The sequence below is a fragment of the Canis lupus genome, chromosome 31 (assembly GCF_003254725.2).
Source record: "Canis lupus dingo isolate Sandy chromosome 31, ASM325472v2, whole genome shotgun sequence".
NCBI classification, from domain to species: domain Eukaryota; kingdom Metazoa; phylum Chordata; class Mammalia; order Carnivora; family Canidae; genus Canis; species Canis lupus.
Genome location: NC_064273.1, coordinates 29,048,542 through 29,264,748, shown reverse-complemented (window position 1 = coordinate 29,264,748; position 216,207 = coordinate 29,048,542). Strand labels below are relative to the sequence as shown.

At 41.5% G+C, this 216,207-nt stretch overlaps 2 protein-coding genes, 6 long non-coding RNA genes and 1 pseudogene across 11 annotated transcripts; 4 read left to right on the top strand and 5 right to left on the bottom strand.

The window, feature by feature from the left end:
• Window positions 1-40,277: 40,277 nt before the first annotated feature.
• Window positions 40,278-71,438, bottom strand: LOC112661708 (uncharacterized). Of its 3 annotated transcripts, XR_007407516.1 has the most exons (4): window positions 69,006-71,433; window positions 47,647-49,432; window positions 44,977-45,966; window positions 40,278-42,505 (listed from the first exon to the last, which is right to left on the bottom strand). It is a non-coding gene; the product is annotated as an uncharacterized LOC112661708 (long non-coding RNA). The 3 variants fall into 3 exon arrangements; XR_003137898.3 differs by having other exon boundaries at window positions 44,977-49,432; window positions 69,006-71,438; XR_003137901.3 differs by lacking the exon at window positions 69,006-71,433 and adding an exon at window positions 68,798-68,931 and having other exon boundaries at window positions 44,977-49,432.
• LOC112661709 (uncharacterized) lies at window positions 48,330-61,994 on the top strand. Its single transcript, XR_003137902.3, has 3 exons — window positions 48,330-48,465; window positions 49,488-49,673; window positions 50,239-61,994. It is a non-coding gene; the product is annotated as an uncharacterized LOC112661709 (long non-coding RNA).
• On the top strand, window positions 68,861-78,766 carry LOC125754098 (uncharacterized). The gene is made up of 2 exons (XR_007407517.1): window positions 68,861-68,993; window positions 73,226-78,766. It is a non-coding gene; the product is annotated as an uncharacterized LOC125754098 (long non-coding RNA).
• A 6,311-nt stretch (window positions 78,767-85,077) lies between these two features.
• MRPS6 (mitochondrial ribosomal protein S6) lies at window positions 85,078-151,778 on the bottom strand. The gene is made up of 6 exons (XM_049104525.1): window positions 151,721-151,778; window positions 150,614-150,954; window positions 150,059-150,508; window positions 100,714-100,853; window positions 99,523-99,635; window positions 85,078-85,685 (listed from the first exon to the last, which is right to left on the bottom strand). The coding sequence occupies exons 1-6, from the start codon at window positions 151,776-151,778 to the stop codon at window positions 85,636-85,638; spliced, it is 1,152 nt and encodes a 383-aa protein (XP_048960482.1). The 3' UTR covers window positions 85,078-85,635.
• On the bottom strand, window positions 116,413-149,401 carry SLC5A3 (solute carrier family 5 member 3). The gene is made up of 2 exons (XM_049104518.1): window positions 149,160-149,401; window positions 116,413-128,025 (listed from the first exon to the last, which is right to left on the bottom strand). Exon 2 carries the CDS (start codon window positions 127,685-127,687, stop codon window positions 125,531-125,533), a length of 2,157 nt encoding a protein of 718 aa, XP_048960475.1. The 5' UTR covers window positions 127,688-128,025; window positions 149,160-149,401; the 3' UTR covers window positions 116,413-125,530.
• An 11,113-nt stretch (window positions 151,779-162,891) lies between the features above and the next one.
• LOC112661785 (elongation factor 1-alpha 1-like) lies at window positions 162,892-164,622 on the top strand (annotated as a pseudogene).
• Window positions 164,623-165,462: 840 nt separating this feature from the next.
• Window positions 165,463-169,259, bottom strand: LOC112661860 (uncharacterized). The gene is made up of 3 exons (XR_003138046.3): window positions 168,160-169,259; window positions 167,108-167,221; window positions 165,463-165,628 (listed from the first exon to the last, which is right to left on the bottom strand). It is a non-coding gene; the product is annotated as an uncharacterized LOC112661860 (long non-coding RNA).
• A 160-nt stretch (window positions 169,260-169,419) lies between these two features.
• LOC112661844 (uncharacterized) lies at window positions 169,420-199,659 on the bottom strand. 2 transcript variants are annotated; one of them, XR_003138033.2, is made up of 6 exons: window positions 199,511-199,659; window positions 198,445-198,671; window positions 196,647-196,821; window positions 185,185-185,308; window positions 175,172-175,243; window positions 169,420-170,703 (listed from the first exon to the last, which is right to left on the bottom strand). It is a non-coding gene; the product is annotated as an uncharacterized LOC112661844 (long non-coding RNA). The 2 variants fall into 2 exon arrangements; XR_003138032.2 differs by having other exon boundaries at window positions 169,421-170,703; window positions 198,445-198,571.
• An 87-nt stretch (window positions 199,660-199,746) lies between these two features.
• LOC112661845 (uncharacterized) lies at window positions 199,747-210,335 on the top strand. Its single transcript, XR_003138034.3, has 4 exons — window positions 199,747-199,929; window positions 201,887-202,072; window positions 203,684-203,785; window positions 210,019-210,335. It is a non-coding gene; the product is annotated as an uncharacterized LOC112661845 (long non-coding RNA).
• Window positions 210,336-216,207: the final 5,872 nt, after the last annotated feature.

Here is a 216,207-nt window from a genome sequence, read left to right as displayed (position 1 = left end):
TGTGTGATGTGTGTGTGTGATGTGTATGTGTGGTATGTAGTGTGGTCTGTGTGGTGTGTATGTGTGATGTGTGTGGTATGGGGTGTGGGTGTGGGGCGTGGGTGTGAGATGTGTGCAGTGTGGTGCGTGTGTGTGGTGAAATGTGTGGTATGTGCGATGTGGTGTGTGTATGTGTGATGTGTGCAGTGTGTATAGTGTATGTGTAATATGTTTGCCTGGTGTAGTGTGTGTGTAGTGTGGTATGCAGCGTGTGTGATGTGGTGTGTATGTGTTTGTGTGGTGTGTGTAATGTGTGTGTGTGTGTGTGTGTGTGTGTGTGTGTAGCCAGATCCACCTTTTCAACACCTGTTGACACTAAGGATAAAAGTTTTTTTTTTTAAGATTTTATTTATTTATTCATGAGAGACACACACAGAGAGAGAGAGAGAGAGAGAGAGAGGCACAGAGAGAAGCAGGCTCCTCGCAGGGAGCCCGATGTGGGACTCGATCCCAGGCTCCGAGATCACGCCCTGCTCCGAAGGCAGATGCTCAACCACTGAGCCATCCAGGCGTCCCGATAAAAGTTTTTTTATTTGGGATCAGAACATTGGTATAAAGGGCATTTTGGGGGACATTGGTGGAACGTGAATATAGGCTATATATTACATTCAGTATTGTATCAGAGTTCAATTTTCTGAACTTCATAAACATATTGTGATTTAACAATGAGTTATTGTTATTACTAGTCATTACTAGTATTCAGAGATGAGGGATCATGGTGTCTGCAACTTATTCTCAAATGGTTCAGCAACTAATGGTAATGACATAATAGGTCTACACAAGGAGCGCTAAAAGCACACGCGCCAATGCCACTCCTGGTAAATGCAGGTCAAGGGCAGACAGACGTGCACTGTGCTCTTCTCACAGATTTCTGCACACTTGAAAAGTCTCCAAATAAAAGGTGAAAAACTAAGGAAAGTAAGAAATTTCAAAAACAAAATGGAGATTTTGAAAACATCCTAGTTCGGGCTTAGAGGCAGCAGGTATGAAGACAGGCGAGAGCCTCTGGTTCATGGCCCTCGTGGGTTTGAGCGCATCACAGTGAGCCGCAGAGCCGGGCCAGCCTTGCACTGCTGTGTTTTGCTGGAGAGAGCCCAGGAAGGGAGACCACTGTCAGTGGGTAAGAAAGACAGGCCCTGGGCCATTACCCCGTGGAAATCAAAGGCCCCCCCAAACGCAGGAGGCCACCAAGAGGGGCAGTACTTCAGCCCTGGAGGTGAGGGGACTTACTTCCCAAGGCATCTGATCTGACCCGTTGGAGTTTCAAATGGGGCTGCTACTCACCAAAATCTCCCTCTCTCCTCACCAAGCATCAGCACCTTCTTTCCTTCTTTAACCTCCGATTTGCTTTGCAGTGATTGATAAGGAGGAGGCTGGCAGTGGGTTGCCCCCAGAGGCAGGAGGGCTGGGCCCTTGGCCACCCATGCCACGTGACCCCAAGTCAACAGGTCTGCTCAGGAGACCTCAGTTCAACAGACATCACTAAGATCCAAGATTAGAAGGGGCGATACAACCACAGGTCTTTGGGGTGTCATTGCCTTTTCAAATCTTTGTGACTGTCCCCATAAAGGAAGACCATTATGATCACAAAAGCGTGGGCATCTGCTGCCCCACTGTACAGGAGGATGCTTGTAGTCATCTTGGGTTGGGGGAGCGCTGGGGTTACCCACAAAAAGAGGACTTGGAGGACAAAAGCATTCCTCTTTCCAAACATTGCTCCCCCTGTTACCAAGCAGCAGCACCTGCTCAGCCCATGAGGCTCTAGAATCTTCTGCCCCTCTGCCATTGCTTCATTTTCGTCTCCACTTCCCCTGATTTTCAGGCCTCCTCTGAGTCTACTTTGGGTTAAAATAGCCAAGGGCCAAGCTGGGACTTCAGTGTCCACTTGCCTGTGCCTCTTGCTTGGAAGTACCAGCCGGGCCCTTCCAGCTCCAAAGGTCCCAGATGCCAGGAGTGGTTTCCCCAAGGGACCACAAGAGGGAGACAGCTTTCTCTGCCAGGACGAAGAGCTGGCAGGCCTGTGTACCCAACCGTGTGCCCCAAACAAGTGCTTGGAAAGAGATCATTTAAGAAGGCATGCATAAGGGAAATCAGCAGGCATACAACCCTAGAAGTCATGACGCCAAGAAAAAAATCCCTCCCACCATGTTCTCTCCCATTCGCTGGCAATATATGAAGTCTCCAGAGTACACAGAAGTTTTGGGTTAATTAATGGATCCATCGGAGATTTCCGACTCCTACCCTTTCCATTTTGAATTTGGACTGACCCCACTCCTAATTCCCTTTTCTGCTTTTCCCTTTCCCCTTCCTAATCTGGGTAAACTGCACAGTCCCACTGACATGCTAGCACGGCATTCAGTGACAGAAAGAGAATCCTAGTAGACCCCTATCACTTCTCCACCCTGGTCCTCCCTCTCTTGAACCACACACACCTCTCTTCCTTGCCTCCATCTGGTTTGCCTGTACTGGAGCTTCAAGGACCCCATCCACCGCTCACCCTACCAGTGAGCCCCAGGGAGTCTTCTCCTCACCCATCCCTGCCTTTAGGAGGCCAGGTGTGTCCCCGGCCCCATCAGCACCTCCTGCCCACTGCCTGGCCCCTTGCTGGTGTGCTCTGCTCAGCATTTACTCTCACTTTACATCCTCTGCCTTCCACTCACCCCACAGCACGGTCTTGAGGATGGTCCTTAAAAGGAGAAAATGTTCCTAAAAGCACCTTGAATTGTGTGAAGATGTTAATAAAGGCAGTGCTGTTATTATCTTTAATAGGCTTTATTTTTTAGACGTTTTATGCTTATTACAATCAATGAACCTACATGGACATGTGATTAGCACCCAGAGTCCATAGTTTACACTAAAGTTCACTTTTGGTGGTGTGCATTCTGTGGGTTTGGACAAATGTATAATGACATGTATCTACCATTAGAGTACCACAGGGAGTAGTTTCACTGTCCTAAAAATCCTCTGCACTTTGCTTCTTTATCCTCCTCTCCCTTCTCCCTAATCCCTGGCAATCACTCATCTTTTTCCAGTCTCACAGTCTCTCCTTTTCCAGAATGTCACACAGTTGAAACCATACAGTATCTAGCCTTTTCAGAACGAGGCTTTTATCTAATAATATGCACTTTAAAATTCCCCTATGTCTTTTTACGGCTTGATAGCTCTTTTCTTTGCAATGTTTAATATTTCATTGTATGGATATACCACAGTTTATTTATCCATTCACCCACTGAAAGACACCGTGCTGGCTTCCAAGTGTTAGCAATCATGAACAAAGCTGTTATAAACATCCGTGTGTAGGTTTTTGTATGGACTTAAGCTCTTTTACTCATTTAAGTAAATACTAAGGAGAATAACTGGTGGATCCTAAGAGGCAATGCTATTATTAATTGCACTTTTCAAGCAAAGGCTCCTCCTCCTTAGCTCCCGGATCTTCTGCGGTCTGCCTCATGAGAGCTTCGGAGAGTCCAGTCCTGGTGCCACGGCTCTCTAGTTCTTAGGATCTGATCCACTTGACTTCTCAATATAACATTTAAAAAAAAAAACTGACTTAAGATCATTGTAGATTTACATGCAGTTGTAAGAAATCATTCAAGAAGATCCCTTCACCCTGTTTCTCTCAATGATAACATCATCTTGCATAACTATAATATATTATCACAAGCAGGAAATTGACAGAGATATGGATGTACCAGTTTATTTAACCATTCACCCATTGAAGGACTTTTGGGTTGCTTCCAGCTTGAAGCTATTACAAATAGAGCTGCTATGAAGGTTTTCGTAGAGGGTTTTGTGTGTGTGTGTGTGTGTGAACATAAGTTTTCATTTCTCCGGGATAATGTCCAAGAGTGTGATTGCTGGGTCATATGGTGAGTGCATGTTTAGTTTTGTAAGAAACTGCCAGACTTTTGCAGAGTGGCTATGCCATTTATATTCCCATCAGCAATGTGTGAAAGATCTAGTTTCTCCCCATCTTTGCCAGCAACTGGTGTTATCACTGGTTTTTATTTTAGCCATTCTAAAAGGTGATAGTGATATCTCATTATGGTTTTAATTTTAATTTCCATTTTCCCAATGGCTAACGATGTTAAACATTTTTTCCTCTGCTTATTTGCTTTCTGCATATCTTCTCTAGTGAAACGTCTGTTCATGTCCTTGCCCATTTTCTAATGGGGTTGTTTAGGGGTTTTTTTTATTATTATTATTGAATTTTGAGAGTTCTTTATATATTCTAGATATAAGTCCTTTGTCGGATATACATTTTGCAAGTATTTTCTTACAGGCATACCTTGTCTTTCCATTCTCCTTACAGGGAAAAGGTTTTAATTTTGAGGATTTTATTAATTTTTCCTTTTACAGATTATGCTTCTGACATCAAGTCCAAAAAGCTCTTTGTCTAGCCCTAGGTCCCTATGATCTCCTTTTTCTTTCCTAGAAGGTTTTTTATTTTGCTTTGTTTTTTACATTGTAAATTTAAGCCCATGTCCATTATGAGTGATTTTTTTGTGTAAACATGTATGAGATGTGAGTAATATCTCATGTGATAATGAGTAAGAGTAACAATAATGAGTCCTGATGTGTAAGGTTTAGGTAGAGGTTGGAGGTTTTGGTCTTGGTTTTGGTATTTTTGCTTGTGGACAGCAAGTGCTCCAGCACCATTTTTTGAAGCCATCCTTCCTCCATTGAACTGCTTTTGCTCCTTTGTCAAAACCCAGTTTGATGTATTTGTGTGGGCATTCAGTTGACTTTTGTCTTGCCTATTTTTTTTTTTTTCTTTTTAGAAACTCCTTGCCTGGCAGAAATGCAAATGGCTGCACATATCTGAAGTCTCAGAGACTCTAGATAGGTAGGTGGTCATTGCTCCAAACTCTCACCCAGTGCCACACCACATCAGGGGTGTGGCAAATGGCATCCGAACTTAAGGACAGCAAACAATGAAGATGGTTTAGGGAAGGGGAAGTATCAATCAGCAACTTAATTTGATTTTACAAAAATGGATACTAGGAGGATAGGTCTCTTTCCAAGAAGGTGGCAAAATGTGAGTCAATTCCAATTTTCCCTTCCCTACAGTCTTCCCCAAAGGCTTCCAAGGGCTGTGAGGGACGCAGTGAAATCACATGGGTGTGAGACAAAGCCATTCCCAGCCAGCAGTAACAGGATGGATGCATCTTTTATAGAGGGTCTTATGACCCAATGAGACAAGTGCTTTAACTTTAAGGAGGCAACATTTATCAATTTTTCCTTTTATGATCATGCTTTTGGTGTCAGGTCTAGAAACTCATATGGTCCAAGGTCCCTTATTTACTTTCTGATATGCTTTCCTTATTCTTTTGATTCTCTTGCAAAGTGTCAGGATTCAATCTGTTTTTGAGAAGCGCACCTGGAGCTGGAGGAAGTTCATTCTGAGCCAAGATCCCATAGATCTTCTCTTCTGCTGGCCTGTGCTCTCTCTCTCATCCCACCACTGAGTCGTCCCCCTACCTTTCAGGAACCATTTCAGCCTACAGCCCCACAGAGTGGGGAAGGTGGAGGGAAGGCAACTGTTATAACCGGAAGCTTGGAGAGGCCAGGCCCCTTTAGAACAGAGCAGATTCCCTTTGCACTGCAGGCACAAAGCTGGGAATCACAGCTCAAGATCTTTTTTTAATGTCAGAATGTAAAAACTTAGAACAAATTTCTCAAAAAGCAGGATATTGGCTCCTCACAATTCCCTACTTAGGCTGGCTTTCTGAACCACCTTAAAGAAAGGCAGAGCTTCCATCTGTGTGCTTCAGAATCTCCTAGAAACAAAGGCTATTCAAGACATTGCACTTGGAGCAGCTTCTCAGGTCCCAAGAGCATATCTTTCTGCCTCTTCCTGGACCCAGAACAGCAGAAATGCCCAGCAACCAGGGTTCTTGGGGCAAAAGCTTCAAGAACGTAACAGACCAAAAAGGATCTCATGCCAAAGCCATCAGCCCTTTTGACCCCCAGCCTTTCCCAGATGTGTTCAAGAAGAACATCCCAGGGTGAACTCTTGTCTCAAAGCAATCTCCTCTTGTCATTCACAAGACAAATGAAGATGGCAGTCATAATTAGATTGCTACTAACACACCACAGTTAATAAGTGGCACAAATAACCATGTAAATGTCAAGCTGTGAATCTGAAACTTGACAGGACCTTTCAAATCCAACCAGAGCTTGGCACCAAAAAGCATTCTCTGAATTTGCACATAATCTGCTTTTTGCAGCTCTTTTGAGAAGGAGCTATTTACCCAGTAAGCATGTTATTCTCCACCGGAGATTATAGTCATTCCAAGTCAATGAACTGCATTCCAAAGAAAACAGGAGGAACTTAACAATACAAGATTTTAAGGTTTGGGAGTGAGATAGAGAAGACATGAAGGGGTCGTGTAAGTCATGGTTACTAATACATTGACATTGTTCTAGATCTCTGAACAGCAGACAATACTAAGTCATTTGATTTGAAAAAAAAAAAATTCCATGTTGTTGCTAGGCTTTTCCCATGGACAGTTTGGTAGAGGCTGTCCTGGCCAATGAATTGCAGGGTTGTCACTACACTGGAAGGTATCACTCAGTGCTTCCTCCTGGGGCTGTTGTTCACCTGTAACCAGAGGGTCCCCACAGTGCCTTTCAAGCCCTTTATGGTTAAGGATTCCCCCAAGACGTCCCCTTCTTGATTTTAATTTTTTTTAATTGAGGTAAGTTCATATAACACAAAACCAACCCCTCTAAAGTACACCATTCAGTGATTCACAATATTTTGCAACCATCACTTCTATCTGGTTGTGAAACACATTCATGGCCATAAAAGAAACCCCTTCCATTAAGCAACTACCCCCCATTCTTCCCAACAACACCTGCCCCCAGCCCCTGGCAACCACTAATCTTCTTTCTACCCCCATAGAAGTATTCCAGACATTTCATATAAATGGAATCATACAATATGCAACGTTTTCTGTCTGGCTTGTTTCACTCAACATGTTTTTCAAAGTTTCTCTGTGATATAAGAGGTACCAGTACTTCAATCTTTGTTATGGTGGAGTAATATTCCACTGTATGGATCGACCCATTCTGTTTATCCATTCGCCAGCTGATGGACATTTGGGTCATTTCCACCTTTTAGCTATTGCGAATAGTGCTGTTATAAATATTCACATGCACGTTTTTGTTTGAAAACATTTTCAACTCTTTGGGGCATATACCTAGTTGTGGAATAGCTGAGTCACATGGTTTAACATTTTGAAGAACCACTAAACTGCTTTCTGTCTTTTTGCTTTTGAATGAAGTTATGCCTGCATTAAAACTGTCTTTATTATTATTTCTGAGGTTTGGAAGAAGGGAGACGAGGCTTGCTGGTGGCTCACTTGGCCATCCTGATGCCAGAAGTCCATCATTAAACTAATCTGTATAATTCCAAATGGCTCTCTTCAAGGCCTGTCTTCTACACACTCACACTCTCTTTGCCCCCAGTGAGAACTGGGGGTGAATGATCATGAAGAAAAGAGGAGGAGGTACCAAACTCATGAGGCAGTGGTCTCCAAAGAAAAGTACACACACCTCAGGGGTGCACCAGAGCATCATCCACTGGGATAACATCCAAGAAGCCATTAGAACTTCTACTTCTATTTATTTTTACCTAAAAGCAAGAAAAAAAGGAGTTTTACTAATCATTATGGATTGAATGATGTTGCTCCCAGAAAAGATAGGTTAGAGCCCTAACCCCGAGCATCTCAGAACATGATCTTATTTGAAGACAGGGTCTTTACAGAGCTCATCAGGTTAAGATGAAGTTGTTAAGGTTGGTCTTAATTCTCCTTACAGAAAGGAGAAATTTGGACACACACCCACTGCCATGTGAAGATGAAGACACATCAGGGTTATGTGCCTACAAGCCAAGGAACACCAAAAGACTGTTGGCAACCGCCAGAAGCCAGGAGAGAGGCTAGGAACAGATGCTCCTTCACATCCTTCAGGAAGAACCAACCCTACTGACACCTTCATCTCAAACTTGCAGCCTCTAAAATTGTGACACAGTAAACTTCTATTGTTCAAGCCACTCAATCCGCGGTGCTTTGTGACAGCAACTCTAGCAAGCTAATGTTCTAATATTTAATATCAAGGTGGGCATAGGTCTCTGACTTTAGTCCCTCACATGTAGGATCTGAGGCCTCCTGATGGAGGAGCTAGCTCCTGGGCGGAATGAGACTAGGAACACTCTGCCTGCATCCAGTGAAGTGGATTTGTGACTTGGATCATCTCATTGTGAGGGAATCGATTCTCACAAAGTGAATGAATAGTTTTAGGATTACTACCAAAAAAAAAAACCTGACTGGAAATACTGTTGAGGCTGCATGGACAGGGAACAAAGGGTCAAGCAGAGCTGACTTGTCCCCTACAGGTGGACCCCCCTCACCCATGGCACCATAAAAACCCTGGGGAGTTGATCAGAACTGACAGGAGGCTGGTCAAAAATGACTCTGAATCAACAAGAAGACTATTCTAATTGTGCATTTATATCCCTTTTTGTTAACAAGAACTCCTAAATCTAGATTCATATTCTGCCTTGAGGTAATAACTCATGGTAATACAAAGCCACCGCAAGTAACAACACTTAAAACCGTGTTTATGTCATCTTGTTCCTTCTTTTAACCTCAACTTTATGTGTTTTATAATCTACAGAGTGCGTGGCTTATAAGTAAACATATGGAGAATATGTACCTCCCCTCCAACTTTTTACTAAACGGGGACATAATCAGAAAAGTTTGGAAACTGTTGACTTAGGGCAAAGTTTGGAAACTGTTGGCTTAGGACAAGGGCTGCAGATAGACATAGGATAACACCCACACCCAGACCAGAGGTGCTGGAGCCCCGATATCTGACCCTGAGGCAGAAACAGATGCAGTGGAGACATCAGAGGTGTTCTGAACCAGGAAATGCCCCAGGGATAAAGTGCTCTAGTTCCCCAGATCAGGGAAGGACTCTGTGTGCTTGGCAGGAGGACTGACACTGCCTGCCAGGAAGGGACACACAATGGTCAGAACCAGAGAGGACTTCCCCATGTGCACAGGCGCGCCACACAGCCATACTGACCCACGCACAAAAGAGGAGGGAGCCAGTTCTCAACGCTGCAAAGCCACGAAGCTTTCCACCTGGAAAAGAACTTGTCAGGATGGCTTCCCCCTACCTGTTGCAGTGAAGGGGAAAAATCCTCAGAGAGCAGAAAGTGACCTTTTAATGCATTTCAAGGTCAGTGAGGAGACACATTCTTGAGAAGTATGGGCCTCCTGAGCTCAGCAAATCTTAGCAAATTAACATTGAAGAGCAGGACGTTTCAGCACCCACAGTTGAGTGCGTGTGTCAGGAGGTGGCTGGTGGGGGACAGTCTACTCTTTTCCAGAATCCAGAACCTTCCTTTCTTTCCCCAACTTCCTAATCTGAAGCCCCCCACGTTCCTCTAACTCAAAGGCAGAATTAGGTGGGAAAGAGCCAGCAAAGCAAGAAGCTCTTTGGAGCAAAGAGGTTAGGGCAAGGTTGTCAGGCAAAAAAAAATGGAGAGAGATTTCAGGAAGGGATAAAGTTATGGGACTTGGGGGTAACAGGAGAATGTGTGAGAAGTAGGGGATGGGTCACAAGTGAAGTCCCTGGAGATGCTCAGGAGGTATGAGCCCACTCCCCACACAACACTCCTTCGTGTACACAGGGATGAATCAGCTGCATGAGAAGCACGACACCCAAGTTCTTGGACACCGCACGCTTAGGTATGTGATAGCGTCAGCCTGAAGTCGAGAGCAGATGGAACCTTATTCATCGTGCTGTGTCTAGGTTTACCTGGCAGAGGCAGGGAGAGCCCATCCTCTCCAACAGTGGTTTAAGGAAATTTCAGTACTAAGGAGGGTTAGCCAAAGGGTATCACCCTTGCCAACCACCCAACCAACCCACTAGTAGGGTAGACTGTCCTGACCATTTTATCCCTGGCCAAGTTAAAATACAGAGTCAGACTTCAGAGCAGTTCTCAGTGGCCCCCTATAATTTTAGGACCTTTCCGTGGAGAGTGGAATATTCACAGTGGCCTGTGTCCCTGGAAACTACACCTCCTTCTCCAGCATGCTCTGGGTCTTCCCTACGTGGCTGCCTGATTCTGTTGTTGGATGAGAACAGGCAGGTGGACTTTCACCGCTTGGACAGCCACCCATCAGCCCGACTACACTTGGGGTCAACTCAACCTTACCCCTGGAGAGGAACCACAGCTGCTCCTGGAACAGATCCCCCTGGACCACAAGACGCCGACGGCCAGCGAGCAGGAAGGGCTAGGCTCTCATGAGGCCAAGGTGGATAGAAAAGTATCCAGGTGAGAAGCTGCCCTCATGCCTCAGCCGTTCCTAAAGGATCAAGTGCTTAGCTTTGCTCTGGCAAATCTGTAGATATTCCACTCAGACGACCTTTCCCAACCCCTCCCGCTCCCCAGCCATGTTTGAGTTGGGCAGAGTGACAATGGCGTCTGCTGCTGCCATGACCACTGATAAAAGCTTTGCTCTGGCAGCTTCTCCTTTGCCCTTAGGTCAGCATCCTTTCTGGAGGGGCCTCAGGAGCCTCAGATGCACCTGGCCAGCCCCGGACAGAGCAGCTCCCAGAGATGGGACAATGGGGCTCATGTACCTGGCTTCTCCTTGAGACCCAGCCTTGTCTGGGTTGATTTTGAAGGAAATATTTATACTAAAGGGCTGAAGCTGAGAGATTTCACCACCTCTTATCTCTTGTAGTTTAGAAAAACAACCAACATCTCATTGACAAGTGACCCCGTGGCGCCTGTGTTCGTGGCTCGTTTCTCTGGGGAGCCTCCTCTTCCCAGAGCCCTGTCTCGGTTTACATAGCTCTGCTCACTTCCTCTCAGACTCCCAGGGGAAAGCAAGATTCTCATGGACATGCCCCGTCTCTGTAAGGCTCCCTGAGTACTGTGAGTGCTCGAAACTTGAGTCTGGCCTTGCTCCATGTTCCATCTATGTGATGGCGGCTCCGGAACCTAGACCTCCAGCCAAACATCTTGGGTCTCGCAGCTTTGAGGAGCCCTGGACAGTCTGCACCCACCCGGCCCCAGCACCCCAGACAGCCATACAGTGCCTCAGCTCAGCTTGTTCACACCTGTCACTACCCCTACATAGGCTCTTCTATCCACTGCCCCCCTCCCCAGCTGCCCATGCACTCCCCAGAAGACAGCAAGGCAAAGGTTGTCCAGCCCCATACCCCACCAGCGTGCCTCTTTCAGGCCGTGACAAAGTTGGTAGGCTCCAGCACCCACCCTTCTTCAAGGAACCAAGCATAACTCTAGTGTTGGAATCTCTGTACACATGCGCCCTCCTCCTCATACCCTCTGCCACCTTCCTTCCACTCAGTCTGCCACCCTATACCCTATACTCTGCACCCTATACATTTCTTCATGTGTTCCCTCCAACTCTTAGCTTAACTTGGGGATTCTCAACTGTAGCCACACATTAGAATCCCTTGAGGGGTCTTCTTTCTATCTTTGGGGGAGGGGGATCTTATTTTATTTTATTATTTAAATTCAAGTTAGTTAACATATAGTGTATTATTAGTTTCAGAGGTAGAATCCAGTGATTCATCGGTTGCATAAACACCCAGTGCTCATCGCATCAAGGGCCTTCCTTAATGCCCATCACCCAGTCACCCCATCTCCCCACTCACCTTCCCTCAAGCCACCCTCAGTTTGTTTCCTGGAGTTCAGCATCGCTTATGGATGCCCCCCTCCCTGTTTCTCTTATTTTATTTTCCCTTCCCTTTCCCTATGTTCATCTGTTTTGTTTCTTAAACTCTACATATAAGTGAAATCTATATGGTGTTTGTCTGTCTCTGACTAATTTTGCTTAGCATAATACCCTCTAGTTCTGTCCACATTGTTGCAAATGGCAAGATTTCATTCTTTTTGATGACTCAGTAATATTCCATCATATATATATATAGACCACTTCTTCTTTATCCGTTCATCTGTTGATGGACATCTGGGCACTTTCCATAGTTTGGCTATTGTGGATATTGCTGCTATAAACTTTGGGGTGCAGGTGCCCCTTCGAATCACTATGTTTGTATTCTGCAGATAAATACCTAGTAGTGCAATTGCTGGGTTGCAGGGTAGTTCTATTTTTAACTTTTTGAGGAATTTGCATTCTGTTTTCCGGAGTGGCTGTGCCAGTTTGCATTCCCACCAACAGTGTAAGAGAGTAAGAAGGTTCTCCTTTCTCTGCATCCTCCCCAACATCTGTTGTTTCCTGAGTTGTTAATTTTAACCATTGTGACAGGTGTGAGGTGGTATCTCATTGTGGTTTCAATTTGTTGGGAGATTCTATTTTTAAGTAATCTCTACATCCAATGTGGGGTTCGAACTTAGAGCACCAATATCAAGAGTCACAGGCTCTATCAACTGAGCCAACCAGGTGCCCCTCCCTTGAGGAGATTTCTAAAGGATACTGCTACCCAAATAGGCCTGATTACCTAAATTTGGGAGGCCCAGTGTAAAATGAAATCACAGGGCTTCCTGTTCAAAAGTTATTAAGAATTTCAAGATTGCATTAAACTAAGCATGGGGCTCTTCCGAATGCTGGGCCTAGTGGGACTTGTGCCTATGAAGGCAGCCCTAGGCCCAGGCACTTTCCCTAAACATTCAGATTTAATTAGCCTGGATGGGGCCCTGGAATCTGCATTTTAAAGGCTTCCTAGGAAGTGCTAAGGTGACTAAGCTGGCTGCTGCTGGCTGACCCAGAGAGAGATACTTTATCTACTTTCCAAATGGAAACTGTTTATTCTTATCTCTTGACCTTGGGACTAGGAGTTGGGCTCATATCTTCCTTGCTCTGCATTGTCACTTCCAGAACATTTCTTTCATGATTTTACAAATTCTTGCTCAACTGAGGCTAAGGTCATTCAGGTCTTTTCCTTGCCTTAGTCTAGGTCATTTCTGCACTTTGTTTGGTACATTTCTTCATCCAACCAATATTTAGCAAATGATTCACAACTTTCTCCACCCCCATTCATGTTGCTGCTTCAGAATCCTGACAGTTGGCCCAGCCTCAATCCTAGCCTCTTGGCTTCTTGTCCTCTCATCTCCAGTAACCTCCTCCTTCCTCCTCCTCAGCTCCCATTCCCATGCTCTTCTGGATTTGACTGACACTCGAGGCTCTTCCACCTCTGAATCTCAAACCCAAGTGCTCCCGCTCTCTGTAGCCTCATATCCTAACTTTCCCCTCAATTCCATAATCCTACTACATCTGTTACTCAACTCCACTGGCGTCTTTTGATCAATGACCTCTCCAGATATTCCTTGTCCATTGTTTCCACTCTCTTCAGGTTCCATTCTATCTTGCTTAGATTCAATGGTCTACTCGTTTAATTACTCTTTTCCAAATACTATGTATTCTCTTATTCCTCTGTCCTCACATCCCACCCATCTAGCAAAATTCCAACCCTGGATGAACATGAGCATCCATCTTCTCCACCTGCCCCCCACCCCCAGCCAGCAGAGTGCTGCTGGAGGCAAATCCCACAGATGCATGGACCACCTTGGATTCTACTGCACTGAAAAAAGAGAATGAACTGCCTAACATGCATTGCTGAGTTTGCACCCAACTCTCTGTCCTCCTGCTGAGGGCCAGTTCCTCTGCAGATGCTCCCTGCCTCCCCTGCTTCCCATCTACCCTGGAACTGTTTGTAGGTATTATTTTCCTGTTCCTTCCATCTCTTCTCTGTTCTGGGTCCTTCCCATCTGTAGGTAAGTGCCCTGGATTCTGCAGTTTTTAAAAGGAAAAAAATAAAAAAAGAAAGGAAAGGTAAGATGAGGTAAGGTAAGGAGAGGAGAGAAGAAAACAAGAGAAACAAAAGAAGTCCCTTCCTCTCTTCTCAGCTCCTACCCTCTTGCTTTTTCCTTCATGGCCACACTTTCTGAGCACGTTTTCTCTCTCTCACCCTGCTGACTCCTCACTCCCTCCCCCTGGCTCTCATCTCACCACTTCAATGAAACAATCCTTGATAAAACCACCAATTACTTCTATTTTAAACAGAATGGCTATGTTGGGCCTCTTCTTCCTTGACCTCTCAGCATCACTGGAATTGGAACTCTTTCCTCCCCGAAATATATTCTTTCACTGCTTCTTCTCCACCATTTTCCTTTCGTAGTTCTCTGGCTTTCCCTTTTCAGTCCCCTTAAGGGTTCTTCCTCCTGTATATAACTACTATGCTTCTTTAAGGCTCCATTCTAGGCTCTTTTATTTCTCCCTCTACTCTCTATTCCTGGATAATTTCATCTATTCTCATTATTGCAAATATCATGTAAATGCTGATTCATTTTATCTGCAGAGATATGAAATATAAGTCCATTTCTCTCACATTACATAAGCATCCTGAGCTGAAATGGTAATGCTATGGTTTGGGGGCATCTAGGCTCCTTCCGTCCGGTTCTTCTGCCACTCTCAATGCATTCATCTGCATAGTCCCAGATAACCCCATGCCTATATTCCAGGCTTCAGGAGGAGGTAAAGTAGCAGGGAGCAGACAAGTCCCTTCTTTAAGGACACTACCCAGAAATTGCAGGCATCACTTCTGCAAACATCCCGTTAGCCATAACTTCAATAGCTGGCCACACCTAGCTCCAAAGAAAACTGGGAACTGTAGGCTTTATTCTGGGTGGTCGCATGCCCCCTTACATTTCTTTTGGCATGGAAAAAGGGAAAACCAATACTTAGAGAAAAACCAGTAGAATTGGCCACAGGCATCAGCTGGATTTGCCAATTCTTTATTTTGTCAAATAAGGACATTTCTAAAAAAACTATCACCTAGTGCCATCACTTCAAAAAAGAAAGGACATTTTAAATACCAAAATTGGAGAAGACATAATCTCAAAATAGAGAACAGTCTTTTAAATTAAATGAATTTAGATTTATGGAAGACAGCACTGTATCATCCTCATTGTTCTCATTTCCCTTGAAACTGGCACAAGCATCCATCTCCTGGCCTGAACTGGAAGCCATGACTGAGGCATGGCTGTTAGAGCATCATCAGTCTCATCTTTATTTCTCTACACTACCCTGATTTAGGGGGATGACTATGATAGCTCCCACCTGGTAGTACTACAGAAATCCAAGCCTCCACCACCTCAAGTCCCTTCGCATTTCTAAATGCCCCCAGGGCAGCTCACATTCACTGCTGTAGCTGCAGGACCTAATCCCATTACAGGATCTCACAATACATCGGGGGTCTCCAATAAGCATGGCCATATACATCACTGCTGCCATCACACCCCAAGAGGGACTTTCCTCAGCAGAGACAACAACATCTCCCTTTGGCCAATCTTGAAAAGCCCCTACTTTTTCTAACAGTGGCCCCTCTTTCTCCCCCACATCCCTTCCATGTAGAACAAGTCCAGGAGACCAGCCCAGAAGACCCTAATGGATGCTGAGCAGGGTCTCATCTACCAACAGTCACATCTACCACAGAAAGACTCAATGGTTTGTCTTGGTTTCCCTTAAGGTAAGTCCCTCCTTAGACCTCTGCTCTTCTCTACGGTCAAGAGAGTCATCCCACGCTCAGACCCCTCAACATTTCTCTAGAAGCCTCACAGGTAGGCATTCAGATTAGGTCATGGAATAGAAGTGAAGCTAAAGGGTTGAGAACTGCCCTCCTGGCTCAGGGCAGTTAAAAAGGGGTATTCTGTACCCCCTTCCTCTTCCTCCATTTGCAGATTTTTTTTAATCTCCCACCATTGGTGACAGTTCAAGTGTGCATAGCAGGGTATCCTTGGGGCATTGGGGCAGGCTTTCAGCTGTGTTGTTGGAAAGGAAGCCTTGGGTGAGTTAGTTTTTTGACTTCTCTTCTTCTCTTGTATTCCGCCTTTCAAAAATGAAATGTTTCAATTTCACATAGGATTCTTCACTGCATGTTCCAGAATCCTAAAAACTAAGATTTTGCTGTTGTTGTTTTTGTCAAGAGTCCCCCCTTCTTTTCATGCAGACATTGCTGGATTAGAATCCTAAAGTTTCAGTGCTAGAGGGGGCTTGGGGATCATAAGATCCTACAGCTTCATTTTATGGGTAAGAAAAGTGAGTGGCAGAGAGGTGAAAGGACTGCCCGAGGATATACAATAGCCAGTCCCAAGGTCCAGGTCCCTCAATTCTGCGCCCTTAGCTGGACACGGGGGCAGGAAGCACCTGACCTGAGAAACTAGAGCATCACCTTGAAGGAGGAGATGCTGAGTCCTGGCATGTTCGAGACAGCTTCCCCTCTCCCCTGCACTTCATGATGGTTGCTTGCCCTCTGTGCCACATGAAGCTGATAAACAGAGGAAATTCTCACGGGAGGGCTCTTCAAGATCTGTTAAGAAAAGTTTCTCTTGTTTACAGCAGAGTGCATCCTAAGATGCAATGCCAACAGGGTTTGCTTCTTTGTTTATTTTAACCAAGAAGGGAAATTAGTGGCAAAAGAATATTTTGATAATGAATGGAAAGTTAGTCATGACATTTTTGAGGGGGGAAAATATAAATAAACTTTTTTTTTTTTTTTAATGGAGCTGTCTCAACAGATGATAGAGGGGATTCATGGGTTTCAGCCAGTTTGAAGAGATGCTCGGGGTGCCTGCAGTGCCTGCTGTGGGTTTCTGCTTTCCCCATGCACACAGTAGAAACCTTTGGAGCAGGGGGAGTGAGGTGTGTGTGCAGATGCGTGTGTATATGTCTGTGTGTGATCTCCTAAAGCAATCGTTGTTAATAGAAAGGTTTTTAAATATTTGCAAAAGGATCTCAGAACTTTACAGAACACAACGGTATCTGTTTCAAAACAACCTGGGAGTATTTGGTGTCGGCTTGGGCCTGGTAAATTTCCACTGTGGCCAACGCTCCACAGCATTCTCTTTCCAGCCCAACTCACTTCAAGTGGCATGATTTGATTAAGCATTTCTTCACTTTTAATTGCATGCCAAGGCCCCAGGGCATCATTTGTTGGGTGGCCCTGAGTGGGCTGGAGTGGGGGTGGAGAGACATGTCAATCTAGAAAGGTTTGTGCCTGACTTGTTCTCCGATGTAATTTTGTCCTGTACCTGGCAAGCCTTCCCATTATTATGAACAGGCCTGTCTTGCCTGACAGTGGTTTTCAACGGTTCGTGGTGAGGAGCATCCAGGGGAGAGCCTGCTCCCCGGGAGTTCCTGACTTGACTAAAGGGTGGGAGAGCATCACACTGCACTTGGCTGATCTCCACTCACCACCTGGGAAATTATACCCTGAACTGCCCACTCACAAACTCTATTACCACAGCATTTTAGAAAAAGGGTTGGTTAACACTATCAAAAAAAAAAAAAAAAAAAAAAAAAGATCTTAACCTCCGAGCACAGTCTACGCCTCTGTAAAATGAGGTAATGCTACAACCTCATGGGGTTGAGGTGGGTGTTAGAAATATTGTAGATCAAGTCCTGGAACATAGTGAAACTCTGCAAATCATATTTATAGACGGCACCCTGGACTGTCACAGTATCTATTATTCCCATCCTCCCTCTGAAAAGTATGCCCATTGTGTTCAGACATCTGCCCCACTCCCATGTAGCTGTGAGCCCAAGGCTGGGCCTCCTCAGGAAGCAGCCCTCCATTCTAGTGGAGTGATTTCCTCATGATGACCTTGCAACACACTGGTGGCCAGTAAGACATGAACAGAACCTGCAGCGGGGGGTACAGTAAAGCAGGATGGGAAGGTCCTCTCCCCTGAGGGAAAGCCATAGGAAAAATGTCCCCCATTCCTCAATATGCTATTTCTCAGGTTGATGCTGCCATCTTGAAAACAGCTGGAGGATGAGGCCAATTTCCAAGGATGACAAGGCATAGAGAAGGAAAGAAACTGGGTCCTGGAGAACAATACCATCCATGTTGCCAACCGGATACACTCAATGTGACTGGTTTTCTTCAAGTCTTCTCCAGCTGGAAATCTTTGCCCCTCCACTAGTGAGCTGCCCCTCCCACTAGTGAGCTACTCCCCAGCCAATGAGCCATCTCTCCCAATAATAAGTCACTTCCTAACTAGTGTGTGACCCTCTCAACTAGTGAGCCATCCCCCTCTACTAGTGAGCCATCCCTCCCACCAATGAGTTACCCCTCCACTAGCGAGCCATCCCCTGAGGGGATAAGTCACCTCCACTACTGAGCCATCCACCCCGTAGTGAGCTTCTCCCTCGCACCCCCCCCCCCCGCCCCACTATAGTGAGTTGGGACCAACTAACAAGCAGTGATTCATCCTTCCTCACAAACAGGAACCTGAGGGGGAGACATCCACTTGTTGGAAGGGTCTTCTGGACTTTCCTAGAAGAGTGGGAGCCAGGAGAAAAGAAAAAAAGAAGCTAGCAGAGGTGGGAGCACTGGTTCACCAGAGGAGAAAGTGAACAAAATTTCATCTCAGAGAAGATTTGCAAATGAATAATGCCACTGTGCGTTTTCAGATACTGCTCCTGGGACACGCTAAGAAGCTGTGGGCTTTATGGGGTTTTGGCATTATAACTACTCCATCCTCTGGGAGGTTCTAGCCGCAAATAAAAGAAACCCTCACTGGAACCAGCATAATCAATATGGGAATGTATTATTTTATATCATAAATATTCCCTGTAGGGAGCTTCAGGGCCAGTTGAATAAGTGGTTCAAGAATGTCAACAAGAACCCAGTTCTTTTCTCTCTCTGCTTTTGGTGTGGGCTTCATTCTCTGTCTGGTATCAAGACGGCTGCAGGAATTCTAGGCATTCTAATAATGACCCCCACCAAGAAAACAGCTGCCTTTGCATTCCATGCCACTCAAGTACTGCTGACTAAAGATGAATGGGTTTTGAATGAGGACAACATCCAAGGTCCCAGTGCCCAAAGTGACATTTAGGTGCAGGGAAACATTTGACAAACCAAGAAAAGACAGCCTGCTGGCCCTGCATCCACCAAGGACAAAGAAGGAGGCTCAATATCACAGCGGCCAGCTTGGAATGTGGAAACAATATGCTCCACATCCCAGGGCATTCAGGGCAGCCTCCATCCTGGATCACTAGGTTCGAGGGGAATCACAGCAAGACACTCAACAAGCAATGCAGGCAGAGGTAAAGCAAACCTTACCCAGAGCTCCCATTGCCTTGTGATCCTATGGAATGACAGTTGTCCATGACCAGACTCTGCTAACAGAGCCTTGTCCCCAGAACCCCACCAGCATTTCTCAGCTTCTGGGCTTCCAGATCCTGTGCAGAAATACAGCTGCTAACCTGTAGCTGGCTCATGGGATAGAGAGGGAAGAGACAGACCTGACTCTATGTCAAATCTCTTTCAAAAAATAATCAAGAAATTCCCTGAAAAATATAGGATATCTGCAACCTATATGGTCAGGGTTTGATTATCCTTATTTTATTATGAACCCTTACAGACCAATTTATTTAAGTGAACACATACATAAAGGACATAAAATTTACAACATATAAAAATGTTACCACTCACTAATCATAAAAAAGTAAAGTTAAAAAATGAGACTCATTTTTTCTTTTTTTGTTTTGTTTTGTTTTGTTTTGTTTTTCTCTTCATAAAATGGTCAACAAATACCAAATGGGGCACTGCTGCTGTTATGCACTGCTAGTCGCAATATAAATTCATGCTATCTTTCCAGAGGTCAGTTTGGCAAAATAGAGCAAAAAGACTTAAACACGTACATGACCTCTGAACCAGTGATTCCACATTCAAAAACGTTTCCTAAGGAAATAATCAAAGAAGTGTGCAAAGCAGTACTGCACTCATGAATATTCACCATAGTGCTGGAAATTGCAATGCTGGAAATTACCAAAATGTCTAATGGTATTTGGATTAGCTAAATGAATGATGGCACATCCCTTCCATACTGCCCAGGCACCAAAAAATAATGCAAAAAAAAAAATTCATCAGAGTTAAGTTAAAAGAATTAGAAACCATCAAGTTCAAGTGCAAATTTTGGTGACCATTTGCAAAAACCAACTTTGCATTATCTTTACACTCAAATTTCACACACATACAATACACACAGAAGAAATATTTAAAATGTTTAGCAACTACTTTCCAAGAATGAAGGGCCATATCCCCAAATATAGTTTGTCTCAGTGCTAGAATTATTTTCATGACCTATTTTGTGTGCCAACTACCTCCCCCACAAGGTAGTTTTACTTATTTAACAGATTAAATAATTATTTAAATAGTATTATTTCATTGCTCATACATTAGTAGCCTATTAACTCCTTTGCGTGTTTTCACGTTTTCCACTTTTTTGTGTAGTGAAATATGTTACTTATCAAAACCAATAATACAGTTGAGGAGTTCAGTGATAAGAACTCTTCATCCACTGTCCTTTATGCTGCCCTTCTGGCCTTTGACCCGTGTCTGCTCTCCATTTGGGGAATCCCAAAAGCAACTCTAGCAACCACATTTTTCAAAAACGAGAACATCTGATCTTGGTATCAATAACCATATTTTTGTCCTCAATTGGGGGCAACATCCCTAAACTCTCTGGGAATGCCAAGTCAAGGGTACAAATCTGGCAGCTCCTTAAAGTCCTGACCACCAGGCAGATCTCCCACCATTGGTGACAGTTCAAGTGTGCATTGCACTTTGGGAAAGCCTGTCCATCAAAGGCTTAAATGCACCAAACTCTGGCCCACATTTCTCTTCTAGGTTCTGCTCACACACATACAAAAAGATGTCTGCATAAGTACGCTTCCTGAAGTGTTGTTGGAAATAGCAAAACTATGGGATGTAAGCCCACTGTCTATGAATGGAGGATCATCGATGTATGGGAAATCCCTACGGCTGCTGAAAACATGAGGTACAGCTACATGTGCTCATAGGAAAACACATTCAAAAGGTAGCAATAAGTAACAGAACTAAATAAATATACAGAGCAAGTATACTATGATCCTATTTGTGCTAAAAACAAAAAAGAACCCATGTGCACATAACATTTCTGGAAAGTCCATGAGAAGCTGTAAGCAGTGCAGTCTTTAGGGATTTGGAGGGAGAGGGAGGGGTGACTGGTTGGGGCTCTTTTTCTTTCTACTTTACAGTCTTTTGTAATGTTTTAATTTTTTGTCATGAATAATAATAATAATTTTTAAAGATCTCCTTCCTGACATTTTAGGGCAGGCCTAGGCAAAACAATAGATGCAGACCACTGAGCCAGGCAAGTGCTCTGCAGCTTGGGTGTTAATTTACATGTCAGGGACTTGCCCACAGAGTGATTTCCATTTTAGCAGTCAAGGTCATCTCAGGGCAATGCTTCTCAGACTTTTCCACAGAAGTACCCCTGATGACAAAACAGAACAAACACGTAACCTCAAGGGATGAAGGAAATTGGCCCAAATCTCTGCCTCAAGCAAAACTTCTTTAGTGTGCAGAATATCTTAAAAATTCAAGAAAATTTTGAATTCTATTCCACCATTGTCCTTAACTTATTATAAAAACTAATTTTCTCTTCAAATTTTGTTTGTGAAATTCTGGTCACTATCTTGGTAAATCCCTCACTCCCACTTTAAATGGATAAAAATTTCCAGATGAAACTTAACAAGAAAAAGATTTATTCATAGTCAGGTTCCCAGGCAAGAAAAGTTGAAGTGATAGAGGGAACTCAAGATGAGATACTTCTGGAAACCAGGACTTGATACCGGCTGAGAGGTACAGATTCAATGTTCATACAGAGTTGCTGATCTAAAACTCAGGGTTGGGTTTCACAGAATACTGCTCCAGACATGAAATGAGCACCAAGGATTAGAAACATTCTCCCCACCAGTCTGAGAAGGGACAAGGACAACTGTCATCTATTTGGACTTTGAGGAAGAAAGAGAAAATAGTAGAAATCAGACACCCAGGCTGGCACTGTTGACAAGTATAAATTCACACCATATGCCTAGCACAGTGGTCCTAAGCCACATCAATGTCAAAAGTTGTTCAGTTACTAAAGAAATTCATAAGGGTCCTGGTGGAAGAAAAATTGAAACTGTCCTGTAGAGGTGGTCCTCCTCAAACTCAGGGAACTGGGACTTACCATAAAAATATGAGCCACATTGAAGATAAACAGAAATAATAAACTGCATGAGGAAATGAACGGCCATGAGGGAAAAATCACAGATGCAACAGTTGGGAAAAGCTGAATATCAAGAACCAAAGATAATAGGACGATATAAAAGAAATACCTAACATATTTAAACATATAAAGGAAGAAAACATTAACATAAGCCCAGAATGAAAATAGAATGGGAAGATGGCCAAAGGATCCTATAGAAGTTTGAGAAAGAAAACATATAAACTTCCTATGGGAAACTGGAATTGATGTGGTATATCTGCCACAGATGAGGAAAATATCAGTAAACCAAAAGATTAGAGGAAATTACCCAACACGCCTCAAAAAAATAAAGAGATGGAAAATGTGAGAGCGAAATTGAGAAATGTGATCATTTAAATGGGAAAAACCAACGGATATTTAAGAGAAATTTTCAATACATATAGGAAAGGACTGAGCAACTTTCAAAGACATAAGGCATAGATCTTGAATACAGGAGTAAGATATGAACCCTCAGTTAAATTAGTATACCACAATCTAAGAATGATAATTAAAATAAATCCATTCCTACACGCTTCATAGTGAAACTATAGAATACCAAAGACAAAGAGAAAAATCAATCTTTAAAGCTTTACAAGGCAAGTGGGAAAAAAATGAACAAGGCTAAAGGAGAACTAAATCATATAATAAATTAGAGAAATAGAGAACATCTCCTTTTCAAGTGACCACAGAACAAACCTCAAAATTTCCAAAAGACAAAAACAGAACAGAAAACATTCTTTAATGACAATGTAGAAATTAATGTCAAAAATCTGAAGACAAAAAACCCTTACTTACTGGAAAATTTTAAACACTTTCTCAAACAACTGTGGAGTCAAAGGAAAAAAATACAAACTGATAGCACAGAACAAGAGAAGATGGTAATAAGGAAGACTCAACTGTGAGCACTTACAGCAATACAGCTAAAGCAGTATGCAATGAAAATGCATATGCCTTATATAGGTTTATTAACAAACAAAAAATAAAAATAAGTGAAGGAAATAACAATAAATAAGTTAGAAAAAAACAATCAAATAACCTGAAGGATAGGATTAAATTAATTAAAATTAATAAAAAGTTAAAATATAATGATTACCAAACAGAAGATTATATAACTAGTTAATAAATTCAAAAGTTGGGTTTTTTGGAAAAACAAAATAATAAAATGTACAAATTTATGGCTCATGAAATCAAGAGGAAAGAAAGGGCAAATATATGAAATAAGATGAAATGGATCCAACAACTGGAAAAACCATGGAAATTAAACAAATCATCTAAAAAGTAGTTTGTCCAGTGTTATAAAAACAATTTTTCAAATACATTTGAAAACATGGATGAAAAGGACAGTGTTCTAGAGCTGAGCTCTCCAATACAGCAGCAACTAGCCACACATGGAAACTGAGCACTTAAAATGTGGCCAGTCTAAGCTTGGATGCACTGTCAGTATAAAATACACACCAGATTTTGAAGACTTATGAAGAGAAAAAAAAGAATATTTCACTAATAATTTTCATTGATCATATGTTGGTAATATTTATAATGATAATATTTGATATATATTTGGATAAATAAAATATTTTTAAAAATAATTTTACCTGCTGGGTGCCTAGCTGGCTCAGTCAGTTAAGCATCTGCCTCCAGCTCAGGTCATAATTTCAGGGTCCTGAGATTGACCTCTGTTCAGGGGGGAGTCTGCTGGTCCCTCCTCTTCATGCTCTGCCTCTCTCAAATAAATAAATAAAATCTTAAAAAAATAAAGTCCAAAACACAAGGCTAATTTAACTTATGAGACATTCGCTAAGTTCTAAGGGAGGGCAGGGATGCCCAGAAAGCTGGAGGCTGGGCTAGAAAGGCAGAAAGAAATATCCTGCAGTCTTATAGGTGTTTAGGTAACAGTCCCATCAAATGGAGACTGCCAGACATGCGACCAGTCTTTCCCTCAAGACATTAGCCAAATTTTAACCTGCTTGAAGTGGTTGCTTAGCTCAAACCTCCAAAAGGCAAGACTTTCAAACCAGTGGTGGAATGCATCTTCCTAAACTGGAATCCAGCCCCAACCCACCTCAGTCTCTGATCAGACTACAGAAATCTGCTTTTCACCAGAAAGAAAAGGCAACTCTCACTTCTGGAAGATATCACTTGTAGCCTCTGTGCTTCTAAAATCATATGATACATGTGTTAAAGGAAATAAATGGAATCTGTGAAGATAATCAGATGGACATTCTACCACCGAAAATACAAGAGCTAAAATTAAGAGCTTGGTTTTTTTTTGTTTTTTTTTTTGTTGTTGTTGTTGTTGTTTTTTAAGAGCTTGGTTTTAAAAGAAGACTGTATACAGCAGAAGATAGGATTGGTAAACTCAAAAATAGATTAATAGAAAAGTTAATATAAAGCACAAAGAGAATAGAGCACAAGTGATACATGAGGCACAGTCTCAAGATCTATTATATGTATAATTGGAGTCATGAGAGGAAAGAAATAAGGGCAGAAGCAAAATTTTAAGAGACAATGGCCAACAATTCTCTAATATTGATGAAAGATGTCAACTCATTGATCCAGAGTGTCAGTGAACCCCAAGAAGATAAATAAAAAGAAAAATGCATCTAGACACATCTAAGTGAAGCAATGGAGATCAATGACAAAGAGAAAATCTTAAAGGCACCCAGAAAAAAAATGCACGTGACCTTCAATGGGACAACAGCAAAACTGATGATTAACTTTTTTGGGAGAAACTGTGAAAGCTATGAGACAATGGAATGATAAATTTAAAGCACTGAAAGAAAAAAAAAAGCTATCAAACTAGGATTCTATATCCAGTAAAAGTCCTTCAGATAAAGGCAAAATAAAAATTTTTCAGGCATCAAACAAACAAACAAACCCTGAAATTACTCATCCCCTGTGGAGAAGCACTACGTGAAATACTAAAGGACATTTTTTTGAGTAAAGGAAAAATGTTCCCAGTTGAAAGCACAAAACTTCAGAGAGGAATAAAGAACAGTGAAAAGAATAAATACACAGGAAAAGAGAAAGGATATTTTCTGTTTGAAGCCAAAATAATAATAATAAGATCCTCTGAGCTTTATAACATATGCATAAAATTATACAACAAGACCCAAAAGTGCGGGATGGAGTAAATGGACTTATGCTGTTGTAAGATTACTATGCTATTAATGAAGAGATAAAAGTACCTAAAAGTACCAATTTAAGGGCACTGGGTGGCTCTGTCCATTAAGCATTTGAATCTTGATTTCCACTCAGCTCATGAACTCAGGGTTGTGAGATGGAGTCCCATGTATGACTTCATGCTGGGCATGGAGCCTGCTTAAGATTCTCTCTCTCCCTCTGCCCCTCTTCCCACCTCCCTCTCTTAAAAAAAAATGTACCAATTTAAGGTCAAAGATAATAAGTCAGAGATGCATAATGAAATCTTTAGGCCAATGACTCCCCAAAGAAGTATAATCAAAAAGCTAAGTGAAGATAGGGTGCCTGGCTCAGTTGGAAGAGTATGTGACTCTCGATCTCAGGGGTTGTGAATTCAAGCATTACATTGTGTGTAGAGATTACTTAAGTGAGTAAATAAAAACTTAAAACAAAAAAAGCTAATGGATGATAAAATGGAATAGGAAAATACATGCTTAATTCTCAGCTCTGGTTTTTGATTTATTTCTTTAATTCTGTTAATTTCTATTTTGAAATTATGTTATCAAGGACTTTTGCTGGATATAAAATCCTAGTTTGATAGTTTTTTTCTTTCAGTGCTTTAAATTTATATAAATTTTAGAATCTTGGGTTTTTTGTTGAATTGACCTTTTTATCATAATGAAACATCTGCTTTCTCTCTACTAATACTTCTTGCCTCAAGTGTAGTTAATTATTAAGTCAGCCAATCAAAATTCTTTTTGCTAGTATTGTGTGGTATAACCTTTTCATACTCTACTTTCATCCTAATCTTGCCCTTATATTTGAGTTGCTCTCACTGGAAACATTATATGCCTGGGTCTCAACTCTTTTTATTCAGTCTGACTGCTTTATTCTTTTAATTGGAGTGTTTTACATGTACATTTCAACTAATTACCAATATAGTCACATTAAATCCTGCCATGTTGCTATTTGTTTTTTATTTTCCATCTGTTCTACTCCTTCATTCATTTTCTGCCTTTTTGAGGATTAATCACATATTTTACTATTCATTTTTCTCATCTATTAGTTTTTCATACTTTTATGTGCAGATTATTATGCATATACTGCATATATACATATATACCCACTACATATGCACCTGCACTAATTTATCTATTTATATACTTAAGTTTTGTGCACTTTTACTATCATTAAAAATGTTAACAAATACACTATCAGACAATTTATTAGTGAGTGAAGATAATAATGCACAACAGAACCATATGGGGCTTATTCCAAGAATCCAAAGATGATTCAATATTATGGAAATCCACTTAATTCGAGGGAGAAAATTATGTCATCATCTTCATACATGTTCAAATAGAATGTGACAAAATTTGACAATTCATCCTTTATTTTTCAAGGGCAATAGCATGAGAATAAATAGATATGTTTTAAATATATATCTGAACCTCAAAACCAAAAACACACTCAATCAAAACATACTAGTCTTTGCCCTTGCGTCAGGAATAAGACAAGTGTTTGCTCACTATTGCACTGTTATTTAATTTTGTATTAGAGGTACTAGCCAACACAACTAGAAAAAGAACACAATTGAAAGTATAAAAATTGAGCAAAATTAGGTACAACTACCACTCTTCGCAGGGGATTTGTATTATTCTTTGAAACCCCAAGAGAAATGTGTGAAAACTACTACAATCAATAAGAGAATACAGTAGGATAGTAGGATATGTAAAATTAATCTACAGAAGTCAATAGCTTTTGTTTATACAAACAAATCAGTTAGGCAATATAATGTAAGAAAATACTTCACTTACAATAAAAAAGATAAAATAATTAAAAGTAAGCCTCACAGGATACATACAAGACCTACATAATCTTTTAAACACTCATAAGTGAACCCCCTATCCCCCCCCAAAGAAAAGCAGAGAAAAAAAGTATAAGACTTGAATAGATTAGAAGACATATCATGTCCTGAGACAGGAAGACTTTGCCTTATGTCAGTTTCCCTTAACTTACAAGTGTTAATTTGCAAATATTATTCCAATAAAAATATAAAAAGAAATTTTTTTACTGATTCAAGGTAATTTCTTTAAGATCATTTATTTATGTATTCGTTTGAGAGAATGAGAGAGAGTGTACACAGAGGAAGAGGGAGAAGCAGGCTCCCTACTGAGCAGGATGCCCAATTTTGAGCTTGATTCCAGGACCCTGAGATCATGACCTGAGATGAAGTCAGATGCTTAGCCAACTGAACATACAGGTGCCTTGATAAACATTTTATATATATAGACTTCATATCTATGTTAGAATAAATCCCAACTGCATATACTTTAAATATTAAAATTTAAAACACATCAAACAAACTAAGACAAAAAGGGGAGATAAGAAAGTCTTGCTAACCATGACTCAGAATCTAGAAGCCATGAAACAAATGGTTGACAATTTCAACTACATGAAAATCAAAAACTTCCGCACAGCAGAAAGCAAGCAAATTTTTAAAAACACCCTAAGCAAACCCGTAAGTAAATGACAAAGTGAGAACTATGTGCAACTCATATCACAGAGGGTTTATTTCCCCAGTACGTAAAGAGCTCCTGCAAGCCGATGAGACAAAGACCAATGGGTGTGGATATGAACAGTTTGCAGGAAATACACTTGGTCCCTAAACATGTGAAAATAGGCTCTGTGTCAATCATAACAAGAATTATACACATTAAAACCATACTGATTTTTAAAAAATGTACCAGAATGGCAAAAATCCAAAAACTTGAAAATACACTGTTGGGGAGCTCTGGAGACACAGGCACTCTCTCTCCTGAGCTGTTCCTGGGAGCAGAGGTTGGTATACCCCCTGTAGAGGGTAATCTGGCAACAGCTGTCCACATTAGAGATGCACTTACCCTTTGACTCAGCCATTTTACTTCTAGGAATTTACCTTCTGCATACACATAATCATGCGCAACGTAAACTAGAAAGTTATCCATGGCAGCACTGTGTGAAGGCAAAAGACAACTTAAATGTCCATATAGAGGACAAATGTGTTGGGGCACATTTTGTTTAGTAAGCAAGCATCAGTTAAGAAGAAAAATGATGTGCTCTATGTACCACAATGGAAAGATCTCTAGGGCAGAGTTAACTGAAAAAAATAAGGTACAGAACAGCAGGTGGCAGGGCACCTGGGTGGCTCAGTGGTTGAGTGTCTGCCTCTAGCTCAGATTGTGATCCCGGGGTCCTGAGATAGAGGCCCACATTAGACTCTACAGGGAGCCTGCTTCTCCCTCTGCTTATGTCTCTGCCTCTCTCTGTGTTTCTCTTACAAATAAATAAATAAAATCCTTAAAAACAATAAAAGAACAGCAGCTCTTATACTAACGGAGCAAGTAGAAAGAGTTGGAAAGGGGAGAAGCATATATATTCAATTTGCTTGTATGTGTAAAAAATAGAGAAAAAGAAAGATCTAGAGATAAACAAATTAAGAACAGTGGCTACCTTTTTGAGGTGAGGGATGAGAAATGAGCTGATGGGAAAGGGTACTTTCCACTGTGTCAAGTTTTGTATTTGTTAGTTTTTTGAATCATATGATATATTTCCTACTCAAAATGTGAAATAAATAAATGCTTAGCTATGAGAAGGAAGCATGGGGCAATGCCCCCTCTCTTTCCCTCCCCTGTCACCAGAGCAGCCTGGCTCCCACTGGGCTGAGCTTAGCAACAAGCATGTGTGGCTGTCTTGGTTGCACAGAGCCGGGGTGGGTGAGTCCCTGCAAGTCTGAGGACTTGCTCAGGCCTGTTCAGGGAGGTCAAGGGTGATTCTAGAGCTGGAAGCCCAGTGCTAGGAGACTCTGCGGTGAGGATTCTGATTTCAGAAAGGAGCCTTAGGCCCCTGTGTGAGGAAGCCGGTTCCTGGGTGGCCTCTGAGGGGCCACCACTGCTGCATTCTAGAGCTGCTGAGAGTCAGCCCTGGGCCAGCTGGCCAGGCCTGCAAAGGGCTCTGAGTGGCACGGCACTGTGGGGTTTTCTGAACCAATTTCATCAAACTTCTCTCTCCCTGATCACCCTCTCTGCCTGGTGAGACACCTCGGAACAGGATTACAAAATCAAAGGAGAGTCAGAGACCTGGAAAGGAAACTAGCCTGTCAGAGGAAGCCACCTCCCCCCAGGAGCTGACCCCAGGACCCTGGGCTGGCCCAGGAAAGGAGTGAGGCTGAGGCCTGGACACCTGATTGATTTTGTGATTTCTCCAGGGGAAACATTCCATCCAGCAACCACCAAGGTCATTTCCTTCTTCACGAGGCCTTTCATCACTGCGTGGCTGGAGGACCATCCACAGCAGCCCCAGCCGTGGTCTGGAAACACTGGCTGGGTGCCTGGGAGTGGCTGCCAGAAGCTGCAGGCCATCCCAACCTGAGAGGAGACAATTAGCCACAAAACTTTCTCTGCTTCACTTCAGGCACTCCCTTGATCCACAGTCACTGAGCACCTGCTAGGTTCCCTTCACAATCCAGGGTACCTCTGGGGTTCCCAAAGCTTGCAGTTTCTTCCTCCTTTTGGGGCCCATCTGCACAACTCAGCAAGTGTGAGGAACTCTTTTGTATCAGTCACTAACTACTTTTTGCCACTCAACTTTATTCCAGACAAAACCACAGGCTCCCACGGAGCAAGGGTCTGATTTAAATTCCCTTGTGTTCTCCAGAGCCCCCAGCATACACTCGAACACATAGCAAGGCTTTCGGTTAAGGCTCACTGCTTGCTCTCCAGTCTCCAAGCTAGAAATGGAGCTGCTTTACAGTCTCTGAAGACCCAAGGGGAAATCTTCAGCAGAGCTGTCCACTGCCTGTCTGAACACTCACCTCATCCCCATCACCCACTCGTCCTCCTCCTCCCAGGACAGTGCCTGCCTTCTGTTTGCTCCAGCTGGGAGGGTCACAGTCCCAATTCCCGTTGTTGAATCACTGGCTCTCCTGCACACACACACACACACACACACACACACACACACCTGGAATGTTCTTCCCCCAGAAATCCATGGGGCTTACCCCCTTTGCCTCTTTGTCAGGTCTCTGCTCAAAGATGAACATTTCAGTGAGCTCTTCTCTACTCACCCAATTCAAAGTCACTCCCCAGGGCACCTGGGTAGCTCAGGGTTAAGCATCTGACTCTTAATTTCAGCTCAGGTCATGATCTCAGGGTAGTGAGATCAACCCTCACATGGGACTCCGAGCTCAGCAAGGAGTCCACTTCAGACTATCCCTCTGCCCCTGCCCAATCCTCCCCACCACATGCATGTGCACATGTGCACTCTTTATCCAAAAATAAAATAATAATAAAATAAAATCACTCCCCTACTTTCTATGTCCCTACCCCTCTTTCCTGCTAGCCACTGATCACCACCTCAAATAGTCTATAACTTTATCTGTTTTATGACCTGTCTTTCCCATCACAATCTGAGTTTCCCAAGAGCAGATATAGCTGTTTCTTTCAGGGTTGTCTCCCCAGGCATAGAACAATGCCCATAAAATGTTAGGTGCTCAGTAAATATTTACTGAATACATTAATATAGGCACTGCTCTATTAGTTTAGCCATGGCTCTCTGTCACAGTTGGTTCAACTAAAAAGACATAGATTATATATTGTTTGCATACGTGGGTAAAAATTTCCACATATTTCTCCACGAGCAGTTTCACAGATATCATTTCATTTTAGTTTAGTTTCAGGAATTGTTATTCTCCTGATTTTACAGAGGTGAAAACTCATTAAAGTCAGATTTTCCAGGACCTCTAGCTGGCCCCTAGCGGAACTGGGGCATCCACCTTTTCTATCTCCCTATGTTTGGCTTGGTTCACCCATCTCAGGCTTTTGGAAGGGGGGTGGCCCCTTCTTTCTGTTCCCTGGATCTTCCTGAAGCTTCATACTCTCCTTTAGGAAGAAAAACCTGTATTTTCCCCCTTTCCTTCCTCGCAGATAGCTCAGGGCGCATGGTCCCCCTCCCCCGCTTCCAATCCCAGAAGAAGCCATTGTGATTGTCTTTTGGCAGAACCAGCTCTCCCGCAAGGTTGCATTCTAATTTTTGGACTCTGTTCACTAGGTCGGTCCTTTCACATTGCAAGGAGCAGAAACAGGCCCGGATCCCCCCGAATAACGTGGATTTAATGCAATAATTCACCTGGAGTAAAGACAGATAGGGATCTGGTAACACAGCCCAGCTTCGTGGAAATGCAGCCGGCTGCCCAGCAGCCTCACTCCAGGGCTGGAACACAGGCTCCCCAGCGCCTCCCCCTTCTCTGTCTGGCCAACTCCTCTCCTCCTATCTGGGATCTGCAACTCCTCCTCCTCCTCCTCCTCCTCCTCCTCCTCCTCCTCCTCCTCCTCCTCCTCCTCCTCCTCCGCACTGGCAGCTGAGCAAGATGTCCCTTCTTTGTGGCCTTGGAATTGTCTGTGCGGCTCTGGGCGATGGCACTGATCTTACTGCCTGGGGTCCTGGGTGCCCTCTCCATCTCCCTCCACACCTTCGTTAGAAATACACCTTCGCTAACTCCTCATCTTTCGCTCTCTAGGACCCACCGGCCACTTCTCAAAAAGGTCGCCAGAGTCCTCGGAAGGAGAGATCTAGAAAGGTGGCCAGTTCATTCATTCTCCCTACACGCACTGAGTTGCAAAGCCCGGTGCGGGAACTTGGAGGAGAAACCCAGGCAGGACTTAACAGCTTGCTTGTGCCAGACGGGAGCTGAGGACCGTGCTCTCCTCTCTTTCTCTCTCTCTCTCTCTCTCTCTCTCTCTCTCTCTCTCTCTCTCTCCCCGCCCCCCACCCCCCGTCACGCGCGGGCATCGCCAGCTTTTCGTGCATTTGCAGAATTGAAAGCTTTTCTTGCAGAGAGGTGGGGAGAACAAGGGGGGGGGAAAAAGCCACCAGCTTGTTGCGCGGCGGCTCGGGTGAAGCGCCTGGCAGCGGGGCCGCGCAGCTCGGGGACCCGGCGTGGGGACCGGCTCGGGGACCGCAGCGGAATGCGGAGCGCACGACGCCGCCAGGGGCCGCCGCAGCCGCCGCGGGCGCATGGAAATTTCCACCGGCCTGCAGAGCTTGCACAATCGCGTCTCATTGGCCGAGCGGGGGTGTCTGTCCCGCGTGGGGACGGCGATTAGATTAGCCAGGGAGCCCTCCTCAGTGGGCTTGGCAGGGTTCTGATTAATCAGGCCAGCGGGGCCAGGGACGGGAGGCCGGGCAGTGGGGCGGGGGGGGGGGGAGGGGGGGGGAGCCAGGAGGAGCCCAAGCCTGTTATCAAAGCCAGCTCAGTGAAGCCTTTGGATGTCACCTTTCGACACAGAAAATGCTCCAGTGAGCCGGGAACGGTCAGGGGTAGACACGAGAATTTGCCTCTTCATAAGAAAATTCCCCTAGAAACCACAGGAAAATAAGATTCCGGGTGCTTAAATCCTGCTGCCTGCGCCCCCCTCCAGCTCTCCCTCCGTTCCCCACCCCCTTCCCTTCCCTTTAAAGTCTTCCTTCCAGACCCTGGTGTTGAAGCCTTTGAGCATGCAATGGCCCGTCCCCAGGGTCAATCAAGAAATGCAGACAGTGAAAGACAATCAGAAAAAGGGAGAGGAGACCTCTCAGGGCTCTTGGAGGATCAGCATGAACTCGCCACACTGGCATAAAAACATGCAGCAAGATGTAAGAAGAACATCACTGTGCTCAGACTGTTGGCTTAATGGAATTTATGTGTGAGCTGGGCATGTTGACTTATGATTAAAAATACTACCCTTGTTTTGTTTGCTTCCGAAGTTTCTGGCATTAGGAAGCTCCTTTCTGGAACTTATCGCTAAATCTGCCACAAAGCCAAGCTCTGGCTCTGGATGAATGTTTGGTGAGTGAATGAATGATGTTCCCTGCAGTCTGCAGGTGTGTCCTCACCTGCAGACAGCAGTGTGAGCTTCTGGGTCCTAGCGCTGGTTCTGTCATCTGCAGTCACCTGACCTTGGACAATTCATCATTTCGTTCAGCCTCAGATTCCCTGCTTTGAGAATGGCACAGGTCGGTTCCTCAAGAAGTAAAGAAATGACCATATGACCCAAATCCACTACCAGGTATACACCTAGAAGAACTTGGAAACAGGTGCTCAAAACAGATACTCAGTACACAACTGTTCATAGCAGCGCTATTCACCATAGCCCAATGGTGGAGGAACCCCAAGTGGCCATCCAAGATGAACAGATACATAAACAGAATGTGGGTATGCATACCACGGAATATTACTCAGCCATAAAAAGGAACAGTACTAGGAAAAAAAAAAGGAACAGTACTGAAACATCCTACAACATGGATGAACCTCAAAAGCATGATCCTAGGTGAAAGAAGGCAGACACAAAAGGCCACATGTTGTAGGATTCCATTTATATGACGTATTCAGTAGAGATGAATCTATAGACACAGGAAGTGGTTGGTGGTTTCCAGGGGCTGGGGTGTAACCAGCTTAAATGAATACGGGCTTTCTCTTGGGGGTGATGAAAATGTTTTGGAAAGAAACAGAGGTGGTGGTTACATGACAGTGTGGATGTACTAAATGCTGCTGAAATGCTCACTTTCAAATGGCTAATTTTAGGTCGTATGAATTTTGCCTCAATTTAAAAACTGTAATGGGACTAATAATAAAATTACCCAGCCGAGGGTTAGGTGTGATATCTGCACAGAAACGTCTGAGCAAGTTCAACATCTTATTCTTTGATGCCCTCTGTGCTATTCCTTGGGCCACATATTGGTGAGGACAGGGGGCTTTGTGATGTCAACCTACACCCCAGCACCAGGGAGCTCCACCATGGTCTGTCCTTGCAGACAGAAGGTGAGGGATGGTAAAAACCACCAAAAATGCTGAATGGTAGGATTAGAAGTTTTAAAAATGTTGGTGCAGGCTCCCCAGAGGACTCACTCGCTCAGACAGGGATCCAGGTGGCCTGAGTTGCCATCTTCCACCTTCCTTTCACGTGGGGCCTCAGGCTTCAGGCTCCTGCCAGGAGTCAATTTGCTCATCTCAACAGTTGGGTTTATTGAGGCACCTACTTCGTTGGGCTGCTGTCAGAATTAAGCTAAGTGATGCATGTGCTAGAAACAGAGTCTGAGCTCAAAAAATGTTAGCTGATGTAATTAAGCAAAAGATAAATGACCAATAAAAAACACTGGGTGGGGGGCACCTGAGTGGCTCAGTCAGTTAAGCATCTGCCTTCAGCTCAGGTCATGATCTTGGGGTCCTGGGAGTGGAGTTGGGCTCTCTGCGCAGCGGGCAGTCTACTTCTCCCTCTCCCTCTGTGCTCTCTTTCTCTCTCCCTCTCTTGCTCTCTCTCAAGTAAATAAATAAGATCTTAAAAAAAAAAAAAGAAAAACAAACACTAGCTGGTTTGGGCTCTGTTGGGGACTGGTGAGGTGAGGAAGACAAGGGGCCAGTTTGAGCATTAAAACAAAAAGGGAGGGACGCCTGGGTGGCTCAGGGGTTGAGCCTCTGCCTTTGGCTCAGGTCATGATCCCGGGGTCCTGGGATCGAGTCCCACATCAGGCTCCCTGCGGGGAGCCTGCTTCTCCCTCTGCCTATGTCACTGCCTCTCTCTGTGTCTCTCATGAATAAATAAATAAATCTTAAAAAAAAATAAAACATAAAGGGAGACACCTCAAAGTTGTTCTTCTTGAAGTTGTTTTAAGCAAGATGCTGCACTGCAGGGTGGGGATTGAGAAAGTCGGGAGACAGAACAATGACAAGAAGGGACAGAACTTCAAAGGGAATGTTCTGAAAATAAAGGAAAGAAAATGTGTCAGGTGCTGGGAGTGGCTCAGACGTGGGGATGACACAAATTCAGGAGTCTCCACAGGGCATGGGCTGAGCCTTCTTTCGTTGTCACAGGGAAAGGGGGACTGCAATTTCGTCCCCTGCAACGGGGCATTTGGAGAGTCCAGCTCTCAAATCAGAATCCTCTGTGCTTGGCGACTCCCTCGGAGGCAAAGCACTAATGAACTAAAGTCAGCAGAGACCCACCTGGCAGGCGCCCTTGAACCCCTGGTCTTGTTCCCACCAGAGTTGAAAGTCCTGTTATAAGAGGAATCTTTGTGCAAATCATCCTGGAGCCAACAGTCTTTAGCAGCAAAAGGGAGGGCCACACGGTGCAGCATTTAATGGAACGAGGATGTTTTATGGTTTCCTATGGTGACCTGACTCAGCTTCTGTAATAACCACCTTTCTAATGGTCCCCTTTTCGTCACTGTAACTGGAGCCACCACCCCCCCACTCCCAAGCCATGTGCCAGTGTTCATGCCAGGGGTACCCCACGTGAAGCTCTGGCCTCTGGTACACTCCCTGCAATGTCAGCCTGTGACCGCCCCCCGCCCAAGCCTGGTTCCCACTGGCTGCAGGGCAGAGAGCCCAGTGAACTGACACTCTAGAAAGAACAGGTTGCCACACTCCAGAAGTGTTGGATGTTTGGGCTTTGTTGGAAAGCAAAGTGTCTTCAGATCTATCTAGTCAAAGATAGAGATAACAAGGGTATCAAATCAATCCCTTGTACATCCTAAACTTACCTAGCTATACGTGACTTACATTCTCCAAAAGCTGGAAAAAAGATATAGACACACACACGTTATTTACAGTATATAGATATTGAGATTTTATGAAAAATTGAATATAAAAAAGGGAAGTGTCTTCTACTAGAAATCACTCGAAACCACAATTTTACAATGATGTGTATGCCTACGGCTATCTCCCCTTCCCAGTACCCTGCCTCCCTCCCCTCCCATCAGCGCCTGCCTCCACCCCTCTGACATTGCCACAGGTAAAATACTTTGCCTTGGATGGCAAGAAACTCACAGTTAAATGTACTAAGCAATTATTTTAGGTGTATTCAGTGATTAGCTGATTTCAAGTGCATCTTCATTTTTTTAATACAAGTAACACATGTTTATTGTAGAAATTTTAAAAACACAAATAAGGGGGGAAAATGGAACCTTTTGGCACCCTCAATCTTGCCACTCAGAAATTACTATTAAAAGTTTTGATTCTAGGGCACCTGAGTGGCTCAGTTGGTTAAGCATCTGCCTTCAGCTCAGGTTATGATCCCAGGGTCCTAGGATGGAGCCCCGCATCGGGCTCCCTGCTCAGCGAGGAGTCTGCTTCTCCCTCTCCCTCTACCCCTCGCCCTGCTCATTCTCTCTTAAATAAATAAATTAGATCTTAAAAATTTTTTTAAATTCCTATTTACATTGCTTTGAGAATACATGTGCACATGTATACACACATGCACATCCACGTACACACACATGCACACAGGGAATCAGCTCAGGCTGATGAACAGGCCCCCTGCCCCCGCCATGAGCTCATTTGTGGGGGCAGAGAGAACTGGGAGGTCAATGCTAAATGCATGTAGGCATGGGGCCAGGTAGAAAATGAGGAGGTCTGCATGACTCCTGACATGGCCTCCGGTTCCCAGTCCACCCCTGAGCCACAGCTCAACCCCGTGGAACAGCGCGGGGTTCACCTTCCTCATTCTTTGCAGAAATGGCATGGGGCCAAGGCAGATGTTTGCAGCAAAGTGGGTGAGAGGTGGACATCTGGAGCAGACCTTCCCAAGGCACCAGCAGCTAAAGCAAGGATGGGACTGTCCACATACACCTCTGCAGGTGATGGAAACCAAGAGGCCAGAGAGAGAATATGGGGTGCTTGTGGTCCTAACAGGTGGGAAACACCCCTAAGGCTCCTCAGAGATAGCTGGGGGGGGGGGGACTGCAGAGGCAGGTGCTACCCTGTGAAGAATGAGGGCCCCCAAGTAGGGGAATTTGAGTAATTACAATCAATGTGACTTTGTTTTTTTTCAAAAACAGGGGATGACTGAGAAAATTAGTGATCGATATATCACTATATATACCTTTTATGTTCTTAATATAAAATTGGATCATATCATCATTTGATTAATCAACTGTTTTCTTTCCTTAACGAGATCTTATATTTTTCACATGGTAACAAGATAACTACAACAATCGTTTTCAAACTGTGCTCTAGAGTTTTACCAGATTCTAGAAACCACTGAGGGGGCTTTGAGATCCCCACAGAGGAGAGAGCAAATTTTGCAGGTGGAAGATTATGAGTTCCCACCTTCAACTCACTCAAGATAGTCTACTTTTATGTACTTAGATTGTATGAAAGGCTGAGTGTTAATAAGAGGAGGTGCCCACTACTAGAAATAATTTGAAACTACAGTTCTACACAATTTTTTAAAAGATTTTTTAATTATTCATTTGAGAGACAGAGAGAGCATGTGAGTGAGAACTCGAGCAGGGGGAGGGTCAGAGAGAGAGTGAGAAGCAGACACTCTACCGAGTAGGGTGCCCAACGCGGGGCTCAATCCCAGGATCCCAGGATCATAATCTAAGCCTGAACCTAAGGCAGACCCTTAACCAACTGAGATATCAATACTCCCCTCTACATAGTTTTTAAAAAGCTTTTTACCATTTCATTGTGGGGGTAAATGATAATGTATTGATCAAGCCTCTATTTTTGGACATGTAGACTGCATATAAGTTAGGAGTTGTGTTCAAATGCAAATATCACACTCCTGAGAGAGAGCGATTTCAATTAGGATCTTGTTTTTCTCATATTATGAAAAGTCTGGAAGCAAGCAGTGCTGACATCAGGTTAGTGAGTAATGGACCTCCAGCACCCCATCGGAGTTCCAGACAAAATAAAGGGGAGAGAGGAACAGAGGTCACAGGTCACAAGGGGCTGGTAACGGAGTGGATTCACTTCATGAACAGTTCACCTGGAGATGAGATGCCTCCCAATGACAAACCCACCCCTATATGCAAAGAGTCCAGAAAATGTTTTCTAAGCACATTGCGCCCCCCACCCTCAAAAAAACTGGGGTTCTGTTGGCAAGGAAGAAGATTAGAAAAACAACTAAGACATTGTCCGAAAATCCTTTCACCATATCCTTGAAGCTATAGCACCACTTAAATTTTAACTTAAGTCATAGAAATGAAATTATTCCTTTAAAGATCTATGCCACTGTACTAATTCTCACTAGCAGTATCAAACAAAAAAGTATCTCTTTAACAAAAATATCAGCATAATCTCTTTATTTTTATTCTTTGTTATTTTATTATTATTTTTTAAAGATTTTATTTACTTGAGAGACAGAGAGAAGGAGCAGGGGAGGGGCAGAGGGAGAGGGAGCCCCACGCGGGGCTCATCCCAGGACCCCAGGATCATGACCTTAACTGAAGGCAGATCTTAACCTACTGAGCCACCCAGGTGCCCCTCTATGCAACTTTAATAAGCAAATTTTTTCATAACTGTTTTTCCCTGTTTGAAAATGTTTTTTAAATACAGAAGTCTTGTTTTGATTCCTATCAACGTGACATGAATGCTCCAGAGCAGTGTTTTTTAAATTTTAATATATGCATAAATTCCCTGGGTCCTTCTTAAAGTGCAGATTCTGATGCCACAGGTCAGCTGGGAATCTGCATTTCTAAGAAGCTCCCAAATGACACAGGTGCTGCATCCACAGACCTGCTGTGATAGTGAGTTCCCAGCTGCCCCTACCAGCACAAGGCCATTAGAAGACAGAACACACTTGGATCGGTGAGTGAGAACAGCTACCTTCTCGAAGAGCACCTCTGAACCAGGGTCAGACCAGCAAACATCTCCAGTGAGGATTTGGTCCAGAAGCCAAATCTCTCATCCATATGTTCTTGCAGAGGGAGTAAAAGAGTTCTGCTCAGTTCAGCACAGGGTTTCAGATGGAGCTGAGAGGCCCCTGCAAAAAAAAATGAGTGCCTTTGCACGGGTTAAAGTTGGGGATCCGGAAGGGAAAGATCAGAAAGGCAAGCACCTCTGCAGCTCTTGTCCAAACAAGAGACCAAGAGATTTGGAGCGGCCCCTGAACCCCTGGGAAAAGTGGTGGGATCAATTGCTCAAGTAAGTACTAATTCGGGTTTGGCTCCCTTATTCCCCACCCACACCAATTTCCACCGGGCAGCCAAGCTTCACACTTCCTTGCCTTAGGGATCTGAGCCAGCTGAAAGGATTCCTGCTTTTGTAAAAGCTAAATCCCTGGATGAGATTATGCCAAGGGCCTGGAAGACGAGGGAGAAGGGGGGAGGAAGGAGGGAGGCAGTAAGAGCCCAGAGGCGCCTAGGGAGGTAGCCCCCCAGCATCCCTACCCAGATTCCCGTTCCCACGGCTGCAGTTGAACCACAGGGTCTGAGGGCTGGGTGCCCAGGCGGCAGGAGGGTGGGAAGCAGGGGGATTGCCTTCTGGGGTTTGGGGGATTACCTCTGCTGATATGCCTTATCTTAAAGCCGATTTTGCCTGATCTTAATTTAAGGTCACCACACCAGCTTTCTATGTTTTGAGTTGGCAGAGTACATCTTTTCCCATCCTTTCCTGTTTGCCTGTCTGTGCCAGTATATTTAAAGTATGTCTCCAGTAAACCTTTCTGTCATCATCACGTAGGGCTGTGCCTACCAACAAGTAGGGGGTGCGGCATTTGTAGGGTTTAGGAAGTCCCCAAGGGTCATGAGAAGAAAAGCTTTCTAACACTACTAATAGAAATTAAGTACCTTTTTAATCAATGGGAAACCAGAATACGGGTGAGTACAGTGCCGCAGATTAGAAGTTGAGGCCACAGGACTGCAGCTCCCATGGTTACAGGATACCCTGCATGCCCAGACAGGTGACCACCGTGAGGGCCTCTCAACCGGGAAGAGGGTTTGAGAGTGTGTGTGCATGTGTCCACCTGCCAGGTACACTCAGTCCATGCAATGCCCGTTTCCCTATCAACGGGGCTCACAACAGTGACACAAACCTCCTCCAGGAGCACAAACATACTCGGGTGGCCCTTAACCGACGCCTAACATGGGGCAGCACCACCCACAGAGACAGAGACTGGGAGATCCCCGAGGACATGGCCAAGAGACAGCTTTCCCTTTTCTAATTCAGGAGGTCCAGCCCTGGCTGTCCCTTAGAGGCACCCACCTGAGTTTTTGTTTTTTTTTTAATGTTGATCATGCCCAGGATCCATCCCCACATGATTCTGTGATATTGATCTGGGGTGGAGCTAGGTGTATTTCTTTTAGGAGGTTTCAACGTGAATCAATATTTGTGAAGGCTACCTAAGTAAATCTAAAGTGCAATCAGATCCTCTTGCAGGCTGGAAGTATCTCAGAAGGGAACCAGGTAGAAACCCGGTGTTATCCTACAGGCAGGTATACATGTTATTCTGTGGCATCACCAATGACACCAGGCTGGCTGCTAAGGACAGCTCTGTTGAGAGGGAATGTGACCAGGCCGTGTCAGCACCCATCAAACACACCCGGCCCGCTCGTGAGCGGCACCCGATACTGGGGCACCCAGCAGAGGGGAGGTCCATGGCTACAAAACACAGAACAGGAGCCCTGCTTGCTCCTCCACAAATAATTAGGCCTAAACTGTAGCATTACGTGATATCTATCTCCAAGGTCAATGCGAATGAATAGATCTCTTTGCTGGGTTTCTTCCCTCAAAGCAAAGGTTTCAACCATCTCCCTTTTCTTCCTCAATTCAGGATACATTGTCCAGCACGTCTGAGCCACTCTGAAAACAAGCCAGTGTGGGTATAATGGAAATAAAGCCATTTCCATGAGAAATGGCGTTTCTTGTTTAATCCCACTTGCAAGAGCTTACTCAACCGGAGAGGGGAAAAAAAAAAAAAAAAAAAAGCAGTGTTTTTCAAAGTATGAAAAACTACCCATTATCCATTAGAGAGAAGCCAGTGCAAGTCAGAAGCTTTTGGCTTGAGGAAGAACTAGTGAATTTGAGGCTCATTTTTTAAATGGAAAATGCTCTTTTTTTTTTTTTTTCTTTGCCACTCACAACAACTAGTGCACCGTGTGAAGCCCAAACCAAACCTTTTGAAAATAGTATTGTTCTAGGGCTAGGGGGTTGGGAGAGAGGGAGAAGGTTTTCAGTTAAAGGATGAGAATGATTACCCTTTGACCAAACTGGATTCCACCTACTGACCCCAAGGTCCCCAGGTGGGAACTTGGGGTTTTTAGATTTTATTCATTAAAACCAAAGCTCCCTGCTTACAAGCACCACCTCCTGCCCCATCTTTGCAGGATCAGTCCCAGCCTTTCCTTCCCAGCCAGCCTTCTCGGCCCCCAGCTTCTCAGCTCCCACAGAAACAGAGGGAGGTGTGCGTGGGAGTTGTGTGCCTCAAGTGGATGCACCATTCCCCCGTCACCCCCAGCCACTTTCAACAGAAAAAAAGCTCAGGGTGGGAAGCTGGAGAGCAGGGAGGTTCAGAGGATGCTGCAAGGGTCCTGAGGCTGCTAAAGCCCAGCATAGAATTCCCCTCTGCTGCTTAGACACAGCAGTAGAAAGGCACAGACATGTCCTCCTGAGTTTCTGACCACTCGGTACAAGCAGTTGAAGATGTTAGTGGATCACCAGTCTACCTTGGCTTTGAGTGGACAGTCAGGACACACCTTCAGTGTTTACTAGCTCACCTGTTGTCCTGGACTGCCACAGTGGATACTGTAAAAGCAAGAGGCAGGGGGTGGGGTGAGAGTAGAGAACCTGATTTCTTCTTAACCCTGAGGCTGGGGTGGCTTTATAAAAGACAAAGCCTTGAAAAGTAAACACCTAGGATAAGTGTCAATAGTCTTGACACAGTGAATGGCCTTGGAGTTTACATGAGCTAACAAAGATAAAAGATTTTTGCACAAAAATTCCACTAGCCAGATATCCTTGTCCAGCTCAGCACCCAATTGTTCAGAGGTAATTGTACCCTCAGGGATCCATTCCCTATATTCACTGTTTCCAGGTGGGAACTTGCAAGGTTCCCAATTCTTTACTTCGTTGGTTTTTTTGGCTGGAATTTACAATATGGAATTTGAAGAACAAACAAAATAGCAGTGGTTCCTCTGTCACCCGATACTCCAGGCAGAGTTTTCTGCGAGAAGGTCTGGAAAAACCTAACGATGCCAACTGTGGCTGCTCTGTGGATGCCTTGGGGAAGAAGTGCTGAATAAGAAATGCGTGGACCTTGATTTTGCTCTTTGTCCTGAATTCAGGTGTGTATATGTGTGTGCATATATGTGTACAGGTACACGTGCATGGATAAAATGAACATGTTCTAGGTTTTTCCTCGTCTGGCAAGCAGCGATGATCCATCACCTCCACCTCCACAGGATTGCCTGGCAAATTCAATAAGAAAAGTTTGTATTAGGGTTCTTTGGAGAAATAGAACCAATAGGGTAAATAGAGATAGACAGATAGACGGAAACAGAGATATTATAAGGGACTGGCTTGTGTCATTATGTAAGCTGACAAGTCCTAAGATCTGCAGGGTGAGTTGGCAAGCTAGACACTCAGGGGAGCCAATGGTGTATTTTCAGTCCAACTCCAAAGGCCTGAGAACCAGGAGAACCAGGTGTGAAGTTCTAACCCAATGCCAGTAGGCTCAACACCCCAGAAGAGCTGATATTTCTTCGGTTCAAGTTCAAGCAGAAGAAAGCCAATGTCCCAGCTCAATAGGACAGGCAAGAGAAGTACCTCTTACTCAGGGGAGAATCAGTATTTTTGTTCTGTTAAGGCCTTCAACTGATTGGATGAGGTCCACACACACACTACAAGGTCCGGGGGTCTGCTTTACTCAGTCTACCAATTTAAATGTTAATCTCATCCCCAAACATCCTCCATGAAAACAGAATAATGCTTGACCAACATCTGGGCACCTCATGGGCCAGTCAACTTGACATACAAAACAATGGAGTAGGAGACAGCATTGAGCCCTGGATAGAACACCATTTCTGGAGCCCAGTGGCCAGAAATCAAGGTTGAGCTTTTATTTACTGGTTGTGTGATGTGTAGGTTACTCTGTCTCTCTGGCGCTGCCTCTGTTGCCCCTTCAGTAAGATAAGGATAACAAAGAAATCAGTATATGTAAACATATGACACACAGGCACTAAAGCATTAGTTGTTTCGGATGTGAAAAGTACTTTTTAAAGCTTCAGTTGGCCCTTTGCATTAAATGTACATTGGTATTTAAGGCAAAAGAGACACAAGACATAGAAAATATAGAACAGAAAAAGAGAAGCATTAATACCAAGAAAGAAAAACAATGGGCCAGAGAACGACACAGATCTATTGGCATATCCTTACTCTTTGGGTAGAGTAGACCAGGGGATAGGGATAGGGGTTTCAGAGATGCATCACAACTACACAACTGTGGTTCCTCTCCTCGAAGGAAACTTCTCTGTTTCTCCAGGAGGTTTGTGGGCCTATATTTACCTTGGAACCTAATGGCGGGGTGGCTGTGGTCTTTGCAGAGTATGGACATGTTTCATATTATATGCATGAGTGATGGATGATCATGAAACCTAATATATTTGGGGCCCAATACCATCATCCACCATAAAAGCAAAATATTTTCCCATCTAGAAGTCAAGTTGGAAAAACCTCTCTCACAGTTGGTTTGGGTTTTAAAGACATAGTAATGGCTGCAAAGATGGCCTGTTCGTCCAGATAAGACTGAAGCCAACCTGACACCTCATTGCAGTCTGGTCCCTCTTCCAAAGTTCTGTTATGCATGTGGGTGGTGTTAACAGTGTCCTTCTGGCAGCTAAAATGGACCAAGAGAACAGCCTAATGGTTAGAGAAAACCTAGTTGGGATAGCAAGAAATGCAGCGGCTGGACTGGCCAGATAAGACTGCTGGGGGCCAGCGGGACAGCTCTTCCAGAGTGTGAGGTATTTGGGGTTTGGCAAACCCTAAGAAGCTGGTTGCCAAGCCCTGTTGCCCCTTGGTCCCCTGGTGTATTTCAAAGGAAATTAAATCCACATGTTTCTGATTTGCTGACACTTAAAGCTCATCCAAAGGTGATTTTGCAAGAGTGGTTTGGACACAAGAAGCCTAGAGAAACTTTAATTATTATTGTTATTTTTCATTTTGAAACATAGACCTGTACGCTTACATAATGAATGCCATGCCTACAAAATCAGAGCCTAGTTTTGCCTTACCAAAACTTTTTGTTCTGGGCCCACCAGAGACAGATAATCGAAGTCAACTGCAGAAGACAAACATCCAACCTAGAAATCTCTCTCACAAATGGTGCTGTTAACAGGCCCTTTTGATTGGGTTGCACCTCAGAACCCCCAAACCTAGAGTTCAAAACCATATGCACAATATGGATTGAGTGTATTGATTTCATTATTCCCTCAGACTCTGGCCAAGGAGCTAGAAACCTAAATCCAAGATGGGATCATGTTGGTAGGTCCTGGGAACCAAGGTCCAAAGATGCGGGGCACGGCTCCTCAAGGGCAAGAGGCCATCACAAATGCTTTCTGTAGAATGTTCTAAAATGTCTTGCCATGTCCCTAAATGAAACCTAGACAAGGAGCAACTCCAATTCAGTTTCAGTGAAATAGAATCACATTAGACACTTAGAAAGAGTAAGTGCTTCTGGACAGAATATGTGACCTCTCCAAGTCTAGACACATGAAAACTATTGGCCAGAGAGCTCAGGGACCAAAGGGTCCCTTCTTCTGAACCTGGCATAGACATTTTCGATTTCTCCTTTTCCCTCCACACACACACACACACACACACACACACACACACACACACACCCCCAAGCCACTGCATATAGCGTTTCCTCAAGACTCACCTCAGAGGAATTGAATCTCCCGACAGAAGTGGTGGCTTTGTTCTCTCTGGCTTTTCCCACCTGTTCTCCCAGCTTTAGGCCATCAACTGCTTGGTTAGCAGCTTACTCCGTTAGTCTCCACCATTGGAATCTCCCAGTCCCTAGCACAGGGTCTCGAACATGATGTGTCTTTAAACCTCTGATAAAGTGGGTGATGAGGGCTGGGATGAAGAACTGGGCTTCACCTGGAACTCAACCCTCTCCAGTTTCTCTGCTTCTGCAGTTGGATTTCTCTGGATATGCGGTGTACATTTCCGGCTCCCTCTCGCCCAAGGGCCTTCACACATGCTCCTGCAATCCCTCATTTTTTTTCATCCAGGTAACCTTTGCATAGCAGGTCAAGTTAGATGTCCCTTTCTCGAAAGGCATTTTCTTTTCAGCCTAGGGATGTGCTTCCCTCCCTCCTCTGCATAGTCGATACATATTTATATCTACCTAAGGAAATACAAGGTCACCTGCATTACCTCCCTTCCCATCAAACTGCTGGCTCCTGGAGGCCAGGATCCATGTCTGTTTCTCCTTCATCCATCCCCAGCACCTGGGCCTGAGAAACCAGTGTTGGTTCACTGACTTCTCACACCAGCCTGGTACCGGTCTTTGCCACCAACACAGCTTATTTCTGTGAACTATACAAACTAAGAGCAATGAGAGAGTTTTCAGACACTTGGAAACCAGTGCCCACTTAAATCAGTTTGCTACGGCTGCCATAATAAAATGCCACAAATGGATGGCTTAAGAACAACAGAAATGTTCTGATTCAAAGTTCTAGAACTCTAGAAGGCTGGAGTCTTAGATTGAGGTGTCCACAGGGTTTGTTCCTTCTGAGGGCCATGAGGAAGGATTTATTCCAGACCTGCCTTTTGGCTTTTCCTGGGTTTGCTGGCAATCTTTGGCACCGCTGGTCTGGGAGAAGCACCATGTCCATCTCTGGCTCCATCGTCACATGGCAATCTGCATATGGGCATGTATGCCTCTGTGTCCAAATATCCCAGGATCCCTTTTTCTAAGGACATCAGTCATATTGGATCAGAGGCCACCCTAATAACCTCATCTTACCTTAATCATCTGCAGAGACCCTAAATTCCAAATAAGTTCACTTTCATAAGTATTGAGGGTTAGGACTTTGATACCTTTTGGGGGAATGCTGTTCAACCACTCTTCTGGTAAAGAAAAAAAAGGAGCTTAAAATTGACATTGAAATACAGTGATCATTTAATTTATTGTCCAAGCAAGGACATTTTTTCTGAGAATGGAGGGGGGCACTTTTAACAATTTTGTAGGGACAACAGGCACAAACCAGCACTATCCCGGGCAGGCAGTCTGGGATGTATGGCCACCCTCTGTGGCCATAGGCTCATTGCCGAGGCTTTCCCACACAAGGATGCTTCGTACCTTCACTTCAAATCCCTCTGTGTTTGTGTTCCCAGCAAGTTCAGTCTGTTTTATACACAGTCTCGGTGAGACCAAGGGATTAGCTGTATTCCGGTGATAGTTAATTCACTGTTTCCAGTTACCAATTGCAAGCCCAATCTCAGCAATTAATTTGGCCAGATCAAATCAGGCCCTCTTACACCTGTTCCCCTGTTTTAATTAGGCTTTAATCTCCCCGGGGGAGTTGGAGGCACTGAGCACCATTACCTAAGCCTTAGATTAGGAAGGCAGTGTCAGATACCCCACGTCGCCATAATGCACAGGCGCTGTCCCTGAAACAGGTCCCGCCCTTTGGTCTAGAAATCTGCCTTGACAACTGTGATCCCCCCAGCATGGCTGGGGAAAAGATCCTTTTTTTTGTTACAGACTTCCTTTCATCTCCTCCCAAGGGAAGGCAATGTTCCCAGTGGTGCTTCTTTCTGAGGTAATTGTTGGACAGGAGTCAGCCAGTTAAGGCTGCCCATCTAATTAACAGAGTCTGTTATGATTTATCAGGATAATGAGGTGGGGAACAAAGACATCGATTTTTTTTCCCCTTCCTGATATTTTGGCCTCTTTTCTTCCTTTTGGAAAATGACCCAATGTTAATGAGAAACGAGTCGCTTATTGTTGGGGTGCAAATAGACAGATAAATGACATCAGTAATTAAGTCTCAAGCCCTCTTCGGTATACAGAGCCATTTGTCAGGCAATATTATTCAATTAATTAATTCCATTAGGGCTACCACATTTCTCTAAATCCAGCCATTCAACCATCAGTGATGATAATTCATATGATACAAAAATAGAATGGTTAATAAAGGCATAGTGAGTCCAGGAAGAAAGTATTTTAGCCACCACAGAAAGCCTAGCTAGAAGCATTTGATTTGAAAACGTGTAAAGTGATCACAGCTAGCCATGTACCTCTTCCCATCACGGACTGAACATATATGTTCTGGGCATTCCTTATTTCAAATGTCTAGGAGGAGAAAGGAGGACAGCGGAGTGGTCCAAATCACCTTCTGACACCACATCAGTGGACACTGTCAGGCTTCTGGTCATTTGCCCATCGGTGGTCAGAGAGGGGACAAGGGCCATGAAATGTGATTGTCTCAAGGCAATACAATGAGAGAGAAGGTTCTCAAAACAGGCGGCCAGGTTGTTTTTTTTTCTTATACAACTATCTACTGGTAAATATTTATCAAAATGAAAATTGGCTTACCAGCTGTGTGGTCAATTTTTGTCTGCTTTCTTTCCTCTTTTGTCAGGGAGAAAATCCTGACTCATCCATCTCTTACTGCTCACAACTCAAGGTAATTCTGTCTCTGTTGATGGTCATGTTAACAGAAAACACACCCACATTCTCTTTAATCCCCTTACTCTTTCCACTCTCCTTTTTAGCTCTTGCCAACTTTCTCAGAATTCTTTACACCCTCCTAGTGTGAAACTTGCCTTCCAAAAAAAAAAAAAAGTAACAGTCCAGAACCACATTTAAGAAAACTCGAACTAAAGGAATTAGTATCATGACAATCTAAAGAGGAAAGCCAACAACTCCTTCAGTCTTGACAAATCCCCGTTTATACCTCTTCTTCTGCCTCCAAATCCACCTTTCCTTAACTCACCAACATGAGCATAAATAAAATACTATTTCTGTGTTTCATTTATCACTTTATTCTGTTTGAGTGGTTGCTAATACTACTGGAGCATTGTGATCTGCTCTTTTTCATTGTGACACAGCAGTATTTCAGCTAGATTCAGGATTAAATATGCCCTGTGTGCTGGCGTGGGAACCTTTCTACCATTCCTAGGAAAACAGCTCACATTCCAAACAGCTGACTTCCAAAGTCCAGAATATGATCTGCTTAGAAGCTGGGGAGCTGCCTACACAGTTCTAGCCTCTTTTCTCCTCCTGACTAATCAAGGCATCTTTTGTTTCCTGAGCCCATTCTCTGGGAAGGAGTGTGAAATCAACATTGAAGGCCCCCAAAGCTTACACAAGCCTGGGTGAGAAGGAAAAAGCCCAAGGAAGCGGTTCTCAAATGTAAGCGGGCATCAGAATCACTGGAAAGCTATCAGGACAGACTGCTAGAGATTTGGGGAGGGAACCGAGAATTGGCATTTCTAACCCTGTCCCCTTACCACCTCAGGAGAAAGTGTGCCTTCAGAAAAAGATGGTCTTGCCCAGGGATCACATTTTGAGAACCACTGGCCTAGACACTATACGTACAGAGAGACTACAGGGAGTTAAGTAGATTTCAGAATCCTGCATCCAGCCAATAATCTGGCTAATGCAAAGGCCACCCTTCCCAGGGATGGACAGGAGAAAAGCGAAGAGGCTCTCTTCCTAGGTCTCCTCTACCTTTATCTGTAGGCAGAGACCATGCCCTAGAGTCAAGTCAACAATTTCCTTGGAGGAGGGCAGCATCATTTGCAGTTTTATAATTAGACCCAGAAATAGTGCAGAAGACTCCCAAGATTGTGGGATCTTCACATGTCTGTGAAAATGTTTTGTTTTGTTTTGCTCTCTGCTTCTTCTGGATGTCATACATACTCACGGTGTTGAGCAGGCTTGACAAGGCTTGGGAATCTTCTACTGTTCTTCATGGTTAGACTCAGATACCCATAAACCTGTTAGAATAGATTGGGGACCTGACAATTCTCATTTTACATGCAGTGATTCCAACAGACATCTGGTCTAGTGCTTCCCAAACTTCTCTTTGAACCCCACTCATAGAGATATACAACTCAAATAATCCCTTAGCAATCTATATTCATGTCTTAATTCTAGCACATTACTCTAGTGTCTAGCATGGTTCCTCACAGAAAGCAGAACTTATGACAAGGGCTTTTGTAAAGGAAGCTTATTCTGGAGAGTGATCCCAGGAAACAGGAGTCAAGGCCAGAAGGGAACGAAGCAAGGAAGGAGAGAAGGTGGCCACATGATCCATCTTGCCTCCTGTGAGGACCCTTCTAAGGAGCTGTGTAGAATGCACATCAGAATTTTCAGCCTGAGGGAAGAAAAAGGAAAGCATTATCCCATGGACTCTCATTCTCTTTTGGAAGGTTGTCTCATGAAGTGTCAACACACTTACAACTTCGGGTAATGCAGGCATGTATACCAGGATACGGCCTCTGAGAAGCCCAGGGCTGAAAAAGAGACATGTGGTGCAGCTGAAACAAGGCACTGTTTGGATCCACCTGCACAGAGTGGCTGCCCCACAATGGCAGGCATCAAAGGTGGGCCAAGAGGTGAGAGACACACACAGAAGATGTCCAATATGGTGCATTACATAAAGAATGGGAGTAAAAAATAGTTGCTATTTTATCCACATATATTGTGAATCTCATATTGGTATAATCTTTAATATTCAATATATTTAAAAATTTAACTGAATGTGCGTATTAACATAGAATTTCAGGAGTGTGTGTCCAAAACCCATAAACCTTACAAGGTGCCCACATGCCCTATTTCTAAAAAATTCTATCATTTCTGTGCCCAAAAATCACTAGGAAACGGTGAAGAGACAATAAATTTCATGATGACAATTGCAAGACCCTCAGATACAGGGAGGAAGTCAATAAAAGAATTATTTTGTGTTCGCTGTTTGGCGCTCACATTAAAATACAGGTTGAAATTAATTAGGAGTTGGGGCATCAAAAATCGCTTTTATGACCGCATGTCTGAAATTCCTATATTTTGTGCTTAGAAAATCAACTTGCTGCTATTTATAATCACTTCCATACAATTGTTAGTTCTTTATAAATGAAAACCAAAATTATACATAATTGTCACTGTCTTTTCTTTCTGTAACAGTTTCTGAAGTCCAGGGGCATCTTCAGAGGGATAGATTTTGATGAGAAAAAGATCATCTTCAGATAAAGAGATTATCATCAGGCAATTAACTGAATTAATAACACGAATTTCAGCATCTGTGTTGCTGGTGCTTCTAGTCTTTAACAAATGATCCATTCAAGATATGGACCAAAGAACATATGGCTAAGAATAAAGGCCATTTGAAACTGTACAACAGATTAGAAGCTTTGGGGGTTCAGCTCAGTTAAATTGACTGAGGCCAACTCATGAGCATGCTCAGTTAAGCCTCCCTCCCTGCCATGCATGTGTACATGATACCCACTCAGGGGCTCTAGAATCATTCTGGGATGAGAGGTAGAAGCATGTAAATACTTTCTAAAAAACTTCTTGCCGTTAAAATCTTCAAAACCATGCTCAAGTACAGAAACAAGAATAATGAGCCCTTAACTTCTCCCAGCTCAATTATCACGGTCAATCTTAAATACGTAAAAAAAAAATTTTTTTAAATCTAAGTAGGCATCATTTTTGCTCCTAAAGACAAGAAACTTGGGGAGATTTTCATGACCTCCTGAGGGTTTGTGACCTGCTGCTTCTTTGGTTCACTGACCTTGTTCAATCCTCTCTTTATACAAGGGAATGCTATGCTTCTCCCATTCTCTCTGGCTGTCTCTCATGCTTGCAGCAAATTAAGTGAACTCTCTATCATTTCAGCAATGGTGACATATAATCCCAGTGTTAAAGGATGGAATTTCCCAACGCAAGAAGCAGCAGAAAGCGAATGGAGGAAACGTTGCCATGAGCAAAGGCTCTCAACACAGTATCTCCAACTGTGCTACAAAGCAGCCCAGCTTTTGGATGAAAAGTGAAAAAAAGAATCTGACAATGGAGTGATTGTTCTCCCTCCACAAGCAATGCTACTATTTCTAACCCCTCGATGGGCTGTGCTGGCACCAGGCAGACATCGTCTAGGTCTTCCTCCAGTGGCGGGCAAGCCTAAAGGCAAAGGGGAAAGGTCCTGTTGTTTTCCAAGAGAACAAGCTCCACACTAGGACTGCAGCCACCAGAACCTTCCCTCACAGAACAGAGTAGGATGATCAGGGCAGCTACTCACCTTGTCTCATTTGTTCACGAAGAACCCAAAGCCAGCAACGTGGATCTGCTCCTTGCTTTTTGTCCAACTACTTGCCTACTACTCTAGAAAAACAACCAAGGTCTGCCAAGAATCTGCAATCTCCTAAATCTTAAAATAATGACTAGCCTATCCAGAGTTTCCATCCAAAGCATTGTTGGTTCCTATACAAGAAAACCCTCTGGGGTGAGAGTCAGGAGGCCAAGAAAGGCATGTGGTTATTTTTGCCACACTTAGGAAAGAATGGGAAAGTCTATTTTTGACATCAGCTGTTCAGCTTTCAAATAACATCAACCCGTAAAACATACCTAATTTAAAAATTGGTTACAAATTTTACTTAACTTTAAGCCTTTTAGGTTTTGTATTACTTCCAGTGCATGCACATGCACATACATGAGCACGTGTGTACACACACACACACACACACACACTCACACCTACATTCTATTCCCTGGCCATATATGAGCTAAATAAAGTTTTGGCATAGATTAAGGGAATCATGCTCCCATTTCCATAGGACAACTTCCATCTTGAAAAATATAATAATAAACAAGTGATGAGGTAGAGAGTTGATTGCTTTGTTCAGATTACAACGCTTCTAAGACTGACTACGGCATTCAGTGCAGTTAGCCATTAAACAAGGAACTATGTGTTCAAGAGATATGACGGGGGCATGAAATGGAGAGGGATGAGGGGCAAGAAAAGGAATCACATGGTAGTTGTGTACTATTGCAGTGGATGTGTAAGTCATTACACTTGGACCCTGAGCTGAAGGCAGAGATCAGACACGAAGTTCCCTGAGGACTAATAAGGACTGCAGTGTCACTGACCACTAACCACATTTGCTCACACAAGTGAAAATGGCTTCTCCACCTGGGGGCCCCTAGCTTAAAGGGAGAGCCAAGAATTATGTGTTTCCTTGGTTTAAAGAGAAAAAAGCATATATTTCAGTCATGAAAGCATTTGCAGTCCAGAGTTTGACTTTTTTTTTTAGCTAAAAAACAGAAAGCCGCTCCATGTTACCGAAATGATTCCTAACATGAAAGCATGGCATTGTTTTTGCTCTTAACTCATTTCAAAGGCAAAGAAAATTACTGTTCTTTGAAGCCTTTGGTTCATATTGCTCATCTAATGTAAAATAAAATTACAAACAGAGGGCAGCCTCCCCTGCCCTCCTCTGCATCCTCAGAACCCACTTGCTCTCAACTCCTGGAGTCCTTGGTAGATGCTCCCTACCTTTCTCCAGCTGTGTAGATAGGCATTCTCATCCCTAACAACCACCTTGCTCCATCACTGCAGCCCCCACAGGACCGGAGGTAGGAGCTGTTAAATGGCTGAATGCATTTGGGAATTATAAGATTTTAGTCTTTTCTATCAAGTAACCCCTTTTTTAATGAAAATAGAAAAGATGGAAGTGGAAGAAAAGAAGTCACAGTTGTAGGGATGCCTGGGTGGCTCAGCGGTTGAGTGTCTACCTTTGGCTCAGATTGTAATCTCGGGGTCCTGGGATGGAGTCTCATATCGAGCTCCCCACAGGGAGCCTGCTTCTCCCTCTGCCTGTGTCTCTGCTTCTCTCTGTATCTCTCATGAACAAATAAATAAAATCTTTATTAAAAAAAGTCACAGTTGTAAATTTAGTATCAAACTTCACTAAATAACGGAGAAAGCAATGCAAATATTAAACCAAAAAGAAACTGAGTTAGAATCCTGAAGGGAGGCCAACTGTGCCGGTGTGACTGGGAAGGCCCATTTCCTGACTGCAATTCCCACATCCCAGGAAACCCCTCCATCCTGGGCAAACCTTGGCATGCAATCACCCTGCAGGCTATCAGTGACTCTCAAGAGACCAAAACCCAAAAGTCCCCTCAGTTGGAAATCAGCAAGATTGGAGAGAACTCACTACAAATGCAAGACGTGCCCTGGACCCCCTCACCACCACCATGAAGCTCTATCTCTGACCCGTCTGTTTCTCCCACTGCACTGAAAACAATATGATTACTTTTCTGGTTATTCATTTATCATGTGTTGTCCCGACTCGGTGTGAGCTCCACGCAGCCAAGGAAATTATCTCACTGGCTTCCCACCATAGGCCTAAAACATTCCCCCAGCAAACAGAGGATGTTCAAGAAACATGTCTTAGATGCAGAACTCTCTCCCAGATCATGGGATCTAACAAAATCGTTGCACTGATTCTAAGAGGCACAGTTTTCCACGATGTAACATCTCTGGAATCCAGAAGCATCTCAAGTCAACAGTGCCTTTCAACAGCCATTGGCCTACGGGGCAGTGGCTGTGACATGGCTGCCTTTGTGTCTGTGTGTGTGTCCACGTAGACGCGGCTGCTCATGCTGTCCTCCCTTCGACTGTGAGACATGTGCATCTGTGAGTTTAACCCGAGAGCTTAACTGCCATTTAGAAATGTTCTCAAAAAAAATTTCACCATGATTCAGCATTGAAATGACAAGCTATTTTGTACTCAGAAAGGCGCAGAAGCCAAACAGTAGGATGTAAATGTGGTATTAGCAACAACTATTTGTCACAGAGGAATGATCATTAAGTCCATGTTTTCTTGCTAAGGAACAACCAACCAAGTGCCTTAGGAACCTCAGAAAGGAAGGTACCAACAAAGACAGGCAAGCTGTGTTACTTTCTGTCACTGAGATATCTGTTTAGTTGCTAAATTTCTCAGAAGCGATGAAGATTAATTTCAAAAACTCTGCTGTGATGGACTCGGGAGTCGGGATTGTTGTTCAAGGTACTCGGCAGTCTATGGGCAGCGTTTTCCCTTTCTTATATAAAATAATGGTGGATCTTACATCCAAGGGCATCTCAGATGTGACTTAATGAAGTAAGGGATTAGCCTTTTCCAATCCTTAATTCAGGTCTGGCACCATCCTCCCAGGGGTCACCAAGGACACTGCTGGTACATGACAGGGTCAGTAGAGTGTAGCAGCTCATTAGGTTTGTGCAACTCTTCCAGAACTTCCGGCAAGTGTTCTCACTGGCTCTTACTACTGGCTGGGGGTGAGGAGGGCTCTTGGGTTCTAACAACAACTTTAGGTTTCAGGTCTCCATCAACTTCCCATCGATGCCTTCTCATGCAAAGTGCTCTGCTGCACTTGCCCAGCTGTGCTCCTCACCCCAAACTCCTTGCTAAGCCTGATTGATGCCCATTGACAGAGTCTCATGATGGCCTTGGCACTGCACCTACCAAATCCTGTCCTACAGGGCCTGGGAAATCTCAAGCACTAATTGCAGTGTATACCTTTAGGACAGTTATCTACCACCTTTGGTGACAACAGCTGTATCATTCTGAGAAAGGATTTAATTGTGTTCCCTCTACAGGATGGAAACAAGAGATGCTCAGGAATGGTGCAAGTACAACCACACAAGGCAAATCTTGGTCAGTGGCCCAATCAGAAAAGCGCAGTTGGTGGAGTTATTAGAGACAGTCCAATTCATCACTATGAATAGTGATTATATGTTGAGTTAACAAAATGGGTTCATTTTTCTTAATGTCTCTAGAATCTCTCAATATATTGTTATATGTTTGTCCTTTTGTAGCTTGTTTATTCATTTATTCTTCTATTAACCAGATAATTAAGTGCCTACCATATGCTGGTCTACTTTACTAGACACAGAACATCAAAAAACAAACAAAAAAGATAATTTCTACATAATATATAGCATAGGATATAGCATAGGATGGGTTTTCAAGCTGGGGCCCACAGACCCTCTCAAGTAGTGTTTGAACTTGGATGGGAAAAAAAACAAAACAAAAAAAAAACATTGTCTTCACTAACCTCTCACCCCTGGAAAGACTGACTTGTCTCTGTCATTATAGTTTTATTTTTTCCAAAAGTCCCTATAAATGGAATTATACAGTATATAGAACTTTCGAGACTGGCTTCTTTCACTCAGCATAACACCTTCGAGATTCATCCAAGCTGTTATGTGTGTCAATAGTTCATCCTTTTTATTGCTAGACTGAATAGTATGCCACTGTAGGAATGTACTCCCAGTTTACTTACACGTTCACCCATTGAAAGATATTTGGACTGTTTCCAGATATTGATGAGTATGAACAGAGCTGCTTTAAACATTCAGGTACAGATTTTTGTGTGAATGTAAGTTTCCTGTTCACTTGGGAAAACACCCAGGAGTAGGATTGGTGGATTGTAGGTAAGTCTTTGTTTGGCTTTATAAGAAACCACCAAGTGGTTTTCCTGAGGAGTTATGCCATTTGGCTTTCCCACTGGGAATGTATGAGGGTTCCAGCTCTGTATTGTCATGAGCACTTGGTATTGTCAGTACTGTTTTTTAATTTTCAGCGTTTTGCCATTCTGGGCATGTAGTTAGATCTCATCAGAGTTAACTTGTATTGCTTTAATGGTCAATGATGTTGAACATCTCTTCATGTGCTTATGTATGCTAGGTATTTGCCAATATTTTGTTAAGAATTTTTGCATCTGTGTTCATGAGGGGTATTGCTCTGTACTCTGCTTTTACTGTACCATCTTTGTTTGGCTTTGGTATCAGCGTAATGCTGATCTTATTATTTGAGAGGTGTTCCTCTTATTTGAGAAGTGTTACCTCCTGTTCTATGTTCTGGAAGAGATTGTGTAGAATTTGTTTTATTTTTTCTTTAAATATTTGGTAGAATTTTCTAGTGAACCATCACTAGCAGTATTTTGTAGAATTTGCCAGAATGATCTGAGCCTGGAGATTTCAGCAAACAGACGGGTTCTAACTGCAAATTCCTAACTGCAAACTCATTTTTAAAAACAGTTATAGGGCTAGTTAACTTATCTATATTTCATCTCAGGTGAATTTTGGTAGTTTGTGTTTTTTGCAGAATTTGTCCGTTTTATATAAATCGCTGCATTCAAGAACACAGTCTTTAGTGATAACTCATTTTTCATGCTTGATATTGGTCATTTATGTTTTCTCTCTACAACTCTCATTAGAGATTTATCAATTTTATTAATCTTCTTAAAGAACCAAGTTTTGGTTTCATTGAGTTTTCCCTATTGGTTTTGAAATTGTTTTCAATTTGATTAATTTGTGTTCTTATTTCTATTATTCTTTTTCTTTTGCTTGTTTTGGGTTTCTTTTGCTCTTTTTTTCCCCCTAATTTCTTAAGATAGCATCTTAGATTACTGGTTTAATAGCTTTCTCATTTTAAATATGAGCATTTTAATTGTATAAATTTCCCTATAAGCACTGCTTTACCTGTATCACACAAGTTTTGATATATGCTTTCATAGTCAAATTAGAAAATATTCAAAATATTTTCTAACTTCCCTGACACTTCCTTTTTGACTCATGGATTATTTAGAAGTACACTGTACATTTCCAAGGGTCTGGTATTATTCCTGTTATTTGACTTTCAGACTAATTCCATTATAGTCAGAGAATATACTTTGCATGATTTCAATTCTCTTAATTTGTTTAAAAAATTTTATTATGACATAGGATATGATTTATCTTGGTCACAGTTCCATGTATATTTGAGAAGAATATTTATTACGCTGTTTTTGGATGTAGTATTCTATAAATGTCAACTCAAGTCAATAATTTATAGTATATACCCTTGTTGGTTGTCTACTAGTTCTCCTGATGACCAAGAGAGGAATATCGAAGTCTCTAGCTATTGTTGTGGATTTGTTTATCTTTTCTTTCAGTTAATTTTTGCATCATGTATTTTCAAGCTCTTTTATTTGGTAAACAAATTTAGGATTATGCATCTTCTTGATAAATTACTCCTTTTATCACTATGTATTATCCCTTTTTATTCTTTGCTCTTAAGTCTGCTTTGTCTGATATTACTGAAGCCACTTCAGCTTTCTTCTGATTAGTGATATATGTTTTCCAACCTTTATTTTATACTACCTAGGTCATTATATTTGAAATGAGTTTTTTTTATGGGCAATATATATAATTGAGTCATTTTTTAAAAATCGGTTCTGACAACTTGTGCTTTAATTAGTGTGTTTACTCCATTTACATGTAATGTAATTACTAATATCTTTGGATTTAAGCCTACCATTTTATTGTTTTCTGCTTGTCTATTTTTAGTTTTTAGGTTTTCCCTTTTCTTTAAGTTTCTTTTCTCTTTTAAACATTTCTTAGTTTTCTATTTTAATTTATCTATTGTATTTTTACTATGTATCTCTTTGTGTAATGTTTAAATGTTTGTCCTAGGCATTAAAATATTCATATTTAGGGACGCCTGGGCGGTTCAGTGGTTGAGCATCTGTCTTCGGCTCAGGGCATGATCCCAGAGTCCCAGGATTGAGTCTTACATTGGGTTCCCCTGGGAAGCCTGCTTTTCCCTCTGCCTATGTCTCTGCCTCTCTCTCTCTCTCTCTCTCTGTCTCTCATGAATAAATAAAATCTTTAAAAAATAAAATATACATATTTAACTTTTCATAGTCTATATAGAATGAGTATCACTTCAAGTGATATATTAACACCACATACATTCTCTTACCCGTGCTTCCTCACTCAGGTTGGGTTTTTATATTTTTTACATCAACATACACTGAAAATTCCACTAAACAATGATAACTTTTATTTTTAACCAAAATATATCTTAAAGAACTTAAAAGATGAAAAGGAGACTATTATATTTACCCAAATATTTATCATTTGTGTTGTTTCCCTTCATTTTTGTTGTTTCTGTTTGCCTTCTGGTGTCATTTACCATCAGAAGGAATTCCTTTAGTAATAGAACTGGTGATACTAAAGTCTCTTAGTTTCCCTTCACATGAGAATGTCTTTATTTCATCTTCAATCCCTAAGGGAATTTTTATGAAATACAGAATTATGGGTTGGTAGTTCTTTTAAAATGTTCTTCAAAAATGTTCCATTTCTTTCTGGAAAAATCTGTGGCTATTTAAATCATGTTCCCCATGGGCAGCCTGGTGGCTCAGCGGTTTAGCGCCGCCTTCAGCCCAGGGCCTGATCCTGGAAGACCCGGGATCTAGTCGCATGTTGGGCTTCCTGCATGAAGCCTGCTTCTCCCTCTGCCTGTGTCTCTGCTTCTCTCTCTCTGTCTCTCATGAATAAATAAATAAAATCTTTAAAAAAAACTAAATAAATCATGTTCCCCTATAAGTACTGTGTAGTTTTTCTCTGGCTACCTAAAGAAGGTTTTTTTTTTTAGTTTTCAGCAGTTTGATAATGATGTGTCTAGGCATGGATTTCTTTGGTTTATCTCATTTGGAGTATCCTAGACTTCTTCAGTCTGTAGGTTTATGTCTTTCTCAAAATTTTTTCTTTCGTTTTCAGCAGTTTGATAATGATGTGTCTAGGCATGGATTTCTTTGGTTTATCTCATTTGGAGTATCCTAGACTTCTTCAGTCTGTAGGTTTATGTCTTTCTCAAAATTTTTTCTTTCGTTTTCAGCAGTTTGATAATGATGTGTCTAGGCATGGATTTCTTTGGTTTATCTCATTTGGAGTATCCTAGACTTCTTTAGTCTGTAGGTTTATGTCTTTCTCAAAATGTTTTCTTTCGTTTTCAGCAGTTTGATAATGATGTGTCTAGGCATGAATTTCCTTGGTTTATCTCATTTGGAGTATCCTAGACTTCTTCAGTCTGTAGGTTTATGTCTTTCTCAAAATTTGGCAAGTTTTCATCCCTTGTTTCTTCAGACATTTTCTGTACACATCTTTTCTTTCTAGGACTCCTATGAAAAGATAGACATTTTGATGTTGTTCCACAAGGTTAATGAAGCTCTGGTCTTTTTTATTTTTAATATTTTTTCTCCATACTGTCCAGATTCTATAATTCCTATTAGTCTATATTGAAATTTGCTGACTCCTCTGTCATCTCCATTCTGCTAATGAGCCTATCCTGTGAGATTTTTATTTCAGTTACAGCACTTTTCCATTTTGAAGTCTCCTTTCAGCTTTTCTTTATATCTTACATTTTTCTGAGAGTTTTTATCTTTTCATTTTAAGAATGCTTCTTGCCCTTACATGTTGAGGTATTTTATAATAGCTGTTTTAAGTTCTGTGTCATCTAAGCATTGGCTTCTGTTGACTGTCTTTTCCCACACAAACTGAGATTCCTCCCAATTCTTCATAATGGGAGCAATTTTCAACTGTATCCTGGATATTTGATGATTGTGTTACAAGACTCTAGGACTCTAGATTGTGACCAAATTCTATGGAGAACGTTGATCTTTCTTCTTTCTTTCTTTCTTTCTTTCTTTCTTTCTTTCTTTCTTTCTTCTTCTTTCTTTCTTTCTTCTTTCTTTCTCTCTCTCTCTCTCTCTCCCTCCCTCCTTCTTTTTTTTCTGTCTTTCTAACAGAGTCTGCCAGGTTCAATTGAGGTCACAAATTCCAACCAGTCTTCTGTGGGTTGTAGTTCTAGTGTAAATTCTGTTTTCCATTACTTCAGATCTGTCCCTGTGCACATTATCAGGTGGCCAGTCTGAAACCTGGGCAGTGATCTTATTTGTAGTCCAGTTCTCAAAAACAATGGTATACTATTTAGATTCAGGTCTATTATTCGGTCTATTATTGTGAATCTCAGGGCTGAGCACAGAACTTCATTAACAACTTCATGAGGTTGGTTTCTCTAGCTCTTCCCACTCTCTGGTACTTTCCAGTTCCTACAGGCTCAACTTTTTGGTCCTCTGGCTAGAAATCTGGGGCTTTACTTAGCCTGCTCTTCTATGCATTTCTCATAACTATATCTGCACCCAGGGACAAACGGTGGGAGGACACAGAGGGAAAAAAAGCATTGGGGGTTTGCCTCACACTCTTGGGACCACAGTTCCTCTGATTAGAAAGAAGACTCTCCTCCCTTGGTTTTAGGCTTCTGCAAGTTCTCATACCCTTGATTCCACAGGATTGCTTGGGGGACTGAGTTGCAAGAGAATGGAGAAAAGAAAAAACAAAACTATATAGGGGATTTCTCCACTCTTCTAAATATTAGGAGACCTCCTTTCTGCTCCCTGTAGGGCTTCTCCTGGGGCTCTCTCTGCAAATACCAGTGCCTACTTCTGAGTTTTGGGCTATGCTAAATCGAGGATGGATGGTTCTGGAAAGGGAAAATGATACCTTACCACTACTAGTTCAGGGCTACTTCTGATTCTGTCTTCACCATTCTACCAACTCCTATAGCAGCATTTGCTTGGAGACAGACTGGAATGTGTTTATTCCATCTTGCCCTGAACCAGAACACAATGTGTTTTATTTTATAAATTTAAAAATGATTCTAAGATACAATTCACAGGCCTATTAGTTTCCAAAGACATCCATGGCAGAGAAAGGACCTTTAGCCCAAAAGGTGGGATAGACCTATCAACAGTCACATGCAAATCAACACATACATGCTCGGGAGGAGCAGCTAGGATCTTTGGAAGTGCTTAGAGAACACCTAGGCTAGTTTGAGATCAGGGAAGGCTTCCCAGTGGGCAAGAGAGGAAGAGTGTTCTCTGCAGATGGAAAGTCATGCTCATGAGCCAGAAAAGAACCACAGTGTGGAAAGTGTGGGTCACAACAAGTGATTCAGAGTGGCCAAGACATGAACTTCTCTTGGCTCTTGAGACCATACACAGAAGATATCATATTGTTTTATTAGATAGCATTGGTGGACTATGAAATTCAATGAAATCCTAAATCCACTGGAAACTATCATCCTGATGATATCCATTGTAGAATCCAATTCCAGATCTCGATCTCAGTTCTATACATAGACTCTGTATGTAGGCATTTAACATTTGAATAAGGAGCCCATTCATTTTGTATGCTTGGCAACAAACTCTGTTGTGGATACATATACCATTGGATAGCTATTTTAAATTGCTATTTCAGAGATCAAAAATTCAATGAGAAGACTGAGAGAAAATATAAAAATGAAGAATGCAAAAGAATAAAATAGCCAAAGGAAAAAATTTTAATTCTAGCTTTTCATTATTATAAACTAGAAAAACCACAAATAACTGACATAATCAGCATAATGCATTTCTCTGTGCTTTTTGAAAAATTCAAATTTGTCAGAGCTTGGGGCAGAGCATGGAAATAAGTATGATGAAACAGAGAAAGTGTGCTAAGAAATAAAAAAGAACTTAATCCCCAAGGCAGGTAAATCCAGTATGCAATAACACAGATTCAAATCCCCACAGACAAACACACATAGGCCTGCTGCAAGAAATCCAGTGGCTCTGCCACAGAGACTGTGGATTGAAGTTGCCCTAAGGCACTGAACTTATTTCCTTACCATGCAATAGAAGGATATTTGGGGAGGGGGAGAGAAAAAAAGGAAGGGCCATATATTCATAAAACTATAGAGTTACTTACACAAAATATTACTGGCTAAGGATAATAAAAGACAATAATGAGATAGTTACTTAATTTATCTTTTCTTTTTTAAGATTTTATTTATGTATTCATGAGAGACACAGAGAGAGGCAGAGATATAGGTAGAGGGAGAAGCAAGCTCCCTGCAGGGAGCCTGATGTGGGACTTGCTCCCAGGACCCTGAGATCATGACCTGAGCCAAAGGCAGATGCTTAACCGACTGAGCCACCCAGGTGGCTTAATTTATCTTAAAAGAGCATATGGTACCATCCCATGCAACACAACTTGCTTGATCAAAATGATTATAGAACTGGGGGACTTTCATTCAGGCCCTCAACTAACCAACTTTTAATTATGTTAGTTGAGCATCTACTATCAACAAAGCCTGCACCAAGCTATACTGGTGTGTTAGGACTAAACTGTGTTCCTCAAATTCACATGTTGATCCCTTAATCTTCAGTACCTCAGAATGTGACTATATTTGAAGATAGGACCTTTAAAAAGTTAAAGGTTAAGTGAGGTCATTAGAGAGGCCCTAATCTAATCTGATGGATGTCCTTAGAAGAGGAGAAAATTTGGACACACAAAGAGACATGAGGAATGTGCACACACTAAAGAAAGGCCATGTGAGGACACAGCAAAAAGTGACCACCTGCAATCCAAGGAGAGAGGCCTTAAAAGAAACCAAACCTGATGACACTCTGATCTTGGACTTTCAGCTTCCAGAACTGAGACATGAATTTCTGTTGTTTACGCTTCCCAGTCTGTGACAAGAGCCTGAGCTGAGGCGGGAAGGTAAATGGAGCTCACAGGCTCATGAGGAAGCTGACCCAAGGACAAAGAGTAACAATACTGAAGACCCATGTCAGGTGGTGAGAATAAGTGTGTGGGTCTGTAAATAGGGTACAAGGTGGGGAAAACAGAAGTGATTCCAGAAAATACTCAGGTCAAAGAATAAACTCAACTTCAAAAACCATCAGTACTGGGACCCCTCGGTGGCTCAGCAGTTGAGTGTCTGCCTTTGGCTCAGGGTATGATCCCAGTTTGGGGATCGAGTCCCATATCAAGCTCCCTGTGAGAGGCCTGCTTCTCCCTCTGCCTATGTCTCTGCCTCTCTCTGTGTCTCTCATGAATAAATAAAAACAATCTAAAAATAATAAAAAAAATACCAAAAACCATCAGTACTGTTACTTCCTCTAGAAGCTGGATTCATCCTAGCATCTGTCAGACTGAAATGCCATCTGGGGTCAGCCTGGGAGTTCGAAGTTGCCCTCTTAATGAGGTTGTCTCCCCATCAAGAGGTTTGGGATCCTGCTGCTTTCCAGGTATAAACCATCCCCAAGCAACTAGCATAAAGAGGGCAGCATGCTAACAGTGTCCACACATCCTTCCATCCTAAGCTTTCTCATAATGGTGCACAAGTTTATCTCAATGAGCAATGATCTGACTGATCTCACAGCATAGCTCAAAAACTCAATGAAATGAAAATCATAAATAAAACAAAAGAGATGGGGAGTACAGATTCAAGAATCCTGCATACCGGGAGAATATTGGCTATTGAATATTAGGAGTTTGAGAAAAATAACATGGAGACATGAACTTAAAAAATAAGTTAGAATACTGCTTACCTGAATATAAGTAAACTCAACTACCAAGTAAGATTAATAAAAGCAATTTCAAAAGAAAAAAAAAGAATCACCCCTGGACCTAATCTGGTGAATTCTCAAATGTCAGCTACCAGAGAATATAAACAAATTATTTACATCGGGAAGAGAATTTGAATGGCACCAGATTTCTCACTGGGAACATCTGGAACATTGAGGTGTGGAGCCAGGCTTAAGGTTTTTGAGAGGTAAGGCTCTTATCCAGGATCCCTCTGTCTGGCCAATATCATGTGTAAAAAATGAAAAAGAGGGGTGCCTGGGTGGCTCGGTTGGTTAAGTATCTGCCTTTGGCTCAGGTCATGATCCCAGGATCCTGAGATGGAGCCTGAATTGGTTTCCTCCTCAGCAGGGAGTCTGCTTCTCCCTCTGCTTTTCCCCCTGCTCATGCTCTCTCCCTCTCTTTCTCTCTCTCTCATAAGCAAATAAAATCTCTAAACAAAATGAAAAAGAAAAAAGAAGACCAAAGACATTAGACATCTCAATAAGACTCAATTAAATTCCTCCACTGAATGACACATAATCTGAAACAGTTTTAAAGAACTATTTGTTATATGCTATTTATGAAAAACAATAGCCAAGTGAAATTACAAAGAAAGCTTGGAAAGAAAAAGATGGGAAACTATATCAGGCAAGAGTAAACAAAATGAGAGTGGAGGCAATATGAAGATCAAAGTGGAATTTAAGACTAAGAGCTTTATTTTTTTATAAAAAAAAAAAAGACTAAGAGCTTTATTTTTTTAAGATTATTTATTTATTTATTTATTTATTTATTTATTTATTTGAGAGAGAGAGAGTACTAGGGGAAAGGAGGCAAAGGGAGAGGGAGAAGCAGGCTCCCCACTGAGCAAGGAGATCTACAAGGGGCTCAATCCCAAGACCCCAGGATCATGACCTGAGCTGAAGGCAGATGCCCAATCGACTGAGCCACCCGGGCATCTAGACCAGTCTAAACCACCCTAAGACCAGTCACTTTAAACAGGACCAAGGAGATTAGGAGAGGGCTCCATCCTAACCACCCCTCAACCCCAAGGCCCTGCCTCCTCACATCACCAGCTTAGGAATGAGGGCTTCAACATCTGCATTTGGACAGACATAAACAGCAAAAATGTAGACATCCTGGTCAATGTGGAAGACTGAGATGATGAGGAAAGATGTCCTGCTCCAAATGAATGGAAATATTGAATAAAATACAACAACAGAATTTTGTTACACAGCTGAGCTCAAAAACAAACATCAGAAAAAAACAGGTGGCACAAAGCACTCAGCTACTGCTAAAGTATCAATAACAGTGCAAAAAGCCTGGGGCGCCTGGGTGGCTCAGTCAGTTAAGTGCCTACCTTCTGCTCAAGTCATGATCCTGGAGCCCCGGGATTGAGCTTTGCATCAAGCTCCCTGCTGAGTGGGAAATCTGCTTCTCCCTCTCCCTCTGCCTGCCACTCTTCCTGCTTGTGGTCTTTGTCTAATAAATAAATAAAATCTAAACAAAAACAAACAAAGAAAAAACCAAAAAACAAAAAGTGCAAAGTCTGGCAGAGTCCAACAGGAAAAACTCCTTCAAATAGCTCAGGGACATCGGGGCTAGGACAGTCCGTACTGGCAAAGAAGCTCTAGCTGCTGTGCTGGGAGAGGCTGGGAGCTGAAAGGGGCCACCAGTACAAAACCAGGACCTGCCCGGAGCAACTTGGCTCCTGAAGCCAAACTAGAACAACTCTACCCCTGGGCCCAGGAAGCTTGCTTCCAAACCAGACCAAGCCATGGATGGGAAAAGAATAACCCAGGAGTAATTGGAATGACTGAATTAACATATTACAAAGTTTCCTCTTACCCATGAATTCAGAACTGCCCCCACATTTATTATTGGGGTACAGGTACAAAACTATGCAATCTTTTATCTGATTACCAACTAGAACTGTACTATTAAGAACTATAGTCAACTGCATTGTGTCCGTGCAGGCTGCTTCTTCATCTGAAAAAATATTTGCTGGGATACACCAAACCACACTGCAGCTGGTTCTTTCCACCATTATGACTCTGCCAGCCTGAGGTCAAGGGCATCCCACATTTCAGAAACTGTATGAGGCCCAGGCTTGGGACACAGAACAACTAAGACATTTCAGAAAGTATTGCATGTCTTTGAACCTCAGTTTCTTTGTCTGAAAATGGGAATGATCATAACTATTTTTGAAGGTTATCATAAGAATCAAATGAGATATGTAGAATAGTACCTATTAATAAACAAATGAGCATTATTATTATTGTTACGTGTTTAGATATAAATCCCTCCTCGATCAGAAGTAAAGAATTGCCCCAATGATTTATTTCTATTTTTGGTTTAAATATCTTGCTAGAATTCTTCTTTACAGCCAAATAATATTCCGCCGTATGTTATTTATCCATTCATCAGATGATAGACATTTGGGTTGTTTCTACGTTTTGACTATTATGAATAATACTACTATGGACATTTGTGCACAAGTTTTGTGTGGACGAGTGTTTTTCAATTTTCCTCGGTATACACATATATAAAAGTGGGATGCTGGATCATATGGTAATTCTATGTCTAACTTTTTGAGGAACTGCCAGACTGTTTTCCAAAACAGATGCACCATTTTACATTCCCACCAGCAGTATATGAAGGTTCTGATTTCTCCGTATCAGTAGTATGTTTTTAAAGCAACCAAGGAGCCACTGAAAATTGGGACATTCAGCATCCCCACCTCTTTCTTGGAGGGCATCACAAGTTGGTAAAAATCTGCTTCCCTTTCATTTGTAAAAATAGAGATAGAACGATAGGGGTTTGATCAGTCTTTCTCCTAATTTGTGGAGATTTCTGGCATGGCAAACACCTTCCCCTCTGATTTCATCTTTTTATCCTAGAAATGAAAATGGCAGAGACAGAAACTTCTCATTAAAGTACCTATTTGGTCCAACATGATAGGGAACATACAAAACATGGTAAATAATGGTAAGAAATGTGGATTCAAACCTAAGACTTTAGAACATGTGAAAAGGCTCCACATACAATACAACCATATCTTTCACAAGCCTATTTGAGGATCAAAGGAACTCCCTTGGTTCCAAAGAGAGAGATTCTCCTTGTCCTTCTTCCAGGCCTAAGAAAGCAAAGACCAGAGTGATGAAGAAATAAGCTGAGGAGCCAAGGTAGCTGTAACCAAAGGCCGTCCCAAATTACCTAGAGTTCAGTGATTTTTCAAACGGTTTTAATAGAAAGAAGAACGAAATAAATAGCATGCTCAAACTTCTCATCAGAAGCCCAAACCATCCTGCTCTGCAGCAAACTGCATTCTTGGAGAGCATCATCAACCACGGCTGAAATGGACTTTGGATATGATGCATGAGGCTGGCCATATTTTGAATCTTATGTCCACATACGTTGAATAGAAAGGTTCAATTGGAGAGTTCTTTCAAGTGTAAAATGTAATTTTGTTGGTCATAGCCCAAAAAATCATCATGGTACAGAATGACTAATAGGATGCTACATCCTTTTTTTCCACAATCAACTACAAGAGGGAAAAAAAAAAAAACCCCAGTGGAATATTCTTTTATGCGTTGCTTCCCCTATGCAATTCAAAGCACAAAGCAGTAGAGTAATAAAATTAAATATGCTATGATGGAAAAAAACAATTCCACCGTAAATAAGCTTTATTACTCCATCTGAGAAAGAAAACAGGGAGCCGGATTGTGTGTGACTCTTCCCCTTCAAAACCAAACCATAATCAAAAGCAAACAGGTTCAAAAACACAACAGAGATAACACTGGAATTTGCAGCTGTGATAGAGATCCGTGCTGTGAAACAGCTCCGCACAATGAAGGTGCAGAAGTGTGGTGTTTGGTTGTATTTGGGAGATGCCTGTGAATGGGGGGCCTAAACACTCCCAGGTTGGGACCAACAGCATGAGGTGCCATTTGAGCCTTGAACAGGAGCAGAACAACAGCCCCTGAGTAGGAGGTAGGGAATGATTTTAAGAATCTGCAGACTGCCATCCAGAGTGAAATATAGCCCTGCAGGTCCAAAGGCTCCTGGGGCTGTGTGTCACTTTCTACGGCTTGGGGAGATGTCTTAATCTTTCTCTATCTGTGGAGCCTCTTGAGACAGAGGAGGCTATTAGAAAGGCCTCAAATGTGATCTCAACCCCATATAGGTTGGCATCTGAGATTTATCTTTGTCTCTGCATCTTAGGGCAAGACAGGCATGAACCTCAAGTAGATCCTCGGCCCATGTGTCACCCAAATAATTTTTATGATGATTTGTCCTCTTATGGCCAACTTCTCCATTTGTGCCTCTTATACCCAGAATGGTCTAAAACGTTAGCTCCTGGTCACCAGGCATCACTGGGCAGGTAGCACTGCTGCCACCACCAGAGTCTGTCACCATGAGGGAGGGGTTCCACATTCCCACAGGTGACTCCCTTGGCTCCCAGCCACTCTCTGCCTTAACTCTTGTACTCCGGTGAGTTTCAGCCACCTTCTCCCATGATGGTGGCAGGGCCTGGACTTCCCCTGAATCTCTCTGCCTCTGAAATCTCGCTCTCCAATGTGACACGTGCACGCATCAGAATCCTAAGCATTCTAGCACTCAGAATCCCTCCCTTTCCATTCTGGCGGCACTGGCTTCACTCACAGATCTCAGCAAAAACAAAAACAAAAACAAAAAAACCCACGCAAAGCAAAAAGAAACCAACACTTCTTTTAAGGTTAGAAAAAATCCAATTACCTCTTGCTCATCAAGGGGCTGGCTAATTATGGATTACAGGGGAATTAATGAGTCTTTCTCTTTCAAAGAATGATCATATATAAACATCTATACAGAAGAGAATCCATGTCATGCTTTTTAAAGCAATTGTTCTAATGCTTTAACCTCATCTCCTTCCTGTCAAAGTACAACTTTCAAAAAGTTAAACTCATGACTCTCATACAAATATAAAATGAACATGTGTCCAAAATGTATTTGACTCATTAATGAGCAAACCAATACGACAGGAAAGATGGTTCAAAGAGCATTTGCAGAATCTATGACCTTTAAACACAACACAGAATGTTAAAATCACTGCTCAGTTAGGTATAAAACTGGTTAATGCCCTACATGGGAATTAAATCATAACCTTTGTGGTTATTTTTTCTAAGGGACAGAAATCGACAGGTTAACATGTAACTCTACTGTGTCTGAGCTTATCAACCAGTAAATAGTTAAGTCAAACAGGAATATCTTCCCCTCAAGAATCAAATAATCCTTGGGTGAGCCTGTCAAACAGTGCCTTGGTATGACCTTGAGAGGACATGCCCCTTTGGCTTCTATCTAAGTTTTGGATAATTTTTCTGAACAATCTCTTAAGAGAGAAAATTCTAAACTAGTTATCTCAAAATCTCCACACCTATTCCCTCCTAAACTTAAGAAAGAAAAAAAGAAAACCATAAGGACATCACTCACACTCCATTGGGCTCTTGATGACCAAAGAATGATTGTCACCTGGTAGAATTTCAGACAGCATGACTCAGCGGTAGGAATGGTATTTTGGCAGCCCGCCCTCCCATCACACAGATGGCCACCAGCTCTCCCAAGACCAGTCCTGGCCAACAACACAGACACTTCGAGTTCCAGGATAGCTCATTCAGGAATGGATTAGGTGAGTTTATACCTTCATCGAGACATCACAGAATTGGAACTTCAAGGAACCTTCTGGAAAGTCTCCCTGGATCTTCTAGGACAGATGGTGTTTCTTCTATTCAGTCCTCCCAGGGCTGAGCAAGCCCACTACCGGTCCATGCCAAGCTATCATCAGCCTCCCTGGCGAGGATCTTTTCTTCAAGCTCTCTTCATCAATCTAAGGCCATTTCTTCTTCTAGCCTCTGTGAAAATGGCTTGCAATTGGTCAGTGTTTTCATCTAGAACCTCTTAAGACAATTTTTAAACCTTCATTTCTTTTAGGCTAAATAACCCAAATTGCTATCATTTTCTTAATTCTATTATTAGTTGTGCTTCGTTGAGCCCTCTTGGGCCTCTCCTAAAACCAGGCACAACAAAGCCCCTGGGGGGATGATGACTTCACAAACCAAGTTTGCTGTCTTCTGCACCATATGAGCTTTCTCTCTAAACAAAAGCCTGGCCTCGCTCACCTGTCTGCTGTGAAGACCCATTAGGTTGTTTCTCCTATTGTTTTCTTGCTCAGCCCTCCCTCCCTTCTTTCCTCTCTTCCTCCCCTCTTCCTTCCTCTCTCTTTCTTTCTTTCCTTCTTTCCCTCTTCCCTTCCTCTTGCTCCCTCCCTCATTCTTTTCTTCCTTCTTTTTCTTCTTTTCTTTTTTCCCCTTCTTTTCAGTATAATGCTTCAGTTTTTATGCTTCTTTTTTTAACTGAAGTACTATTAACATACGGTGCTACTTCAGTCTCTACTCATAAGGTGCTACTCAGTCTCTCTTCATTGTTTTTGGAAATATTTCTACTATGTTCCTCAGCACATGGTCATTGTTTTTAAAAAGTTAGCAATTATAGTTAACAAAAAGAAGAAAATAAAAGTTACCCATCATCACACTTCTCAGAGACAACATCTGCTCATATGTTGATGCTTTGCATTTCAGGGTTTTTTCCTTGATATATGTATTTTTAAGAAGCAATCAGACTGCATTGTACTGCTCTTCAGCTCTAGGATCAGGGTCCCACACTGCCATCTGCTTAAAGCCGCCTCACTCTCGGGCTGCTGGGTCACTGCATTAGGCTGTCACCATTGCTATAACCCAATTCAATGTAAAGCAGCTCCTGGTCTCAGAAGCAGTCCCAGCAGCCACTCAGATCAGTTTAGGAGGCAAAATAAAATGAATCCACCAACAGTGATTCATTCAACCAGAGAGAAAGCCATAGGTGGGAGAACACGCTGGCCAGTCCTTGGGAGATGCTCAGAAGGAAGGCTAAGCGAGATATTTATTCAAACCAAAACTTCTTCTTTGTTCCGTCTTTGGAGTCTACCCAGGTTTATACCAGCGATCTTCTCCAGGGTGCTCTGGGGCCCCACAGCAGGTTTACCAGCTACCCCCATAAGAGCATCGGCGCATCACTGCAGCTAAAGCAGTGGTTGTCGTCCTAAGAGAGTTTGCTTAGTGTCTACCCAGTCCCTTGCGATGACCCTCATAATAGGTGGTTTTCTTCCAAATTGGCGTCAACCTAATGATGTTTCTGTGTTCAAGATTACGCCAACATCCAATCACTGACTTTCTAGTATATTTCATGAACTCCCATTGATACTACCAATGAACCCATCTGTATTTTTTACTGTTTTGTAGAGCTAGTTCTCTTTTCTTTTGAGGCAAATTCTGTTTTATTTCCATAGTAAGCTTATGTACCTAAAATGCCATCAGGCATTGTTGAAATTTCATCTTACTCTCATTGATGTGTCATAAATATTTTCTCATGCTATTTATCATAGGTTGATTTTTACCAGTGGCAGAGTAAATCCATACACAATTTATTTCAATAAACTCCTATGATAGCACATTTTGGTGATTTTCAACTTTTTGGTATCATTAGAGATTAATTTGGTGAACCTCCTGGTACCTTAGCTCTATGTGTCATCATGATTCAGGCTAAATACCCACAAGTATAACTTAGACCATAGGGCATGCATGCATGTTTTTTTGTTTTTTTTTTACTTTTGCTACCTACTGCCAATTTGGCCTTGGTAATTTATGTTTTACATCTACAGGTATTTTGCTGTACTTTTCCTTACTAATCTTTATCTATTTTTTGACTAGATAATCCATTCTCCACCTAGGATGTATGAAAGGGCTGTTGGAGCTGGCTCTCTTAAAACAAGAGATTTCATAGCCCAGGATGCTTTAATTTTAGATATACCATTCCATCTTGGAAAATTCCTCTTCATTCATCGCGCTGCAATGTGTCAAGCACCATTCTAGGCAAAATAAGTGCAGTGGTGAAAAATACAGCAGGCGGTAGAGGGCACTGCCAGAACCAAAGTATGGGAGCCAAAGTGGGGGAATGGGCTAGGGTGGGAGACAAGATGAGAGGTAATGAGGTGACCAGATCAAGTTAGAGTTAGACTTCATAGGCCATTAGGACTTCGGCTTTTACTCTGGGTGAAACAGGAGCCATCACAGAATTTAAGCAGAGAACTGATGTGCTCAAGCTGCTGAGATGAAGTCAGACCAGTGGGTGCCAAGAGCAAAACAGTGAGCCCCATGAGGATATGGAGTGAGTTGAACAGTATCCCCTAAGATGCACATTCCCCAAGAATCTCAGAATGTGACCTTATTTGGAAATAGAGTCTTTTCAGATGTAATTAGTTAAGGATCATGAGGTGAAATTATCCTGGACTTATGGTGGGCTCTAGATCAAAATCTGATAGCCCAAAAAGAGTAGACACAGAAAGACACAGGAAGAAGCCATGTGAAGACAGAGGCAGAGACTGGAATGATGTGGCCACAAGCAAAGAAAATGTCAGAAGTCACTCAAAGCTGGAAGAAACAAGGATCTTGTTCAAGAGCCTTGGGAAGGAAAGTAGACCCAGAGACACCTTGATTTCATACTTCTGGTCTCCAAAACTAGGAGAAAAAAAATTTTTAAGTCCCCTGGCTCATAGTACTTTGTTATGACAGCCCCAGGAAACTAACCCAGGAGGTCTTTTTTAAAAAAAAATTTTTTTTTAGATTTATTTATTTATTCATGAGAGACACAGAGAGAGGCAGAGACACAGGCAGAGGGAGAAGCAGGCGCCCTGCAGGGAGCCTGATGCGAGACTCGATCCCAGGATCCTGGGATCACACCCTGAGCCAAAGGCAGACCACTGAGCCATCCAGGCATCCCTAACCCAGGAGGTTCTTGTTGTGGTCTAGATGATGCGGTTTGACCCCTGGTGGTGACAGTACAGGAGATGAGAATCTGTTAGATTTCAGGTATGGTCTGAAGGTGAGAAAACAGGATCGCTGAGGGGACAGGAAAGGAGATATGAAGGGAAGTGAAGAATCCAGGATGATTCTAGGATTTGGGACTTGAGCCAGTGGAAGGTGAGAAAGACTCAGAAGATTGGGCTTGAGGGGGTAAGGGGTAGGGAAGTAGGAGCTCAGTGTTGATGCATGAAGCCTGAGGTGCCTATCAGGCTTTCAGGGAAGATGGAGTGTAGACACTGGAAATTACTAGTATGGTGTCAAGGACAGAAATCCATGCTGGAGACAAAAACTAGGAGTATGTATATGCAAAACCAGAGCAGTAGATGTGAGAGTAGAGGTGGAGCCTAGAGCACCCCAACACTAAGAGTCAGGGAAATGAGAAGGAACCAGCCCAGGGGCCCACAGAGGAAGAGCAGAACCATGATGCCCTAGAAACTCAGTGAAGGTGCCATTCCCAGCAACTGTGGCTGGGCTGACAGGAGTGAAATGAGAGCCAAGCGGCCAGTGGGCTTGGATACCTTGACCTGATTGATGTGAGCCTGATAAGAGTGAGTCCAAAGAGGCATGGAGAATGCACCTCAATACAAAAAGTTCTTTTGTTTCATTCACCACTGTGTTCACTAAAGAGTCAGAAGAGAAGAAGTGATGAGCACACGTAACTTTTGAGAAGGTTTCTCAAGAGTAGGTTTTCTCAGAAAGAACTCAGCCTGTTTTTTGCTGATGGGAATGACCAGAACACAGGGGAAATCTGGTGATGCAGGAGGAAGGGGGGCGGATTTGCTGGAGTGGGGCCCCCAGTAGGCATGAGGGGTCAGGCACCTAGGCACAGGGGAGACCTGACCCCTCTAGCATTGTGGGCAGTGCATCCAGGAGGGAAGGTGGGATGCAGTTATAGATAGAAGGAGGACAGCAGGTGTGGTTTGAGCATTTGTAGAACTTTTTCTGATTGCCTTAATTTTTTCAGCAAAATAGGGAGCACGATCAAAAGTTGAGAGTGAAATGGGAGCAAAAATGTACCAGAAGACTGAAGAGAAGGGAAGGAAAGATTTACCTGGGAAGGATGGGAGTCAACTGGGTAACAGAGTTACCTGTGCCAACAAGCACCAAGGCCCAAATGTGATCTCTTGAAGAGACCAATCGCAGAAAAGTATTCTTCTCCTGGCACAATACATGCAGAGCAATAACAATGGACCCCCTACTTACACCGTTCACAAAAATTAACTTGAAATGGATCAAAGACTTAAACAGAAAACCTGATACCATAAAATTCCTTGAAAAAAAATATAGGGAATTAACACAGATATTGTTGTGACAATACATTTTTTACACATGATGCCCAAAGCACAAACAACAAAAGGAAAAAAAAATCAACAAATGGAACATCAAACTTAAAAGTTTCTGCACAGAAAACACAACAAGGGGCCTAAAAGAAAGAAAAGACAACCTACAAAATGGACAGAATTTTTGCAAACCGTATATCAGATAAGGGGTTAATATCTAAGGAACTCGGTCAACTCAACAAAACAGTTTGATTTGAAAAATGGGCAGAAGAACTAAATAGACATTTCTCCAAAGAGGACATGAAAATGGCCAACAGGTACATGAAAAGATGCTCAATATTGCTCATCAGCAGAGAAATGCAAATCAAAACCACAATAAACTTTCACCTTACACCTGTTAGAATGGTTATCATCAAGAAGACAAGAGACAACAGGTGTTGACAGTATATGGTGAAAAGGGCATCTTTATACACTGTTGATGGGAACTGGTCCAACCACTAGGGAAAACAACATGGAGGCTCCTCAAAAAAATACAACTAGATCAACCATATGATCCTGCAATTCCAAGAGCGATCCCAGTCTCAGTTGGGGCAATAAGAAGGACCTGTTTTAGAAGAGGCTGAGGAGATCAGAAATTTGGCTGATGACTGAGAGTCATCACAGTCATCAGCCAGGGCACAGGAAATAGGCTTCAGGATCAGAGAAGGAGATGGGTCAAAAGATGCAATAGACTGAACAAAATGGGAGATTGGGTTGCCAAGGGTGAGAGATGACCTGGAAATCCTCCCCTTCTCATGGGGACTCTCACAAACAAGAATAAAGGGCATCACTGTATTAGTCCCAAAGTTCTCAAAGGAGACAGCAGAGGCAGATTCTGTGTGTGTGCACAGGTGTGCTAGTGCAGGGGATGTGAAGTGGGGGGAAGTAAAAACAAGAGGTGGTGTTTCTAGAAGCACACAGAATCCAGGCATCTGTCTTCATTCCTGCCAGTGGCAGGGTGTGACCAGGGCGGTGGTCTTTGACTCTCATGATCTGTGTTTGTATAGAAAGCGTGCCTTTCTGTTTTCTTTAATTGAAATTCTTTAATTGAAAACAAAACAAAACAAAAAGACCTATCACAAAAATAAGCTCATGCCTGGGGTGCCTTGGTGGCTCAGTCAGTTGGGCATCTGCCTTCAGCTCAGGTCATGATCCGAGAGCCCTGGGATGGAGCCCCATGTCAGGCTCTCTGCTCAGTGGGGAGTCTGCTTCTCCCTCTCTCTCTCCCCCTCTCCCCTCCCTGCTCATGCTCTCAAATAAGTAAAATCTTTAAAAAAACAAAACAAAACAAAAAAGCTCATGCCTACTAATAATTGAGAAAATGTAAGTTTAAAAAAAGTAGCTTTTGACACTCTTTAGACTGGCAAAGCTTTGCTTTTTTTTTAAGATTTTATTTATTCATGAGAGACACAGAGAGAATGAGAGAGAGAGAGAGGCAGAGACACAGGCAGAGGGATAAGCAGGCTCCATGCAGGGAGCCCCACCTGGGACTTGATCCCGGGTCTCCAGGATCACGCCCTGGGCTGAAGGTGGCGCCTAACCACTGAGCCACCCGGGCTGCCCTGTTTTTTTGTTTTTGTTTTTGTTTTTTAATATAATACCATGTATCCAGAGGTGTTTGAAACAGGAATTCTCAAATCTTGTGTGGGGTGTATAAGTTGGTACTATGACTTTGAGAGAAATCTGGCAATAACTAGTAAAAGTGAAAATGAAAATACCCAATGAGCCAGCAATTTAATGTCTAGTGAAATACACATATGCCCCAGGAGTAATCTGCCAGGAAGCGTACTGCGGCATTGCTTGCTACACTGCAAACTTGGACTTGCCCATTAAGAGGCTAATGGCCAAAGTGTGATGTAGTCACACATGGCATCTATGGGACAATGGGGATCAATGAACTAGATCTACGCAACAGATATCAAAATGATAGTGTTTAATGAAAAAAAAAAAAAAAGGTGCTTAAGTGCTGAAGCCTCCATACCATGAATCCATTAAGTTCCGTACAAGTCCACAAGGCAGTCTTATAAATTGTAACCCCATATGTATGTAGTGGAACATATATATAAATGAGATAAATGATGCACACTGACTTTAGAATGATGGTCAGTCCTTGCAAGAATTGGTAAGAAGAGATACAAAAAAGGACCTCAACATTATCTAACATTTTATTTCTTTGAAAGAGCTTAAGTAGAGCAAAAATGCAGTATTAGCTGAATCTTATTGGTAAGTACCTCAAGTCTGTTCTAGGATCTTCTGTACTTTTATGTATGTTTGCATTTTTAAAAAAGGAGACTGTTTCTAGTTTAGCAACCCACCTGCAAGTTTTAAGAAAGAAAGTGAAGTATGAATAGTGCTGTAAGGTGAGGACAATCATTGTTATGGCATCACATTTGACCAGAATAGAGATTTAACCCCAAAGCATTTCATTATGATTAGGAGGAACGAGGGATTAATGAGTAGAGATTTTAATATTTGGCTGAACCATGTTAAATATCTTATGCCATATTATTATATTCAAATCTGGTACAAGATATATGGAAGAAGAATAAGCTTTTAAAGCATTGGTTGTAACCATTAACTATAAAGTCAGTGCCTTTAAAATTCCTTGTAATTTTGTCTTGTGACCAAACTTTTGCTCTTGCTTTAAAAGTGATTAAAATGTATTTGATTTGGAGAATGCTGTGAAAATCATTGAGCTATCACAGAGTCTTGCCAGGGGTGGCAGTGGGGGATTGCTATACTACTTATCGAATTACCCCTTTCCATGGCCCTAGCAAACCCTACAGTAATATGCCTGCTGGGATATAAATGGAGCACTGCATCGAGGCTCTTCTCTTATAGTCATGGCTCTTTTTGGCCACATCGCCAAACCCTTCTGCCAAGGTACTTTCTAAAAGAAGGGTTTGTGTAGACATGTAGTTCTCTAGTGGACGGGACTATGGAGAATGAAAGTATGTGTGGATGAAAAGGGGAGGCAGGATGGTGGAAGACAACCAGACAAGCAAAGTAAGAATGATGTTGGGAATAGAAATTGCCTTTATTGTAGATAAATGTCAGAGAATTACAGAAATATGTCAAAGGAGTTCTCAGCAGAAAAACAAAGCATGAGCCACAGAGTCACATAAGAGTCCATTCTTATTATTCAAGACAGTAGGTCATATAAAGGTGGGGTGCAAACAATCGTTTAGAGAATACTAACCCATTGCTCCTAGGAGATACACAGGGTTAGGTTCCTGTGAGCCTCTGCTCACCTTTATGCCAACCCATCAATACACAATCTTGCTTTATGTGTGTTTCTTTTTAAAGACACCTTATTTGGTGCATCTGGGTGGCTCAGTGGTTGGGCATCTGCCTTCAGCTCAGGTCGGGATCCAGGGATCCTGGGATCGAGTTCCACCTCGGGCTCCCTGCAGGGAGCCTGCTTCTCCCTCTGCCTATGTCTTTGCCTCTCTCTTTGTCTCTCTCTGTGTCTCTCATGAATAAATAAAATCTTTTAAAAATAAAATAAAAAATAAAGACAAATTTAATTTATATTGATTTAATTTATATTGATTCATTAACATGAAACAAGGCAAACAATACTGTAACCCCTGCCTCACTGAGTCTAATCTAACACACGTTTTCTTCGTAAAGTACATCACAGCCTTCTCATGCTTGGGAATACCAGATAGCACTATGGTTGGGCCATTTAAAACACAGAGGTCACCAACAAAAAGCACACAGAGGCAAACAACATGACACTAAAGAGATGGCAAAAAAGACACTTGTTCACAATAGAAGAGCTGAAACAAGGCTGAGTGTCACCTAGTACAACCCCAGCTGGGAAAGGACTCAACAAGAGACTCAAATTTTCACTTCCCCACCCGTGAATGACTGTGAAAATACTGTGAGTATTGACTCGGGGGCTTACAAATAAATTTTTGTGAGTAGGCAAATTCACAAGAATCTTTGAATAATGAGAAGTGACAGTTAACAGAGTCTGACATCTATCAAAAACAACAACAGGGGTGCCTGGGTGGCTCAGTTGGTTAAGCATCTTAAGCATCTGCCTTCAGCTTGGGTCATGATCTCGGGGTCCTGGGATCGAGCCCCATGTCTGGCTCCCTGCTCCTTGGGGAGTCTGCTTCTCCCTCTCCATCTCCCCTCCCGCTCAAGTGCACGTGTTCTCTTTCTCAAATAATTTTTTTTTTTTAAGCAATATCTAGTCCTCCACAAAGAGATACTTACATTTTGGGATTCGTTTGTACAAAGAATGTGACATCCAAGTCACTTAGCTCAACCCAAGCTTGAAACAATAGTCTCCCACTTACTAGGAATGGAGAGATGGAGTCCATTTTGCATATTCCTTACTTCTGGCATTGTCCACTGAACAATGCATCTTGTCTTTTCCACTCACAATGGAATCATCTCAGGCAGATCTTCTCTGGGAAATGGGATGAAATCACATTTCTTTCCCCAGAGGAGGCACAGCTTAGCTTGTTCAGGGGGGAAAAGGGTACAGATGCGACACACAGACACCAATTCTGTAGCACCAGTCACCACCTGCAGCACCCAAAAGGTGCTCAGCACTGTGGAGACTTCTCTAGCTTCAGGAATCTTTTGCTGATCGCCCTGCTGGGCTCGGGGGACCTGGGGGTGTGCAGGGTTATTTAGGCACTGCTGTTGTCACTATATTTAGGAGTTGATTATTGGGGTCGTGGTGCACCTCTCCAAAAAAAAAAAGACTCTGCCACCACCCAGTGACTTCTTGGCCACCATATCGTGTTTTCCTCCTGTGGAATAATAGAGTGCCTCGTGCCTGCGCTTGGTTTGAAGTCCATGTGCCTTAAGGCTGTGCTCTCAGAGTATGTTGGCCATTTGAGCCCAGCAAATCCTGTGCTGGCCCCTGGCACACCCTTTGCTGTCTTGTGTTCAGGCACAGTCTGTTTAAACAGCCCCACAAGAGCCCACGGGCAGGCCATGAAAACAACAGCTATGCTTATCAGAAGATGAAAAGAAGGGATCCCTGGGTGGCACAGCGGTTTGGCGCTCTGCCTTTGGCCCAGGGCGCGATCCTGGAGGCCCGAGATCGAATCCCACGTCGGGCTCCCGGTACATGGAGCCTGCTTCTCCCTCTGCCTGTGTCTCTGCCTCTCTCTCTCTCTCTCTCTCTCTCTCTCTGTGTGACTATCATAAATAAATAAAAATTTATTAAAAAAAAAAAAAAGAAGATGAAAAGAAGTGTGCGAAGAATAAGCCTCTGAGAAATTATTTTAACCCTTCCCCATCTCCCCATGAATCACTGATGGAATATAATCCTTCAGCAAACCAGGGAATGAGCCCTGATCTAGGGCCTTGAAGACCAGCTGGTTCACTGGCCACATTTTCCATTCAAAGACTGAAGCCTGAGACCAAGGGAAGAAAAGAGAGTGTGCAAGACCCTGTGGCTGGAGCGTGGCAACACACGGCCATTAGGTAGGTCTCTGACTCCAAGTTCTATGCTTATAACACTACATTTTTTTCAAGACGACCAAGGATCCCACGTGCCTTGGAAAGCTACCACCACCATTACCACCATTCTGGCCTGCTCCCAGAGACAGAAGATAGGGCAGCTCTTGGCAGGTGACATTCCAGGTCAATCTCAGGTGTCATCATCTCTGTCCCTGAGCCCTCCCAGCAAAACGTGGCAACAGCCCAGACCACAAAAGGAATGATTTCTACTTTCAAAATGCTCCCACACGCAGCATTTCAGAGCACACCCAGTTCAGCTGGGGGCACTGGGCAAGCACACCGTCTGCCTGCTGGGGGGCATCTGAAAACCTCCCCTCAACCCCCTTTGTACCTCTCTGTGGTGAATTTGTATAATCCTTTCTTTCTTACAAACATGCAGACAGGGTCGAGGGTTGGTCAGTTAGGATGCACATTTTACAGCAAGTTAATATGCACAGTACTCGTTCTTGGCTCTTCAAAATGATCCTTTCAATTCAAGAAGCCCTTCACGAAATGTCTCATCACCAGCAGAGAGGGACTTGGACCCTCCCTGAACCCCCAATCTCTCGTACACGCCAAGCCCGCGCCACCACCAGACCGTACCTGCCTGACCCCAGGTGCTCCAGAAACATGCTGTGTGGTTTTGCCCTCTCCCACCTCCTACCACCTATGCTCCACACTCACTCCCATGCTTGTTTAAACACTCTCTCTGCTGGAAAACTGCCCCCACCCAGTTCCAAGCGCTGATGAAACCAGTTGTTTCCACAGCATTTAGTTTGAATCCTAATGATTATGTTTATCATAGCCTGTTTTCAGATAGCACAATATTTCCACCTCTCCTATCTATGAGGGCCTTGGGGTCAGGGTCACTGCCTATTCATCTTTGCATCCTGCCATGTGTGCACTTTATAAACATACCCCTGGAGTACGGAGAAAAAAAAAAGCTCTTCAGGAAAATACAGAGCAGAGGCAAAAACGTGCAGAAAGGAGGCCTGGTCTCCAGGGTACACGGACGTTTTTATTGTCGTTCGCATGACTTCTCTTTGAAGACCTGAGATTAAAAAACACACTACCCCCAGCTCCAAGAAGTCCCAGATCCATGCTCTCCCTTCTTACAATGATAAAGAAGCCTGGATCTGTGGTCCAGGTGTGGTGTAAGAAGGGTCCAGGGCAGTACATCGCTTGGAAGCTGCCCATCGGAGAATGGTCTATTCTTCAAGGACTGTAAGCACCCACCTGTGGCAGGATGCTGTGAGCCCAAAGTGGACTTTCATTCAAATCACCAATCCAATTAATTCCTCCCACTGTAGCCTTGGCCAAGTCACTTATTTTCTCTAGGCCCTGGGTGTCCCATCTGCAGAATGGGTATAATACTTGCCTCACGGAGTTGTAAGGAATGTAAAGTAATACGGGTTCTATCGAGCTCTTGCTGAAAGTCTCTCTGGTGTACTGGCAGGTACCCCCAGCTGCATCAGGGGAGACAATGACTCCACTGTAAGTAGGGAAGCACAGTTCATGCTTTCAATCCTCCTAACCCGTCAATCAAATATTTCACTTCAATCAACACGAATGTGTTTTTTTGGCAAAAACCTAAGCAGCTCACTTGTGCTTAACGGTCCTTCCTTACTGACATTCCACGGTACAGGGCTTAGTCATTTCCGATTTAGACACTTGCCAAATGCTTCCTTGACTTGTCAACGTCTCCAGGAAACGGCTTCCAAGACACACCTGAGACTAGCTTCTTGGAGCCCCAACCTCCATCTCACTCTCCATCTCCCTCCTGAGCCCACCCCATGTGAAAAACAAAGTGCTTCTGGAAGCTCATTCTTGTCCAAAGTGAACCACAAGTAGTCAAGGTAACAAATCCAAGGAAGATGCATCGTTTCAAGGGAACGTTCCAGAATCACTGCTTCACCTTGGAACCTGACCTCTTGTGCTTCTGTGGCTCAGTGCACCTCGGCAGACTCTGACCTTCCAGCTCTATCCCTGCGGGTCTTAACTTCCAGCTCTGACCAGATTCTTTGTCAGGACCCTCTCTTCCCCTCCACTCCCTGCTCTCCAGCTCAGGGTCTCAGGGAAGGCTCATCATCTCCAGGCTTCAGCTCACCAGCAGTTGCTCTGCAGCATGCCCACCTCACGCCGTCCCGAAAGCACCACCTTCTCCCCTACTAGCCCACATAGACGGGGGCTGCCTTTGTTGATGGCTCTCCCTCCAGCATCTTGCCCATAGAAAGCCACTGCAGGAGCAGACCAACACCAGCCTGGGTAGGAGGACCTGCCACTCTTGGCTCTGACAGCAAACACACAGCCTGGAAATGACCTACACGCATGCCCCACTCAAACACCCAGTATTCTGAAAGGGGACAGGGGTCCCTGAGTGGCTGAGGGTCCAGCTGTGAATCAGCAGCTCAGAGGGGAGAGACCGTGGCTTCCTTCTGGAGCTTCCAAGGAGGGCGAGTGGCATGCTGCATGGCTGCCCTACTTAGCCAGCCTCCTTCCTGACACTCTCTAAACTGTGCCACAGGATTCTGAACGCTAGCATGACCTGGAATGCTTAAGAATGTCAGTCGACTTCCCAAGGACTACCAAGCACAGGAAAAGAACGTGCCAGCACCACACTCAGGCCATGAGGACAACTGCTACTACTGGAGCGGTAATGAACCACCCGAGACATCCAGGTGTCTTGTTTAACCTGGGAGGACAAGGACAAGCTGGCTGTGACTGGAGGGAAGAGACCACGTGGTGTCAGGGTCTCCAGTTCAAGATCCCAGCTGTCATCTGGTAGTGGCGGGGTCAAAGTCCAATCACCCTGAGTCTGTTTTCTCATCCAAACACCAGGGGTGACGATGCTTTCCCATAAGGCTGCTCAAAGGACTAAAGGAGGTCCTGGAAAAAACGTGTGCAGCACAAAACATGGCACGCAGGGTGCACGGACGCAGCTTTAAGGAGAAGGAAAAACTTAGCCTAGGGAGCACCTGAGTGAAAGTGCACGCAAACCATTCGGGAGGAGTCTGCATTCTCTTGCCCTGGCCGAAAGCCCGTGCTTTCAGGAAATTCCTAATGAAGCAGGAAGTAGCATATTTTCCCAGATAACCTCCACTTTATCCCTTTTATTTCCAGTCTACAGTTTTAATGACCCTCTTTACTGAACTGCTCTTCAAAGAGACTTTTTTTAAAGAGTTTGACAGAGAGAGAGAGAGAGATAGAGAGAGAGAGAGAAAACAAGCAGGTTGGAGCAGCAGGCAGAGGGAGAGGGAGAACCAGGATCCCCATGAAGCAGGGAGCTCGATGCAGTACTTGATCCCAGGACCCCGGGGTCATAACCTGAGCTGAAGACAGATGCCTAACCGACTGAGCCAACCAGGTGCCCCAAGAGACTATTTTATAGTATTTCGCCTCTGGAGGAAGTGGAAGGTCCGTGTTATCTGGGGTCTGGAGAAAAAGAATGAAATCCAGGGCAGCCTGGATTGCTCAGTGGTTGAGTGTCTGCCTTCGACCCAGGGCATGATCCTGGAGACCCAGGACAGAGTCCCGCGTCGGGCTCCCTACATGGGGCCTGCTTCTCCCTCTGCCTGTGTCTCTGCCTCTCTGTTTCTTATGAATAAATAAAATCTTAAAAAAAAAAATGAAATCCTGCCATCTGCAACAACATGGATGGACCTAGAGGATATTAGGCTCTGTAACTCAAAGACAATCACTGTACGATTTCACTTCTGTGTGGAATCTAAAAAACAGAACAAATCAGAAACAGACTCATAAACACAGAGAACAAACCAGTGGTTGTCAGAGAGGAGGAGGGTGGGTGTGGGACGGGCAGCTGAAGGGGATGAAGAGTACAACCTTCCGGTTATAAAATCAGTCAGTCGTGGGGGTATAACGTACGGCACAGGGAACACAGTCACTAATACAGTAGTACCCGTGGATGGGGACAGTGAGTTATCCAGATCCGTCAGAGTGATCACATTGTGCATTTGTAACGTATAAAAATATCAACACACGATGCTGTATATTGGAAACTAACAGAACGTTGTGTGTCAGTTACATGTCAATTAAAAGCAAACAGAAGAATTCAGCAAAGTGACAAACCTGATCACCCAAGGCAGAGACGGGCAGCATGTCGGAGGGAGGAGGCCCAGGATTAGGGAGGATCCTGGCTCCTCCTGTTTCTCAGGGCACCTGTCTTGCACACCTGTGTCTCGGTCTCATCGTGATTTCAGAGGCAGAGGCCACATCTCTGGGGCCCTTCCTGCTTTAACACGATCCGATTGTATAAATTCGTATAACCAGACTCTACTTAGTAGCTGGTACTGGCCCCAACAACATACGCACAGAAACAGTCACTGGGTTGCTGAGACACCCGTGCAGAGCATCCCTTTGGGAAGGTTGCTCAATTTCTCCCGATTCACGAGCTCTGAAAATGAGGAGGAGGTGCCAGTAACTGTTCCAGGAAAAAGCTGCCTCCTTACTCGCCTCAGAAGCCATTTGGCTGCCAGAGACACAGGGTCCTCAGCCTGGGGCAGAGCCCCCAAGTGGACTTTTTAAATTTTTAATTTTTTTTGTTCTTAAAGATTTTATTTATTTATTCATAGAGACACACAGAGAGAGAGAGAGAGAGAGAGCCAGAGACACAGGCAGAGGGAGAAGCAGGCTCCATGCAGAGAGCCCAACGCGGGACTCGATCCAGGGTCTCCAGGATCATGCCCCGGGCTGCAGGCGGCACTAAACTGCTGCGCCACCGGGGCTGCCCCAAGTGGACTTTTTTTAAAGGAAAAAAAAATTTAAGGCTGGTAGCACTTACTGATGCTAAGACTGCAGTGTAAACTAAAGCTCACAGAACAGATGATCTGGAACTGACCAGGAATGAAATTTCAGTTTCTAGATCAGTTCTCTGGCAGGCCGAGGGAATAAGAGTTGGAGGCAAACTGGAGCACACCAGCTGCTTTCTCTTCTATTAACTCCCGATGCTCTTCAAACTCGCCACAGTGCGATGCAGTCAGTTGAAACTACAGGATGCCAGAGGATGGTGGCTTCACTTCCCTGGAGCTTGGTGGAGCAGAGCAGACCCTGTCTCTGGCAAGGTACTACACCAAGGTTACCACATAAAGTACAGAACACCCAGGTAAATTTCAATTTCAAATAAACAACACATCGTTTTTGGCTATAAGTACATTCCACACAGTATTTGGAGCATACTTATGGGGAAAAAATGCTTCATTGTTTATCTGAAATTCCAATTTAACTGGGCACCTTGCATTTCTATTTGCTAAATATGGTACCTCAATTACACCCATTTCAAGCAAAGACTAGTTGGTTCTTAGTCTCAGAGTGTAACAACATCACCAAACCAACCTCTCCCCCTGCCAAAACAAAAAACTCTCAAAACAAAACTTGCCTTTTTATTTCCAGGACATGTTTTTTAAAAGTAGGTCTGTAAGTATCTAATAAAAAAAAATAATTAAAAAAAAAAAAAAAAACAGAAAAAAGAGATGGATCTTCTTCTAAGTCTCCCTATTTAAGAGCTCAGCACGCCACTGGCGATAGACACTGGTACCAGCTAGTTCTTTGGGCAACCCTCACCCCAAAAGCGACTGGCTCCCGACTCATCGGGGTAGGGGGAGAAGGGAGGAAGAGCAGAATTCAAAGGTGGCTACTTTTGCAAAGAGACCCGCTGGGGCAGAGGAACAGGGGAGGAGGCAGGACAGGGGAGGGCGGAAGAATGAGAGAAAGCAGTGCCAGAGCCCAAGCCACAGAACATACGTGTCCCTCTACACAGAACACCCACCCAACCACAAGCTACCTGTGAGGTAAAGGAAAGTTATGGCTTTAATAGAATGCCAGCAGTTGAAGGACACATTCCCACCCCACCCTCATCCCTGACTTCTCCCCAGTCTCTGCATTTGCACTGAGAACCAGGGAACCCCTGCCCACACACTGCTGGTTTTCTGGACAGACAGAAGCTGCAGGGCCTCAGGCAGTAAAGGGCAGTTCACTGCGCTGGGGTAGGTGAAGAGACAAACACCTCCCCGAGTTTTTCTGAAATTGTGTTTATTATCCTGGTCAGAAGTTACTCATCCGATACAGTAGTCCTGAATTTTCATTTTGCATGGTTATAACAGAGTGAATGATTAGCTTGCAATTCAAGGCATTTTTCATAAGCTTTGCTCTTCAAAATGGTATTAGTGTTGTTGTTGGGCAAAGTCCTCAACGGCAAAGAAATTACATTAATGAAATGAAATCAAGAATGATGTGCTGGTACCACAGATTACAAAATGGCTCTAAGCAAACCATTCCCCTACCTCTCACGGCAAGAGAGATCAAGAGCTAAAAATACCTTAGAAAAACAAATGGCACCTAATACTCATATAAGGGTCAAGTTTGTAAATTATTAATCCATGGTACTCAAAAGTGAGAGAATTAAATACAAAGCTAAAATCTGGTAAATCTTCTCATTTCCTCTTCTTCGTGGAATATAGTTTTTCTTCAAGTGGGACTGGGACAATCCCTTCACACTCTTTTACTTCCTGGGTCAGAGGGTGTCTTATAACATTCGGTCTAATCACATCAACGTCTCGAGACAAATGTTCCATTATGCTCTCAACAGCTGTGGCTGGTGCATAAAAATCCACCAAGAAATACCTGCAATAAAATAAAAATTTGTGAATTCCTGCATTCTGAAATACAACACTTTCACTATTTCACTATTTTGGTCAATGTTTTCACTTTACTCCTCTCCAGAGAAGATCAATTACACAAATACACACACACACACACACACACACACACACACACACACACACCTTTGTCAAAACATAGAAACTACCAGCTGACCAGCTAAACAGTGGTACTGGCCCAACCTCCCTCTTCCTATGGCTGGTCCCATTACATTCTTGTGAAAATCTGAAATTAAACAAACTCTATGGTAGCACAAAGCATTGTGACATTACATACAGCAAAGTCTAGAAAGTACAGTAAGATTACAGGTCTAAGGAACAGAATGTACTATTCAACAAGGCTAAATTCTTCAAACCATTTTTGAGAAAACGTCTATTAGGTAAGTCTTCTAATTTTCTAAAGGAGTTTACAAGTAACTTAGTGCACCTAAGAGGCACAGTGCATACCATGAGCCACACTTCCCAAGCAAGGGAAAAGATTCTGAAAGGCCTGGGACTTGTCTAAGACTATCATGCATGTTCGAGAACTGACAACAGAAAGAAAATCATATGAATCTTGGGAAAGAGAAAGAGCTTAACATTCTTCCACTCAGAGTAGACTAAGGCTAATCCAGAAGGGCATCTACAGCCCACATCAACGACTTCATCAGCTCAGCTGGATGATGTTACAAAGGAAGAAGCATCCCTCCTCCCTGCCTGCACCCTCCTCTCAGTTCTCAAAGTATAAGCCTCCCTTGTACTGTTTGGTTTGAACCACAGTGCTGTGAAAGGACAGTTTTCAGGGCAGTAGTTCAGAATTCTGCAATGTTCCAGCTGGCTAAGATGACCTCTGACATCGCTTACTTTGTTCTAGCCACACTCTCCTCCCCAAGCATATTCCCATCCTAGGTCTTTGCACTCACTGTTCCTTCTGTCAGAAATGTTTGCCTGAGTTCCACAGAGCTCACCCCTCACTTCCATCATGTCTCTGTCCAAATGTCACCTTGTCAGAAAGGTCCTCTTTGATCACGGCTCCTAAAGTAACATCCTCCCCTGCCCGCCCACCCAGGCTTATTACTCCATCTGCCTTACTCGGTGCTTTCTTGTTTCCCAGAGTGCTTATCGCTGCAGATATAGGACATAATTTGTTTACTGTCTATCTCACTCCACTAAAACATAACTGCCATGAGAAGGACTTCTTTACTCCATCCCCAGCACCCTGAACAGAGGCTAACATATGTAGGTCCACAGTAAAGAGCCGACAGTGGCTGTGTTGGTGTGAAAGATGAATTCTCACAGAAAGCAGAAAAGACCAAACTGAAAACGGACAGATTCAATAAGAAAGGGAGTTATGGGTAAAAGGATGACATTTTGTGTAATTCCATACAAAGAGGGTTCAAAACTCATAAAACAACTTCCCAGGTGAACATCCACAATTAGCTGAGCCTAGTGGGAAAGTTATTCAAGTAAATATTAAAACTGAAAGGACAGAAAAACACACCATGCACAAACATGAACCAAAAGAAAGCTTAAGTGGTTTTAGTAGTATCAAAGTAGATTTCAGGGATCCCTGGGTGGCGCAGTGGTTTGGCGCCTGCCTTTGGCCCAGGGTGGGATCCTGGAGACCCAGGATCGAATCCCACATCGGGCTCCCGGTGCATGGAGTCTGCTTCTCCCTCTGCCTGTGCCTCTGCCTCTCTCTCTCTCTCTCTCTCTCTGTGTGACTATCATAAAAAAAAAAAAAAAAAAAAAAAATTCAAAGTAGATTTCAGAGCAAAGAAAATTCCCAGAGATAAAAAAAGATAATATAGAATAGAATGATCAGTTCACCAAGAAGACACAACAATCCTAAATGTGTATGTACCAGACAACAGAACTTCATCATACAGGAAGTAAAAACTAACAGAACTGAAAAGAGAAATAAACAAATCCACAATTACGGTTGGAGACTTCTAACTTCCTCTCAGTAATCGGTAAAACTAGTCAACAGAAATCAGCAAGGATACAGCAAAAGTGAGCATCACCATCAACCAACTGGATCTGACATTTATAGTACCCTCCACACAAAAAGAGCAGGGTACACATTGTTCACAGTTGCAAACAGAACATTTACCAAAGTCAACCAACCATATCCTGGGCCATAAAATAAGTTGCAATAAATCTAAAGGCATTCGAATCATACAGAAGACACTTGGGAAAATCCCCACAATTTGGAAACTACACATACATCTAAATAGTCTATGAGTCAAAGAAAAAGTCAAAAGGGAATGTGAATTGAATGAAAATGAAAACAACAAAGTTTGGGGAATGCCACTAAAGCAAGAACTTTATAGCACTAAACACCTATGTAAGAAAAGAGGAAAAGCCTGATGCCCGGGTGGCTCAGTTGGTTAAGTGCCTGCCTTAGGCTCAGGTCATGACCCTGGAGTCCCAGGATTGAGCCCTGTATCAGGGTCCCTGCTGAGTGGAGAATCTGCTTCTCCTTCTCCTTCTGCCCCTCCCCATTCTCTCTATCTCATTGTCTCAAATAAATAAATAATATCTTTTTTAAAAAAGAAAAGAGGAAAAGCCTCAAAGCTTCCACATTAAGAACCCAGAAAAAAGGGCAGCCCAGGTGGCTCAGCGGCCGCCTTCAGCCCAGGGCCTGATCCTGGAGACCCGGGATTGAGTCCCACGTCAGGCTCCCTGCATGGAGCCTGCTTCTCCCTCTGCCTGTGTCTCTGCACTTCTCTCTCTCTCTGTGTCTCTTATGAATAAATAAATAAAATCTTAAAAAAAAAAAACCCAGAAAAAATTATAAATACAAAGACAAGGGAAATAAAAGAGAGAGAAAAGAAAAGAATAAAGATCAGAGCAAAAATTTCTGAAGCTGAAAACAGAAAAACAATAGAGAACATCAATGAAACCAAAAACTAGTTCACTGAGATCAATAAAATTGACTTACTTCTAATCAGATTGATCAGTAGAAAATGAGGAGACAAATTACTAATATTCAGGAATGACAGAGGTAAAATGACTACAAATTTTACAGATAATAAAAAGATGGAAAAAGACTATTATGAACAAATTTTCCAAAAAATTTGACAACTTTGATGAAATTCCTTGAAAAATGCGAACTACCAAAACTTACTCCAAAAGAAACAGATAAGCTGAATAGCCCTATATCTGTTAAAGAATTTAAATGTGTAGTTAAAAACCTTCCACAAAGAAAATCAAAGGCCCAGATGGCTTCACCAGTGAATTCTATCAAATGCTGAGGGAAAACATACCAATTTTGACACAAACTGGTCCAGAAAATAGAGAAATACGTCCAAACTTTTTCCATCAGGCCAGCATTGCCCTGATGCCAAAACCAGATAAAGACATTATATAAGAAAATAAAAAACTGATATCTTAGGACATAAATGAAAAAAAAAAATCTAAAAATTTTAGCAAGTTGACCATTAAAATATATATGAAAAGAATAATATATCATGATCAAGGATCACAGCAAGCAAGACTGGTTTAACATCTGTAATCAATGTAAATCACATATTAATAAATTAAAAAAGAAAAACCAAAAAAAGAAAAAAGAAAAAAAAAGAAAAAAGAAAAACCATGTAATCATTCCAACAGATGCAAAACAAACAAAAACCATTTAAAAAAATACCATATCCAATTCCTGATAAACTCTCAGCAAAGCAGGGCTACAAGGGAACTTCTTTAACCTTACAAAGGATATCTTTGCAAAACCTGCAACTAACATCACACCAACTGGTCAAAATCTGAATGCTTTCCCCTGAGATTGAGAATAAACAAAGGGTGATGTTCTCATCATTTCTATTCAATATTTTGCTAGAGTTTCTTGCCAGTGTAATAAGGCAAGAAAAAAAAGAAAAGGCATCCAGATTAATAAGTAGTATAATTATCTATATTTACAGATGAAATGGCTGTGTATATAGAAGATTCTAAGAAATTTACAAAAAAGATACTAGAAGAAATATGTGAGTTTAGCAAGGTTGCAGTATACAAAAATCAACTGTACTTCTATATACTAGCAACAAATAATCACACCTTGAAATTAAATATGAAATGTTGAAGGATAAATCTGACAAAAGGTGTGCAAGACTTGTACACTAAAAACCATAAAACATTATTAAAAGAAGTTAAATAAAACCGACACAAATATCTTGTTCATAGGTAGAAAGATTCTAACTTATTTAGATGTCCATTCTCCAAAATTAATCTATAAATTCCTAAGGATCCCAATCAAAATCCTAAAAGACATTTTTGTTAGAAATTGATGAACAGATTCTAACGTACATAGGGAAATTCAAAGGACCTAGAATGGCCAAAACAACTTTGTTATTAGGAATAAAGTTGAAGGACTAACATTACCTGATTTCAAGACTTATTATAAAGCTATGGTAATCACAGCAGTATGGTATTTGCATAAAGATACACAAATAGTTCAATAGAATAGAGTCCAGAAATAGATCCATATATACATATATGCACAACTGATTTTTGAAAAAAATGCAAAGGCAATTCAATAGAGAAAGGACAGTCTTTTCAACAAATGGTGAACAATTCCAAATCTGTATACAAAAAATGAATTTTGATCCATACATGTATCATATGCAAAAATTAACTCAAAATGGAATACAGATCTAAATATAAAACATAAAGCTATACAACTAGAAGAAAATACAGGAGAAAACTTGTGACCTTGGGTTAAGCAAATACACCTCAGACATGACACTAAAAGCAAAATCCATAAAAAAATATTTGATAAACTAGACTTCATCAAAATTAAACCCTATTCTTTGAAAGATACTGTTAATAAAAAGACAAGCCACAGGCTGGGATTTATAAATCACACATCTGATAAAGGACTTATGTACAATATAAAAAACTTTTAAAAATTTATTTTAAAAAAACATTTTTTAGAAAAGGGCATAAAGTTTGAATAGGCATTTCACTAAAGATATATTATGGCAAAGAAGCACATGAGAACGATGCTTTGTCATTAGAGAAATGCAAATTCAAACCACAAAGAGACACCTACTAGAATGGCTAAAATTAAAAAGACTGACCATACGGAGTGTTAGGATACAGAGGAACTGGCATTTTCAACTCACTGTTAGTGAGAATACAATATGACATTAACTGTTTTTGGCATTTTCTTAAAAGCTAAACATACACTTGCCATTATGATCAAGCCATTCCACGCATAGGTATTTATCCAAGAAAATGAAAGCATTAGTCATCACAACAACTTGCATATGAATGTTCACAGTGGCTCCACTTACAATCCAAAACTGGAAACAACACAAATATCCATCAACATGTAAACTGATAAACTATCGTATGTCCATATAATCAATGGCATACTATTCAGCCATAAAAAAGGAATAAGCTGCTGATATACATGAATCTCATAATACTTTTGCTGATTGAAAGAAACGAGTGTATAAAAGGCCACAGGCTGTCTGATTTTATCTAAGAAAGATTCTAGAAAAAATAAACTAATCTACAGTGAGAGAAAGCAGACCAGTGGTCATCAGAGATACAAACAAGTGAAGAGAAGGATCACAAGATGCAGGAGGGAAACTGAGGGGTGACTAATTTATTATCTTGATTATAGTGAATTCACGGGTATATATATATGTGTCAAACCTTATTAAAGTGTATATTTCATATGTGTAATTTACTGTGTTGTCAATTTTCCCTATAAAACTGTTGATTTAATAATGGTGCATAAAAACCTGAATGGGCAGGCATTGGTGAATGATTTGGTATGAGTGGTAGTGATGAGAGAGCAATTAAAGATAATGAAGGCTCTCAGAGTTTATCAAGAAATGAAATAAATAGTGTGAACTGGAGCACCTGGGTGGCTCAGTCAGTTAGGTGTCCAACTCTTAATTTTAGTTCAAGTCATGATCTCAGGGTCGTGGGATGGATCCCCACATAGGAGCTCCACACTCAGCAGGGAGTCTGCTTGAGGATTCTCTTTCTCCCTCTCCTTCTGCCCCTCACTCCACTCACCCTCTCGCTCTAAAATAAATAAATTCATCGTTTTAAAAAAATGGTGTAGGGGTGCCTGGGTGGCTCAGGGGGTTAAGCATTTGCCTTTGGCTCAGGTCATAGTCCTGGAGTCCTGGGATCAAGTCCCAGATCAGGCTCCCTGCTCAGCTGGGAGTCTGTTTTCTCCCTCTCCTCTGCCCCTCCTCCTGTTCCTTCTTGATCTTGCTCACCCTCTTTCAAAAAAATAAATAAAATATTTTTTAAGAAATGGTATAAATTCCATCATCAAGTAAACTTCTTGATTAAGTAACTTGTACATTTGCTAACTGATTAAGATCACCATTTGGACTTACTCTGAAAATTATGCACCACCCTGGTCAAATTTTCCAAGGTGTAATTCCACTTGTTTATTTCTACTCCACATAAAAGGCACTAGATTCATAATCACACCCCAACTTAAGAACTGCTCATTTGTTCAACATTTAACTATTGATTACTTACCTTGAGTAAGGCTCTACAATAGAGCATAAAAAAGTTAGTGTGATCAATCTTAAATTACCTTCTCTTTGAACCCCCTGTCCACAATAACTATGGCTGCTGGTGGCCAGGGCAAGAAACTCTCTCACTTAGCAGAGCCCCAGCGTTTCTTTCTTCCCATTTTATTCATTTATTTTTCATTCTGTATTCAACAAAATGTCCTTCCAAACTACCACAGGCAAGTTATGACCTCCAACCTCTGTTTACCACGATTCCCACCATATTTATTCCAAGTAGTCCCCTCTCTCTAGAAAGTCCGTAGGGGTCCCTGCTCTCCAGTCAAGCCTGCCCTAGCAGTCAAGTATTCAAGTTATTCAATACCCCATCTGGGGTTCAGCAACCACTGTTTCTTTCCGTTTTCTATTCAACTGTACCAGAGGCATTTTTGTGGGCTAGCCTCAGGGTCTAAATAATATTTTTAAGAGGAAGTGGGTGCGCAGTTGCCAATGACCAACCCAAACACCCACAAATCAACTCTCATGCAGTCTTCCCAAACAACACTGTCCACATACTGGCACTCATGAAATCATCCTAAGAAAGACACCCAATGCTTTTGGATACCATTTTGTGATATGGGTAAAAAGAATATCTCAGGATAGAAGCTAGATGCCAGATATTATCAGAAACCTCTTATTTCGGGAATTAAAAGGAAAGTGTCTTACACAGAACTTTCTAATTTTCAAAGTGCTTTCATATCTTATCAACAGCTTCTGAGGAAGAAGATGAACAAGAAATGGAAGCTCCATTCCACATGGTCATTCAGAAAGTGGAAGAGGAAATGGTGCTGGGTATTGTTTTGGTCCAGAAGCTTTCTCCTAGCAACACTACTGCTCTAGTAGTTTTTGAAGTGGTCCTCCTACACACTGCCTCCTTTGAGTTTTATAAGGATTAAGTCATTAGCTCAGGTCACTCAGCTACTAAGTGGCCACAACCAGAATTCTAATAGAGCAGGTCTTCTGACTCCAGGATACAAGCAGCCACATACAGCTTTGGGACCAAAGGGTTACAGAATCACAGAATGTACATGGTGGAGAGGACCATGAAGACAATGCAGTCCAACCCCTTTGAGTTGCTTATGAGGGACCTGGGGAACTGATCTGCTCCAGGTCACAGGTTCCAAACTCCAGAATCCTCCATTCCCCACTCTGTCAACCACATCTCTTGGTACACCTGCAGACAGCATTCTAGGTTTCTCAAGGACAAGAAGTCCTACCTAAAAAAGACCTGGATGTCCAAGATGAGGCTATAACTTGGCTTCTGGAAGATCCCTGTTAGTATAAAAGCACCTCTAGCCTTTACTTTTTACCTAGTCTACCTTCCCTCCACCAGTCATGGACACTCCTCAAGCAACCAAAGCTAAACAAGAACATGGCCAAAACGCAAATAGGTTTCTGACCACAGCTGTGATGGTCATTTCATGTTATCACCCTGCTGATCTGTGCCTAGGGCTAAGGTGGGTGGGCAAAGACTGCTTCTGCTCCCATGGAAATTTCCACAAAAATGAAACATCCCCAAAATAAGTAAGAGGGCAAGTAGTTTCAGAGATGGGGAGATCTTGCTGTATTCACCACTCCTGGTTGAAAGCTGAAGCTCTTACCTTCCCACTTCCTTCCTAGGGCACTTCCACCATGAGGGAACCAAGCAGAAATCCAGGACAAACTCAAATCTCCATCTGCCTTAGTGGCCCAAGCACACGGGTCAATAGCCCACTATGGCTTCCTCATACAGAAAAGACCATGACCAATTCCTGGGTGTTGCCAGTAATCTTTTGTTCATATAAGTGGGCAAACTAAACTGGTCAGTGAACATCTGTTATGGGCAGACCTCAAAAGGAGGCTAAAAAAGGAGATACAGAGGGCCTTGGCCTCCCAGAACATATAGTCCAGCTGGAGAGAGAGGTCACAAGGCTGGTATGCTGGCAGAAACCTAGGCTCCCACTCTTCATACAAGTCCCCCAGGCCTGCAGGAACTGTGGAAATGATAGTAATGGACATCTGACACCTGGATGCTAGGCTTTTCTAATTTACAGAAGGATGACCCGAGGAGTGACAGTGACATGATAGCATATGGGGCACAGCCCTGCATTTCCATTTTTGCCCAGGAAGAAAGTGAGGCCTAAAAACAACCTTAGAGTAGTGGATTGGGCAATTCCTGATACCTGCAAGAATCCCTTTCTCTGACCACACAGGTCCATAAAAGATTTATAAAAATGGGAGTTAGGTTGGAAACATGACCTTGAACTCCCCTGATAACCCACTCCTTACATCCTGAAGACGGCCACGGAGAAGCCATTCTGAAGTCCAGATGAGCTGCTGTTCAAGGGAAGGGAGCCCGAAGAGGAATACAAGAGCCCTCTGCCCCACCACCAGTCTGGCCCTAAGAGGGGAGGATCAAGAGGATTCAAGAACCACAATTAAATACCAATCTTTACTTTTTCCCCTAACCAAGCTAGGCAGAACCAAAAACAAGACCATAGTCACAATACATGTGGACTTTCTTATCTCCATCCTCACAATTTAAGCTAGAGTAGTTGAGAATTATGACTACAATTCCAAGTGCCTAGACATACCTCAAAGCTGGCCTTCCAATTAGGAAAAAAAAATTTCTCCAAACAGTTTTCCATTCTCTAATCAACAATTAAATCAGTAAATGGACAAATCATATTGGAAAATCCAGTTTAGCAATCTAAAGTGTAATGATCTATATATTCCCAGCACCTTCAGTCCTGTGCTGCTCAGTGGCACCAGGTAGCCAAGGCCCATGTCAGCACCACCACCGCCTTAAACACAAAGCCCAGCAGTGTTTACATTTAAAGGTGTGTTTTCCCTTGTGTGGTTCTAATTACAAAATCACACTTGGTCTTCAAGGCAGAAATCAGTCTTACCCAAGCCATCTCTCTTTTCTACAGAACAGCACTTCACACTGATGCAGAACCAACTCCGCAGAAGTGCAAGTAGAGGGACGACAGGTACCAAGCAAGGAGATAAAGTACAAAAAAATGTTCAATATACTAATGCCATTCTCATTGCAGATTCCAGTGTTCAAAAGGTGGAGGGAACTATTTCATAGGCAGAGCCTGCCCGTGTGGCATTCCAGGTGATGAGTTACCCTTCTCTGCATTTCTTAAGAGACTCAACACTACACATCTCCCCATGAGCATGACTAAAACCCCAGGGATCTGAGAAGACCCAGAGAATGGCTTCCCCAGGACAGACTGAGCCCAATCCTGGGAAACCAGGCCACTGGGAACACTCCATCCACAGCAGTAGCTTCCCCAGGGAGCCAGCAGCTCTCACTAGCCTTCCACTCCTCCTCTGGGGTCCTGCCCCTAGACTCACTCCCCTTAGTCTCAAATTCCAAATTCCGCTAAGGCTGTCACCACCCCTACCTCCCACCCCCCTCCCTCCCACCCCCAGGTTGTTGAGGGAAGATATGTGTCTTCTTGCAGTGCTTAAAGGTCGTGATTGGTTTTTATTTCACTTTTGTCTTAGCCCTGCTATTTACAAGTTTACCGCAAAAGCGCTTGCCTGAATTTGAGTTATATTCTTTGTCTCTGTTTCTCTCAGACACAGTCGCACACTCACAGCCTCCCCTTCCCCCTAGCAGACAAGTGGAAATTTCCACTGAAACGCTCAGTGGCTCACGGTGGGTGGGGGGTGGAGAAGGGGGATGGGAGGGATTTGAAACCAAGAAGCATCTTCAAGCCTCTCTCAGAGGATAGGAAACAGATCTATCTGAATGCCAGTTTCTAGACTGTTAAACCTTGCTTGATCAGTTAAACCTTGCTCGATTCAGGCTTCACTGAGAGTGAATTCTTTACCTAAAAACCAAGGAACCCTCTGCATGGAAAAGCCCTATTTCTTTTTATATCTGTTGGGGCTCATGCATTTTTAAAACCACTAAACCTAGTGAAGAATCCTTACAAATCTCAGGAAGCTGCCACTAAAAAAGAAACCCCCAAGGCCGCAGCAGCTCTGCCTTGAAACCCGGTTGTGCAGCACCTTCACACAAGAATGGGGTCAGGATGCTGGCCTGGACTTAATGCTGGCAGGAAAGCACGAGAACATGGAAATGTTAGCTAACAGGAAAACTACAGAGAAGAATCAATCTCCTCTAGAGAGGGTGCCAGGTCTCTTGGAGTAAGCTGCAGACACATTTGGGGAGAGAGTCAGTAAAATTCCACTGATTCACCATAGAGTCAGTTATTTTTATCATTCTGCTTACCCGTAAATAGACGGGTATCTTATATGTAGGCCAGCAGATCTTATAAGCACCTATTTACATTTTAATACAGATGAGAATGGAGAAAGAAGGGACGACAGTCAAGAAAAGCCTCCTTCACTTCCTAAGAATTCCTTTAGGCACGCCTTCTGGGGTAAGTCCTATCTCAGAGCAGCAAAATCAGACCTTGTAACAACGGTCAAAGCCCAACAGGGGCATTGTTTTACAAACACACACAAGCCCAACGCTGAAATATGGACCACAGTCTCTTCTACAGTTCTCTCTCCTCCAGCAGAAAGCCCATTCAGTCTCAATCCAGCCCCATCTAGTGGAAAGAGAGCCTTATACTAGTAATTGCAGCCCTGAAGTCTGACACTGGAATGGTTCTGGCAGAGGGTGACTGACACCACGACTCAAAATACCCATCCCTTTCTAGCAAGGGTTTAAAGGAGCATCTACTCCTACTGCTCCCCTCTGCATATGTGACACCATCACCTTTTAGACTGAGAAATACAGTAGGAATCTTCTACAACACCAACCTTCCCTTTCTCAGAGCTGATGAAAGAATGAAGGTGAACATCTGAAGGTACAAAGTAGAGAAAAATCTATGGGCCCCCAGGAAACCAAAGCAAATCCAGAGCTGAGAATGAATTTCGGAACTTTTAAAACCTGCCCCCACCCCCTTCTTCCCCAACTCTGAGTCATGCTTCAACCGCTTCCAGACACTGCCTGGAAACAACAGGTGGTGAGTGAGGCCAGAGCCTCCATCTAGAAATCTGGTCCAGAAGACCCAAACTTCCTAACCACCCCAGCATGGCCCAAGGAGCAACAGGGGCATCTGGTTAATTCCTTTTTGGTCTAATTTCACATCACCTGGGGTACACCTTAACAAGTATTTGGAATATAACAAGTGTACTTGATTTTTTGGCATAGACTGGTCAGAGATTGATATAATAATAAATACCAGGTCCTAACACTCCCTCTGGGGAGGCTCCCCAGATAACTGTGAGGCAGCAGTATCTCTCCTATCTATCCACTTTTCTACACATCTTTATTTTGGGCCCCCTTAGCATGCATTTGGAGGAAGGTGGTGAGGATGCAGAGTGATAAAGGCAATCACCCAACAAGATGGGAAGTAACTGCCACAGACGCTTATCAGCCAGGCCAGGTAAGCCCAGCTGTGCTAGGCTCTTATACCTCTTTGGCTGGTTCCTACGTGAGCAACATGCAGTCAAGTCCCTGATTCAACTGAAAACTCCTTGTGACCAAGACCACAATAATCACCAGAACCATCCTGATATCTAGGAATACTACCAGGATATACATTTCCTCCCTATTTAATGTAAGAGCAACAAATACATAATACCAACAGTACCACAATGCGATATGGGTTCTTGGAGGGCATCGAGTTCACTCGTTAGCCAGCTAAAAAAATTGGCTTTCACGTACCAACCTCCGGATTCAAATCAGCACCTCACCAAAATTACAGATACAGGCCATGCCTCCAGGGATGTCCCAAGAGTTAAAAACTTTTGAATGCTAAATTCATAACAAACAATTCTACAGTTTCTTTTTAATCAGTTCGAAAAATTGAGCCTTTCCAGGGCCAAGCACATATCCACTTAATACATGTTTGTAACACCTTATGTGGTTACATGTGACGCACACACAGACCTAACCAAATGAACAAAAGCCTGGTACAAACATCACTGAGGGTAGTGACCTGAGGGCAAGACTGGCTGAAGTCAAGAGAGTATCAGACTACACTTCAGCTCCACACTACAGACAACTGACATACCACTCAATTTTTTTTTTAAGATTTTATTTATTCATGAGAAACACAGAGAGGAGAGAGAGAGAGGCAGAGACACAGGCAGAGAGAGAAGCAGGCTCCATGCAGGTAGCCTGATGTGGGACTCGATCCGGGGTCTCCAGGATCACACCCCGGGCTGAAGGAGGCGCTAGACCACTGAGCCACCTGGGCTGCCTCATACCACTCAATTTTTAATCTTTACCCAGGTAATGCCAAAATACATCAGCCCCTCCTCTCCTTTTACCAAAAGACACTGTGAAGAATATTAACGAGTGATACAAAAATAAGTTAAGGGTCATAAAAAGTTGATAAGCGAAGCCAACTTCTTACTAAAGGGCTCTTCCCATTAGCACACTAATGTATGCTGCACATCTCTAGAAGGGATCAGATTGTGTAAGGGACTTCACATGTAAATGCTCGCTCACTTGCTCTCGCTCACATATACACAACATTTTTTGATGGAGCATATCTGTATAACTAGTATTTCAGAGACTGCACTTTGGAAAACACTACCTTAGACAAATACATACCAGACATTGATTAATCCCAGAAAAGCAAGCTTAAACCATGAGCCTCCCCAACTGGGAGGGAGGTTCCGTATCTATGTACAACACACGAATATAGTACACTTTATGAATACTCCTCCTCCTTTGCTGAGGAGTCTGAAAGTAAAAGAGCCAGAAATAAAATTGTTAAATGTAAATGAACTAAGTGACAGCAAGAGTCCTTGGTGGGGCACATGCACCTTGTCAGGAATCAGAATGTAGGGCTAAGAGTTGTCAGAAGTTGTGGCTTAGTTCCAAAGGAGTTCCTCCACAATCTGAATGTATGCCATCCACAAGAGAAAAACAGCACCACCCAACCCCAGCACCACACACAGACGCCTGACAACTAAATTAGTTTGTACAGTGGTCCTCAGAACATGGTCCTCAGACAGCGGCATTAGTACTACCCAAGCACTTGCGAGAAGTGCCAACTCTAGAATGCTGGTCACACCAACCCTCAGTAAATCCTGCTTGGAAAGGGGGCAGAAGAAAGCACCCTTAGTGCACATCCCTGAAAGCACAGGCATGAGGGAATGGGCTTCTCTCCCTGCTCAGTGCTTTCCAACTGAGAACCCCACTAGTAATTCTTAGCTAAATTTTATATGCTCCACTCTAAACAAAAAGGCAAAAGCATTCATAGCCCTGCCGTTAGAATGAAGCCCCTTTGTGGTTAAGCTAAAAAAACAAAATGTTACACACACCATCTCCATCCCTCTCTGTGATGACTGTGGAAGAGGAATCGCCACTGTGCATTTCACGTTGCCTAGCAACACCGCAGGCACTCTCTTCAGAGGTGTTCTCAAGAAGCTGAACACTAGCACAAAACAAGGGGAAGCAATCAAAAGATGAGATCTGCAGTATGTGCCACCCCTTGGCAGAGGTTTCAATGCAGTAAGAAAACCTCGGTGTGAGGCATGACTGCATGCAGACCTCTCCTGTGGACTGCACTTGCACAAGACCACCAGTCCCACGTGGATAAAAGCAGCACCATCCAATGCTCTGTGCCGTCCACAGAGCACATCAAGATGATCTCATTTGATCCCCACGACAACGTAGAGGGAGAACGACCACCTGAGTTCAGTATCCAAGGAAGCGTCAATCAGAGAGGCTAAAGACCTGTTGAAAACCACACAGCTGGCAAGCACCAGAGGGAGAGCAGAGTCTTCCACTCTGGGGCTTTTCCACTATACTAATAACTGACTTCCATCTTCTCTATCACTACCTCTAGGAAACTCAATAGCAGATCTCTCCTCCAAACCCGAAACCCTGAGTGTAAAAAATAACATCACCAGAGGTCAGGTGACGTTCAGGTCAATTCAACAAGCAAACAGATATCAAAGAATTTCTATTAGGATAGTGATCAATCACTACAGAGTCAAATCTTTGATGTGTTTGAGGAAGTTGCTATATATACTTCTTGAGAAAGAAATCTCAGAGCAGATTATTGTGATTATTGTTTGGATCTCATAAAACCATTTCTTGATTGTGGGTCAGGCGCTGGTTATACTCTTTGCTCAAAAGAAGTACCTTTTGCTTGTTACCTGCGACCCACATTATTGACAAAGGATGCACTGAGTATGTGGACAGTGCATTGCTCACTGAGGCATTTTAAAGGCAAAGCTAGAGATGTCAGGGGAAAACAGTGCTTAGGTTGACAAGAAAAGTTTGCCACGCTCAGAAGCTTATAAACCTGTTGCTCCTTTCGTGATTTGTCCTCATACTCTGATTATGGTTCATTACCAGCCAGCTTTACCGTAGCTCACTTAAATGACAACGCCCCTAGAGGATGTCCCTGCACACCGTGAGGCACAACAGAGATCTCCTGAGAAATTACAATAATTTCTAAGATAAACTAACCAAAGACATTTTTCAAGATTTATGAAGTAACTTACCCTCCTCTAACGTGCCGCTGATTGTGGGCAGAAATCCTGTAAGGCAGAGCTCGGTCGCCAAGGTTTTCCAAGTGCCTCACTATCGCCCCTCTGTCCATCAGGGCTTCTAAGGTACGTTTCAAAGCAGCAGCAGTCTCTGGCTGTTTTTTTGTTTTCATTTTTAAAGAGAAGAAAAAAACAGAATCACTATATGAACTAGAACGATTAAGTCTGGTCAGTTCCAATCATAACAGCTCTACTGGTAGGGAAAAAAAGCAACAAAATAACTGTTTTGCTAACTTAAAATTTAAAGAGAGAGACATTTAGTGTAAGGATATGAGATAGCTCACAGATACGAAGGAAAATCTGAAGAACCAGGACTCGGAGAGTTCAGGAACCAGAGCAGCTCCAGGGATCTGGGAGGCAGGAACTAATAAATGGCTTCTTCAGAGCACCTTGGCCAGGATGAATCCACGCCAATCATTGTCAGTCCTTGTATCCCATGACTCAAAATCCAAATTCCAGGGCAAGAGCATCCCATCCTTTTGGCAGGATACTTTGATTGACCATCCCACCAGAACCATAGCCAGTGCGAAAAGGGGTTGTCCCCAAAGAAAAACAGGGAGATTATAACCAAAAGGGGAAAAGGATGACTAAGACCCAATCTCTGCTCTCTTGGAGCTTACAATCTAATAAAGGGATTAACACAAAAAGTCACATCAGAAGACCAGAGGGCAGAACACAGGAGTGACAGAGGGACTAGAGAGCTTGTGAAAGGCAGCACACTCAGCTGGGAAAATGACTGCATTAAAGAGAAGTTTGAGAGGAGCCCTCTGATGAGTGACAACAGGAGATGCAAAGAACCAATGGAACAGGATCTGAGTAAAGGAGGAAAGGCAAGAACTAGTACAAGTGCCTGGAGGAAATGACTAGAAGGAGTTCGACTGGATGAAGATCAGGACACAGGAGGGCTGAGAGGCAAAAGGTTGGGTGCAAGCATATAAAGACTAAATACTTGTTTAAAAAAAAAAAAGAACAGTATAAAATCCCACCACGCAGAGATAGAAAAGTTTGAACTTTGGTGAATTCCTTTCCAGATGTCTCTCTTTACATATGCACACAAAGATACTTTACAGGGTAAACCTGAAAGCAGCAAGTTAGATTATGTGGCAAACGAGGCGGAGATGTGGCCAAGGAGGGGCCCCAAAATCCAGTGGCTGAGAAAATGGTATGGTTACTAACAGCTAAAGGGAAATATGCAGGAGCTGGCTGGGGACAATTTTAAAGGATGAACTTCACATGCTGGTTCTGAGCTGCCCAGAGCTCCTCAAGGTTGACCTCTCAAGATGTAAACCTTAAGTTCAAAACAGCAGTGTGGGTTAAAACTGCCCATTTAAGAATCATCTGCACAGGAGGCTGTCCGAAGCCCCCCCTACTCCTACCCCAGGAGTAGGGGGACCATGGAGGGAGGGTGCAGGGGCAGAAGACATAAACAGAACCTTGGCGAGCACGACTGTGTGGGGGCTGACAAGGGAGTTCCAAGTCAGAGAAGCAAACGGCAAAGACAGTCCAGCAGCACAAGGAAAATCAGGCCCAGCTCATCCCAGAAACTAGAAGACTGAAGACTCCAGAAAGACAGGGTGGAGGATGAAAAGAAAGCAAATGTCACAGTATGGTGGTTGCACGGTCACACAGGACGGGGTAGAAACTAGATGGCAAGTTTCCAGGCAAGTTTCCAGGGTAGAGGTGGGACAGCAATGAAGAGAAAGAAAAAGCACCAAGGCCTGAGGGGCAAACTAATTTGAGCAGGATGTCTTAGGAGGCAGAGGACAGGAGCAAGTTGGTAGTTAAAGAGGAATGACCCAGGCAAGGGGATATAATGTAAGATGTTTTAAGTAACAACAATGGCAAGTCTGATTTACTGTGTAACTGCTGCGAGCCTGGTACTGGTCTAGTGTTTTATTGTTACACATTTAATCTTCACTGGGGAAAAAAAAGAGCAAAGGTTTACAGATTTGGAAATTGGGGCCTCTGGGACATGCCATGACTTTGAGAGGACAGGGGCGGGGCAGCTAGTACGCAGAAGAGCCTGATGCAAGGGAAGGAACACGGAGGGAAAAACCAGGGGTGGGGGGTAGGGGTGGGGGTGAGAGGGGAGGGTAGAAGTTGCCAGAGGACCCCTCAGCAAGGAAATGGGACACTTCTCAAAAACAGAACTGGAGGGATGCATGCAAAGAGATCACGGAGTGCTTGAGTAAACTTAAAGTTACCTTCCAGTGGCTCATTTCAGATCTAGTAAAAAGAATACTGGAGAATCATGTGAAGTGTGCACTCCAGTAATCAAAGAAAATATACCATTCCTATAAATTTTCTTTCCAGTGAATTCTGTCAAAATGCTATGAATGCACTATTAGTTTACGGTTTATAAATAAAAGTTTTACTTTCATCTCACACTGTAGCCCACTAGGGATTTTTTAGATTCCTACTGAAAATTATCTTTATGTATTTAACCAACTTTATGATAAAATAGAAATTTCCTGCCAACAATAAAAATAGGGGCCCAAATCACTTCACATCAACACTAACCAGATAAAAAGTTTATGGTAATTCTCCTTACAACTGTATACAAATGTCTTTTTATATAGTTCTAATCAACATGGAGACTAAATTCATATCACATTTCATTAGTTCACAGACATTTCCGTATTTCTGCAGAAGCCTCATTACTAACAGCAGGGTAATATTTCATTTCATTAATAATGCCATTTCTTGACCTGGTGTTGCACTAATTAACTTGTGGTAAAGCAGACAAACTGTCTTTCCAAATGAAGATGTGGGGAAGGTTTTTTAAAAAACCCAAACTTTGATGGATTACAGTCTTCTGATTAGCTATCCAAACCATAAATTTTAATTTCAGTTTTTCCAGATTAAAAAAGAATGTATCTCAATAACTCTTGTCTTTGTTTAAATTCCAACTAAAGTGCTTACAGTTTGAAAAATGGTGTGACCCCCCTCTGAAGAGCTTCTGAAGTAAAAACTTTCCTTCTTTCCAAAAAATGGGTAAAGCCACCTAACAAGAATGTAACTCTAGGAAAATATCAAACTACATTTTGCTTGACTTTAAAGGTCAAGATCAAATTGTAGACGGCTGCAAGGGCCACATTCATTTCACTGTAATTTCACAGAACCCAAAAGTTTTAAAAGATGGAGGAGCAGATATATTTCTTGTTTATTAGGGAAGCTTAACTTGTCCCATATACCTTACCTCATCACTCTACAGCATGGGTCTAGCAAATAAGGGCTCGTGAGCCATCTGCCTCAACACCTGTTTTTGCAAATAAAGTTTTATGTGAACAGAGCCAGCTCATGCATTTACATAGTGCCCATAGCTGCTTTCATGTTAAAGGCAGATCTATATCAGAAACTGTATGTCCTGCAAAGTCTAAGTTATTTACTGTCCAGCCAACCTCTGCTCTCCATTGTCATGGATTAAGGGAGACTGGTAAGGCTTCAATCCACTAACTGTAAAATGCACCACGAATAAAACCATGAGTCTGGGCAACTGAGGTCTGCAGACAGAGAATGCCTTCCTGGGATGGGTCAGCAGGTAGACACACATGGCACCAACCTAAGTGAACAACATCAGCCTGGTTGTTCAAATCGCCACAGGATTCACAGAAGGGACAACGGATTCACAGAAGTGACAACAGATTCACTATTCCAACCACAAGCTCCTAATCTCCTAATCAATCCAAGGTGCCAACTTCAACTCTAATCTGGTGAAACCTACAGCTCTATTAAAATAAAATTCTTAGGCTTCAAAACAAAATAAGACGTTCTCCTCAATCAAACCAGCACAATGTTCAATTCATAAGAATATATGGTCTACGGAAGTACATGATCTGGCTGTCATAACTCCCATTCACAAGGTCTCTGAACCATTCAGTCCCAACTATTCTAAGAAAGGTTGTGTGTTCTTCTCAGGCTTCTCCTGTCTCATCTGAAAGCAGTTCCCTAAGACTTTCCTCCAATCCACCATATGGCAAGGAAACACAATCTTGGCAAGGCACAGACGGAGGGACTGAAAACGTTTACTTGGAAAAACTATGGAAGAAACAATGAATGAATGTGAACAGGAATAGGAAAGCTGGGTTCCAGTCCCAGCTCATTCACAAACGAGCTACAACCCTGGATGAATTGTTAATATGTACACTCTTAAACCTGTGCTGCTGTTTTCTTGTGTGCAATATCATTGGTTCCCAACAAATTTTCTGCCTTTACAAACTTCGCATAGATAACATTTATATGTAATTCTCAAAATATCCTAGGGGCACACAAAGTTTGGAAAAATCTCCCTCTTTTCTCTTCTGCACCCCTCATCCTATTGTCTTCATCACCCAGAAGTGCTTAGACCACCCAGGTACTCTTGTCATTCTGTTTCTTTCTATACAGTATTCATGGCAATCTGTAAATACTCTTTCATCACTAGAATGTAAGTTGCAAAAGAGCAAGGACTTTTGTCCATCACAGACTCAACTATATTCCCAAAGTCTAAAACACTCCACATATCAGGGAGGCAGGCACTAAAAAGAGTAGTTAAATAAATTAATGTATCAATTCCACCTCCCTTGCTTGCTTATTGCTTTTCTTGAGGAATCTTAAATCTCCTAGGATCTCTACAATTTGAAGCGCCTTTCATACTAAATGTAGCTCACTGCCACTTAGTAACTGTAACACTAAAGCAAGCAAAAGGACAATACCAGTGTTTTCCTATTTATTTCCTATTAGTGTCAAAATGCTATTTATACTAATACTGTAGTTTTAAAAACTCCAGAATTCATCTCACAGAAGTGAAACTAAATATTCATGTATTTCAGATAGCAAGTTCAAACATATATACAAATATAAATATTAAACTTAGATTGTTCTAATTATTTGCTGATACGATAAAGTACTATCCAAAAAATTTTACACTAAATATACTTGAAAAAAATTCACACTGAATAAAACTACCAATCTTGGTCTTATTATTAATTACTGAAACTACTGATATTCAGGATGCTAAAGACGACTCAGGGAAAATCGAACAGCGAACTTCATATATTTGCAGGACTACTCTGAAAAAATAGGTACGTCATATTTTGATCAGACCTTGAGATTGAGACAGGAATCAAAGGGTAAAAGTTATGGAGAAACAGAGCCTCAATGTGTAAGCTGCACATTTCTGAAAATTCCAGCTATATGAATGAGTGAATGAGTGAGATGGGCTGCCACGTGAAGAAGCGAGCCTCCCTCCCAGTACTAGAAGTGCAAAGATAAAGGAGGACCATGGAACCAGTGCATTGGGTGGGAAGCTGGACTGGCTAACTTCTAAATTCCTTGGCAAGATTAAATTCCAATACTATTCTGGCACCACTCATCATTCTGAAGGACATTCTGAAGTGAAATTGGGTTTTTAGAAAAACTACAATTGCGTGGTGGTGAGAAATACACTGATGAGGCTCGGTGCTGTTGCCAGGCAAGGCTCAGTGCTGTTGCCTGGATTTATCTTAAGGTACCAGCTCTTTAGCCCATGACTGCTCCTGCAACAATTCTCTGACAGGGTCCCTAGGAAGCCCAGGCTCCTCAGACTACATTCTGAAAACTGCAGTTCTAGAGATTCTAATGGACAGTTCCTATACTAGAGACAAGAGCAAAAGGATAGGAAAGATAAAAGGAAGGACATCTCTACTTGCCTGCAAAATAAAATCCCCCTGCAGTAAGGTTACTTACGCTAAGAAGTCATGGGAGTACTATAAACACCACCACTGGTCAATAACCAACATTTTATCTAATTAAACATACATCCCAGAAGAGAAGCTTGTCAACAAAATTTTCTTGTAAATTAGACTCCGGCAACACTGAAAATTTTAAAGCCTGTGGCCCTCAGATGCACTCAACTATCGCTACAACACCTGCACAGTCCAGCAATTAAGAGTCACACAGAACACACACAGAACAGCATGCAGCACCTACCTACACCTCACCTTTTTCATTTCACAGGAGGTGTGTGTGTGTAACCCCCCAGGAGCAATGAGGAGTGAGGGAAGGCAGAGCCAGGTCAGAAAACTGTCAAGACCTGGGATAATGTAAATGTGAAAGCCTTCGTCCTTCTCTGCCACAACCTAATTCCAGAATTTATCTCCCTAAAATTTTTTCTTTGACATTTGCATCTTCAAATAGAATGTCCCTGGAAATTCGGCACTAAGATTCTGACAGCAATTGAAAAAGAAAATATGTGACCACCTTTCAACAGCAGAACAGGCTTTAAGGAAAGTCTGTCACTAATAGACCTTGGAAGAACAGAATGAACAACCAACCTATCTCTCAAAACATGTAAAGTGCCAGCAGCCCTGCCTAACAACATCTGCAAAGTCCAACTCTGAAAATGGTTCCAAGGGAACTGGTTTATAAAATATTTTTATGTTTGGAGAAACCCTTCTGGCCCACATTTTGAATCAGGAATTGCAGTCCTCCAGGTAATTACTAATTACTCCAGGGTTAAAAATTACTAAGCACAAAAGCTCTTTTAAAAATTAGTTAAGATTCAGTGAAGACAAATCCAGAACACTAAAAAAACAAAGTAAAGCTACATAAATGCATATTCAAAAATGACTACATAGTATATACTGTTGTATACTGTATAACTTTGGGTTAAGTGACCAGAACAGTAAATTTTATAGGCTTTTCAAAGGTCCAAGGTAGAAAATGCTTCTAGAAGCAGAACTGCACTGCTCTACTACTTTGTCCATCATATTTAGAAGATCATTTATAATAAATAGGGATTAACTGCTGAACAAAGCCTTAACAGGCTCTCAAAAGTGGGGAAGAGGGAAAAAGAGAAGGGAACCAATATCCATACAGTGTACTATGAAAGTAACAAATAGTAGAATGCATTGAACAACTTTTTTTATAAGCAACGGTCATGTGATCTGCACAAAGTACCTCAAATTTTTATAAGAATTTTAGATTAAAAACTGTACATTCACAGTTTAGAACGGTCACATGACCACTGAAAGTTAGAGCCCTAAGAGTGGCTAAAACGTAGAGCAAGTGAAAAGCACCCACGAATAGGATATTCAATTTACATGATCATCTTTATGAAATCACCTAGAAATCTTTAGTGGGAAACAATTTTAAAATAGTTTTAATGACACAAATCAGTTGTAAAAGAGGAAGCATATTCCCTGATGTCTGGAAAAGGAGGGAGAGCAAACAATGTACATACCATATTCTATGGGCATCAGAAATACAGGCTGAACCTGATGAAACTGCCATTTGAGGGGATCAAGTATAGTCATATACAGACCATGTCTTAAGGCTCCACCTAATTTTTTATCTGTAAACATTCTTCCCAAAGGCATCTTCGAGCCAAGTATTTCTTGGCTGCTTCTGGTGAAATGCACCTCCAAAAGGGCAGCCACAGAGATGCCACAAAGCCCCGGCCCTTTAAAAGTCTGAGATATAAACCTGAACACAGATATGTGTATATAAACTAATTAAAAAGGAAGTCAACACACAGACAAGACTGAAGCAAAAAGCATCAATGTTACAAGAACTCCAAAGAGCAGCTACTTGTGACCAGGAGGCTAGAAAGGGCGGATTACCGCCCCAGCTGGGGCAACAGGCTACCTCCTGTGCTTCTGTGGCTCAGTGCACCTCAGCGGACTCCGACCCTCCAACTCTGTCCCTGTGGGTCTTATCTTCCAGATCTGACCGGATTCTTTGTCAGGACCCTCTCTCCCCCTCCACTCCCTGCTCTCCAGCTCAGGGTCTCTGGGAGGGCTCATCCCCTCCAGGCTTCAGCTCACCAGCAGGTCTGGACTAACAGCAGGGAAGAAGAACAGAAGATTCGGATGGAGTTTATATTCGGGGCACAATCAATGGGCACTGTGTGTGGTACACACAGAAGCCATCGCTGGTGTCCATTCAAGGCGACTTTTTTTGCTTAGCACGTTAAGAGTTCAGTTTCCTCAAACCCTCAACTATATATATACTACTGGCAAAAATGTGAACTTTCTGGAGGACAACTGGCAGGATGTATTTGTTTCAAATGTGTATATCTTCAATCCCACAGCCACTCCTAAGAATTTACTCTGAGAAAACTGCCATACCCATGCACAAGAACTTAGCTATGAAAAAATCTCACCATAAAGTTATTAGGACAGTGAACAGAAATGTAGTTGTCCCTTAAGAGAAGACTGGCTCACTAAATTATTTTCCCTGAATAAACCAGTATGATACAGCCGTTTAGGAAAAAGGATGTTGATCCTTATATAAGACATAAAAACATTTTAATAAAATTAAAAATCAGCATGTAAGGCCAATCCCTATTTCTTTTTTGAAAGACCAAAAACAAAAACAAAAAGAAGTACTTATATACACATACATGGAGAAAAGGTTTGGATGAACATACAGCAAATTGTTACTGCTTTTCTCTAGCGGTAAGATGAGAGGACTACTCTTTTGTTTTTTTATACTGTGCTTTATTATCTGATATTTTATTTTATTTTATTATTTTATTTTACAATGAGCAATAAAAAGGTGTTTGAGAAACAAACTTCTGTTCGGGAAAATTCAGTTTTGATTTATTTAAAAAGGATTTCTTCCCCTAAGTCTATGCCAACTGCTTGCTGTCTTACTATGGATGCCATAATTTGCGAATTTTGTGCAGAAGTCCTAAACCCATGCCTCAAACATTTAGAACTAATTTGCTCCATATCCATACAGATTTTTAATAATATAATAATCAGACAGGTATCAATGGATAGCTTTCAGTGTTAGTGAACAGCCTCACCAGTTGTACTTCTAGCATCATGAGCTGTTACATTGGCTACTCTATTCCTTGGTAATCAGAAAAACCAGAAATCTGTGTCAGGAGCCTTGAGATCACTGGTTCTAGAATCAGAGCCAACCTAGGAGATGTAACAGGACAGGACCAAGTCTGGCCCTGAGAACACACTGGCCAATAAATCAAGGTTATGAGAAGAATAAGAGGAGCTTGGCCACGTTCTATGGCCACGGAGCCAAGACTGAGATTCTTGAGACCTGGGAAATCAAACACAAAAATGTATTCTTAATGAAAAAAAAAAAAAAAAATGTATTCTTGGGGGCATGTGATGAAAATAAAAAGAACCCAGGGAAGGACTGAAGAAGAAAAAAAAAAAAAATCAGATGAGAAAGAGTCCAATGACCACGGAGTTCAGCACAGATTAATGTGTGCCAATAACAAAGGGCAAATAATATAGCAAAGAGTCAAATTTCATAGCATAGCTGAATTTGCCATTGTAAAGGCAGCAGGATGACCAGTCAACTTCAGCTGCAAAATGCAGTAGGCATCCAAAGGACCCCTGCAGCTAGCCCACAGTGAGACACTGATACGAGCCTCAGTATCAAAAGGTTATAAATGAATAAATTTAAAGAACTCACAGAGCAAGAAGAAAAGTCATGATAACCTGAGACACAGCTTTGTATGAATTTACTAGTTGTCAGTTACTTATGAGTCCACGTTAACAGGAATTCTGTGTAGTTCAACTGTAATGCAGTTTTGTTCCTTAACCAATTCACTTGCTTCCCAGGTCTCAAGTCAAAGAGTATCAGGTAGGTATTTATTTAGGGCCAAATCTAGAGGCTTCATTGTATACAACCATTTCTTCCATGATTTGGGTAAACCAAAGGAGAAGGGCAGCATCACCAAGACATCCTCTACAGCACACTGGAATCATCTGAGGAACTTTAAAAACGAGATGCCTCAGTCTCACCTCAGATACTCTGATTCAATTGGCCTGGGAATTTAAGAATCCTGGGCACTAGCGTTTTTTTAAAGCCCTCCAGGTGCAGACAAAGGTGAGAATCACATTCTAGTATGAAGTTGGCTGGCTTCTCATCATCTCAAAAATGAGTGATTTGAGCTGAACTGAAGTTTATAAAGGATTTTCAGCAATGATCTCCTACAACTCCAATAAACATAAAAGCTCTGCTTTTTTTCACAGTGATAATGGAGCTCTCCCTGAATGTGAAATGGAGAAATGACAACCCCAATAGGTGACTACTTGTGGTTACTACTACTTCAACAGCTGGAAACAATGCCAAAATTAAGACATTCGTGCTTGCTATTCTTTAGACACTTCAAAATCCACACTCTTACTGGGAGATTTCCACTTCTATCTTGCCCATCCCCCCTCCAGATGCACATACAGATGAATTAAAGATGGGAAACAGGAAGATTGGCAAGAGTCCTGGTTACTATAGCAGCAAGTAAATGAAATGCCAAAGCTCATGAAACTGATAGTGAGAGCAGGAATCAGGTATACATCTTCGAGCTACCTGTCTTGCTGACTGCCCTCCTTCATGCACGATTCAGTTCCCTGCCTTCGCCTTACATGCAGTTCAGCCTCTTTAGAAAGGAGGAGGCTGGGGGGGGGGGGGGAGGGGGGCACACTACCATGACACAGAGACCAGGGGAGGTAAGAACTGGCCAAAGATTTAGTGAGTAGAAGCAAAGGGGTTATTTTTTTTTTTTTTTAAATCCTATTTACGTCCTGTGAACCTTCTAAACATCACTGTATGGGTTTTTTTTTTTTTTTTTTTTTTTTTTAAGAAACATGTTCATTGGCTAAAAAGGAATAGTTTTCAAAATATGTATCAATACACTCAGAAACTTGGGCTTTGGCAAGAGTCAGATTTGCATACCCTACTAAACAACAGACCAATAGCGTGTCCAGCAACCAGGCCATTGCAGTGGTACTTAATTCAAGTGGTGACAGGAAGGCACTTGAGGGATTGCACTCCTCTGAAAAGCAGGGAGGAGCAAAGTATAAAAGCACAGTGGAATTAAAGGAATAAAAACATCCTTCAAGATTCAGCTACTTCCTGGGAGAAGTGCACCTTTCCTTGCAATCCCAGGTCTAACCCTCTCATTCCACACACATCTTTTGAGTGTAATTACTTAAGGAGTGCATCCCCTTCCCTAACTAAGCTTCTTCAAGGTCTCATCTTACTCATCTTTACTAGGTGCTAGAGATGCAAAGAACCTGGCACACAGAATGTGCTCAATAAATGTTTGATGAATACGTAAGTCAAAGAACAAATGGAAAAATGAGAGATGAGAATTGCTAACTCAACTTAATTCACTGAAAAGGAAGAAAGATTAACCCAAGTCATAAAATTCAAGGAGAAATAAGATCTTCAACTGCAAAGAGGAAGACAGCACCATTTTGTTTTCAAAAGACAAAGATGCATAATAAAGCTGAGGCACATCCTGTTGGTTAAAAACAGATGCACAGTCAAGGAACTAGGAATAAACAGGTAAAAAGAAACAAAACAAAGACAGCCAGACTCATCAAGGCACTTCTAAACTTCTCGATTCTTGGGACATAATCAAGAATCAATGGACATTCTACTCCTAGTGTACAGGGAATATTATATATCCAAACTCAGACTTTGAAAAGCTTTGAGAATTTCTAGAGACTGAGTCAGCAAGTCATACCGTCTCTATGTACTATGTAGAGACAAAAGGATTATACGCAGTCTGCCAGGGGGGAGGCCAATGAAATTTCATAGTACAACTGGAAGGAGAGTGCAAGCAAAGAAATGGTAGTCCTCATTTTGTCATGTTTATTTCCCACCCCTACCCTCTAATCTCAGTGTGTACCCTGGAGTACTGTATCAACCTGGAGATCACATATAAAGGGATATCAACTGGCTCAAAGTTGTCCAGAAAAAAATAAGACTGACAGGTAAAGGGTCTGAAACCCAGGTCCTGGGCTGCACACTGAAGAGAATGGAGAAGATGAAGCCTGATTTTGAGACTTAAGTGTGTATTTAAATACTCAAAGAGAAGGAAAGATAACATTTCAGAGGCAAGACCTGAACTATCAAATTACAGAGGCAGACTGGAGGTAAGAAACCCCTTTAAAATCAGAACTTCCTGAAAACAAAATGCACATTCTGGGAGAAGGGACTGATATAGTTCCAGTTCCTTGTGGGTGGTGGTTACATGGGTGTTGGCTTCACATGTACAGCTGATTTCTATCATTTGTGGAACACATATATGCCAGCTCACCTACTAAGTTTGTTTGTAACCCCCAAATGACACTCCCCACCACTTCTGCGGTCATCTGAGGACATGAATGTATAGACATGGTAGAAAATGTGCCACCCCATACACACATTCCCAGCTGAGGTCCAACAGCCAAGGATCTGCCTTGTTTCAGATCTCCCATGATAAAGCAGGTGCCTTTTTTGCAGCCTAGATAGAGCAATGTTTTTGAACTTTTGTGTTTTTTGAGTGTATAAAATGCCCTCGAGTGAGGTGAAGCACCGTCTTAGTGTTCCTAAGTGCAAGTAGGATGTGATGTGTCCTACTTGCACTTACAAACGTATTAGATAAGCTTCATTCAGGGCAGGAGTTAGGATGCTATTATAGGCTTTGAGCTCAATGATTACGAATCAAAAATACATATTAAATATGATGTCTTTATGAGAAACACACATAACATGAAGTTATGTATCAGTCAATTAATTAAAATGTGGTGAGACCAGCCAGAGGTTCACAGAAACCTAACCATGTACTTCTTCCTCAAGGGGCAATGACTCCATATTCACTAATTCAGTGTTAGAGGCAACTTTACAGAATGTAATGTAACTACCAGAAATAACAGTAACTAATAATACCACTTTCACTATGCTGCACACCTGTTCATGCTTCATGGATGTTAAATTTCACATGCAAAAAAAGTTTTGATAAGTAAGCTTCATGTATTATACAGAAGATAAAATATGCAATTTCTAAGGTCCCTTTCGAAATGTTAACAAACACTAGCTTTGCACTTACAGAGATAAGCAGAATTTTAAAACTCAACTGTGCTTCTGGCTGTCAACATGCTCCTTCAGGGAAGGGCAGAAATAATGGGCTCTAAGCTCTGAATTTCAACTTTCAAATTTTAAGTGAAGAGGGGTTATCAGGACTTTCCAGATGTTGGAAGATTCAACACAAGCATCTAATCATGCTCCCTCCTAAAAACCTCCTAAAAACCTACTAGTAAAGAATTTTTTTTTTTAAAGGTACAAGTCTGAGTAAGATGAGAGAAAACAGCAATTCAATTTTAGAAGCAAGCAAGCAGATGGAAGAAAGAAGCAATATGGAAAACCGAGAATCAACCATACTTACACTGGAGAATTCCTCAAAAGATCTGAGAACTGGCAACACTGGGTACACCTCTGAAAGTGGGGGTGAAGTGAGAACCAGAATAAGGTTTGTCAAAAGTACAAGGAAAACTGGATTCCTAGATGTGAGTTTAGAAGTTTATCCTCTGGAGTGGACAAAACGGATAGAAACCTAGGGACTGAAGGACAAACACACAGCCTTAAGTGAGGGTTCCACACCAAAAAGAGATTAAGAAAAAAATGCATACTGAATGAGACCCTTGTGTTCCTTCTTCACTTACTTAGTTCCCAGAATAATGATCCAAGCCCTTTTATTCTCCAGTCAAAAACTCAAAGAATATTCTTCGGGGAATCTGACCTGTTCAAAAGATACCTCAGAGTCATCCAACAAACAGCCATTGAAGGCCAGCCAAACAATGAAGCTGACAAGCTCCACCCACACGTTCAGTAGTCCATCCTGTTAGATATAAGCTGACAACCAAAGATCAATATACATTTGAGAAAAGCCTTTATTGTGAGAGCCCAACACAGGAAAAACTGGAGTAAAACAACTGTTTTCTCTTCCTGCAGTGTTTATCTTGAGAGATGAAAAGATACAGCAGTCATAAAACAAGAGACTATAAGAAAAGAAAGATTGAGGGAACAAAGGATTACTGAAAAATTAAGTATCCGAGAAATTCTTTTCTAACAGAAAGATTGGGCAATAAAGTTTAGAAACACCTGCAGAAAGTGCAAAACAGACAAAGACAATTAAGAAAACTAAAAAACAAAAGCTGTATGAAATTAACTGACCCAAACCATGTGGTCTAGAAGTTGAACAAAAGGGGTTCCAGAAAGGAGAAAACAGGGAGAGTCATCATCCTAGAAATGAAAGATACAGGTTTGCCAAATTGAAAGAGCCCACTGAGGGCCAGGACAATGAAAGGAAAACTTTCAAGGCCTGTAATAATGAAATTTCAGAACACTTGAGACTAAAAGCTAGGAAAGAAATGGTCTTATGCTTACAAATCTCTGAAGAAAAACTTTCCAATCTACAATTCCATATTTGGCAAAACTTTTAAAAGGTATTTATGGACATGCAAAAACTTTAATTCTAAGGAGTTGGAGAATTGAAAAAAAAAGTTAATGTGTCAATATCATCCAATTTCTTGCAGCTGGAAGGGAGATGCATATAATAGGAGAAAGCTAAAATGAACTCTCTAGCACACTCATTTAGAATTTGGAGGCATCAGTAGGTATGTATGAATTTCCTACCTGTTTACTGAAAAGCACCTTGAAGAATGGGCACACCTAGCTCTGGTTTCTAAATCCTATTCCCTACTAAATGCCTCATCCTGATGAGGGCAGGGGAGGTACAAGCTAACTATGAAAACATCTCACTGTTTTGGGAAATAAGAAAGTGTGCATGATGGAAATGTGTCATGAAGGACACAAACTGGCCTGCAGAATGTCACTGGCTAAATCTGGAAACATTTGAGCAAATTAATGATAGTAATGGATTATAATCCACTAAATGAGTTCATACTGATAAATGGGGAAAGAGGGACAACTCTTTATTTCAGTATAGCAAAACAAAAACAAAACAGTTTTGCATAATCATAGTCATAACTGCTCAGGCAAGAAATACCTATGGATGCTGAAATCAGGGGTTCAAGCTTGATGAAGAATAAGTTATTTACATAATCTCCAATTATCTCCCCACAAATTACTTATTAGTGAAAGGAAAACCAGTACCCCTTGACAGTGGAGAAACCTGGCTGACATGATCTTAACCAAGTATCAAAGTTAGTGTCAACAATAATGGGACAACACAAACACAACATCACACACCTCCCAATGTGAATCTCTGAGGACATATTACTGCTTATGCTGTATTCCCACCAAAAACGCATAGTGTGAATCCAATCACAAGGAAAGAAACCCAGATTTGAGTACGGGCATTCAGAAAATGGCCTCTAACCTTCAATAATGTCAATTCAATGAAAGACAAAGAAAAACTGAGGAAAGCACTGCTGCTAATTAAAGGGGGGAGACCAAAAAGCTTCTGAACTTAAAAAAGAATTCCTATAAAAAGGTATTACGGGAACAGCAACATTTGAAGCAAGGCTTCAGATTAAAATACTGTATCATTGTTACTTCCCAGATTTTGATAATTATATTATGATTGCATGAGTGACTGTGCTTGTCTAATAGACTTCAAGGACTTAAGGCACAGAGGGGAATGAGGTCTGCAACTTAACACTCAAATGGTTCAGAAAAGTGTGTATGATGAGAGAGAATGACAAAGCAAATGTGGCAAAATGTGAACTACTGGTGAATCTGGATGAAAATGTTTCTGGAATTCTTCATACTATTCTCACAACTTTCTTGTGTGTTTGAAATTATTTCAAAATAGAAGTGATCAGAGAAAAGAGAAAAGTCAGTGAAGGACAGCCCCTTCACCTCTAGCACAAAACCTTATAAACTTTTTAGAGCAGACATATTCAAAACTGAAAATACTCAGTCACAGAAATGTAAATTTTTCATTTTATTCAAAGTTGGTACAGAAGTGCTAATAACATTTCCATAAAATAATTACTATACTTCAGTTACAGGACAAGATACCACAGAAAGGAATATACTTTGCAAGAAATGTAGGTTCATCTGAAGTTTCCAAATACTTTTTGAAGGCTAATGCAGCAGCTGGCAAAATAACACACAGTACACAAAGAACAGTGTATTTTACAGAGTCAGTAATGAAAACTGACAGCTCTTTAGCAGATTTGCTTCATTGTTTTTCCATTTTTTCAACAATAACACTTTTAAAAAACACATTAAACCAAGATCATACATGTCTACAATTTTAAAAATCAGATTGTATACAGTAAGTTAGAATAATAGTCAAGTTAGAATTGTCATGTATGGTTAACAATCCTAAATCTACAATTTCAATTGTATTCCTTTCAATACAGAAATAACCTGGTTTATACCAAATTCTACTTTCTGCTTGCAACTAAAATATTGTACAATGTGAAGATGGACCCCATCCATCAAATCTTTAAAAAAAAAAAAAAAAAAAACCTGTGGACAATAAAGGGTACACCGAAAATCAGTTTACACTTCCAAAAACTCACCAATAACTCAACAGCTTCATTTATAATCACATTTGGTCTACAATGCATAACTGACAAAATGATAACATGTACACAATACACACCCCCAGTGCACAGACTGGTCTCTTAAAGAAAATAAGAACAAAGCATAATAGGGAGGACACTGGAAAAAAACGATTTTCAACGTAGACGACATCTCCTTAAAATGCAATACTTACATATCAAAAGTACTAGATAAAAGCAGCAGTATTCTGCTGACATTTGGCTTAAAAATAAAGAAATGAATGAAGCAATTTCACAGGTATTAGAAAAGGAATTGGTTTTCTTCTTGAAGAAGACTACTAACTTTTGCACAGCAACTATTTTTGATATCCACCTTATCAAAAAAAAAAAAAAAAAAGCACTGAGAAGCATAACATAGTTCATATGTGATTGCCAACATAGGTCTGGGCAACAGAAAATGGGATGTCCAAGCAAAGAATGGGTAGATCCCTGCTGTATTTCTGAACTCTGCTGGCAATCTATAAACCAAAGCAATATTGGTGGGGGAAAGCAGGGAACAGATTCCATATCATCATCTGACACTAATGTAATATGCCATTATTAACAAAAATAAAGCTTTTGCATTTCAACAACGCCACAGAAAAGTCCATGAGCAAAAGACTCGTTGATCTGTTTTTGCCACTCAAAAGTTAGAGATCTCAAAGTGAAATTAGAAAATTCTAATTATACATATTTACACTGCTAGGACTACTTTCACCTAGACTAATTAAAGCAATTTTCCATGGAATTATAAATGAAAGAAATTCTGCCAAAGGAATCTTCAAAAGCATTAAGTTTTTGCAAACGATTTTAAATTTAAAAGCAACATTTAAAAGTACAGACACATACTATATAGGACTAACAAGTTATAACTGCTTTGCCTTATCACACATTGCTAAGCCAAAGACGTTCCTCAGTTTTGTTTTGTTTTTTCCTGCATTTCTGGCACTCCTCTGCCCTCATCCCCCTGAAGCCTGAGGTTTCACATTCTAAAATACCGAGGGAAAACACCTGTTTTTTGCTGGAGGGGCAATCTTTCCCTCAAGGCATTCCGCTTAACCCTTCTAAAACATGTGACATTGGTCTACACCAGCTTTAATCTTCATTCCATATATTATCAGAGCTGACCAAGTCTTTCCTTAAGAAGATAAATACACAAAATAGAGGAGAGTGGGAACCTAAGTAGTCACTTCTCTCCCATTCTGAGAGTTACAGCTTTTGACCTATGGGCAAAATCCAAGACAAAGACTATTTATTCATTCTTGATAAACTGGGACTATTCAGGTAAAGAAAGCAAGGGATAAGACAAAGACAATACTGAGTGCAAGAAAACACATTCAGATTTCATCTAATCTAGTCATGAAGCAGGGAATGGGACAGGTAAAAGAATCCTTTAGACTCTTAGAACCACTGTGAAAAGCAAAGTAGCTCATTTGGCAGATCTGCCTCAGATTTAGTTTGATGCTCAGAACACTTGGATCAAATTCTGCTCTATTAAAATGAAGTGCAGTAAAGCACATGAAAAAGTTAGTAAGATATGTTCACCTCTTACAAACCTACGCAAAGATTAAAGACAAGTAGTATTTGCCCTGTTAAAAATGTAAAATTTCTTCATGTTTTCAGGGTACTACTGACAGCCGGTAAAATTTCCTACTAAAGATTTAAAATAAAAAATAGTAATAATAACAACATCAATGGCTCTACAGCTTAAAGCAAAAGTTTGTCAAACTGTTCCACCCACCAAAAGCCTAAAAGTCTGTCTCTGCTTTAGTTCCAGATTGTAGGAAAGAACCCATAGACCCCCATTTTCACTAATAAGCCCCAAATATAATTGCAATGTTCTTGTTCTTGTTCTTCTCTCCCTCAACCAAAGTAGTACAAACTTACTCAGATTATTACGTTTGAACCACTTATCATTTAGGACCACAACTCAAGATACCTCACTGTCTAGGGCTTTCCGTACTATAGTCCTCCACAACTCCCGAGGGCTGTACGACTGGCACTTGTGGGATACTGAGAAATACTGTTAGTCTTGTGCTTTCTACATGTGGAGATACACACCTGCATGTTTGAACATGATTTGTGCTTTCTATGGACTTTTACTTTAAGCTTTTTACCTATCATGGAATGTGAAGCTCTTGTCACATGTATGTTCTCAAATATGCCTATCAAACCTACATCAAAAAAACAATAGTTAAAATATACACACAGAATTAATAAGTAACCTTATAGTTTTAATTAAGGATATAAAACAAATATAGATGAATAAATAACATTTAAACTGCAACAGGAATTAGAGCTACCTGGTTTCCTTGAACCTAAATAAAGGCTGCGTATATAAAGTACGTAAATATAAATGTATTTTTTTGTATTTCCTTGACTAGTTATAACAAAATTTAAAAAGAGGAACTGTAACAAATAAGTATATTCTATCAAGAAAGGGAAATGTGTAAACTAGCAGAGTCAATATTGGCAAACAGAAGGCACTAATCAAAACACGTAAATTTCAGAAGCTGATTATATTATGAAATACCCTATATACTGGCCTTTGCCAATTTGGGATTTCAATAACAGCAATGAGCTTAATTTCAGTTTCCAACTATTATAACCAAGAGTGAGTTATTAAGGAACATTCATTCCACTTATAGAAGTCTAGGCTACAATGATATATTGAAAAATTATCCAGACTAGTTTGTCCAAAGGCAATAAAAAAAGTAAACACTCCTTCCTCCAGCAGCACTGGGGTACAAGGTGAATTTACCAAGATAAATATAAGTCTCCAATAAGGTTGTGGTTATCTACCGTCAACTTGTGCTGTTGAAGAAATGACTGAAATATGTATTTCCCTTATTGACAGAGTTCACTGATTGTAAACTATCTTAAACTTGGGATAGGGGTAGGAGAGGATGGAGTGGCTTCGTTATCATGGGCAACAATTAAGATCTAGTGCTTTTCTGAGAGCAAAGCTACTGTTCCTACACTACGAAAAATCTAAGACCACTGTGCTTTTGTCCTGACTCGCTCTTCATTTGCTTATTTGTTCTAGCATCCCTCTCTTCAAACATAGTATGAATCCAGGTAACCAAACCACACTGGAAAGTTGTTACATAAAATTATTGGTTTAAATCAACAGCTTCAGATTATGGTCCTCCCCTAAAAGGTAAAGTACCTGAAATTAAGTAACGGTACAGATACATCAAAGCTTTATTTCTGAGTAAAAGACAAACATATCCATGGCTAAGGCTGTTAAGTTACCAAGATAAACAGGGTGCTTAACCCAAAACAAAAAACTAAATCCTATCTTTTATACAGGATTTGAGATGGAAAACAGAAACATAAATTATATCAATTTTCACAACATTTCTTTAAAGGTGAATCAGTAGTTAAAAGCCTTATTTCCCAGCATTGGAAAGAAGCTTAAATAAAAATATTTATAGGACTGTGACTAATGGTGTGGGACTCAGTGCTGGCAAAGCCTATTAAGTAGTTTGAACCTTAGCTAAGTTCAATTCTAGGAGTGAAAGAAGTTGCATACCTAGTCTTCTAACAGAGGGGGGAGAGTCTGATAAAAAGCATACCAAATTAAGAGAAGTGACTTTAGTGGAGGAAAAGGGATTTGCAGCCCTGAGGTAAGCCAACCAAGTCTAACCAAGTATAAGTAATCAAAACTTCTTATATGATCCAGTTTCATACCTAACTAGTACAAAAGGGTTTCTCTATATGCCAACTAATTCCAACTTTTTACCCTTAACTACTGCACGAACAGGCTTTTTGGCATTAAAACCAACTCCATTCCTCTCTGCATTATGACACCACCATTTCAAAGGGACTGGTGTGAATTTTAACTATCACTGCCTCACTAATTTTTGAAGAAAGGGGTTTTTAGAATACAATAATGATGTATTATTAGGGCTTTTATTATTAGTGAACATTAGTCTGAGAAAATCATTCTTGAGAATTAACAGTTTAAGCTAATAGAAATTTAGTATATTTAAACACAACCATAGTTAATGAATCATTATTTGGATCCAAGTTTTCAAAACTGGGGCAAAGCAACACTTTTGCACATCATAGCAATAAGCCTGAAAGTGAGTTAAGCTGATAAAATATCAAAAGAGGAATTTGAGAAGTGTTAAAAGAACAGATAAAGAATTAAAGCAATGTAAGGGAAGACAAATAGAGGGAAAGACCAGTCTCTCTGAATGGTAGGTGAGTATACACACATATAGGAATATACCCTATTTGTAAAGTCTGCTCAAGCTAATGTCAACATCAAAATGACTTAATGCAACTTAACACTTTGTTAATGAGATACTGTATGAATACAAGCTTAAAAGCAGATTTTTCTACTAAAGTATTGCTATCAAATATCAGTCACTTTAACCTCAAAAATGTTTAAAAACTCATACTTCACAATATGTAATGTCAAACTAGGGTTTAACAGGCTAGATCTTATTTACTAGTGTCCTAATCTATATGGGGAAAAGTTTAAACTAGCTTGTAGCCAAAATGCTTCAAGTTCTAGAATTCTCTGAACAGAATTCTACATCTGCACATTTTAAGCTAATGTTTGTCCTTTGCCTAACTTGTTAAGTTTGTATCACCCAGGTATTTCTCAGCATCTCATTTAATAGTTTTTCTGACTTCTTGGAAAAATTTTGTCCTGGCAAGTCTCTTTGGTCACATGACGTAACAGGAATGGTCTACATACATTGCTCATCTAAACCTGGGGAATGGTGGTGAGGTGTCACTATTCCATATCCACATGGTCCTTTCCAGCCATCATACCTCAGATGAAAATGACACAGCAGAGTAAAAAATATATGGAAAGTAACTGGCCAAATACTGCCAACTGGGAATAACTGACCAGTCTAAACTTTTAAAAGCTACTGATATAGCCAGTCTGTAGGATGGTGAAGAATAAGAATAACCCATAGGTTGCACTAAATGATATTTGGAGAGGGGAAGATCCATGCACCCTTTCAGTACCAGAAGAAAGCAAGCAATGGACTGAGAAATGGAGACACTGAGAGATTCTCAGTGCCCTAGACAAGACCTTTCAGTCCCCCCACTCACAATCAGCCTCGGGTTAAAGACTGAGTGACAACCTCCTAATCAATTCTTAAAATGTGAAATTTCACATGTGATAGGTCTCTGCTAATTACTTGATGTGCTAAGACTATGACCCTGGCCAGCCTCTTTGTACAAAAACACAATGGATCCTTTGAGCCAAGTGAAAAGGAAGCCTTGGGAGAGGAGATCTGCTCAATTTAGGCCAAAGGACACAGTACCACCACTATTGCTTGATGTTTCCCTAATCTAAAGATAAGAGTAATAACCTCAACCAGGAAAAGAATGGCTATGGAAGAAGACTGGCTCAGCTATTTCAAAAGCCACTTACTATCTTGGGGCAAAAGGACATAATATTTTTGGAGCCAATAGTTCTTCTACATGCCAGAGTTATTAATAAGCTCTGCTCATCAGATCTTAAGACTGAGACTGCTTAAAAGGACAAAAATCTAAGAACTGGGGATACCATTAACAGCAGATCAGACAATACTTTTTCCCTACCTTTGAAGACTAGTGTCTTCACTTCATTTTGACTCTTAGGTAACTATTTTAGTCAATACCACTCTTATTCAATTCTGAACCTTAGCTTGAGCCAATACAAAAATATATACATATTAATGTCTACAGACAAAATGTCATCACTTAGGACTCATTTAGTTAGTGTAAAGTATGAACATTTTGCTAGCTTAATACAGACCATGTATCACTCCATGAACAATCATTCTAACGAAACATACTGAACAGTGGTCCCCTGAATGAAGTTGCAATCAGCAATTCACATACTTATTCAAGCACATTATCTATTACTGGAAAGCAATAAGAAGGGTAAGCTTCAGGGACTTGAGTCTCAACAGACTGATGTTTATACTGGCAAGAATAAACATCCTAATGGATATGCTAATAGTCATTCCTTATTTACAGACATGAGTACTCTAAACTTGACCTACTGCTATATACACACAAACAGACACAAGATGATGTATTTCATGTATCGTACTGAGACAGCAGCAAAGGGGGGGGTGGAGGTGAGGGATCCTAATACTCCAAACTATTAGGACTCAACATTAAATAAAAGGGAGAAAAATCCACATAAACACCACCTATTAATTTATGCTGTAAAAAAGAAGGGATTAAGAAGGCTGCCCAGCCAATGTGTCAATTTTCTTTGCTCAGTTATACAGCAATGTGTTCAAAGTCAAAGAAAATTTTAATTCTTACAACTTAATGCCAATTTGAAAAATCTAAGGTCCTATTATTTTCCCAAATACCGAAAGGTTGTCTCAAAGGAAAAATAGTTCCTTTGAGAAGAGGACAAACCATGAGTCCAGCTTTGGATACACGGTTTTCTGTTCTTCCCAATAGACTTTTTATAACCTTGGGACATGTCACAACCACAGCCTCCTCCATACAAGAAAAGGATGGTCCCTATTTATTTGGCCCCCAGCTTATAAACCTTAAGAATGAAACTGAGAAATAAATTCTACAAGGCACTCTAAGCTCTCAGAAATCATGCTATTCATACATGAATTATTTTTTCATCTACAGACTCAGTCTATCAGAAAGCCTCCTGGAGATGGGAAGACATTATGGTACCTGATTATTTCTAAAATCAACTTTGGACTAATCAAGCCCATCATAATGAAACTCATTTATAGAATACAAAAAATTTGTGAAGTCATTAGGACTGAGTTTTGATTCAAAATCTACAAAAGTATCTAAAAAAGTAATACTTTTCCCTAAAGAATACAAGCTTAATAAATTCATGCAATTTAAAAAGTATCAGAGATTACAGGAAAGTCAAAGAAAGTAGATACACAATTAAGTTTCCTTCATATGTTATGGAGGAAAAAGGACCATGTTGAGCACACAGACACAGAAATTTGTAATCTGTAGAGCTTTTCTCTAATATCTTTTGCATCCTGTCCTCAAGAAGGGGAATCAGCCTGTGAAAAAGATTCCCATCCGTGAAGGTTACAACACAGTGCCATGCCATGTGAAGACAGAATCCTCTAAGTACACAAGTCCTACGATATCCTCCACAAGACATACTACTAAACCCAGAAGTTCTTATTCATGACAGACACCTCTTTAACATGCTATCCATTCTACAGAAAGACTATACTGACAATCTACCAATGGCAAGGCATGCACTCTGAGTTTTCTGTTACTAATGTCCAGTTTGCACTGGAACCTCCTCATGCTCTAAGTCAATGTAACTTTTTAAGAATGTAGAGGCTGTGTACAGATGGCAAGTCTTTCAAAAAAAAGAAAAAAGTAAATCAGGAAAAAAAAAAACCATCAAGGATACGATATGATCTCAGAATTAAATTTTCCCTCCAAAAGCTTAACTTCAACATTGCATGATCTAATCAAGCAGGGCAACCCAGCACAAAAGGCAGTGACAATTTTCTTCAAATTTCTAGACATATCTTCCAACTGAATCCACTTGGAAAAGCATGTGGCTAATAAAAAATGCTACCAAATGACAAAAACAAAGAACAAAGCTAGACAATTAGTGGAGTATGAGTAGTCACCTGTTTAGCATAAGCTCATCAAACACTGCTTGAGGACTGCTAATTCCCAAACTATATAAATAACCTTAACTTGGTCAATTAATCTGGGGATCATCAGCAATGTTTACTTCATTTTCTCCCCTAACCATCTGACAATACAATCATGACATAACTTTATCAAGACAGACTTGGTGGTCATTTGAGTATCGTTCACTTAAACTCCGGTCAAAATTAGAAAAAAAAAAAGAAAAAAAAGTAACTAGAACAAACTTTTTACCAACAGTCCATATATTGGTGGTACAAGAATAGCTACAGAAAAAAAAACATTCTTCTTCCTTTCTTTTGGCAATCAGAATCCATAGGCTCATGCTAGCAAAATGAACCTGGCAAACGAACTAACTTGTCCTGACACAAGTACCCCGTAAGCACATTAGATTTTCATTACACAACTGATTACACAATGTCTACAAATTCAGTTTTAAATGGTAGGAGGGATTACAGAGACAGAGAAAAAACTTTGAAATGAGCAAGTCTTCTACTTCAGGATAAGAAGGCCTACCAAGATTTGGCAGTGCAGACAGTATACCTTATTCATAATATCTTAGCATATATTCTGCTCTACATGTTCTATGAGAATAATTGGTCTCTCCTTACTTTGGTATGGAAAATTTTAAACCACATTTGCACAATTCAGTCTGTTAAACAAGTTTTACTTCATTTAGGTTGAAAATTTACTTTCGTCCATCTCTGGGAAAATAAAGTCTTGCAAATAGATGATTTTTCTGCTAAGTAAAATTTGGCTAAAACCTATAGCGTAAACAATGCCTGAGAGATGCAACAGTTACATAAGTTTTGTTTTGTTTTCCAAAGACCAGTATTTTCTTAAGTTAGTGTCTCATCATATCCTTAAAAAGTTCATAAGGAGAAATAAACAAACATGAAAATTCCAAGTGAACACACAGCAAAAAGTCCGATATTTAGTATTAGTTTAACTTGTGGAGGCTCTTCCAACATTTGTAAACAAACAGCCTCCTCCTCCATCAGGTCTCTGAGACTCCTCTTGCTGAGGCTCTTACTTTTAAAGCCACAGAACCAATCTATGAACTTCCAGTACCGGCCTCCATCCTCTGTTTCCTTCTTTCTCTCTTTCTCACCCATAAGAGCTGCTTGCCCATTGGAATAAGCATCTACTGGTGTTTCTGCCTCTGAATGCCCTAACGAAGCCACTGGATTGCCCTCTTCTCTGCAGGTCACCAACAGATTAACATCTTCTGGCTGAAGGCCCTTGATGCTATCTTCCGACTTCCCATTGGGAATGATGTGGTTGGTGGCCTCACTGTTCTCACTGCACCTCAGAATGCTCTTCTCTTGCATTTTGTAGGGTTCATCTTTCGGGGAGCAGCTTTCCTTCACCACCAGGCTCTTCTTAGACCAAAAGGTGGTGGTACGAATCTGTTCCTTTGTGGGAGGTGGTGTCAGAAGGCTAACAATTACTGTAATGAGTCCTGTGACCCAAAACAATGCTGTGGCCACATACATGTAATGGATGTCTTTGATGAAGCCTGGCCTGTTATCAGGTTGGTCACATTCTGGGGCACGGTATGCAAAGGCCAGTGTCAAACGGACTGCTCCAAGAACAAAGCCAGCCATTCCACCATAGAAAGCCCCTTGCTCATTACAGCGCTTCCAGAAAATTGCCAGAAGGAAAAGGGCCGCAACTGGGGGTGTCAGGTAATCAGCTACCTCCTGAATGTAAAGGTACATCTGGCCTCCTTGCATCTCCACGATGATTGGCACCCATGCAATGCTGATCACCACCATAAAAGCCACAAATATCCTCCCCACAATCATTAGTTCCCGGGAGCTCGCGCTCCGGCGGATGAGTTTGTACACGTCAAGGGTAAATATGGTACTGGCACTGTTAAAGATAGAGTCCAAGTCGCTCATCAGAGCTGCAATCATCACCGCCATCATTAAGCCACGGAGGCCCACAGGAACCAGCTTCATCACCAGGCGTGGGTAAGCAATATTAGAGCACCCAGCTCTGCTTCCACATACTTGCATGCAGTGCTCTGGGTTGATGCAAGCTATATCATCAGCAAACAGTATTCTGGAAATCATTCCTGGGACAACTATGATAAACATTGGCAGCAGCTTCAAGAAGCCAGCCATAAGAGTAGAGCCTTTGGCATGAGCAATGTTTTTAGCTGCTAAGACTCTCTGCACGATGACTTGGTCAGCACACCAGTACCATACTGAAGCTGGGGTCTGCCCAAGAACAAATCCAGGCCAAGGAACATCTTCATCTGTTGGATTCCGCAACATTTTCAGTGCATCTTTCTTAGGGTGGACATTACAAGAATTTGTGTTGGAAAGGTTGTATGTCAACAAGATGGAAGTAACATTGGGTGAGGCCAACATGTACCTTCTCTTAACTTCCTCAAACCCGCCAATCTCCATCATGCTAATTATCATAAGTGTGAGTGCCCCAACGATCATAAGCAGAGCCTGTAGAGTGTCTGTGTAGATCACTGCAACAAGGCCTCCGGTGACAGTCAGCAAAGCAGTCATGCCAATGAGCAGGATGACAGACACATAGAGGTTCCAACCCAAAGACTCCTGGATAAAGAGGGCACCCGAATACAGATCCACTGAGAGCTTGGTGAAGATATAGAGAATCAGAGACAAGGCTGCAAAATAGACCTGAATCCTATGGCCACCAAATCGCTTGGACAAGTATTCAGGCATGGTGTATACCCCTGACCGGATGTAAATCGGGATGAAAACCCATCCCAGAAGTTGCAAAAGCAGTAAGGCATTGAATTCCCATGCGCCCACTGCAAATCCACTTGCAGCTCCAGATCCTGCCAGCCCAATGAAGTGCTCACTCCCAATATTGCTCACAAACAGAGAGGCACCAATTGCTACCCAGGTCATAGAGCGCCCCGCCAGGAAGTATCCACTCACGGTGCTTCTATTAGATTTCCACATGGCAAAAAAACCAATGCACATGACCAGGATAAAATACAGGGCCACTATGGCAATGTCTGCTGTCTCCAGTACAGCCCTCATTTTGGTAACTTTGTGAATAAAAGTGTCCAATGACAGAAGTGTCCGACTTTTTATTTACTCATTAGTAACCCCAGCCAAGTCTGTAAACCATACGTGAACTGGACTACACAGAGCAACACAGCAGGTCAAAGTCTTTGTCCTTTGGTTTGCTGTCTTGATGGTGGTGGTTGTGATAAACTTTGAAGGAGACAGTTTAAATTTTCCTCCGCTTCTTAATTGGGATTGAGAACTTAGCTCGTACTCTTAATCCACTCTCCACAAGACCATCAGCATTTACTCAGGTGCTGGAGGAGAAATTCTGAGTTGCAGCTAAGTTAGTGAAGCCTACTGTACCAACCCTGCAAGGCAGCAAAGACAAAAGACAAAGATTGAATTAGAGGAGGGTCTCACCAAGTGATGAGGAAACTTTCAGTCTAGCAAAACGGCGCAATAAGACATTCTTTATAAAAAGAAAAAAAAAAAACTTTTAAAATATACTTCAGTTCCACAGGAAAGAGCAATCTATACTAGCACATCTGATATGTAAAGTCATGAGAATATTTATCATTTTGAACTAAGAACAAAAATTCATTGATCTCATAACTAAGTGACCTAACTTCTCTAGCAACTAAGAGCTGCCTACCATGACGTTGCCCTTTTTTCATCTTACTGTTGTCGTCTCAGATTGGAACAGACACCAAGATCCTAAAGCACCTTAAGGGAAGAGGTGGAAGGGACACTAATTTTTTATAAGGACACCACAATGAATCTTCAAATGCTATGAATCCTGAATAATGAACTTTATAGCCAGTTAGGGTCCTGGATGGAACAGGCAGGCAGACTGAAAATGTTACCATCTACACCCAAACACAAAATCAAGTATTACTTACTCTATGCAAAATTATTATAAAATTCTCCTAAATTCCTACTACAAATGTGTATGTGGTAGTTATCACCCAGTAGTGTAGAAATTGTGAGAGGACTCCTGCCCTAAAGGAAAACAAAACATTCCACACACACACACACACACACACACACACACACAAAACTAGGAACACACAACTTATAAAACCCTAAAATTTTATTGTTTCTCCTAGCTAGAAGACATCACAAGATTTTTGAAAAATGTTCAAAAATTTCTTTCCATTCCTTTCATCCGGCAATAATTCCAAGAGAATCTCTGAGCGAATAAAGGCACACGGGCACAAGGTTTGATTTTGTTGAATATTTTTCCCTTTTAATACTGCTTTCTTGTTGAAGGGTATAGAAAGCAAGAATAGGGAGGAGGAGAAAAGAATTTCTCAAAGACCGAAAAATATCTTCCAAACTTCATGAAACAAACATTTATCAACCATTAGATAATAAGTTCTCTTCAATTAAGTCAATCACATATTTTTCAGTCCTGGATTAAGGAAAAAAAAATCACTCTGCAAAACAGACATTTAAATCCACCTAAAATCAAATTTATGGATCAGATGGGTTTTCTCCTGAAAAAACAGACAAATTCTAACTCTACAAAGTTAATTATAATTATAGTTGAGATCAAAATGAAGAACATTTGTTATTCATCCTAATGCCTTCCACACATCAACTTCTAATGTGAGTCCTTTTGTGATAAAGCAACCTCAAAGTGAATTTTTTTCTACATTTGACAAAGTAGATAACTTTTTGATGAATCTCTGCATTTTCCTTTAAAAATCAGTACCAAACTTAAGTCCTATAAATGATACTAAAGGCACCGCTTTCCAAAACTGTTCAAAATAGACCACAGTATTAAAAACTTTTTTAAAAAATTTTTATTTATTCATGAGAAACACAGAGAGAGTGTCAGAAATACAGGCCAAGTTAGAGGCAGGCTCTTCACAGGGAACCCAATGCAGGACTCAATCCCAGAACCCTGGGATCACGACCTGAGCCAAAGGCAGACATTCAACCACTGAGCCACCCAAGTGCCCTGTATTAGAAACTTAAAAATACACCTCTCACTGGCCAGGAAAGGATCTGGAAACAATGGCTAAAGATAAACGTTCTATTGAATTAGGTTATTAGGTCTAACTCATAATGCTGCCTAGATAGAAATGTCTTAAACCCATCTTTATGCCTTTTTTTTTTAAAGCATACTGCACTATAATAATTATACTAAGAAAACTGATTACTATCTTTCCTCCTAAGAGTCTATAATGAGTGACATGAATAAAACTCCCACACAAAAGTATAAAATATACGAACAGTTGGGATTTGTATCACTTCCTACTTGCCAAATCTTCAAAGCTGGTCATATTTCTGTGACCACTATCCCCACCCCTAAAACTTTCTAAAGAAACACTTGGACATTATCTAGAAGGATCCCCTAAATTTTTAATAAAATATAATCAGATAACTAATATACATCAATTACCTAAAAGGTATCTTTAATGTTTCAGTATAAGGGGGCAAGTCCTTAATTAAAAAGAAAATAGCTGTTGGCAGTTATGAAATCCAGCCATTGAAGTAGCTCTCTCCCTGCCATTCATCATCCAAGCCACTTGTTTCAACTTCCACAGAAAAGCCTAATTCACCGGGCAAGACAGCCCTTTCAGGTGTTACTCTTCTTTATGGCAGCTGCTAACCAAAAATATGTTTCTCCCAAGAAGAGACCAACAAAACACTCGGTGCTTTTGTTGGGAGGGGGGGAGAAGGACGAGGAATCTGTGCAGCAACAGCCCCTACCAGCAGCTTCTTTGTTCAGAGAACCAAGTGCTCAAAAAGAAAACAAGCACCTTCTTAAATCACTAGCAAGCATTGCTAGTATCAGTAACATTGTTCTTCTTGTCAAATTGGATCTATACAAGCCAGATCTCTGAGCCATATTTTGTTTCCTGATGAATGAACCTTCAGACTGGTCTAAACCCTAACTTCTCTAGAACAGCAGGTCAGCTACAGAGAAAAGACATGCCCACAGGAGAGGTAGCAGGGAGTGGCCAAACACTAGCTCAAGGCTGACTTTCTCCATTCTGTCTGCCTGTGCTTCCTCAGACCATTCAGAAGCCACTGCCAACAGTCCCCATCTCACTGGATACCATACCAATTTGTGGGCAGGTTTAAGATTTTTCCAATTTAAACAAAAACCATCCAGAGACCAGCACCTGGTAAAGACTGGAAAAGGAAAAACAAAACCAAAAATAGGTCAATTTAGTTTATAGAAAGATATAAAATACTATAATACAACGCAGCTAAATTTCACATTCTAGCCATGAACAGAGATTGTCACAGCCTTTAGATAAATTATGCATTCCTTAAAAATGGTTCCAAATAAAATACACAATATAAGTTCTGCACATTTTTTCTTTCCTTTAAAGAAGTAAATATTTCTACAAAAATACAATGAACACTAACCAGAATGTCTTTATTTCAGAACAAATATACCTGAAAAAATTTTTTCATCAGCTAAAATGAAACTTCTTAATTTATGTTTCTGTATTACTAGGATAAGCTGTTACACAGGTCAGATAAAATCCTGTAAGTGAGAAATGTGAGACAAGTAAAACAGGTACAGGAATGATAAATATATGGGTTGGTTTCTTGGTAGTATATTTTTTTAAGAAAACAAATATTTCTATAATAAGAGTATTTTTTGTGGAATGTATAAAGTGGTCCCCTAGTGGTGATGGGCAGTATAATAAATTTTTCCAAATTGCAAAACAAAGGCATTTACTGTGAAACAGAGCAGAAGCTCCCCCAACCCCAAGAGAGGGCAGGCTTCCTTTTCAGAAAGTGTTTTGTTGACAGTTTTGCACAAAATTAGAATAAAATTTTGGTACTGTCTCATGTACCAGAATGAATTAAATGACAACTGAAGAAGTAATCCAAATAGAGAAGTATACCTAAGTATTTGCTGTGTTTGAACTAGAAAGAGGAAAATAGGTAACACCAAATTATATTACCTATGAATGCCCGTTTAGGTATTAAAATCAAAATATAATTAGTTATAGTAACCAAATCCAACATCTCTTTTCTATTATCTAGGATGAGCATATAATTTATCTTCCAAACTAGGAAATTACTCTGGGACAATCTGTAAACTCAAGGACATAGAGTCACTCTAGAAAGGGAGTCACCAATAAAAACCCACCAGGGAACAAGAGAAACAATTCCTAAAGCCAGCAGGGCCCCAAGTCATAACAACTTCAATGAGGCAAGGGGACTGACAAAGGACAGAAAACAGCAATACAAAAGTGGCCCAACAACAACCTTTTTAGCTTGGAGTCACTTTTAAAACCACACACTCAAAGGACAATCTGAACAGGCCAGCCCAGCACTATCAATAGTAGGCTTCCAAGGTCTTGCTTATATTCTGATCCAATGAAAAATGTTCACTGTACCAGCTAGTAACCTACGAATTATGGAACACATGGGCACCTTTGAAAACTTACATGTATGGGTGGCACCATCGAGAAAGCAGACAAGTTTTGAAGGGCTGGAGCCACATAAAATTGTCCAGTGCATAGACCAGGTACTTAGCACATGTTGCTTTACCTTCTACAACTTGTATGAATTAAAAGTTATGATTATCACCTCCTTTCAAATTAAACTGTCAACTATATCCCAAACTTGTTAGGTTTCTCACAAAAACTATATATAGATAAAAGAACTAAATAAAATATTAAATATTCAGTTCTCTCACAAGTATCTTAAGGAGACTCTCAACCATCTCATGAACAATTAGCTCCTAATTTACATCACTTCAAGTAAAATACCAAAAAGAAAACCCTAAACATAGACAAAATTCTACTTACAGACTTTTCATACGCATTTTCACTTTCGTCATCTTGACTCAAGGTTCAGTAAAGCAAATGCCACTAACAGAGTAGATTAATGGTGCATATATATGTGACCATCCTCAATCCAGGCTTACTTTAAAAATGTAGAAATAGAGTGGGAAATATCAGAAAGGGAGACATGAGAAACTCCTAACTCTGGGAAATGAACTAGGGGTGGTGGAAGGGGAGGTGGGTGGGGGGTGGGGGTGACTGGGTGACGGGCACTGAGGGGGGCATTTGATGGGATGAGCACTGGGTGTTATTCTATATGTTGGCAAATTGAACATATACCAATAATGGTAGTAGTTTATCAGTGGCACATAAAAGTGAAACAAGGGTTTCTAATACAACTCATATGAATTCCAGTCAGTTGTAAATCACAAGTGGAGCTAAAGATAACACTACATGTAATCATGATACAACAGTCCCTAAAACATGTAAGGAGTTTGCTCTTAAAACTTTCTTGCAAAATGTTTCTATTGTACCTACAACCTCAGCTATTCAAATTTCTGAAAGTATGTAAGAAATGCATGAAACCCTGATTGAACTAAATGGCATTTAAACCACCAGGGTGGGAGGCAAGGCAGGGTAGGCAGGGATCTGAGCCCCCCTCCAGCATCTCTCTACCAACCAGACCAGCTCTATTTTTAGCAAAGTACTGGGGAGAGATGGGGTTTAGGAGAATGGTTTCCCATGTAAGTAAACCATTTCTTCAAATAAAATGTTATTCACCTAAGAAAAATGAACTACCAAATTTATCATTTCACACATATACACACATCCCATTCATTTTAATCTGTTTCTATCAATATCAAAGTCTGGCTCACAATGTTTCGTGTTGTTTTTTTAAAGAAGTCTCAGAGAATGAAAACCTTTTAAGTATGAGGATAACTTTCAAACTACCACTGTTTTCAAGTTTTATGTGGATTATACTAGATCATGTACATGGAAAAACTCCAATAACCTTTTTGAGAGAAATGAAAATATGAAGAGAGAGCAGCAGTGTCTATGTTTGTTTATAGGAGACTGGGTGTCAAAGATAAGTGAGTTATAAATTATATATAAAGATTAAAAAAAAAAAAAGGCCTGACACTTACTGACCTAAGTCCTAACACCTTATAGATACTATAATAGGAGCACTGTGTGCATTAAAATACTCCTTAGAGTAATTATGGAATAAGTACAATTACTACGATCATTTTACAGATGAGAAAAGGAAACCAAGGAAGTAATGTAACTTGCCCCAGGACAGTTACTCATATTTACTTCAGCATCTGCACTTGCATCTATCGGTCTAAATGGTTTCTGCCCTTATAATCACTAGGCAATACTATCTTCAATGACAAGAACATGTCTTTACTAATAGAAAGAAATATAAATAATAACAATTAAAAAAATCCTGTATCATCCATGTTTAAAAATCTGTGCTTATAGAGAAAATACTTGAGATTTTTATATAACAAACTTTTACAAAACAGACTACAAGAGCACACAGGATAAAATGCAACTGAAGTATTTATGTATGATCATGTGTGAATGGATATATTAAGGAAAAACTAAAGATTCAAAACAAAAAGAGGTCCCTGGCATAGGCTTCTTAAGTAAGTAAACAAACAGCAGAGAAGCCTTGATGAATCAGTTTTGTAAGACCAGGGCTTATCCTGGTTCTCACAGTCCAAACCCAAGGCTTATGCCTTCATTCTCTGCAGTGTTAATTGTTCTTTCACCAGAGAATAAAAAAATCTATCCCTTCTACACCTGACTTTGTTACCATGGGCCACATGAATCTACCCAAGCCAGTCTTCCTTCACTTGCTAACTCCTCCATCCTCAAGACATTAGGCTAAAAGAATCAGCAATCTACAGATAAAAGAGTTTTCATAGTAAAATCTGTGGACCACGGTTCTGCTTGAATGAAGTGTTTGTGACCACCTATCGTTGCTTGGGAGTGTGAATAACTTGGCTCATATTCCTTAAACCTGTCTCACTCTCAGTCTTGCCCATCTCAAGGAAAGGCCAACTCCACTCTCACTACTGCTCAGGTCTCATCATATCAGTACTATAAGGCATTCCTGACAACTTGCTCATTGTCTCTCTCAAGCCACACACAATCAATCGATTAGTCTGCTGGATCTATCTCAAAACATGTATCTATACTCGGACCATTTGTCATTTCAACTGCTAGAACTCTGGTTGAAATCACCATCCCATCTGATCTAGTTTACCAACTGCCCTTACCTTAACCTGTCTCCAAGCTTTGGCCCTTGGTCTACTGCAGGGCATTAATTAACACAGCAAGCAGTCATCCTTTTATTTACAGTTCACGACACACCAAACATACCTCTGGCCCTTGACATTTGCTGTTCCCTATGCAAGGTACACTTAGCAACTCCCAGATTTTCACAACTTGCTCTCCTCTCATTTACAGCTTTACTCAAAAGTAACTCCACTAACCACCTCAGTCCTTCAACCTGCTTTACTTTTATTTACTTTATTTTAAAAGTAATCTCTACACCCAGCAGGGGGCTTGAACTCATGACCCTCGAGATCAAGAGTCAGATGGTCCACCAAATGATCCAGCCAGGCATTCCATTCTGCTTTATTTTTTTTTCCATAGCACTCAATACCTTCTAAGATACCAAAGAACTTATTTATGTTTATTATTTCCTCACCACCAGAATGTAACCTCCATAAGGGCAGAGATTCTTGTCTGTGCTGTTCAGTGATGTAAACTGTGTCCAGAGCAGCCTGGCACACCACAGGTAGGCAAATGTTTGTTAAATAAAATGTTAATGATAAAGTACCTAACCAAAAGTGTTAAACTTTCAATATCCTACATAATCCTCAAGAGTAGGTTTTGTTTTTGTTTTTAAGCAGTAAGTGATGACAGAGTAAAAGGCCAAAAGGGAGTACAGCACTTCCTCCCCTACCAAAGAGATCAGATCAGCTATCACAAACAGTTTGGAGAGTGTATGGAATGACAAGGCAAATCAAACAAGGCAAGAAGCCCTTTGTTCAGACAGAAATCTCAATGGGCCATGATGTAGTAAAAAATTGTTATCTGGAGCCACTATCTCATCCTACCCACTCATCATAAGAGTGGTCTACTTATTTCACTGTACTAACTCCACTGCAGAAGTCCTCTAGATACTACCCCTGCAATATCAATATCCACCTCATAGTGTGCAATGATTCCCAAGTGCTTCTTCTACTATGGTTGTTTCCATACAAAAGGCAGGTCAGTGTGGGGAAGGAGAATTTTCCTTCAGCCTACTCTTCTCTACAAGCCCAACCCTCTTGCTGATCTCCGCTTATGAAGACTATATATCCCACCTCTACCTCCCATTACACTTGAAGCATTAAATGTTCCACAATACTGAGCAAGATACTTTAAGAACTACCATTTACCAACACCAGGCACCATTTCTACACTACATGTACCAGCTCATCCAATCTTCACAAAACCCCAAGAGATAAGCATAATAATAATCCCTAATTTATAAATGAGAAAATTGAGGACATTTTTGTCCTTTCTAAATTGAGGACTTGATCACTAAGAAAGTCCAGAAATATCCTCTGTGAAGATGAAAAATATATTCTTTTACAACACTCCCCAAGATACACATAAAAATGTAGGAAAAAAATACAAGTCAGAAAAAAAAATCTCATTGATAAAGAAGAAATAACGCAATTAGAAAACTACCCTATGTGGTCCCTAATGAATCATCAAAGTTGAACCTTATCTCTAGTCATGAGAAAGTAACTACACAAATCCAGGCAATGACTACAATGGATGCTAGAATCCTCAGGTGACAGGCTGATGGAGAACTTTAAAATGGATGGATGAGACTGACAGTATCTGCACCCACCAAGAATGAATCGTCTCTAAAAGACAGACATACGTGCATCCTGATGTGATGCTACACCCTGAATACTTATGTGCTCTTGTAAAACAAAACCTGAAAACTAATCAAATTTCTACCCGCCAGTTTACAGAAAATATCCGGATTAGATAAACACATAAGACACTAGGAAAAGATAAACCAAATTCAGAAAGTAAGGAAGGGTGGGGAATCAGTTACATTTAAGACTCAAGGGGCCATCAAGTAAATGCAGCCTGTGGATCTTGTCTGGATTCAGATCAAATAACTCAACTAGGGAGAAACATTTGAGACAATTCAGAATTTGAACATGGGGATGTTAAGGAATTCATCTGGTATCATAAAGGCACTGTGGTTGAGTTTTGTTTTTCTTTAAAGCCCTTACCTTTTGGATATGTACCAAATATTCACAGGTAAAATTTTATTATCTGCACTTTGCTTTAAAGCACTCCAGCAATAACAGATTCAGAATCATCAACAGATGCTAAAGCCAGTGGAAGACAAGAAAAGAACACTCAGTCTCAACTTTGTCACTCTATAAATCACCAATTACAAAAAGAGAAAAGGTATGTTTACAATGGAACAATCTGGTAGATAACACCTAAACCAAATGACTACTTAACATCAATAGTGAGACAAACAGTTACGCTTTCTCATCATTCAATACACGGCCATCCCTAGTTAATAACAATGTCAACAATGTTTAGCCTATCTCAAATCATGAGAAAATCAACTAGACAAATCCAATTGAGGGATTCTGCAGACCACTGGGCCTGGACTCTTCAAAGTGCTACTGTTGTTAATGACAAAGACCTGAGAATTGTTCTAGATCAAGGAGACTAAACAAACAAATGCATGATCCTTGACTGAATACTGTATTAAAAAGCTAAAGGATATTAACGGAGTAACAGAATAAATTTGAACATGTATGTATTGAATATTTTATAATAGCACTGTATCAATGTCAGAACTGAGTAATGGTTATGTTGTGGTTGTGAAGAAAACTGCCCTTATTCCTAAAAATGGCATGTCAAGATGTTTGCGTCTCTCAAATGATGCAGATTGAAAAAAAAAAAAAGAGCAAATATGGTAAGTTCTAACAATCAATGATCTAGGTGAAAAAGCATGCAGGGGTTAACTGAACTGGTCTTGTAACTTTTCTAAAGAAAATATAAAATACTTTATAAAAGAAAAAACGAAGGGCAGGGGTGGGAAGGCAGGTGGAGTGTAGATGAGGCAAGATTGGTAAATGTTGATTGGTTGTTGAAGCTGGGTGATGGGCACAGTATGGAGATTCATTAAACTATTTCCTTTTACGTGTGCCCAAGTCTGCATCTTAATTCTCACTTCTAGAAAATGGGGGAAAACAGGTTACCTCAAGGCAACATCTATATTACTAAATAAAAAAGCTCCATGGGAAAAAAATTAAGCATTAAACAATTGTTATCCACTGTCAATTCTTTCAGGAAAGGCTCAATTGAAGATGACCTATAAAACAAACCAAAGCCTGCTGAACTGAACTCAAGCTAACACTGACTCCAAGATCCCTGCACTTTTTCCTGCTGTTCTGTCCCAGGTTAATGGCAATGGCCTCACTTAAGTCCTTCACTTAAGTCTCTGCCTCACCTGAGCACTCTAACAAAAATGAAATTTGCCACATTTGTCTCTCATCACACTTTCTTCAGCGTTTGCTCGTTTTGTCTCCCTTACTAGAATGTAAGCAAGCTCCAGGAAAACTGGAGCTTTGTCTTACAGTTTAGCACTATATTCCCATAGAACATGATAATGTTAGTACCCTGTAGGCACTCAAAATAGATGTGAAATATTTCCTTTAAACTAAAGGGAGTTTAACCACACTACCAGTATGTTGTACACTCTTTTTACAGATAAAGTGATGAAAAGCAGAGTTTCCAGGTTGAGACTGCCCTTAGAATGCTGGCCCAGCCATTTACTGAGCTGTGGGACCCTGGACACCTTTCTGCTTCAGTTTTTCCACTTGTAAAATGGAGATCACACCACCTAACCCTTAAGATGACTAAGTATTCAAAGGGAAAATACATACACACATACACACACACACACACTGCTTAAACTACTAAGAATTAAGTAGTATAAAACAAGGTTTAAATGTAGAACATCCAACCATGTCAACTTTGTGGTTCACCTTCATGTTTCCTGTGTTCATCCTACTTGGTTCCAGTCTTATGTTCCTGGAAAAATCATTCCTAGAAGAACAGATGCCAAAAAGTTTTTTGTTTTTCCATGTGACTGGGGCCAGAAAATGTAAACACCAGCCTTCTTGCAGACCAGATTCTAATTCTCCCAGGAGGCCAAGTCATAAATAGAAGATCCTGAAAGTCAGATGTTTCCTCAAGCAGATGTACGTGGTTGGAAAACTTTTAAACTTTCTAATTTTCCTCAAGGTTTAGGGAATATAAGATTTCCAAGAAGCAAAAAATAAGACCACAAACAGGAAAACTTGATCTGTATTTGGAAGAACTGGCAGAAATTATGGCCTGAATTGAACATAAAAAGTAAACATAAAACTGAGGTATGGGGTTACAGGTTACCAATGCAGCTAGACTTTTCTCTAATATTTCAAAGATAGGACAAATAGTCTAAAACTCCATAGAAAACAGGATCACAACTGTTTTCCGTGAATGTTAGAAGATTGGAAGATCCTGATGTTGCAGCTTTCAATTATTTCATTCTAATCAGATAAAATAATAAAAAAATATTTTTGTCAGAAAGACGTTTTTCTTCACCTCAACCTTCTTAAACTGAATCTGCAAAACCTCCTGGCCCTCAGTCCACACAACAGGAATGGTTTTTCTGAGAGTGGTATAGTGCTACTACAGACTCAAGACCATCCCTGATGGAAATCTGGTTTCAAAACAAAATTGCTTTCTCATATAATTGCTAACAAAACAGAAGGCAAATACTATGCCAGTAAAAGAATGAAAATCAAAACAACATACCAGTGGGTCATATATTTACTTAAGAGCTTCAACCAAATTTTAAAACAACACTTAAGTACACCTTTTCTATATGTAACAGATACCTGGCAGATCCTACTCTCAAATTTAGTCTTTCATTCAGCAACAGAAACTCACCTGGTCTCTGAATCAGACCCAGAACTGCATGAGGTTTTATATTCATAATTTGCCTAACTGAAGCAGACTGCACATGGGTTCCCACAAGGACCTTCCCAGTACCTGAAATCCAAGTGCTGCTAAGGTCTTGAGTGAGACCTTACTGTGTGAAAAGTGAGAAATTTCCCATACTGGACTACATCCACAGCAATCTGGCTATGATAGCTGCACTTAGCTTTCCTCACTTGACAAAATTCAAGCATTTTAACGGTAAGGGTAGTTGTCAACAAGAATGTTATAAAACTAAAGTCCAAACAAACAATACCAACATTTATTTCTTGGCTGTAGGGCAGAAGAAGCAAGCAAATGCCAGTTTACAAGTACTGAGGGCTCCAGGTTGAGGTTTAAGATTTTGTTAAGTCCAAACTTTCACTTGCAATTCCTTTTTTAAGTTTTCACTCATAACCACCACTCCTTAAGTGTTCCAAACGTGGATACGGATTCCCTTTATCAGAATGCTGCAATCACAGTTAAAATGATTGGGAGCAGAGGGTGGGGGAAGCAACACAAATCAATTATACCCTGGACTTGAAAGGTAGGAAAGAACAAATTGAACCTGAGATATATATATGCATTTTTTTTTAATTGGTGATTTGCTGTTATGTATATGAAGTGAGAATGGGGAAATGAGAAAGACAAAAAAGAAAAGTCATGGTAATTAATAGCTGGGTTTCCACTCTATGGAAACATGAAGCTTGATCAAAAACAAAAACATTGTATCATCCCCCTTGTTCTATACTCTGACTAAAGAGCACCTACATTTTTTCATGGATCTGTTCCAAGGATCATGGGTCATATAAGCTAATGTGAACTTCAAAAAATTTCATTTTCTAGACAAGTACTCTTGCTCAGAACAGTATTTCAAACTCTTAAGAGGCTAGTACTATGGGTATAAAGCAAATTGCACTAATGCATGCTTAAAATAAGCATCACCCAGACATTAAAAAAAAAAAGTGGACTATGAATACTAATTTCTGACAGTTTACAGTAAGTCATACTTCAGTCCTCATGCTATTCTCTTAAGTCTGTACATGCACTTTAGCCTACATGGACATGCATAAATAACCCAGCAGTCCAAAACTAAAAACCACTATTACTTTTAAGAATGGAATGTGTTTGCCATTAACTATCAGTCCTATTGTAAACCAATGGCCAATTAACAAAATGGGTTTTATCAACATGTGAGCAGCAATTTCTGAAACCGAAGTGCTAAAAAAAGGTCTAAAAGCTATCATGGACATCTTTAAAAAATGTCTAAAGCCAATTATCTAAGTCAGAAATCAGGTGGTAGCGTATCTGACCAACAGATAGATTTCATTTGGTCTATATGCTTAAATACTTTTGAGTGAGTTGCCAACATCTTAAAAATTGGATTTCCTGAAAAATCTGGATCTCTGGCTACTAACAGTAGGAAAGAAAAGGACGAGGGGGTAAAACCAGGCCCACACTCCCAGGCAACAGACTGGGTTAGTCAGCACCAGCACCACCAGCACACACATGCTCCCCACCCAATGGCTCTTTCATCTCGCCATCAGCCCACCCACCCCTTTGCAGTCATGAATTAAAACACTCCAAACTATGACAAAGTATAACCTCCACTGAGGACAACCATTTATACTTACCTAGTTTTAAAATATAGTAGTTAAAAAAGAATTCAGCACACATCCTGGCTATTCTTCAGGCAACTTTGTTAGATAGCTTTTATTAACTCATGAATACATTTACAATTTATATCACCATCTCCCAAACAGAATGAAAAGGACTTCAGTTACCAGCATTACTATTCCTCTTGGTCAGATTGTTTCTTCCTTTATATACTCTCTCTCTCTCTCTCTCTCACACACACACACACACACACACACACACACACTTTTCTCAAGTCTGCTTCCAGAGGTGCCCAATACCTTATAGCATCCCCATTACACAACTTCAGAGTAAAATAAAAAAATCAGGTACAAAGTCACAAATTAAGTCTGAAATAAAGATGGATTTAGAAGACTGATAATTAAGTAAATATTTTTAAAAAGCACATTCTCTCATAGAAGGTCGTATCTTGGACTTGTTAGACTACAAGTATTTCTGGCTCATAACAATTACTAAAAAAAAATTAATGAAATATATACATTCCAGCAACATGTGGTATAAAATACTATTTTAATTCCTTTATAAAAATAAAATCTGTACCAATAAGAATGAACAAATTATTCAAATCACCAATTAAAATATGTGGTTTTATAATACGCTGCTGTATCAAAAATAGAAAGTAGAATACTAACTGAAAATACCATGTAGTGGCAGAAATCAATTAGGCTACCATCTCTCTGCTCTGTTTTTCCTTCTGAAAAGAGGTCATCCTTACAGCTTTAGCAATTTGCCTATTAGCAATCAAACATTTACTAAATAAAATTAAAATACTAAGTTTCCCCCTACACTTGCCTCAAATCACCTTATTAACAGCCTAAAGTAATTATTCTCTTGAGAGTTTCCCATTCTTCACTCTTCCCAACTTTTCACCTAAAACACACGTTGAGTCTAACTACTAAAGTATTAGTTATATTAAGGTTGGATGAGAGAGATAAATACAAAGATGCAAATTTAGTTCTTGATGAGGAGTCTCAGTGCAGGGCCTGGCAAAGGCCAGCAGCTGTCACTAAATGACAGACATCACAAAGAGATCATTCTAAGCTGGTGGAGTCCATGGGAACCCTCATATACATATTACATCTCGTAGATGCAAAAGTTTGCCCTTGCTTAATTAGCATGCAAGCTATTATGTACTATGACTCATGTTCACAAATTCAAAAACTTATTGAGCAACTACTACATTCCAGGTTTGACTAACCCTCAGATTTTGATAAAACTTACATATAAAAAAAAAAAATTACCTTTTGGAGTCTCTTCATCATTAAAGCGGTAATAATGGAAAACTAGGCAATAAAAGTTCAATAACTTGCCTGATAACACAAAACTACTTTCGTGTCACACTGAACACCTATTGCATCCAAGGTCATGTTACCACTTTATCTTCAGACTCTCCAACTTAAGGATCACTCCCATTTTACAGCGAGGAAATGAAGATCCAAAAAGGTTAAGATCCCTAGGAGGCAGGAGCCAGGAACCAAAAGCAGGTCGATCTGTCTCTAGCTCTTTCTAGTTTCCCAGTGCCAGTTTTGTTTATTCCGACATAACACAACCAGTATCTTCATTGAGGATCTTATGTTCTTCTATTTATTTAGAAAACAAAAATCAGAGCACTTACTAAAGCAGAAGCTTTCATAACCTAAACAATCAAATCCAAAAATAATAGGTAAAAAATGGATTAAAGCTAAAGTAGGAAATCAAAATACGTACCTTAAACATTTTATTTAAGTTTAACACATAAATGTACATTCATTTGCCAATTTTAATAGGGGGTGAAAGCACTTTGGAGAATGGAATCGATGAGGAGGAGCTCCTTGCTGATTGAAGTTTCTTCTGCTTGATCTAAACCACACCTATAAATGCATCATCTACAATTTCCATTTTGTTTCATTACAAGAGGAAAGCTTTATGAAATCCTTATAAAGCATCTACATACAGAATCCTTCATGACTAATGTTCCTCTTCCTCCCAAACTTGGTAGATATTGCAGCCATGTCTAATGCTACAACCATTATTGTAGTAACTCACCTTTATCAAGTCTTTCCAAAGAATCCAACTTGGTTTTCAGGGAAAAAAAGATTTGCACTCATTTCATCAGTGTACATGATACATTATTATTATTATAAAATCAAGATTACTTGCCATGAAATAGTAAACCAATACAGGAAACCAATACAACTTCTAGTAAGCATACACCTCACCCAGTACAAGCCAAGTGCACCGGCTTGGAAACAACTTACTAACACAAGAGGTCAGCGTATTTATCACCCATAACTGTTTTAGAGAGTAGGAACCCTCATAAATTAGCTAAGTGAACATGGACAAGTGCAATGCAGAGCAGAGTTCAGAAATGAAACAGGCTTAGCCCTCAAGAATTTGTAATCTAGCAAAGGAGATGAACATTCACCAATTAACTACAATACAAAAGTGATCCATGTGATAAGACATAGGAAAACACCATGCAAATCCAAAGGAAAAATTATATTCTACTCCTAACAGTGTAGGTGCTCAACACTTTTTTTTAGCATACTGAGATAGACTTGAGGCAAATTTTCATGTAGACCATGGGTAACATGAGAGGAGGGCATTCCAAGAAAAGCAGTATGACACAGGCACCAAGAAAATGAAAGGCAATGGTATTTATTTATGGGGATCTGCAACAAGTTTGTTTACTGGGTACATGGAAAGGAGAATGAAAGAAATTGAGAGATGAAGTTAAAAAAAAGTTGGGGTCCTATCAAAGGTGGCCTAAGATGCCAGACTTCACTCGGAATGTCTTTGTGAAAACAGTAGGTGTGCTGGAATTTAGCAACAATGTTGACACGATCAACTATTACAGAAAGGTAATAAAGCAATCAGAAAGCCGTCACTATACAATTTTGTATTACTTCCTTGCTAAAAATGAATCTCAATTGTCTTAACTTGTCTTTAAGTATCTCAAGAACAACTAGTTTTGCACTCTAGGAAGCATACTGACTACAGGCATTAACTATCCTCCCCTCAGCAGTGCGTTAGAGAGACCAGCGAAGAAACTGCAAGAATCAAACTAGAAATATTAGTGGTTCAACTAGAGCAGAAAAGACGACATGGGATTGGGAGTACAGGAATATAAAGAGTTGAATTTTGTTCAGCCACAAATGATAGAAGACAGAAAAGCCATAAACAGAATCAAGTTTTAGGGCAGGCAACTCAAGTTTGAACCATACTGAGTTTGCAGTGCCAAGGGGATATCCAGGAGGCTATAACCAGCACACAGAAGAGTACAAAAGCTAAGAGTTCTTAGCTTACAAAAAAAAAAAAAAAAAAAAGGCAAATCATCCATATGATGGTGAAAGGTATAATAATACAAGGAAGGAAAGAATCAAAGCAGAAATGTCAGAAAACAGCACCATAAGACACTAAGAGAAATACTGAAACTATGAAATTATGTGTCTGCATATTCTAAATCAAGGGTCAGCAAATTTCTTCTGCAAAGGACAAGAGAACAAATATAAACAAATGAACAGGGTTATGTTCCAATACACCTACATTTATGGACTCTGAAACTTGAATTTCCTAGAATTTTCACATCATAAATTATCCTTTTGATTTTTCTCTCCAACTACTTAAAAATGTAAAATCCCTTCTTAGCTCACAAGCCATAAAATACAGGTGGCAGGTTTAAATTGGCCTGTGAGCCACCATTTGTCAACTCCTGCTGTAACATCGAACAACGGTAAGAGAACTGGATTAACTGTCCTTTTCCAAACTTCTGAAGGCAGTTTTTCCTTTAAATATATTAATAACTTACCAGATGTTCATTAGTTTGAATGATTTCCTTAAATTTGACTAATTGCTTAAATTTGATTCTGCTAAGAGATAACTACATGTGTTGACAATAATCCCCATTGGTTAAGAATATTGCCTTCCACTAAAAAGAGGTATTACCTTGAACGGGAAAAAAATACACTTGTACTACAAATACAGCAAAGGTACTGGATGAAAATGATTACCTTAGCGTTTGTCCCTCACTGCTTTCAAACTCTTAGTTTTCTTTAAAGTGACTGTAATCTAAAGATGAGAAGATTCAGTAACAGTCTGCATATAAATTCCTAAATTTTATAAAACCTATAAACATCAGTAATCAACGTAGGGGTCATGAATAACAATTAAAGGGGAAAAAAAATCAGTGCAGAATGTCAACTTCTGACAAGCAGTCTTAATAAATACAAACCATGTTTGGTGAGGAAGGACTCCTTACCCCCAAGCCACTCCTTGTACCTTAGCTGTAGCTCAGGGGCAGGAACAGGACTCCTTCTTCAATCACTTGCTGCGGCAATGAGCTGTAACCCAAAAAAACTGTAATACCAAATGAGAGTATAACATTGCCCACAAGGCTCAAGTCTTTCATTACTGGATAACTATTTTAAGTTGTCTGGCTTCAAGCAGACAAAACACAAAGGGTGATTATTAAAGATACAAGCTAAGTCATTCAAGGAGGGCCCATGAGAAGAAAAGGACTAACTTAGCCATCTGACAGCTAGAACAAAGAGGTTTCCTTTTGGACTTTTGTTGGCTACCACCTGAGCGCAGAAATGTCACTGTTTCCTCATTATCAAATGTTGCCAACAAGCCAAGCTGCAATGGACCTAGGTCTGGCTAGTCCAATACTTGAGTTCATCTATGTCTCCAAAAGGTATCTAAACTGTAAACATTTTGTAGGTATTACTTTCAGAAGATCCTACCCTGGATACAATTCTAGAATACAAAACTGCCAGCTTTTTCCAATCAAAAAGGCTTGAGTAAAGACAAGACTCCTCACCATACAGTCTGAAAACATTTCTACATTTCAAGAACTGGAATCTCACTACACTTTTATTTCTAAACTTAGGTTATAAATTAAACTCAGATTACAACATAAAACTATACCTATAAAGAACTATTTCAATGAGTGATTTTAAAATTTAAAACAGAATATGCTTTTCAACAAAATTTAAAATGAAGAGTAGTAAACATAAAATAACTGGTAAACTGTTTTAATGAAAAACTCAAGATTTCCAAAGTAGCCATCTGTTCTTTTATTCCTATTATGGATGTATACATAAGATATATAAATGGTACTTTATCATATACACTTGAGTTTATTTAGTAATTAAGCTAGTTATTACTTTAACCATTAATCTTTAACTCCTCATGTAAAAATTCCTGAGTACCAATGAGAAAATTCAGGAAAACATTTTTGCCCAAGGCTTTCACAACTCTAAAATATGCTAACTCTGGGCAAACATACTAAGACATGATAATTAAAATGTTCCTAATCTTAAAAAGTTCCTAAACTAAGTAACTACAGAATATAAATGTTCTGTATAACTTTTTTTTCACCTCAAAATTCCTCTTCCTGAACCCATCCTAAAAGTAAAAATTTTACACAGTTTACACAGCTTTTCCTGGGCTTCTCTACACAGTATGTGGCTTTATCATTCATGAATTGGCAATTCTGTCTCCTGCCTAACTGAAATTAAATACCAATGTTTAAAATCTAATTTCAAGGTGAAATGAAAGCACATCAGCCACTTTCTCAGACTCTCCAGAGAAGGGTCCTCAAAAATCAGCGTCAGACCTTACCCACCAATGCAGGACCCTTCCTCTCTCTACTTGAATGTTTCCACTGCAAGAGGCCAAGGTGGAGGTGAACAAAAGAACTCTCCATCTCACAGAAAGTTTGTGTCTTTTTCAGTTGTTAGAAAACTCCTCCCATGCTATCTGATACAGGTGTAACACAAATAAAACCTTTTTATCCTAGAGACCCTTCTACAAATATGATCAAAGACTGGACTAAGCAACAACCCTTTTAACTGGCTGTAGTTATCACCTTCGAAGGCCTGGTTTCACAATATCGTTTATTTACCATGTCCAATTTCTGAATTTAGCCACACTTTTACCTACTTTTCATATTAAATTAAATGTTGGGAAAAAACAAAAATAAAGCATTTTTTAAAACACAATACATTAAGGCAAAATTCCGGCTAAATGGCACCTGTAAATAAATTTCTTCTTGGGAAGACTGGTAACTACATTCATAAATGCATAAACTTGCAAGTGTGACAAAAGCAGACTCCTTTAACTCCCAGTTGCAACTGAGAAAAACACAGCACTGGAAATTCTAAGTGATGGATCAACACAAAATTGTACAGTTCAAGGATTCATTCTGTATACTACACCCTTAAATCTTTCAACGGGAACCCCCACAGGTGACTGTGCTACAACACAGGGGGTATCCCATACAAAACCTGCTGAAAGCTTCAACAGTTTCTGCATTTTCAGCTTAAAAATTCTTATATGCTCATTTTTAAGGACCCCAGCTAAGGGTCAAAGGAAATAAAATTGGGGGAGGGGGAATAATAACACACTCCAAAGAGACCAGGAATGCTCCAAACAAAAAATGCTGGAAAAACTAAGCTACATCAGTCTCAACTTCAAGTCTGTTGTTTAGTTGTCAACGTAAGCCTACTTCCTCAATTCCAAGACCCCTTAATGATTGGTTGGGGGCTAAGCTGGAGTTAAACCATCACACTGAAGGGGGATACATCTCAGGATCTAAAAATATGAAAAACATGCCACTAGGAATTGAGGGGTCACTACAGGCCTCCTGCAGCCGAAACAAACTGCCAGAGACTAGAACTAGGGTTCCCCAGGCCTGCCAAAGGTCTAGGAGCCCACAAGTGGCATTTTGCATCACATACACCTTCTTCATTCATTCCCCCCCAAGTATGGATCTTATCTTAAGAATCTAATTTTCCTAAGTTGAAAGCAAAATTGTCCAAAACTTGAAGTCTGTTATACATTTACAACCTACTCCAAAACTATTTTATTAACAGAAAAAAAAAAGAAATTTCTGCAGTTGTTTAATCTGACTTTATTCAGGTCAAGAACTCTGTAACACAACTTCACCATTGTTACAATGTCCTATCTGTACCCACGGAGGCCACCTCCTCCAGGGAAGAGTTCACCTTCATTATCTGTTAATGGACTTGCACCACATTCCCCCCCCCCCCCCCCCCCGGGATTTCAAGGCAAGTATCAAATTATCCTCACCAAACTATACGCTACGTGTCTTACCTGAACTAGAATAAAAAATGTTTGCACCACATACAGGAGCATACAAAAAAAAAAAAAAAACAAACAAACAAAAACAGGATACGAAGGAGTACAAGTAACACGGTAATGCAAGTACAGTTAAACTAATCTGCTTGAAGCCAGTTAACTAACCTATGTATTTGGCAGTTATGCTAAAAACAAAGAGTGCGGAGTTTTCATTTCAAAGGTTTATGCAAGGAACAACTATCACGCCTATACTCTACTACTACTAGTCTGTCTGGTCCCCAAAACAAGGTAAAATAAATTTCAATAACCACGTTTCCCAGGCTCTATGGTATCGCCTAAAAGCCACAGGTTAAAGGGAGGGCTTAACCAGTTCCTACATAATTAAAAACGCTTCCTTTTTAATAATGTGCTTCTGGTTTTTCCTTGTTCCCTACTCTCCCTACGCAATAATATCTTAGCGTGGAGGGCTTAGAGCCAGAAAGGGGGAATCCTCCGGAGGCTAAACAATACAATCTTCTCTTCTCCCAGATTCTGGGAGCACAAGCTCGGGACACAATGGCACAGCCTCTCTAGCCCTGATCAAGAGGCACTGGTGTCCTTTCCCACTCTAATGTGCGGAGACTACAGAACAGTTGCCTCAAGCTCCGTGATCACCGGTTTTTCTGTAAGGTCGGACCGTGATCCCAAGGCTTAAATTTAAGTTCAACCAAACTTCAGTGAATAGGTATTGACCCTAAGCGTGCGTGATTCTGGCTCTGGAGGACGCTCTGCTTCCCAAGTTGAGACGTGAGAGAGTTTTTATTATTATTATTTTTTATTATACGGGAGTGGGGAGGGGGAGCGGGGGAATAGAGGGGGTGGGGGTGGAGCACAGACCACACTCTACGTTACCGAATTCACGGGAAGGATGGGGATTTCGGCGAAGGCTTGTGGAGTACCTGACCCAGAACAGAGGACGAAGAGCCGCCTCCGGGCCGCGGGGCCCTGTCCTCGGCCTCACCATCACTTGCAACGAACGGGCTCGCAGGTTCGCTTAGCATCCCTCCAAAACCTGAAGTCCCCTACCTCAAGATCAATCAAAAAGCAGGGGGAGCCAAAGTTTCTTCCGGAAGGCGCAAAAAAAGGCCACAACTTGGATGAATGAAACTGGGCTAAGGGCACCCGGAGCAGGATTTTCGCTCTAGTCAGAAAAAGAGAAGTCAAAGATTTTCTTTTTTTTTTTCTTTTCTTTTTCTTTTTTTTTTTTTTTTTCAAAAAAAAAAAAAAAACGTGAGGTCGGTTATAAGCGCCCGTGGTCCAGAAAACTGCACAAACACGCTGTGGAGAACACGTTTTATTGAGCGCGGACGGCTCCGGGGCGGCCGGCGGGCGCTAGAGTGGAGGCGGAGCGGGCGGAGCGGCGGCGGCGGCGGCGGTGGCGGTGGCGGCGGCGGCGGCGGCGGGGCCGGCGACGAGGCAGCTTCGCGACGGCGGGAGCGGGGCCGGGCGCTCGCGCGTGTCCTCCCGCGGACCTTCAGGGGCTCCCGCGGCCGCCCCGCCCCCCGCCCGCCCCGCCGGCCGGCCGCGTGCGAGGCACACCCTCCCGCGGCCGCGCTCCCGCGCGGGCACACCCCCGCCTCCCGCGCGCACGCGGCCTCGCTCGCCGGCCGGCCCACGCGCGCCCCCCTCAGCGCGGACGCCCGCCGCCCGCCGCCCGCCGCCCGCCCGCGGCCCCGGCCGCCCCCCGCCCGGCCGCGCGGGGAGAGCGGGGGGCGACGGCCTAGCGGCTGAGGGCGGGGGCGGGGGCGGCGGCGGCCGCGCGGGAAGGCGGGCTGTGTGTGGGGGGAAGGTCACTTACCCGCTGCATGGCTTTCAGGATCAAAGCCAGCTCGTAGCGGGGCATGCCCGGAGGCTCGGCGCGCGGCTCCGGACCGAGCCGGCTCCCGGGACGCAGGAGGGGCGGGGACCGCGGGGGGCCTGACGCGCTGCTGGGCCGGAAGGCTCCCGGGCGGCGAAAGCACGCTCCGGCCGAGCGAGCCCGGGCTTTAAGGCTCTGGCAGCTGCGCAGACGCCCGGCCACGCCCCCCTGCGCGCCCCGCCCCCTCGCGCCGCGCCCCGCCCCCTCCTTAAGGCGGCCGCGCCGCGCCCCCTCGGCAGTCCGCTTCCCCCTCCGCGGGGGGCACCCCTGGCCCCGCAGCCGCCGCGCGGGCGCGGGCGCGGGGGCGGCGGCGGCGCCGCGGGCTCGGCCGGGAGGGGGCCAGCGCGGGCCGCACTCCGCCTCCGACCCTGCCGCCGCCGTTCCAGCTACCTACGGTTCTCGAACCAGCTGGAACTTTCCACGCCTTCCGTCTCCTCCCGGGCGGCGGGCTAGCGGGCGCCCTCGTGTGCGTGTGCGTGTGCGCGTGCGCCGAACGGTGCGGTCTGGTCCGTGCGCGCGCCCCTCGCCCGCGGCTTCCCCGCGCGGGGGGACCCTGGAAGGCGGCCGCCGCTGCTCCGGGCGGGGTCGCGGCCGGGCCTGGGCTCTCCCCGCCCGCCGTTGCGCAGGGGAGTTCCAGAACGTTCCGGCCGGGGACTGCGCTTCCGCGCGCGGAGGGATGCTCCGGGCTACCTTGCCCCTCCGCGCCCCCTGCCCACCGCCGTGCACGGGCGGCCGCAGACGCGGATTCCCGGGGCCCCTTCCCCGGCGAGGCGGGCGCAGGGCGCGAGGTCGGGTCAGCCCCCGTCGCTCGCCGGCCGCCTGACCTTGGCGGGCTCCTGCAGAAAGGGGAGGTGAAGGGCACCTACTTCCCAGGGCCGCGATGCCTTTGAGTGAGCTGATGCACGTAAGCTGCGGAGAACGATGCCTGCACAGACCCGGGCGCGACACAGGCATCTGTTGTTGTGTGAGCCCGGCCTGCCCCACGTGTAGTTGCCAAGGGCAGGCTAATACTTTGGCTCAAACCGATATTCTTTAAATGTTTGCTCAGCGTTCATTTAGAGGACCAGCTGCGAACTTGGAAAGCCCTTTTAGTAACCGTCTGGGAGCATGAGCGTGCCCTGGAGGGAGGAGAGTCTCGTGGTACGTTCCCTTTACCCCCCAAAGAGGCACACAGGGCTCACCTTTCCCTCCAGCCATTGGCTCTACTTTTCCTGGCAGGCGTTGAACAAAATGCTTTTTTTTTTCCCCCAGTTCCACTGCTTAGAGACTGAGCCCCTTGCAGCTGTCGCCCCCGAATACTGTGCTTGCCCCCATTAGAAAGGGCTGTAGGTGAAATGTCTGTATTTAAAGTGCTTTGATGCTAATAGGTAAAACTTACTGAGCACTTAGACTTGTGTATCAGGCACTGCACTAAGGTTTTCACATGCCCCTCCTAAAATTCTTACTTTGTGAGGCACATACTATTATTAACCCCCCACTTTAAGGATTCAAAAATACAGGAACACAAAGGTTATGCAACTAGGCCCAGGTCAAACAGTAATAGAAAATTTGGAACAAGACTATAGGAAGGCTGAGCCCATACCTAGTCCAGCCTCTGGTTACCTCGCAGCACGCAGATGAAGATGCCAATGATATTATTCAGATTTACCACGTGTTCCATGTAAAACAAGAATGGAGTCTCTTTGTCACCTTATCCAGACACTTTAGTATCTCTCAGATCTTATCTCTCTCCCCCATCAAAATTAAGATGATTTTTGAACACATCTATTCTGTGATATCTGGGTTTTAACATTTTCTGTTCTTGGACTTCACAACTCATACTCTTCCAAAGAAAAACTACACAGGTATTAATACAAATTACTTGGTTAGTGTTGACTCATTTCACTTTTGGGTAAAAAAAAAAAAAACAAAAAAAAAAATAGAATACTATAAATAAATAACAGAAGAAAGCAAAGACTTTCTGAACCATAGGTGGGTTACAGGTTTTCTAGGATGGTCCCTACTTCAACTGTCCCTCCTGTTATCAGCCACGTGTTCCAGTTTGGGAATGATAAAATATGGACTCCGAGGAAATATACCAGGCCAAAGACCAAGTCAATACCACCAGGTGACTTCAACTCTTAGCATTCCCCCTCGGAAGTCCCATACTTTTTCCCTACTACCCAGGGATGAGTGAAGGGTCTAGCTCTTTGACAGTCTAGCATGTTGATAGTATAAGGAAATTAGTCTGATTGCACAATGCCCCAACATAGCACCCCCAACCATCCCAATCTGGTGGCTGCCCAGGGGGCTCACTCCATTCCTTCTGAAAGAGAGAGAAAGGGCAACTACCCTGATTTTCCCTCTTCAACTTTTTTATTTATTTGTTTGTTTTAAGGATTTTATTTATTTATTCATGAGAGACAGCGAGAGAGAGAGAGAGAGAGAGAGAGAGAGAGGCAGAGACACAGGCAGAGGGAGAAGCAGGCTCCATGCAGGGAGCGGGATGCGGGACTCGATTCAGGGCCTCCAGAATCACACCCCTGGCTGAAGGTGTCGCTAAACCGCTGAGACCTCCGGGCTACCCAACTTTTTTTTTAAAGCACAGCACCAGAATGCTCATGGGCTCATTAAAAAATGATAAAATCACAAGGAATGCTGATGCAAATTTAGTGTCCTCCTACATAACTATAAATTTAAATTCACCAGATTTTTTGAATTATATACTATGTATATAAGTCAGCATTTAGAATTAAGAAATATTACTGTAGTATTTAATGTATTAAAATTACTCCAGTACTTAGGAATAAGCTTACCCAAGGACACAAAAGATCTGTACCCTAAAGACTATAAAACACTAGTAAAATAAATTAAAGCAGTCACAAATGAAAAGATATCCATGTTCATGGATTAGATGAAGTAATGTTAAAATGCCCAGACCACCCAAAGTGATTTACAGATTAAGTGCAATCCCTATCAAAATCCCAATGTAAATTCTTAGAGAAATAGGGGGAAAAAACCTTAAAAATGAATACAGAATCACAAAAGAATATTGAAAGCAATTCTCCACAAGAAGAATGAAGACAATATATATTCTAATTTCAAACTATATTACAAAGCTATACCAATCAAAACAGTAGTATAATGGCATAAAAACAGATATATAGACCAATGGAACGGAACAGAGAAGCCAGAAATATGCATATACGGTCAACCAATGGTCAACTGATCTTCAACAAAGGCCCAAGAATACACAATGGGAAAAAGGCAGTCATTTCACTACAGCATTGGGAAAACTGGATATCCACATGCAAAAGAGTGAAATCATATCCTTATTTTACATATCCTTATTTTACATTTTACATAAATCATATCCTTATTTTTACACACAAAAATCAACTCAAAATTGGAATGCCTGGGTGGCTCAGTTGGTAAAGGGTCTGACTTCATTTGGGCTCAGGTCATGGTCTCAGGGTGGTAATATCGAGCTCTGTCAGGCTCCATGCTCAGCAGGGAGTCTGCCCAAGATTTTCTCTCTTCCTCTCCTTCTCCCTCTCCTCTTGCTCTTGTGTAGGCTCTCTCTCTCTCTCTCTAAAATAAATATTTTTTCTACCTTTATCTTTTGATTGATTTAATTTAATATTTTATTTAAATTCAATTTGTCAACATAAAGTATAACACCCAGTGCTCATCACATCCTGTGCCCTCCTTAATGCCCGTCACCCAGTTACCCCATCACCCCCAACCTCCCCTTCTGCAATCCTTTTTTATTTTCCAGAGTTAAGAGTCTCTCATGGTTTGTCTTCCTCTCTAATTATTTCCCACTCAGTTTCCCTCCTTTCCCTTATGGTCCCTTTCACTATTTCTTATATTCCACATATGAGTGAGACCATATGATAATTGTCTTTCTCTGACTGACTTATTTCACTCAGCAGAATACCCTCCAGTTGCATCCATGTCAAAGTAAATGGTAGGTATTCATCCTTTCTGATGGCTGAGTAATATACCACATCTTCTTTATCCATTCATCTGTCAAAGGACATCGTGGTTCCTTCCACAATTTGGCTATTGTGGTCGTTGCTGCTGCGAACATTGGGGTGCAGGTGTCCCGTCGTTTTACTACCTCTGTATCTGTGGGGTAAATACCCAGTAGTGCAATTGCTGGCTCATAGAGTAGCTTAAAATCAATATATCTTTAAGAAAATCAACTCAGACTTAAACATAATACTTGAAACCATTAAGCTCCTTGAAGAAAACACAGGGAAAAAACTTCTTGGTGTTGGCCTTGGCAATGATTTCTTGGCTATGATACTAAAAGCACAGGTGACAATTGCAAAAATAGGCAAATGGGATTGCACCAAACAGAAAAGCTTCTGTACAGCAAAGGAAATAACAAAATGAAAAGGCAATCTATAGAGTGGGAGAAAATATTTACAAACTATATGTCTGATAAGGGGTTAATATCCAAAACACATAGGAGCTCATAAAATTTTATTTAAAAAGCAACAACCACAAATAATTATCTGATTTAAAAATGGGCAAAGAGTATATAGAGGACTACCAGGTACACAAAATATGCTTAATATCACTAATCATTTGGAAAATGCAAATTAGAACTACCTTGAGGGGGCACCTGGGTGGCTCAATCAGGTAAGCATCTGCCTTTGGCTCAGGTCATGACCTCAGGGTCCTGGGATCAAGCCCTGTGTCAGTCTCCATTCTCAGCGGAGTCTGATTCTCACTCTCCATCTGTCCCTCCCCCTATTCATTCTCTCTCTCTCTCTCCAAATAAATAAATAAAATCTTTAAAACAATAAAAAACTACAACAAGATATCACCTCAAACCTGTCAGAATGGTGTCAAGAGTTAAAAAGTATAGTGGAAAACAGTATGGAGACTCCGGAAGAAATTAGAACTACCATTCGATCCAGGAATCCCTATTATGGAGATATCTATCTATCTATCTATCTATCTATCTATCTATCTATCTTTGGAAATCAGATCTTGAAGAGCTATCTGCACTCCCATGTTCATTGCAGCATTAATCACAATAGCAAGAATATGACAAAAGCTAAATGTTTATGGGCATATAAAGAAAATGTGGTGCAATGAAATGCTAGTTAGACTTTAAAAAGAAGGAAATCTTGCCATTTGAGATAAACTGGAGGACAGATACAGACACAAAAGGATAGATACTATATAATCACTTACATGACACATCTAAATATTCAAACCCATAGAAGCAGAAAGTAAAATGGTGGTTGATAGGACCCGGGAGAAGGAGGCAATGGACAATGGGGTGGTATCAGTGAAAGAGTCCAAAATTTCAATTATACAAGAAAAAAATTATTCTGTAACATAGTGTCTCCAGAACATTTAATGTGGTATATGTCAAAGATTTGATTAACCAGAAATCTTGATTCATTTTCGAGTATGATTTTATGAGAGGCAATAGAAAAGAAAAAATAAGTTGAAATCCAGTCCTATTTCAAGAAAGTAATGTCAGTGTATGCCCTGGGGCAGCTTAATCATCTTTACCTTCTTATTTTATATTACTGTATGATAAGGCTTTACCTTGAGCTCACAGAAGGTCGTTATTTCTCAAAGATATGTCAAAGACAGGCCTTGTGCATCTAAAGACAGCTCTCAAAAAAGTGAAGAAATGGAAATGTTTTCAATGAATGGAGAAAGTAATCCCACAGTCCAACCAAGTCATATTTTCAGCTGTCAATCATCCACGCCCCTCAGCCTATCATCCTCCCCCTGAGGAAAGTACACCACCATTTCTCTGCCCGACGGCTCAACTTATGACCCAGACCCAAGTCACACATTTCAAACTTACTTTGTTTTTAAATGTTTTAACTCACTGGTGTTTCTAAACCCCTTGCACACACTGTCACCCACCTCTCTTAGTGCCTCGCTGGGTCATCTCCCATGTGCTGATGGCTGTGTGCCTTGCAGAATGAAACAATAGTGTGCAACATACGTATATTATTAGTGGGACATTCATGTCACATGTCAATAATGCTGGAGGTGTTAAACAGCTTTATGTTCTTTCTCCACAAGCACAAAATCCAGAGCACACATGGAAGAATTTTAGATTTAGTAGAAGGAACAAAAGCCATGAGCTGGAGAGGGTGCAAGAGAATGAAGCAGTGTCTGAACGGGTCTTCAGGGGGTAAGGCTTCCTGCCAGAGGAGCATCTGGTAAAATAAACCAGGGGCGCCATCACTCAGGGTGAGGCCTGAGAGGTACAGGAGCCCAGCCTGCTCAGCACGCAGCAGTTTTCAGGCTGGACATGAAAGGGCAGTATGTGATCAGACCTGAATGGATTTGAAAGAGTCAAGTTCATGAGCTGGGTCAAGCTCGGAGGGCATGGCACAGGTGCTGGCGGGAATCATAGGAAGGAGTGTTAGGGGATAGAATCTGTAGGATCTGGTGAGTGATTGGATACGTGAGGGGCAGCTCATGAGGCCAGTGTCACCAACGGACCCTGGGTTTCTGTTCAATAAACATTCTGGACTGACTTGCCTTTGTTTTGGTCATGCCTCCATGTGGCATTTCCTCAGCTTCTAATTCATAAAGCTTATATTACAATTCAATTTATTAGTATTTTTGTCTCTCTGGATGTCTTACGTCTGTAAATCTTCATAGCAAGATTCAAATCTTCTGAAGAACTGAGATGCTATCTTTTATTTATCTAAGCAGTCTCCATATTCAGGCTTTCAGCCAAAAGAAAGAAAGTGGTAGTCCTAAAGCCTACGCAGATCCACCACCCAATTGATCTGGCCACCCAAGAACTATTGGAAGTTGGGGGGTCATGACACCACCAGTCAACAATTTCTGGTAAGAAGGTCAATAGACCACTATTATCTCAAAGTCCACCCTCCATGAGGATCATCTCACAGGTGTTGCTAGGGTTCTGTTGACTCGTGTTGGGGAGAATGCCCTCATTATAATGAGAAGGGATTACATAGATTTGGTACAAGGAGCAAAGACCTATAATCTAGGCACTAGATTATATCCAATAGTTATGCAGCCCCCCCATTGACTCCAGGTCAAAACAGAGTTGTGCCCTTGATCTGAACTTCATTGGACTTTCCTTTTGCTATAAAGGCAGATGACAGGCAGGTAAGAACATGTGGGAGAGAGAGAAAATTCCAATGGAGAACATATTCAGGAAGTAAATGATCTTTTGCAATGAAGGACGTATCTGGTAGGAAGTCTAACCCCTCAAAAGCAGCTCTGAGGAAGAGTTTATAACTTTAGAATGTATCTCAAATCAGGATACAATGTTTTAATATTAGATAATATCTATTTTTCCAAATTGCCCATATTTTTAAAAATCAACTTACTGGCAATAATAATAGCAGCTATTTATGCTGCCAAAAAGAAAAAAATCCTTACATGCAATTAAAATTACAAGATAATTGGGGGCTTTCAGGTGATACCTCCTACAATAAATCATCTTGAACTTTCAGCCTCCAGTTACCACAACCTTAGGAGAACATTTAGGGAATATCTTGGGAATTTAGCTCCCAACTTGAATAAAGAAGTCCACAACTGAGCTTAATACTAAATACATAATTACTAAGAAAATTATAAATAATCCTATTTTGGAGAACCTCCTGTTGTTAATGGTTCAGTGATTAAGACATGGTCAAGTTCGTAGATGCAGAAAGGAGAGCAATTGGTATGCCGGTGAGGAAGGCCATCTTCAGGCCTGGGATTCAGCACTACTTAACTTGACTCCAGCTGCAAGCCCACAGCTTTTATCCTTGACAGGCATTTCCTCCAAGAAATCTCTTACATGTCTGATCCTATCTTTCTATCTGCTTCTTAGAGAGCTAGAACTGAAAAGCGTCATCTCCATTTTATCTTGTGGCCCTAACAATACCTAAATTCTCAAAAAAGAAACTCTTGTGCCCTCAGTGCCAAACAGGGGGACAGATACCTGATAGATGCTGAGCAAACATACATGCATACATACATACATACATACATACATACATAAGATGTTCACTCCGTATGAATGTGTTTTTAGTGTCATCTTGAAGGCAGAAGAAAACTGTTTGGCCCAACTCTCTTCTTTCCATGGGCCTAGCCACAGGCTGTGCTTCCTACTGAAAAGGTGTGGCTGGTGTACAATGATGGACAAAGGAACTAAGATTTCACTTTTTTTCCATGAGGGAACAGCCACGTCTCCCATTAGGTCATTGGCTTAGGAACACACTCACTGGCTCCTCATTCTGTAGTTCAGAAGCTTCTGACCACAACCCCAACCTACCAGACTTGTGAAAATTCTGGTCACTGCCAGTGGCAAGGAGAAGGGGCCCATGATAAGTGGCCTCTAAGATGGGCTCTAATGATCCCCAACTACTGGCATTACACTTTGTATAATTCCCTGTCCTCCAGTGTGAGCCAGGCTTAAAGACCAATGAGTAACTGAATACAGCAGAAGTGATAGGATGTAACTTTTGAGTTGACATTATAAAAAGACTGGGGCTTCTTTTTAATAGTCTCATTTGTAGAGTGGAGAAGACACTGGGTTGAGAGTCAGAAGACCTGAGTGTAATCTTTGTCCTGAGGGCACTGAGCAAGTCATTTTCATCTCTTTATGTCTTGGGTTCTTTATTCATTAAATGGGTTAGATAATTTCTAACTAATGACCATGATTGTTTTATATAAGGAATAAAAGCCAACTTTTACTGAGTGTTGCTTTATGTATCTTTAGTATCAGTGTGCTCTATGCTCACAGCAGTTCTATGTGTGATGACTTATCATCTTCATTTCATACAATGGAATAGTATTCAGCAATAAAAAGAAGTAAACTATCGACATGTTTGGCAACGTGGATGAACCTCAATTATGCTCAATTATCCGCCTGAAAAAAAAAAAAACCCACATACTTAATGATTCCATTTATATAAAATTCTGGAAAATTCAAACTACAGTAACACAAAACAAATCAGTGGCTGCTTGAGGTAGAAATGAAGAAGGGGGATTATAAAGGGATGTGAGGAAACATTTAGGGATGATGGATATTTTTAATAACTTGATTAAAGCAATAATTTCATGGATGCATACATATGTCAAAACATCAAATTATATACTTTAAGTATGTGCAATTTATTAGGTATCAATTATAGCTCAAAAAAGCTGTAAAAAATATAAATCATTCACATCATTTTTATACTTAGGAAAGTCATTTTCTGTCATTGTTCTGATATATTTCTATTCACATCTTCCCTATTTCCCCTTCCCCAAATTCCTGAATAAGAGGTCAAGACCATGCTCACCTCTGAGCAATTAAGGAAAAAAATGTCCATGTGGAAAGAATTTTAAGTTTTGCAAGAGATGCAAAGATGGATAAGAAATAGTCCATGTCTTTAGGAAGTTATAATCTACATAGGCAAGGATGATGTAAGTATGTTTATTCTTTTAATTTTTTTAATATAAGTATGTTTAAAACTAAATAGTCTAACAGAGTTTAAGTATCAATCCTAAAAAATAGAAAGTATATAAAAGGAGAGTGATTAACTGCCTAATGAGTACAGGCAAAAATTTCCAAAGACACATGACTTTGGGCTGGGATGGCTTGGGAATGTTTCATGTAGGATGTGGGATTTGAGCTGGAATGTGAAGAATGGATAACATTTAGATAGACGGGAGGAGAAAAGAGGATAAACACAAGATGTTTTGGTGGGGTCAGAGGATGGTGACATTGAGTGAATAAATTTGACAGGAGGAAAGGTGTCTGTAGAAGACTCACAGGGCTTAACCCTACAAAAATGATACCAGAGTTGGAGAGTCTTGAGTACCAGGTAGAGAGTCTAAACTCCTGGCCTTTATTTCATTTTAATAACAAGAAGTTAAGGAGCCTTTCACTGTTGGAATCATTCAGTAGAGAGTGTCTGAGCACATATGAGGGATATGGAAAGGAGATAATCTCTCTGAAAGGACAAGTCCCTCCCAATCCCCAGACACTGGTCACAGGTTCATGGGCTTTGAAAGCATCATGAGAGGTAGCACTGGAATTCTGTCTGATTGTATCTGGGTTCCTCTTGGAGGTGGTGCCTGACTTCCATGCCAGAGTCATCGGGGACCGATTTTCCACTATTCTTCCACGTTCAGCCAATGAATGGAAAATGATCCCATGTGCAACCATCAGACTCTCTCTCATGATTTTGAGTCCTGAGTGAATGACTCAGTGACATGAGGAAGAGTTAGAAGTCATTCATCATGCTCAGCAGACCCTTCCTTCTCAATGGCTGTGGTTATGCTTCTTGCTAACCAGACCTCCGAACCTGCTAATCTTCGTTTCTGGCCAGTACTCTGGTCTCTGGTCAATTCTGAGATTCCCCCAAATATTACTCCAATAAATTTCATTTTTGCCTAAGATTTTAGAGTCTGTTCATGTTGCTTGAAGCCAACAACCTGGACTGATGTAGAATTCTTTTGATCTACAAATGTGGTGGGATGCTTCACTTCCCTGCATAAATCTGTTGGCCTTACTTCAGGCCCCTGGATCCATATGGAACAAGTCTGTCCCCTCTTCCACATAAACTCTTCCTATGTCCAAACACAGCTCTCTGGCCTATCCCAACACTTTCTTTCCCTGGGCTAAATGCCCCGTGTTCCTTTGGGCACTCGTCATCTCACATGGGCTGGATTGCTTCACCAGCTTGGACAGTTTTTCCAAGAGTGCTCAACTGTTCACATTCAGACCTTGGTGACTTGATAAACATTTGTTGAATGATGGCTACAATACCTCTTGTAAGAAACAGCCATCCATTTTTGTTTTTCCATGGAAAGGCTATGTTACGGTTGGGGTACCAGTTCAGCTACTGAAATAAAAGTCAAAACAACAGTGACCTAAGTAAGATGGTTTATCACATGGAAGGTCTAAATGTAAGTAGGGCTGGGGATCCAGGCTCTTTCTAGCTTGTTGCCATCCATTTGTATCCATTTATAACACATGGCTTCCATCTTGCCATCTAGCATGGCCATTCCTTCCTTTAGCACCATGTTCACATGCCAGAAACATCCTTTCCTTCCCAGGAAGGAAAAGGAGAAGGAAAGTCTTGTGGCATTATTTTTAAGAAGTCTTCCAGAAGTTTTACTCATCATCCCCTCTTATTTCCCACAAGTTGGAACTTAATCCTATAGCTTTGCCTTTCCTCCCAAGAAGAACTTGGAAAGGTAGGTTTAGCTGGGAGACGACAGTGAACTGGCAGTTTCTACCATAGACCATATTACACAATTTGTGTATCTTCTGATAAAACTCTCCAAGCCCAATGAGATGTTACACAAGTCACATGTGATTTATTGGCTATAACTTTCTTATATTCAATGCTGAGTATTTTGCAAGTGATGATCAGGCTAGAGTCATGCTAAGAATTGAATTTTAGATAAATTCAATTTCATGGATTTACCAAGGTACATGCCTTAGACTAGTCCCTATACTTATAACCCAGAAGTCAGGTCTCCCCTGAAAAATTCTTCTAACTGAAACAACCAAGCAGCTACTTCTTTTGAAAACAAAACCTACAAGTTTGCCTCACACAATGAGTTTGACATATTTTCACACAATAGTATTCTTTTGGTTACAAATAATATAAACTGACTGTAGTTTGTTTAATGGGAGGGATGAATTATTAGAAGTGTGCCAGCTGTATCCCAGGACTCAAGGCAATGTGCAGCTGACTGAGCCTTTGGAACAGACTAAAACTAGGATGCTCTCCATCTTTTGTTTCTGTCCTTCTGCCCATCAGCTTAATTCTTCTTTCAACAAAAGGATTCTTTTTCTCTGTTCTCCAGTCTGCACAATAGAAATGGCTATTCCTAGCTTCTTGGTCTACATATAATCCCTCTAGCCACTCATGAGGCTTTCCTTCAATTGGCACATTTTTTATTCTTGGCTGGGTTAGTGGCCCACCTCGGCCAATCTGTGAAGTCTGAAGACTAGGTCAAATTTTGTCATTGTGACAGCCAGCAGCTGCCTAGGAGCCCTGCAGATTTGGGAGGTCACAGATAGGGAGAAATAGTTCGCAGCAAAGAGGAGGTTAGATAGGCATCTCAATAGGCATATCTTCCACCCATGCATGCATGGAAGGTTGTCATAAATGGGATGAAGTTTAAAAATGTGGCTATGAGGTCTAGACTCAGACTAGAAACATGATGCAGTGAGGTTGGGGGAGAAACTATGTCTTCCTCAAAATTCTTTTGCTTAAAACAGAAACCCATCGAAAAGCTCTAGAGCATGTCACTTGAGATTTTTAATACGTGAAAAAGGCTTCTATGTGCAGAAGATTACCTACAGTTACTTGTTTTAATTACTACTCAAGTTATTAAAGTTGTAATATTTTTTAAATACCTAATTTTTTAGAGCAGTTTTAGGTTCACAGCAAAAGTGAACAGAAGGTACAGAGGTTTCCCATAACCTCGCACCTGCCCCCACATTTGCATGGCCTCCACCACTATCCACATCATATGTCATAGTACATCTGTTACCATTGATAAACCCACATTGACACATCATCGCCCAAAGTCCATAGCTCACATGGGCGTAGCTCAGTCTTGGTGCTGTCCATTCTGTGGATTTGGACAAATGTATAAATGATATGTATCTACTGTCAAGTCAAGTACTTGACAACTGTCAAGTATTATACAGAGTATTATCACGTCCTTAAAAATCCTCTGTGTTCCACTTATTCATCCTTCCCTCCTCCCTAACCCCTGTCAATCATTGCTCTTTTTAGTGTCTCCATGAATTTGCCTGTTCCAGGATGTCATATAATTGGAAAAATACAGTATGTAGCCTTTATAGAGTACAACACAAAAAGCACCATCCATGAAAGAAAGAATAACCTGATTTAAAAAGAGGCCAAAGACTTTTTCACAACATATTTGCCACCAGGACAGAGGTGTCATGAAAACCACCATGAAACCTAAATCAAAATGGGAAAGGAAAAGACTCATATCAACATCATCATCATTGGACATGTAGACTCAGGCAAGTCTACCACTACTGGTCGTCTGATCTACAAATGTGGTGAGATCAACAAAAGAACTATCAAAAAGTTTGAGAAGGAGGCTGCTGAGATGGGAAAGGGCTCCTTCAAATCTACCTGAGTCTCGGATATACTAAAATCTGAACATGAACGTGGTATCACCATCGATATCTCCCTGAGGAAATCTGAGACCAGCTAAGTATTATGTGACCATCACTGATGCCCCAGGACACAGAGACTTTATCAAAAATATGATTACAGGCACACCTCAGGCTGACCGTGCTGTCCCAATTGCTGCTGCTGGCGTTGGTGAATTTGAAGCAGGTATCTTCCAAGAATGGGCAGGCCCATGAATATGCCCTTCTGGCTTACACACTGGGTGTGAAACAACTAATTGTTGATGTTAACAAAATGGATTCCACTAAGCCACCATAAAACCAGAAAAGATATGAGGAAATCATTAAGGAAGTCAGCACCTACATTAAGAAAATTGGCTATCAAAAAAAAAAAAAAAAAAAAAGAAAAGAAAATTGGCTATCACCCTGAAGAGTAGCATTTGTGCCAATTTCTGGTTGGAATGGTGACAGCGTGCTGGAGCCAAGTGCTAATGTGCCTTGGTTCAAGGGATGGAAAGTCACCCGTAAAGATGGCAATGCCAGTGGAATCATGTTACTTGAAGCTCTGGATTGCATTCTGCCATCAACTTGTCCAATTGACAAGCCCTTGCAAACTGCCCCTCCAGGACATCTACAAAGTTGGTGCCATTGGTACTGTCCCTGTGGGCCAGGTGGAGACCGGTGTTCTTAAACCGGGCATGGTGGTCACCTTTGTAACAGTCAATGTTACAACAGAAGTTAAGTGTGTTCAAATGCACCATGAAGCTTTGAGTGAGATGCTTCCTGGGGACAACGTGGTCTTCAATGTCAAGAATGTATCTGGCAAAGATGTTCATCATGCCAATGTAGCTTGTGACAGCAAAAATGACCCACCAATGAAAGCAGCTGGTTTTACGGCTCAAGTTCAGGCCAGATCAGTGGTGGATATGCACCTGTGCTGGATTGTCACACAGCTCACATTGCTTGAAAGTTTCCTGACCTGAAGGAGATTAATTGTTATTCTGGAAAAAAGCTGGAAGATAGCCCCACGTTCTTGAAATCTGGTGATGCTGAGATCATTGATATGGTTCTTGGGGAGCCTATGTGTCTTGAGAGCTTCTCTGACTATCGTCCTTGGGGCCGTTTTGTTGTTCGTGATGTGAGATAGTTGCTGTGGGGGAGAGGGGGTGGCAGCAAAGTGATGGACAAGAAGGCAGCTGGGGCTGGCAAGGTCACCAAGTCTGCCCAGAAAGCTCAGAAGGCTAAATGAATACCTGCCCAATATCTCCCCAATACCTGACACCTCAGTCTTGATCAGAATGGTTTGTGCTAATTGGCCATTTAAGTTTAATAGTAAAAGACTGGCTAATGATAGCAATGCATCATAAAACCTTCAGAAGGGAAGGAGAATGTTTTGTGGACCATTTGTTGTGTGTATGTGGCAGTCTTAAGTTATTAGTTTTTTTTAAAAAATGAGTGCTTTTTAATGGAAACAACTTGACCAAAAATCTGTCACAAAATTTTGATACCCATTAAAATAAAAGTTTAATGAAAAGAAAATGTGTCTTCTTTTGGCCAACATTGTAACCTCATATAGTACTATTCAGGTAAAAAATTAAAGTCACCCAAAGCCTATTTCTGGTACTATCTTATGTTGAAACTCAGAATTTAGGCTAACATTTTTTTCCTGGTGGGAATTTTTGCGTTTTTTTTTTCACCTTGCTGAAAGGAAAGAAATCACCTGTTTAAATACATAGTACAAAGCTCTGGGGAAAGGGGATCTGTTGGTGTAACACATCATAGCTTAGAACAGATAAGCAAAGAATGACACCATAAGATAGCTTATAAAAAGGTTAAATTTTGTAATACTAAAGTCAATGTGTTGCATATAAAATTTTGTATTCTATCAATACTGAGTAAACTTGTTAATACAAAAAAAAAAAAAAAAAAAAAAAAGGAGGGCTAAAGACTTTAACAGATACTTCACCAGAGAAGATATATACATGGCTAAGCATATGAAAAGATTGTCCACATCATATGCCATCAGGAAAATGCAAATTCAAACAGCAGTGAGATACTGCTACCCACATATTAAAATGGCCAAAATCCAGAACACTGGCAACACCAAATGTTGGTGAGGATGCAGAGCAACAGGAACTCTCATTTAACACTGATGAGAACGCAAAATGGTACAGCCACTTTGAAATATAGTTTGGCAATTTCTTATAAAACTAAATGTACTCTTACCATCTGATCCAGCAATCGTGCTCCTTAGTATTGACCCAGCACATGGACGTTTATAACAGCTTTATTCATAATTGCCAAAACTTGGAAGCGATCAAGATGTTCTTCAGCAGGGAACAGATAAAGAACTCTAGTATATCCAAAAACCGGAATATTATTCAGCAATGAAAAGAAATGAGCTATCGAGGCATGAAAAGACATGAAGAAAATTTCAATGCATATTACTAAGTGAAAGAGGCCAGTCTAAAACATTGTAATATTTAAAAACCTGGGTTCTTCCAAAGTCTTTATGTTTAATTCACAATTCTTACCCTTATTTATGTCTACTAATTTTTAGGTAAAAATAATATTAATCACTTTCATTTCTTATCTGATTAACATCAAATTGACTACATTTAAGTAGTAAGTCCTCCTAGGTAACTTCCCTATTTAGAAACGTTATTTAATTCTCTAAAACATTGTAAGTGTATTTAAAATTAAAATATATGTTTCTCTAAAACACTTCAAACATCTGATGTGGCAAACTTATAAAACTGAAATCTTTCTAAGCCTTTAAGCAATTATTAAAATTTCATAAACCTGGTGAATGAAGTTTCTTGAGATTCGTGGTGGATGGCTACCAAATGTTTTCTGGTATTAATTCTCCCCTCTTTGCCTTTAGCTAAAACCCCTGAGCTTTAACTGGACATATGTCCACCCAACAATAGACTACACGTTGCGGTCAGCTGTGGCCACGTGACTAAGTTTGGGCCAGTGGGATGTGAGTAGATATGATGTATGCTACAACCAGATCATCACCTTTAAGACACTTGCAGTGGCCCCACTTCTTTCCCACTTCCTTGCATGTGGCAGTGAGCCAGTATCAACCGTGCTGATGAAGATAACACAGGCCACAGCAGAGCCAAAGGAGAGAAGGAACCCATTCACTAGAAGACCTCACATAGCAAAACTGCTTAGCCTGCAGCTCTGGACCACTCACCACTTGACTTCTATCATTTTTGAGCGATTGTACTTTGGGGTTAGACTGTACCCTAATAATACAATGTTCAAAGATTTCCTACAAACTTAATTGATTATATCTTCTTAAACATTTCAAATTGAAACTGCAAGTCCAATATGCCAGGTTCTCTAATACATTAGATTTCCTTCAATATTTCAAGCTCTCTCTTTTCATATATATATATATATGTTTTAGGAGGAGAGACAGGAAGAAGGAGAAAGAGAATCTTGAGCAGGCTCCGCACCCAGTGTGGAGCCTGACATGGGGCTCAATCTCACAACCCTGAGATCATGACCTGAGCCAAAATCAAATTGGATGCTTAACCAACTGAGCCACCCAGGCACCCCTGTTTCGAGTTCTTTAAATAACACACAAATTGTGATGGTGATTCAACACTGTCTCCTGAAGTTACCATGAAAGGAAAGCCATATTTCATGGAATCTAAGATGCCTTCTTAGATCTTCTTAGTCTTCTATTGTAAGATATAATGTTACTTTAATAATACCACCATTTATAATTGTTTGATGCCATTGATTACAGAATGCATTCCAAATTCCAAGATGTTAAAATTGAGAAAATGTAGCAATATTCTGATTTTGATTCATCTCACCATCTAAGAGCCATCTGCATATTCTCCTAGGGTTGCAAAGTCACTTACCGAACCAAGAGGAGGTGATTTGCTGTTGTAGGCCAACTGAGTCTAGTAGTGGAAGATTCAGGATTTTAATGTAGTTACAGATTCAAATTCTTGGCAGAAAAGTGAAGATGGTACCTGGATGTGAATAGCAGTTGGAATATTAGAGTTGGAACCTGTATGGTTTGTCAAGAGGCGACTCTGTGTCCACATCTTTCACCTGGAATCTAGTTTCATAACATGGTCTCATGTGTTTTCTGGGTGGCTTTCAGTTTTCTCCTTTAACCTGGTTTAATTGAAGCTCCTTTCAACTTCTTTTTTTTTTTTTATTGGAGTTCAATTTGCCAACTCCTTTCAACTTCTTATCACCTGATTTGAGTAAGCATACCCCATACATACATACATGCATACATACATACATACATACACACAGATTGCAGCCAATCTCTTTGCTGTAAGATTTGGGTTAATTGAATGCTGTCTGCAACACTCTTTTTTAAATTTTATGTTTTTGCTTATCTCATTGGCCATCATTTTGTAATTATTGCGGTGAAAAGGCAAAAACAGGGATTTATTATTGCAGGATCCCAGACCATATCCTAGAATCCAGGGATGTGCCACCAGGGCTCCTGGGGAACTAGATTGGGATATTTTTTATTTCTCCAGGACTACAAATATTTGTCTCTACTCTGCTCATGAAGTGTCTGATCCTGCCTCCCCCTTCCCTCTATGCCCTGTTGTCTCTCAGGGACAAGTGCTCTCTGCTTCCCCATGCCCACTGTGGAAGATGGCTAGCCCATAGCTGGAATGCCCTGAGATAAACGTGCCAAGTTCAAGTGACCACCAGCACTGACCTTCATCTCTCATTTGAAATCCACCATGAATCCAAAGAAGTGCAGCTATGGAATGCAAATGCTTAGTCCTCGGGCATTAAGGAGGGTACAGGATAAGATGAGCTCTGAGTTTATACTATATGTTGGCAAATTGAATTTAAACAAAATTTTAATTTTTTTAAAAAAAGGAAAGAGCTGTCCTAGGAAGCTGTGGACAGGGCAGATTTCACCAAAGGTGGCTACCTGGGGGAAGTAGAGCTTCATGGTTTCGGACATGGAGCCAAACCAGACAACCTGGATCCAAACTCAGATCCTGCTGCTTAATGACTATATGACCTTGACCAAGTAACTGACTTCTGAGAGCCTTAGTTTCTCCATCTGTAACAGAATCATACCGAAGGTACAGGGTCATGGCAAGGATTATATGGTATATGTGGAAAGCAGGGGAAAACCTGCCTGCCACGTGGGAAGTGTTCAATAATTGTTTTCTGATTATAGAGACAGACAAGTAAACAGATGCAGGTTGCATGCAGGTTCCATCTACCAAACCTGACAGACCATTCCAATCCAGTCGTGATTTGCTTATCCTCCACCCAGATCAAAGAGATGACGCATCCAAAGGTAGGGCATTCCATCCCCCAGACCAAGATGAGTGTGAGTTCATTGATTTGCTCACCGTGGAGGGGTCATTATACGTGCTGAGGCCTGGGGACATTAGCAGTGAAGGGAGACACACTGCTTCACTGCTTTCTGCCTCTTGAAGAAAAACTTCAAAGGCACAATCAACAAGGCTTGGTGATGAAAGCATGAAGATGGGGAATGGGGGGAAGAGGTCAACAGCACATCTGAGCTCTTGTTCTATGTAACTGGATAGATACTGGTGACATTTAAGGAGGCAGTCTGACAGGGAAATCCTGTTTGGGGCAAATTTCTGTTTGGGGCAAAAGCCAGGATGTTGGAGTGAGAGTGTGGTGTTGGGACTCGGGCTCCCCACCCCCCAGCCCGGCTCTGCACTCACAAGTGTTGCAACATCAGGCAAGTCCCCTAACCTCTTTATCGGTCTTCTTGTCTGAAAAGGAGGAAAGTAATAGCTCCAAGTCACGGAGCTGTTGTGAAGATAAAACATGTTTATATAGGCGTATCTCATTTTATTGTGCTTCACTTTATTATGCTTTGCAGATATTGCATTTATGGCAATCTGGCACTGAGCAAGTCTACTGGCACCACTTTTCCAACAGCGTTTGCTCACTTGGTGTCTCTGTATCACATTTTGGTAATCTCACAATATTTAAAACTTTTTCATTATATTTTTTATGGTTATGTGATCAGTGATTACAATTTGCTGGAAGTTCAGATGATGGTTAGCATTTTTTTAGCAACAAAGTATTTTTAATTAATTAATTAACTTTAATTAACATATTTTAAAAGACATAATGCTATTGCACATTTAATAGACCACAGTGTAGTATAAATATAACTTTTGGAAAACCAAAAAATTCATTGACTTGCTTTATTGCAATATTCACTTTATTGTGATGGCCTAGAACTGAAACCACAATGTCTACAAGGTGCACCTGTACCCATAAAGTGTGTAAAACCATGCCTGGCTCCCTAAGTGTCAGCCTTCAGCACATGATGGGTTTGAGGTGCCTTTGAGACATCAGCAGAATGCAAGCACCCCAGAGGAGTGGCTTGGTAGAATTGCTATTGGATCCTGGCATGACACATGGAGGGTGCTCAACAAATATTTGTTAGCAGGACAAGGTAAGGATTTTGTCTAGAGGGTAGGCTGTGAATATTAACCTGTGAATCCCCATGTGGGTGGGACCTGAAGCCTCTGGCTGAGGAGTCCCTAGGAAGGGAGAGTAGGAAGAGGGGCCTTAACTGAAGAGCTTGAGGAACCTCAGACTTGTGTCCATGGGTTCCATTTGGGACATGGGTGTCTCCCATTTCTGCTCCCATGTCTTACCTCTTAGCATCCCTCCAGCATCATTAGCTCCTTGTGGGGAGGGGGGGAGAAGGGGGCTGAAACATGACATTCTAGGGAGAATTTGACAACAGCTTGAACCTTAGAATAAGGATGCTGGCCTTTCCATAGGGTGGAAAAAGGTGGCCTTCTCCACTCGTGAATTCACAGCTGTGCAAAACAGTAGTACTGTAACCCCACTGGGGGTTTTCTCCCTAATTATTCAACCTGTGGAGGGTCAGCTGTAAACCATGCTGGCTGTCCTGTTCCTACAGCCAAAGCCCTGTTTTACTATGTCACTCAGTACTCCTTCCCTTTCCTCCTTCTGCTCTTGTTGAACTCTGTCAGGAAGGTCACCCTGCCGTGGCTCATATGTCCCCCTGGACCAGCTATCTGACAGTTTCCCTGTATGTTTGATGGTGTTATTTCTCTGTGGCCTGGAAGTTCACTCTTCATGTGCCAGGGCAGGGCACACAGCCAGAGGGGCCCACAGGAGGCTCAGCACCCCACCTACTTGAGCCTACATCAAGGCCTTCATGACTAGTGTCAAGGGCAGGCTGTGAGAATGGGCCTCCAGAACTTTCTAGTAGCTCTTCCTATGTGCTAAGCTTTAAAACTGTATTTAATAGTTTTTGTGCATTGTAAATGCCAACACCCCAGGACAGAGGCCTGCCTGCCCCACCCCAGGAACAGGGTCTGGTTCCCAGTGGAGGCTCTGGCAGAAAGCTCCAGCCTGTTTCTGTGAATTTCCCCAGATCAGTAGACAGACACCAGGCCACAGAGGATGGAGGGAGGACCAGGACAGCTTCATCCTTGAAAACCTGAGAAAAGATAACTGTCATATTAGGTTTCAGGGTTCTAAAAATTATTTTTTATTATATGCATTTTTTCCGTTGTAAAATCAATATAATCTCATCACAGAAAATTTGGGAAACAGGAAAAAAAATGCCCCAAATCCCACAATCTAAACATAGCCGCTGTTGACATTTTAGAGGTTTGTTTATAAACTTCCTATGTGTGTTTTTATTTACATAGTTTTAATCATACTGTATATATCATTTAGTATTCTATTTTTTCCTTGGTATCTAATCAGTAGCATTTCCATGTTTTTTTTTTTTTTTTTTAAGATTTTATCTATTCATGAGAGACACACACAGAGAGGCAGAGACATAGGCAGAGGGAGAAGCAGGCTCCCTGCAGGGAACCTGATACAGGACTTGATCCAGGACCCTGGGATCACACCCTGAACCAAAGGCAGACGGTCAACCACTGAGCTATGTAGGCGTCCTACATTTCCATTTTCTTAACCGATCTTTGTAACTAATATTAAAAACCATCGAATTATATTCTACCCAAGGAAATGCTGTGGTCTACTTGATCATCCCCTTTTGGATGTTCCAGTTCACACTTTTTCACTCTTTATTCTTATGACTGATTCTAAGACAAATATCTTTGTGCATCGAATTTTTCTGCATTCAGGAATGCTTCCTTTGGTTGGCATTCCAAAGTAGGATGTCCTGAATCATTTATGATCCCTTAGGTCTATCATCATTGTTTTTCCAAAGGGCACACCAGAAATGTGGAGCAAGCCTCAGGTTAGAATTGGAACTAGGAGAAACTGAGTTCCAAACAGCAAGGATCCTGTGCTCTCAGTACCCAAGAAACTGTAACAAAACTTCCCCAGGGCTAGGGTATGAGGTCAGAGGATCTAGGAAGACAAACTGGGGATGCCTGGAAATGCCTGGTGTATGTGAAAATCCGTGCCAAAGAATGTGAGCAATGAGTAGATGTGTAATTGCCCGTGTGCGGATGTTGTATACCCAGGCCTCCCCTGAGCTGCACCACCCCAGACAGCTGATTGCTCGAGTGCCATATAGCAGTGAATTGCAGTAGAAGGATAGGTGAAGGCCAGGATCCCAGGGGCAGAACATTCAAAGGAGAAGCTCTAATTACCTGGCAGGTGGCATTGAAAGTTACTAAAAGACAGAAACTGCCCCGCCCCAGTGGTTCCTGGAGGCCACCTTGCCCTACACCTCACTTAGAGCATTATATAAAAAGGGAGTTACAACACCCACTCCCTGCTTGGTTCCAGGCTGCCTGCCTCAGCCCATTTCTCCCATCTCATGCCATTCTGGATTTTATCCTTCCAACTTGCAATCTTACTGGACATTGTTTCACATTTCAATTGTGTTCAGTGGCAAGTTCCTGGTACATCTGACATTGGTTCTTTCAAACCATAAATCTGGTTCCTCCACCACCTGCTAGCAAGACTTGGGTCCCCTCTCTGCTTCTTCTTTTCGCATGCCTTCAGGACCCTGGCAGCCCCACCCCCTGGAGGGCTCCGTCCCTGTACTATCTCCTCATGCTCTTGAGTTCCATGCACCACCCAGACTCTGTTTGCATCTGTATCTTCTTCCAGCCCATGATCTCTCTGCTGGGCTCCAGGTCTCCATTCCAGCCTGGAATTCCAAATGCAACTCAGATCCAGCAGTCCAGCTTAACCCAGTATCTCCCTTTTGGGTCGCACCTGTTCCAGTCCCTTGTCCTGTGAGTGGTAGCACCAAACACCTAGATCTTATGCCAGAAATGCTACCCTCCTAGGCTTGTCCTTACTTCTTTCTTTCCATCCAATCAGTCACCAAGTAGTCCTCAAATCCATTCCTTCCATCTGACCCCTCTCTCTCCAGGGTCCTCAAATTCACCCTGATAATCATTCCTCACTGACCTGAGTCTTCCTCTTTTATTCTGTGGCTCCCAGCGTGCCCCTTCTCAAATGTTAATCTCATCAGGTCACTTCCCTATTTTAACTGGCTCCTGGAGCAAGGGATGCTACAGGGTAACATTCCAGATCCATTCATTCATTTACTCATTCAGCACATATTTACTGAGGTCTTACTATCCTACAGGCACTGTGCTAGCAGTAGGTATACCCTGAGAAAGAGACAGACATAGTGATAGAATATTCAATGAAATTCAAGGTCATCTGTAAATGACTTTTCTATACATATCCAGCTTAATCTCTCAATGCATCCCTACCTTATACCATATAGTGCTACCCATGACCTTGCAGTTCCCCAAAAGCACCTCCCGGGCTTTGATGAGTTGCTTCCCAGACTTGTATAGGCTTCCCTATCTCTTTGGATAATTATGTTCTTCCTAACTCAGTTGTGCTCTTAGTTCCTCTTGAAAGCTGTCACTAACACCTCCCCCTCCAACTCTTCCAGATTGACCTGCCCTTCCTCTATGCCTCAGCACCTGTGTTTACTCATGTAATTGTATTTACTACACAGTGTGGTGACATAATTTACTGGCCTGTATTCTTTTTCTCACACACACACACACACACACACACACACACACTCCTTAAGTTAATTTTTATCACCCGTGCCCAACAATGTACAGCACATAGTCAGCATTTGGGAAATGAACTATATAAAAATAACACATCATTCTTGTTGAGTTAGTATCATATTTAGTGCATTTATTTATATAATTCATAGTAACTGCAAATAACTATTTTGGTCACTTTGGATGCAACATTTAATAAACCATTAAGAGAGTAGCATTAAGTTAATCTGTCCAGTGCCTACTGAGCAAATTTTTGTTAAGCACCTACTATGTGCCAGGCATCATGTTAGCACTGGGGATATGGCAGTGAAAATGTTAGACAAAATCCTTCTCCTCGTGGGGCATGTATTCTAGTGGGGAGAGGTAAATTATAAACACATAGGCAATTAGAAATCTCAGAAAGTGATAAATGCCATGAAGAAAACACAAGAATAATGGGGAAGGACATTTGTGGAGGCAACAGAGGGGTCCTCCACATTAGCAAGGCTGTTTTGGAAGGACTGTCTTTATCTCAACTTCCTCATGTGGGAGCTGGGAATCATAAAAGCAGCCCCAGCGTTAGGATGCTTGGAAGATCACATGAGAAAATAACGATGCAGCACGGACATATCATAAAAATTGTCCTTCTTGCAGGGTGTTAATTCAGGGAGAGGGATGTTCTAAATTATACCCTGAAAGCAGCAGGTGGAGAATGGGTCACAAGGCCAGAAGGGATAGTAAGGGGATCACCCAGGACGCTGTTGCATGGAAAAAGGAAGGCTTCTGATTTCATGTTCCTGGAAGCAGATCCTGCCATGTGTCCGTGTGTTTTACTTACACTCTAAAGGCAAGTTTACATACCCATCTCCTGGACATGAAGAGCTAGCTCATTTGTGTCTAATGGAATGAGTAGGAACACACCATGTTTCCTGCAGCTCACAGGAATCACACACATGTCCTGCATCAAATTCTTCCTTCACTGTCACACTGAGCATTCATTTCTGAGTGTGATTGTGTTTCTCTCTATTGTTCCTTGCCTGTCTCCCTGGGGTTTCTACCCCTATGTCTAAATGATTCCTTAGGATTTCACCAATATTTCTCCTACAGGTTCCCAGAGTTCCTAGAAGCTGCTTGGCCATTGTTGTATTTTTAATAAATGTAAAGATCTGATGAAATGAATAAATAAGAACTCATATAATTCTTAGATTAGGTAATTAGACATGCACACAGTTCTGATAAACATGATCTACCTGTTACCTGTTAATGGTGAAGTGTTTGAATGTTAACTGGGTGAGATTTTCATGCTATCATCAAATGGACTCAATAGCTGGACTGAAACATGAAAACTTAGAACAAGTCTACCTTGAGGAACACAGTAATATACATATTTGTTGATGGAGGAAGGAAAGGAGGAACTAATTCTTGAGACTTAGTGGAACAGTGGAAGTAGGAAAGAAATGTTTAGAAAATATTCCCAGTGAAGTGGCTTTAGACCATCTCTATTGAGATATTGGGTGGCTTGGCTCAAAATTCTTAGTTTGGTCCTCTCTCCATCTCTCCCTCCCACACTGCTTTTCTTCCTTCCTTTCTTCCTTTTTGTTTTAGTTATATAAAATAATACCTGTAGGCTCTCTCGATGGCACCCAGTTCTTTCCCTAGAGGTAACCTCTGTTTTTAGATTGATATGGATACTTCTGAAATTATTTCTTTATATGTCTATGCATATACTGCTGTATATAGAAAAGTATATGGTATTGTTTTGTTCTGACATAAATGTATCACATTGTGTGCATCATCCTGCAAATTGTTTAGTTTTCTCAAAGGTAATAGTATGTCTTCAAAAACTCCCCAGTGTCACTATGTATAAATCTGCTTTATTTTTTCAAACTGCTACTCAGCATCTCAACATGTCATAATTTACATGTATCTTTGTGTATTTATCATTTTTTTGTAATTACTTACTTGGTTTTATAATAACTTAGTATCCAGTAGAGCAAATCCTTCTGTGTTACTGTTCTTCTTAAGAGGGTTTTGCTGGAAAAATAAACATTGTTAAAATGTCCATACTACCCAAAGCAATAATGCAATCTCTATGAAAATACCAACAGCATTTTTCACAGAACTAGAGCAAATAATCCTAAAATTCGTACAGAACCACAAATGACTCTGAATAGCCAAAGCAATCTTGAAAAAGAAAAAACAAAGCTGGAGGTATCACAATTCCAGATTTCAATTTATATTACAACGTTGTTGTAATCAAAACAGTATTATACTGACACAAAAACAGACACATAGATCGATGGAACAGAATAGGAAGCCCAGAAATAAATCCACGATTACATGGTCAATTAATCTCTGACAAAGGAGGCAAGAAAATGCAATGGGGAAAAAGACAGTTGTGAAAATTGACCAGCTCCTTGCAAAAACTGAAACTGGACCACTTTCTTACACCATACACAAACTCAATATAGATTAAGGACCTAGATGTGAGGCCTGAAACCATAAAAATCCTAGAAAAGAACACAGGCAGTAATGTTTCTGACATCAGCCATGATATTTTTCTAGATACATCTCCTGAGGCAAGGTAAAAATAAACTATTTGGACTATATCAAAATAAAAAGCTCTGTATAGCAAAGGAAATGACCAACACAACTGAAAGACAACCTACTGAATGGGAGAAGATATTTGCAGATGAAAAAGGATTGATATCCAAAATATATAAAGAACTTACACCACTCAACACACACACACACACACACACACACACACACACACACACACAAACCGCAATTAAAGAAAAAGGTAGCAGATGTGAAGAGACATGTCTCCAAAGAAGACATACAGGTGGCCAACAGACACATAAAAAGATGCTCCACATCACCCATCATTAGGAAAATGCAAATCAAAACCATAATGAGGTATCACTTCACACCTGTCAGAATGACTAAGATCAAAAACACAAGAAACAACAAGTGTTGATGAGGGATATGAAGAAAAAGGAACTCTCATGCACTGTTGGTGGTAATGCAAACTGGTGCAGCCTCTGTGGAAGATGGTGTGGAGGTTCCTCAAAAAATTAAAAATAGAACTACTCCATGGCCCAGTAATCACACTACTGGGTATTTACTCAAAGAATATGAAAATGCTAATTTGAAAAGATATATACACCCCTATGTTTATTGCATATTATTTACCATAGCCAAAGTATGGAAACTGCCCATGTGTCTAACTATGGGTGAATGGATAAAGAAGATATGGAATATATATGTATATACAGTAGAAAATTATTAATTTAAAAAAATGAAATCTTCCCATTTGCAACATGGATGGATCTAGAGAGTATAATGATAAGTGAAAAAAATCGGAGAAAAACAAATACCATTTGATTTCACTCACATATGGAATTTAATAAACAAATGAGCAAAGGAAAGAAAAGAGACAAACCAAAAACAGACTCTTAACTATGGAGAACAAACTGATGGTTACCAGATGGGAGGTGGCTGGGGGATGGGTGAAATAGGTGAAGGGGATTGAAAGTACACTTATCTTGATGAGCACTAGGTAATGTGCAGAATTGTGGAGTCACAATATTGTATACCTGAAACTAATATAACACCTTACGTTGACTACACTGGAACTAAATTTTTTTAATTTAATTTAATTTAAAAAGAATGCTTTGCTATTCTTGGTCCTTTCCATTTCTATATCTGTAGGTTCATTTGGATCTTTTACACATATTATGATATCATCTATGAATCATGAGAGTTATATTTTTCTTTCCAATTTATATATCTTTTATTTCCATGTCTTTTTCTTTTTCTTCATTGGCTAGGAGCTCCAGTACAATGTTGAGTAGGAATATATGTGGACATTTTTGTCTTATTCACAGTTTCAAAGGGAAATCTTTCAACATTTAACCAATAAGTATGGTGTTTGCTATAGTTTTGTTTTCTAGATAAATTTCATCTAATCAAAGAAGTTCTCTTCCATTCACAATTTTCTAAGAATATTTTTGTATAGATGGCAACATTTTATTAAGTTTTTTATTATAATTCCAGTATAGTTACCATATAGCATTATATTAGTTTCTGGTGTACAATATAGTGATTCAGCATTTCTGTACATTACTCCATGCTCATCATGGTATGTGTACTCTTTAAATGGATGACAAAATTTATCAAAAGATTTTTCTGCATCTCTGGGATAATCATAGTTTTATTTGTTCACGTGGTAACTTACATTGATTTATTTCCAAATATTGTTCTCGGAGTAATTTAATTTGGTCAAGAAATTCTCTTTTATATAATGCTGAATTTGGTTGTCCAGTTTTGGGATTTTTGCTCGTAGGTTCTGAAATATTATTGACTTGAATTTTCCTTCCTCCTAATGTCCTTGTTAGATTTTAGTATCAAGGTTATGCTTTCCTCATACAACAAGTTTTGGATTATTTTTCCTTTTCCTATTTTCCAAGACCATTTGTGTAACATCAGTGTGGCTCTCTGAATACTTGTGTGAATTCATCATTGAAAACTTCAGACTAGTGTTTTCTTTGAGAAGAGGTTTTAAATAATAATTCAATTTCTCTAAAAGTTATTCAGGTAATATGTTTTTCTTGAGTCCAAACTGACGTGGAAATTTTCTAGAAAGTTCCCATTTTGTTTTTGACACAAAGTTGTCTCAAAATCTCCTTTAAAAAAAAAAAAATCCCCTCTTTCCTTTTCGATGCCTAGGGGATCTACAGCCATGTCCCTCATTTAATTTCTGACTCTGTGGTCTACTTTAAATATAATCAAGCCTGGATGTTTCCTGTCACACAAACACCATTTCTTTTGTTGTTCCTCTCATCTGGAAAGCCAGACTTCACTTCTCTGCCTTTCCAAATGATGCTCATCGATTAAGGCTCCATGCAAATTTCAGAGTCTTCATGTAGAATTTGATGACTATCTCATCCTGCACTGATTTCTTCCTTCTCTGGATATATATATATATATTTTTTTTTTTTTTACCTCGAAACTCTAATTTTTATCTCAAATTCGTTCCTAATCATACACCTTTTCTGTTTTATTGTTTTGTGCCCTCTAATCAAACTGTCTGTTCTGAAGTTCAGAATAAAGACATTTTAAAATTTCCCATAGCACTCAGATGGTGATAATTATACAAAAGGGCTAAGCTTAAACAAAATATTTATTGAGAGATTAATCCTATGGTCCTATAAACTCAATATTACACAAATGTTGCAAAAAGAATTTAATAAAAACTTTTATTGAGAAAACAGCAAAATAACATACTAATGATAGGAAAAATAAAAGCACAACTGAAACTGTTTGTATGCCAACTCTTGTATAATAAAAGAGGAGCATCACTCTTCTGTAGCAGCCTCCCCAGTCGTCTCTATTGTTATAAAAATTAAAGTCTGAACTTAATGAACTTGCATAAGGTAAAAGTTAAATGACTAAGTTATAATTCATTTAAAAAATGTAGAGAAGCAAATAACCAAAAATAAAACTAAAATAGGGAAGAAACCTACTTCTAGCTGGAACTAAGAAAAGCCTCAACCTTTTATTACAATCTCTGATTAATATTATCCAGATATGATACAATGTGGATTAAATGGAAATTTAATGTGTCCAATTCCACAGGACATAACCCTAGTGCAATGGGACAAGTAAACCTGTTTGGAGAGCTATCAGAGAAGGAGAAACAGGAAGACATTGGGAATATTAGAGAGAACAGGAGAAAACTAAAAGAAGTTCTAGTTTCATGCTTGTCTTAGTCTGTTCAGACTGCTGTAACAAAAATACCATACACTGGGTAGCTTACAAACAACAGGAGTGGTGTGCCTGAGTGGCTCAGTTGGTTAAGCATCTGCCTTTGGCTCGGGTCATGATCCCAGAGTCCTGAGATCAAGCCCCACACTAGGCTCCTTGCTCATCAGGGAAACTGCTTCTCCCTTTCCCTCTGCCCCTTGCCCCCACCCCTAACTTGTGCATTCTCTCTGTCTCTCTCTCAAATAAATGAATAAAATCTTAAAAAAAAAAAACAGGAATTATTTCTCACAATTCTTGGGAAGTCCAAGATCAAAGTGCCAAAGGGTACAAAATTTCAGTTATAAGATATAACTACTATAACTACTATATATTAGATCTCTTTAGCCAACATCTCCCATTTTTCCCACTTCTTAGCTCCTGTCAACCACTATTCTATTCTCTGTGAATATGACTTTTTAAAAATTCCACATATAAGTGAGATCATCCAGTATTTGTACTTCTGTGTCTGGTTTATTTCACTTAGCAGAGTGTCCTCCAGTTCCATCTGTGTTATCACAAAGATGAAGATGAAAGTTCTGCACACTTCCAAACAAAAACAAAAGACTACTTATTGACAACTAAAATTAAATTCTCATCTGCAGTTTTCAAATGTGGAAAGAGTGAAACAACACTGATGGAATTCTAGAATTCTGTTTCCAGCCAAACTAGGATTCATGTATGATCATAAAAAGAACGGGCTTGGACATACAACGGTTCAAGTTATACACCACCCCATATTCATTTTGAAGAAGTTGTCTAATCCAGTGAAAAGTGATCAGAATAAAGATGACAAGAAAGGGAATATTTTGTATATGCTAAATTTAATAGATAATATTTGTCAAGTACTTAATATGGGTCAAGCACGATAATCAAAGGAAGAGATTTTTGGAATGCAGGAAAATAGAGCCATTACATTCCCTTACCATTTCTGAGAAAATTACTTGATACTATACCAAATAATAAAGAAGAATCCAAATAAAGACATCCAAGGGAAAAAAAAAAGCATGCTGTGTAATAACAATAAGAGCCAAATTTTATTAAAAGGCGTACACTGATTCCAGTACTATTCTAAACAATTTTACATAGAACATCTCATTTAATTTTCCCAATATCACCACAGGTATGAAATATTATCCCCATTTTACAGTTAAAGAAATCAAAATATAAGAATAATTTACCCAAGGTTGTACAGTCAGAAGGGTGGCAAAGCTGATCTTTCAACCCATGAGACTGACTACACAGCCACTGTTCTTACCCATCTTTTTAATTTTGATGGTAAACAATAAAACCATCTATTCAATTATTCTAGGTGCTAAAGACACAGGAGTAAATAAAACGAAGTACTTATCTTTATCATATCTGCATTCTTGTGAGTACAAAGTCCAAACATGTATGTACTATGAAGAAAAACAATGTACAGTAAAGAGTGAATGGAAGAAACTGCTATTATTGATGGTGGTGGTGGTCAGAGAGAGAATCTCTGAAGAGACATCAGAGTAAAGACCAAATGAAGTAAGGAAGGCTGCCATGAAGCTGTGGAGCAAGTGTTCCAAGCACCAAAAAGGCTAAAAGTCTTGGAAAACTCAAGAAACAGTAGGAGGCAAGTGTGGCTGGAGTCAAGTGAATGGGAGGAGAACAGTGAGAGGTAGAAGGGCAGAGGTACCAAGAAATCAGATCACCTAAGGTCTATCGACCATTGGAAGGACCTTGAATTATATTCTAGTATGATGAGAAACAATAGGGAAAATCACCCTTTGGCTTAAAGATAAGATTGTAGGAAGGCAAAAGGGAAAGAATCAAGACAGTTAATCTATTGTGGTATGGGGCACCTGGGTAGAGAGTTGGGTAAGTGTCCAACTCTTGGTTTTGGCTCTGGTCCTGATCTCAGGGTCATAGGATCAAGCCCATCGAGCCCAAATAAAATCTTAAAAAAAAAAAAGAGTGAAGTACTGATTTAAGCTACAACGTGGATGAACCTTAAAATCATCAAGCTAAACAAAAGAGATCAGACATTAAAGGTCACGGATTGTTTGATTCCATTAGTATGAAATGTCCAGAATATGCAGATCTGTAAAGATAGAAGGTACATTTCTATGTACATTGTGGTTGCTGGGGCTCGGGGTAGGGGGAGGAGAAATGGGGCACAATTGTTAATGGATATGGAGGTTCTTTTGTGGTGATGGTTGTATGACTTTATGAACATACTAAAAAAAACCATACATTGTACACTTTAAAAAGAAGTTGAATTTTATAGTTTGTAAGTTATATCTCAATTTTTAAAATATAAAAGTAAGTTCTTAAAAAAGAGATGGAAGAAAAAAATACATTCCATTAGACATCCTTAAATTTTTAACAAACCTATTTTAGCCTACATTTGTCTATCAACATCAAGAATGAAATGGCACTTATAACTCCCTTTCCTTTCTATTATCTCCACAACCTGATAAATTTACATTACTCTTACTCTCCCTTCTCAACTCTATACATCCTGGATTTTGTTGTTGATGATGATAATGGAAATAATATAATTATTACTTGTTGAGAACTAAGTGCCACGTACCATGTTTGCTTTATATGCATTGTCTCATGTTTCCCAAGTTCTTGACTACTACTTCAGACTACCTCTGAGACTTTTTAGGGATTTTTTTTAACATCCTTTTTCATTTTAAGTCTTCTTTAACTTTGAAATTAAGTGGTATAACTACACTATCAAAATTTTTTTTTGGTATTGGTTTCTTTTCTTTTTTTAAGATAGATTTATTTATTTATTTATTTATTTATTTATTTATTTATTTATTTATTTATGAGAGACACAAAGAGAGAGAGGCAGAGACATAGGTAGAGGGATAACAGGCTCCCCCTGGGGAGCCTGCTGGGGGGCTTGGTTCCAGGACCCCAGGATCACGACCTGAGCCAAAGGCAGATGCTCAACCCCTGAGCCACCTAGGTGCCCCAATAGCAGAGTAATATTCCATTATATGTATATACCACATTTTGTTTATAAGTTCGTCAACTGATAGATACTGAGGATGTTTTCAGTTTCTGGATACTATGAATAATGCTACTATGAACATTCATGTACAAGGTTTTACGTGAACATATGTTATCATTTCTTGGGTATGTACCTGGGAGGGAAATTTCTGGGTCATACAGGAACTCTGTGTTTAACTTTTTGAGGAACTGTCAAAACACTCTTCTAGAGCAACTGTACAACTTTATATTCTAATCGGTAATGTATGAGGAGTCAGTTTTTCCACATCCCTGTCAACACTTCTTATTGTCTGTCTTGGGTTATAATCATTCTAGTGGGTGTAAAGTAGTATTTTGTTGTGGTTTTGATTTGAATTTCCCTAATAACTTATGATATTGAGCATATTTTCATGTGCCTGTTAGCTATTGGCATATCTTCACTGGAAAAATATCTATTCAATTCTTCGACATTTTTAAATTGGGTTATCTGTCTTTTTATTGTTGAAGTGCAATGGTTCTTTATCTATTCCGGATACTTTATCAAATAAATCACCTACAAATATTTTTTCCCAATCTGTTGCTCTTTTCACTTTTTTGATAGTGTACAGATGATGGTCCCCAACTTACAATGGTTTGATTTTGTAAAGATGATATGAAAGCAATATGCATCCAATAGAAACTATACTTCAGATTTCTAATTTTGATCTTTTCATGGGCTAGCAATATGCAGTATGATATTCTTTCACACCTGTGTTTTCTCCCAAGAGTTTTATAGTTTTAGTTCTTACATTTAGGTCTTTGATCCATTTTGAATTAAATTTTAAATGTGGTATGAGGTAGGGGGTCCACTTTCATCTTTTACAAATGTGGATATCCCAGTTCTTCCAGCTTCATTTGTTGAAAAGATTACTATTCCCCATTAAATTGTCTACACAGTCTTGTTGAAAATAAGTGTATGTTCATAAATGCATGAGTTTATCCTGAGATTCTCAATCCTGTTCCATTGCCTATGTCTATCCTTATGCCAGCACTACACAATCTTGATTACACAGCTTAGGTTTTCAAATTAGGAAATGTTAATCCTCAAACTTTTTACCTTTTTTTTTTTTCTAAATTTTTTTGGCTATTACTGATCCCTTGCATTTCTATATGAGTTTTAGGATCAACTTGTCAACTTCTGCAAAGAGCAGCAGCTGGAATTTTGATAGGGATTGTATTGAACCTGAAAATCAATTTAAGCAGTATTGCTTTTCTTTGATCCGCAACATAGATGTCTTCTCATTTGAGTAGGTCTTCTTTAGTTTCTTCCATCAATCTTTTAGAGTTTTCAGTGTGCAAGCCTTTGCTTTTTTGTTGTTGTTGTTGTCAAATTTATTCCTAAGTATTTTATGAATGCTAGTGTAATATGGAATTATTTTCTTTTTAAATATTTGATTTATTTGAGGTGGGGAGAGAGTACACACATGCACATGTGGGGTGGAGGGTTGCAGAGGGAGAAAGACAAGTAGACCCCCTGAGCAGGGAGCCAACACAGGTGATCCCAGGACCCTAAGACGGTGACCTGAGCCAAAGTAAGACAATTAACTAACTCAGCCACCCAGGTGCCCCAGAATTATTTTCTTAATTTCATTTTTGGATTGTTCATTGCTAATGTATAGAAATATAAGTGATTTTTATATATTGATCTTTTATTTTTTGTGAATTCCTTAAGATTTTATATATACAAGACTTTTTTTTCCACTTAGTTCTTTAATCATGCCTCCTTTTAATTACATCTTTTAAATATATTTAACATAGCTAATTTACTTTGTATAATAAGTTCATTTTTTGTGTCTCCTCAGACTATTTCTCGTGACTTTTTTTCTTGTGTATGTGACCTACTTTCTTGTTTCTTTGAATGTCTCATAACTTTTTATTGAAGATTGGACATTTAGAATAATATAATGTAGCAACTCTGGAAATCAGAGCTCATCCCAGGTTTGTAGTTTGTTTTGCATTTGTTTGTTTATTGGATTTTCTGCACTAATTCTGTAAAGTGTATATTCTTTACTGTATGAGGACACTGAAGTTCTGATCGATTAACCTAGTGGTCAGTTAATGATTCCACAGAGACGATTCTTTAGATGATTGGAACCAATAAGGCTCCCAGTAGCTGCCAAGAAGTTCTGTGTGTTTTAGGAGACATCCAACATTTAGCCAAACACCTTACAGCTCCATCTTAGCCAGTGGGGAGAACTAAGGACTTCTCAGGTCTTTCCTAAACACACATACCACCCTGCACAGGCACATACTCCTACATATTTGCATGGCCTTCTGCATTACCAGGGATGTGTTGGAGATTTCAAAGCCCCCATATGGACATCCATTCTTCAGCTTTTCCTTTAAGTCTTTGGGTTAGCCTATTGTTTGTCCCAACTGTTATCTGCCACCTGAAGCAGCCGTGATGTTCAATAATTGCCTCTGATTCTTTTCAACACACACCCCTGGGGAAAAGGCTGTTTGTTCTAGATGAGTTCTGAGTCAGATCAAATAAAGACAGCCTTGCAAATGGGGTCTTCCAAGGAACCATCAGACAGGTCAAATAATGACAATTCTCTGAGAATGGGGCTTTGAAGGGGCTCCAACCCCATTCTGCAACCCCCACTCCCCAGTAGCTCCCAGGCTGCTAGTTTTCACTGTGACTGCCTACAGGCTCTTGGATTTCCAGGCTGCTGCAGCGACAGGGAGGAGATATGGGAACATGGCAAGTTAAAGTGACACAAAGCTCATTGTTCTTACCAAGATTCAGCTGTTTTTCTTGAATAAATGCTCCCCAGATTGCTGCAAGGCTTTGGTTAATTTCCAGAGTTCTGAAAAAGTCGATTCTGAGATTATTTGCCAATGTTCTTATTGCTTTTATGGAAGAGAGAATTTTTAGAGGTCCTTCGCCATTTTTGCTAATGTCCTAGAATTTGACTTTGATGGAGATTTTCAAACCTCCAGAAGTGTGTCTGTTACATGTGATTATTGAACCCTTGAAATGTGGCTAATACAAATTGAGATGTACTATACATGTAAAATACATATTCAAAGGCAATACAACAAAACTTTTAATATTTTCTTCATAATTTTTACTTTGAACATATATTGATATGATAATATTTTGACTAGTTTAGATGAAATAATATATATTACTAAAATTAATTTCACTTTTTTACCCTTTTTAATGTGTATGGTAGTCAGAATCCTAAGACGATCCCAGATGTCATGGCCTCTGCGACAGCTAGAAAATTTTAAATTACATCTGTGGTTCTCATTATATTTCAACTGGACAGTGTTTGTCTAGAAAGAAAAAAAAAATTTTAAACATATTAATCTAGTAAAATAAAACAAAGTATATAAAAAATTAGAAGGAAACAGTAAGAAAGAATAATAAACAGAAAATATAACACATGGCTCCCGATTGTTATTGTTGGGAGCCTAGGTAGTTCAGTCTTCTGCCTTTGGCTCAGGTCATGATCCCAGGGCTCTGTTCAGGGGAGAATTTACTTCTCCCTCTCCCTTTGCTCCTCCATACCACTTGTGTGAGCTTGCTCTCTCTCTCTTATAAATAAATAAATAAATAAATAAATAAATAAATAAATAAATAAATAAAAACATGATTAAATGGAATGAGACTAAACCTAGTTGTTTGTTAGATTCTAACAGAATACTCTGCAGATATTGGGAAGATGGATCACTGTCCCTGGGAGCACTCATCTGGGAGGGAGGTTTGAAGGCTAGAGTTTTAATGGGAAACACCCTCGGGTACAACACCTGTGCAGGAGTGAAAGCAGGAGGAAAGGACAGTTAAATTGAGATGTGTTTGGAAAAAGGGTCCCAGCTAATCCCACATGCAACTCTGGAGCTGGAGAGGCTTTTCAGAGGGAAGGCTGAGCCTCTGTGCCCAGCACTGATGGGCCCCTGGATGGGAGCTGCCCCCTGGGAGAAAGCATGACTTTGAACAAGGGGAAACCCTATGGAAGGACTTAGCTGTGATCAGTCAACTTCCTGACAGCTGGGGAAATAAGTGCCTTGACTCTGAAGCAGGATCTGGGGAACATATTGTTCCATCCACTAGAGAAGTTGTGATCATCTGTGATATAGGATTCAAATCTCTGAATTAGAATTGCTTTCTCAATTTTGCCTCCCACATTTCCCAAGATTCTACAAATAGACAACAACTCCAGGTAGTTCTGACATTAGAGAAAATGATCCCACCTCCATTGAATTCCTACTGTGCCAGATGGCACCTGCCTCATTGTATAAACTTCATCTTTTTTTAGGCCACATGTCTGCTTATTTCATCTGGCTGAATTATCCCAGTGACTTTTTTCGTACCAAAAAAAAAGAAAAACAAGAAAAAAGCAGCAGACATAAATTCACGTCTTTGCATCACGAGGATAGAGTGTCTTCTCCAAATTTGGTTTTCTCAATCACCTAAACAAAGATATTGGTTAGGGCCTCTTTTCATCCTGAAAGAACCATGGAGAGTTTTCCAGGCAAGGGGAGGCATGGCATCTGTCACCACCTATGTGGGCAGGGATTTATTTTAATTGCCCCATAAGCTGAAGTGACAGGTATTGAACAGTCAAGGTAATAACAGGCATCTACCAATAAGAATGGACACAGGTCCTTGGGGGAGGTTCTGAAGTGTCCAGCTAGTGGTTATTTGACAACCGGCATGAAAGCAGTTCACTATTTTAACAGACTGAGATGTACCTCCCAAATAGTGACCCTGGCTGCAGGTGCAAATGCAGACACATGGAGGGAGGGCAGGTCATGGAGCTTACTGGCTGAATCAATGGCTCCAAATCCAAACTGACCTAATGATTCTTCTCACTCAATCTCTGGAACACGTCAGGTGGATATGAAAGCACACAGCAAAATCATTCAACTATGACTCGCCCACTTCCTTCCCATGATCCAATCTGACTCACCAGCATCTGTAGGTTTATCACAGCACTCTGCTTCAGCAAAGATAGAGGTGCACAAAATAAGGGACAAACAGCACCCCCTTGATTGAAAGTCCGTGTGTTCGCTGTTGTCTCCAAAACACCAGGAGTGGGAGGCAGGAAGAGGAGGGTGGGTTTTTTATTACACTTTAAAATGCCACCGGACTTGTGGTAAATTGAAACATTGTTTTAAGGAATTGTAGGTATTTCCAGGCAGGAGAAATATGAGATCAGTTTGATCACGGTAATGTTGACTTTAATTTTAACTAGTGTTCCTTGGGCAGAAATCTAAAACTATTGTAGACAAATGGATGTTCTAAAACACCTAACCGTGGGCAGAGCACTAAAGGTTTAGGACGTGCTGTTGCTCTTTATTTCAATACAAATAGGAATAAAAAATTGCACAAACTGCCTCTTTGCATCTTATATGACCTTGGCCATTAGGACCCCTTTACAGACTAAATCAGGCCATGAACATCTTCAAGGCCTAAATCTCCCTACCAGATACAACCTCCCCATGGGCATCATGCTCCTCTCTGAATAACAAATTTTTCATCTGGTATCTGCCTTCTGACTAGGTAACCAACTCCCCTCCCTGAGTACTAATCTCCTCCCTGGGTACCACCTGCCTCTCTGGGTTCTAATTTCCTTACTGGGTGCCATTTTCTGCCAAAGACAAGTCCAGATAGTCTCAGAGTTAGGATGATTCAACTTAAGGAGTTTTTTGACTTTATGATGGTGCAAAAGCAAAATGCATTCTGTAGAAACTATACTTTGAATTTTGAATTTTGCTCTTTTTCCAGACTAAGAATATGTGGGCCCATTCTCTCTCATGATGCTAGCCCATAGCAGCTGCCACTCCCAGTTAAGCCACATGATCACAATCACAAGGGTTAACAACTGACACACTAACAACTAATTTTTCACTTTGAGTACAAATAGTCAAAAATTGCATGAAATAGCTAACACTTTATTATAAAATTGGCTTTGTATTGATGGCTTTGCCAACTGTGAGCTAATGTAAGTGTTCTGAGTGTAAGCTGGCTGGGCTAAGCTAGGATGTTTGGTAGATCAGGTGTATTAAATGCATTTTTGACTTTGGATATTTTCAACTTACAATGTGTTTATCAGGATGAAACTTCATTGTAAGTCAAGGAAAATCTGCCTAAAAGAGTCTTCCCTCCCAACCAAGAACAATAATCACTCAGGGGTATATGGCCTCAACAGTCAACCAAACATTGTCATTCCCAAGATCTCCTCTGCCCCTCACCACCACCCTGGGAGGAGGTGAGAGTGACATTCTCTGGTTTACAGGTGAGGACAAGAAGACTCAGCAAGAGTAAATGACTCCATTCAACCTGAAGAGGACAGGCATGTGCTTACACCCCACAAGTGCTTGCACATTTCAGAACCACAGGATGCGGGTTCTTAGGATGCCAAGCTTGGAAGGAGACAGGAGAATGTAGGCAGCTAGAAGGAGTCACTCAACTGTTTCCCTACCTAACATCCAGGTAGGGTGAAAAGGTAAAGACAAGAGGTAGGTATAGGTCGAGCACGTATTAATATGCCTGGCACAACAAATGGCTGATGTTGTTATGAATCCAATACAGAAGATGCTCTGGGTAGAAAGTCTCATCAAAACCCTGTGTAGCACTTTCCATGCCAAGGTGAGTTTACTGAGTGGTTCCACCTCTTCCTTGGCATTAAGCCTGGTAGCCTGTCCAAATACCTTCCTTTGCAAGGCTATGTACCTACCACACCTCCCATGGAGGATTTACTTCTGTGCAAACTCATGCCCATATCACATGCTGGGCTCACATTCCAAAGCTATTACAACTGCAGGGCAGGGAGAGGACTTATACCACCATATAAAAGAGGATTCCCAGGCCAACATCTAGCTGAACCTGGCATCATAACCAGTCACTGCTAAAGGACCATCTCCAAGCTCCAGGACTAACATTTAGGATGGGTCCACCCCACTGATGTTATACAAGACTCTTCTTGGCCCCTAAAAGGTCATAAATGATAGCCAGGGTCTTGAATTCCCAACAATCTCAGTACAGCTAGCAGACCAAGATGTATACAGATATAAACTCATTGGTTCTGAAGGTGTGCTAGAACACAACATGGGCTCACATGGAAGGTGTGTATGTGGAAGTTTATGTGCTATACAAATATCACTACATGGTATCATAAATGGAAAGAAATGAGAGAAGTATTTTAGCAAGCTGATGAACCATTTTTTAAAGATCCATAATCTGAACAAATGTGAAGATTGTGGGAGGATAAACCAGCTGACCCCCAAATTCCAGATCCTCTTTCAAGTGTCAAAAGTTGGCTCACCAAGATCACATCTGGAAACAACCACCTCTTTGTTCTCAAGCTTAACCTCAGAAGGCTTCTGGAATCTAGAAGGATCAGGGTTGGCAGTGGCCCTGGCACATTTTCCTTAGGTGAAGAAAACAAAGAAAAAAAATAACAAAACAGCCCCCTATCCCCAGATAAAACCCAGAAACAGATCCAGCAGTTTTTCCCTCTCCTTCCCTGATCCCCTTCCTTTGAGTGTTTTATCAACTACTGTAGTGGGCGGTATCTGGGCTACCGGTGTTTTTCTACTTACAGGAGTAAGAAAATTCCATTAACTGAAGAATAATATGGTTGACTGCCCCAATGGGAAAGGCATTCAGCATGCTGCGTTCTTGTTTCCTGTGTCCCTCTCAGGACCCTGAGGTCTAGACTTGCTGGCTCCTGCTCCCCAGGTTGTCCAGGCCTCTGGGGTTGTGACTCCCACCCACAGAGAAAGTACAGTGCGTGCTAATGGGGAGCACAGGAACAGAGGGAAGAGAAAAGTTAGGATGGGGGCAATTAGGCAGGTGAACTATTTCCTTTTCAAGAAAAGAAAATAAAGAAAAAATACAGGCACAAATCTACATTAGAGCTCATGTTGAGGGCTCTGGAAATACAACTGAGGTCTGGAACCATCCTGAAAGGACTCAGAAATCGCACCCACCAATAAGCTGGGGTGAAAGATTTTGGGGTGAATGACTTTAGCTTTCTTCTTCGTTTTAAGGGTATCAGGTCTCATTCTTCATTGGTGTAAAATGGTACAATCACTTGAGAAAACTGGAAGTTTCTTATAAAGTTAAACAGGCAGCTACTCTATGCCCCAGCAATTCCATTCCTAGGTATATTTAACCAAGATAAATAAGACATACATCCACACAAAGACTTACATAAGAATGTTCCTAGCAGCTTTATTTAAAATAGTCCCAAGCAACAACACCCCAAATTCATCAAGAGATGAATGAATAAACAAATTGTGGTATATCCACACACTGGAATTATATAAGTTTCCTTGTGTCACTATAACAAATTACCACAAATGTGGTGGCTTAAAACAGCACGAATTATCATTGTACAGTTCTGGAGAGCAGAAATCTGTATTGAATCTTTCTGGGCTAAAGTCAAGCTGTGGGCAGCACTGGCTCCTCCAGGAGAGAATCTGTGTCCTTGCCTTTCCCAGCCTCTAATGGCCTCCTATATTCCTTGGCTCGTGGCCCCTTCAAAGTGCACCACCTTGATCTGTGCTTCTGTAGTCATATTGCCTTCCCCTCTCAGGAGGTAATTCTCCCTCTTTTTCCTCTTCCTGTGATTAGGTGTAGGACCTACTTGAATCATCCAAGCTAATCTTCCCATCTCAAGATTCCTTAGCTTAATCACACCTGCAAAGTCTCTTCTGTAACATAAAATAAGATTCATGGGTTTTGGGGATATGTTTGAGGCCATTACTCAGTCTATCACAGGACTATACCACCTAGAAACAAAAAAGGATGAGCTGCTGATACAACATGGATGGATCTTGAAAGCTGTTTGTTGAATGAAAGAAACAAGACAAAAAAAAAAAAAAGAAAGAAAGAAAGAAAGAAAGAAAAAGAATAGAAAAGAAAGAGAACATCTTTTTGATTCTATTTTATGAAGTTCTAGAACAGGCTAGCCATGTTGATAGAAATCATAAAAGTGGTTGCTGGGAAGCAAGGGAATTTACTAGAAATAGACACAGAGAACTTTGAGACACAGAGAACATGAAAATGTTCTATACCTTGACTGGAGAGTTAGTTGATTACTTGAGTGTACACACTTATCAAAATGCCTGGAACTATATACTTTAGATCTGCGCATTTAACTGTATCTAAATTGTTCCTCAATAGAAAAGAGTGTTGAGGGAAAGTAGATAGCAACGAGGAGGATTAAAAAAAGAAGGAGGAGGACAAGGGACAGAAAAGCAAAGCCCAGTCTATGTAGGGAACACATTTTCATCCCTCATTATCAACTAGAACGAGCTTCCTGGCATGAAAAGAGCTGGGCCACAGAAGAGGGAGGTGAGCTATCCTGTAGCCTCTTCTAGGCATCTACAGTGCCCAAAGCCATTAGTCTAGTTTAAAAAAACTTATAAGACAAGACACCCAATGGAAAACCCCAAATATATTGAACACTTCCCTCCTCTCACAGGAAGTGAGAAAATAACCATATTTTTTACATATCAACCGTTTTCACTTTTTGCACTCCCTGCTAGGATTTGTGCATATTTCTGTACATCTTTTACATTGTTGTTATGGCAAAGGGATCATTTACCTTCTGCCTTTTTCTTTCAAGAACATGCTGCTATTTTGTTAGAGGATCTTCATGAGCATCCCTTTTGATCATTGGATGATAATATTTCACTGAATGGTTGATTTTTCACCAGATAATTCACTTAGCCTTTTCTTTCTTATTAGACATTTAGGCTATTTCGTTTTTCTCCCTTTAGAAACATCATAGAGCACTGGTTGCCTTTGTTCTTCTTTTAAATTATTTAAGAAGTGAATATTGAAATAAGAAATCAAGAAGAGGAGAAAGGAATAGGAAAGTAACCACTAGCCCAGAATTTAGAGCTCGAGGGACCTCCAGAATTATCTGGTTTAAAATCCTAGTTTTACGGAAGAGGAAACGGAGTGAGGCCAGGGCAAAGGCAAGGCCAATGCCACACTGCAGCTAAGTCTCAGAGCGGAGACTCCAACTCGGAGCTTCTGACTAATGTAGTGCTCTTCGGTTCAAACAGAATAAGCACAAGCTACACTTTGCCTTGCCTACACAGCAAGCACTGACAAATTTCTCCTGTCTAAACCTGTCATAAAATTGCTGCCTGGGTCAATTGTGAGAGAAGCAACAAACAAAAAAAGGACAGTTGGTCAAAGCCCATGTTAGCATTGAGAATAGAGTTTGAGCTACCTTTTAACTCAGCTATAAAAGAGAAATATGGCTGAAAAATGGAAAGAAGTTACTTTTCTTTGCATTTGTGTGCTTGGGAGATGCTCTGAGCACATGGCCGTTAAAAATAAAAGATCATTGGCTCTCAATTACTGTACTAATAGCAGGAAACCCTGCCATGATCATACAAAATAGGCTATGCAAAAATAATTTACAAATGCTTTACATAATTTTCCGGCAGCAGATTCACTTTCTTAATTATGTTTATCATAAAACTTGTTTCTAGAATATTCGACTGGAAATAGAGAGTGGCTTGATCATGCTAGGTGCAAGAGGAAGAAGGGGAGAATGACTATTTACAACGTGCCTATTTTGTGCCAGGCAATAAACTAGATTTTACGTATTCTCTCTCATGGATTTTTAACCCCAGTAAACAGGAATCTGAGGCTCAGATGGATTAAGTAACTTTCCCAAGGTCACCCAATTAGGCCAAAGTCAAGCTTCCATTCCAGCACTGTCTGAAGTGGAAACCCACGTGTTTTTACCTCTACCAGGAAAATCCGATCAAATTTTATTCAACAAATATTTATTTATGTGCCATCTAATTTTCAAATCCCGTTTGCTAGGTAACAAGAGCATAAAAATAAATAAGAGAAACATCACTGGTGGACAGTACACAATGCTAGCAGATAGAATCAATCACACATAGTAGGTCACACATAAATATTTGATAAATGAGGGAATAAAGTCTCTTAGAGAGGTTGTGAGGCAGCTCACATCCTTACGTCAACGATAGACTGTTTAAATGCCAATTGGCATAGTTACATTCTTGATTGTTTCTTAGAGAATGTGAATTTCATGCAAAAATATTCAGTCCTACTCTAATTCTGAGACAAAAAGTATTTTGATTCCCATTTCCCAATGGGGCTGCAAAAAGAAGATTAAGGTGAGTTTCCTAAAACCCAGGCCAGCTTGTTATGTTCTAGCCTGTTTGCCTGAAATGAATTATAATAATCTAAGGGCAATAACTTGTCTATGTAATTAAATTTAAGGTTTCTGAATGGGGATTTTTTTTTTGGTTGTAAGTAACAAAAAACTCGTATTACCAATTCAAAAACCTTTGACAATAGGAAAAGTTTGTCATCTCTCATTTAGAAAAATATCTAGAGAAAGTGCAGCCACAAGCTGTTAAATTGTCCTCTTCGTGACGTCATCAAGGACCCACATTTCTTGCATCTTCTCCCTCTTTTATCTTCAACAAGTCAGATTAATAGCCCTCATGGTTGTATGTTGGCTGCCGTAATTCCAGGCATCACGTGCTCTAGCAGAGACTTGCTATGCCCCATCTAGTTCCATTCTTCTATCTGGACACACAGAAAGGCTACATTTCCCAGTTTCCCTTATTGTTAGTTGGCGACATATGACTGGATTCCGGCCACTGGATGTGGGCCAAAGGGCTGAGCCGAGCCCCATGTGCAATCACCCACTGTCTTGCTTCCCCTCCTACAAGCAATAGATGTAGCAACATCACAAGGTAGAAGGACCCTGGATCCCTGAATCTGCCCTTGAGGAGAGCCTCTGACTCATCGAACAAGATGTAAAGGAATAGGCCACTGGAGTCTTGGGCTGGTTTGTTCTAGGAGTTGTCAGTAATTACCCTAACCCTCATGCAGAAGGAGAGAAGTAGCATCTTCCCTAAGTGATGGGTTCTTGACACAGGGGCTCAGTCAGGAGGGAAAGGGGGTGAGTGGAAGAAGCATTCACAAGCTCTGCTACACCCCACTTCTTGCTGGGTTTTTATGATGCTTAACAATCCTCTGTGTCCCTTGTCAGCCCTCTTGGTCTGCCCATTGGCTGTTGCCAGCCTGTTTTCACTTCTCAAACCTCCCATTGGCCTTCCCCTGCCTACCCTAAGGATGGCCCTACACTCTGGCTCCAAGAGGGCTACCCAGAAGATTAGCTTGGCTTCCTGCATCCAAACCTCCAGACCCACCCATGTTTTCGCTGAGCTCACTAGCCCTCCACTCTGGATCTCATACCCAACCCATTCACAACAAATTCTTCCCTTTCCTGTATTTTCAGAAAAGATTTTCTTCTCTTTTTTTAAAAGATTTTTTAATTATTTATTTGAAAAAGAGAGACAGAGATAGCAACAGAGAGAGAGCATGAGCAGGGAGGAGAGGGAGAAGCAGGCTCCCCAATGAGCCCAGAGCCCAACTTGCTACTCAATCCACAGGGCCCCAGGATCATGACCTGAGCCAAAGGCAGACACTTAACCCACTGAGCCACCCAGACACCCCAAAAGGTTTTCCTCTCTAATGACCATTTCCATCAGCTCTTTAATATGATCACATTCTTGTATTAAAAATAAAATCACACGAACACCTTGTAGCCCCACTGCCCTCTCTTTTCCTTCCCTCCCTACCAGATTTTTTGGAAGAGCTGCCTATGCTCAGTCTCCACTCCCCACTGTGGCTCTACTGCACCCTAAGACCTAGAGCCCCCCTACTGTTATACCAAACCTGCTCTCACCATGGTTTCCCATGACTTCCTTGTCACTAAATCTGGTGGACACATTCCCTTCTTGTATTAGTTTCTTAGGGCTGCTGTAACAAATTGCCACAAATTACCAGTGTCTTAAAACAATAGGAATTTAATCTCTCACAGTCCTGGAGGCTAGAAGTCCAAAATCAAAGGGTCACCAGGGCCATCCTCCTCAGAAGGCTCCAGAAAAATATCCTTCTTTGCCTCTTCTAGCTTCTGGTGGTTGCCAACTCTTTTGGGGTTTGGCTAGTAGCTGCATCAACCCAATCTCTGCCTCAGTCTTTATACTACTTTCCTTGTGTTTCTTGGTGCACATACTTCCCTCAAAAAGAACACTAGTCATTGGTTCAGGGCCCACTCTAAAATCAAGTATGACCTCATCTTAACCTGACTACATCTACAAACACTCTACTTCCAAATAAGGTCAATTCACAGAGGGTTAAAGCTTCAACATATTGTTGGGGGAACACAATTCACACCCACAACACTTTCATATCTAACTTGACCTGGAAGTGTCCCTTCTCTCCTTGAGACATCATCTATTCCCAGTCTTCCTTGGACCTCTCTGAAATCTGTTTCTCACATTACTTCTTGGTCTTCTCTTCCTCTGTCCATCCTTCTAATATTGGTGTCTCTCAGGGCTTTGGCAACTTTCTTTTCTCTCTCACCTGGTTGAAAGGCCCATCCCGAAAACTCATCATGTTCATCTGAAACCTGACCCTCCTATCGTCTCCCCATCTCATAACTGGCACCACCATGCATGGAGCCTCTTGAATGGGCCTCCATTCCTGAGCACTGAGCCTTCCCTTTCCCACACTCCCCATTGCCAACCAACCATTGAGGCCTATCAGTTCTGCCCCCCAAATACCTCTCCCTACGCTGCAATGGCCCTTGTTCAAGTCACCATTATCTTGCTCCCTGACCATCATAAGAGATTTCTCATAGTCTCCCTGTCCCCAGCTTTTATCAACACTTTCTTATTAAGTACTTCTATTGTCCTTATCACCCTCTGAACAAATTCCATACTCTTTAACTTGGCTTACAAGGACCTTTATAATCTGACCCTACCTAATCCTAGACTCATCTCTTTATATTCCATCCTCACATGTCAATACTGTTAATATTCTAACCCAAACGAATGCCCTAGACTGAATATTTGTGTCCCCTGCCCCAATACCAAATTCTTATGTTTATACCTAATTTCCCAATGCGATGGTGTTTGGAGGTGGGGCCTTTGGGAGATGATTAGGTCATAAAACTGGAGCCCTCATAGATGGGATTAGTGTCCTTATAAAAGGGACCTCAGAGAGCTCCCTGCTCCTGCCACCATGCGAGGACACCACAAGAAGACAGCCAGCTATGAACCAGAGAGCAGGTACTCGCCATTCACCAAATGTGCTAGCACCTTGGTCTCGGACTTCCAGACACTAGAACTTTGAGAAATAAATGTCTGTTTTTTGTTAGCTACCCAGTTTATGACATTCTTTTATAACAGCCTGAATGGACCAAGACTCCAAACCACCTGTACCTTGCATCCTGGTCTTTGCTTGTGCATATTCCTCACCTGGGACATTGTTTCCTGCCCTTTTGGCTGCCCATATCACACTTAATATTTCCTATTCATTCATTCAGTAAATATCTATTGAGTGCCTACTATGTGCCATGAGCTATTTTAAGCACTGAGAATATAGTAGGGAAAAAAGAGAAAAGAACCTAAATTTATGTGCTTATATTTTGGTTGAGGGAATCAGACACGAAGCATAAATAAGCAAATACTGTAGAGTGTGTCAGATGGTGATAAGTGCTATAAAAAAATTAAACAGAAGATGGGGGATTAGGGGGTACAAGAGAGTAGGGGTTAGGTTTTTAAAGAAGGTGACCTTGAGAGTCCTTACCGAGAAGACAACATTTAAGCTCCACATGGACCCCACTTCCTCCAGTAAGCCTTCTGGAAATTTTCCAAGCGTAGGTTAAGTGCCATTTTTATGAGCTTCCATGCAGTCTCTAGCTTCTCATCACAGCACTTAACACGCTATATTTTCCTGTTGACTTGGGAGTATCAGCTGCAAACTATGGGGGCAGGGAATGAATCTGTTATTGCTTGTATATCACCAGCTCCTTGTAGATGTTCATTATATGTTTATTGAACCAGTAAATGAATTGACAATCACATTATTTACAAGTCATATGAAGAATTCATCTCCTATTTATAGTCATGCTGTGTTTGACAAAGTGCTGTCTCACCCACTGTCTCATTTCAGACAGGCAGGTGTCATTGTCATTGTCCTCTTTTAGCAGACACTCAGAAAGATTCTGTTTCTTGCCCAAGGTCACACAGTAAGAGGAAACTGCAGTTCAATCTACCTTACATCTCCAGAACCACTGTGCTTTCCAGAAAAAAAAAAAAAAAAAAAAAAACCTCGCTGCCTTCCTCAATCGTGTTCTGCAAAAACACAATCCACGAATTCAAGTGCATTAACCATCCTCAGCCAATGTACATTCATTTTTTTCCAGGGAGGAGCATCCCCATGTCCCCTATCCCTGGAAAATTTTCACCAAATGCTAAAGCCACCATGTAAGCCCAAAGATAAAACCTTCTGGGATTCCTTCATGTAGCCACTGCCTGGCATACCCCATGTTCTCACACTATTTTCCAGAACATTTACTGCCCTTCTCCAGGTACACATTGAGCAGATCCATGTGGACCACCACAGATGGGGATCCATTGAAGTGCTCTCTTCTCTGGCACTTTTGAGCTGACATCGCTTTTCAATGTGTTAATTGAACCACGTGGGGTTCATAAATGCTGCAAGCAGAATTGCAGACAGGAGTCAATTAGCAATAATTAATATCCTCTATCTAATGCCGGTCCTCCCCCCCCAAAATGATAAAGTGTCACTCCATTTGGACACAAGAAACAGAGAAGGGGATTGGGCAACAAAACTCACTGTTTCACAAAAAAGTCTAGTCTTTGAGAAGGGCGGGTCCCCTCAGAGCAGTTGAGCCTCCAAGGATTCCCCTATAGTGGGGAAGTGAGCCTAAACCACACAAGCTACACTCACTTCAACGAGGTGACGTGACTTGTAGGCGGGGTGGGACCGTTCTTGGGTAGTTTTCCACTTGCTGCTCACAAGTTCTTACCCTCTTTGGTTCTTTGTCACTTGGCCCCATCAAAACGCCCACTTCGGGGAACTTAAACGCTTGCTCATGCCACCCACCAACCCAGTGGCATGTGGGGATGAGGGTTAGAAGTTCACATACTCTTCCCCTTTGTTTTCTCGTGCTACTCTCTGCATAAGCACCTCTAAACAAGCCGAGTGGTTGTGGCTGTTGCCACATGATTTTGTATTGATGAGTTTCCTTCCATCCTCTCATTCTCAAGGGGAATGGAAGTGGAGGAGAGTTAACTGTTTGAGAAACAGTGCACACAATGAATAGGCACTGACAAGAGTCAGCCTGGATGCTTTGAAAAGAGCTGCTTTGTCACTGAAGGGCTTATTTCCGCCTTGAAATACTTCCTTCCAATTGAATAGATAGTGCAAAGGATAAACACTCATCTTTCTAGGGGAAAAATTTTTTTTTCTTTCAGGAAGCTGGAAAATTCTTCTCAAAGTGTCAACATTTAGGGAAAAACAGAGATAAGTGCCCTAATTCTAGCAACAAGGGAGAATCAGTTGGCTCATATGTTCTCACCTCCAACCCTGGTCCTCTGGAAGGTTCTTGCTGCATGTGTTCCACTCCTGTTCACTCTCAAAGAGGAAAATGCAACTCTTCAATTGCTCTCCCACTTCCGATGCAGATCGCTCAAACAGCTGGACTCCTTTGAAAAAATGATTTTCATCATGACAAAAACATTACTTGCAAACAGAGTTGAGAGGAAAAAAGAAAACATTTTCTGTGATAGTCTTTCCTTTGGGTTTCTGAAAAGTGAGGAAAGTTTTCATTAAAAAAAAAAAAAAAAAGCCATAAACTTGTCTTAGGATGCACTCAGCATAGATGAGAGAAGACAGCGGTTAAATAAATTAACAGAATAATAAACCATCATGATCCTCTGCTGTTTCTTTTCAGAAGAGTCCCCCCCCCCCCAGAAACTTTTAAAATATCTAACAAAAGCAAAATGTTGTAAGTTATGAGATGCTTTTCAGGAAGGCATCCCTTTACCTCAAGTGTAACTAACGAAGACAAGTGAGTAAGATAAATCTGAATAAAACAAAAGAAGTGGACCAAAGTGAACGACCTTCCTTGTCAGCTAGAGATTAATTTCAATGGTTGTGCTGAACCATCAATCCGGTACTGTGGAACAAAGTCTATGGAAACGTAAAGGACCTCACCAAGAGAGAGGCATCAGAATGCCTTGGAATTCAGCACTGGGTTCAAATCCAGACTAAGTCATTTCCTAGTTGTATGCTGTGGACAAATTACTCAGCTTCTCTACCCTGAGTTCCCTCATCTATAGAATAGGAATAATAATAATAATACTGCTGTCCATCACCAGATGTTGAGAAGATTAAGAGATAAAATGCTTAGAGATACAAAGTGCCTAGTATGGCAGCCGGTGCCCTCTAAGCCATTGTTAAAAGGTAACCACCGTTACTACCGCCATATGGAAAAGTCAGAAAAATGACTAACTGCTGCACAACTCACATAGTTTTTCCTCAATATGTGCAAAGACTTGATGCTAAGTCATGTAGTTCATGGTATCCCCATGTGGAAGCCCAGGTTTTTACCTGGGCTAAAAACCAGAGTGAACAGTACTCACAAAAGCAACTCGCAAACTTTCAAGTAGTCAGATCACATGGCATGGTGCTCGGGGAGTGGGAGAGAGTACCTTAGACTCGCTCCTGTGCACACCCAAATTCATGTGTGGAATCTCTACCCCTCCAGTGTGAGTATATTCGGAGATAGGGTTTTTAGGAGGCAAAGCCAATGAAGTCATAACACCCCTTATGAAGTCATAAGGATGGGGTCTTAATCTAATAAGGATCAGTAGCCTTCTAAGAAGAAGGGGAGGAGAGCGATCTCTTTCTCCAAGGGCATGCACCGAGGAACTTGAGAGGTCATATGAAGATATAGCAAGAAGGCAGCCACCCCCAAGTCAGGAAGACAGTTCTCATCAGAAACGAAACTGGCCAGGGACGCCTGGGTGGCTCAGCGGTTGAGCATCCGCCTTCAGCTCAGGTCTTAATCCTGGGGTCTGGGATCAAGTCCCACATTGGGCTCCTTGTGGGGAGCCTTCTTCTCCCTCTGCCTATGTCTCTGCCTCTCTCTCTCTGTATCTTTCATGAATAAGTGAATATAATCTTAAAAAAGAAACAGAACTGGCCAGCACCTTAGTCTCAGAATCCCCAGCCTCCAGAACTGAGATACAATTGTTTAAGCCACCCAAACTGTGGTACTTGGTTATGGGAGCCTGAAATGACTAAGATAGAATAAGATGCCACCTTTTTCTTTCCCTACAACCAGAAAATTGAAAACATGCCTTCATGGGCAAAGAATGTCCCTCCTAGTCTTGAGGGATGACTAAACGTGCATAAAATGTATAATGATTTCATCTGATTTTGAAAGAAATACATCCATTCCCATTTTCCAGGGTAAGTTACTTTCACCTGGGGAAAACCCTTCACCTCCCATTGGAGAGCCATACTTTGCACAGCAGTCAGCTAGGGAATATGTTTTGCTGCATAATTCAAACTCGTAGGCAAGTTTGAGTGAGTGATCTACCTGAATGACTTTTGTACAAAAATTCCTTGAAACTGGAAGGCTCTGTCCGTGCTCTCCTGACAAGCATTTCTGCAAATGATTCACAAGTCTGAAGACAGATGTTATCATCAGCGATTAACATAGTTTCCCCCAAGGGAATGGGCAATGTCCCAAGAGAGATAAAAATGTAGACAGAGAATGAGTAAATCTTGAAACATTCCAGAAATATCTGTGGAAATGAGGTAGATGGCCATGGTTCTCTCTCCACACCAGCTCTACCTTAAGCAAAACACTGCACTGCCCTCAAAGGGGGCGGCATCTGTGCAACAGTGGCAAAGGCACTAGGCTGGGATTCAGGAGATCAGGGCACATCCATTAGCTCACTACATATTCATTGAGGGCCCGCTATGCATTATGATAAAGCGGTGAGGGTCAGAGACAAGATCCAGACCACCAAGTCAAGTCCCAGCCCACCCCTTCACTAGGGCCGTGTAGCTTGGGTTAGTCACTCAGTCTTCCCATGCCTCAGTTTCCCCAGGTGACGGGCTGGGCTGAGAACAGCGCCAGCATGTCTTAAGTGTGTGTTTGCAGCTATCATTGGTGCTACCTGGGTCAGGGTCCATCCCAGCTACTGGCATCAATACCCTCCTTCTGATGGTTCTGTGTGACTTTTAGAGAAAACACTGAACTTGTATGTGCTTCAGTGTCCTCATCTGTAAAATGGAGACAGAAGCACCAGCCTCTTGGGATCATGTGAGTGAGTGACATAAAATATGCAAAGTGCAGGGTATAAAATAATTGCTCAGGGAATGTGTTTCTTGTAAATAATGGTCAATTTTCTTTTTTCTTTGCCATTCATCTCCTCCCCTCTCCTCCACCACCACTTCATTATTTACTATGGGGAATCTTTCTTGGCTCTGGCCACAGACAAATTCTGATAGTGTTCATGGGTGAGAAAGGTTGCTATCTTCTCTCCATGTGGATTTTCTCTTTGATCGTCTGTGGTCATGGTCTTACATACACAGCACATAGTGGAAGTCAAAATAATCATCTAAATCAGGCAACAGAAAGCTTTCTCTGTAAAGGGCCAGACAGTAAATACTTTTGGCTTTGCCAGCCATACGGTCTCTGTCACAACTACCCAACTCTGCTGACATAGTGTGAAAGCTGCCTTAGACGATTCGTAAATGAACGAGTATGGCTGTGTTCCAATAAAACTTTATTTACAAAAACAGGCAGTGGGCTGGAATCGTCCTGTGAGCTGTTGCTTTGCTGACCCTGATCTAAATTCATCCATACAACAAATATATACTGTGAGCCTTGTACGCGGCAGGCACGGTCCTGCATACTGGGGATATAGCTGTCAATGAAAAAAGCCCTTGCCAAAACTGAGCCCACATCATATTATAAAAGCATTTGTTACTATTTCCCATAGAAAAGAGACCAAGTGAAGACCGTTCTCCAAAAAGAGAGTCATCATATATGTGAGATGCTACCAGCAGTTTGGATAAGCTGAGGACTGAGAATTGGCAGTTGGATTTGGCAACAAAGAGGTCATCAGGTGATGAGAGCAGTTTCAGTGGAATGGTGGGGACAGAAATCCGACTGGAGTGAATTCAAGGTGAACAAGAGGTGGGGGGATGGGAACAGTGAGGACAGAGCAGGAGGAGAGGCACAGAAGCCAAGTGGGAAGTGGAGGGGACTCAAGACTCAGGCCAAAGAAAGGGGATTGTTGCTGCTGCTGTTTTAAAATGAGACGATCAAAACATGTTTGCACAGAGAACTATCCAGAAGAGAGGGACAGTTGGATGTTATGACGCAGGACAGCAGGAAAAGTGGTGCTCTAGGGACATGTTGCAGGGTGACCAGGGGACGGGGTCCCCAGTGCCCAGGTGAGGGCGGGCTGCTGCAAGGAGCAGGTGCAGTCCACCCCTGGTAACGGGAAGGAAGGCAGAAAAAAGGGTGCAGATTCAGTTCTGGGAGAATGAAATGGTTCCCTCCTCCCCACTCAGATCAGAAGTACTATCCTCAGATGAGAACGAGAAGGGAAATTCTAAGGAGAGATAAGAACATGCAAAATGGTCATCTCAAGGGGTAGGAGAGTACATGGATCTGGCACCCGGAATCAGCTTGCCAGGCAGCCCGAGGTTCCTTATGGGGGTGACTAGCCAGCAGGCTGGTTTTTCCTACCTGCACCTCATGGGAAGAGCTTTCCCACTAGGATCCTTGCTAGGCCTCTGGGCAGCCTGCAGAATGAGTCCCTCCAGGTTGTTTGTCAACTTGTGGTGCAATCGGCTGAGTCCAAGAACATGGCCTCAGGGGCACGAATCATATAGCCTATTCTCTCCCTATAACAGTCTGGCTCTGTAAGGGGCTGTATGTGGGGTGGGGGTGGTTTCCCAAGAGTGATCTGCGAGCATCATCCCATAGAAAGGGGCTGAGGGACCCAATAATGGTTTGTGGTTAGGCCTGGGCAAATCCACTTGGCATCAGGTGACCTTGAATTTGACATGACAGTGAAGTCCAGAAGTTATATAATGTTCAAAGTGTCCAAGACACAATGCTGCCAGATTCTACTCTATTTTTTATTTTATTTTTTAAGAAGATTTTATGTATTTATTCTTGAGAGACACAGAGAGAGAGAGGCAGAGACACAGGCAGAGGGAGAAGCAGGCTCCATGCAGGGAGCCCGACATGGGACTCGATCCCAGGACTCCAGGATCATGCCCTGGGCTGAAGGCAGGCACTAAACCACTGAGCCACCCAGGCGTCCCTCTACTCTATTTTTTAAAGTTCTCGCACCTGACTACGTGCCTTCTATCTGTAGTGGGAGACGACTCCAGTTCTGTACTACTGTCCACTAGGTTCTTAGTACATACAGGGCACTGTGCTAAAAATGTATTATTTCAAGTAATCCTTAAAACAATAGAGTGGTAGGAATTATTGTTGTGTGTAGAGTATGTAAGGCAGTATACTCAGAGTCACGTAGCAGAAAATATCACTGGATCTGTCAAACCTCTACCACTGGGATAGATCGAAGATACTTCTGATTCCGTTAGATGTTGCATTTGCCTGCAAGTAACAGAAACTCCCAAAATATCAACTTAAACAAATTAAGTGGGTCTTTTTTTCTAGCGTAAGAAAGTCCAGCAGCAAGCAGGTCAGGACTTGTAGGACAAATGCACAACACCATCTAGAACTTGCTGTTACGTCTAGCTTTCTGTCTGCCTAGCCTTAGTTCATTGTCACCTCATGGCTACAAGATGGCAGTGTCACCTCCAGCATTGCATCAGCATTCCAAGCAGAAAAAAAAAGATAAGGACAGAGGACAAAGGTACATGCCAATTTATTCCCCTCCCTCCGTCTTTTTTTTTTTTTTTTTTTTCTGTCTTCTTTTAAAGAGCGTTCCTGGAAGCCCCACCCCACCACATCCACTTTCATCTCATTAGCCAGAACTACTGTAGGGCCACCTGTAGCTAAAAATATAGAATTTTAGCTGGATGCATTGCAATCCTAAGAAAAAGAAAAATGATGCCGCACCTTCCACCGTTTCTCTGGCAGGTCTCTTTGCCAATATTGCAAAATGCATTCTTCCAGATTAGAAGAGCCAGCTTTCCGAGTCATTGGCCATCCAGGTCAGGGCGGCCTGAGCCGGTGGTCTTGCGCTGAGATGCTTCAAAGTCTTATTTAAAATGTTTGGATCTCTATAAAGCCCCACAATATCCAAGTTTATGAGGAGATTTAGATAGGAATGGGGTTGATGGGCTTCGTTGTTTATAAAATCAGGAGTGCAAAAAAATAAATAAATAAATAAAAATAAAAAATAAAATAAAATCAGGAGTGCTGAGAAAAGAGGTAAAGCTTTGAAAGCTTTGAGTCCTGCACCGGCTCATGGTCATCATTAACCAGCTCTACGTAGAGTACGTATAAAAGGGATCATCAGTCCAGCCGTAAGTTTCAGCAAGCTCTGTTAGATGGGAAGGAGCGGTGCTATACACTCGTGGAAGGGCCATTTCCTTTGTGGTGTGAATACGTGTGTCTGGGAGACACCACTGCCTGGTGCACGTGCTCCTCCGTCAGGTCCCCCATGCGCCTGTGCTGGTCTGAGTAGATCTTTGGAACACAGCACGTACGGTCAAGTCTCACTGAGCCATCCATTCCTTAGAAAACCGGAAGAATCAAAGATAAATATCTCGACTAGCATAAGAGTTGGAGATCAGATCTAGACATGCACACTTCTCACATTCAATAAATATTTGTTAAACAGGAAAAAAAAAAGATTAGAAGAGCCACATAGTTAATATTACTGGGATGTTTCTGCGAGTGTGATGTGTGGTTATGTCACAGAGAAGCTTCGACTCATCATCTTAAGGAAAACACCAAACTTCTTCAGAACAACTAATTGACCCCACAAGGAGCATGTATCCCAGGCTTTCATCTGCCAGAACAACCCAACTATCAAAATTCATCCACCAATTTCCCAAGCCATTCCCCAAAGACCTGGAATGTCACAAGGGAGAGAGGCCAAATTCTATCCAGAGCTCATAGCACCTCTGCATGTAGGAGCTAGAAAGACCTCTCTCCTTCCTCTTTCTTTTATTTTTTTAATATTTATTTATTTATTTATTTATTTATTTATTTATTTATTTATTTTAGACATTGGCAGGGGCAGAGACACAGGAGGAGGGAGAAGCAGGCTCCATGCCAGGAGCCTGACGCGGGACTCAATCCCAGGACTCCAGGATTGCGCCCTGGGCCAAAGGCAGGCACTAAACACCTGAGCCACCCAGGGATCCCCATCCTTCCTCTTTCTTTTTGGAAAGAAGACCCCTCTTCTTTCAGGAAGAAACAGAAGAGCTTATGCTTCTAAAGAAACAAGATGCCTTTAAATCAGTCTACATATGTATCTGGGTTATATATGTAGCCCCGTGTGTGGATTAGTAAGGCTTAGAGGTAGCGTCTTGCATTAGGGTGGTACCTTTGTTAGGATTGATGACCCAGGATTAATACATTATTATTATTACCTGGAGTCCATAGTTTACCTTAGGATTCATCTCTGTGTAGTATATTCTGTGGGCTTGAACAAATGCATAATGACATATAGCCACCAGTATAGTATCATCACAGAGTAGTTTCACTGCCCTAAAAATACTGTGCTCCACCTAACTCCTCCCTCCCCTGAATTCCTGACAACCACTGATCTTTGCACTGTCTCTAGCTTTACCTTTTCCAGAACGTCATAGAGTTGGAGTCATACAGCATGTAGCCTTCTCAGATTGATTTCTTCCCTTAATAATATGCATTTAAGTTTTTTCTAGATCTTTTCATAACTTGATAGCTAATTTCTTTTCATCACTGAATAATATTCTACTGTCTGGATGCACCATAGTTTACTTCTCCGTTCACCTACTGAAGGTTATCTTGGTTGCTTCTACTTCTTGGCAATTATAAGTAAAGCTGCTGCAAATGCCCCTGTGCAGGTTATTGTATGGACATAAGTTTTCAGCTCCTTTGGGGAAACATCAAGGAGTGCAATTGCTGGGTTAGGTGGTAAGAGTATGTTTAGTTTTATAAGAAACTGTCAAACCGACTTCCAAAGTTGTTGTACCATTTTGCATTGCAACCAACAATGAATGAGAGTTTCTATCACTCCACATCCTGGTCGCCATTTGATGCTGTCAGTGTCAGTATTTTTTAACTCATCCATCCAATAAATATTTAATCCGTACCTAATTAATGTCACACACAGAGACACTCAATCTCTTACATTGCTTAGAGTTCGAAATACCTTTAGGTTGAAAGTGGAAAGTACCGCATCTTTTTGATCAATGGCTCTTAAACTTTAATTGGCATCTGAATCACTCGGAGGGCTTGTTAAAACATAGATTGTAGTGGGCAGGGGAAGAGGCAGGGCTCACCTCCCAAATTTTTGATTCAATAGATCTGGGATGGGACCCAAGAATTTGTTCTTCTAACAAGTTCCCAGATGCTGCTGCTGCTGTTGGTCCAGGGACCACACCTTGAGAATCATTTCTCCTTAGGTAAAAGGAAAACATCAAATGGAACTATAATACACTCCCTCAGGTATAAAAAAAAACAAAAAACAAAAAAACACCAAATGGGACAACCACAGCCTCCATATCAGGTTCTGTTTTAGGGCTTCTGAGATACACTTAAGCCAAGGACAAGTCCATGACATCTATGTTTTGTCTGCTCTTAAAAGATCTCAAGTCTCTCTTTAGAGGTTTAGTTTAAATACTGTAACAAAATAGAACAGAAAACCATTTGTTAGGTATATTGCCCCTGAGTAGGGGAGCAGCTCTGAGGTGGGGAAGCCTCGCATGAGGATCCCTTCTGGAACATGAAGCAGATGTTGTTGGAGGCTGTGCTAATGCATTTTGATGAGCACGACTCATTTTGCAGCAGATGTCCTACCTCCTCATGCTAGAACTTGTGCTGAACCACAAAATACCAAATGACCCCAAGACCCTGAGTATTTATGGTTTACTTCTCAAAGGCAATGTCATCTGGGACAGATGGGGATCTGTTACCCCAGGAGTCAGGTTATTCCACCGCTATGTCTTGGTTTTTACCCTTATAATTTTATTAACTATAGCCTCTTCTGCATTTCTGTCCTGGGAACCAGCTACCATTCCAGGACAATGTTGCCCCAAGAGAGACACTAGCTGTCATTACTACTCTGCTTGCCAGCATTTGCAGTGCCTGACCATGCCAGATGATTTGCCAGGCAAGCTATAGGTCTTCTCTGTAGTCTTTCCAAAGGCTCCTCCCTGTTAGCATCATTATCCCCAGTTTACAGATGGAGAAATTGAGGTTCAGTGCAAGTAAACCATTCATTCCAGGTCATATAGCTAGTAAGTGGCAGAGCCAGAATTCAAACTCAGGTCAGACTAATATTACAGATTCTCATATAGAAGAGTAGAAATGAGCAGAGCAACTAAGATATAAACCTAGAAGACAGGAGGTAAAGTTTAGAGTCAAGAACAAAGACTTCGGGACACTTGGGTGGCTCAGCGATTGAGCATCTGCCTTTGGCTCAAGGTGTGATCCTGGGTCTGGGAATCAAGTCCCTCATTGGCCTCCCTGTGAGGAGCCAGCTTCTCGCTCTGTCTATGTCTCTGCTTCTCTCTATCTCTATCTCTCTCATGAATGAATAAATAAAATCTTTAAAAAAAAAAAAAAGAACAAAAACTTCTGTGAGACACATCTCCAGTTGGAAGTCTCCTTCCACCTTCCAATTACTATGGAGCTCTATTCATATTCCATGGGAAGCACTTCTCTTGGACCATAGATTAGTAGCATTATTTGTATTTCATTTGTCTTGTCTGCCTGGAGTCTCGTCTGAAGTTGGAGCTGTGAAAAGTTTATGTTTAGGAGAAGGGTGGATGGACTAAAATAAGCAGCCAAACTAAGTACATCCAGCACATAGATCTTGGTTTCTTAAACTGTTCTCCAATATAAGGATCCAGCGATCTTTGGAAAAATGGTTGAATCTAGGACTGGAGCAGGACATATACAAGATGAGCCTGGGACATAGGATTGTGCCAGAAACTAAGAGAGTGCTCCTCCAGAAAAGAAGAAAAACAAGCTCACAGTGATGAGGGGTTGTCAAAGGAACACAGGAACCCACTGAAAGAGTCTCCATTGATGAAAGCTGGACAATTTAAACAACAAAATAAAGTAGTATTGGACTATAATCCAAAGAATAGAATCAACATCTATAAATCCATTGTGATATTAATAACTGATTGAATAAATAAGTAAAAAGAATAAACAAATCTCCAACACAGGAAAATCTCAGATAATTTGTATAGATATTCCAACCCTCAAGGTGGTAGGGCATAACTTGCTATCCCTTAAGTTTGGGCTCCACATTGTGACTTCCTTCCAAAGAGGACGATATGGAAAGAGAAGGAAAATAATAACGTTATGGTGAAATCCAACAAACTCTCTCTCAACAAGGTGATTAAAGTCAACACCCACAATGATAAGTCAAGTTGATAAGTATGTGCTCTGGGAAAGGCTTAATAAACATGACACTATACTTTTGTGTCTTCTTCCCCAAAACTCATAACACCCGTCTAATCATGAGAAAAAAAATCAGGCAAATCCTGATTGAGAGACATGCTACAAAATTACTGAGCAATATTTCTCAAAACTGTCAAAGTCCTCAAAAACCAAGGAAGTCTGAAAACTGTCACAGTCAAGAAGAGCCTAGGGAGACACAATGACTAAATGTGGTATTCTGGATGGAATCCTGGAACAGAAAAAGGGCATTAGGGGGAAAAAAAACAGGAAATGTTAATAAAGTATAGACTTTAATTAGTAAGAATGTATCAGTACTGGTTTATTCATTGAAACAATTGCATCATATTAATAAAAGATGTTAATAATAGAGAAAAGTGGGTGTGGTGGGAGTGGGGTATATGGGAACTCTCTGTACTATGTTTGCAAATTTTCTGTAAATCTAAAACTATTAAAAATGTTAAAGTTTATGTTTTTAAAAGGATATATCTTTCTCTTAAGTAGGTGACATTCCAGATTGATTATCTACTTAAATGGATAAGGGGAGCCGTATAGAAAATGAAAAGCAAAGCAAAGCTATTTATAGTTCTCAACATGAATGGTCTTCACATTAAGGATGCATTTGATTCATGGATTATTATTCTAATAACTATTACTATGTTTTCTTGGTCACATTGGGTCAATCTATTAGCTGCATGGTATAGGTTAGCAAAACTACCCAAAAGCATATATTTTTCCTTGGAGAGAGCCAGGATAGCTTAATAAGGAGTTTCCATCCCAGTTTCACAAGACCATTCCAGAGAAGGACGTCTGAAAGGTGTGGTCTCCTTAGCAGGGGCTCTCAAAGGGCTCTTAGTTCCATTTCTAACCTCTAGCAGAACCACAACACTGTCCCGAACAGCCACAGTAAGTTGATGGCCAAGCATAATGGTTTCTTTTTTTTTTTTTTTTTAATTTTTTTTTTTTTTATTTATTTATGATAGTCACAGAGAGAGAGAGAGAGGCAGAGACACAGGCAGAGGGAGAAGCAGGCTCCATGCACCGGGAGCCTGATGTGGGATTCGATCCTAGGTCTCCAGGATCGCGCCCTGGGCCAAAGGCAGGCGCCAAACCGCTGCGCCACCCAGGGATCCCAGCATAATGGTTTCTGATCAAGGTGTGCACTTGCCTTATCTGTGTTTTGAGGATCATGGCTTATCACACTCAAGCAACTACATGGTTCATTTGAAAAGATGCCCTACGGTAGGTGGCCAAGGCAATGGGCCAGAGTTTCCATAGTTCCATGAGTTCCATATTTGACAGCAAGGGGTCAGTCCTTCCATATTCCTAAGGGGGGTGATATGTGAGTCAATTCCATCCTTCCTCCTTGCCCTACACTGATCACAGGGAAACTGATCCCTGCAGATTGTGTTTTCCAGGCTTCCAGGTGACATTAGCTAAGGGGCAGTATTGGCAGGAGACTGAAGAATCGGAAGAAGGGAAAAGCCAGGGTATCTCTCCCCTCCTCTCTCTGCCTCACAGGGCATCTCAGCAGGGGCTGCATCTCCTGCATGGCTCCAGCTCCCACTATGTGGTATCCTGGATGGATCCAGGACCCACAGGACCCATAGGACCACCAGAATTGCTGAGTGATCCAGCTCCCCACTCCAGCAACACTCCTTCTTCTTCTAACTCCCCAGTTTAGGGGACTAGTGGCCTCTTGCTGTTGCCGACTTCTGGATTCCCCCACTGCCCTCTATTTGGCTTCTCAGAGATCTCATCACCTACATAACGAATTTCCTCTGTTAAATACTTTCTATTTAAAATACTTAGGGTGGATATTGATTTCCTGATTAAACTCTGCAATGTCTTAAGACTAGATTTTTTTTCCTTCTCATCCCGATCAAGAAAAGGAGACACACACACACAAACACACAGACACACACACATGCACACGCACACACGTATACTTTGAAAACACTTTGCATCTTTCTTCCTTATCTTGTAAGAGTTAATGTTTATTAGGAGCAATTTGCTGAACAGGTGGATTCCTATCACTATCATCAAGTAGGGAAGTTGTAGAGGACCTATGAAGATGATCTAGAGAAGTTTGATTCAACTTCCTATGACCTCCTGGCCCAACACCACCACATCATCATCACATTATAGGAATCTCCTCTAAAACTAACAAAGTTTTTGGCTACACACTTTCAGTACTCTCCATGCTCACACAGTGAAGGAAGCAATGATCTTTGCTCCCCGTGAGGTCTCAAGAGTGCATCCTGGTATTTCTAGGTTAACTAGATGAACTACAAAGAGCACTTCCTTGTTGGCTAAAGAAGAAAGATGTTGTGGCTGTAGATTAATATTGGCATCTTCCTCTGGTCTAATTGACTTCATGAGGTCCCTAGATGCGGTGGCTTGGGGTGTTTAGAGAGGGATGTTTTATAATGATTAAGGACTATTTAGTTGAAGGCCTATTTATTACCTTGGGGCAGGTTGACTTTCATTTGTTTTCACTGCTGTTCAATGTAATAGATTTTACCTAAGTTAACCAGATAGTTTAAAACTAAAAAGTTCACTTTGCGGGGAGGGGCACGTAGGGGGCACAGTCGTTTGAGCATCGACACTTGGTTTCAGCTCAGGTTGTGATCTCAGGGTTGTGAGATTGAGCCCCGAGTCAGGCTCCACACTCAGCACAGAGTCTGCTTGAAATTCTCCCTTTCTCTCTCCCTTTGCCCTTTCTGCTCATACTCTTTCTCTCTCTCTCTCTCTCTCTCTATTTATTTTAGAATTAATAAATAAATCTTTTTAAAAATTCACTTGGTCCTGAAACAAAGCGATTTGGATCTACCCATATTTATTCAAAAATGATCTGCGCTTAATTGGACTCCTTGCTTAATTGATCTAACATCAGTGTCCTTTCAGCAACAAACATTCTAGATTTATGCATAGTGTAAATTTCAGAAAGCATTTTCTTTGAGGACCGGGTAACTTTTGAGTGATCAAGTACACAGGAATCAGTTTATGAATATACAAGACATACATATTCATGGAAGATCATGAACAGCTTCACTAAACTGCTTTTTTTTTGCCACTTAAAAACTGTTTGCCTCAGAAAAATGAGAAGTGCCACAAAATGAGTTTTATTGTTGTTCTTTTGCCTTTATCAACATGCTGCAATCACATGTATTGAAGGACAAATTCTTCCCAGAAGACACAGAGAAGCAACTTCTTAGAAATACTGTTCGTGGGCAGATGATAACCATAACTGCGAAAGGACAAGACACATGTATCAATCAGCAAAAGCAAAAGCAAAGGCTTAAAGTAGTCTCTGTCTTTGGCAGTTCGAACTCCCCCTGCAATAAATAGACACACAGTTAAACAAGTTTCTAAGGCCATTAGCAAAAGGAAACCACTCTTATTCTCCACTGTCCCAATGTGCTGTGATGGATTAAAAATATATGAAGGATTTTTTACACCCAATGGCTCACAACTCTGGGAGATAGCAGGATTGCCTGGCACGTTGATACAAAGCAGATTCTTGACTGTAGTTCACACATACTGGGTAGATGATTAGGAGACCAGAAATCTACAGTTGAAATGGGTCCCCTTGATTTCTGGTGCAGAAGGGTCTCCAGATCGTGTTTTGAGAAATGCTGGAAGGCACACTGCTCAGGAGAAGACACAGCCCCAACCCTTGAACATCATATGTTTGGAATATCTCACTTTTAACTTGACAGGAGCCACCACAGGAGCACTGTAGTGGGATTAGCTGATAGAGGGAAGGTACAGAAGGGCTGGGACAAAATGTTCCTTACTTGGTCCGTGTCTGGTGGTTGGTTCCTCGATGCCTTTGCTTGTGTGATCCTCTTGTGGGAATACCTCAAGCACTTCATGCACTTTCCTTCCTTGTGCCCTTTCCCGAGGAGGGAGAGGTCATTCAAAGAACAAATCCTTTGCCTTCCTCTCCAGAATCCCTGGGGAGATCCAGCAAGTATTCTTTAGAGAGTGGCTGGCACTCTGCTCAGGCCCGGGGGTCTCTTCCAGCCAGTGCCTGGAGAAGGTTTGACATCTGGGCCAAATCTGGAATGGGTTTCTGAAAGCCAATATTGGAGCATTTGTGATTGAGACCTGCCAAATCACGTGCCAGGAATATCTAGTTCCTTCCCCATGAAGAGTGGCAGTGTTTAATGAAGAAACACAGCTCTGAAAGTTGAGACATTCCATGCATTATCCATATCCATTAAAATGGGAACAAAACCCCAGGAAATGCAGATGCCTCCCATCAGCAATGCTTCACCTTTTTCCCCTGGTTACTTAGTATAAATGCCAGGAAGCTATTCTACAAGAACATGCCACGTGGCTGCGTCTGCCAGTCCCACTGTCCCCTTTCTTCTTGTCCAGCCTGGAGCTAGGCAGTGGGAGGAGAGGTGTGGGGGTGGCAAATTAAACAAAACCTTTAAAAACAAGATTCTGGCTGGGACTTCCACCACACAGATTACCAAGTGGATAGGCATTTTATTTTGCTAAATGAAAGGGCTAGTTTGTATCTTCCCTGGATCATTTTCTAACCTAACTGCAGTGGAAACATTCTCAGAAAGAAAGACTTTCTTGTTTGTTTGCCCTTCATATTGCCACTGGTCGTCCCACACGTAGAACTTGGGCAGTGATTTGCTTCTGCTTGGCGACCAGACCAGCTAGCAGACTTCTTGAGGGATTGACCAACGCCAGTGTTTCATTAGGTCACAGTCAACTCAGAAGCCCTTGGGAGCGTCAAGGTGAAAGGTAGACCACATTGCAAGCCCATCTTCTGTGGATAGAAATGGTTCCTTTCACTGGCTCTTTGCAAGCAGGGAACTGTAGCTAAATGTATATGACCTACAGAGTGGTCATTTGCTTGTTGGGGGTTTTGCTTTTGCTCTTAGGCACCGAGCAGTTTTCCTCTGAAAAGAAGCCATGAAAGGATAGCTCCCCAAGAACCACGGGGAACCCCCAACAACCAGTGGGTGACTGAATCTCAAACTTCAGTTTCTTGTCATCAAGGTACAGGTAAGGGAGTAGGGTGTGGCCAGTATCTGCCTCTCCGGAAATGTGAAAAGACCTAGGCGTTGACTACCCCCCCCCCCCCACACACACACACACCCCAATCTTCCTTCCTCTGGCCGCAGCTGTGTGCAGACACAGACCAACCCTGGGAAGCATTTGTTTCTCAGTTTGCTTCTACCCACGTGACTGCTGGCAAGTTTCTGAGCTATTCTGAGCCTCCTTTTCTCAACTGATAAAATAGGCATAGAGAATCCCTCAAAGAATATGGAGGTGAGCCCAGTGAGGGAGACATCGTAAAAGGGGTCTAAAGGATGGCTCTTCCTTTTCATTTTGTCGTACTTCCATGGGAGGGGATAGAGTCGAGGATGGGAAGGAGGTGTGGTTGTTGGCTTGGTACTTGGAAGATCTCTTCATTAGTGAAACTTTAGGGTGTCCTCCTCCTAGCCACATTTGTAGTGACGCTTCAGCTGCCTATCGGCAGAGATCTGACTATCTCGATCTAAGAGCCCTGCACACAGTCCGGAGCTGACCTTCCATGCAGTCTCTTTGATGGCATTGATGATGAAACCACTTCCTGTGTAGAAGAATATAGTCATGGTTCTCACTGAAATGACCTAATTTCCCGGGAATCATCTTTATACCTCTTTTACCATCTTTTACATTCAAAATACAGAGGTAATGTAAACAAAAACCAATTTTTAAAATAGTCATAGAAAAAAAATAAAATAGTCGTAGATAGGACTTTAAGGGATCTCTAATACCTCTGAAATTATATGAATGTGTGTGCATACTTGTGTGAAGAACGGTGTTTCCAAAGGGAGACTCTATAGCTGCACTTCCTATAAAAATATAATGTGAGCCACGTATGCAATTTAAAAGTTTCTAGTAGCTGCACCAAAAAAGTATATAAATTAATTCTAATAACATATCCTCTTTAATCCAATATATCCAAAGTACTATTGTTTGTACATGTAACCGATATAAAAAAATGTGCAGTATTTTACATTGTTTCCTCTTTTTTACTCAGTTCGCATTCTAGTGTGTGTCTCCATTCAGACTAGCCTTATTTCAAGTGCTCAAAGGCCGCTTGTGGCTAGTGGTTCCTTTTTGGATAGTGCATATCTACAGATGTTTTTAGATTTTTCACAAGCCATTGATGAAAAGTAGTGTTAACAGTGTAACAGTGAACAGCGAGGGGTTATCATGGAAAACTTCCCAAACCAAGTTCTTGGTGGTCCCAATAACAATTCAAGGGTCTCCTTAGGAGCTCAAAAAGACTTTCGGATAAATTATCTCATCAGACTTTCCTAACAACCCGTCATGTGAACAGGGCAGATGTCATTTTCTAATATTATAGCTGAGAAGATAAAGGTTTTAAAATATTACAAAATTGGCCCAAAGTCAATCTGAGGTTGATGGGTTGGGAACTTGAACTGGCTCTTGGGACTCTAAGTGTCTGGTGTCTAGCCAGGAAAGAGGCAGCTGCCTCCCTCTATCATCACATTGCTGCCAAAGTAGCTCTTGTTTGCATCCCCCAACAAAGCCCTTGCAAGGCCCACTGCTGCATCACCAACACCCAGCACAGTGCTTGGCACTGAGCAGGCACATGGCTCCCACTTGGTGGATTAAATTCAACTGAACCAAAAGACTGATCCACACCACATGCCCTCATAGTCATTGCCAAACCTCTCCGTCTCTGAAACTTTCGGAGAAGCCAAAACCACAAAAACCACCTACATGCTGAGTTGCCTTTGTCCAGCCTTTGAGGCCCTCTCACTCCCCAGCACACAAAATAGAGCTTAGGAGTTTTTGTCTGGGCAAATAACCTTTATCATGGCTCTGTTTCAAAGCTCACTGAGGACCTTTTAATGGAAATGTACACCTTTGGCGGAAAATGCGCCTTGAAAGTAGATTCAGTCTGACTTGTGATTTGGATGCTAACCTCTAACCCACCCAAGACCACCCAGGGGAGCCCAGGGACCACCCTGGGAGCCTGGTGAAGCTGCAGTACCAGGGAAACACCTCATTGCACCTCTACCTTGCCAGCTGGATTGTGGTGAATCACACAGACCTGAGAGAGCGAGAGGTACAATCCCTGACAAGTGATGTCAGAGGATGACTTGAATGACTTGAAATCTTGATGGAGACACAGGCCTGTTCCTGGCTGCCCCGGGCTCAGTCTCCAGCTGGCCCCTGGCATGCTTTTACCCACCCTCCCGTCAGCACCAGCCTCCTTCACTGAAGCTCTCTTGCCTCCCTGTGTGGCAGCCTGGCATCCCCCATCCTGTTACTGGGCCAGGATTTCGTGGAGAGCCTGGGCCAGGTGCTGAGAGCTGCTATCTTCTCAGAGGTGTTAGGAGGCTGCAGCAAGGCAGAAATCCAGGACCGATGCCTCCTGCCCCATGCCCTCATCGCCTTCTTCTTGCCAGCTTGCCACTGGGCACCAAAGAGGAATTTAGTGCAGGGGGTACGAACAAAAGCTTATTCTGAACTTTTTATGCACTCTTTAAATCAGCCTGGCAAACCTTCCATAGCTCAGGACCCGAAATGTGCCCCCACAAATGCAAACTGGGGTCCACCGGAGTCTTCTGCTATTTCTGTCAAATGTGTCCTGTTTTTGCAATGCTTCTCCGTGAATTAGTCTTTCTGGAGAACGCCCAAAATTGTATTCACATTTTGGTT

Coding starts and splice junctions, on each gene's coding strand:
- SLC5A3 (XM_049104518.1), bottom strand. CDS start 127,687: ATGAGGGCTGTACTGGAGACAGCAGACATTGCCATAGTGGCCCTGTAT.
- MRPS6 (XM_049104525.1), bottom strand. CDS start 151,778: ATGGAACACGTGGTAAATCTGAATAATATCATTGGCATCTTCATCTGC. Junction 100,854..150,058: donor TCCTGAAAGCCATGCAGCGG/GTAAGTGACCTT, acceptor ACAAAAAAACAG/CCAGAGACTGCTGCTGCTTT. Junction 99,636..100,713: donor CAGCGGCACGTTAGAGGAGG/GTAAGTTACTTC, acceptor GTTTTGTGCTAG/TGTTCAGCTTCTTGAGAACA.